Source organism: Globicephala melas, chromosome 12, assembly GCF_963455315.2.
Source record: "Globicephala melas chromosome 12, mGloMel1.2, whole genome shotgun sequence".
NCBI classification, from domain to species: Eukaryota; Metazoa; Chordata; class Mammalia; order Artiodactyla; family Delphinidae; genus Globicephala; species Globicephala melas.
In genome coordinates, this window is record NC_083325.1 from 27,140,277 (window position 1) to 27,428,634 (window position 288,358).

Here is a 288,358-nt window from a genome sequence, read left to right on the forward strand (position 1 = left end):
ACGCAATGTCAAGTCCATTTTAGAAACAAAAGAACATTTTTCTGCTTGCTAGAGTTTAGACATAAATCCTCAAACTGTATTATATCAAGATGCTTCTAGAATCATAGCGCTAAAGATCATCAAGGATTATTAAAGCAGTATAGTCACTCCCTCATTTTACAGGTGAGAAAACCAAGGTGGTAAATGACTGTGTGATGGGCTTAAAGTCCACATGATTCCCATCAGTGGCCAAAACAAGATTAGAATGCAGGTCTCCCATTTCCTCTTCACTTAATTAGTCATCATTCTTTAGTCATTTTGAGCACAACTAGTGCACTGCTGTTTGAAACCTGACCTTTCCAATGGCAGTCAAAATGCCATACTTTAATAGTGCTTCCATTGTCTTTGACCAGAATATTAAATAACTGGCAATCACGTTCTGAGCTTCTTTCCAGATGAATTATATGTTAAGCTCTATTTCAATACTGATTTGTAATATACTTTAAAGCATGTTGATCTTCCTCTGGTCTCTTCTTACAGTTCTGAGCTACATGAATGCTAGAGTTCCTAAAATTTGTGATTTTCTGAATGGCCATCTCTACTATGTCCACCAACCCAACAATAGTCACTGCTTGTTGCTAGACAGAAAAAAAAAAGTTAATAAATTTACAAGTGAAATCCTGTGTTCGTTTTTTTTTAAATGAAAAACAGAAACCTATTTGATTTAGAATCTAAACCCTAGAAGCATACACAGGGCTTAAAGAAATGTATGATTCTTCTATGGAATATTGGAGAATTCTTGTTTAATCAATGGAAGCACATCATTAGTTTACTCAGGTCCCTAAAAAGGTGGAGGACCTCACTTAAAAGAAACAAGTGACTATCTTAGTTAATGTAAATAGAAATGCATTTCCAGCTTATTTATGGTTGTTCATTTCTATACCATACAGTGGTCTGTTTCTCAGGACATCAGTATAAAAGGCAAATTGATAGGTGAGAAGGATAAGTCGTATAATAAAAAAGTTACAAGCATGGGCTACATGACATGGACAAGTTACTCAGCCTTTCTAATCTTCCATATGCACATCTATAAAACAGGGAATAAAACATATTACAAAGAGATATGCTTCTCCTCCCACCATGCTTCGGCCTTCACATGTTTGGGAGGCATAGGAGATCCAGTGCCTTTCCCCTCCATCCTATTCTTGGAAGAGGAATTGTTAATGTTATTGGTCAGTAACCAGAACATCTATGGAGCAATGGGTAGAATTATTACATTTGAAAGTGACAAACGTGTCACATGGCTCTGTCCCAGTAGCTCAGCCTATGATTCACAGAATAAGGCATGTTAGCTTAAGCTTGTCCCATGACCTAGTCATCTGTGATTTGGGGGCAAGAGAAAGAGAGAAGGAAAGCCTCAATTAGAATTCCAAAATGAAGTAACAGCGGCTAGCTCACTAGTAATAAATAATACTTTGGTCTTTTCTGATTATCGTTTCTTGTGTATGGATCCCTTGGCAGGAAACTTAACCACCCACTTCAGAGGTCTGTTATGAAGTCCGATATGGTATAAAAAGTGCACAGTGCAGTGCCTCATATACAATAAGCTGTCAAAGAATATTATCTAGATGACCTTGGATTTGCACTTAAATGTTTGTTATTAAGTCAGTTTGCATGGGACTAGTATCCACAGTCTCAGGATAAAGTAGATTCATGTGAGTTAATAAATGAAAAGCTCTCTGAAATTCTAGATGGCAGGTCATGCTAACTCAGGTAAGTGGAAGCTGGTGGCTGGGCGTTCCCTCAGGACACGTGTTTTGATGGAATGAGGACTCAGGGTGAAGAAACCAGCTTGGCAGTGGATGGTAAACCATTGCCCAGCACATGCTGCCTCCTGTTAAGCAGAAGGCTCTCATGCAAATTGCTTTCTGAATCATTAGCTGTCGGCAACCCTCATCTCTCCTCCTGCAGCTGTTCTTTCTGATTTTGCCTGCAAACTTTTCATATTGGGCAGGCTCCCAAGCCAAACAAGTTGCCCCTCTGCAGGCTTTGTTCCTGGGGGCGAGAAGTGAACCTCACAGATAAGTCAAAGTAAGGATGCACCATGGACTAATACACACTGAAGGAACAGATTCCTGCAAGCTAAGGTGATGAATGCCTTTGAAAGTAATTTTCATGCGGCTTCCTATGAGAATGTCAGCCAGGCTCCAGAAGTTACATGCTGCAATTTAAAAATTATCTGCCTCTGTAGACTTCTAAAGCTTCTATCAGCTAAGAAGTATCTTTTTTAAAAAAGAAAATATTTTTATACAATTTTAAAGACTACTTTCCATTTATTACAAAATATTGGCTATATTCCCCCTGTTGTACAATACATCCTGGAGCCTACTTTACACCAAATAGTTTGTACTTCCCACTTCCCAATTCCAACTCTTAAATTGCCTTTCCCCCCTCCCCCACTGGCAATTACTAGTTTGTTCTCTGTATCTGTGAGTCTGCTTCTTTTATGTTATATTCACTAGTTTGTTTTATTTCTTAGATTCCACATATAAGCGATATCATACAGTATTTATCTTTCTCTGTCTGACTTGTTTCTCTTAGAATAATGCCCTCCAAGTCCATCCATGTTGCTGCAAATGGCAAAATTAATTTCATTCTTTTTTATGGCTGAGTAGTATTTATATATATGTATGCAAATATATAAATTTAAATTATATATATATTTTATACATATATATATATATATATAATCTTCTTTATCCACTGATCTGTTGATGGACACTCAGGTTGTTTCCACGTCTTGGCAATCGTAAATAACGCCTCTATGATGCTGCGAACATTGGGGTGCATGTATCTTTTTGAATTATAGTTTTGTCTGGATATATGCCCAGGAGTGGGATTGCTGGATCATATGGTAATTCTATTTTTAGCTTTTGAGGGACCTCCGTACTGTTTTCCACAGTGGCTGTACCAATTTATTACATTCCCACCAGAGGAACATGTGGGAAATCTCTGTACCTTGTGCTCAATTTTACTGTGAACCTAAAACTTAACTAATTAATTCCCAGCAGCATTAGCAAATAAGACCATGCATTTTTTTAAAAATCTTTTTTGAAGGCGTAGTAAATATTTGCTGAATAAAATGAGAAACTCTATCTCGATTGGGTGGATTAAATCAGCAGAAACTAAGCTTCACCTGTGACTTTAGCAGCTGAACTGGTTGAGAAATTCAAAGCAGAACAGGCACAAGTCCTCTCTGAACAAGGTAAGGTACAAGAAAAGGAAGGATGGATGTTGTAGGCAAATCATAACACTCTACCATGGCTAAATATAATATCAGGAATTAAATAACTTGAAATCATATAAAAATTTCCTTTACTCGTATACCCCCTCCCACATAAAGTGGAAGGTGAGCACAAATGTAAATCAAGCAGGCAGAGAGGCTCCCACTATCTTACATATGAAATCAAAATTTTAAAGTGTTTTCTTCAGAATCCCTTTTGCCTGGGTGCAGAAGAAAAAGTAGCTGATCAGTGCACCCAAAGGTAAAATGAAAAATAGTAAAAGAAAGTTTTTCTACATTTTTGAATTTAAAATCTGAAATACATTTCTTTAACACTCTTCTTATTTATACCCATGTACCTTAAAAACCAAAATTAAAATTAAATTGTATTAGAGCAGAGGAGCAAAAATTTCCAGCCAATCCAAAGGTTAAGTGGTGCCTGATACATTGTTTGAATAAAGTTACGAATCCATATCCAGACTCAGCTAGAAAATTAAAGCGTGCTGTGATCACTCGGTACGAAGAGGGGTCATGGCAATTGATTTTATTTATACACTTTCATACATAATAATTTATCAAATTTGTCCTATGCCACTTTCCATGCTTATTTAATCCTCATTTAATCTCTACCAAATGAATACTGTGAAACATGTTTAATCATTATTCCCATTTCCAAGATGTGGAAACTGACGCAGGAAGTATGGTACATCAAAGTTCAGAAATTTTGTCACTCCAAATATCTCCAGGTCTAGCTCTTTAACCTGTATAATAGTCTTTTTCTCTTTTCCTTGCCGTGTGAACCTTTCATCTTCTCCCACTGTCAAATTCAAATGTTAACTCTAACCTCTCTTGACCTCCGCTATCTACTGGAGGATGCCTTCTGGCTTCCTAGAAAAGCTTCACCATTCTTAGCAGAGTACTTGAGATCTAGCAGGTGCTTTGTTAAGTGAATGAGTTAATAAACATATGAGAGAGCATTCAAATTGCCATTTAAGGGATGGAGAAACAGGCTCTGAAAGATTAAGTAACTTCCTTCATGGAAGGGGTCAAGCTGGAATTCAGATTCTGAAGCCCAAGTGATCATCCTCAGAATAATCTAAGTTATCTTCATTGGGATAGAATATGCTCAGTCTATATCCCTCACTAGACTCTAAGGAACAAGAAGGCAGTACTAGGTACCTAATGCACTTCATTTTGGGTAAATTTTTCATTTATGCAAAAATACTTGTGTAAAGATAGACTAAAGCCTTAAGCTTTCCCTGCTGGATTCCCTGCTCAACTGTGAGGACTCCTGTGATGAAAACTCGCCTAACGCACTGAATGACCTTGACCAAGCAGCTTTCCTTTACAGCCTCCATTTTCTTTTCTGTAAAATACTGTTGACAGGACATGTTCCACCTGCCTCATAGAAATGCGTTTATAAAGCACTTTGGAAAGCATGAAGCTTTCTTTTTTTTTTTTTTTCTCGGTACGTGGGCCTCTCACTGTTGTGGCCTCTCCTGTTGCGGAGCACAGGCTCTGGATGCGCAGGCTCAGCAGCCATGGCTCACGGGCCCAGCCGCTCCATGGCATGTGGGATCTTCCCGGACCGGGGCACGACCCTGTGTCCCCTGCATCGGCAGGCGGACTCTCAACCACTGCACCACCAGGGAAGCCCAAGCATGAAGCTTTCTTCAAAAGCAAGCAAGTATTTTAAATGTCATTGTCATAGGACTCCTTAAAAGGAGCCTTTTTATGGTGAAAAGAAACCTTAGCTTATCAATTGTGCAACTCAACCACAGAAAAGTTAAGGCAGAACATGCATGACACAATCATAATTCCAAATAAATCCTTCTAATAGTTAAGTAAAGAGAAGTCAAAATTCTTCTCTGGACTATTTTGATTTCATACAAAGGGCATCCCTTTAGAAGTTATGGAAGTTCAGATACAGAGACTCAAACTCTAGATTGCAATGCGACATTTGTTTCTGAACTTCTGCTGCCAGTCTTGCTAACAGTTCACTTGCAATGTAATATATTACTGCATTTCATTTCGAGGCAAGAATATTATTTACTCACAGGAGAAATACTTTCCTTGCTAACAGTTCACTTGCAATGTAATATATTACTGCATTTCATTTCGAGGCAAGAACATTATTTACTCACAGGAGAAATACTTTCCTGAGGAAAGACTGTCTTTGGAAACTTTCAAGGACATTTGAGAAATGCTTCAGCCCAAGCCACAAAATTATGAGCATGCTTTTGTGCCTCTCTGTTCCCAGGGCACCATTTTTAAAAATCTTTCATTTAAGTTTATTGCAAGCATCCATCTTCCCTTTCCAGAAAAAATAGCAATTAACACAACTTCATTGATTTCCAGTTTTCCTAGGTGTCATTTCATAATGCATATATTGTAAGCAGTTCACATCATCATTTTCATCGCTTTCAACATTTTCCATGTTGTCTCCCTACCTGAATTGTGACTTTTTGTATGGAAAGTTTTATTTATCACTTGCATCTTACTTTGAATAAGTCTGAAATCAACATTCCGTATTACTTAACTATTTTTATTTTCTTCAGTATGTTTCTAACTTAGCAAACTATGGGTAAAAATGCCATGTAACAACAATATGTAATATTTACATAGAGCCCATGTAGTGAACATAGTCCTAAACTCTTACCAAATCCTCACCAGACCCTATAAAGTAGGTACTATTAACCTTGTCATTTGATAGATGAGAAAACTGATGCATAAACTGGTTAAGTAACCTGTCTGAGGTCAGATAGCTAGTGATTACTTTCCCCATCACCGCCACTGTTTAGGTAATGCGTCCTTCCCATCTCAGTTCAAATGGCACTGACACAAAAAAGCCTTTCTTTGACCTCCTGAAAATACTGGGTCTCGTTGCTTTTACAGCATCATATGTTTATTATTCATTTCACATATTTGTGTGATTATCTAATTATATTTGAACGTATTTTTCCTAAGGGTAACTCTAGTCCAGCTGTGCTTTCCAAATTATGAAATCCGGGACTATGTGGGCTATGTCTGTTTTGCTTATTACTGTAGTTTCAGTATTTGGTGCATGGTAAGTATTCAGGAAATGTGCTGGATGGATGAATACAGGACTTTGTAAGAACAAATAAATAAATGACTGGATCAATAAATTTGGTTGATCATAACATAAACAACAGTGCCATGTTAAAATTTTTCTCTGGGTCTATACACAAACTCTTCTCAGACAGGGTTCCTGTTTGCTGTCTACACCATCACTTGGGAGAGAAAAAAGCCAATCAAGGTCTGACTGTCATTATGTGTACAGGCTGAAGCTGATGCATTAGGTTGAGAGACAGGGTGATTTAGGAATAATTTTACTTCTGGCTGAACTATATATAGAACCAAGTCTTACGTAATAAAAAAAAATCTACTTTTAATATGTTTGTGTGAAGAATGAAATAGGAGCACCAAGCTCATTAATTGTCATATTTAATTATATCGTCCCATTTCCACATTCATTTCCATGAATTTGGATGCCTTTAGGTCAAGCTAACCCAAGCATTTACACCACCATGATAAATAGTGAAATATCAATGGACACACAGAAAGAAAATTTCCCAAATTTAGCAGAGAACACATCAGCATGAATTTGTAAATTTAACATTCAAGTTCATTGGCGAGCAGAGAACCAAGTGACTTTTGTTAAAGTAGGAAACTTAATGACTATGTGAGGTGATGAACGTTGAGAAAGTGCTCCCTATTTTAAAACCAGGACATTAGAAATATTTTAATGAATTTATTTTTTGCATATCTGCCATCTAGGTGACAGTAAAACTCAATATTTATACATCAGATTTTTAAAACATTGTGCATATATACTGTATACTGCTACAGAATATAATTTGCCCCCAAATCTCCAAGATACAATATGGGATCAAACAAACAAACAGAATGACAAGAAAAACCAACTGTAATATTGACACCTCTTAATTATTAAATTATTATGTTTCGAGAAATACAAGTTTAAAAATTGTGCTCTGAAGAGTATTTAAAATATGAATGAACCTTCAAGATGGCAGAGGAGTAAGACGTGGAGATCACCTTCCTCTCCACAAATACATCAGAAATACATCTACATGTGGAACAACTACAGAACACCTACTGAACACTGGCAGAAGACCTCAGACTTCCCAAAAGGCAAGAAACTCCCCACGTACTTGGGTAGGGCAAAAGAAAAAAGAAAAAACAGAGACAAAAGAATAGGGATGGGACCTGCACCTTTGGGAGGGAGCTGTGAAGGAGGAAAAGTTTCCACACACTGTGAAGCCCCTTCACTGGTAGAGACAGGGAGCAGTGGGCGGGGGGAAGCTTTGGAGACACGGAGGAGAGCACAGCAACAGGGGTGTGAAAGGCAAAGCAGACAGCATCCCGCACAGATCGGTGCTGACCAGCACTCACCAGCCTCAGAGGCTTCTCTGCTCACCTGCCAGGGCATGTGGGGGCTGGAAGCTGAGGCTCGGGCTTCAGAGGTGAGATCCCAGGTAGAGGACTGGGGTTGGCTGCGTGAACACAGCCTGAAGGGGGCTAGTGTGCCACAGCTAGCTGGGAGGGAGTCCAGGAAAATGTCTGGATCTGCCTAAGAGGCAAGACACCACTGTTTCGGGGTGCACAAGGAGAGGGGATTAATAAAGCACTGCCGAAACGAGCTCCAGAGATGGGCGTGAGCCGCGGCTATCAGCGCGGACCCCAGAAACAGGCATAAGATGCTAAGGCTGCTGCTGCAGCCACCAAGAATCCTGTGTGAAAGCACAAGCCACTGTCCACACTTCCCCTCCCGGGAGCTTTTGCAGCCCGCCATTGCCAGGGTCCCGAATTCCAGGGACGACTTCCGCGGGAGAACGCACGGCGCGCCTCAGGCTGGTGCAACATCATGCTGGCCTCTGCTGCGGCAGGCTCGCCCTACACTCCGTATCCCACCCTCCCCCCGGCCTGAGTGAGCCAGAGCCCCCGAAGCAGCTGCTCCTTTAACCCTGTACTGTCTGGGTGAAGAAAAGACGCCCTCAGGTGACCTACACGCAGAGGCGGGGCCAAATCCAAAGCTGAGCCCCAGGAGCTGTGTGAACAAAGAAGAAAAAGGGAAATCTATCCCAGCAGTGGAATACCTGAATAGACAATGAATCATCCCAAAATTGAGGCGGTGGACTTTCTGTGATTTTTGTCTGTATAGCTTTGCTTATACCATTTGTCCTATGGTTCTGTCTGTACGTTTTTTGTTTTTTTGCTTTTTAGTATAGTTTATAGGGCTTGTTATCATTGGTGGATTTCTTTTTTGGTTTCGTTGCTCTCTTCTTTCCTTCTTTCTTTTTTTAAATTACTTTTTAATTCTTTTAAATTTTTTTTATTTTAATAATTTTATTTTATTTTTTACTTTCTTTCTTTCTTTTTTTCTCCCGTTTGTTCTGAGCCATGTGGCTGACAGGGTCTGGGTGCTCTGAAGGGTGTCAGGCCTGTGCCTCTGAGGCAGGAGAGCCAAGTTCAGGACATAGGTCCATGAGAGACCCCCCCCCCCGGCACCACGTAATATCAAAAGGCGAAAGGTCTCCCAGAGATCTCCATCTAAACGCTAACACCCAGCTCCACTCAACGACCAGCAAGCTACAGTGCTGGAAACCCTATGCCAAACAACTAGCAAGAGAGGAACATAACTCCACCCATTAGCACACAGGCTGCCTAAAATCATAATAAGGTCACAGACACCCCAAAACACACCACAGGATGTGGTTCTGCCCACCTGAAAGACAAGATGCAGCCTCATCCACCAGAACACAGGCACCACTCCCATCCACCAGGAAGCCTACACAACCCACTGAACCTACCTTAGCCATTGGGGGCAGACATCAAAAACAGCAGGAACTACGAACCTGCAGCCTGCAAAAAGGAGACCCCAAACACAGTAAGTTAAGCAAAATGAGAATACAGAGAAATACACAGCAGATGAAGGAACAAGGAAAAACCCACCAGACCAAACAAATGAGGAGGAAATAGGCAGTCCACCTGAAAAAGAACTCAGAGTAATCATAGTAAACATGAGCCAAAAGCTTGGAAATAGAATGGAGAAAATACAATAAACGTTTAACAAGGACCTAGAAGAACTAAGGAGCAAACAAATAATGATGAAGAACACAATAAATGAAATTAAAAATTCTCTGTAAGGAATCAATAGCAGAATAACTGAGGCAGAAGAACAGAAAAGTGACCTGGAAGATAAAATAGTAGAAATAACTACTGCAGAGCAGAATAAAGAAAAAACAATAAAAAGAATTGAGGACAGTCTCAGAGACCTCTGGGACAACACTAAACACATCAACATTTGAATTATAGGGGTCGCAGAAGAAGAAGAGAAAAAGAAAGGGACTGAGAAAATATTTGAGGAGAATACAGTTGGAAACTTCCCTTAAATGGGAAAGGAAATAGGCAATCAAGTCCAGGAAGCGCAGACAGTGCCTTACAGGAAATATCCAAGGAGAAACATGCCAAGACACATATTAATCAAACTATCAACAATTAAATACAAAGAAAAAATATTAAAAGCAGCAAGGGAAAACAACAAATAACATACAAGGGAACCCCCATAAGGTTAACAACTGACCTTTCAGCAGAAACTCTGCAAGCCAGAAGGGAGTGGCAAGACATATTCAAAGTGATGAAAGGGAAAAACCTACAACCAAGATAATTCTACCCAGCAAGGATCTCATTCAGATTTGACGGAGAAATTAAAACCTTTACAGACAAGCCAAGGCTAAGAGAATTCAGCACCACAAAACCAGCTTTACTACAAATGCTAAAGGAAATTCTCTAGATAGGAAACACAAGAGAAGGAAAAAACCTCCAATAACAAACCCAAAAGAATTAAGAAAATGAGAATAGGAACATACCTATCAATAACTACCTTAATGTAAATGAATTAAATGCTCCAACCAAAGGACATAGACTGGCTGAATGGACACAAAAACAAGACCCCTATATATGCTGTCTACAAAGGAACCACTTCAGACACATACGAGGGACACATACAGACTGAAAGTGAGGGGATGGAAAAAGATATTCCATGCAAATGGATATCAAAAGAAAGCTGGAATAGCAATTCTCATATCGGACAAAATAGACTTTAAAATAAAGACTATTACAAGAGACAAAGAAGGACACTACATAATGATCAAGGGATCGATCCAAGAAGAAGATATAACAATTGTAAATATTTACGCACCTAAAATAGGGGCACCTCAGTACATAAGGCAAATGCTAACAGCCATAGAAGGGGAAATCAACAGTAACACAATCATAGGAGGGGACTTTAACACCTCACTTTCACCAAAGGACAGATCATCCAAAATGAAAATAAATAAGGAAACACAAGCTTTAAATGACACATTAAACAAGATGGACTTAATTGATATTTATAGAACATTCCATCCATAAAGAACAGAATACACTTTCTTCTCAAGTGCTCATGGAACATTCTCCAGGATAGAGCATATATTGACTTGTCACAAGTCAAGCCCTGGTAAATGTAAGAATTAAAATCGTATCAAGTACCTATTCTGACCATAATGCTACAAGACTAGATATCAATTACAGGAAAAAAACTGTAAAAAATACAAAAACATGGAGGCTAAACAATATGTTACTAAATTACCAAGAGATCACAGAAGAAATCAAAAAATACCTAGAAACGAATGACAATGAAAACACGATGACGCAAAACCTACGGGATGCTGCAAAAGCAGTTGTAAGAGGGCAGTTTATAGCAATACAAGCCTACCTCAAGAAGGAAGAAACAACTCAAATAAACAATCTAACCTTACACTTAAAGCAAATAGGGAAAGAAGAACCAAAAAAACCCCCAAAGTTAGCAGAAGGAAAGAAATCATAAAAATCAGATCAGAAATAAATGAAAAACAAATGAAGGAAACGAGAGCAAAAATCAATAAAACTAAAAGCTGGTTCTTTGAGAAGATAAACAAAATTGATAAACCATTAGCCAGACTCATTAAGAAAAAAAGGAAGAAGACTCAAATCAATAGAATTAGAAATGAAAAAGGAGAAGTAACAACAGACACTGCAGAAATACAATGGATCATGAGAGATCACTACAAGCAACGCCATGCCAATAAAATGGACAACCTGGAAGAAACACACAAATTCTTAGAAATGCACAACCTTCTGAGACTGAACCAGGAAGAAATAGAAAATATAAAGACACCAATCAGAAGCACTGAAATAGAGACTGTGATTAAAAATCTTCCAACAAACAAAAGCCCAGGACCAGATGGTTTCACAGGCGAGTTCTAGCAAACATTTAGAGAAGAGCTAACACCTATCCTTCTCAAATTCTTCCAAAATATAGCAGAGGGAGAAACATTCCCAAACTCATTCTACGAGGCCACCATCACCCTGATACCAAAACCAGACAAAGATGTCACAAAGAAAGAAAACTACAGACCAATATCACTGATGAACGTAGATGCAAAAATCCTCAACAAAATACTAGCAAACAGAATCCGACAGCACATTAAAAGGATCATACACCATGATCAAGTGGGGTTTATCCCAGGAATGAAAGCATTCTTCAATGTATGCAAATCAATCAATGTGATAAACCATATTAACAAATAGAAGGAGAAAAACCATATGATCATCTCAATAGATGCAGGAAAAGCTTTCCACAAAATTCAACACCCATTTACGATAAAAACCCTCCAGAAAGTAGGCATAGAGGGAACTTGCCTCAACATAATAAAGGCCATATATGACAAACCCACAGCCAACACCGTTTTCAATGGTGAAAAACTGAAACCATTTCCTCTAAGATCAGGAACCAGACAAGGTTGTTCACTCTCACCACTATTATTCAACATAGTTTTGGAAGTTCTAGCCACAGAAATCAGAGAAGAAAAAGAAATAAAAGGAATCCGAATTGGAAAAGAAGAAGTAAAGCTGTCACTGTTTGCAGATGACATGATACTATACATAGAGAATCCTAAAGATGCTACCAGAACATTACTAGAGCTAATCAATGAATTTGGTTATATAGCAGGATACAAAATAAATGAACAGAAATCTCTTGCATTCCTATACACTAATAATGAAAAATCTGAAACACAAATTAAGGAAACACTCCCATTTACCACTGCGACAAAAAGAATAAAATACCTAGGAATAAACCTACCTAAGGAGACAAAAGACCTTTATGCAGAAAACGGTAAGACACTGAGGAAAGAAATTAAACATGATACAAACAGATGGAGAGATATACCATGTTCTTGGATTGGAAGAATCAACATTGTGAAAATGACAATACTACCCACAGCAATCTACAGATTCAATGCAATACCTATCCAACTACCAATGGCATTTTTCACAGAATTAGAACAAAAAAATTCACAATTTGTATGGAAACACAAAAGTCCCTGAATACCAAAAGCAATCTTGAGAAAGAAAAACAGAGCTAGAGGAATTACGCTCCCAGGCCTCAGACTATATTACAAAGGTACAGTAACCAAGACAGTATGGTACTGGCACAAAGACAGAAATATACATCAATGGAACAGGATAGAAAGCCCAGAGAGAAACCCACGCACATATGGTCACCTTATTTTTCATAAAGGAGGCAAGAATAGACAATGGAGAAAAGACAGCCTCTTCAATAATGGTGCTGGGAAAACTGGACAGCTACATGTAAAAGAATGAAATTAGAACACTCCCTAACACCATACACAAAAATAAACTCAAAATGGATTAAAGACCTAAATGTAAGACCAGACGCTATAAAACTCTTAGAGGAAAACATAGGCAGAATACTCTATGACATAAATCACAGCAAGATCCTTTTTGACCCACCTCCAAGAGAAATGGAAATAAAAACAAAAATAAACAAATGGGACCTAATGAAACTTAAAAGCTTTTGCACAGCAAAGCAAACCATAAACAAGATGAAAAGACAATCCTGAGAATGGGAGAAAATATTTGCAAATGAAGAAACTGACAAAGGATTAATCTCAAAATATACAAGCAGCTCATACAGCTCAACATCAAAAAAACAAACAAGCCAATCCCAAAATGGGCAGAAACCCTAAACAGACATTTCTCCAAAGAAAATATACAGATTGACAACAAACCCATGAAAGGATGTTCAACATCACTAATCATTAGAGAAATGCAAATCAAAAGTGCAATGAGGTATCACCTCACACCGCTCAGAATGGCCATCATCAAAAAAATCTACAAACAATAAATGCTGGAGAGGGTGTGGAGAAAAGGGAACACTCTTGTACTGTTGGTGGGAATGTAAATTGATACAGTCACTATGGAGAACCGTATGTCGGGTCCTTAAAAAACTAAACATAGAACTACCATACGACCCAGCAATCCCACTGCTGGGCATATACCCTGAGAAAATCATCATTCAAAAAGAGACATGTACCAGAATGTTCTTTGAAGCTCTATTTACAATAGCCAGGACATGGAAGCAGCCTAAGTGTCCAGCGACAGATGAATGGATAATGAAGATGTGGCACGTATATACAATGGAATATTACTCAGCTGTAAAGAGAAACGAAATTGAGTTATTCATAGTGAGGTGGATTGACCTAGAGTCTGTCATACAAAGTGAAGTAAGTCAGAAAGAGAAAAACAAATCCCATATGCTAACACATATATATGGAATCTAAAAAAAAAAGAAAGAAAGAAAGAAAAGATCGTTCTGAAGAACCTAGGGGCAGGACAGGAATAAATACGCAGACATAGAGAATGGACTTGAGGACATAGGAAGGGGGAAGGGTAAGCTGGGACAAAGAGAGAGTGGCATGGACATATATACACTACCAAATGTAAAATAGACAGCTAGTGGGAAGTAGCCACATAGCACAGGGAGATCAGCTCAGTGCTTTGTGACCACCTAGAGGGGTGGGATAGGGAGGGTGGGAGGGAGATGCAAAAGGGAGGAGATGTGGGGATATATGTATATGTAGAGCTGATTCACTTTGTTATAAAGCAGAAACTAACACACCATTGTAAAGCAATTATACTCCAATAAAGATATTTAAAAATAATAATAATAAATAAATAAAATGTGAATGACTGTTTTACATGTGATTCATCACAAAATCATAAAAGTGCAATTCTCCATTGTATATGTTTAAAAATATATTCATGATGCTGACTAAGGTCCTCATATGACTGTGGCTTTGGTCTTGAAACATGTAGAAATTTTTTCTTGAATTTCTATCAAACACAACTACCCAGCTGCCATTAACAAGTGATGTGCAAAGTCAGGGTCAACGCTTGTAGGATTTGGGAAAATTTTCTCCATTCTGTGAAGTGTCGAAGTCATTTATTGAACGCCCACTAAGTGTAAAACAGGGCAGGACACTAAAATACTGAAAAAATGGACAACATATACTTTAAGTCTTCAAAGAGGTGATACTGACATTAAAATATGTGAAAATAACCAACAAAATGAAGAGTGCTACACTATCATTTTAGATAACAAATATGTGAGTTAAAATACATTTCTATGTGATCAAATATAAGCTGTTATTATTAAGGATTGACAACTATATTTGTATTGAGGAGAACTGTATTGAAGCAGCCTATGAACTTATTAATGGTTTATTGACTGATTGACTTATAGATCTTGGAAAGCAAAAATTTTCTTAAGGTCAAGTTGTAAAGGTAGGAAAGTAAAGATCATGTAGGATTTAAGATTGTGAAGAAGTTGAAAGACTTCCTAGGCAGATGAAATAGGGATATATTGGAATATAAGGAAAAGAACCTGCACTCCAGATAATTGAATGCGGTTGGGTGAATGGATATTTGCTGTATGAAAGAAGTGGGGAGAACTACTGGAAGTGGATTTTGGTGGATTAGAGTATGAGTATCTTGAATGCCAAGCTAGGGGATTGAGAGTCCATCTGGCAGGCTGTTTTTGAAGGATGGCATGCCCAGGAAGCCAGGGCTGAGTAGTTCATTGCTAGTCATAGTCAGGGACTCAATCATTCAGCCTGGTTGTCTAATTTTTCTACTGCAGGAAATTCATATGAAGAAAGGTTGGGTGGAAGACTGTGACGGGCTGAAGACCACTTATCCTTACCCTTACTACTAAAATCACTAAAATGCTAAAACTTTAATGGAACAGCCTTCTGGCTTGACTAGGAACACTACTTCACAAATAAAGGATCATTCCTGTTTTCATATAACAGGGTTTCTTGTCATCCAACTATTCGTTATCTACATCCTAATTTTAAGGTGTCTATAGATTCCAGCCCTTCTAAGTCAGCAAACTGCTCATCCTGTTTCAGAAAATTACTCACTGATGGATTCATAACATAAACATAATACCGTATAATAGAAATAAAATTCAAATCAACTTTAAAGTGAAATTCTGAATTTTAAAGATATAATATCATGAAGCCATTGTAAATAATACCAGAGATCTGCTGGGTTAAACATACAAAGCCATTGATAAATGAGGATGTGTAGTTAACAATTTAAAAAAGAGATACAATAGAAGTAAAAGAAAAAACAATTGAGTATCAAATAATTAAGAGAAGGCCTTGGAAAACTGTTGAATTTTTACCAGAATTAGCCTGTTTGAGCTGCTAACATTGAACATGCAGTGAAGGACAGTTTACTGTCCCATAAACCAGTTTTGCTGAAATAATCACTCGAAACAGAATGTAATTCTTTTTTTTACTTGTAGCACTTGTGCTTAATTAAAATTTAACCTAAATTTTACTGGCTATAAGAGAAAATATACTGGATTCGTTTATATAATAACATATTTTGACATAAATTTCAAATGAAAATTATTTTCAAATGTATTTTCAATTACTCTTCAGTCACTATTTACAGATGATTTTAAGTATATGGATTTTTTTTTTCATGTACAAATCATCCTTGAAAAATAAGGATTCTTTTACTTGAGTAGGACTTATCTTAATCCAGATATCAGATCTAGGTCCAATAGACAAAATTTTAAAACTTAAAGTCTTCTAATAGTAAAAGGCACTTAAAAAGTTAAAACCTCCTAACAGACCAGCATGCCGACTATAGAATCAGCTGATTTATGGGTAGTGAGCATTTTGTTATCAAAATACTCATCCACAGCTGAGTGAGCCTATAGCATGGATACATGGTAGATTTCTGTACCAGAAATTGGATGAGCTTGTGTGTGGATCTCCTTCCAAATGCTAAGATTTCAAGGGCTTAACTGAGACCAGAACAGCATTTTCCAAAGTTGCTAGAAACAAAGAGTCCTTTAAAATGTTCCACTGACAAAGGGTTGTAGAGCCAAATAAAGTTTAAAAACACTTCAGACAAAACTCTACTTAACAGTGAAATTCACAGAGCACATTATAGCTCATTCCACATCTCAAAAGTCCTCCAGTCACGAAACATGTTTAAATTTACTGAACCCAGGATTTCTCGTTTATTTTACTACAAATTCCTTTTTCTTACTTTTCTTTTTTGTTGACTTCACATTCACTAATGTCCCATGGGAGCATAGGTGATAGTCAAAATATTTAACAAACTTCAAGTGAAGGCACTAAACAATCAGAAGGTTGTCTGACTAATTAGAATGACCGTAAAACTAGTGTTCTTTGGATCACTATTTAGAGGAAAAATCTGGTTTAAAACTGAGATCTTAATTGATAATCTAATGCCATCAATCTGCAAAGTTGCCTTCATTAGTAGGGTTTTTTCTTTCTTTTTTTTGGTTACAGTTGCTGGACTTAAAATGTAGCTGATATAATGTAAACCATTTCAAAAACTTCAAATGTATGATGTCACATGTTCTCTAGCATCAAATCCATTTCACTAAGTCTAAAATAATCTCTTTCAAGAGACGCAATATTTTTTTAACCCTGGAAGGTTCGGTTCTAACCTTAAAATAACTTAAAGACACTTTTCAAAACTAAACTAAAAATTGAAAAAATAAATAATAAGTAGAAAAAGGCAAGAGCTAAAGTAAGAGACATTTTCACTGGCCATTAAAAAAATTCTCTTCTTAAATCTGATTTTTAAAAATTAATAGAAAAGACTGGCAATTAACTTATTTTCCCTGGTGACTACTGCCTGTTTGGGGTGATACAAACATTTACCTAGATAACTGTGATTTGGGAGTAATAAGAATTATATTTTTGGTCTCTGTCCCAGTTTCTGCCACGGAGTTTCTAAAACCCTTGGGATTTCCTATGTGACGAGATGATAATGGTGTCTTTTGTTATGTTAACAAGGTGATCTTCCAGAAGCACCTAAGGATGGGAGCAGGCAGCCTGTGGAGCCAACCTTGTGATTAGAGGTTGGAACTTTCAGTCCCACCCCCTTGCCCTCAGGGCAGGGAAGAGCCACTCAAGATTGAGCTCAATCGCCCAGGGCCAATGAGTTATTCAGTCACACCTGTGTACTGAAGCCTCCATAAACCCCCAAGGACAGGGTTCAGGGAGCTTCCCAGTTGGTGAGCACATGGAGAGTTGGGGAGAGTGGGCTTCCATGCTTTCTCCCCATACCTCATCCTATACATGTTTTCTACCTGGCTGTCGCTGAGTTTTATCATTTTATAATACACCGGTTAATCTAGTTAATAGAATATTTCTGTGAGTTCTATGAGTCACTTGAGCAAATTAATTAAAGCTAAGAAGGGGGTCGTTGGAACCTCTGATCTGTGGCACAAGGGTCAGAAGCACAGGTGACAACATATACTTGGTGACTGGCACCTGAAGTGTGTGTGTGCATTCCTGCTGGACTGAGTGAGCCCTTAACATGTGAGATCTGATGCTATCTACAGGTAGATAGTGCCAGAATTGAGTTGAATTATAGGACACCCAGCCGTTTGAGCACTGCTACGCTCTCTCATTGGAAATGGGGTGCTCAGGACCACTTAATGCTTTCCAGGCTCTGGCTTCTGTGAATTCATGACAACAGTAACCTCTGAAACATACACATGTACCTTTGCCACAAAAAACTTCGGATAGACACGTAAGAAATTAATAAAAGTTCCTAAGAAAAGGGGTAAGGGACCTAACGTTGGTTGGATGAGGGGCAAAAATATTCCAGAAGGAATTACTACTACTATTTATCTTTTGATAGTATGTGATTTTTAAATATGTGATCTCATTAGATTTTCCAAATACAAATAAACAAGATAATTATCAATTTTTTAAAAAAAGGCTGAAGAAAATGTAGTTTTATATACTTCAGAAAAAAGAAAATTGAGGGAGGATTTGATTATAGCGTTCAATAGGCCAAGAAATGTGAATAAAGAAAGAATTACTATAAAGGGGCCAGAAAAATAATTTAGGAGACAAGACTCTAGGAGACACTTTCTGATAAGCAGAGCAGTAACTCTTGCCCATTTCCTTTGTTTTTGGCCACGAATGGTTAAAGGCTCCTGTGAGAGGGCTATAAGGGGACGAGTGTCCACATCAAGTGGATAGCTTAGATCCTGATACCAGCTACTGGAAATTATCCAGGGCCCAGGAAAGAAGTACTGGTAAGCTGCAGTTGCCAGCACGGTGCTTGGTAGATGTAAATATTTGTGGGTCTGCTAAATTAACGGTAAGACTATAATTCATAATATCTTGCACACAAACTAGATTGGTAAGTTTTCAGTGGATGACTTTATTACCATTCCGAACTCAGTTAGATGGAACAGTACTCCTCAATGATTGAGAAATCAATCTTCATGTATCACCATCTGCAAACATTGCTCTCTCTCACAGATTACCCGCCTTCAGCTATGGATGACACAGTGAGATGCATTTCATTCTCCTCTTCCTGGACACACAGAACAATGACCTTTTCTAACCTCCCTTGGAGCCAGGCAGAGGTCAAGTTTTTGCATTCTTGTTGAAAGGGTATGGGTCTACCACTTTCAGGCCCAGCCAGGAGATATTATGCATGATTGCCCATGTTCCCTTCTGCTGTCGTTTAGGTAGTCATGCACTTAAGACAACACCTCAAGGTGGAGGGGGCATGGGTTCCTGATTCACTACTTGAAAGCAATCTGCTAAGAACGAACCACCTAATTCACACTGGTCTCTGACAAGAGAAATAAACATTTATTAAGTTAAGACACTTGGCTTTCAGGAGTGTTTGTTAGACTACCTAGCATCAACTACCTTGAATAATTCATTGCTAAACTGGTACACTGGTAATAACCATGGACTAGTGATGAGTCTACTTAATTCCAATCCTCTCCATTTCTCATTGCTGATTTACTCTATACTCACCAGAAATTATTTTTCATAGGACTTCTTGATGACCATGTCAGTCTAGAATTATCCATAGTACCTCTATGTCTATCTCTTCCTCCAATTCAACTTCCCAGTAGGGGACCTGGCATTACCCCTCTGTGTAGATACAACCATGGAGGATCAGGTCCTAACGAGATCGTATCTAGAAGGGCCCTGTTCTGCAAGGTTTATGGTTTATTTTGCTATACCTTGGATTCATATGTTGGTTTAAAATAAAAAGTGACATGATTTTTGAAGGTTGAAGCTGAGTGGCTGAACCAAATTTCTATAATCAAGTTAACATATATTTTCCCCCTGAGTCTGTACTAGGTCATTTCTTAAAAATTATTTTTTCTATCCTATGAATCTATATGTTTACATAAGCATTAGCTATTATTCCCAACGTCTATGTTATGGACGGAAAATAGGATTCTTCTCGTGTCCCAACTCAAATCAAACAGTAAAGCATTGTTTACATTATACAAGGTTTACATTGCACAGGACTGTTTATATTCTACAAGCATCCTGAGGTCATGTCTAGACCCAATGGGAAAAAATGTCATAATAGATTAGTAAGGACTGTAATGAAGATGGAAGGGGAAAGTGGTGGCATATGTGCTAGGCATTTATTTCCCCAACTGAGGTCATTTCCTTGTCATGTACAGTAAAAAAATCACAATGTTACTGTAGTTGCTCATGTGCTGCAATCCACTGCCCACCCATCCACGCATCTAACATTTTTGAGGACTTAATCTGTGCCAAGGACTCTACTCTCTGCCTGAAAGGCAAGTGAAAAATACAACCCAGGTCTTTCCTGAAAGAGCACATAAAGGAAGACTGATCTCTGAATAATAGTAAGTGACACAAGATAATGGCTGAATGGGTGGTTTCTTTTATCGTGCACTTGCAGGATAGAAAGCAGAGAGAAAAATAGCTCCAAAGAGTTGGACAGTTATATTATCATTGATTTTCGAGTGACCACCAATTAAAGGGCATGCTTAGCAGCTAGAAATGAGGACCTCATTAGATGACTACAAGAGCCAGACACTTTCAAAACTTTCCCCTAAACTCTCAGTTCCATTTTCATTTCATGAAGAGACAGCTTGGGAAGTCGGAGGTCACGCTCTTGTATGTCCACAACAGGGATGATTTAAGGCACCGGTAAGCTCCTGCTGAGCTGCCACCTAAGGTCATACGACTGTGAATCATGGCGGCATATAATGACTTGGGCAACATTCTTTCCTGCAAATATGTACAAGATGGATGGTGAATAGTATTGAAGTATAATATATGGTGCCGATCATGAATTTAAATTCCCTCAGAAATGGAGGAGAAACAATTAGCAAAGGGCATTCTTGACTTCGCTGAGCAGCAATGCCTCTCTGACTCCCGAGACACTCATTTTCAGCAGTCAGGCCACAAGATGTGTCTTCAATTTCTGCCAAATCTAGTTCTAGCTAGATTTTGGGAACTAATGGGAACATGATCTTAATGGATGTCTCATGTTTCTCATGCAGTGTGGCTGTGGAAGTTTATGGGATGGAGTCAACAAAAAAGACAGGTCCTTTTTTACAGCATTCTTTATATCTGTTCAATCTTGTCACTACCATAGTGTCCTACTAAAAGGACGTTTCAGGGATTGTGTGAGGACTGGTACAGTGTGTTTTTATAGTGAGAGTGGGTCAGCGGATGGAGAATCACATGAGAGAAAACGAGAGGATGAGGTGCTATTCCTGGCTCCGGCTTCACCTCAGAGAATGACCTTGGCAGAAGCACTTAACCTCACTTTGAATCTTTGAACCTCAGTTTTCTCATCTGTGAAATGAGGAAAGAACATCTGCCCCTTTGCTCCCTCTCTCAGGATTGTTGGAGGATTAAACAGATCAGGGCTATAACCTGAACTACGGTGAACCCATGAGGAAAAAAATTAGACATCGCTTAACTATATAATATTCTTTTTAATCATTACTAATTTCCAAAGGTGAAGAAAACCTTGTTAAAAAAATATGTAAGCTGATTGTTTTTCTGGAAACAAAATAAAGGCTCAACTAGCAACCCTGCATTAAAAAAGAGAACCTGAAATTCACATTCCAAATCTACTTCGAGACAGAAAGACCCCCCAAATTCCTTCCAGTTTCCTAAGATTTTTCCACTATAATTTTTTTTCATTATTGTCTTCTTCATAAAACGTTAGTTATATTTTGGGGTTTTGCTATTGCATAGTTTAGCATATATAAGGAAATCGTCTTTCCAATTCACAAATAAAAAAGGGAGTACAGGAGAGAAGAAGGAAGAGAGGGAAGGAGGAAGGAATAAACAGAGAACAAACCCACGTGGCTAAAAGAAACTGACCTGAGAAGACAAAACAATTCATAATTTAAAATACTATATAATACAAATGAAGTTAAAGATGTGTTTGCCCAGAAGAGGACTGACTGGAAGTAAACTGATATGATTTTCTGGATAACACTCTGTATTTCCCTGCTTTAGTGAAACAGTCAGTCATAGAAGAGCTCTATCTACAGGGAAATTATGAAAGAAATAATCTTCATTTCTCCATGATTCTTTAAAACCAAACTGGACTTTATTCCTTCTTATTTCTCTCTCAAACTCCACTCCTCGACATAGAAAATAGCATTCTGGAATGACTTAGAATTAGAGATCAGTCAATATTTCATGATTTTAAGGTTCTTCATTAGGAACAATGTGAATTCGGGCCCAATAATCCTAATCCTAGCTTTTTCTTTAGTTCTATAGTTCTATTAGGCCATGTTGTTAGAGCACTGTTTACACTTATTGCCAATAGTCTCTGGATTGGAGGTCAAACTGTTACTTACCTTCTTCAGCATACCCTTCAACGATTAAATGCCCCCAAGGACTTTTAAGAATCATTTTCATCTTGTAAATATTTTTTAATTGACATCTTAACTTTATAGTTGCTTCCCCTGTGAGGGAAAGAGACTAGGGTGATGGAGGGGTTTTGCTTCTTACTTTGTATTTTTTCAAGGACTTATTACTTTTTAAATTAAAATCAAGGAACCAGCACAAGAATGCTAGTAAGGTATAAGTGAGATGTAATGCTTGGTGTGCATAAGGGTTCAATAGTCCACTGTGAGAGTGCAGCCTGTTGAACAACCTCAGTGATAAGTGGGAACCACTTGTCCAAGACTATTTTATTTAAGATGCAATACTCATTTCTATCCCCTTCAATACATTTTAAGTACCCCAAGCTAGAATAATGGGGCTAGAGGTGCAAGAAGAATATTATACCAAACAGGGGCAATATAAAAAAAACATTACAATCAAATTTTCCTTGTTAAAAATATAAGTCAAAAGCCTAAATACAATATTATTCCACAGAGTTTTAAGGTATATTAAAAACATTGTGATAGGATGTTTCAAAAATTATGGTACAATCCCCTTCTGACACCCTCATTCCTGAGTCACCACTTCAGCAGGACTGGGCTTTGGCATACTCAACCCACATGATGAGACAATAGCAAAAGAGCTTGATGGCTCAGTTGCCGAGGACGAGCCCACTAGGTTCTGAAGACAACTGGACCAGGTGCTCCCACTGTCCATGCCAACCACCAAACCTGTGAGTGAGGCTGTCTCAGACCAGCTCTCACTCAGCTGATCCATCAGTTGACTAAAACTTCATGAAGGAGCCCAGATAAAACCAAAAGTAAAACACTACCCAGATGAATCCAGTCCCAAATTGCCAGGTAATTGCTATTTTAAGCCACTAAGTTTTTTGTTGTTGTTGTTTTGTTTTTTATATCTTTATTGGAGTATAATTTCTTTACAATGGTGTGTTAGTTTCTGCTTTATAACAAAGTGAATCAGTTATACATATACATATGTTCCCATATCTCTTCCCTCTTGCGTCTCCCTCCCTCCCACCCGCCCTATCCCACCCCTCTAGGTGGTCACAAAGCACCAAGCTGATCTCCCTAAGCCACTAAGTTTTGAGGTGGTTTGTAATACAGCAGAAGCTAATCTATACTATAATACGATTTGGTCAAGTGGGTTTATCCTTGAGAATGCAAGGTTGGTTCAGTATCAGCCAGTCAAATCATGTGATTCACTGTATTAGTTAAATAAAAGGAGAAAATCATATCATCATTCTTTTTAGATAGAAGAGATAAAAAGCATCCCATGAGGTTCAAAATCTATTGGGTAGGGTAAATTTTATAAAACTAGATCCAAATAATAACTATCTTTCCTTGATAAAGGCTATATGCCAAAAATACATGGCACATGTATACACTAACACAAATTATTATACGACTAATTTTTTAAAAAAATTAGCATTTCCTTTAAGGAGAGAATTGAGATAAAGATTTCTAACATTACTGGTCTATTGGAACTGACCTTTTTGGAGCTGTGTATTGAGAGAAATAGAAAGAGAGAGAAGGTTTAGAAGAATATAGATAAAAATGTCATATTTATAGATTGTTTTGATTATGTATTTCATTGGAAACACAGGAAAATCAATAAGCTATTAAATCTAAGAAAAGAGCTCAACATAGGGGCTGGAAAAAAATTAATGCACCAAAATCAATAGTGTTCCTCCATACCATCAATATCTAGATACAATACAAGATGAATTTACCATAGTAACAAAACCTATAGAGAGTGTGGGGTTTCGCCTAATAAATTATGCAGAAAATCTTCATAATGAAAACTTTATTAGAGGACACATGAGTAAAAGAAATATATATCACAGGTATGGATGAGATGACTTACTATAATAATATAAATGTCCTTATATTAATCTATAAAATTAAATGCAACTGTAATAAAAGGCCAAGCTCTCTTTTTTTGAGGGAGAGCATAAAAAAGTGATTGTAAAATGTATCTGGGGGACTTCCCTGGTGGTGCAGTGGTTGAGAATCTGCCTGCCAAGGGAGGGAACATGGGTTCAATCCCTGGTCCAGGAAGATCCCACATGCCACGGAGCAACTAAGCTGGTGCAACACAACTGCTGAGCCTGCACTCTAGAGCCCACGAGCCACAACTACTGAAGCCCACGAGCCTGGAGCCTGTGCTCCGCAACAAGGGGAGCCACTGCAATGAGAAGCCTGTGCACCACAACAAAGAGTAGCCTCCTGCCCCACCCCTCGCTGCAACTAGAGAAAGCTCACACGCAGCAATGAAGACCCAACGCAGCCAAAAAAAAAAAAAAGAAAGAAAGAAAAAAAAAGAGCAGATTGCTCTATCTCCTAAAAAAACATTAAAATAAAATAAAATGTATCTGGAAGAATAAAGTTCTCCATACAGCTAAGGTAGTTTTGAAAAATAAGCTCAAAATGGAGAATGTGCCCTACACATTAAGATATATTGGGAAGTCATGATAGATAAGAACTGTGTGATGCCCTTGGAAGAAACAGCAAACAAGAAAACAAATCAAACAGGTGGCCTAGAAATAGAGCTATATACAGAGAGGAAGTCGGCACATGAAAGAGATGGAATCATAGTCCAATGGAGGAAGTTGAATTACAGCTTTTGGGGAAACAGTCTCATTTTCAAAAGAGATATGAGACTGGATCTTAACCTAGTGATATCACTTATGTTGTACCCAGTCCTATATAGCTCACCTAATCTTCACAAAAAAAATCCACAAGGCATAAACTATTATCCTCATTTTACAGGTGGAAAAACTGAGGTATGAGAGATAAAATGGCTAGCCTAAGAAGTACATGGTGGAGCTGGAACTTAAACCCCACAGAAATCATTCTATTAACCATTATGTTATATAATTCCACCTAATGTACAAAACTAAAATACAATAGTTTTAATATCTAAATGTGAAAAATAAAATCTAGAGAGAACAAAAGAAATTGCACGGGAATATATTTGTGATTTCAGGCTAAGAGATGAAATAGATCTTTGAAAAATAAAGAAACATACATTGTATGAGGCAAAAGTGATGAATTTAACTATATTAAAATTATAAATTTATTAATATAAAAAATCTGATTTTAAAAAAATGGGCAGAAGAGCTGAATAGACATTTTTCCAGAGAAAACATACAGATGGCCAACAGGCACATGAAAAGATGCTCAACATCACTAGCCATCAGGGAAATGCAAATCAAAACAACAATGAGAGATCACCTCACACATGTCAGAATGGCTATCATAAAAAAGAACAAAACGAACAAGCCTTGGCGAGGATGTGGAGAAAAGGGAACCCTGGTACACTGTTGGCGGGAATGTTAACTGATGTAGCCACTAGAGGGGTGGGATAGGGAGGGTGCGAGGGAGACACAAGAGGAAGAAGATATGGGGACATATGTATATGTATAGCTGACTCACTTTGTTATAAAGCTGAAACTAACACACCATTGTAAAGCAACTATACTCCAATAAAGATGTTAATAAAAACAAAAACAGAACAACCATATAATCCAGTAATTCCACTCCTGGGTATATATCTGAAGAAAACAGAAACACTGATTTGAAAAGATGCATGCACCCACATCCAGTGTTTATAACAGCATTGTTTACAATAGCCAAGATACGGAAGCAACCTAAGTGTCCATCAACAGATGAACGAACAAAGAATACGTGCCATATATACACAATGCAACACTGCTCAGCCATAAAAAATGATTAAATTGTGCCATTTGCAACAACATAGATGGACCTGGAGGGTATTATGCTTAGTGAAATAAGTCAGACGAAGACAAATACTGTAATGATATCACTTATAAGTAGAATCTAAAAAATAAGACAAATGAATGAATACAACAAAACAGAAACAGATTCACAGATATAGAAAACAATCCAGTGGTTACCAGTGGGGAGAGGGAAGCGAGAGGGACAAGATACAGACTGGGAATTAGGAAGTGCAGACAACTATGTATAAAATAAATGAGATACAAGGATATATTGTAGGGCATGGGGAATATAGCCAATATTTTATAATAACTTTCAATGGAGCCTAATCTATAAAAATATCGAATCACCATGTTGTACACCTGAAATTAACATAATACTGTAAATCAATTATACTTTAATAAAAAATTAGAATTTTATGTACAATAAAGGATACCAAAGTCAGACTGAAAAACAGTTGATGGGTAGAAGACATATACATTACCTAAAACCCAATAAAGGACTCAACATCTGAATACAAAAACTTCTACATCTCTAAAGACACAGAATACTCAATAGAAAAATGAGCGAAGGTCATGATAGGCAATTCACAGAATGGAAAACATGAATAGCAAGAAAGCATATGAAGACCTAACTTTTCTAGAATCAGAGCAATGCAGAATTAGAACACCTTACTTCATATGTATCCTCATATGCCAAATTTCCAGAAGTTAAAAGGCAAATTATGCCGTGGAGCAACTACGCTTGTGCATCACAACTACTGAGCCTGCGCTCTAGAGCCTGGGAGCCACAACTACTGAGCCCGCGCGCCTAGAGCCTGTGCTCCGCAACAAGAGAAGCCACTACAATGAGAAGCCTGCTCACCGCAACGAAGAGTAGACCCCGCTCGCTGCAACTAGAGAGAGGCTGAGTGTAGCAACGAAGACCCAATGCAGCCAAAAATAAATAAATAAATAAATTTTTTAAAATGCAGATTAACAGCATGTGGTGACAAAGGATATGGCAAGAGAGAAATTCCAAGTATTGCTGGTGAGGGGAAAATGGTACAGCTATTCTGGGGAGGAATCTGTGAAATAAGGCATATATATGACTTCTACCTCAGCCATTCCACGGCTGCACTGTTACTCTGCACTGTTACTCAAGGGGACATGTGGAAAGAGTGTATTAATGCTTTATGGTGGACATAAAGTGTTGAAAATAGCCTAAGTATGTATCACCAGGGTAATGGATAAGCAAAACATGGTATTAACATATGGTGGAATATTAGACAGTGGCCAGAAGCAATAATTTCTATGGAGCAACACAGACAAATTTTAAAACAATAATTTTGTGTAGAAAAAAATAAAAGAATAGGATGTGATTTTTAGTCAATACTACTTTTGCAAAAATTAGAAAATACAAAACAATTCGGTATTTCAAATATATACACATGTTTAAAATAACTATGAAAGGTGAGTTGGGAAATTACATATTAAATGGCTCAAATGGTGCTCTATAGGGGAAAATAAAGGAAATAAATCTGGCAGAGGAACGTCGGGGCCAAAACCAATCTTAAAAGTATTAGAAAATAGAGTGACCGTACACACTGATGGTAGAGTAACATGAACTGAGGCGTATGGTCCCTTTTGAGTAAATGCCTTAAATACAAACTAAAAATATAATGTCATAAGATTTACAAGCACTATAAAAATATTTAGCATTATTGCAGTAGATAGTAGAAATATATAACCTTTCAACTTAAATAAAAACAAGACTGATGAAATATCATCTTTGTTCCCATGTCGCCCATGCTAAGGAAGAAATAATAAATCAGCTTTTAAGATAGAATTTTTTACAATGAGAGATAAAAAACACACAAAAAGAAACCCTAACTGTTTATCCCATGAAGGGAGAAAAAAACAATTTGAAAAGTCAGAGTAGAACTCTCTGAGGACAATATTTAACATCAATTTTTGTAAAACAATTTTAAGAAGCTGGTTTTGAATTGTTTATAGAGTTTCTAATTAGCATGCTGAGGAAATACAGGGTCCATCTTAATCCAGAAGCAAATAAAAAGTTCTGACTCTTAAAATTCTAGGCTCTAGAGTAGGTGCGTGCGGGTGTGCTGGTGTGTATGTGTGTGCGTGTGCACATCTGCTGTGTGTTTTCAATAAACTCAAGAGGACATAAGCGTGTATGTTATTACCTTGTAACAATTCTTGAGCAAGTCTAACTGAAGGTCAGTAGCAAACAAGTAGATGCCGCTTGGGTGGCCCCCCAAACTCTCAGGTAATGCGCAGATCTGGCTTGGCAATCATGTTCTGCTTTTAGACATAATGCAGTTTTATGTTCTTGTTAGCACTGAAAGACTAACTTGAATATTCTGCAACTGATGAAATGGACAACAGAGCAGTAACCTAGAGTTTACAAGTATTTGGGGCAGTAAAACTTTAGTTCTAGATTTAACTTGGATTTTAGTCCTAATTTAACTTGGATTTTCTACAACGCATTTTTTTCCTATAAACTGGAGGTATATACCACCATAATCCTAAAAAACCTGTGACTTTGGGCTTCTGGGGTCTAAGCCTTCTAAGTGACTGAAAGGTACAACTGGATATTAGACCTGTCTAAAAATTGTCCTTTTCTGTCCTCACATACAAGGGTTCAGCTTGATTTTTGGATAGCTGTCATTAAAAAAAAAAAAAAAGTGCAAAGAGCTAATGCCTTTTGCTACAAGACAAAACAATTTCTCCTGGACATGCGGTAATAGGAGGCAATGCCATCTGTTGGAAGCATGCACATATTTTATGACAGATATTAATCTGGAGGTTAACAGCTAGATGCTCTGGTTGAAGTGGTTTATTTCAAACATACATATAATGTTAACCCACTTTGTAACAAAGTCTTCAACATTTCATATGCAAATTCGTTTTTCTTTCTAGTTTAAGCCCAAGGAAATCCCTATAAATCTTGTCTCCAAAGAGAAAATATAAAGAATTCATAAGATTAAAGAGTTCTTATCAATTGTATAAAAAACTAGAACTGTACTAACTAGACAAAAATGTAGACAAGAGAACGTCCAACAAATAGAAAAGTAGAGGACTGCACTGAGATTGCAATCCTGAGAAAAATACATTATTTCTAAATGAAAAAGTAAAAGGAGATAGTATAAATTAAAGCCAGAAGAAAAATTTTAAACCTACAAAACTACGAGTCAATACAAAGTTAAAAACCCATTAATTTTACTATATACCCAAAAGATTCACAAAAGATCTCATGAATATCACAAATTAAAATAAAACAAACAAAAGCCAGAAATATTGTTTTCCCCAAATTGTACTACTACCTGCTTATTGCTTCGGTGGTAAGAAGAAAAATTATCTTCAAATAGTTAAATTGTATACCTACTTATATTTTAACTCTTAGGGGGATCTTGTTATATAATATATAAGATCTTTAAAGAAAACTTGTTGATTGTTTATTTTGGCATCTCTTAGGAAATTCCTATTTAATTAGATAAATCTCCTTAGATAACTCTTAAATAAAAATAGATGCAAATATAGTATGTTTCATATCATTCATTTTAGACCTCTAAGAGTTGGAAAAGCTCAACCTGGAGAAGAAACTAGTTTTATTGAGGGAAAAAACTACTTTCCAGTTTAGAAGAGGAGGGATTATCCCATTTCTGTAGAGGAAGCAATCAGGAAGATACAAAAAGAATGATCCTCGCCTAGTGCTAAGGCCAGAACTACTGTGAATATTGTACCAGCTCTTGTAAAAACAGCCACTGTGCTGGCACTCACAGGCCTGGGTCATGGTGTGTTCAACGATAAAACTTTGTTCCAAAGGATGGAACTCCTTCGGGCCAAAAAGCTTTCACCTGCATTATTCCATTAACCTCACTGTTTTGTTATGGGAAGTGTGTTTATTTTTTGAAATGACATTGAAATATATCCTTAAAAGAACACTTTAGGTCTCAACAAGATCCTCTGCTCTTTCAGCCAACACATTACCTTTTAGAAATCAACAGTCTACTTCTTTCTTTAAATCGTCACATTTCAAAGCTGTAGCAGCTAATAAATGTTAATATAATTTTTCCAAAACTGCAATCTCCCTAAATTTCTATGCTGTCTTCTTTATCCTGTCTTTTCAAGGTAAAGGTATCTTTCCAGTTTTCTTAGCATTATCAGGATTATGGATTTTGTTCATTGTTAAAGTTCATTATTTATGGACATAAGTTAATGTAAATGCAAAAATATCTCGTATTATTCACAAGCTGGCTGACTTACATCACTCGCTCTGAAAGCAACTTCACTGCTCTCCAATCTGTTCAAATGCACGGAAATATAAATTCAGGGTGATGTGGCTTTTCTGCAATGCTTTCTTTTCAGGCTGCAGTCTACATGACAGCGTTATACCTTATCCTTGCTGCGGTTGTTGTTCAATCTATAAAATCTCTCTTGAAGACCCCCAAAACAGCTTGTAATTTAAACTTTTACTCTTGGTGACTCACTGTTTTCAAATTGCCATCTCTGACCATATCCCCCTTCCAGGGGAATTTATGCAGACTCTTAACCCATAATTGCTTTACTCTTTACCTCTATTTCTGGGTTCTTAAATTAACTGTTACATCAGTGTTCTTCATTACTCAAATTATTTTTCCTTAAGAACTTTTCCTGGAAGTAAGTTCATGCTATTTTTGACAAGCAAACATTTGACTTCTGAAGGAATTCTTATGGAAATGGGTTTATATCCCAAATGCACCACCAAAAATCTTTGTGACCTTGCATAAACGTCCCTTACCATTTCAGGTGCTATCTTGGCTTGACTCCAAAGTGAACTGATCAAAACTATGAGCACCTAGCTGTTATGCACTTTTGTCTCAGTTTGGTCAATGAAACTCTCAAAAATCCATCAGATTTTCATTATTTTTATCATTAGCCTGTTTGTGTAAAATAAGTTACCATTTACGGAGCCAGTGTTCTCCTTTATTCCAGCATCCAATCATTGTAAATATTTCTCATGGACACATTCTTAGAAGGCCTATGAATAATAACCTGGCCTCTTACTGATTCTCCCTTTTGGAGTCTTACTAGCCAGACTTCCCCAATAACTTTCAGAGAGAGTTTTCCCCCTTTCCGGGTCTTCTTTTTGACTTCTATATGCCATAGAACTTTCAAAAGTCATCACACCAATACTAATATTACCACATACCCTCCAAAAAGCTCCAAGCTGTTTATGCCTATTCATTAAGTTAATACTTTATCAAAACTTGTCCAATTGAGTAGTTTTAGCACAGATATTTTACACATTTTAGCACAGACATGCTCTGTTTAAGGCTGACAGATCCATTAGGAATTAACTTTCTGGTACATTTTCCCTCTGACATTTTCCTCACAACTGCGTTTCCTCATAAGTGAGCCATCAGTTATCGCTTGCCTATAGAAAGGCAGATAAGAGAAAAGAAAGCTAAGTGAGAAAAGATATGTAAATAGACTAGCACAATATTGGACACATAATAAGTATTCAATAAATGATAGCAAGTATTCTCACCCTTATCCTCACATTAGTTTATATGTGTTAAAAACAGATTACTGGACTCAACTCTTACTTCCATTTCTCATTAGATCCTCACAGAAACCTTGGAGGAAGCGAGGTTTTATCCCCATTTTACAGGTTGGGAGACTGCAGCCTAGAGGGCTTAAGTACCTTAACTGAAGTCATATAGTCAAGAAATAAGCCTATATTTGTCACAATCACTTGCCCATGCTTTGACGTGACACCACCACCCATCATTTACCCAGCTTTACCAAGGTACTACTAAATTTTTTACTCTTATTCTCCTCTCTTTGCTTCATACTGCCATTGCCACCAACCCAGTCAAATTCACTTTTAATTTTCCAATGTTAGTGAAGGGAGTAGAAGGTGGAAATTGAGGTTAAAGGAGGAAACTTTAATGTTATTCAAGGATGACTTCATCTTAACTTCCAGCCTTCGTCTACCCATTCTCTGCTCCAGTCACACGCAGAGTATTTGCTATCTCTTCCATAAGTCTTGACTTCTCTTGTCTTTATGCCACTTTTCTTTTCTCCATTTGCAATGAATCTCCCTTTCCTTTGGTACTTCACCATTTCTTACTCCATACTCTCCATTAAAATTCAAATCTACCTTTAAAGCCCAACTCATATACCAGTTCTGTCCTGCAGTCTCCTGGATCTGCCAAGTCAGAACTAACCACTTGCTCCTCCGTGCTCCTGCAATGGCAATGATGTTAGAAGGGCGAGTGATTTTACAGCTCGCTCACCACCTGCGGGAAATATGTCCTATTTGCCCTTCCACATCCTTTCTCCACCCAACTCTATGTGGATGGCTTGCATGGCCTATCTTAGTAAGTGTCCTTGCTCTGGCTTCTGTTTGGCTCACCAATGAAGAGAACCAATAGAAGATTGTAGGGAATGAAAGAGGGGAGTGAAGTTAGGGTATTAATTCTTGCCAAACTGCTGGGAGTTGGCTGCATCCCCCAACTAATGTATAGTGCTTCTCTGTGGGGCATCACAGCATCTTTGGGGAGGACTCTCTCTCCAGCAAGGCTTCCTTTCTCTTTCATCTCCTGTAAAGTAGCCACACTTTTACTGAACACAGGGCACTACACTATCTCTTGATTCTCTACATTGGGCTCAATTTATCCTTATTGATGCACCCCTGATTTCCTGCTGAGACCCTGTCTGATGAACTTCGTAATATGCTCTTCTAAGCTGTTAATTTTACAAACCACATTACTACACTTATTAGAAGAATGTCTTCAGGATGTGTCAGTAAGCTCTGACTGATGATAATGGTAAACAGCTAGAATTTATGGAACATAAAGCATGCTTTGGTTACTCTCTTGAGTACACCGTGTGCATTATTCTAATTAATTTAAATCACTATTAGCTAAGCAAGGCACACAGATGCTAAGAGGTTCCCAGAAGTAACTTGCTCATGGTCACTCCAGTGTCTCAGTAGTGTTTAGGACTCAGATCTGTCCAAAGCCTAAACCTTAAGTTCTAGGTCTAAGCAGTGGGTCTCAAACTTGAGTATGCATCAGCATCACCAAGAGAGCTTGCTGAAACAGATAGTGGGCCCCACCCCCAGAGTGTCCGAGTCTATAGGTCTGGAGTAGGGCCCAAGACTTTCACTTCTAAAAATTCCTACGTGCAGCTGATGTGCTGGTCTGGGTACCAGACTTTGAGAACCACTAGTCCAGGCATTTTAGGTCCAGAATTTCAGGTGTTAGAATAATTTTCTGGTGATAAATTGTCGAAAAAAAAAAAAAGCACTGCATTTTCCTGTTTGTAAGGAGGTAATACATTCAATCTTAAAGAGTCAATAATGGGGCTAAGTATTTAAGAAAGAAGAGTTATTCTCCAGGAAGATGGGAGGAGATGGACATTCTAAGGACAGGAATGCCCTTTCAGGAAACTTGCAAAGGGAACAGAAAAATAACATAGTAAGATTCTGCTATCCAGTGTTCACAGACCATGAGTAGGATACTCTTGACTGTAAAATGGGAAGCCAACTTTTGTCGACCATATACATACCTTATTCAGTACAAACGTTTATTAAGAATCTCCAAAAGCTAGACACTAGGCATCAGGGCTACACTGATAGAGCAGATAAAGTGCCTGGCCCCAGGGAGCTTGTGCTTCAGATGATGTCCATCAGCTAGATAGACTGAATGATGGATACTATATTGGGTTCACACTTCGTCTCAAGAAAAAAATATATCCATAGACGTGATCCAGGAGTCAAATGGCAAAAGACCTAGCCTCAAAGTGAGTGTTAATTTCATTAAATGGTAGGTAAAAATTATTTTATATGCCGAGATAGGCCCTGCTTAAAAGACACACTATTCCTCCAAACGTATTACACAAGCCAGCTTATGAACCTGTGACTTTTTCTAGGAGAAATGTCGCCTTCTTTCCCAAGAAGGGAGCGGTAGGGGTCGGGGTGGAAATAGTTTCATCATCAGAGGCACAGTCTCACTACTACTGCTCAGCTCCAATTCGCAACCTTCTGAATGGTTTCCAGACTAAGTCATTTAGCAAAGTGACGAAGAAAAAATGGCCCATTAATCTTATGATGCGTGTTATAACTTAACTCTGGGTTTAGCATAGGAAAAATATTATTTGCATTGATTAGAAATATGCTTTATGGTTGCATATATTATTCACTCTGAACATTCTAAAATTATTAGCTGGGTTGACATGATGAACTGCACAGGAGTACTTCTAGATGACATCTCAATGTCATCTGTTACTCACATCATATAGGTCTAGGAATCAATACGTATTTTACTCAATATGAGATCTTATTCCAAACACCAAAATATGCCTGTTTTTATTCGATGGTTATCATCATGAAACTACCAGCTAAACATCATTTAGAAAATTCAAAGCAAGTAAATTACTGTATTAACCGTCCAACTATGATTATGACTTTCCTCCACTTATAGCTGAACCTAATATAATGATCTGGTCAGTCTGACTAGGAGGATTTATTCATTAATTTACTCAAATATTCTGAGGTATATTTTGAAGGACTTAAATTATGGTCTGCTTTGTAGGATCCAACAGTAATGGTACAGGTTTATCTCCTACAAGCTCTGTGACCTTGCCCAAGTGACTTAGCATCTCTGAGCCTCACTTTCCTAATCTGTAAAATGGAAACAATAATAGAACCCAAGTTGTAAAGCTGAAGGAAAAAAAAGTAATATGGTAATGTATTTTGGCACCAAAGAGCAGTTACGCTGATGGTCATTATTTGTGAATACTGTTGCTAAGATTATTGAAAACCTGTTGTGTGTTAGGGTGCTGTTCAAGGACTAGAATTTTAAGACTGTTCTTCACCTTTATCCCAGTTTTACCTGCAAAGTTCTGCCATGCACTGGAAAAACACACTGGTATTTCTAGGGAAGGGGACCACTCAGGTGACATTTTTGTTTCACCAGGTATATAAAGTATACAAAGGTTATAGTGTATCTTTTAAGTCCTTTGGACGTCTAGTTACCTTTCACTAGAATGATTCTAGTAGATCCTGATAGATACCTGAGACAAGGTCAGGTCAGTGATGTTGGTACCTTTTCTGGCTTAAGAGCATAGGGCAGAAACACAGGAAGAGAGGTCTTCCTTTTCCACTCCTGGTACTAAGAACCCTCTCGAATAATGACAGTCTGAAACAGATCACTACATTGTTGCATGCTGTAGAATCAGAGTAGTGTACAAAGCAAAGAGCACTGGCCTCCATTATACTTGCATTTCACTCGAGATTCACTTTTCTAGACCGTGGAGAAAGCAGATGTTCCAACACTTTCCAGGTACTGGAATATTACAATCTGGCAATCTCCACCACTGCATGTTTGATCACACTATTCCCTGCAAATGGAATGCTGTTCCATCAAGGTCAGATTGACCAGTGCAGATACCTGATTTTATCGTACGGTCAGAACCAAATTAACTTACTGAAATTCTGCCCAGCTCAGGGTCTACCTTCTCTGTGAAACCTCCTGTGAGATCCCAAGTTACAAACAACTCTATCTTCTTCAGAAGACACTGTATACTATATAAATAGTAATTTACATATAAATATATGTATATGTGTGTGTATTTCTTTGTTACATTAAGTTACAGCTCCTGTGGTTTCTCTTCTTAACTAAACTGGACCCCCTTATCATCACAGTGGCCATGTACATCATGGTATCCTCCAAAAAAATCCAGATAATAATATCATGGATTCAGTATATAGTTGTTTAATAGAAAACAATTAACTAACCACTGCAGAATACTAGTGTCTCTCAAGGTGTGTTCAGTGGATCATAAATCCTATGAGACAGTCCATGAAGGAAAAGATTTCAAATAAATTTGGGATCTGTTGTCCACTGCATCTCCTTACCAGAGACTCATAATTCACAAGACTCGTAAAAAGCTCTGTAGCAAAGAAACTGTTGACTTAGTTTGACCCAGTATTTCTCTTACAAGGGTATCAGTTCTGGAAGTCAAGGACATTTTCCACCTCTAATACAACATCTCTACTGCCTAGTAGAGTGCCTGGCACTTAGTAGACACCTAATAAATATTTGAATAAGTTTCAACATACATTCCCCTTTTAAGCTATGGAAGAAAAACACAGTATATAGTAGATTTTGATTTACTTGGGGAGAATAATAATATGAATAGATAAATTTACACAAATCATTTTGAAGTATATATATTTGATAATACTATTTTCCACAAATCTACACAATTGCACATTTAGTGGTGATAGTACACGAACTACATTTGCTTCTGAAAACTTGCTAAGAAGGATGGCTACTAAAAACTACAACTTGAACCCAGAACAATTGATTTAGTTCATTGGTCCCCACTCCTTAGCAGTTTTAATATAGAAGAAAACAGACGCATATATTTCTTTTCTGCCATAATATGACATCATATAAGGAATGTGATTTTATTCGCTAGAAATAAGATTTGCTTTTGTTATTTTAGTACATTTGATCACATAAGAATAATTCTAGATTTTTTCCCCTCCTGTGACTCTCATAGCATCCCCATCTAAAATAGACTTTGGAGATTTAGATCAAATGTCATATCAATTGTCCTAGACTGCTTACTATGTGCTTTCACTATAGATTTTAATGTCAATAGAGAAAGGAGAAGGAAAAGTCAGAGGGAAATGAAACAGGTGTATGCAACACCCCTCTCTACTACCGACATTTCTCAGAATTCTGGGGGAAGTTGCATCAATAAGTGGAAAGTTTTTCACCATGGAACTCACGGTGGTTGAACTTCTCATGAAGAATTTTTGTTTCACTACTGAAGAAAAATATGTTTGATTTTACCATAACTGAAAAGTTCTCCTGTTTCTACTTCTGAGGTTTGCCCTCAAGACTACTGTTTACCTAATGGAAGGGACTCCTATGCATGGAGGAAAAAGTGCACCATTTGAAGGAAAAGCTAAAGGAGTGATATTCAGGTAACTCCTCATTCCACCAATGAAAACATACACATAGATTTTCCACTTTACACCTCATTTTCCACCTTATTTTCATGATTTTGAAATGAATATGTAGGGTCTGATGAGTTTGTCAATAGTCTATAATTATTAGTGTTATTAAAATAGAATACAAATGATAAGCCATATGTAAAAATGCTGTGTGAATAAACTGCTATACCCCAAATAATACAAATGAGTGAATGGCAGTAAATGCTAAGAGGGATTAACAACATAAAGGATATTAAAAAAATGATGACCGTATTTCATATTTATGTGTCTTTTTCTCTCTCACTTTTTTTTTTTTTTTTTTTTTGCGGTACGCGGGCCTCTCACTGTTGTGGCCTCTCCCGTTGCGGAGCACAGGCTCCGGACGCGCAAGCTCAGTGGCCATGGCTCACGGGCCCAGCCGCTCCGCGGCATGTGGGATCTTCCTGGACCGGGGCACGAACCCGCGTCCCCTGCATCGGCGGGCAGAACACTCAACCACTGCGCCACCAGGGAAGCCCTTCTCTCTCACTCTTACTCAACTGCTAAATAACTAAGAGAATATGCTCACAAATGGTAAGCATGTTTTGGATGTTCGATGTGTGTTTGTGGGAAAGAACAAAAAAAAATACTGCCTCAATTAGGTCAAATATCATACAAGAGATGAATGAGATTAGAGATGGGATTGGGATTTGTGTTAGTTACTCAATAGCTAACCAGTCACAGATATGACAGTGTAGTGCAATATGCAAATATACTTTTAAACAACTTCTCTTAAGTTATCTACTGTCTGTAAAGACAATCACACTCAACTGCTCTGCACTTAACCCCAGAGCTTCTGACTTAGAATCTCTTAGAAATAGGTACACGTTTCATTGCTTTGGCAACATTTACATGGCTCTGCATCAGGCAATACAACTGCTAAGATCACACTCTGGGAATTCAGGAAAGCCTAGTGTCCAGTTCTGGTCGTTCTACCACCCAACTGTGATCTAGGGTAAATTCCTGATGAAAAAAAAAAAGAAAAAGAAAAACCCTGAAGATGCTGAAACAGTATTTCCTACTTCACAGGGTCGTCATGGGGATAAAAGGTCATTAGGATAAAGTGCCTCTCAACCAGGAAACACTGATAAATGCTACTGATGCTACCATCATCATCATCATGACCGATCAAGAACATATTGCCACATGGAAATGCAACATTCCCTGGGCCATTCACAACTTTCCTTTAAAGGACTCATATTCTATGTGGGGTCTTAACACCTTCAAATAACAGAAAATACAAGTCTTTACGCCTTTTTTTCTGTAGCTAATTTTGGCATCTTTCACCTCTGTCCACTTAAGTGTTGGTTTAGCATATTCTTGTCACACAAAGAAGCTACTTCCCAAAGAGAGGAACAATGTGTCAAGTGACAAAGACATTGAATGAAGTCTTTCACATCCTAGATTGTCCACGGTACAGCTCAGCTGGTCTCTGGGTTGGAAGGCCTGGGTCTACTTTGCTCGTCTGTTACAGGCGAAGGGACATGGTCCTTAGCATGTGGTCTGTGAAACAGAGGCAGCTGAGGGTAGAATTGTAACACAAGCAGAACTGGCTTCAATTCTTCCTTCTTAGGTCTTTTTCTTCTTGTTCACCTGTTCAAGGAACTTGCCTGCCCTCTGTCCCTGCCAGGACGATGTTACATCTGCCTGGATAAGTAGGTCACCATTGTATATCAGGAAGGGTCTTATTTGTAATCATCAGGAACCAGATACGGCTAATTTGAACAGAAAAGGAAACGTTTGGAGGTTTATGGTTAGGTCTCAGTAACTAGAAGCAGACTAAACAACCGAAAGCCAAGGCTACGCTATTGCAATTATAGGATCAGGCCAAAGTGATGTTATAAGTCCTAGCTGGCCTTGCTACCAAGCAGGAACAGGAAACAGGAGGTTGACTCAGCACTGCTGGCCTTGCTTCTTTACATCATTTATTTGTAATTCAAAATCCAAGAGAGGGGTGCAGTTGGCCAACCTGAGGTCGCCCGACTGTTTTCCATCTGTAAGGGAGACAGAGCATGTGAGTAAACAGTGTATCTGACATGTTCAGCTTATATAACGAGAGGAAGGCTCTGTTTCTCACCAAGACCCACAAAGTGGAAAACTCCCCAAAGAGAAAGGAATTTCAGATCAGATGCTTGGAAAGTTAAAAACAACAACAACAAACAAATGCAGATGTGGAATTAAAGACATGGAGTCATTAAGAACCTATATGTGGAGTGATTCAGACTTGAGTTCACATCTGGAGCAAGCTACTCAATCTTGCTGAGCTTCAATTTTCTTTAAAGGAAACAACGTGGAAGATGATATCCACATGTAACTTGTGGTACACATGAAGGAGGGTAGTACAGTATATGATGCCTGGCACATCCTATGCATTTCCTAAAACTACTAGTAGTACTATTATTATTGTTACTTATTATACAATTTATTGTAGAAATTAACAGGGAGAGTATTAATAAATGTTAATACAGTGCTAAGTGTCACATTTATGATCTCAACTAATTATTTGTTGATTCAACAAACATTCCACATATCAGAAAATAACCTGTTAGTGTGTGTGTATATATATATATATATATATATTTTTTTTTTTTTTTTTACAGAAGAAAAGAAACCCTGAGGCTTAGAAAGTGTAAACAATGTACCAACAGTCACTCATTTAAGAGGTAATGGAATATTATTCAGCCTTAAAAAAATGAAGGAGATCCTTTCATTTGTGACAATATAGATGAAACAGGAGTACATTATGCTGATGAAATAAGCCAGACAGGATAAATACGAATGATATCATTTATATATGGAATCTAAAAAGAAAAAAAGCCACACTCATAGAAACAGAGTAGAAAACTGGTTGCCAGGGGCTGGGGTGTGGGTGGGGAAAAGAGGGGAAGACTGGTAAAAGGGTACAAACTTTCAGCTGCAGGATGAATAAGGTCTGAGGATCTACTGTATAACATAGTTACTACAGTCAATAATACTGTATTGTATAACTAACATTTTCTGAGAGAATAGAACTTAAGTGTTCTCACCAAAAAAAGAAAAAAAGGAAAAAGGTGTCATGAGCTGTTAGATGTATTAATTAACGTGATGGGAAGGATCCTTTTACAACAGATATGTATATCAAATCATCATGATATACTCTTTGACTATCTTACAATTTTGTCAATTATACCTCAATAAAACAGAAAAAAAAAAAAGAGGTAATAAAGATGAGACTCCAATCCAGGATTATCCAGCTCAAAAAACTACACTCTTAACCATTACAATATAGTATCCATCCATATGTTGTAACTGTAAAATGCTTAACACAAAGGAAACGTTAAATAAATGGTATTTATTCTAACTCTAATGCTTACTAGATATTAGTTATGTGGTATGCTTTGCTTCTAACTACAAGGGTATAAGGTGCAAATTCTTGCTACAGAACATAAAAGCCCCTGTGGTACCCTGTAGGATAAACACTGTACCTGTAAATCTCTCATCTCTCAACCCAGAGTCTCCTCAAGTTGGAGGTCTTTACCCCCTTTATAATGTGGGAATAATGCCTTTCCCACATTTGCACTGGGCATGAAAATCCATACTTCCAGGTGTATACTGAACCTCCACTTAGCTCCTCGTCACCTTGGAATCACCAGACCAAAGATCATTTATTCCATTAATATAAATGATGTAGGGACAGAAGTACAGAATATACAGAGAGTGTTGGAGGAATCCAAACAACAAGTCCTCCACTCTCAAAACAAATTTTAGAGTTCCAAAAGTAAAGAGCAATGTTTGGAAATGAAACTAAAAATGAAACTAACATCTACAATTAGCCAAGTATTTATTATGGGCCAGGCTACTTACTAGGCACTTGATAAACATTACAGCTCACCTTCCTGCAGTCCTTCAAAGCATATAATATTGTTTCTATTTCATAGAGAAGAAAATTGTATCTAAGCGGGTTAGTGATTAGCCCAAGACCACAGGGCTAGGCTGTAAGAAAAGAAGGCCAAGTTTCAGTGGTCAAAATGGTGATGGATGTTATAAACTAGAAGATCACGGCTAATCAAATAAAAATATTCAAAACGGTCCTAATGTATTATTAGGATTTCTTTAGAATAACTTGGGTGCCTTAGTGAATACAGTAGTGGTAGGCACTACAGTCTCTTTAATTTGCTAATCATACAAATCTACTTTAACATTCTTGGTGACGAGGAGCTAACTACTGATAAGACAGCTTCTTCAGTTTTGGGGCTACTCCAGGGTGAAATGCCGGAACGTCTTACTGCCTGCAATGTCACCTAGTTCTACCAGGGGGAATAAAGCAGAACAAGTAGCCACTGTTCTTGACAAATGGATACAGTTTCAGTTTTTCAAAATATGAGTGTCAGATTCATTCATTGTATCAGATAGATCTGTCAAATGGCTTTGCCCATTTACTAATGGATGGCACACTGCAGACACACGTTGGGTCAAAGGACTCAATGTCACCTCATTGATACTGTCATCAATATGATTTGTATTGGCATTTTGTCTCACCCTGACTTTAAGGACTATGTGAGGAGATCCAAGTCTCCAGACCATGGACTGACCACCTCTGCTTGACACAGTATTCTCTGCTCATTTCCAGAGGGGACCAAGGATGAGCTCTTGTACTTCTGAGTCTACTCACTCTACCTGGCAACACATACTAGCTGGGCTGATTGGATCAAGCAGGAGCCCCAGAGTTTAAATTTCCAGCTGCATTGGAGGAAACAGAGGCTATGCCCCAATCCCATAACCCCTCACTTCTTACTGCTAGCCTATCCTAGGCTGTTCTTGCTGATAGGAGTACTTCATGCTAAAAATTAATTTTGCTTACCTGATGGCAGTCACACAACCTCAAACGCCATTTTTATAAATAAGGCAACCACCAATGGAGTGTGATTTACACTCCATTTACAGATTTTTCTTCTGTAGACCCTGCCTACCCTATAAAATCTCCCATTACTGCATCATGGAGACTATAATCCCTTTCCGAGGGAATAGATTCTTTCCAACCATAAGATGAAATAAGAACTTACATTTCCGTACTGCCCAAAAGGAAATAAATTGATTACAAAATGCAGGAGAATGACTGATTTTCCACATTTGTTGTGTTCATTAAAGGGTTTTTGAATGGACTTGACAGTATGAAAGCAGTTCAACACACACAAAATAAAAATTAATAAATGAAGAGAAAAAAATTGCATTTACAACAAACAACAAAATAAACACATTGATATATAAAAGGTTGTTATACATCGATGAAAAATGGATGTCATAAAGTCACAAACTAAAAAGTATGAACAGCCAATAAAGATATGCAAATATGTTCAACCTTGCTATTATTAATCAAAGAAATACAAATAAAATAATTCAGGTGTCATATTTTACTGACTAGAATGACAAAGTTTTAAAAAACTTGATAATACTGGTATTGATATTGATAATACTGGTACTGATGAGTGTGTGTAAGAAACCACACTGGATGTTAAATTCTTGGTAGAAATAAAAAGCACGGTAACCTTTCTGGAAGACAATATGTCAGTATGTACCAGAACTGACAACCAGCCATTCAAGTTCTAGAAGTCCATTCTAAGGAAATAAACAAATGCTCAAAGACATATGAACAAGGATGCTTGTCTCATTGTTTTGCAAAGCAAAACAGGAATAATCTAAATGTTGAACAGTAGGGACTGGTTAAATAAATAATAGAATGCTGTTCAACCATGAAAAATGATGCTGCAGATTTTTATTAGGTGATGAGTAATCATACTTATATTACTAAATAAAAATGTTATAGAACTGTTTTGTAGTTTGATATAATAATTAAAGGTATTTTATACTTGCATTGTATTTATATGCACCCCGTCACAAAAAAGTTTCCAAAGTTACCCTCAAAAATGTTACAGAGATGATTTATCAGAAATGGGATTTTGAGTTATTTTTCCTTTTTTCTTTAAGTCCTTTCAATTTTGGAGTTTCTGCAATGAGCCTGTATTATTTTTACAATTAAAAATATTTAAATTTACAACAAAAGGATCTAAATTCCTCCAGTTTTCCATTTATTTTCCACCCTGGCTCAGGGCATTTGTGTAAAAAAAAAATCAGCTTATTTTCTCTTTTGTATCAATCTAAATTTACTTTTCATAAGTTAACTATTTTAGTCTGGCAAAAGTTTCACACAGGAAAATTGTTAAGGTCTGAGTATTCTATTACCTTTAAAAGCACTGGAAACTTTGAAATTCTTTCTTTCAGAATTTTCATATAATACTGAAAGGCGGGGGGGAGGTAGCAAAATGAAGGGAAATAGATAGTAGTAGTCAACTTCAATTAAGAAAAAGCAACAAGAGGCAGTTTGTACTCTTTTGATATGGCAGAAGCCCCCATGTGTCAACTCATGCTAAAAAATGTATATATACACACACATATATATGTTTGTGTGTATTATATGTATATGTGACACACACACATAATTACTCCACAGTCTTAGGCTAATCACTCATTGTGGCAGAAACAACGAGCTGTTGACTACACTTTAATTAGCTCCTCCAGCCTGTAGAGGCATCACTAGGACCAAGATAGGAGCAACATTCTCCATCTCCGCTCGCATCTGGGTATGGTTCTATCCCAAAGAATGTGACCAGAGGTGACCTGAAGAGTTTATGTCTGAAGGATAACGAGTTGATAATTGTAGCTCGCAGCTTCCTCTCTCCTTTCCTTTTTAGGACAAACGTAGAGCCACCTGATGAAGGTGGTGGGTCCCTGAATAACTGAGCAGAAAACTGACCCTCAGACCACCAAAGTCCATACTACGCTCCTGAGTGAGTGAGAAATGAACTGTCCGTGTGTTGCTCCACTGAGGTTTAAGGTTTATTATTTAGTGTTTAACTAACGCATTTTTTCTTTAAACCTCAATTGCCTTCTCTGTAAAATAAAGTCTTTGCAAAGGATCCACTGTAAGTTTTTTCCATTGCTTATGTTGTTATCTTAGTTTTTAATTCTCAGAAACATTGCGTGCATTTTACCTTTTAAGTTAGTAAGTCTACTTTTTTCCCCACAAAGACGGGTTCTTCAAGCTATGGAGAAGTCATAGCAGACTGTTGCTTCAGTTTAAGATACGCATTCACATATGAGATGAGAAGGGTGAGGACCCAGAGAAACGCCTTTGACAGAGGGGAGTGAGAGCATACTGAAGAATGTTTAGTAATAAAGAATTCAGATGGGAGAAACGGATGGGTTACATCGAACAGATTTGCTCAAAGGAATTCTGGAAAGGCAAATATGTGAAAATGTATAGCAAAGACATGAAATGCCTTTTGGTCCCTAAATGGATTTCATTTCAAAGACGTGCATATTGCAAATACATGTACCATAACACTTCTCTGTCCACTTCTAGAATTTTCTAAAGCCTGACAGAACGTCTGCAGAGAGAGGATGTCATTCCAAGATAATCGACTGCAAGTTACTAAATTAAGATAAAAATGTCCTTAACCTTGAACAGTTTTTAAAGAGATTTTAGAAGAAAGGAGCCCTCCAGGGGGTTGTATAACTATATAATTGTACCCTTTCTAAAAGGCTATTTACAGATACATAATGTTTCACCTCCATTCTTTAAAGTAAAATATAGAATTAAAAAAAATAGTTTGGGGATAATATTTGTTTGGGACAGCAGGCACTGCTAAGCAGTACCACTCTCTCCTTATTCCTTACTATCAGAGCCCTGGTTTAGGAGACCCCATTATCCTTAAGGCTAAGGTGGCCAGTTTAAAATCCGAGCTGATGAGATCTAAGTGCAAGTCTGTTGACCATCTGTGGTGAAATATTTGCTCTCTGAGTTAGACACTGCCTTTTTTTTCTTACTTCATTTCTTTTTTTTTTCCTTTTCTTTCTTCCTGCCCAAATTGTTGGAACACTATTGGAGATTCTGGGGTCACTTTGAAGCTATGTGGACATGCTAGAGATGTGGAAGCTGGAAGAGCGAAGCAACCCAGTCCCCTGGTGATGCCCTTCAGCAGCTGGACTAACGCTAGAGGGTCTATCTCCAAACTTTCTGCTACCCGTGCAAAGTAAGGTAAATCACTCATTCACTTTCTGTTACCTACTAACTGATCCAGAACTCTAACCTCAGGGTTCTAGAACCCTTCTCAGTATCCCATAGTCATACTCATGTTCCGGACTCCTGATCATCAGACTTGCTTATAGCAGATGCATGGGGAGGGCGGGCTCTTCTGGAAGCCCTCATACTTCCTCCCCTACCCCCACCACACACAAATAATGATCTTTATGTCCACTCATCCTTCTATCTACACTCAGAGGCCAGGGCCCCCAGGAAGGCTTCACTGACAACCCTTTACTCCTCTCTACATGCAGAAAGGGTAGAGGTGTGGGCTCTGGAATCAGACTTCCTAGACTTGAATTCTTAATCTGTTACTTAGCAGTTTAGGACGTGGGCAAAGTAGTTACCTTCTCTGGACACCCCTGTAAAAGAGGAACACTAAGTAGCACCTATGTACCTTACTGAAAGGATTAAATGAGCACATGCAGGTAAAGTTCTTATAATTTTTTCTTGGGTCAATCAATTCTAGCTGCTATTGTTACCTTTGACTAATTTAGGGCAGAGTCCCTTTGCCCTCCTTTGGTTCTCTGGGCCCGTCTCATTCACAACACACACAACCGCATACTGCAGAGTTTTGAAAGGTGGTTCTCAAAATGTGGTCCCTGGGCCAGCAATATCAGCCATACCTGGGAACTGGTTAGAACTCTGGCACTGGAGCCCAGCAATCTGTGTTTTAACAATATTCTCAGGCAAATCTGATGCACACTAAAGGTTGACGACAACTGAGAACATCTGTCTCAGACTCTCCTGGAGGCATTCACCAAAAAAGAGTTACAGGACCTTACACCTGACCAGCTGGAGAAGGGCTCTAGTAATTGCCCTGGTTATCATGCTTGTCATGATTTTTCATGTTTTATGTCTCAAAACATAAATGTTTGAGAATCACTGCCATTTTGAATGTGTGTTTCACTTGTCTGTTTTTCCAGTGGACTCTACTTCCTTGCAAGGAAGGTTTGTGAAGATTTGTTGCTGTTGTTTGCATTATTCGTTTTATTATGCTAATTCTAGAATCTCTGGTGCATAGTGCAATCTCAGGCAGGAAGTAGTGGCTCATTAAAACAGGTATCCCAAAAGTCTTAGTAGAACTTCAAGATTAATTCCTTCAGGAAGAGGTAAAATTGTCATTAGATGCAGATGATATGATATTATATATAGAAAACCCTAAAGACTCTACATGAAAACTACTACAACTGATAAACGAATTCAGCAAGGTAGCAGAATACAAGATTAACCTACAGAAATTGGTTGCATTTCTTTATACCAACAATGAAATATCGGAAAGGGAATGTAAAAAAAACAATGCCTTTTAAAATCACAACCCCAAAAATAAAATACTTAGGAATAAACCTCACCAAGAAGGCAAAAGACTTATACGCTGAGAACTGTAAGACATTAATAAAGGAAAGTGAAGATGATTCAAAGAAATGGAAAGACATCACATGTTCTTGGGTTGGAGGAATTAGTATTGTTAAAATGCTCATACTACCCAAAGCAATCTACAGATTTAATGCGATCCCTATCAAATCATCCATGACATTTTTCACGCAATTAGAACAAATAATCCTAAAATTCATACAGAACCATAAAAGACCCAGAATTGCCAAAGCAATCCTGAAGAAAAAGAACAACGTTGGAGGCATAGCCACCCCAGACTCAGACAGTACTCCAAAGTCACGGTAATCAAAACAGCATGGTATTGGCACAAAAACAGACATATGGATCAATGGAACAGAATACAGAGCCCAGGAATAAACGCACACACCTCAGTTAATCTTTGACAATTAATCTTTGACAAAGGAGGCAAGAATATATAATGGGAAAGAGACAGGCTCTTCCACAAGTGGTGTTGGTAAAGTTGGACAGCCTTATATAAACCAGTGAAGTTAGAACACATCCTTTCACCATACACGAAAATAAACTCAAAACGTCTTAAAGACTTAAACATAAGACATGACACCATAAAACTTCTAGAAGAGAACACAGGCAAAATATTCTCTGACATAAATCATACCAATGTTTTCTTAGGTCAGTCTCCCAAGACAATAGAAATAAAAATGAAAATAAACAAAGGGGACCGAATCAAACTTACGAGCTTTTGCACAGCAAAGGAAACCATAAACAAAATGAAAAGACAACCTACAGAATGGGAGAAAATATTTGCAAATGATGCGACCAGCAAGGGCTTAATTTCCAAAATATACAAACAGCTCATACAACTCGATGACAATAAAAGCAAACAACCCAATCAAAAAAAGAGGCAGAAGACTTAAAGAGACATTTCTCCAAAGAAGAAATACAGATGGCCAATAGGCACATGAAAAGATGCTCAACGCTGCCAATTACTAAAGAAATGCAAATCAAAACTACCATGAGGTACCACCTCACACCAGTCAGAATGGCCATCATTAAAAAGTCTACAAATAACATATGCTGGAGAGGGTGTGGAGAAAAGGGAACCCTCCTACAACACTGTTGGTGGGAATGTAAGTTGGTGCAGCCACTGTGGAAAACAGTGTGGAGGTTCCTCAGAAAACTAAAAATAGACCTACCATATGATCCAGCAATCCCACTCCTGGGCGTATATCCAGACCAAACTATAATTCAAAAACACACATTCACCCTGATCTTCACAGCAGCAATATGCACAATAGCCAAGACATGGAAACAACCTAAATGTCCATCAACAGATGAATGGATAAAGACGATGTGGTACATGTATACAATGAAATACTACTCAGCCATAAAAAAAGAATGAAATAGTGCCATTTGCAGCAGCAACATGGATGCAACTAGAGATTATCATACTAAGCAAAGTAAGTCAGAAAGAGAAAGACAAATACCATGATACCACTTATATGTGGAAGCTAAAATATGACACAAATGAACCTATCTATGAAACAGAAACAGAATCAGAGACATAGAGAATAGACTGGTGGCTGCCAAGGGGGAAGCAGGTGGGAGAGGGATGAACTGGGAGTTTGGGATTAGCAGATGCAAACTGGTATATATAGATTGGCTAAACAACAAGGTCCTACTATATAGCACAGGGAACTATATTCAATATCCTGTGATAAACCATAATGGAAAAGAATATGAAAAACAATGTATATACATATGTAGAACAGAGTCACTTTGCTGTACAGCAGTAATTAACACAACGCTGTAAACCAAGCATACTTCAATAAAAAATAAGTTAATTAAATTTTTAAGAAGATTAATTCCTTCAGAAGAACAAGTACTACACATTCACAAAAAAAGCACCCTTTGAAAGTTTAAATTTCTGAATTTCTTTGCCACTTCCTTAGTTTTGATCATCTGGGACAATATATTTTTAATATTGACTTTTAAAAAGAATTGTGTTTCAGTGTTTGCTATCCTTAGAGAGACAGAAACAGATAAATACAACTAAATACTTATTTTTCAAAAGTCTCAAAAGTATAAGGGAAATGAAAGTAATTATATCTTCAAATGATTTTGGGGTATGTTTCTAATTTCATACTTCTGATGCGATTAAGGATTAAAACTGTATTAAGACATTTGAGACATGCCGCATTGGTATTAAATGCATTTAATTTTGTGTAAAGTGGTAGAAATATTTTCTTCAGCAAACATACCTGTAGATATAAAATCACAACCATAAATCTACAAAAAAGCAAGCTACTGAATGAAATCTGATTGGTTATTTCCCTGCAGTATGGATCTGCTAATAATTTAATTTACTACTTGCTAACAGAAGCCAAAATTTAAATATACATATATATATGTGTGTGTGTGTATATATATCTCTTCAATTTTAAATCATTCATATATATGAACGAGTATACATACACATACATAACAACTGTTTATATATATAAACAATTTAAATTAAAGAAAGTACATCTGGTGGCCTATTTTTTCCCCCCGATTTCTAAAGAACACCATATTCTATTCTAGGCAGTGGAATGTCAATCCACCTTAAGGGTTGTTCAATGAGCATATCTGAGAAACCACTGGTTTAGCCAATGATGTACTTATTGAGGGAGGCCCTAGTGCCACTGTCAAGAGCTTATCCACAGGAGAGACAAGAAGGTACTTGTTTGGTTTGTGAAAAGGAGTAGTGAGGAACGGCAGGTAGCTGCAGGCTGATGACACGTGATGTCCATATATATGTAGAACCAACACACCCATAATTGCACCCATTTTCCATACCCAAATCCAAAGCCTTTATATCATTAATCCCAGGCAAAAATGGTAAGATTCATGTGTGTTACTATCTCACGGCTTCAAGATGCCTATAAACTCATATGAGTATGTCTTAGTTTTATCAGTGGAGGACAAACCAGGCTTCTATCACCAAGCTCCATTCCATAACAGGCAAACCAGTCCAAGACTTCTCTGAGCGCTGCAGGAGAGTCTATGGAAGGGGCGCTCACTCCACTGTGATGCCTAAAATTGCCTTTGCACAGAGCAAACGTTCAATACATGCTGAGTGAATGAATGAGTGAACTGGTGTCATAAAACAGGCTTATTTCAGGGAAATTCCATTCAACAGGCTGGCATTCCTTCCTACCCATCTTAACTGTTAAGCTTGCCATCAGACAAAAATTTAATTATAAAACGTTAGAGCTGAGGAAATTTTAGAAACTATCTACTCTCCCGAGGTATACAGCTTTAATTTAGTGGTAAAAATCACTAGGAGTGACTTAGGAGTCTATCGGACCTGAGTCCAAATTCCACATCTACCATATTTTCGTGAGCAAATAACTACTTCTGAGGCTCTGTTCCATGTATGCATTATGGGATATCATAATAATACATACGTTAATTGTATGACTATCAGGGGATGAAATGACACAATCCATTTGCCATGGTCGGCTAAGTAATTTGCACCAAGTAAGCACTCAAGACATTAGTCAATATTAATAGCGGAGAGATGAAAACAAAACTCTGGGACTGATGCCTACCCTAGTGGCCCCAGTGGTCATAATGACTTTCTTCCATTCAGCCTGCTCTCTTCTCACTACGACTAAGGAAGAGAAGATGAACAAATTAGGAATAACAATTTGAAAATGGTTTTATACTCCCTGAATGAATGGAATTATAATAAAATGATTCATGAGTTCTGCAGAAAAATGATGAGACTTTAGATCTTTATGTTAGTTCTCTACAAAACCAATTTATGGCCCTAAGATGTACCTTCCCACCCAGCCCCATCCTTACCAGGATCAAATATCATTGTAAATGGAAAAGTCAGCAACACATAATCAACAAGCTAAGTTACAAGCCGGTGAAGTCTCGGAGGTTTGATAGAGAAAATTCAGATTTATCGTTATATGTAAAAATAAGACGATATGAAGAACTCTATAATCTATAATCTCTACAACAGTGCTATAAAAAGTAAAGAGCTAGAAATCTATTTAGATGGTTTTCCTTATAAGAAAGCACTTTCTGTATAACTTTTAATGTACTATTGATGAGAACAATTCAACAAAATTCAAATAAATATCTGCAGATGTCCTACAAGAAGAAAAGAACGGAGTTAGATGTGACAGGGGATAACTGGACTTCAGGATGAGTAAGACCCTATACTTGACCTCAATAAATTAACATGAAATACAGTGGATGAGTCATGTACAGAATGTCAGAATTCTAAAAGGCCAAGCTAAGTACCAAAAGGAACATGTGCGGACTCTTAAGAAGGAAATAAAATATTGGTTAGTTGATTCCGAAAAGGCAGAAGGGAGTAGGTTCCCTTTGGCTGCTCTTTGAAGAGATCACTTCCTTTCCCCCCTAGTCCTGAGGCTAGGGTGGCATGGGCAATAGAGGAATGTGGGGACTGAGAATCATTTCTACTCTCACCAGAGTGGCTGGAAGCAGATTTTCTTACCAGGATGTAGTAGTATGCTAATATTTAAGGGTTCTTGAGGTCAGACAGAAGGGTTTGAATACTCCGGCTCCATCTCTTGCTGTGGGTCAAGTTTCTTACCTTTCCAGCACCTCGGCGACTTTATCTGAAAATTGGGGATGATGATAATGTCTCCCACCTGAGTGTGAGAACTATATGCTATAGTGCATACGCAGGGCTAAATTTGGTGCCTGGCAAACAGAAAGTGCTCAGTACGGCAGGCGAGTGTAGTGACAATAAAGGCAAAGATGACGGGGGTAGTGCCGGTGTTGCTTCTGCCCCCAGAACAGGCTCTGACTGGGAGAGAGTTAAAGCACCTTTGGGTTCATGGGGGTTTATATATAAGCAACGGTTGATCAGTGTGAGCTGGTTGTCCAAATGATTATGTGCAATCTAAGAAAAAAATGGGCCTCGGATCTGCTCAGCTACTTAATGATATTAGCAGCGGTAGTAGTCAAAGAAGCTAAATTTTATTAAGTGTTTATATGCCAAACAACGTGCTGAACGTTTTAAAAGGATTTACTCACTTATTACAACGAGGCTATACGCTAGGTCCTGATAATGTTATTCGTCTCTTTCAGATGTTGACTGAGCCTCAGACGGGTTACAAAAGCACCTAAGATCCCGTTGTCAGTACATGACGGAAATGAGTTCAAATCCAGCCTGTCTGCCTTGCTCTGAATCACTAAGGTATGAAATTAAGCATGTTGCCCTTTGCCTGATTCTCCTTCTGAGGCCTGAATATTTCACTTAGCTCTCTGAGTGCAGAAGAGAGAAAATTCTCTCTCCTTGACCCAACTTGGCATCAATATCCAACTCCCCTTCTCAAAATGGGTTGCTTCAACGAGCAGCAATGAATGCCGGGTCGTGGACCAGTCACCTTGATGACTAAGAGTCAGACACTAGGGAAAGAAAATGCTCTGTGACAAACCTACCCTTGTACAGAAACAAGACAGAAATGGGGGGACAGGGCAGAAGATAATGGAATAAGGCATAGGAAAAATAGCACCTGGCATCGTGATAGTAATAATAATAATAGTAGTAGTAGTAGTAATAGTGATAATAATAGACTTTACTATGCTCTAGGCATTGTATTAAGTGCTTGGTGTAAGTGACTTCATTTTAACATTGAAAACAAGTCTATGGGGATGAAATATTATTAACATCATTTTATAGGCAGGAGTACTGAGGTTCAGGTAATCAGGTAAATTGCCCAAGCTCATATGGTTAGCAAGTGGAAAGCAGAGATTTGAACCAGCACCTACACTCCTAACCATTATGCTATAACCATTATGCTGAAGACATAAGAATTCCAATGGTCTTTCCCCATAACCCACTCCTGCACTCCAGACTTAAATAGTCCAAGATCAAGAGAGAGCAAGCTTGGAGTTGCCACTCTTCAGTGAGTGTCAATCATTTCAAAACAGTGTATTTGCTAACAAGATGCAGTTCCTGTGATAATCTTCTCAACCGGGTATCAAGAAACAGGAAGCAAAGATTCAAGTAACAGTATGTTCCTACTTACGAGGAAGGTGGGACAGCATAGTTGACACTGGGCTTAACTGTTCTGGAAAACGTGGTCCCAGTAGGCATACACGCTGGTACATTTTCCCCACCTACCAAATACAAAAGGAGTATTTCATTTCCATGTTGCTCTTCAAAGTTCCACCTCATTCGTGCCTGTCATTCATCCTCTGGCCTCTTCCTGTCTCCATTTCTGTACAGAAAGGTGCTGAGTCTCTGCTCTCGGATACGAAAAGGGTGTGTTAGGAGAGGGAGCCATGGTACCTCAATGTCTTTTTTTTTTTTTCATCTTAATTCTATTATGTCAACTCCACTGAACTTAATTAGAGTGAATACAGAATTACACAATTACCCTCTGTTCTATTCTTCAGATGTTATATTTTGATAAAATTTACGACATGCTGCTCTCCCCTTGAACACCAGATGAACACTAGAAATGGATGTGTGTTGACATAAAATCTGTTATAATTACAATTAAAGTATAGCTTACATAATGATAGTGTTAACATAAAATTATAGATGTGTAGAGACAACGTGGTCATGCATTTTTTAGTATAAGTACATGCTTAGACCAATATCTGTTAGCGGAATGAAGATGGAAGAGAATTTTGGTTAAGCCACAAAGGCTGTTTAAGGACTTGCAGATAGCTAAGGGGAACTCAAAGACCAGTAAGATAATAATATTTCCCCTGCCATGTTTTCGATTGCAAAGTGAAGGGAAGATGTGAAAGTAAGTACCCCTATGGAAATTACAAGACAAGTACATTTTTTTCCTTGAATACCTGGGCAAATGCATAAATTCTAATGTATATCAGTGATGCAAATTTTCAACTGAGTTTGATAAATCATAAAATAATAATTATACATATATGTATATAAAACTGCATGGAACTAGACAGTTCAGAATTACTTCTAATTAAAGAGGTACCCTATGACAACTAACTTAAACCTTACAAAATATGGTTCCAAGTACCCTATCAGAGTGAAAAGTAGGAGACTGAAAGGTTTATTGTAAATGTTTGTAGTCATGGTGTCTTAACTAAAACTACTGTGTCACAAATACTATTAAAATAATTGTGACATTTTCTTCACTTTTACTGCAAACAACAAAACAAACTATAGGTATTTTTTCATTTCAGGTAATTATTTTAGCTAACAGTTATTAAATGTTTTGAGAAGACAGAGTGCTAATTGCATTACTTCATTTTATCTTTAAAATAGCGCTTCCATGTAATTATTCTTAGTATCTCCATTGTATTAAAGTGTATCTCTAGTTTAGACCTTTCTTCAGAACTGCAGACTTGTGTATCCAACTGTGTACTCAGCATCTCTACTTGGACGTCACGAAAACGTCTCAAATCTTATACCTCCAAAACTGGTCTTTAATCCCCCAAACATGCTCTACCCCAAACTTTTTCCATCTTAGGTGACAGTAACCACACCTTTCCAGTTCCCCAGGCCCTAAATCTCGAATTCACCCTTGACCCCCTCTTCCTTTCCATTCTTGCATTCAATCTACCACGAAATGCTGTCACAACCTTCCCAATGTGCCACTTCTGAGAATTACCAGCCGCTAGCAGCCTGGTGCAGGCCACCAACATAGACCTCGAGGATCCTGTAGTCGCCTCCCGAGATTCTCCCTGACTCCACTCTCTCCCCACATCCTCAAGGCCACAGATAGAGTTATGCTTTTCAAACAAGAGACAGTTCATGCCACACCTCGGCTAAAATCCCGCCCCTGGCTGCCTACATTTAGAGTAAAAGACACAATGCATGTGATGGCCTCCCAGGACTTACCCAATCCATCCCATCACATATCCGACCTCCAGCCGTCCTGCTGTCTCTTCCTCCCCACTGACTAAGTCAGCCAGGGTGGCCTCCTTGATATTCCTCCAAGCTGCCCGGCATATTTCTGCCTTAGAGTTTTGGGACTGGTTATTCTTGCTCCCAGGGAGTGGTCTCCCCATCATACATTCTGACAACTCCCTCACTTCAAGTCTTTGCTCAAATGTCAACTTACAAGATCCACCCTGACTACCCTATTTAAAATCAGAACCTACCTGTACACTCCTCCAGCACTCCCAACCCAAGCCTCTTCAGTGAGCTTCACATCCTTTTCCTTATCCCGTGGCGCCCATCAACTTGTGACAAAGCATAGAATTTATTTATAACATCCGTTTCCACACGAGAGTGTAAGGAGGGAGAAAGCATGCAAGAAGGAGCACGCAGGCAAAGGCTCTTGTCTAATTTATTCAGTGATACATCCAAGCATAGAGAACAGGAAGATCCTTGATAAATAGTCCTGAAAAAGATACAGATGAGGAAACTAGCAGTAAAGCTCAGAAAGTTTAAGTAACTTCCTCAAGGTTCTAGAGCTAGAAGAGGGTCACAGTAGAATTCACACTTGGGGATGTCTAACTTCAAATCTCTTAGCCTCTCTGCTATCTTTTTTTCTTCTTTGCGGTACGCGGGCCTCTCACTGTTGCAGCCTCTCCCGTTGCGGAGCACAGGCTCCGGACACGCAGGCTCAGCAGCCATGGCTCACAGGCCCAGCCGCTCCGCAGCATGTGGGATCTTCCCGGATCGGGTCACGAACTCTCAACAACTGCGCCACCAGGGAAGCCCCTCTCTTCTATCTTAAGTCCATGCAATTCAGGATTTGTTTTAATCAGTGCCATGGAAATTCTCACTCCACTGAACAGGATCACTAACGTGTTCTCTGTCTAGATTTATATATATTTTTTCCATTTAAACAAAGGAAACAGAAGAGGGGAATTCATCATGGGTTACTGCGGTAGTTTTACAGCAATTTTAGCAATAATGACATTTAAGTAATAGTGATATTTAATGATAGCATAATAATAATAAAATAATAGCTCTTAAATGTATCGAAGACGAATCGCATGCTAAACTCGGTGCTAAAATATTTCCATGTGTATTTTGTGCAAAATCCTTATGAATATTCTATCAGATGAGCTTTATGTGTAACTCCACCAGGCATACTTCTCTTATTCCGCTTTCAAAGATAAGGAAATTGATGAGAAGTGTGGTAACCGTTTGATCAAGATGAGACTGGTAATAAGTTGTGAGTATGAATTTAAATTCAGGTCTAACTCCAGAATTTGATTCTCAATCCATACATGAAAATTCTGATAATTCCTTTGATAAGGGTATGGTCTATGTTCTCTCCTGGAAAACATCCCCCATTATGTCTGCCTGTGCTCATACCTTCAGAACACAGTCAAGTTTGAAACATGATAAAAATGTTTAAATAGTGTGCTTTAATAAATGGAAATATCTTCATCTAAACAATAACACAAAAAGGCAGGCTGAGCCCTTTGAAGTGGCTTCGTTGCTATCTTCCATCCAGAACAAGAGAAGGAATCAACAGCTGCAGAGTAAAGAAAGCATGAAACCTAGAGATGGAGGATTCTGTAAATGACCAATTACAAGACTATTCAGCCACACTTTCATAGCAAGAGGCAAAATATTCCATTAAACTGAAAATTCTTCTACCCCTCACTCCAAGGCCCACACAAACATTAATGTTGCATTTATTAGGATGTACTTCCTGAGCTCTATCAACTTGACTTTCAGCAACTGTATTAATACAGTCCTTTCGCTTTGCACATGTATCTGAATGATGGATTCCATGACTGGAGTTTTGTAGAAAGAGTGGAGTGAATGAAGTAAAGTTTGGGACGAGCCATCATAATCCATAATGATGGGCACTGAATCAGGACAAGAAGAAACCTCTCTTCTCATTTATTTGAATGAAGATTCTACTATATGTTTATTGCCTCTGTACAGGGCCATCTGTTGAATAGTGGAAAACAAGCATCTTTCATTTGGAGGTAGGATTTGTGTGCTCAAGTTTCTATGGGCCTGCAGAATTAATCTTGTTTTAGAAATGAAATAAAATGTAATTTCTTACTGTAAGTAGATGTGGTTAAGCAACTGGCAACTTTGATGTCTTTAAATCACTGCAGTTTCAGGGTAGGCAAATCTATAATTATTTCAAGCACTTCTTTATTGGTGCAACAATTGAGCAGTGTACATAGTGGTCAACAACCTGGGCATTGTCAGACGACTCTAAGTTTGAATCTAGACTTTGCCACTCACCAGCTATGTGACTTTCAGCTATGAGAAGCACTTTCTTCAGCTTTACAGTGTGGATTATTACATGCCCTTTGCAGAACTACTGTAAGAACTAAATGTATATGGGCACAGTGGCTCACAGTAAGGGCTCAAATTAGTACTGTGGTCACTACTAGTAGTATTGAAAAGAAATTAGAACTTCTATTCTCATAAAGTGGGATATGTGTCCCTTTATCATTGTAATTTCATACCATTTTACTTTTGACCTTATAATTTAATAGCTTGATCCAAGAAACATTTAGCAGTAAATATAATTGAAAGAAGATTACCTGTCAAACATGCAATACTGTAGCATCAAGTGTGCTGGCACAATACTCTTCCCCGATAATTAACCTGTAAAAATATGTTATTGTCTTCTTTTTAATTAAGCACATTGAACATACATATTTACTGTGCCAATTGGCGAAAGGTCCATTAATTAATCAGTCTAACTATATGTTGCATAAACGTCTTCTAAACATAATCGTATATGTATTTTATTTGTTGGGAAAATGTGTTTGAGATTGTTCTTTTCTGCCTATTTAAAGTAAAAGAGGGTGAGAAGTAGAGTTAGGCTTAATGTACTTTGTACTCCATTATGCCATGAAAATGCTTCTGTGCCCTGGAGACAACAACAAAAGATTTGCTTTAATGACAAGAATCAAGTATGTTCTAAAGCTTCCAGGTAGGAGGCGTATAGGTTGCAGTTTATATCAGAAGTCTTTGCTCTCTCTCTCAACTGCGTCTAGATGGGAAAGATGTGGTCACAAATGCTTCAAGGTGATATAGTAAATGTTGGAAAAGAGGAGGGTAGGAGGCAGAGTTTTGAATATCTCAAACCTGAGCTAGAAGGATTTTATTTAAAGAAAATAGCGGATATTATTTTTCACTTAAGGAATGCCACTCAGCAAACCTGACATTAATGTAGGAAATTAGCTCTTTTAGCTATGATGCTTTCAAATGCACATGGCTGAAAACAAATTCAAAATAGTCAAAGGAAATTTAAAAACAAAAACCAAACAACAACAACCACCTCAACAAACAAGTACTAGAAATTCAGGGATGCAGCCATATTCAGATACAGTTGGATCTGGAAGTTCCAGAGTATCAGCAGGGTTCCAGCTCTCTCTCCATCGCTCAGCCCTGCTTACCTCTGCAAGACTTTATTTTACAGAAAGTCTCTTCTTGTGCTGGATGGTAACTGGGAGTCCCAGAGTCGTATCTCCCCAGCTTAGAAATTCCAGAGAGAAAAGACAATTCTTCCATTTTTCTCTGAGAGAAAAGTCCTGGGGAGGAGTCTGATAGACTTAGCCGAGGTCAGATGCCTACCCATGAGCCAATCACCTGCTTTACTGGAGTTCAGTCCCTGGAGACTCATCCCCGGGGGGGGGGGGGGGGGGGGCGTGAGGAGGCAGGATGGCATTATCTGGCAGTTCTCCAAGAAAAGCCTGCTGTTTTTGTTAAGATGAAAGGGGAGAGGACATGGATAATGAAACCTGTATCTGCTTCTGTAAAATCCACAGAATCTTACTCCCTGCCCTGTGTCGATGACCATGCAGTAAGCTGACCCAGGAGGTCATTTTTCCCACAACAGCCTTCATATATATGACTAAGGAACACACTGGTAAAAGAGTATGGGAGAAAGTCTGAGTATGTCAGCTAGACAGCAAGCAAGTCAGCTAGACAGATATTAACTAAAAAAGCTGTGTGAAAATATCCTTAAAAAGTTGCCCCCAACTCACTCAAAGTCCAAAGTTGGAGCTGGAAATACAATGTCACGGAGTTTGGATAAGAACAGGTTTTCTCCAAGCTGAACTATGACACAGAGATTAGAGACTTCTAGAAACTATACTTTTGCAAAGAAAAAACATCACATGAGAAAAATGAGGCCTAGAAAACTTACATGACTTAAGGTAACATAGCTAATTAATGGCAGGACTGAGACTAGAGTATACTTTGTGTAATTGGCTATGGTCTTTTTTGTTTGTTTTTGTTATCACTTCAAAACGAGACAAACTTAAAGAAAGGAAACACAACCAAGGCTCAGTGGTTGGAAAAGAGATGGATGTGAACGCCCACTTGTTTCTTACGTATAAAGTTACCCCTCGCAGCGTTGTGGAGGAGAAAACGCTGGCTCTTCCCAACGTTGGTTACATACACAAAGATTCCAAAGACAAGACAAGTGCTTTGCAAACAAAGTAACTAGAACCAGCTCAGGCTTCCCCGCGCCGGGTCCTACGTTCCACGGTCAGAACCACCAACTGTATCCCCCCAGGGAACAAAGTGATTCAGAAAAGCTAGCGTCTTCAGAGAAGGGAGAAAACTTAGCCGGGAAGACAGTCAGGAGGAAACTTGCTCAGCTTCTTGCTGGGGTCTGAAACGATCCCAACAGAGTCCTTAAACCCCTCAGGTTTCCCCAATCAAGCACCCTCGCCTCCAACCTGGGCCACCCCAGAGCTGACTATCAGAGGAAAGAAGTCTGCGGACGCACGGAGAGCTGACCACCCCACGAGAAGGACCTACGCGCGGCCGCGCCCACTCACCCGCCGCTCCCCGGGAGACTGGAGACCAGCCCGGGGTCCAAGTCCTGGGCGTGGCAGACTCGTCGCTCTCCGGGCCCAGCTCCAGCTCACCTCGGCGCGGCCCGCCTGGGCGCCGCCATCTTGACCAGAAAGGGGGCCTCGCGCCGGAGGCCCCTGAGCGGGCGCCCTGAGCGGAGCCGGAGCGCCGGGGAGCCCCAGGTCGGGGCCCTACGTCCCCCGCGCGCTCGCGCCCCGTCCACGAGCGACGAGAGTCCCGCACGCAGCGCCCTACCCAGGCTTCCGCGGAACCGACGCCCCGCGCAGCCCGCACCACGGCTCAGGCAGCGCCGAGGGCGGCCCGGGCGGAAGAGCGGGCGCGGGGCACGCGCTCGGTAACCTGGCAACGCGGAGCAACCCGGCGTCTCCGGCGAACCCCAGCCCTGCACCACGAGGAAGCACGGACCCCCGCACCCGCCGCCCAGCCCGCGCCGCCCCTCGGTCGTTCCGCCCGCCGCTGCCCGCTGGCTACGGTCTTTTCAATCCATGATACAACGTCTATATGTAACAAATCTGTTAAACCCTGAATGTTTATGATATTCAAGTAATCCATTATCTGAATTATTCTTGAAGATAAAACATCCAAAGACTTCTTAATTGTATGGGTATACATACATAAAATACACGTGGAGGTAACTTCAAATATAGTATGTGCCTGTCTCTAATTCCTTCCCTCTCCGCTCTTTTAAAAAATGCCCCTTTAAAAATTGCCCACTCACCATCTGTTAGGTAAATTTGCTGAAACACAGTAAATGAAATGTAAATGACAGAAAACGTAAATGTAAATGTAAAATGTAAAAGTAATTTACATTTTACATTTACATTTACATTACAAAATGTACATTACATTTACATTACAAAATGTAAATGTAATGTAATGTAAAAGTAAAATGAAAATGTAAATGTAAATGTAAACAGTAAATGACAGAAATTGTTATAGAGACTATTCCAAATGGCACCGACACCTGTATTTATGAAATTTTTAAAAGGGTAAGTTAGAGTTGATTTTTTTTTTTAAATCCCACTATAGTAACACCACATCATCCTAGGTGCCCAGTTCTATCCAATTACATAAGATGGAGAAAGAGAGAGAGAGAAACAGAGAGAGGAGAAAGAGAAAGAAGAAAGGAAGAAAACCAAGTACTTATGTATAAAGTGTTGCTCCCAAAGTTTGAGATTATACTCAAGCATCAATGAACAGAAGGAAAACACTTACAAATTTACAAATGTATTTCATTTATGGTATGAGGGACACAGGTTTAGATTTGCAACACGCTCCCACAAGGGTCAAATTGACCACTTTTTTCTATCTAGTTGCTCTTGAGAGAACAAAACAATTGAAACAGATGCCATTCGATTCCAAGTCTATAGCTTAGACCATGTCACTGCACATGAAATATTGTTCATTCAGAGTCAGCACATAGCAAGAGTAATTTATACTCTCAGAGTGTTTGCTCTCAAGCCAATAGCAGAGAAGCCTTGACTAAAAACGTTCCCATTAATTTCCATTGTAATATATCTTACTTATAGCCCATGAAACAGTGGTCAGGGGAGATTTATTCTTTGGACACCACGTTATATAATCTCTCCACTTTAAGCCATCCCCCACTCGGCGATTATTTTTTAAATATGTTACTCGTAGTCAACATTAATTTACATTTAATCTTTCTTAGCATTAGGAGAGTATTATTTTGTACAGGCTCAGAAACAAATCTCCCGAAATTCCTCCCTGATGCTCCCTTCAGGCTGAAAATGCATTGCAGGGTGGCTGCAGTGACTTAATTCTAGTTGGCAGAGCCCTGGCCACACACTAATTTCATTAGCCTCAAACTCCTGGATTTGAAAGATCCACTGAATATGATTCCTGTCCTCTGACATGTCACTTACTAACCAATTCAGTGTGCATACAGAGGAGAGAAAGGACTTGCTCAGCTCTGGCCCACCGGCAGGCAGATGAGAATTCCCAGTCAGAGACACTGTTTACATCTGAGTGGTCATTCTTGCCCGGGTCCTCATTTTCAGGAAGGAACTTCAATCCAGGCTTTGCTGGCAGCTGCAGCATTTGTTACATCCATTACTATCTCCTTGTTCCTTCTTGCCCCCCAGTGCTTAGCATCCCCCATTTCAGTCACTAAGTCTTCCTTCCCCCAGCCTAGAAGCTTACCTCACCATAAATTTTTATCTCAAATGATAGGTTTGGCACATTCCCCACAGCAACCCACAGGGACTGGGGAAAAGAAAACTCAGATCTCTGGAGAGCTAAGAATTCAACCATTTAGAGGAGTTTCTTTTATACAGGACAGTCTTCATTGAGCTGAACCCTGCAATCCCAGAGAAGATTCACCTACCCGTTCTTTTCTTCTTTCCCTAAAGTGACTGTGTCTTTGAACAATGGGTCTGTGTTCCACTATTCTCTCTATTCATTTTGCAGGTTTACAGAGGCTGGGAAACTGGGGACTGGACTTACATGCCAGGAGCTTCTAAGATCACACGCAAAAATAAGGCTACGGGAAGAGATTGTTGGAATCTATCTCTGTATATTTGAACGTGGGCAGTGGTTAACCAGGATGCTCACACCAAGCTTATATCCAGCTTGCAGCACAAGCTACAAGTTGGTGCATCCCTCCTACTACCAGCCTCTTCTCAATAAATGCAGGTGAAAACTGGGGGCTCTTTTCCCTCAGCTGTTCAATCCAACATGAATAGCTGCAATTTGCAAATTAGAGGAAAATGACAGTGTTTTCTCTGAATGGTTTTGGTCCCAACCCACACTGCTAATGTTGGCATTCAGTTCCTTTCCTTCCCAGCCCAGGGAACGGGGGAACTAAGCGTAAGGCAAGCGTTCTCTTTTCTTGCAAGTGCCTCAGATCCACACACCAGAGAAGGAATCTGCTCCCCCTGGAATCTTTTTCAGCAAACACAAGCCTTCAGCCTAGTCGGCAAGCTCTCTCTTGACTCTATAAGATTTCACTCTTTTTTCGACAGGCAGGTCCCTCTGCAGTACTGCCCAAGCTCCAAGCGAAGGCACCAAAATAATTTTTAAAATGTCAAAGAGCAAATGCGCCTTCAACCCCCAGAGCTCCAGTAAAAATACTGTGAGTTGCCCCTGTGGTTCTCAGGTGACCTCTGGCCTCATCCTCCCTGCAGCGCTGCCTCCTCAGGTTCTCTAGTTTAAGCTCAGAGGTAAAGGAAGTGCTTCTGGGTTTTGCTTACAACAACCCAGGCTCTTCCTGAAAGCATTACCTCAAAGTGAAGCCTGCCCAGAAGCACTTTTGGCCTTGCAAACATCTAGAGATCTCCATGATGGCATACTCAAGAGGTGCTAGAGATGCTCAGAGGCTCAGAGGGGCCATACCAGGCTGCAGCTTTAGACAGGCACCCCTCCTTCTGGCACAAACACAAACTTCATACTCCTGGGTGCTGATGTAGTGACAGCTTGAATCACAAGGAGTCCCCTCCAGAAACCCAACATGCTTCAGGAAAGGCACTTGAGAGGGAGCCAACTTTTTAGCTACGGGGAGCATAAGGGTCAGCCAGAACATCTGGAGAAGGGACTAACTGAGCTTGGGTCCTACCAGGCAGGGAGAGAGCTGTGCATTAGGAAAGGATCACTTCAAGACAGAGATGAACAAAAAACTTGGATACAGGGGTAGAGAAGGAAAAGAGAGGCAGAAATTGAAAGGGAGAACATAAAAACAGAGAGACAAAAAAAAAAAAAAAAAAACAGCAGGGAGAGAGAGACACACACAGGAAGAAAGACAGAGAAACAAGAGAACCCATAGTCACGCAGACCCTGAAACTTAATTTCTTCATCCAGAAGCCATCCATCTATACCCAGGGCGGCACAGGAGCTGTGGGGCCGAGGCTGCGGGAGCAGGCGGTGAGAGAGCACTGCAGCACCGCCCACGGCTCAGCTGGCCCGATCCGCCGTCCTTGCATCTTCCGCCGTTGCCCGCCTGCACCCGGAGCTAGAGGACCGCCCGGCCTTGCTCAGCGCACCCTACTGCCTCCCTCCAGGCGCCTTCTTGTCTGGCTCTGAGAATCGTCCTCAAAACCCAGCACTGGGGTTGGGGGCTGCGTTAGGGAGGTCGTGGGAAAGGATGGGCACAGGGTGGGTGCAGAGAAAGCGATTGTGTTTCGCAGTTAGCATGAGCTCACCTCCGGGCTCTGAGCTGGCAGGAGTAGAAAGCTGATCGCCCGGCTCCTGCCAGTGGCCGGATCGCAAAGGCAGTTTAGACGGTGCAAACAACTGCCCAGAGCAAATCACCTGGGGGCACGTCTGCCGGTGGCTTCTCCCCGCTTGAGGACAGTCCCCACGCCTTCCGCCCCATGCCCTCGCAGAGACAGGTTACAGGTCGGGAAATCCAACCCGAGCGAAATGGGCAATTCACGTCCAAATGTAGGTGAAGACCTAGCCTTCGGTTTAAGAACTGCCTCCCTAAGCGCTTCTCGAAATTTTCCAAGGCAGCTGCAGCTTGTCGGGCGGCTTGGGGCAGGGAAGCTGGGGAGTTGAGAAATGCCTAGTTTCTACGCGTCTTCTCATCTTTCATATTCCTTGCGCCTAGGTGGCTCTCACAGGAGCCCGGCACTTTTACAAGCCTGTTTTGGAACCGTATTTCACTCGAATGCAAACCCATTTAAATCATCGCCTTGTTTTTCGGAGACTGTTTCTTGTCAATGGGGCCATAAATCCAGAATGTCAAGCCGGATGGAGTGGAGCGCGGACAGGGGAGAGATGGAAGGGAAATGAATCAAGCAGGGAAAGTACCTCCTCGGGTGAGGTGGGAGGGATTCGGCAGGATCTCCAGGGTGGAAATGAGCGAAGAAGGCTGACCAGACCCCGCACCCCTGGAGTCCAAGCCAGCCTTCAGGATAAAGAGCGCGGGGAGCTACGGCGCGCTCTGCCCCGGAGGGAGCGCCCCCTACCTGGAAAAGCCTCAGGATGTTGGCTACCATGATGGAGACCGAACTCCCCGAAGCCCCAATCACTCCAACTACTTTCTCGGGCTTGACGAAAACCGGAGGCTCGCCGTTGGTGCAGCGCACTTCGGAGGTGTCCTTCTGGATGAGCGCCTGGACGAAAGTGAGCGACTGTTCGAGCGCATAAGTGTCCCTGGAACAAGTGTCCAGGATCCGCGCTCCCAGCGTCACGTTGGGCAGCAGGTTGGGATCGCTGTTGATCTGGTCCAGGGCGTAGAGCATCGCTTCCAGCCTGTGGATCCCGTTCTCCCTCTTGATGTCGCCGCAGGGCACTCCGCTGGGACCCTTCGCGTGCACCGGGAACAGCCCCCCGAGGGTGACGTCCCCCTCGATCCGAACGGAGTGCGGGGCGTACATCTCCTGGCCGCGCGCCGCCGCCGCCAGCGCGCACAGAAGCACCTCCAGCACGCAGCAGGGAAACTTCATCAAAGTCAGGGCGCGGAGCAGCTTCCCCAGCTGGACCATGCTGCTCCCGCGGCTGCGGCGGTGGCGGCGGCACTGGAGGGGACGGTGGCGGGCCCGCCGGAGTCCTGGCCCCTTGGGGTGAGCTCCTCCGGCGAAGCCCAGGGTCTCCTGCGGGCGAGGAGGGTAGGGGCGCCCGGGGAAGGGCAGCCGGCGAGGGTGGGAGGTCCCGCGGCGCCTGCCAGCTTGGGGCGCCGTGCGCTCTCGGGTTCCCCGGCCAGCGCGCCGCGCTCGAGCTCGCGCTCGGTGGCTTGCAGCTCGAGCTCTCCAACAGCCCAGCACTGGGGAGAGAGCGAGGATGGCTATCGCTTTAAATGCGCGTTCGGCTCCCTCTCCTCCTCCGCCCACTCCCTCCCACCCTCGCTCGCTCTCAGGCTCTCCCCACCCTTCCCAGCGCCCACCCTCCCCACGGTTTTGCAACATCACGCAGGGAGGGGCTGCGTGCTGAGGTAAGGGCGGAGGGAATGGGTGGGCGGCTGTGGGGCGGGGGGAGTACCTCCGATTGGGAGTTTCGAGGTCCCCAGGGAATCTGGGGATCGCAGGTCGCAGGCGAAGGCTGAGCTCCTGCTTCGGTCTCACTGTAGAAGCCGCTCGCTCGCCCGCCTGCACCCACACGCACATTCTAGGCACAGGGTGGCATCAGCCCCGGACAGGGCGGTTCTAGCTGCGGCTGACTTCTTCCAACCCTGAGGTCCGGAGCCGGGGCTGTCAGCGCCGGGAGAATGCGAGGTAGTCGAAGGTGATGCCGCCAAGCATGAAGGGTAGTAGGGAGAGCCCAGTCTCTACTGCTAACTCGTCTGTGCCAGTTTTTCCTAAGAAAAACACACATACACACAGGAGCCTGATTTATGACCTAAAGAACCTTTACGGAGAGACTTCTCCGGGGCCAGGCACTGGGCTAGCCTGTAGGGAAAGACGCCAACAAGAACTGCTGGGAATGGAAATGCATCTTTGGTCTTCAGGGGTTACTGTGGCCGGAGCCGAATGAAGTAACCCTGGTCTCCAGTAAATCTGTGGCGGATTCGCTCCTTTTCTTCCTTTCATCGCAAGAGATGGAACAACTGAGAACTCTGCAGAGCGCACTCTCTTCTCTGGCGCTGACAGGTGTAAGGCTCCCTCCTACCCATTTCCAGAGGTGCTTTTGGGCTGATGTCAGGTTTCCTCGGGCAGGAAATAGCAAGAAAGAGGTGACAGTAGGAGGAGCAGACAGAAATCTCCCCATCGATCCAGTGATCCAGTGATCCATTCTTTTTTTTTTTTTTTTTTCCTGGCTGAAGATTTGGGGGGTTTGGGGAGTGGAATCAGGATGCCAGAGCAGGTTGTAGTGCAGTTAGGAAGCTGTTTTTCAAAGGTGTCCCCTCCTGCAGGTCCAGCCCAAACTTGGCCCAGTAAAGCAGCAAGTGGCCCTAGTTCCTACACAAGGAAGGGCAATGTATCTGCCCTTGGTGCCCACGTGTACTGCTTATGGTGGTCTCTACTCTTGCTGAGCCTTTCTGTTGGAGTGCAGCGAAACTGTCTTATACAGAATTGAGGGCGCAGAGAAAACCAAAACAAGACTATACTTCCTGTTGTAATGTTAGTGTACTAAAGAAAAATGTCCTTGCACATAAACAAAACAACACACACACACACACACCACTAAAAAGTCAGAAGTTGGGAAGTTGGTTGTCTCTTCCACCAACCACCTGTATGACCTTGGCACTTCTGTTCCTGTGCCTGAGTTTTACTTTGCCCATCTGTAAAATGATGAAATTGAATTGAATGTTTTACAGGTTAACTTTTAACTTTCAAATCCTCTGTTGAAATAGGCCATGCACCTTTGGCCATGGTGTTCTTTTTAGACCAATATCCTTTGTTGCTTTATGTGTAGGGCACCCGTTTTTTGATACCCAAACAACACTTCAAACATTTCCTGGTACAGAGGATATTTTTTTTCTTGTTGACCACCCATTTATCGTCCTTCTAGGGAGAGTCCAGTCCATCATTTTCTTTTCAGACATGCCCCTCCTCCAGGTTTCAATACTTAAGGTTTGAGGAGGAAAAAATCCTTCTGGCTACAGTGTTCAAGGAAGGGAATAGAGGCTAACAAGAGTTATGCAGGGCTAATCCCTGGACTTCTGCTGGAGTAACGAGGGTGATGACATAGGGTTACCACTGTCCAATAGACAATCCGTGCCGGAGTTAAAAGAAAAAGGAGCCTCCTTCCTCTAAATGCTTTATGTATATCTTTTGGACAATGTTACACTATTTGATTTTGTAAAAACATACCATTTTACTGCCATCTTCAAGAAAAGTGACGTAAAAACTATGCAAAGGGCTTCCCTGGTGGCGCAGTGGTTGGGAGTCCGCCTGCCGATGCAGGGGACGCGGGTTCGTGCCCTGGTCCGGGAGGATCCCATGTGCTGCGGAGCGGCTGGGCCCGTGGGCCATGGCCGCTGGGCCTGCGCGTCCGGAGCCTGTGCTCCGCAGCGGGGGAGGCCGCAGCGGTGAGAGGCCCGCGTACCGCAAAAAAAAAAAACCACTATGCGAAGCTACCCCTGTATACAATGTGATCATCCATCACTCATAGATGTGATGCCCTGCTATATAAGTGCACACCTTGTGCAACCTTATGCTGTGATGCGCCCGCCCCTTCCAGGCAGCCCTGGAGCTGCGAGGGTATAAGCCTGCAGCTGTGCCAGAAGCTCCCACATAAACAGGGAAATATTTGAATCCCATAATGAGAGATACCAGAGAGGAGAAAAGGCAGAGAGAAGAAGGGGTGGGGAAGAGAGAAAGGGACCTGGTTAAAACATGTGAACTCCTGGATCCACATGTGCCTGAAAGATTGCCTCTGTTTTTTTTTTTTTCAATTATATAGTATTTTATTTCTGTTGTTTGAAGTCAAAATATCCTCTTGTAACTCACCTATTCTGCTATTCAATACATTGGATCAAAAAGGCTGGAACAAGTGAAATAGATATCCTGTTAAGACAGCATTAGCTAATTTGGAAAGGGGGAAAGAAGCAAAGCAATAGAAAGGCATCCTTGGGGACACAAATACTGTGATCCTAGTATTTAGGCATCAGTACCTCAGGCTATATTTGATAGAGACTGTATCCTTATTTAGTTTTTAATTTAAGGCTATTTAGTAGGCACTTGGTGCCAAAAAATGTATTTGAAGAGCTGTGTTACAAGTAATAACACTTGAATTTTCACCTGCCCATGTGAAGATTTATGCTCTCCTCTTCCATTTCCAGGTCACAGCTTGCAACTGCTCAACAAATGGTTCTTGGCTGACTGTTGAATGTTGCCTTATTCTGTGTTCTCTCTTTGCTCTACTCATTCTCCCCAAACATGTGGCAGCAATCATTATCTTCTTTTTGTTGCAGTCATCTGTGTGCATGTTTTATTTCCCTTGCTAAGCTGGAAGATCCTTGAGGGTAAGGGGCTAGGTATTATAAGGGGCTAGGTATTATTTATCTTTTTACCTCGGACAATGTTCAGAATGGTGTTTTGTACCTAAGAAGCACTCATGTGTTGAATGAATCAGAATTGGTTTGCCATTCCCCACTGCCTTTATCTCACAATACCAGAAACATAAAGTGGGCAGAGCAGAAACGACGGCAAATAAGTTGTCCTCTTAGTCACAGAATGCAGTTTCTAGAACTTAAAGAATACTTAGTAGATTTTGAAATAATGTTGTTTTACAAAAATTTCATAAGATTGAAATACTCTAACCTTACAGCTCTCGATCAACTCTAAAGGAGGGCTTTAATTGGCTCTTCCTGAGTCAAGTGTTTATTCCTGGGCCGATAACTGGGGCCATTGTCATAATAGAAAGTGTGATTTGTTACCAGAGAAGGAGGAAAGTGACGCTGGGCTTGCAAGATATTTATATCTTCAGCCAGAGTGCATAGGATCTGGAACTTAATTGGTGACGCAGTATTTGTTTGAGATTATATGAATGAAAAATCTTTGTGTAAGAGTGATTAATCTAAAACTTGGCCAGTCATTGTCCTAGTGTCATATTAAATTCCAGGAGAATCTAGTTTTAGGCACAAAGATCATAAATATAAAATGTGTTCCCAGGCTTGGTTCTGTGTAGTCAGTAATCTATACTCACCCAGTCATTAATAAAAATGAAAGTTAAGGACTCAGTCCTAACTTATATGCTTAGCATTGCATTTTGTTAACAATCTCAGTTTTATTTTCTTTGCTCTCCCCTGTCCATCATCTTCTGCAGAAAATAATGTCTCCACTTTCAATTCCCTGTCTATTTAAATCCAATTTGTAATTTACAAAGTTGTCCTCCTTAAGGGCTGCTGCTTCTGCCACAGTAATGTACTCTGGCCATTATTATACTCTTCCATCTTTCATGTAGGTCTCCATCCATAGGTTTTGTTTTCATAGCTTTTTTTTTTTTTTTGGCGGTACGTGGGCCTCTCACTGTTGTAGCCTCTCCCGACGCGGAGCACAGGCTCCGGATGCGCAGGCTCAGCGGCCATGGCTCACGGGCCCAGCCGCTCCGCAGCATGTGGCATCTTCCCGGACCGGGGCACGAACCCGTATCCCCTGCATCGGCAGGGGGACTTTCAACCACTGCGCCACCAGGGAAGCACTATACTTATGTTTTCATATTTGCTTATTTACTTTTGTCTCCCACCTCAGCTCAAGAGAGACTATATTCATCTGTGTTAATCACTGCTGTGTTTCCTGAACATGCCTATAAATCATACTGAAGAAGGGTGCCTGAAATTTGGTAAGGGATCAATCAATTTTCTTGGCTGGATGAAGAAATGTGTTCATAAATTAATGAACAGATCTTCGGGGCTTCTGACTTGAGGACTAATGGGAAGAGGATGGCAAATGGTTGGGACAGGGTACTGCAAGAAGTAGTATCCTAACAGATAAGATTGTGTTCATTTAAGTAGTTTTAATGAGAGAGCTGGGAACTAGGGACACACAGCATTAAGGTTTTTATAATGCATTCTGTAGAGTTCTTTTTAAGTCTGTACAAATATCATTGAAAATATATGCATACATATACACCTGTGTTACTTTACTTAGTGCTTTACAAGAGCCCCTCAAGGAAGGGGTAGTAGCAACTCTCAGTATCCTTCCTTTATGATGAGCTTAATTTATTCAAAGTTACATCATAATTTATTTGTAACTGTGGAACTAGACTTAGTTATTGAATAGACCCTCCCTAGAAACGTATGACATTAATAAAACCAACAAAACTTTGTTCAATTTCCAATGATAGACACACTACAGACTCAATTATGGGCCATCCAGTTTAATGAAGGGAAGAAGTGATTTAACAAATATAGAGCAAACAGAATATGAAGTTTTATCCTCCATTAATATTAGTAACGGATAGTGTGGGCTCCAGTGCCTTCAAGGTAGCTTGAGACCATCATCTCTGTGTCATGGGCAGGGGGATGTTCAGCCAGGATGTCTTTCACTGTCACTGAGAAAAATTTCCATAATATATAAGGATACCTACTGAAACTGATATGGGGCATTCGGGTAATAAGGAATCCATTAGCATATTTTTCCGGAAGCCTTGACTACAAAATGAAGACAGTAGATTTGGACACTTTCAGCCATGAAGAAGTTGTTTGGCTATTCATCTTTATGCCGAATGAAGTAAGCTTATTTCATCTCTGCAGCTTCCCATATACCATTTTCCCACCTCTGTTTTATGTTTGGAAAGACTTTTAGAAATTGAAAGTCAAGTTAAAAAGTGAGTGACAGCTTAAATGATATATGGAATATTTTTCTGACTTACAAGAGCATGCAGAATTAAATATGACCCAGTTCAAATGTTTATTTTAACGTGTATGTTGAGGTGGAGTTTTCAAGGGGCCAGAAAATGAGAATTCACCTTCCAGTGTGTGTTACCAGTTCTGTTCATTGCACAGAATCATCTTCATAAAACATACTGTGTTCTATGTACCTGGTATATATCTCAATTAGTTTGAAGAATTTCTCAGATACCTCTTAATATGTAGTGCTCCAATTCCAATCTTGCCATGTCCTGTACCAGTGACACAGCACACAGGAGTTTTATTTCTCTTTATTTCTCTGGGTTGTTCAGAACCCAATGAAAGAACAATGGAATGGGATCAAAGAGATCAGGGTTCTTGTCCCAGATTTACCATAAAATAATTGTGTGCTCTTGGGAAAATTATAGTCATTCTAGGTCCCTTTTCTTTACTTTGACAGAGCTGCACTAGATGACCCCAAGTAATATAGCACTCTTTCAGTAGTAGCTTAGATGTTATTGGTATTCTGAAACAAATGAAGACAATGACACATGGAGCTGTGCAACATCTCTGTAACTCTGTTGTCTTAGAGTTGCCTCCATTTTACAGATGATAAGATGACTGTGCATAGAAGTAGATGTTTGGAACCAGCGGTTCCAAAGTAAGTGGAGGTAAACCACAAATTTCCTTCCTTCCTGAAGCTCACTTAGCCAAAACATAGGCTTCTGAATATTAAGCTGTAAAGCATATTATCAGTACATTTTAAAAGAAGCTATTCTTCTAGGATTTCCAATTAATAGCAGGAGGTTTTGAAATTCTTAAAAGATCATCTAATTTTGTGAGATTTACAGCTCTATTTTCCTGTCAAGCAAGTTGTATTAGTGCCAGACAGTCATCTGAGCTTCTGGATGCTTCTCTGAACCTCTTGAAGTTTTCTTCTTGCTATCTGAAATGCATGCCAGATAAGCCTTTTTCTAGAGCGTATGTACAGACTTGTGTATTTTTATATAGGAAAGCGATGCAGTGAGTCAAGTCGGGGGTTAAGCCCTCATTCTCAGAGTGGTATTGAGCTCCTGGTGAAATATAATCATCACTTCCTCAGAATCAAAAAGCAGTTATCTCAGGTGTATAATCCCATTAACTATTTATACATTTACGTATGATACATGTATTTATTGTACCTACGAGGCGTGTTCTCTTTGGGAAGTACAAAGCTCTTAGAGACATAGGTTGTTCATTTTTTTGTTTTCCCACAAATACTGTGACCCTTTGAGCAGGAAGGTCTATATTTTACTAACATCTAGAACCAGCAGTTAACACGGTGTCTAAGATGTAGTCAATAATCATGAAATAGATAAACGAACACATTTTTATGTAAGGGCCAGGACATGGACAAATAGAAATTTTTCATTTTCAGTCACAAAGCAACAACAGACATAAAAATGATACAGACAACAAGTGCTACGGTCATTCAAAGAAGGCATAGAATAGATAGAAGGATCTCCTCTATGGCACAGGGAACTATACTCAATATTTTGTAATAACATCTGTATGGGGCATCTGCTCTACACCAGGCCCTATGACAGGTGCTTACATACTTTCCCTCTCCCCCATCCTATGGGGAAAGTACCTCTGCTATAGATTTAACATTTGCCTCCCCCAAAATTCATATGTTGAAATCCTAACCCCCAAAGTGATGGTATCAGGAGGTGTGGCATTTGGGAGGTGATAAGGTCATGAGGGTAGAGCCCTCATGAACAAAATTAGTGCCCTCATAAAAGAGACCCCGCAGAGGTCCCTCGACCTTCTGCCATGGGAGGTTACAGAGAAAACATGCCAACTCTGACCCAGGAAGAGGATACTCACCGGACTGTGAATGTGCTCGCACCCTGATCTTAGACTTCCAACCTCCAGAACTATGAAAAATAAATTTGTGTTGTTCATAAGCTACCCAGGCTCTGGTATTTTGTTATAGCAGCCCAAATGGATTACGATCACCTCTGTCCTTAGGTTTCAGACCCAGAAACTCAACTTTGTAGAGGTTACGAGGACCCTAAAGCCACTCAACCAGGCAGAGGCAGATTTGAAATTTAAATCTCCAATTCCACATGTAAGTCTATCAGACCCTGTCTCCAGACATGATGTCATGAACAAGAGCTAATGCAACAAAGAGTTTACATGCAGCAAAACAATTAGCAAACAAAGTAAGAATATAGTAGACCGACTGTTTTTGTCACCCAATAGCCATTCACCACTCTTCCAGTTGAACAGAAGCCATGCCCCGTGGGCACATTCAACCCTGCTGTTTTCACTTCCCAGATTTGAGGGGTAGGAAATTATTATCCCTCCTGGCCATCAGCACCCTGACCTCTACCACCCACCGGAACAGCTGGATCCACCTGTTCAAATGAAACAGGTCTGCTCTCTGTGGTGTTGGCTTCTAGTTCAAGTAGCTCTCCCCACATGATAGCAAAGCTGGCTCCCAGCAGTTGCAAGCATGAATCCTACCAGCCTAGCAGTCCCAACAGATACATTTTAAGTATTTTTTCCCCAAAGCTCCAGTTAAAAGTCCTAGGCTGATTCCAATTTGACCTGCTCTGGACAAACATTTTCTTTAGAACCAAGAAGGCTGCCAGACAAAATACAGGATGCCCGCCTCGTTAAAGCTGAACTTTAGATAAACAGTAATTTTTTTAGTAGAAGTATGTTGCATGCAATGTTGAAGACACCCTAAAAAGTCGTGGTTTTCATCTGCGGTTCAGCTTTAACTGGGCGCCCCGTGTGGGCTTTGCCGGCTGTGGTGGGCGCCGAGCGGGGTCGGCGGGGACGGTGGGGGACTGTGGCCCGAGACGGGTTGCACACCCAGCCCACAGCGTGCAGGGAGAGAGGGGCAGCCTCGTCTCCGCTGCAGGAGCTGAGACGGGGAGAAGAGGAGCGCCCCAAAAGGAAACAAGCTGCCCCTCCCAGGAGAGAGGAGATGGCTGTTCAGCAGCCAGAAACAGCACAGGAGCCCGAGCACAGAAGCGGCGGCCTCTGAGGACGCGGCGCACATATTTCCGGTGGGCGAGGGGCACGCGGGCCGGTCCGTGGGAAAGAGGGGAGCCCGCAGGGGCCCCTCCGCCTCCCGAGCCTGTGCGTTTCCCTAAAAGAGCAGCAGCTGTGCAAACCGAGGGTTCACAGTTGTGATAAATCGCCTTAGGAAAGCACTTCGATTAAAGTCACATCTAACTAGAACGCAAGAAGTCACCCCTGAACAAATCAATTGCGAGAGGGGCAGCTCTGGGCGCGCACCCACCCCGCTGCTGTTTTGCTTTCCCCGCAGGACGAGGGCCGCTCACCGGGTCGCGGGGACAGCGCGCTGTCTCAGCTCGGGAAGAGGCGCTTCCTCAGGACACATGCAAAACCCAAAGTGTGAAAGGAGGCCTTTATTCCATTCCTTTGGGGGATTTCTTAATGACGTAAAGCCCAACTTGGTTTCAGATCTGCCTGTCGTTTCCGTGACAGAGCCTTCCTGGGGGGGTCCACCAGCAGCGGGGTGGCCAGGCGCCACAGGGCTGTGCTCTCTTTCCCAAGCCAGTTCATCTCCATCTGTAGCATTTTCAGAGAAACTCTCGGATAGGTTTTCTCCAACAGGTTCTTTTTCCTTCAGTTTATAAAGTCATTCTCCTGCACAAAATAAACGGCCTGAAGACATGACTGAGCCTCTTTTTCTCCCAGGGTCAGGGCCAGCACGGCCCCCAGACCACAGGGGCGCAGGGCCTCACAATGGGCTTCAGGCCTTCCCCTCCCCTTCCGCCCCTCCCACCCCACCCTACCCCTCCCCTCCTCCCCTGCAGAAATCACATCCCTTTCTCCAGACTCCCCACTTCAGCTTGACTTCCAGCAGATCTTTACCCTGCCAGTTAGTAATTCAGGACTAATTAGGTGATTGCTTTCATTTACGGTAGCACTTGGGGGGGGGGGGGAATGAAATGGCTTTGCCCCTATTCTTGTTGGAAAAATAAATTACACCCACTGTCACTTGAGATCTTATTTTCCCCCCAATCAAGCAAATTAGCAGCGTGGTTCATTTTCCCAGCATTCACTCCTGAACAGACGGCAGTGCCCTGGAACGTGGCTTAGAGCTGTGTGGTCAGTGCAATTGTTTGGGGCTGTTTGTGCCGACAATGACAGGAGACGCCTGTCTCCCGAAAGAAGAGTGGCCCTTGTCTTGCTTAGGCCAACGAGCTGCCCAGAGCGCTGCCCGCCTGGCTTCTGAGGAAGATGTACACTGCCATCTAGTGGAGATGGGGGCTCACTGCAGTGTGCTCGTTCTCCCGCCTTTCCTTCTGGCCGGTAAGAACAAGCAATAATGCTTCTTGTAAGTTCCTAAAAATAGGGGAGGTCTTATATCACCAGGAGTGAAATGTTTGCCTCAATGACTGTAATGAAAGTGCAACCCCGTGCTTGCACAACGTCTATCTTGTCAGTAGCTCTCTTTCATCCCGATGTTTAGGTCCAAGCCAGGATCGTCATTGTCTGAGCAATGGGTATCTCTACGAAGCTGGGTAGTTCTCCCCTGTCCCAAGTAGTGTTGGAGGAGACAGTCAGCACCTTCACAGACGCCTTCATCTCTGCAGCCTCGCCATCACTCCTCATCTCGCCCACAGCAAGCCCGATTCCAAAGTGCACAGGGTAGAGGCGTTCAAAAGTTGGCTTGTTCAACCAGGGGCATTGCCACTTCCCAGAGGGAGCCAGAAACACACCCACATCCTAAGACTCTTTTCAGTCTTGGCGTTGAGGGGGTTCCCACTCTGTCCCGACTACACACAAGTCAGTGTCTTTTTCCTTTCCGCTCATTCTACCTACATGAAGAGCATGTTGATCTCCCCAGTTTTAACACAGGAACCATGATTTTCTTGGGTTTTGTGTATGGGGGGGGGGGAGAGAATGGGAGAGAGAGCAAGTCCATCCCAATATGGAAGGGCTTGGGGCCGTGGTTCTCAACCAGGGGCAATTTTGCACCCAGGAGACATTTGAAAGTGTCTTGGGACACTTTGGATGGTCACAGCTTAGGGGAGGCTAAAAGTCCTTCCATCACAGGACAGGCCCACAGCAAAGAAGCATCCAACCCCACCCAGCAGTCGTGCTGAGGCTGAGAAAGCCTGGTTTAGGCTCGCAGATATCGCCCTCCAGCAAGCCGGTTAGAACACTGATTGTTCTCAAATGGCCCACACTGCAGAGGCTGTGGATAGATAATGCATCCTCTCCCAAGTCAGTACTGACTGCCGTTTTTCTTCTTTGAGACTCTTCCATTTTAAACATAATTTAGCTGTCTCTTTTTTTTCCCTCTGCTCTGCTGAGAAGAGAAAGGATTGGAAAGGGGGAGGGGAAGGTGACAGAAAAGGAGGATTAGAGGCCTGACCTATTTCTCCTGGAGAAGCTGGGCACATTCCTCTCTCACACGTGCTTTGTGACTGAGCAGGGTACAATTAAAAGCACAATAATTTGCTTGTTATTCAAGTCAGGCATTAGTCCGGGTAATGGCGTGCTTGGTGTAGAGATGGATTTCCTTGTTCGGAGCTAAGCACAGGACTAGCTGAATTCTCCATGGAGAAATCTTGATTTGTTCAGGTCTTTCATGTTTTCTACAGAGAAGGGATTATGTCTTCCTAAAGAGGGGAATTGCTTAAAAAGCTACAAAGTATAAGAAAAGGATTTAGGGCAGAGGGGCCTGTGGTTACGTAGCTGAGGGGTACAGGGAATTTCAGAGCCAAGGATTATTTAAAGCCATAAAGTTAAAAAAAAATTGCTTTAGGGACTTCCCTGGTGGTGCAGTGGTTAAGAATCCTCCTGCCAGTGCAGGGAACACGGGTTCGAGCCCTGGTCCGGGAAGATCCCACATGCCGTGGAGCAACTAAGCCCGTGTGCCACAACTACGGAGCCTGCGTGCCACAACTACTGAAGCCCACGCGCCTAAAGCCCGTGCTCTGCAACAAGAGAAGTCACCCAGTGAGAAGCCCGTGAACCGCAACGAAGAGTAGCCCCTGCTCACCACAACTAGAGAAAACCCACGCGCAGCAACAAAGACCTAATGTAGCCAAAAATAAAAATAAATTTAAAAACATTTATTAAAAAACATTGCTTTAGCACTACTGCATCAGTGCTGGCGAGTACACTGTAAAGGCAATTAAGCATGAGCTAATATTCATTTTACTTTGGCTAATTACTGCATGGATCCAGGAGAGGGAGGGGAAAGAAAACATGCCCCTTCCCTGGCAATCAGGGAGGACGTTGGTTTTGGTTTCTTTGCCTTATAGGCACGCTTATTAGTTGGGGTGCCCAGAATCCAGCCATCACAAGGGCCTTATTAGTTAAAACACAGGAAAGTTGTTCTCTCAAGGCAGAACAGTGAATGCTCTGCTGTCCCAGTGACCAAGCAGAAGCCACTATTAGTTTTAACTCCATCGATTATTGTTATCCAGAGAGGACATGACATACACAGTCCTGACTTCACCTATGTGCCTGCTGAACCTGGGTCAGGGGCTCTCAACCCAGAGCAACTCTGCCCCCCTCACCCAGCTCCCTGCCCCCCGGACAACTGACAAGTTCAGGAGCCATTTCTGCTGTCACAGCTGGGGAAGGACTGCTGGCGTCCGCTGGGCAGAGGCCAGGGATACTGTAGGAGTATCCCACAATGCCCAGGACAGCCCACAGCAAAGAATTATTGGACACAAAATGTCACCAGTGGCAAAAGTAAGAGGTCCTGGTGTAGACAGAGGCAATTTCCTCTCCTTGAGTAGGTGAAGGTCTTCAGAATCTTCGCTTCCTCAAATACATAATGGACAAGTCATCAGATGACCATATTTCATGCTAACTAACACGCTTTTCTTCCCCCTTTTCTACACTGGGTATTCATTCTCCCACTTCAGGAAATCGAGTGACGCTAAGAAAAACTTGCCCTGGAAGAATGGTCCGCGGGGGCGAACCGAGACCCAAGTCGGTGCCCGCCCTCTCCTTCCCCGATTCACACACACGCACCCAAGAGAGAAGACAGCGAGCTTCTCTGCAATCCCCTGCTTCGGAGTTTTGAGAAGTTTTATTCCCTTCTCTGAGATTACCCGTTCTTCCCTGCATGAAGCATGTTCAGCGAAGTCATTTGTCCTGCAGCTTTACAGGAGTTAAGAGCCCGCAGCAGTGAGATATCCATTCCCTCCCTGGAGAATGAGGACTCCCCCTGAGGGAGGTTAATGCTCAGGACAGGAGCATCCCTGGAGCTGGTGACAGCCAAGGGGCTGTGACTCAGGACTGTCCCAGGCAGGCCATCAACTCTCTGGGAGAGCCTCAAGGATGCACTTAGCCTCCGTTTACAGGAGGTGAGGAGGGCAGAGTGCTGCAGAGGGGGAGCGGGGCGGCCACTCCCAGACTAAACCCTAGCCGGCACCCTGCAAGAGACAGAAAACCTCTCCCCTCAGGTCCCACCAGCCCTGCTCTCCCCTTCTGTGCACCCCTTTCAAATGCGTTTTTCTGCTTTGCCCCCTCCCATTCAATCCGTTCTAGGTACAGTGGTCACGGTGATCCTGGTAAGTTCCAAGTCAGATCGTGTTGCTCGGAGCTCAAAACCCTTCAGAGGCTCCCATCTGGATTCGAATAAAAGCAGTCTTCTCCCTCTCTCCCCCTCCCCATCCCCACCCCCGTCTCTCTCTCTCTCTCTCTCTGTCTCTCTCTCTCTCTCACACACACACACACACACGCGCACACACACACACACACACACACCCCATCCCTCCCCTTCCCTCAAGCCCTTCCAGACGCACTGGCACGCTGTCCCTGGCTGTTCCTAGCAGCTCCCTCCCCGTAGCCTCCTGCACTTACTATTCTCTCTGCCTAGAATGTTCTTTCTCTCCGTATCTACAGTGGCTGCTCTCTCTGGTCCGTCCACATGTCCCCTTCTAATTAGGGTAGGCCTCTTTCCCTTTGATGCTTTATTGTTCCCGTAACCTGCATCATCTGGTAACATGCTAAAAACTTCCATGCTTTCATTTGCGGGTCCTTCCCTACCCCACCTCTCACTCCCAGATTGCAAGGCTCTCTATACATGTTTTCACAGCTGTCTGTCTCGAGGACCAAGTACAGTGACTGGCTCCAGCAAGCACTCAGATATTCGTTGAAGAAATTAGGAAATGGACCAGGCTACTTAGCTTCAGAAGCTCTTTCATGGAAGTTCCCATCCCCTCCGTACCAGTTCTCAGCTAGTTGACTGACGACTAGCACCCTGACAATGAGGCAGCTCTAAACTGTGAATGACAAAAATATTTACTGTGTCTCCGAGGGCCACTTGTGTTTGGTGTTTTATTTTTTTAATAGTTTTTTAAATTAATTTTTAAATTAATTAATTAATTTATTTTTGGCTGCGTTGGGTCTTCGTTGCTGTGCGCGGGCTTTCTCTAGTTGCGGCGAGCGGGGGCTACTCCTCGTTGCGGTGTGTGGGCTTCTCACTGTGGTGGCTTCTCTTGTTGCGGAGCACGGGCTCTAGGTGCATGCACTTCAGTAGTTGTGGCACACGGGCTTCAGTAGCTGTGGCTCGCAGGCTGTAGAGTGCAGGTTCAGTAGTTGTGGCGCACGCCCTTAGTTGTTCCGCGGCATGTGGGATCTTCCCGGACCAGGGCTCGAACCCGTGTCTCCTGCATTGGCAGGCGGATTCTTAACCACTGCGCCACCAGGGAAGTCCATGTTTGGTTTTTAATTGTAGTGAAATGCACATAAAATTGTATCATCTTATCACTTATGAGTGTAGAGTTTAGAAACGTTCAGGAGATTCCCGTTGTGCGGCAGCCAATCTCCAGAACTCTTTTCTTCTGGAAAAACTGGAACTCTCTGCCCTCCAGCAACCGCTACCCCCAGCCCCTGGCACCCACCATTCGACTTTCTGTCTGTATGAACTTGACCACTCTAGGTGCCTCATACAAGTGGAATCGAGAGCATTTGTCTTTCTGTGACTGGTAGGTTAGCATCATGTCCTCAAGATTCATCCATGTTGTAGCCTGTGTCAGAACTTCCTCTTTAAGGCTGAATAATATTCTGTTGTGTATACACCCCGTTTTGCTTATCTATTCATCTGTCAGTGGGCAGTTGGGTTGCTTCCACAGTTTAGTTATTGTGAACAATGCTGCTATGAACATAGGTATACAAAGTATCTTGGAAAACCTGCTTTCAGTTATGTTGGGTATATACCCAGAAGTGGAACTGGACCATATGGTAATCCTACTTTTAATTTTGAGGAACCACCATGATATTTTGCACAATGGCTGTACCATTTTACATCCTCACCAGTAGTGCACAGGGTTCCAATTTCCTACATCCTCATCAACCCTTGTTATTTTTTGTTTTCATAGTAGCCACCCTAATGTGTGTAAGGTGGTGTCTCACTATAGTCTTGACTTGCATTTTCCTAATGATCAGTGATGCTGAGCATCTTTTGATGTGTTTATGGGCCATTTATGCATCTTCTTAGCAGAAATGTCTAATCAAGTCCTTTGCCCATTCTTTAGCCAGGTTGTTTGCTTTGTGGTTGAGTTTTAGGAGTTCTCTGTACACTCTAGATATTAATCCCTTATCAGATATATGATTTCCAAACATCTCCTCTCATTCTGTGATTGCTCTTTTCCTCTGTTGATCGGGTCTTGATGCACAGAGTTTTAAAAATTTTCATGAAGTCCAATTTCTCTATTTTCCTTTTGTTGCCTGTGCCTTCGGTGTCATATTCAAGAAATCATTTCCAAAATCTAATGCCATTAAACTTTGGGGCACTTGTGATTTTTAAAAGGACCTTTTAATGACAAGTTCCCCAGTTTGGGGAGTTCAGAGCCCTGAAACCTAACTATAAGTGTTCCCAATGCAGAAAGTACATAAGAACCAGAGTGCTTAATCAACATTTCTGTTGGCAAGCGAGGTCCCAAGGAGCGTGTGGAAGCACAGCAGAAGTAACATGGAGGATTTTTAGGAATGTTCTCTGCCACCTTAGTTTCCTCCCTCTTTCTCCATATATCCCTCCCATTTTTCCTTCCTTCCTTTCAGATAACATGTCTGGGGCAGGATATGGTGAAGAAAATGCTTTTACCTCACTCCCCTATAACAACACTGACCACCCCATGAGGCTTGGAGAAGCAATTTGCCTAATTTGGAGAGAAAAACTCCATTCAAGCCCTGCTGGGATGCAAGTGCAAATCTGCGTGACCACAAACCCCACGTTCATGGACCCACTTGCCTCTATCGCTTTTTTAAGCTATAGGAATGCTGGATGAGGAATGTTGTCTGTTATTAACTAGAAAAACATGATCCCCCTTTGAGTCTTCATGTCATTACCTATAAGATGAAAATGGACAAGCACAGCACATTTCCAGTGTTACTTTTGCAGTTTTCAGTGCTATCTTACATGAAAATAACATGAAGAAACAGAAGCAAACCTGCCTGATTCCCCCTTATGCCTTGACTACTTGGCCTGCAGAGAGGCCTCCAAGACCCTCCTTGGACGATCCAAGGTTCAGCCCAGCACTGAGCTAGACGACAACGGGCTCCCCTTCCAGCCCAGTGAGTCTTTGCATGACTGTTTTGGGTTTTTTTTTCTAGACTCCCATTTCTTAAAACTTTGAGAGCCAGCCACAGATCTCCATTTCACCCAAGGGCTGGCATGTCACGAGGTCACCAATATTTGTTTTATGTACTGCTAAGAGATTAAGGGGCAGTATAATTTCAGGGAAAAGTTAGGTTCCCTGGAAGTCAGGAACCCCAGCATCCTGCCCTTAAACACTCGAATGACCTTGAGCAATGAAAGGTCTCCAGACCTTCATTTCTCATCTTCAAATGAGAAGACAAATTGGACAACATCACTGTTTCCTAAAGGGTGGTGTGTACACCGCTGTGGAAAGTAAGCAATAGGTAGAAAAAAGTCAGGTGCTTTTATCTTATGTATATATCTATAAATACTTAAATAGCCTCTCAGCTCTACAGTATCGTAGCTATTATTGCTACAGCAAGGCTGAAGTCGGTGACAAACACACAAGCAAGACCCAATGCTAGTACATGCGGTGAAGGTATCGCACCTTCAGGAATTGTCCTTTCCACCCAAACTGTCCAGAAAGATTGACACCGATGAAATGGATCGCTATTGTGGATCCTCATATACCAAATTCCCATGAGCTTTGCTGAGAAGACCTCAGCAGTGCATCAAAGCATCCCTTTGATGCAATGTGAAAAGGTTTAAAAAAGGTATTAATGGGGGAGACAAATGTTAAATCTATAGCAGAGGTACTTTCCCCATAGGATAGGGGAGAGGGAAAGTATGTAAGCACCTGTCATAGGGCCTGATGTGGAGCAGATGCCCCATACAGACGTTATTACAAAATATTGAGTATAGTTCCCTGTGCCATAGAGGAGATCCTTCTATCTATTCTATGCCTTCTTTGAATGACCGTAGCACTTGTTGTCTGTATCATTTTTATGTCTGTTGTTGCTTTGTGACTGAAAATGAAAAATTTCTATTTGTCCATGTCCTGGCCCTTACATAAAAATGTGTTCGTTTATCTATTTCATGATTATTGACTACATCTTAGACACCGTGTTAACTGCTGGTTCTAGATGTTAGTAAAATATAGACCTTCCTGCTCAAAGGGTCACAGTATTTGTGGGAAAACAAAAAAATGAACAACCTATGTCTCTAAGAGCTTTGTACTTCCCAAAGAGAACACGCCTCGTAGGTACAATAAATACATGTATCATACGTAAATGTATAAATAGTTAATGGGATTATACACCTGAGATAACTGCTTTTTGATTCTGAGGAAGTGATGATTATATTTCACCAGGAGCTCAATACCACTCTGAGAATGAGGGCTTAACCCCCGACTTGACTCACTGCATCGCTTTCCTATATAAAAATACACAAGTCTGTACATACGCTCTAGAAAAAGGCTTATCGGGCATGCATTTCAGATAGCAAGAAGAAAACTTCAAGAGGTTCAGAGAAGCATCCAGAAGCTCAGATGACTGTCTGGCACTAATACAACTTGCTTGACAGGAAAATAGAGCTGTAAATCTCACAAAATTAGATGATCTTTTAAGAATTTCAAAACCTCCTGCTATTAATTGGAAATCCTAGAAGAATAGCTTCTTTTAAAATGTACTGATAATATGCTTTACAGCTTAATATTCAGAAGCCTATGTTTTGGCTAAGTGAGCTTCAGGAAGGAAGGAAATTTGTGGTTTACCTCCACTTACTTTGGAACCGCTGGTTCCAAACATCTACTTCTATGCACAGTCATCTTATCATCTGTAAAATGGAGACAACTCTAAGACACCAGAGTTACAGAGATGTTGCACAGCTCCATGTGTCATTGTCTTCATTTGTTTCAGAATACCAATAACATCTAAGCTACTACTGAAAGAGTGCTATATTACTTGGGGTCATCTAGTGCAGCTCTGTCAAAGTAAAGAAAAGGGATCTAGAATGACTATAATTTTCCCAAGAGCACACAATTATTTTATGGTAAATCTGGGACAAGAACCCTGATCTCTTTGATCCCATTCCATTGTTCTTTCATTGGGTTCTGAACAACCCAGAGAAATAAAGAGAAATAAAACTCCTGTGTGCTGTGTCACTGGTACAGGACATGGCAAGATTGGAATTGGAGCACTACATATTAAGAGGTATCTGAGAAATTCTTCAAACTAATTGAGATATATACCAGGTACATAGAACACAGTATGTTTTATGAAGATGATTCTGTGCAATGAACAGAACTGGTAACACACACTGGAAGGTGAATTCTCATTTTCTGGCCCCTTGAAAACTCCACCTCAACATACACGTTAAAATAAACATTTGAACTGGGTCATATTTAATTCTGCATGCTCTTGTAAGTCAGAAAAATATTCCATATATCATTTAAGCTGTCACTCACTTTTTAACTTGACTTTCAATTTCTAAAAGTCTTTCCAAACATAAAACAGAGGTGGGAAAATGGTATATGGGAAGCTGCAGAGATGAAATAAGCTTACTTCATTCGGCATAAAGATGAATAGCCAAACAACTTCTTCATGGCTGAAAGTGTCCAAATCTACTGCCTTCATTTTGTAGTCAAGGCTTCCGGAAAAATATGCTAATGGATTCCTTATTACCCGAATGCCCCATATCAGTTTCAGTAGGTATCCTTATATATTATGGAAATTTTTCTCAGTGACAGTGAAAGACATCCTGGCTGAACATCCCCCTGCCCATGACACAGAGATGATGGTCTCAAGCTACCTTGAAGGCACTGGAGCCCACACTATCCGTTACTAATATTAATGGAGGATAAAACTTCATATTCTGTTTGCTCTATATTTGTTAAATCACTTCTTCCCTTCATTAAACTGGATGGCCCATAATTGAGTCTGTAGTGTGTCTATCATTGGAAACTGAACAAAGTTTTGTTGGTTTTATTAATGTCATACGTTTCTAGGGAGGGTCTATTCAATAACTAAGTCTAGTTTCACAGTTACAAATAAATTATGATGTAACTTTGAATAAATTAAGCTCATCATAAAGGAAGGATACTGAGAGTTGCTACTACCCCTTCCTTGAGGGGCTCTTGTAAAGCACTAAGTAAAGTAACACAGGTGTATATGTATGCATATATTTTCAATGATATTTGTACAGACTTAAAAAGAACTCTACAGAATGCATTATAAAAACCTTAATGCTGTGTGTCCCTAGTTCCCAGCTCTCTCATTAAAACTACTTAAATGAACACAATCTTATCTGTTAGGATACTACTTCTTGCAGTACCCTGTCCCAACCATTTGCCATCCTCTTCCCATTAGTCCTCAAGTCAGAAGCCCCGAAGATCTGTTCATTAATTTATGAACACATTTCTTCATCCAGCCAAGAAAATTGATTGATCCCTTACCAAATTTCAGGCACCCTTCTTCAGTATGATTTATAGGCATGTTCAGGAAACACAGCAGTGATTAACACAGATGAATATAGTCTCTCTTGAGCTGAGGGGGGAGACAAAAGTAAATAAGCAAATATAAAATCATAAGTATAGTGCTTCCCTGGTGGCGCAGTGGTTGAAAGTCCCCCTGCCGATGCAGGGGATACGGGTTCGTGCCCCAGTCCGGGAAGATGCCACATGCCGCGGAGCGGCTGGGCCCGTGAGCCATGGCCGCTGAGCCTGCGCATCCGGAGCCTGTGCTCCGCGTCGGGAGAGGCTACAACAGTGAGAGGCCCACGTACCGCCAAAAAAAAAAAAAAGGCTATGAAAACAAAACCTATGGATGGAGACCTACATGAAAGATGGAAGAGTATAATAATGGCCAGAGTACATTACTGTGGCAGAAGCAGCAGCCCTTAAGGAGGACAACTTTGTAAATTACAAATTGGATTTAAATAGACAGGGAATTGAAAGTGGAGACATTATTTTCTGCAGAAGATGATGGACAGGGGAGAGCAAAGAAAATAAAACTGAGATTGTTAACAAAATGCAATGCTAAGCATATAAGTTAGGACTGAGTCCTTAACTTTCATTTTTATTAATGACTGGGTGAGTATAGATTACTGACTACACAGAACCAAGCCTGGGAACACATTTTATATTTATGATCTTTGTGCCTAAAACTAGATTCTCCTGGAATTTAATATGACACTAGGACAATGACTGGCCAAGTTTTAGATTAATCACTCTTACACAAAGATTTTTCATTCATATAATCTCAAACAAATACTGCGTCACCAATTAAGTTCCAGATCCTATGCACTCTGGCTGAAGATATAAATATCTTGCAAGCCCAGCGTCACTTTCCTCCTTCTCTGGTAACAAATCACACTTTCTATTATGACAATGGCCCCAGTTATCGGCCCAGGAATAAACACTTGACTCAGGAAGAGCCAATTAAAGCCCTCCTTTAGAGTTGATCGAGAGCTGTAAGGTTAGAGTATTTCAATCTTATGAAATTTTTGTAAAACAACATTATTTCAAAATCTACTAAGTATTCTTTAAGTTCTAGAAACTGCATTCTGTGACTAAGAGGACAACTTATTTGCCGTCGTTTCTGCTCTGCCCACTTTATGTTTCTGGTATTGTGAGATAAAGGCAGTGGGGAATGGCAAACCAATTCTGATTCATTCAACACATGAGTGCTTCTTAGGTACAAAACACCATTCTGAACATTGTCCGAGGTAAAAAGATAAATAATACCTAGCCCCTTATAATACCTAGCCCCTTACCCTCAAGGATCTTCCAGCTTAGCAAGGGAAATAAAACATGCACACAGATGACTGCAACAAAAAGAAGATAATGATTGCTGCCACATGTTTGGGGAGAATGAGTAGAGCAAAGAGAGAACACAGAATAAGGCAACATTCAACAGTCAGCCAAGAACCATTTGTTGAGCAGTTGCAAGCTGTGACCTGGAAATGGAAGAGGAGAGCATAAATCTTCACATGGGCAGGTGAAAATTCAAGTGTTATTACTTGTAACACAGCTCTTCAAATACATTTTTTGGCACCAAGTGCCTACTAAATAGCCTTAAATTAAAAACTAAATAAGGATACAGTCTCTATCAAATATAGCCTGAGGTACTGATGCCTAAATACTAGGATCACAGTATTTGTGTCCCCAAGGATGCCTTTCTATTGCTTTGCTTCTTTCCCCCTTTCCAAATTAGCTAATGCTGTCTTAACAGGATATCTATTTCACTTGTTCCAGCCTTTTTGATCCAATGTATTGAATAGCAGAATAGGTGAGTTACAAGAGGATATTTTGACTTCAAACAACAGAAATAAAATACTATATAATTGAAAAAAAAAAAAACAGAGGCAATCTTTCAGGCACATGTGGATCCAGGAGTTCACATGTTTTAACCAGGTCCCTTTCTCTCTTCCCCACCCCTTCTTCTCTCTGCCTTTTCTCCTCTCTGGTATCTCTCATTATGGGATTCAAATATTTCCCTGTTTATGTGGGAGCTTCTGGCACAGCTGCAGGCTTATACCCTCGCAGCTCCAGGGCTGCCTGGAAGGGGCGGGCGCATCACAGCATAAGGTTGCACAAGGTGTGCACTTATATAGCAGGGCATCACATCTATGAGTGATGGATGATCACATTGTATACAGGGGTAGCTTCGCATAGTGGTTTTTTTTTTTTTTGCGGTACGCGGGCCTCTCACCGCTGCGGCCTCCCCCGCTGCGGAGCACAGGCTCCGGACGCGCAGGCCCAGCGGCCATGGCCCACGGGCCCAGCCGCTCCGCAGCACATGGGATCCTCCCGGACCAGGGCACGAACCCGCGTCCCCTGCATCGGCAGGCGGACTCCCAACCACTGCGCCACCAGGGAAGCCCTTTGCATAGTTTTTACGTCACTTTTCTTGAAGATGGCAGTAAAATGGTATGTTTTTACAAAATCAAATAGTGTAACATTGTCCAAAAGATATACATAAAGCATTTAGAGGAAGGAGGCTCCTTTTTCTTTTAACTCCGGCACGGATTGTCTATTGGACAGTGGTAACCCTATGTCATCACCCTCGTTACTCCAGCAGAAGTCCAGGGATTAGCCCTGCATAACTCTTGTTAGCCTCTATTCCCTTCCTTGAACACTGTAGCCAGAAGGATTTTTTCCTCCTCAAACCTTAAGTATTGAAACCTGGAGGAGGGGCATGTCTGAAAAGAAAATGATGGACTGGACTCTCCCTAGAAGGACGATAAATGGGTGGTCAACAAGAAAAAAAATATCCTCTGTACCAGGAAATGTTTGAAGTGTTGTTTGGGTATCAAAAAACGGGTGCCCTACACATAAAGCAACAAAGGATATTGGTCTAAAAAGAACACCATGGCCAAAGGTGCATGGCCTATTTCAACAGAGGATTTGAAAGTTAAAAGTTAACCTGTAAAACATTCAATTCAATTTCATCATTTTACAGATGGGCAAAGTAAAACTCAGGCACAGGAACAGAAGTGCCAAGGTCATACAGGTGGTTGGTGGAAGAGACAACCAACTTCCCAACTTCTGACTTTTTAGTGGTGTGTGTGTGTGTGTGTTGTTTTGTTTATGTGCAAGGACATTTTTCTTTAGTACACTAACATTACAACAGGAAGTATAGTCTTGTTTTGGTTTTCTCTGCGCCCTCAATTCTGTATAAGACAGTTTCGCTGCACTCCAACAGAAAGGCTCAGCAAGAGTAGAGACCACCATAAGCAGTACACGTGGGCACCAAGGGCAGATACATTGCCCTTCCTTGTGTAGGAACTAGGGCCACTTGCTGCTTTACTGGGCCAAGTTTGGGCTGGACCTGCAGGAGGGGACACCTTTGAAAAACAGCTTCCTAACTGCACTACAACCTGCTCTGGCATCCTGATTCCACTCCCCAAACCCCCCAAATCTTCAGCCAGAAAAAAAAAAAAAAAAAAAAAGAATGGATCACTGGATCACTGGATCGATGGGGAGATTTCTGTCTGCTCCTCCTACTGTCACCTCTTTCTTGCTATTTCCTGCCCGAGGAAACCTGACATCAGCCCAAAAGCACCTCTGGAAATGGGTAGGAGGGAGCCTTACACCTGTCAGCGCCAGAGAAGAAAGTGCGCTCTGCAGAGTTCTCAGTTGTTCCATCTCTTGCGATGAAAGGAAGAAAAGGAGCGAATCCGCCACAGATTTACTGGAGACCAGGGTTACTTCATTCGGCTCCGGCCACAGTAACCCCTGAAGACCAAAGATGCATTTCCATTCCCAGCAGTTCTTGTTGGCGTCTTTCCCTACAGGCTAGCCCAGTGCCTGGCCCCGGAGAAGTCTCTCCGTAAAGGTTCTTTAGGTCATAAATCAGGCTCCTGTGTGTATGTGTGTTTTTCTTAGGAAAAACTGGCACAGACGAGTTAGCAGTAGAGACTGGGCTCTCCCTACTACCCTTCATGCTTGGCGGCATCACCTTCGACTACCTCGCATTCTCCCGGCGCTGACAGCCCCGGCTCCGGACCTCAGGGTTGGAAGAAGTCAGCCGCAGCTAGAACCGCCCTGTCCGGGGCTGATGCCACCCTGTGCCTAGAATGTGCGTGTGGGTGCAGGCGGGCGAGCGAGCGGCTTCTACAGTGAGACCGAAGCAGGAGCTCAGCCTTCGCCTGCGACCTGCGATCCCCAGATTCCCTGGGGACCTCGAAACTCCCAATCGGAGGTACTCCCCCCGCCCCATAGCCGCCCACCCATTCCCTCCGCCCTTACCTCAGCACGCAGCCCCTCCCTGCGTGATGTTGCAAAACCGTGGGGAGGGTGGGCGCTGGGAAGGGTGGGGAGAGCCTGAGAGCGAGCGAGGGTGGGAGGGAGTGGGCGGAGGAGGAGAGGGAGCCGAACGCGCATTTAAAGCGATAGCCATCCTCGCTCTCTCCCCAGTGCTGGGCTGTTGGAGAGCTCGAGCTGCAAGCCACCGAGCGCGAGCTCGAGCGCGGCGCGCTGGCCGGGGAACCCGAGAGCGCACGGCGCCCCAAGCTGGTAGGCGCCGCGGGACCTCCCACCCTCGCCGGCTGCCCTTCCCCGGGCGCCCCTACCCTCCTCGCCCGCAGGAGACCCTGGGCTTCGCCGGAGGAGCTCACCCCAAGGGGCCAGGACTCCGGCGGGCCCGCCACCGTCCCCTCCAGTGCCGCCGCCACCGCCGCAGCCGCGGGAGCAGCATGGTCCAGCTGGGGAAGCTGCTCCGCGCCCTGACTTTGATGAAGTTTCCCTGCTGCGTGCTGGAGGTGCTTCTGTGCGCGCTGGCGGCGGCGGCGCGCGGCCAGGAGATGTACGCCCCGCACTCCGTTCGGATCGAGGGGGACGTCACCCTCGGGGGGCTGTTCCCGGTGCACGCGAAGGGTCCCAGCGGAGTGCCCTGCGGCGACATCAAGAGGGAGAACGGGATCCACAGGCTGGAAGCGATGCTCTACGCCCTGGACCAGATCAACAGCGATCCCAACCTGCTGCCCAACGTGACGCTGGGAGCGCGGATCCTGGACACTTGTTCCAGGGACACTTATGCGCTCGAACAGTCGCTCACTTTCGTCCAGGCGCTCATCCAGAAGGACACCTCCGAAGTGCGCTGCACCAACGGCGAGCCTCCGGTTTTCGTCAAGCCCGAGAAAGTAGTTGGAGTGATTGGGGCTTCGGGGAGTTCGGTCTCCATCATGGTAGCCAACATCCTGAGGCTTTTCCAGGTAGGGGGGCGCTCCCTCCGGGGCAGAGCGCGCCGTAGCTCCCCGCGCTCTTTATCCTGAAGGCTGGCTTGGACTCCAGGTGTGCGGGGTCTGGTCAGCCTTCTTCGCTCATTTCCACCCTGGAGATCCTGCCGAATCCCTCCCACCTCACCCGAGGAGGTACTTTCCCTGCTTGATTCATTTCCCTTCCATCTCTCCCCTGTCCGCGCTCCACTCCATCCGGCTTGACATTCTGGATTTATGGCCCCATTGACAAGAAACAGTCTCCGAAAAACAAGGCGATGATTTAAATGGGTTTGCATTCGAGTGAAATACGGTTCCAAAACAGGCTTGTAAAAGTGCCGGGCTCCTGTGAGAGCCACCTAGGCGCAAGGAATATGAAAGATGAGAAGACGCGTAGAAACTAGGCATTTCTCAACTCCCCAGCTTCCCTGCCCCAAGCCGCCCGACAAGCTGCAGCTGCCTTGGAAAATTTCGAGAAGCGCTTAGGGAGGCAGTTCTTAAACCGAAGGCTAGGTCTTCACCTACATTTGGACGTGAATTGCCCATTTCGCTCGGGTTGGATTTCCCGACCTGTAACCTGTCTCTGCGAGGGCATGGGGTGGAAGGCGTGGGGACTGTCCTCAAGCGGGGAGAAGCCACCGGCAGACGTGCCCCCAGGTGATTTGCTCTGGGCAGTTGTTTGCACCGTCTAAACTGCCTTTGCGATCCGGCCACTGGCAGGAGCCGGGCGATCAGCTTTCTACTCCTGCCAGCTCAGAGCCCGGAGGTGAGCTCATGCTAACTGCGAAACACAATCGCTTTCTCTGCACCCACCCTGTGCCCATCCTTTCCCACGACCTCCCTAACGCAGCCCCCAACCCCAGTGCTGGGTTTTGAGGACGATTCTCAGAGCCAGACAAGAAGGCGCCTGGAGGGAGGCAGTAGGGTGCGCTGAGCAAGGCCGGGCGGTCCTCTAGCTCCGGGTGCAGGCGGGCAACGGCGGAAGATGCAAGGACGGCGGATCGGGCCAGCTGAGCCGTGGGCGGTGCTGCAGTGCTCTCTCACCGCCTGCTCCCGCAGCCTCGGCCCCACAGCTCCTGTGCCGCCCTGGGTATAGATGGATGGCTTCTGGATGAAGAAATTGAGTTTCAGGGTCTGCGTGACTATGGGTTCTCTTGTTTCTCTGTCTTTCTTCCTGTGTGTCTCTCTCCTTGTGTCTCTCTCTCCCTGCTGTTTTTTTTTTTTTTTTTTTGTCTCTCTGTTTTTATGTTCTCCTTTTCAATTTCTGCCTCTCTTTTCCTTCTCTACCCCTGTATCCAAGTTTTTTGTTCATCTCTGTCTTGAAGTGATCCTTTCCTAATGCACAGCTCTCTCCCTGCCTGGTAGGACCCAAGCTCAGTTAGTCCCTTCTCCAGATGTTCTGGCTGACCCTTATGCTCCCCGTAGCTAAAAAGTTGGCTCCCTCTCAAGTGCCTTTCCTGAAGCATGTTGGGTTTCTGGAGGGGACTCCTTGTGATTCAAGCTGTCACTACATCAGCACCCAGGAGTATGAAGTTTGTGTTTGTGCCAGAAGGAGGGGTGCCTGTCTAAAGCTGCAGCCTGGTATGGCCCCTCTGAGCCTCCGAGCATCTCTAGCACCTCTTGAGTATGCCACCATGGAGATCTCTAGATGTTTGCAAGGCCAAAAGTGCTTCTGGGCAGGCTTCACTTTGAGGTAATGCTTTCAGGAAGAGCCTGGGTTGTTGTAAGCAAAACCCAGAAGCACTTCCTTTACCTCTGAGCTTAAACTAGAGAACCTGAGGAGGCAGCGCTGCAGGGAGGATGAGGCCAGAGGTCGCCTGAGAACCACAGGGGCAACTCACAGTATTTTTACTGGAGCTCTGGGGGTTGAAGGCGCATTTGCTCTTTGACATTTTAAAAATTATTTTGGTGCCTTCGCTTGGAGCTTGGGCAGTACTGCAGAGGGACCTGCCTGTCGAAAAAAGAGTGAAATCTTATAGAGTCAAGAGAGAGCTTGCCGACTAGGCTGAAGGCTTGTGTTTGCTGAAAAAGATTCCAGGGGGAGCAGATTCCTTCTCTGGTGTGTGGATCTGAGGCACTTGCAAGAAAAGAGAACGCTTGCCTTACGCTTAGTTCCCCCGTTCCCTGGGCTGGGAAGGAAAGGAACTGAATGCCAACATTAGCAGTGTGGGTTGGGACCAAAACCATTCAGAGAAAACACTGTCATTTTCCTCTAATTTGCAAATTGCAGCTATTCATGTTGGATTGAACAGCTGAGGGAAAAGAGCCCCCAGTTTTCACCTGCATTTATTGAGAAGAGGCTGGTAGTAGGAGGGATGCACCAACTTGTAGCTTGTGCTGCAAGCTGGATATAAGCTTGGTGTGAGCATCCTGGTTAACCACTGCCCACGTTCAAATATACAGAGATAGATTCCAACAATCTCTTCCCGTAGCCTTATTTTTGCGTGTGATCTTAGAAGCTCCTGGCATGTAAGTCCAGTCCCCAGTTTCCCAGCCTCTGTAAACCTGCAAAATGAATAGAGAGAATAGGGGAACACAGACCCATTGTTCAAAGACACAGTCACTTTAGGGAAAGAAGAAAAGAACGGGTAGGTGAATCTTCTCTGGGATTGCAGGGTTCAGCTCAATGAAGACTGTCCTGTATAAAAGAAACTCCTCTAAATGGTTGAATTCTTAGCTCTCCAGAGATCTGAGTTTTCTTTTCCCCAGTCCCTGTGGGTTGCTGTGGGGAATGTGCCAAACCTATCATTTGAGATAAAAATTTATGGTGAGGTAAGCTTCTAGGCTGGGGGAAGGAAGACTTAGTGACTGAAATGGGGGATGCTAAGCACTGGGGGGCAAGAAGGAACAAGGAGATAGTAATGGATGTAACAAATGCTGCAGCTGCCAGCAAAGCCTGGATTGAAGTTCCTTCCTGAAAATGAGGACCCGGGCAAGAATGACCACTCAGATGTAAACAGTGTCTCTGACTGGGAATTCTCATCTGCCTGCCGGTGGGCCAGAGCTGAGCAAGTCCTTTCTCTCCTCTGTATGCACACTGAATTGGTTAGTAAGTGACATGTCAGAGGACAGGAATCATATTCAGTGGATCTTTCAAATCCAGGAGTTTGAGGCTAATGAAATTAGTGTGTGGCCAGGGCTCTGCCAACTAGAATTAAGTCACTGCAGCCACCCTGCAATGCATTTTCAGCCTGAAGGGAGCATCAGGGAGGAATTTCGGGAGATTTGTTTCTGAGCCTGTACAAAATAATACTCTCCTAATGCTAAGAAAGATTAAATGTAAATTAATGTTGACTACGAGTAACATATTTAAAAAATAATCGCCGAGTGGGGGATGGCTTAAAGTGGAGAGATTATATAACGTGGTGTCCAAAGAATAAATCTCCCCTGACCACTGTTTCATGGGCTATAAGTAAGATATATTACAATGGAAATTAATGGGAACGTTTTTAGTCAAGGCTTCTCTGCTATTGGCTTGAGAGCAAACACTCTGAGAGTATAAATTACTCTTGCTATGTGCTGACTCTGAATGAACAATATTTCATGTGCAGCGACATGGTCTAAGCTATAGACTTGGAATCGAATGGCATCTGTTTCAATTGTTTTGTTCTCTCAAGAGCAACTAGATAGAAAAAAGTGGTCAATTTGACCCTTGTGGGAGCGTGTTGCAAATCTAAACCTGTGTCCCTCATACCATAAATGAAATACATTTGTAAATTTGTAAGTGTTTTCCTTCTGTTCATTGATGCTTGAGTATAATCTCAAACTTTGGGAGCAACACTTTATACATAAGTACTTGGTTTTCTTCCTTTCTTCTTTCTCTTTCTCCTCTCTCTGTTTCTCTCTCTCTCTTTCTCCATCTTATGTAATTGGATAGAACTGGGCACCTAGGATGATGTGGTGTTACTATAGTGGGATTTAAAAAAAACAATCAACTCTAACTTACCCTTTTAAAAATTTCATAAATACAGGTGTCGGTGCCATTTGGAATAGTCTCTATAACAATTTCTGTCATTTACTGTTTACATTTACATTTACATTTTCATTTTACTTTTACATTACATTACATTTACATTTTGTAATGTAAATGTAATGTACATTTTGTAATGTAAATGTAAATGTAAAATGTAAATTACTTTTACATTTACATTTACGTTTTCTGTCATTTACATTTCATTTACTGTGTTTCAGCAAATTTACCTAACAGATGGTGAGTGGGCAATTTTTAAAGGGGCATTTTTTAAAAGAGCGGAGAGGGAAGGAATTAGAGACCGGCACATACTATATTTGAAGTTACCTCCACGTGTATTTTATGTATGTATACCCATACAATTAAGAAGTCTTTGGATGTTTTATCTTCAAGAATAATTCAGATAATGGATTACTTGAATATCATAAACATTCAGGGTTTAACAGATTTGTTACATATAGACGTTGTATCATGGATTGAAAAGACCGTAGCCAGCGGGCAGCGGCGGGCGGAACGACCGAGGGGCGGCGCGGGCTGGGCGGCGGGTGCGGGGGTCCGTGCTTCCTCGTGGTGCAGGGCTGGGGTTCGCCGGAGACGCCGGGTTGCTCCGCGTTGCCAGGTTACCGAGCGCGTGCCCCGCGCCCGCTCTTCCGCCCGGGCCGCCCTCGGCGCTGCCTGAGCCGTGGTGCGGGCTGCGCGGGGCGTCGGTTCCGCGGAAGCCAGGGTAGGGCGCTGCGTGCGGGACTCTCGTCGCTCGTGGACGGGGCGCGAGCGCGCGGGGGACGTAGGGCCCCGACCTGGGGCTCCCCGGCGCTCCGGCTCCGCTCAGGGCGCCCGCTCAGGGGCCTCCGGCGCGAGGCCCCCTTTCTGGTCAAGATGGCGGCGCCCAGGCGGGCCGCGCCGAGGTGAGCTGGAGCTGGGCCCGGAGAGCGACGAGTCTGCCACGCCCAGGACTTGGACCCCGGGCTGGTCTCCAGTCTCCCGGGGAGCGGCGGGTGAGTGGGCGCGGCCGCGCGTAGGTCCTTCTCGTGGGGTGGTCAGCTCTCCGTGCGTCCGCAGACTTCTTTCCTCTGATAGTCAGCTCTGGGGTGGCCCAGGTTGGAGGCGAGGGTGCTTGATTGGGGAAACCTGAGGGGTTTAAGGACTCTGTTGGGATCGTTTCAGACCCCAGCAAGAAGCTGAGCAAGTTTCCTCCTGACTCTCTTCCCGGCTAAGTTTTCTCCCTTCTCTGAAGACGCTAGCTTTTCTGAATCACTTTGTTCCCTGGGGGGATACAGTTGGTGGTTCTGACCGTGGAACGTAGGACCCGGCGCGGGGAAGCCTGAGCTGGTTCTAGTTACTTTGTTTGCAAAGCACTTGTCTTGTCTTTGGAATCTTTGTGTATGTAACCAACGTTGGGAAGAGCCAGCGTTTTCTCCTCCACAACGCTGCGAGGGGTAACTTTATACGTAAGAAACAAGTGGGCGTTCACATCCATCTCTTTTCCAACCACTGAGCCTTGGTTGTGTTTCCTTTCTTTAAGTTTGTCTCGTTTTGAAGTGATAACAAAAACAAACAAAAAAGACCATAGCCAATTACACAAAGTATACTCTAGTCTCAGTCCTGCCATTAATTAGCTATGTTACCTTAAGTCATGTAAGTTTTCTAGGCCTCATTTTTCTCATGTGATGTTTTTTCTTTGCAAAAGTATAGTTTCTAGAAGTCTCTAATCTCTGTGTCATAGTTCAGCTTGGAGAAAACCTGTTCTTATCCAAACTCCGTGACATTGTATTTCCAGCTCCAACTTTGGACTTTGAGTGAGTTGGGGGCAACTTTTTAAGGATATTTTCACACAGCTTTTTTAGTTAATATCTGTCTAGCTGACTTGTCATACTCAGACTTTCTCCCATACTCTTTTACCAGTGTGTTCCTTAGTCATATATATGAAGGCTGTTGTGGGAAAAATGACCTCCTGGGTCAGCTTACTGCATGGTCATCGACACAGGGCAGGGAGTAAGATTCTGTGGATTTTACAGAAGCAGATACAGGTTTCATTATCCATGTCCTCTCCCCTTTCATCTTAACAAAAACAGCAGGCTTTTCTTGGAGAACTGCCAGATAATGCCATCCTGCCTCCTCACGCCCCCCCCCCCCCCCCCCCCCCCGGGGATGAGTCTCCAGGGACTGAACTCCAGTAAAGCAGGTGATTGGCTCATGGGTAGGCATCTGACCTCGGCTAAGTCTATCAGACTCCTCCCCAGGACTTTTCTCTCAGAGAAAAATGGAAGAATTGTCTTTTCTCTCTGGAATTTCTAAGCTGGGGAGATACGACTCTGGGACTCCCAGTTACCATCCAGCGCAAGAAGAGACTTTCTGTAAAATAAAGTCTTGCAGAGGTAAGCAGGGCTGAGCGATGGAGAGAGAGCTGGAACCCTGCTGATACTCTGGAACTTCCAGATCCAACTGTATCTGAATATGGCTGCATCCCTGAATTTCTAGTACTTGTTTGTTGAGGTGGTTGTTGTTGTTTGGTTTTTGTTTTTAAATTTCCTTTGACTATTTTGAATTTGTTTTCAGCCATGTGCATTTGAAAGCATCATAGCTAAAAGAGCTAATTTCCTACATTAATGTCAGGTTTGCTGAGTGGCATTCCTTAAGTGAAAAATAATATCCGCTATTTTCTTTAAATAAAATCCTTCTAGCTCAGGTTTGAGATATTCAAAACTCTGCCTCCTACCCTCCTCTTTTCCAACATTTACTATATCACCTTGAAGCATTTGTGACCACATCTTTCCCATCTAGACGCAGTTGAGAGAGAGAGCAAAGACTTCTGATATAAACTGCAACCTATACGCCTCCTACCTGGAAGCTTTAGAACATACTTGATTCTTGTCATTAAAGCAAATCTTTTGTTGTTGTCTCCAGGGCACAGAAGCATTTTCATGGCATAATGGAGTACAAAGTACATTAAGCCTAACTCTACTTCTCACCCTCTTTTACTTTAAATAGGCAGAAAAGAACAATCTCAAACACATTTTCCCAACAAATAAAATACATATACGATTATGTTTAGAAGACGTTTATGCAACATATAGTTAGACTGATTAATTAATGGACCTTTCGCCAATTGGCACAGTAAATATGTATGTTCAATGTGCTTAATTAAAAAGAAGACAATAACATATTTTTACAGGTTAATTATCGGGGAAGAGTATTGTGCCAGCACACTTGATGCTACAGTATTGCATGTTTGACAGGTAATCTTCTTTCAATTATATTTACTGCTAAATGTTTCTTGGATCAAGCTATTAAATTATAAGGTCAAAAGTAAAATGGTATGAAATTACAATGATAAAGGGACACATATCCCACTTTATGAGAATAGAAGTTCTAATTTCTTTTCAATACTACTAGTAGTGACCACAGTACTAATTTGAGCCCTTACTGTGAGCCACTGTGCCCATATACATTTAGTTCTTACAGTAGTTCTGCAAAGGGCATGTAATAATCCACACTGTAAAGCTGAAGAAAGTGCTTCTCATAGCTGAAAGTCACATAGCTGGTGAGTGGCAAAGTCTAGATTCAAACTTAGAGTCGTCTGACAATGCCCAGGTTGTTGACCACTATGTACACTGCTCAATTGTTGCACCAATAAAGAAGTGCTTGAAATAATTATAGATTTGCCTACCCTGAAACTGCAGTGATTTAAAGACATCAAAGTTGCCAGTTGCTTAACCACATCTACTTACAGTAAGAAATTACATTTTATTTCATTTCTAAAACAAGATTAATTCTGCAGGCCCATAGAAACTTGAGCACACAAATCCTACCTCCAAATGAAAGATGCTTGTTTTCCACTATTCAACAGATGGCCCTGTACAGAGGCAATAAACATATAGTAGAATCTTCATTCAAATAAATGAGAAGAGAGGTTTCTTCTTGTCCTGATTCAGTGCCCATCATTATGGATTATGGTGGCTCGTCCCAAACTTTACTTCATTCACTCCACTCTTTCTACAAAACTCCAGTCATGGAATCCATCATTCAGATACATGTGCAAAGCGAAAGGACTGTATTAATACAGTTGCTGAAAGTCAAGTTGATAGAGCTCAGGAAGTACATCCTAATAAATGCAACATTAATGTTTGTGTGGGCCTTGGAGTGAGGGGTAGAAGAATTTTCAGTTTAATGGAATATTTTGCCTCTTGCTATGAAAGTGTGGCTGAATAGTCTTGTAATTGGTCATTTACAGAATCCTCCATCTCTAGGTTTCATGCTTTCTTTACTCTGCAGCTGTTGATTCCTTCTCTTGTTCTGGATGGAAGATAGCAACGAAGCCACTTCAAAGGGCTCAGCCTGCCTTTTTGTGTTATTGTTTAGATGAAGATATTTCCATTTATTAAAGCACACTATTTAAACATTTTTATCATGTTTCAAACTTGACTGTGTTCTGAAGGTATGAGCACAGGCAGACATAATGGGGGATGTTTTCCAGGAGAGAACATAGACCATACCCTTATCAAAGGAATTATCAGAATTTTCATGTATGGATTGAGAATCAAATTCTGGAGTTAGACCTGAATTTAAATTCATACTCACAACTTATTACCAGTCTCATCTTGATCAAACGGTTACCACACTTCTCATCAATTTCCTTATCTTTGAAAGCGGAATAAGAGAAGTATGCCTGGTGGAGTTACACATAAAGCTCATCTGATAGAATATTCATAAGGATTTTGCACAAAATACACATGGAAATATTTTAGCACCGAGTTTAGCATGCGATTCGTCTTCGATACATTTAAGAGCTATTATTTTATTATTATTATGCTATCATTAAATATCACTATTACTTAAATGTCATTATTGCTAAAATTGCTGTAAAACTACCGCAGTAACCCATGATGAATTCCCCTCTTCTGTTTCCTTTGTTTAAATGGAAAAAATATATATAAATCTAGACAGAGAACACGTTAGTGATCCTGTTCAGTGGAGTGAGAATTTCCATGGCACTGATTAAAACAAATCCTGAATTGCATGGACTTAAGATAGCAGAGAGGGGCTTCCCTGGTGGCGCAGTTGTTGAGAGTTCGTGACCCGATCCGGGAAGATCCCACATGCTGCGGAGCGGCTGGGCCTGTGAGCCATGGCTGCTGAGCCTGCGCGTCCGGAGCCTGTGCTCCGCAACGGGAGAGGCTGCAACAGTGAGAGGCCCGCGTACCGCAAAGAAGAAAAAAAGATAGCAGAGAGGCTAAGAGATTTGAAGTTAGACATCCCCAAGTGTGAATTCTACTGTGACCCTCTTCTAGCTCTAGAACCTTGAGGAAGTTACTTAAACTTTCTGAGCTTTACTACTAGTTTCCTCATCTGTATCTTTTTCAGGACTATTTATCAAGGATCTTCCTGTTCTCTATGCTTGGACGTATCACTGAATAAATTAGACAAGAGCCTTTGCCTGCGTGCTCCTTCTTGCATGCTTTCTCCCTCCTTACACTCTCGTGTGGAAACGGATGTTATAAATAAATTCTATGCTTTGTCACAAGTTGATGGGCGCCACGGGATAAGGAAAAGGATGTGAAGCTCACTGAAGAGGCTTGGGTTGGGAGTGCTGGAGGAGTGTACAGGTAGGTTCTGATTTTAAATAGGGTAGTCAGGGTGGATCTTGTAAGTTGACATTTGAGCAAAGACTTGAAGTGAGGGAGTTGTCAGAATGTATGATGGGGAGACCACTCCCTGGGAGCAAGAATAACCAGTCCCAAAACTCTAAGGCAGAAATATGCCGGGCAGCTTGGAGGAATATCAAGGAGGCCACCCTGGCTGACTTAGTCAGTGGGGAGGAAGAGACAGCAGGACGGCTGGAGGTCGGATATGTGATGGGATGGATTGGGTAAGTCCTGGGAGGCCATCACATGCATTGTGTCTTTTACTCTAAATGTAGGCAGCCAGGGGCGGGATTTTAGCCGAGGTGTGGCATGAACTGTCTCTTGTTTGAAAAGCATAACTCTATCTGTGGCCTTGAGGATGTGGGGAGAGAGTGGAGTCAGGGAGAATCTCGGGAGGCGACTACAGGATCCTCGAGGTCTATGTTGGTGGCCTGCACCAGGCTGCTAGCGGCTGGTAATTCTCAGAAGTGGCACATTGGGAAGGTTGTGACAGCATTTCGTGGTAGATTGAATGCAAGAATGGAAAGGAAGAGGGGGTCAAGGGTGAATTCGAGATTTAGGGCCTGGGGAACTGGAAAGGTGTGGTTACTGTCACCTAAGATGGAAAAAGTTTGGGGTAGAGCATGTTTGGGGGATTAAAGACCAGTTTTGGAGGTATAAGATTTGAGACGTTTTCGTGACGTCCAAGTAGAGATGCTGAGTACACAGTTGGATACACAAGTCTGCAGTTCTGAAGAAAGGTCTAAACTAGAGATACACTTTAATACAATGGAGATACTAAGAATAATTACATGGAAGCGCTATTTTAAAGATAAAATGAAGTAATGCAATTAGCACTCTGTCTTCTCAAAACATTTAATAACTGTTAGCTAAAATAATTACCTGAAATGAAAAAATACCTATAGTTTGTTTTGTTGTTTGCAGTAAAAGTGAAGAAAATGTCACAATTATTTTAATAGTATTTGTGACACAGTAGTTTTAGTTAAGACACCATGACTACAAACATTTACAATAAACCTTTCAGTCTCCTACTTTTCACTCTGATAGGGTACTTGGAACCATATTTTGTAAGGTTTAAGTTAGTTGTCATAGGGTACCTCTTTAATTAGAAGTAATTCTGAACTGTCTAGTTCCATGCAGCTTTATATACATATATGTATAATTATTATTTTATGATTTATCAAACTCAGTTGAAAATTTGCATCACTGATATACATTAGAATTTATGCATTTGCCCAGGTATTCAAGGAAAAAAATGTACTTGTCTTGTAATTTCCATAGGGGTACTTACTTTCACATCTTCCCTTCACTTTGCAATCGAAAACATGGCAGGGGAAATATTATTATCTTACTGGTCTTTGAGTTCCCCTTAGCTATCTGCAAGTCCTTAAACAGCCTTTGTGGCTTAACCAAAATTCTCTTCCATCTTCATTCCGCTAACAGATATTGGTCTAAGCATGTACTTATACTAAAAAATGCATGACCACGTTGTCTCTACACATCTATAATTTTATGTTAACACTATCATTATGTAAGCTATACTTTAATTGTAATTATAACAGATTTTATGTCAACACACATCCATTTCTAGTGTTCATCTGGTGTTCAAGGGGAGAGCAGCATGTCGTAAATTTTATCAAAATATAACATCTGAAGAATAGAACAGAGGGTAATTGTGTAATTCTGTATTCACTCTAATTAAGTTCAGTGGAGTTGACATAATAGAATTAAGATGAAAAAAAAAAAAAGACATTGAGGTACCATGGCTCCCTCTCCTAACACACCCTTTTCGTATCCGAGAGCAGAGACTCAGCACCTTTCTGTACAGAAATGGAGACAGGAAGAGGCCAGAGGATGAATGACAGGCACGAATGAGGTGGAACTTTGAAGAGCAACATGGAAATGAAATACTCCTTTTGTATTTGGTAGGTGGGGAAAATGTACCAGCGTGTATGCCTACTGGGACCACGTTTTCCAGAACAGTTAAGCCCAGTGTCAACTATGCTGTCCCACCTTCCTCGTAAGTAGGAACATACTGTTACTTGAATCTTTGCTTCCTGTTTCTTGATACCTGGTTGAGAAGATTATCACAGGAACTGCATCTTGTTAGCAAATACACTGTTTTGAAATGATTGACACTCACTGAAGAGTGGCAACTCCAAGCTTGCTCTCTCTTGATCTTGGACTATTTAAGTCTGGAGTGCAGGAGTGGGTTATGGGGAAAGACCATTGGAATTCTTATGTCTTCAGCATAATGGTTATAGCATAATGGTTAGGAGTGTAGGTGCTGGTTCAAATCTCTGCTTTCCACTTGCTAACCATATGAGCTTGGGCAATTTACCTGATTACCTGAACCTCAATACTCCTGCCTATAAAATGATGTTAATAATATTTCATCCCCATAGACTTGTTTTCAATGTTAAAATGAAGTCACTTACACCAAGCACTTAATACAATGCCTAGAGCATAGTAAAGTCTATTATTATCACTATTACTACTACTACTACTATTATTATTATTACTATCACGATGCCAGGTGCTATTTTTCCTATGCCTTATTCCATTATCTTCTGCCCTGTCCCCCCATTTCTGTCTTGTTTCTGTACAAGGGTAGGTTTGTCACAGAGCATTTTCTTTCCCTAGTGTCTGACTCTTAGTCATCAAGGTGACTGGTCCACGACCCGGCATTCATTGCTGCTCGTTGAAGCAACCCATTTTGAGAAGGGGAGTTGGATATTGATGCCAGGTTGGGTCAAGGAGAGAGAATTTTCTCTCTTCTGCACTCAGAGAGCTAAGTGAAATATTCAGGCCTCAGAAGGAGAATCAGGCAAAGGGCAACATGCTTAATTTCATACCTTAGTGATTCAGAGCAAGTCAGACAGGCTGGATTTGAACTCATTTCCGTCATGTACTGACAACGGGATCTTAGGTGCTTTTGTAACCCGTCTGAGGCTCAGTCAACATCTGAAAGAGACGAATAACATTATCAGGACCTAGCGTATAGCCTCGTTGTAATAAGTGAGTAAATCCTTTTAAAACGTTCAGCACGTTGTTTGGCATATAAACACTTAATAAAATTTAGCTTCTTTGACTACTACCGCTGCTAATATTATTAAGTAGCTGAGCAGATCCGAGGCCCATTTTTTTCTTAGATTGCACATAATCATTTGGACAACCAGCTCACACTGATCAACCGTTGCTTATATATAAACCCCCATGAACCCAAAGGTGCTTTAACTCTCTCCCAGTCAGAGCCTGTTCTGGGGGCAGAAGCAACACCGGCACTACCCCTGTCATCTTTGCCTTTATTGTCACTACACTCGCCTGCCGTACTGAGCACTTTCTGTTTGCCAGGCACCAAATTTAGCCCTGCGTATGCACTATAGCATATAGTTCTCACACTCAGGTGGGAGACATTATCATCATCCCCAATTTTCAGATAAAGTCGCCGAGGTGCTGGAAAGGTAAGAAACTTGACCCACAGCAAGAGATGGAGCCGGAGTATTCAAACCCTTCTGTCTGACCTCAAGAACCCTTAAATATTAGCATACTACTACATCCTGGTAAGAAAATCTGCTTCCAGCCACTCTGGTGAGAGTAGAAGTGATTCTCAGTCCCCACATTCCTCTATTGCCCATGCCACCCTAGCCTCAGGACTAGGGGGAAAAGGAAGTGATCTCTTCAAAGAGCAGCCAAAGGGAACCTACTCCCTTCTGCCTTTTCGTAATCAACTAACCAATATTTTATTTCCTTCTTAAGAGTCCGCACATGTTCCTTTTGGTACTTAGCTTGGCCTTTTAGGATTCTGACATTCTGTACGTGACTCATCCACTGTATTTCATGTTAATTTATTGAGGTCAAGTATAGGGTCTTACTCATCCTGAAGTCCAGTTATCCCCTGTCACATCTAACTCCGTTCTTTTCTTCTTGTAGGACATCTGCAGATATTTATTTGAATTTTGTTGAATTGTTCTCATCAATAGTACATTAAAAGTTATACAGAAAGTGCTTTCTTATAAGGAAAACCATCTAAATAGATTTCTAGCTCTTTACTTTTTATAGCACTGTTGTAGAGATTATAGATTATAGAGTTCTTCATATCGTCTTATTTTTACATATAACGATAAATCTGAATTTTCTCTATCAAACCTCCGAGACTTCACCGGCTTGTAACTTAGCTTGTTGATTATGTGTTGCTGACTTTTCCATTTACAATGATATTTGATCCTGGTAAGGATGGGGCTGGGTGGGAAGGTACATCTTAGGGCCATAAATTGGTTTTGTAGAGAACTAACATAAAGATCTAAAGTCTCATCATTTTTCTGCAGAACTCATGAATCATTTTATTATAATTCCATTCATTCAGGGAGTATAAAACCATTTTCAAATTGTTATTCCTAATTTGTTCATCTTCTCTTCCTTAGTCGTAGTGAGAAGAGAGCAGGCTGAATGGAAGAAAGTCATTATGACCACTGGGGCCACTAGGGTAGGCATCAGTCCCAGAGTTTTGTTTTCATCTCTCCGCTATTAATATTGACTAATGTCTTGAGTGCTTACTTGGTGCAAATTACTTAGCCGACCATGGCAAATGGATTGTGTCATTTCATCCCCTGATAGTCATACAATTAACGTATGTATTATTATGATATCCCATAATGCATACATGGAACAGAGCCTCAGAAGTAGTTATTTGCTCACGAAAATATGGTAGATGTGGAATTTGGACTCAGGTCCGATAGACTCCTAAGTCACTCCTAGTGATTTTTACCACTAAATTAAAGCTGTATACCTCGGGAGAGTAGATAGTTTCTAAAATTTCCTCAGCTCTAACGTTTTATAATTAAATTTTTGTCTGATGGCAAGCTTAACAGTTAAGATGGGTAGGAAGGAATGCCAGCCTGTTGAATGGAATTTCCCTGAAATAAGCCTGTTTTATGACACCAGTTCACTCATTCATTCACTCAGCATGTATTGAACGTTTGCTCTGTGCAAAGGCAATTTTAGGCATCACAGTGGAGTGAGCGCCCCTTCCATAGACTCTCCTGCAGCGCTCAGAGAAGTCTTGGACTGGTTTGCCTGTTATGGAATGGAGCTTGGTGATAGAAGCCTGGTTTGTCCTCCACTGATAAAACTAAGACATACTCATATGAGTTTATAGGCATCTTGAAGCCGTGAGATAGTAACACACATGAATCTTACCATTTTTGCCTGGGATTAATGATATAAAGGCTTTGGATTTGGGTATGGAAAATGGGTGCAATTATGGGTGTGTTGGTTCTACATATATATGGACATCACGTGTCATCAGCCTGCAGCTACCTGCCGTTCCTCACTACTCCTTTTCACAAACCAAACAAGTACCTTCTTGTCTCTCCTGTGGATAAGCTCTTGACAGTGGCACTAGGGCCTCCCTCAATAAGTACATCATTGGCTAAACCAGTGGTTTCTCAGATATGCTCATTGAACAACCCTTAAGGTGGATTGACATTCCACTGCCTAGAATAGAATATGGTGTTCTTTAGAAATCGGGGGGAAAAAATAGGCCACCAGATGTACTTTCTTTAATTTAAATTGTTTATATATATAAACAGTTGTTATGTATGTGTATGTATACTCGTTCATATATATGAATGATTTAAAATTGAAGAGATATATATACACACACACACATATATATATGTATATTTAAATTTTGGCTTCTGTTAGCAAGTAGTAAATTAAATTATTAGCAGATCCATACTGCAGGGAAATAACCAATCAGATTTCATTCAGTAGCTTGCTTTTTTGTAGATTTATGGTTGTGATTTTATATCTACAGGTATGTTTGCTGAAGAAAATATTTCTACCACTTTACACAAAATTAAATGCATTTAATACCAATGCGGCATGTCTCAAATGTCTTAATACAGTTTTAATCCTTAATCGCATCAGAAGTATGAAATTAGAAACATACCCCAAAATCATTTGAAGATATAATTACTTTCATTTCCCTTATACTTTTGAGACTTTTGAAAAATAAGTATTTAGTTGTATTTATCTGTTTCTGTCTCTCTAAGGATAGCAAACACTGAAACACAATTCTTTTTAAAAGTCAATATTAAAAATATATTGTCCCAGATGATCAAAACTAAGGAAGTGGCAAAGAAATTCAGAAATTTAAACTTTCAAAGGGTGCTTTTTTTGTGAATGTGTAGTACTTGTTCTTCTGAAGGAATTAATCTTCTTAAAAATTTAATTAACTTATTTTTTATTGAAGTATGCTTGGTTTACAGCGTTGTGTTAATTACTGCTGTACAGCAAAGTGACTCTGTTCTACATATGTATATACATTGTTTTTCATATTCTTTTCCATTATGGTTTATCACAGGATATTGAATATAGTTCCCTGTGCTATATAGTAGGACCTTGTTGTTTAGCCAATCTATATATACCAGTTTGCATCTGCTAATCCCAAACTCCCAGTTCATCCCTCTCCCACCTGCTTCCCCCTTGGCAGCCACCAGTCTATTCTCTATGTCTCTGATTCTGTTTCTGTTTCATAGATAGGTTCATTTGTGTCATATTTTAGCTTCCACATATAAGTGGTATCATGGTATTTGTCTTTCTCTTTCTGACTTACTTTGCTTAGTATGATAATCTCTAGTTGCATCCATGTTGCTGCTGCAAATGGCATTATTTCATTCTTTTTTTTATGGCTGAGTAGTATTTCATTGTATACGTGTACCACATCGTCTTTATCCATTCATCTGTTGATGGACATTTAGGTTGTTTCCATGTCTTGGCTATTGTGCATATTGCTGCTGTGAAGATCAGGGTGAATGTGTGTTTTTGAATTATAGTTTGGTCTGGATATACGCCCAGGAGTGGGATTGCTGGATCATATGGTAGGTCTATTTTTAGTTTTCTGAGGAACCTCCACACTGTTTTCCACAGTGGCTGCACCAACTTACATTCCCACCAACAGTGTTGTAGGAGGGTTCCCTTTTCTCCACACCCTCTCCAGCATATGTTATTTGTAGACTTTTTAATGATGGCCATTCTGACTGGTGTGAGGTGGTACCTCATGGTAGTTTTGATTTGCATTTCTTTAGTAATTGGCAGCGTTGAGCATCTTTTCATGTGCCTATTGGCCATCTGTATTTCTTCTTTGGAGAAATGTCTCTAAGTCTTCTGCCTCTTTTTTTGATTGGGTTGTTTGCTTTTATTGTCATCGAGTTGTATGAGCTGTTTGTATATTTTGGAAATTAAGCCCTTGCTGGTCGCATCATTTGCAAATATTTTCTCCCATTCTGTAGGTTGTCTTTTCATTTTGTTTATGGTTTCCTTTGCTGTGCAAAAGCTCGTAAGTTTGATTCGGTCCCCTTTGTTTATTTTCATTTTTATTTCTATTGTCTTGGGAGACTGACCTAAGAAAACATTGGTATGATTTATGTCAGAGAATATTTTGCCTGTGTTCTCTTCTAGAAGTTTTATGGTGTCATGTCTTATGTTTAAGTCTTTAAGACGTTTTGAGTTTATTTTCATGTATGGTGAAAGGATGTGTTCTAACTTCACTGGTTTATATAAGGCTGTCCAACTTTACCAACACCACTTGTGGAAGAGCCTGTCTCTTTCCCATTATATATTCTTGCCTCCTTTGTCAAAGATTAATTGTCAAAGATTAACTGAGGTGTGTGCGTTTATTCCTGGGCTCTGTATTCTGTTCCATTGATCCATATGTCTGTTTTTGTGCCAATACCATGCTGTTTTGATTACCGTGACTTTGGAGTACTGTCTGAGTCTGGGGTGGCTATGCCTCCAACGTTGTTCTTTTTCTTCAGGATTGCTTTGGCAATTCTGGGTCTTTTATGGTTCTGTATGAATTTTAGGATTATTTGTTCTAATTGCGTGAAAAATGTCATGGATGATTTGATAGGGATCGCATTAAATCTGTAGATTGCTTTGGGTAGTATGAGCATTTTAACAATACTAATTCCTCCAACCCAAGAACATGTGATGTCTTTCCATTTCTTTGAATCATCTTCACTTTCCTTTATTAATGTCTTACAGTTCTCAGCGTATAAGTCTTTTGCCTTCTTGGTGAGGTTTATTCCTAAGTATTTTATTTTTGGGGTTGTGATTTTAAAAGGCATTGTTTTTTTTACATTCCCTTTCCGATATTTCATTGTTGGTATAAAGAAATGCAACCAATTTCTGTAGGTTAATCTTGTATTCTGCTACCTTGCTGAATTCGTTTATCAGTTGTAGTAGTTTTCATGTAGAGTCTTTAGGGTTTTCTATATATAATATCATATCATCTGCATCTAATGACAATTTTACCTCTTCCTGAAGGAATTAATCTTGAAGTTCTACTAAGACTTTTGGGATACCTGTTTTAATGAGCCACTACTTCCTGCCTGAGATTGCACTATGCACCAGAGATTCTAGAATTAGCATAATAAAACGAATAATGCAAACAACAGCAACAAATCTTCACAAACCTTCCTTGCAAGGAAGTAGAGTCCACTGGAAAAACAGACAAGTGAAACACACATTCAAAATGGCAGTGATTCTCAAACGTTTATGTTTTGAGACATAAAACATGAAAAATCATGACAAGCATGATAACCAGGGCAATTACTAGAGCCCTTCTCCAGCTGGTCAGGTGTAAGGTCCTGTAACTCTTTTTTGGTGAATGCCTCCAGGAGAGTCTGAGACAGATGTTCTCAGTTGTCGTCAACCTTTAGTGTGCATCAGATTTGCCTGAGAATATTGTTAAAACACAGATTGCTGGGCTCCAGTGCCAGAGTTCTAACCAGTTCCCAGGTATGGCTGATATTGCTGGCCCAGGGACCACATTTTGAGAACCACCTTTCAAAACTCTGCAGTATGCGGTTGTGTGTGTTGTGAATGAGACGGGCCCAGAGAACCAAAGGAGGGCAAAGGGACCCTGCCCTAAATTAGTCAAAGGTAACAATAGCAGCTAGAATTGATTGACCCAAGAAAAAATTATAAGAACTTTACCTGCATGTGCTCATTTAATCCTTTCAGTAAGGTACATAGGTGCTACTTAGTGTTCCTCTTTTACAGGGGTGTCCAGAGAAGGTAACTACTTTGCCCACGTCCTAAACTGCTAAGTAACAGATTAAGAATTCAAGTCTAGGAAGTCTGATTCCAGAGCCCACACCTCTACCCTTTCTGCATGTAGAGAGGAGTAAAGGGTTGTCAGTGAAGCCTTCCTGGGGGCCCTGGCCTCTGAGTGTAGATAGAAGGATGAGTGGACATAAAGATCATTATTTGTGTGTGGTGGGGGTAGGGGAGGAAGTATGAGGGCTTCCAGAAGAGCCCGCCCTCCCCATGCATCTGCTATAAGCAAGTCTGATGATCAGGAGTCCGGAACATGAGTATGACTATGGGATACTGAGAAGGGTTCTAGAACCCTGAGGTTAGAGTTCTGGATCAGTTAGTAGGTAACAGAAAGTGAATGAGTGATTTACCTTACTTTGCACGGGTAGCAGGAAGTTTGGAGATAGACCCTCTAGCGTTAGTCCAGCTGCTGAAGGGCATCACCAGGGGACTGGGTTGCTTCGCTCTTCCAGCTTCCACATCTCTAGCATGTCCACATAGCTTCAAAGTGACCCCAGAATCTCCAATAGTGTTCCAACAATTTGGGCAGGAAGAAAGAAAAGGAAAAAAAAAAGAAATGAAGTAAGAAAAAAAAGGCAGTGTCTAACTCAGAGAGCAAATATTTCACCACAGATGGTCAACAGACTTGCACTTAGATCTCATCAGCTCGGATTTTAAACTGGCCACCTTAGCCTTAAGGATAATGGGGTCTCCTAAACCAGGGCTCTGATAGTAAGGAATAAGGAGAGAGTGGTACTGCTTAGCAGTGCCTGCTGTCCCAAACAAATATTATCCCCAAACTATTTTTTTTAATTCTATATTTTACTTTAAAGAATGGAGGTGAAACATTATGTATCTGTAAATAGCCTTTTAGAAAGGGTACAATTATATAGTTATACAACCCCCTGGAGGGCTCCTTTCTTCTAAAATCTCTTTAAAAACTGTTCAAGGTTAAGGACGTTTTTATCTTAATTTAGTAACTTGCAGTCGATTATCTTGGAATGACATCCTCTCTCTGCAGACGTTCTGTCAGGCTTTAGAAAATTCTAGAAGTGGACAGAGAAGTGTTATGGTACATGTATTTGCAATATGCACGTCTTTGAAATGAAATCCATTTAGGGACCAAAAGGCATTTCATGTCTTTGCTATACATTTTCACATATTTGCCTTTCCAGAATTCCTTTGAGCAAATCTGTTCGATGTAACCCATCCGTTTCTCCCATCTGAATTCTTTATTACTAAACATTCTTCAGTATGCTCTCACTCCCCTCTGTCAAAGGCGTTTCTCTGGGTCCTCACCCTTCTCATCTCATATGTGAATGCGTATCTTAAACTGAAGCAACAGTCTGCTATGACTTCTCCATAGCTTGAAGAACCCGTCTTTGTGGGGAAAAAAGTAGACTTACTAACTTAAAAGGTAAAATGCACGCAATGTTTCTGAGAATTAAAAACTAAGATAACAACATAAGCAATGGAAAAAACTTACAGTGGATCCTTTGCAAAGACTTTATTTTACAGAGAAGGCAACTGAGGTTTAAAGAAAAAATGCGTTAGTTAAACACTAAATAATAAACCTTAAACCTCAGTGGAGCAACACACGGACAGTTCATTTCTCACTCACTCAGGAGCGTAGTATGGACTTTGGTGGTCTGAGGGTCAGTTTTCTGCTCAGTTATTCAGGGACCCACCACCTTCATCAGGTGGCTCTACGTTTGTCCTAAAAAGGAAAGGAGAGAGGAAGCTGCGAGCTACAATTATCAACTCGTTATCCTTCAGACATAAACTCTTCAGGTCACCTCTGGTCACATTCTTTGGGATAGAACCATACCCAGATGCGAGCGGAGATGGAGAATGTTGCTCCTATCTTGGTCCTAGTGATGCCTCTACAGGCTGGAGGAGCTAATTAAAGTGTAGTCAACAGCTCGTTGTTTCTGCCACAATGAGTGATTAGCCTAAGACTGTGGATTAATTATGTGTGTGTGTCACATATACATATAATACACACAAACATATATATGTGTGTGTATATATACATTTTTTAGCATGAGTTGACACATGGGGGCTTCTGCCGTATCAAAAGAGTACAAACTGCCTCTTGTTGCTTTTTCTTAATTGAAGTTGACTACTACTATCTATTTCCCTTCATTTTGCTACCTCCCCCCCGCCTTTCAGTATTATATGAAAATTCTGAAAGAAAGAATTTCAAAGTTTCCAGTGCTTTTAAAGGTAATAGAATACTCAGACCTTAACAATTTTCCTGTGTGAAACTTTTGCCAGACTAAAATAGTTAACTTATGAAAAGTAAATTTAGATTGATACAAAAGAGAAAATAAGCTGATTTTTTTTTTACACAAATGCCCTGAGCCAGGGTGGAAAATAAATGGAAAACTGGAGGAATTTAGATCCTTTTGTTGTAAATTTAAATATTTTTAATTGTAAAAATAATACAGGCTCATTGCAGAAACTCCAAAATTGAAAGGACTTAAAGAAAAAAGGAAAAATAACTCAAAATCCCATTTCTGATAAATCATCTCTGTAACATTTTTGAGGGTAACTTTGGAAACTTTTTTGTGACGGGGTGCATATAAATACAATGCAAGTATAAAATACCTTTAATTATTATATCAAACTACAAAACAGTTCTATAACATTTTTATTTAGTAATATAAGTATGATTACTCATCACCTAATAAAAATCTGCAGCATCATTTTTCATGGTTGAACAGCATTCTATTATTTATTTAACCAGTCCCTACTGTTCAACATTTAGATTATTCCTGTTTTGCTTTGCAAAACAATGAGACAAGCATCCTTGTTCATATGTCTTTGAGCATTTGTTTATTTCCTTAGAATGGACTTCTAGAACTTGAATGGCTGGTTGTCAGTTCTGGTACATACTGACATATTGTCTTCCAGAAAGGTTACCGTGCTTTTTATTTCTACCAAGAATTTAACATCCAGTGTGGTTTCTTACACACACTCATCAGTACCAGTATTATCAATATCAATACCAGTATTATCAAGTTTTTTAAAACTTTGTCATTCTAGTCAGTAAAATATGACACCTGAATTATTTTATTTGTATTTCTTTGATTAATAATAGCAAGGTTGAACATATTTGCATATCTTTATTGGCTGTTCATACTTTTTAGTTTGTGACTTTATGACATCCATTTTTCATCGATGTATAACAACCTTTTATATATCAATGTGTTTATTTTGTTGTTTGTTGTAAATGCAATTTTTTTCTCTTCATTTATTAATTTTTATTTTGTGTGTGTTGAACTGCTTTCATACTGTCAAGTCCATTCAAAAACCCTTTAATGAACACAACAAATGTGGAAAATCAGTCATTCTCCTGCATTTTGTAATCAATTTATTTCCTTTTGGGCAGTACGGAAATGTAAGTTCTTATTTCATCTTATGGTTGGAAAGAATCTATTCCCTCGGAAAGGGATTATAGTCTCCATGATGCAGTAATGGGAGATTTTATAGGGTAGGCAGGGTCTACAGAAGAAAAATCTGTAAATGGAGTGTAAATCACACTCCATTGGTGGTTGCCTTATTTATAAAAATGGCGTTTGAGGTTGTGTGACTGCCATCAGGTAAGCAAAATTAATTTTTAGCATGAAGTACTCCTATCAGCAAGAACAGCCTAGGATAGGCTAGCAGTAAGAAGTGAGGGGTTATGGGATTGGGGCATAGCCTCTGTTTCCTCCAATGCAGCTGGAAATTTAAACTCTGGGGCTCCTGCTTGATCCAATCAGCCCAGCTAGTATGTGTTGCCAGGTAGAGTGAGTAGACTCAGAAGTACAAGAGCTCATCCTTGGTCCCCTCTGGAAATGAGCAGAGAATACTGTGTCAAGCAGAGGTGGTCAGTCCATGGTCTGGAGACTTGGATCTCCTCACATAGTCCTTAAAGTCAGGGTGAGACAAAATGCCAATACAAATCATATTGATGACAGTATCAATGAGGTGACATTGAGTCCTTTGACCCAACGTGTGTCTGCAGTGTGCCATCCATTAGTAAATGGGCAAAGCCATTTGACAGATCTATCTGATACAATGAATGAATCTGACACTCATATTTTGAAAAACTGAAACTGTATCCATTTGTCAAGAACAGTGGCTACTTGTTCTGCTTTATTCCCCCTGGTAGAACTAGGTGACATTGCAGGCAGTAAGACGTTCCGGCATTTCACCCTGGAGTAGCCCCAAAACTGAAGAAGCTGTCTTATCAGTAGTTAGCTCCTCGTCACCAAGAATGTTAAAGTAGATTTGTATGATTAGCAAATTAAAGAGACTGTAGTGCCTACCACTACTGTATTCACTAAGGCACCCAAGTTATTCTAAAGAAATCCTAATAATACATTAGGACCGTTTTGAATATTTTTATTTGATTAGCCGTGATCTTCTAGTTTATAACATCCATCACCATTTTGACCACTGAAACTTGGCCTTCTTTTCTTACAGCCTAGCCCTGTGGTCTTGGGCTAATCACTAACCCGCTTAGGTACAATTTTCTTCTCTATGAAATAGAAACAATATTATATGCTTTGAAGGACTGCAGGAAGGTGAGCTGTAATGTTTATCAAGTGCCTAGTAAGTAGCCTGGCCCATAATAAATACTTGGCTAATTGTAGATGTTAGTTTCATTTTTAGTTTCATTTCCAAACATTGCTCTTTACTTTTGGAACTCTAAAATTTGTTTTGAGAGTGGAGGACTTGTTGTTTGGATTCCTCCAACACTCTCTGTATATTCTGTACTTCTGTCCCTACATCATTTATATTAATGGAATAAATGATCTTTGGTCTGGTGATTCCAAGGTGACGAGGAGCTAAGTGGAGGTTCAGTATACACCTGGAAGTATGGATTTTCATGCCCAGTGCAAATGTGGGAAAGGCATTATTCCCACATTATAAAGGGGGTAAAGACCTCCAACTTGAGGAGACTCTGGGTTGAGAGATGAGAGATTTACAGGTACTGTGTTTATCCTACAGGGTACCACAGGGGCTTTTATGTTCTGTAGCAAGAATTTGCACCTTATACCCTTGTAGTTAGAAGCAAAGCATACCACATAACTAATATCTAGTAAGCATTAGAGTTAGAATAAATACCATTTATTTAACGTTTCCTTTGTGTTAAGCATTTTACAGTTACAACATATGGATGGATACTATATTGTAATGGTTAAGAGTGTAGTTTTTTGAGCTGGATAATCCTGGATTGGAGTCTCATCTTTATTACCTCTTTTTCTTTTTTTCTGTTTTATTGAGGTATAATTGACAAAATTGTAAGATAGTCAAAGAGTATATCATGATGATTTGATATACGTATCTGTTGTAAAAGGATCCTTCCCATCACGTTAATTAATACATCTAACAGCTCATGACACCTTTTTCCTTTTTTTCTTTTTTTGGTGAGAACACTTAAGTTCTATTCTCTCAGAAAATGTTAGTTATACAATACAGTATTATTGACTGTAGTAACTATGTTATACAGTAGATCCTCAGACCTTATTCATCCTGCAGCTGAAAGTTTGTACCCTTTTACCAGTCTTCCCCTCTTTTCCCCACCCACACCCCAGCCCCTGGCAACCAGTTTTCTACTCTGTTTCTATGAGTGTGGCTTTTTTTCTTTTTAGATTCCATATATAAATGATATCATTCGTATTTATCCTGTCTGGCTTATTTCATCAGCATAATGTACTCCTGTTTCATCTATATTGTCACAAATGAAAGGATCTCCTTCATTTTTTTAAGGCTGAATAATATTCCATTACCTCTTAAATGAGTGACTGTTGGTACATTGTTTACACTTTCTAAGCCTCAGGGTTTCTTTTCTTCTGTAAAAAAAAAAAAAAAATATATATATATATATATATATATATATACACACTAACAGGTTATTTTCTGATATGTGGAATGTTTGTTGAATCAACAAATAATTAGTTGAGATCATAAATGTGACACTTAGCACTGTATTAACATTTATTAATACTCTCCCTGTTAATTTCTACAATAAATTGTATAATAAGTAACAATAATAATAGTACTACTAGTAGTTTTAGGAAATGCATAGGATGTGCCAGGCATCATATACTGTACTACCCTCCTTCATGTGTACCACAAGTTACATGTGGATATCATCTTCCACGTTGTTTCCTTTAAAGAAAATTGAAGCTCAGCAAGATTGAGTAGCTTGCTCCAGATGTGAACTCAAGTCTGAATCACTCCACATATAGGTTCTTAATGACTCCATGTCTTTAATTCCACATCTGCATTTGTTTGTTGTTGTTGTTTTTAACTTTCCAAGCATCTGATCTGAAATTCCTTTCTCTTTGGGGAGTTTTCCACTTTGTGGGTCTTGGTGAGAAACAGAGCCTTCCTCTCGTTATATAAGCTGAACATGTCAGATACACTGTTTACTCACATGCTCTGTCTCCCTTACAGATGGAAAACAGTCGGGCGACCTCAGGTTGGCCAACTGCACCCCTCTCTTGGATTTTGAATTACAAATAAATGATGTAAAGAAGCAAGGCCAGCAGTGCTGAGTCAACCTCCTGTTTCCTGTTCCTGCTTGGTAGCAAGGCCAGCTAGGACTTATAACATCACTTTGGCCTGATCCTATAATTGCAATAGCGTAGCCTTGGCTTTCGGTTGTTTAGTCTGCTTCTAGTTACTGAGACCTAACCATAAACCTCCAAACGTTTCCTTTTCTGCTCAAATTAGCCGTATCTGGTTCCTGATGATTACAAATAAGACCCTTCCTGATATACAATTGTGACCTACTTATCCAGGCAGATGTAACATCGTCCTGGCAGGGACAGAGGGCAGGCAAGTTCCTTGAACAGGTGAACAAGAAGAAAAAGACCTAAGAAGGAAGAATTGAAGCCAGTTCTGCTTGTGTTATAATTCTACCCTCAGCTGCCTCTGTTTCACAGACCACATGCTAAGGACCATGTCCCTTCGCCTGTAACAGACGAGCAAAGTAGACCCAGGCCTTCCAACCCAGAGACCAGCTGAGCTGTACCATGGACAATCTAGGATGTGAAAGACTTCATTCAATGTCTTTGTCACTTGACACATTGTTCCTCTCTTTGGGAAGTAGCTTCTTTGTGTGACAAGAATATGCTAAACCAACACTTAAGTGGACAGAGGTGAAAGATGCCAAAATTAGCTACAGAAAAAAAGGCGTAAAGACTTGTATTTTCTGTTATTTGAAGGTGTTAAGACCCCACATAGAATATGAGTCCTTTAAAGGAAAGTTGTGAATGGCCCAGGGAATGTTGCATTTCCATGTGGCAATATGTTCTTGATCGGTCGTGATGATGATGATGGTAGCATCAGTAGCATTTATCAGTGTTTCCTGGGTGAGAGGCACTTTATCCTAATGACCTTTTATCCCCATGACGACCCTGTGAAGTAGGAAATACTGTTTCAGCATCTTCAGGGTTTTTCTTTTTCTTTTTTTTTTCATCAGGAATTTACCCTAGATCACAGTTGGGTGGTAGAACGACCAGAACTGGACACTAGGCTTTCCTGAATTCCCAGAGTGTGATCTTAGCAGTTGTATTGCCTGATGCAGAGCCATGTAAATGTTGCCAAAGCAATGAAACGTGTACCTATTTCTAAGACATTCTAAGTCAGAAGCTCTGGGGTTAAGTGCAGAGCAGTTGAGTGTGATTGTCTTTACAGACAGTAGATAACTTAAGAGAAGTTGTTTAAAAGTATATTTGCATATTGCACTACACTGTCATATCTGTGACTGGTTAGCTATTGAGTAACTAACACAAATCCCAATCCCATCTCTAATCTCATTCATCTCTTGTATGATATTTGACCTAATTGAGGCAGTATTTTTTTTTGTTCTTTCCCACAAACACACATCGAACATCCAAAACATGCTTACCATTTGTGAGCATATTCTCTTAGTTATTTAGCAGTTGAGTAAGAGTGAGAGAGAAGGGCTTCCCTGGTGGCGCAGTGGTTGAGTGTTCTGCCTGCCGATGCAGGGGACGCGGGTTCGTGCCCCGTTCCGGGAAGATCCCACATGCCGCGGAGCGGCTGGGCCCGTGAGCCATGGCCACTGAGCTTGCGCGTCCGGAGCCTGTGCTCCGCAACGGGAGAGGCCACAACAGTGAGAGGCCCGCGTACCGCAAAAAAAAAAAAAAAAAAAGTGAGAGAGAAAAAGACACATAAATATGAAATACGGTCATCATTTTTTTAATATCCTTTATGTTGTTAATCCCTCTTAGCATTTACTGCCATTCACTCATTTGTATTATTTGGGGTATAGCAGTTTATTCACACAGCATTTTTACATATGGCTTATCATTTGTATTCTATTTTAATAACACTAATAATTATAGACTATTGACAAACTCATCAGACCCTACATATTCATTTCAAAATCATGAAAATAAGGTGGAAAATGAGGTGTAAAGTGGAAAATCTATGTGTATGTTTTCATTGGTGGAATGAGGAGTTACCTGAATATCACTCCTTTAGCTTTTCCTTCAAATGGTGCACTTTTTCCTCCATGCATAGGAGTCCCTTCCATTAGGTAAACAGTAGTCTTGAGGGCAAACCTCAGAAGTAGAAACAGGAGAACTTTTCAGTTATGGTAAAATCAAACATATTTTTCTTCAGTAGTGAAACAAAAATTCTTCATGAGAAGTTCAACCACCGTGAGTTCCATGGTGAAAAACTTTCCACTTATTGATGCAACTTCCCCCAGAATTCTGAGAAATGTCGGTAGTAGAGAGGGGTGTTGCATACACCTGTTTCATTTCCCTCTGACTTTTCCTTCTCCTTTCTCTATTGACATTAAAATCTATAGTGAAAGCACATAGTAAGCAGTCTAGGACAATTGATATGACATTTGATCTAAATCTCCAAAGTCTATTTTAGATGGGGATGCTATGAGAGTCACAGGAGGGGAAAAAATCTAGAATTATTCTTATGTGATCAAATGTACTAAAATAACAAAAGCAAATCTTATTTCTAGCGAATAAAATCACATTCCTTATATGATGTCATATTATGGCAGAAAAGAAATATATGCGTCTGTTTTCTTCTATATTAAAACTGCTAAGGAGTGGGGACCAATGAACTAAATCAATTGTTCTGGGTTCAAGTTGTAGTTTTTAGTAGCCATCCTTCTTAGCAAGTTTTCAGAAGCAAATGTAGTTCGTGTACTATCACCACTAAATGTGCAATTGTGTAGATTTGTGGAAAATAGTATTATCAAATATATATACTTCAAAATGATTTGTGTAAATTTATCTATTCATATTATTATTCTCCCCAAGTAAATCAAAATCTACTATATACTGTGTTTTTCTTCCATAGCTTAAAAGGGGAATGTATGTTGAAACTTATTCAAATATTTATTAGGTGTCTACTAAGTGCCAGGCACTCTACTAGGCAGTAGAGATGTTGTATTAGAGGTGGAAAATGTCCTTGACTTCCAGAACTGATACCCTTGTAAGAGAAATACTGGGTCAAACTAAGTCAACAGTTTCTTTGCTACAGAGCTTTTTACGAGTCTTGTGAATTATGAGTCTCTGGTAAGGAGATGCAGTGGACAACAGATCCCAAATTTATTTGAAATCTTTTCCTTCATGGACTGTCTCATAGGATTTATGATCCACTGAACACACCTTGAGAGACACTAGTATTCTGCAGTGGTTAGTTAATTGTTTTCTATTAAACAACTATATACTGAATCCATGATATTATTATCTGGATTTTTTTGGAGGATACCATGATGTACATGGCCACTGTGATGATAAGGGGGTCCAGTTTAGTTAAGAAGAGAAACCACAGGAGCTGTAACTTAATGTAACAAAGAAATACACACACATATACATATATTTATATGTAAATTACTATTTATATAGTATACAGTGTCTTCTGAAGAAGATAGAGTTGTTTGTAACTTGGGATCTCACAGGAGGTTTCACAGAGAAGGTAGACCCTGAGCTGGGCAGAATTTCAGTAAGTTAATTTGGTTCTGACCGTACGATAAAATCAGGTATCTGCACTGGTCAATCTGACCTTGATGGAACAGCATTCCATTTGCAGGGAATAGTGTGATCAAACATGCAGTGGTGGAGATTGCCAGATTGTAATATTCCAGTACCTGGAAAGTGTTGGAACATCTGCTTTCTCCACGGTCTAGAAAAGTGAATCTCGAGTGAAATGCAAGTATAATGGAGGCCAGTGCTCTTTGCTTTGTACACTGCTCTGATTCTACAGCATGCAACAATGTAGTGATCTGTTTCAGATTGTCATTATTCGAGAGGGTTCTTAGTACCAGGAGTGGAAAAGGAAGACCTCTCTTCCTGTGTTTCTGCCCTATGCTCTTAAGCCAGAAAAGGTACCAACATCACTGACCTGACCTTGTCTCAGGTATCTATCAGGATCTACTAGAATCATTCTAGTGAAAGGTAACTAGACGTCCAAAGGACTTAAAAGATACACTATAACCTTTGTATACTTTATATACCTGGTGAAACAAAAATGTCACCTGAGTGGTCCCCTTCCCTAGAAATACCAGTGTGTTTTTCCAGTGCATGGCAGAACTTTGCAGGTAAAACTGGGATAAAGGTGAAGAACAGTCTTAAAATTCTAGTCCTTGAACAGCACCCTAACACACAACAGGTTTTCAATAATCTTAGCAACAGTATTCACAAATAATGACCATCAGCGTAACTGCTCTTTGGTGCCAAAATACATTACCATATTACTTTTTTTTCCTTCAGCTTTACAACTTGGGTTCTATTATTGTTTCCATTTTACAGATTAGGAAAGTGAGGCTCAGAGATGCTAAGTCACTTGGGCAAGGTCACAGAGCTTGTAGGAGATAAACCTGTACCATTACTGTTGGATCCTACAAAGCAGACCATAATTTAAGTCCTTCAAAATATACCTCAGAACATTTGAGTAAATTAATGAATAAATCCTCCTAGTCAGACTGACCAGATCATTATATTAAGTTCAGCTATAAGTGGAGGAAAGTCATAATCATAGTTGGACGGTTAATACAGTAATTTACTTGCTTTGAATTTTCTAAATGATGTTTAGCTGGTAGTTTCATGATGATAACCATCGAATAAAAACAGGCATATTTTGGTGTTTGGAATAAGATCTCATATTGAGTAAAATACGTATTGATTCCTAGACCTATATGATGTGAGTAACAGATGACATTGAGATGTCATCTAGAAGTACTCCTGTGCAGTTCATCATGTCAACCCAGCTAATAATTTTAGAATGTTCAGAGTGAATAATATATGCAACCATAAAGCATATTTCTAATCAATGCAAATAATATTTTTCCTATGCTAAACCCAGAGTTAAGTTATAACACGCATCATAAGATTAATGGGCCATTTTTTCTTCGTCACTTTGCTAAATGACTTAGTCTGGAAACCATTCAGAAGGTTGCGAATTGGAGCTGAGCAGTAGTAGTGAGACTGTGCCTCTGATGATGAAACTATTTCCACCCCGACCCCTACCTCTCCCTTCTTGGGAAAGAAGGCGACATTTCTCCTAGAAAAAGTCACAGGTTCATAAGCTGGCTTGTGTAATACGTTTGGAGGAATAGTGTGTCTTTTAAGCAGGGCCTATCTCGGCATATAAAATAATTTTTACCTACCATTTAATGAAATTAACACTCACTTTGAGGCTAGGTCTTTTGCCATTTGACTCCTGGATCACGTCTATGGATATATTTTTTTCTTGAGACGAAGTGTGAACCCAATATAGTATCCATCATTCAGTCTATCTAGCTGATGGACATCATCTGAAGCACAAGCTCCCTGGGGCCAGGCACTTTATCTGCTCTATCAGTGTAGCCCTGATGCCTAGTGTCTAGCTTTTGGAGATTCTTAATAAACGTTTGTACTGAATAAGGTATGTATATGGTCGACAAAAGTTGGCTTCCCATTTTACAGTCAAGAGTATCCTACTCATGGTCTGTGAACACTGGATAGCAGAATCTTACTATGTTATTTTTCTGTTCCCTTTGCAAGTTTCCTGAAAGGGCATTCCTGTCCTTAGAATGTCCATCTCCTCCCATCTTCCTGGAGAATAACTCTTCTTTCTTAAATACTTAGCCCCATTATTGACTCTTTAAGATTGAATGTATTACCTCCTTACAAACAGGAAAATGCAGTGCTTTTTTTTTTTTTCGACAATTTATCACCAGAAAATTATTCTAACACCTGAAATTCTGGACCTAAAATGCCTGGACTAGTGGTTCTCAAAGTCTGGTACCCAGACCAGCACATCAGCTGCACGTAGGAATTTTTAGAAGTGAAAGTCTTGGGCCCTACTCCAGACCTACAGACTCGGACACTCTGGGGGTGGGGCCCACTATCTGTTTCAGCAAGCTCTCTTGGTGATGCTGATGCATACTCAAGTTTGAGACCCACTGCTTAGACCTAGAACTTAAGGTTTAGGCTTTGGACAGATCTGAGTCCTAAACACTACTGAGACACTGGAGTGACCATGAGCAAGTTACTTCTGGGAACCTCTTAGCATCTGTGTGCCTTGCTTAGCTAATAGTGATTTAAATTAATTAGAATAATGCACACGGTGTACTCAAGAGAGTAACCAAAGCATGCTTTATGTTCCATAAATTCTAGCTGTTTACCATTATCATCAGTCAGAGCTTACTGACACATCCTGAAGACATTCTTCTAATAAGTGTAGTAATGTGGTTTGTAAAATTAACAGCTTAGAAGAGCATATTACGAAGTTCATCAGACAGGGTCTCAGCAGGAAATCAGGGGTGCATCAATAAGGATAAATTGAGCCCAATGTAGAGAATCAAGAGATAGTGTAGTGCCCTGTGTTCAGTAAAAGTGTGGCTACTTTACAGGAGATGAAAGAGAAAGGAAGCCTTGCTGGAGAGAGAGTCCTCCCCAAAGATGCTGTGATGCCCCACAGAGAAGCACTATACATTAGTTGGGGGATGCAGCCAACTCCCAGCAATTTGGCAAGAATTAATACCCTAACTTCACTCCCCTCCTTCATTCCCTACAATCTTCTATTGGTTCTCTTCATTGGTGAGCCAAACAGAAGCCAGAGCAAGGACACTTACTAAGATAGGCCATGCAAGCCATCCACATAGAGTTGGGTGGAGAAAGGATGTGGAAGGGCAAATAGGACATATTTCCCGCAGGTGGTGAGCGAGCTGTAAAATCACTCGCCCTTCTAACATCATTGCCATTGCAGGAGCACGGAGGAGCAAGTGGTTAGTTCTGACTTGGCAGATCCAGGAGACTGCAGGACAGAACTGGTATATGAGTTGGGCTTTAAAGGTAGATTTGAATTTTAATGGAGAGTATGGAGTAAGAAATGGTGAAGAACCAAAGGAAAGGGAGATTCATTGCAAATGGAGAAAAGAAAAGTGGCATAAAGACAAGAGAAGTCAAGACTTATGGAAGAGATAGCAAATACTCTGCGTGTGACTGGAGCAGAGAATGGGTAGACGAAGGCTGGAAGTTAAGATGAAGTCATCCTTGAATAACATTAAAGTTTCCTCCTTTAACCTCAATTTCCACCTTCTACTCCCTTCACTAACATTGGAAAATTAAAAGTGAATTTGACTGGGTTGGTGGCAATGGCAGTATGAAGCAAAGAGAGGAGAATAAGAGTAAAAAATTTAGTAGTACCTTGGTAAAGCTGGGTAAATGATGGGTGGTGGTGTCACGTCAAAGCATGGGCAAGTGATTGTGACAAATATAGGCTTATTTCTTGACTATATGACTTCAGTTAAGGTACTTAAGCCCTCTAGGCTGCAGTCTCCCAACCTGTAAAATGGGGATAAAACCTCGCTTCCTCCAAGGTTTCTGTGAGGATCTAATGAGAAATGGAAGTAAGAGTTGAGTCCAGTAATCTGTTTTTAACACATATAAACTAATGTGAGGATAAGGGTGAGAATACTTGCTATCATTTATTGAATACTTATTATGTGTCCAATATTGTGCTAGTCTATTTACATATCTTTTCTCACTTAGCTTTCTTTTCTCTTATCTGCCTTTCTATAGGCAAGCGATAACTGATGGCTCACTTATGAGGAAACGCAGTTGTGAGGAAAATGTCAGAGGGAAAATTTACCAGAAAGTTAATTCCTAATGGATCTGTCAGCCTTAAACAGAGCATGTCTGTGCTAAAATGTGTAAAATATCTGTGCTAAAACTACTCAATTGGACAAGTTTTGATAAAGTATTAACTTAATGAATAGGCATAAACAACTTGGAGCTTTTTGGAGGGTATGTGGTAATATTAGTATTGGTGTGATGACTTTTGAAAGTTCTATGGCATATAGAAGTCAAAAAGAAGACCCGGAAAGGGGGAAAACTCTCTCTGAAAGTTATTGGGGAAGTCTGGCTAGTAAGACTCCAAAAGGGAGAATCAGTAAGAGGCCAGGTTATTATTCATAGGCCTTCTAAGAATGTGTCCATGAGAAATATTTACAATGATTGGATGCTGGAATAAAGGAGAACACTGGCTCCGTAAATGGTAACTTATTTTACACAAACAGGCTAATGATAAAAATAATGAAAATCTGATGGATTTTTGAGAGTTTCATTGACCAAACTGAGACAAAAGTGCATAACAGCTAGGTGCTCATAGTTTTGATCAGTTCACTTTGGAGTCAAGCCAAGATAGCACCTGAAATGGTAAGGGACGTTTATGCAAGGTCACAAAGATTTTTGGTGGTGCATTTGGGATATAAACCCATTTCCATAAGAATTCCTTCAGAAGTCAAATGTTTGCTTGTCAAAAATAGCATGAACTTACTTCCAGGAAAAGTTCTTAAGGAAAAATAATTTGAGTAATGAAGAACACTGATGTAACAGTTAATTTAAGAACCCAGAAATAGAGGTAAAGAGTAAAGCAATTATGGGTTAAGAGTCTGCATAAATTCCCCTGGAAGGGGGATATGGTCAGAGATGGCAATTTGAAAACAGTGAGTCACCAAAAGTAAAAGTTTAAATTACAAGCTGTTTTGGGGGTCTTCAAGAGAGATTTTATAGATTGAACAACAACCGCAGCAAGGATAAGGTATAACGCTGTCATGTAGACTGCAGCCTGAAAAGAAAGCATTGCAGAAAAGCCACATCACCCTGAATTTATATTTCCGTGCATTTGAACAGATTGGAGAGCAGTGAAGTTGCTTTCAGAGCGAGTGATGTAAGTCAGCCAGCTTGTGAATAATACGAGATATTTTTGCATTTACATTAACTTATGTCCATAAATAATGAACTTTAACAATGAACAAAATCCATAATCCTGATAATGCTAAGAAAACTGGAAAGATACCTTTACCTTGAAAAGACAGGATAAAGAAGACAGCATAGAAATTTAGGGAGATTGCAGTTTTGGAAAAATTATATTAACATTTATTAGCTGCTACAGCTTTGAAATGTGACGATTTAAAGAAAGAAGTAGACTGTTGATTTCTAAAAGGTAATGTGTTGGCTGAAAGAGCAGAGGATCTTGTTGAGACCTAAAGTGTTCTTTTAAGGATATATTTCAATGTCATTTCAAAAAATAAACACACTTCCCATAACAAAACAGTGAGGTTAATGGAATATTGCAGGTGAAAGCTTTTTGGCCCGAAGGAGTTCCATCCTTTGGAACAAAGTTTTATCGTTGAACACACCATGACCCAGGCCTGTGAGTGCCAGCACAGTGGCTGTTTTTACAAGAGCTGGTACAATATTCACAGTAGTTCTGGCCTTAGCACTAGGCGAGGATCATTCTTTTTGTATCTTCCTGATTGTTTCCTCTACAGAAATGGGATAATCCCTCCTCTTCTAAACTGGAAAGTAGTTTTTTCCCTCAATAAAACTAGTTTCTTCTCCAGGTTGAGCTTTTCCAACTCTTAGAGGTCTAAAATGAATGATATGAAACATACTATATTTGCATCTATTTTTATTTAAGAGTTATCTAAGGAGATTTATCTAATTAAATAGGAATTTCCTAAGAGATGCCAAAATAAACAATCAACAAGTTTTCTTTAAAGATCTTATATATTATATAACAAGATCCCCCTAAGAGTTAAAATATAAGTAGGTATACAATTTAACTATTTGAAGATAATTTTTCTTCTTACCACCGAAGCAATAAGCAGGTAGTAGTACAATTTGGGGAAAACAATATTTCTGGCTTTTGTTTGTTTTATTTTAATTTGTGATATTCATGAGATCTTTTGTGAATCTTTTGGGTATATAGTAAAATTAATGGGTTTTTAACTTTGTATTGACTCGTAGTTTTGTAGGTTTAAAATTTTTCTTCTGGCTTTAATTTATACTATCTCCTTTTACTTTTTCATTTAGAAATAATGTATTTTTCTCAGGATTGCAATCTCAGTGCAGTCCTCTACTTTTCTATTTGTTGGACGTTCTCTTGTCTACATTTTTGTCTAGTTAGTACAGTTCTAGTTTTTTATACAATTGATAAGAACTCTTTAATCTTATGAATTCTTTATATTTTCTCTTTGGAGACAAGATTTATAGGGATTTCCTTGGGCTTAAACTAGAAAGAAAAACGAATTTGCATATGAAATGTTGAAGACTTTGTTACAAAGTGGGTTAACATTATATGTATGTTTGAAATAAACCACTTCAACCAGAGCATCTAGCTGTTAACCTCCAGATTAATATCTGTCATAAAATATGTGCATGCTTCCAACAGATGGCATTGCCTCCTATTACTGCATGTCCAGGAGAAATTGTTTTGTCTTGTAGCAAAAGGCATTAGCTCTTTGCACTTTTTTTTTTTTTTAATGACAGCTATCCAAAAATCAAGCTGAACCCTTGTATGTGAGGACAGAAAAGGACAATTTTTAGACAGGTCTAATATCCAGTTGTACCTTTCAGTCACTTAGAAGGCTTAGACCCCAGAAGCCCAAAGTCACAGGTTTTTTAGGATTATGGTGGTATATACCTCCAGTTTATAGGAAAAAAATGCGTTGTAGAAAATCCAAGTTAAATTAGGACTAAAATCCAAGTTAAATCTAGAACTAAAGTTTTACTGCCCCAAATACTTGTAAACTCTAGGTTACTGCTCTGTTGTCCATTTCATCAGTTGCAGAATATTCAAGTTAGTCTTTCAGTGCTAACAAGAACATAAAACTGCATTATGTCTAAAAGCAGAACATGATTGCCAAGCCAGATCTGCGCATTACCTGAGAGTTTGGGGGGCCACCCAAGCGGCATCTACTTGTTTGCTACTGACCTTCAGTTAGACTTGCTCAAGAATTGTTACAATGTAATAACATACACGCTTATGTCCTCTTGAGTTTATTGAAAACACACAGCAGATGTGCACACGCACACACATACACACCAGCACACCCGCACGCACCTACTCTAGAGCCTAGAATTTTAAGAGTCAGAACTTTTTATTTGCTTCTGGATTAAGATGGACCCTGTATTTCCTCAGCATGCTAATTAGAAACTCTATAAACAATTCAAAACCAGCTTCTTAAAATTGTTTTACAAAAATTGATGTTAAATATTGTCCTCAGAGAGTTCTACTCTGACTTTTCAAATTGTTTTTTTCTCCCTTCATGGGATAAACAGTTAGGGTTTCTTTTTGTGTGTTTTTTATCTCTCATTGTAAAAAATTCTATCTTAAAAGCTGATTTATTATTTCTTCCTTAGCATGGGCGACATGGGAACAAAGATGATATTTCATCAGTCTTGTTTTTATTTAAGTTGAAAGGTTATATATTTCTACTATCTACTGCAATAATGCTAAATATTTTTATAGTGCTTGTAAATCTTATGACATTATATTTTTAGTTTGTATTTAAGGCATTTACTCAAAAGGGACCATACGCCTCAGTTCATGTTACTCTACCATCAGTGTGTACGGTCACTCTATTTTCTAATACTTTTAAGATTGGTTTTGGCCCCGACGTTCCTCTGCCAGATTTATTTCCTTTATTTTCCCCTATAGAGCACCATTTGAGCCATTTAATATGTAATTTCCCAACTCACCTTTCATAGTTATTTTAAACATGTGTATATATTTGAAATACCGAATTGTTTTGTATTTTCTAATTTTTGCAAAAGTAGTATTGACTAAAAATCACATCCTATTCTTTTATTTTTTTCTACACAAAATTATTGTTTTAAAATTTGTCTGTGTTGCTCCATAGAAATTATTGCTTCTGGCCACTGTCTAATATTCCACCATATGTTAATACCATGTTTTGCTTATCCATTACCCTGGTGATACATACTTAGGCTATTTTCAACACTTTATGTCCACCATAAAGCATTAATACACTCTTTCCACATGTCCCCTTGAGTAACAGTGCAGAGTAACAGTGCAGCCGTGGAATGGCTGAGGTAGAAGTCATATATATGCCTTATTTCACAGATTCCTCCCCAGAATAGCTGTACCATTTTCCCCTCACCAGCAATACTTGGAATTTCTCTCTTGCCATATCCTTTGTCACCACATGCTGTTAATCTGCATTTTAAAAAATTTATTTATTTATTTATTTTTGGCTGCATTGGGTCTTCGTTGCTACACTCAGCCTCTCTCTAGTTGCAGCGAGCGGGGTCTACTCTTCGTTGCGGTGAGCAGGCTTCTCATTGTAGTGGCTTCTCTTGTTGCGGAGCACAGGCTCTAGGCGCGCGGGCTCAGTAGTTGTGGCTCCCAGGCTCTAGAGCGCAGGCTCAGTAGTTGTGATGCACAAGCGTAGTTGCTCCAAGGCATAATTTGCCTTTTAACTTCTGGAAATTTGGCATGTGTGGATTCATATGAAGTAAGGTGTTTTAATTCTGCATTGCTCTGATTCTAGAAAAGTTAGGTCTTCATATGCTTTCTTGCTATTCATGTTTTCCATTCTGTGAATTGCCTATCATGACCTTCGCTCATTTTTCTATTGAGTATTCTGTGTCTTTAGAGATGTAGAAGTTTTTGTATTCAGATGTTGAGTCCTTTATTGGGTTTTAGATAATGTATATGTCTTCTACCCATCAACTGTTTTTCAGTCTGACTTTGGTATCCTTTATTGTACATAAAATTCTAATTTTTTATTAAAGTATAATTGATTTACAGTATTATGTTAATTTCAGGTGTACAACATGGTGATTCGATATTTTTATAGATTAGGCTCCATTGAAAGTTATTATAAAATATTGGCTATATTCCCCATGCCCTACAATATATCCTTGTATCTCATTTATTTTATACATAGTTGTCTGCACTTCCTAATTCCCAGTCTGTATCTTGTCCCTCTCGCTTCCCTCTCCCCACTGGTAACCACTGGATTGTTTTCTATATCTGTGAATCTGTTTCTGTTTTGTTGTATTCATTCATTTGTCTTATTTTTTAGATTCTACTTATAAGTGATATCATTACAGTATTTGTCTTCGTCTGACTTATTTCACTAAGCATAATACCCTCCAGGTCCATCTATGTTGTTGCAAATGGCACAATTTAATCATTTTTTATGGCTGAGCAGTGTTGCATTGTGTATATATGGCACGTATTCTTTGTTCGTTCATCTGTTGATGGACACTTAGGTTGCTTCCGTATCTTGGCTATTGTAAACAATGCTGTTATAAACACTGGATGTGGGTGCATGCATCTTTTCAAATCAGTGTTTCTGTTTTCTTCAGATATATACCCAGGAGTGGAATTACTGGATTATATGGTTGTTCTGTTTTTGTTTTTATTAACATCTTTATTGGAGTATAGTTGCTTTACAATGGTGTGTTAGTTTCAGCTTTATAACAAAGTGAGTCAGCTATACATATACATATGTCCCCATATCTTCTTCCTCTTGTGTCTCCCTCGCACCCTCCCTATCCCACCCCTCTAGTGGCTACATCAGTTAACATTCCCGCCAACAGTGTACCAGGGTTCCCTTTTCTCCACATCCTCGCCAAGGCTTGTTCGTTTTGTTCTTTTTTATGATAGCCATTCTGACATGTGTGAGGTGATCTCTCATTGTTGTTTTGATTTGCATTTCCCTGATGGCTAGTGATGTTGAGCATCTTTTCATGTGCCTGTTGGCCATCTGTATGTTTTCTCTGGAAAAATGTCTATTCAGCTCTTCTGCCCATTTTTTTAAAATCAGATTTTTTATATTAATAAATTTATAATTTTAATATAGTTAAATTCATCACTTTTGCCTCATACAATGTATGTTTCTTTATTTTTCAAAGATCTATTTCATCTCTTAGCCTGAAATCACAAATATATTCCCGTGCAATTTCTTTTGTTCTCTCTAGATTTTATTTTTCACATTTAGATATTAAAACTATTGTATTTTAGTTTTGTACATTAGGTGGAATTATATAACATAATGGTTAATAGAATGATTTCTGTGGGATTTAAGTTCCAGCTCCACCATGTACTTCTTAGGCTAGCCATTTTATCTCTCATACCTCAGTTTTTCCACCTGTAAAATGAGGATAATAGTTTATGCCTTGTGGATTTTTTTGTGAAGATTAGGTGAGCTATATAGGACTGGGTACAACATAAGTGATATCACTAGGTTAAGATCCAGTCTCATATCTCTTTTGAAAATGAGACTGTTTCCCCAAAAGCTGTAATTCAACTTCCTCCATTGGACTATGATTCCATCTCTTTCATGTGCCGACTTCCTCTCTGTATATAGCTCTATTTCTAGGCCACCTGTTTGATTTGTTTTCTTGTTTGCTGTTTCTTCCAAGGGCATCACACAGTTCTTATCTATCATGACTTCCCAATATATCTTAATGTGTAGGGCACATTCTCCATTTTGAGCTTATTTTTCAAAACTACCTTAGCTGTATGGAGAACTTTATTCTTCCAGATACATTTTATTTTATTTTAATGTTTTTTTAGGAGATAGAGCAATCTGCTCTTTTTCTTTCTTTCTTTCTTTTTTTTTTTTTTGGCTGCGTTGGGTCTTCATTGCTGCGTGTGAGCTTTGTCTAGTTGCAGCGAGGGGTGGGGCAGGAGGCTACTCTTTGTTGTGGTGCACAGGCTTCTCATTGCAGTGGCTCCCCTTGTTGCGGAGCACAGGCTCCAGGCTCGTGGGCTTCAGTAGTTGTGGCTCGTGGGCTCTAGAGTGCAGGCTCAGCAGTTGTGTTGCACCAGCTTAGTTGCTCCGTGGCATGTGGGATCTTCCTGGACCAGGGATTGAACCCATGTTCCCTCCCTTGGCAGGCAGATTCTCAACCACTGCACCACCAGGGAAGTCCCCCAGATACATTTTACAATCACTTTTTTTATGCTCTCCCTCAAAAAAAGAGAGCTTGGCCTTTTATTACAGTTGCATTTAATTTTATAGATTAATATAAGGACATTTATATTATTATAGTAAGTCATCTCATCCATACCTGTGATATATATTTCTTTTACTCATGTGTCCTCTAATAAAGTTTTCATTATGAAGATTTTCTGCATAATTTATTAGGCGAAACCCCACACTCTCTATAGGTTTTGTTACTATGGTAAATTCATCTTGTATTGTATCTAGATATTGATGGTATGGAGGAACACTATTGATTTTGGTGCATTAATTTTTTTCCAGCCCCTATGTTGAGCTCTTTTCTTAGATTTAATAGCTTATTGATTTTCCTGTGTTTCCAATGAAATACATAATCAAAACAATCTATAAATATGACATTTTTATCTATATTCTTCTAAACCTTCTCTCTCTTTCTATTTCTCTCAATACACAGCTCCAAAAAGGTCAGTTCCAATAGACCAGTAATGTTAGAAATCTTTATCTCAATTCTCTCCTTAAAGGAAATGCTAATTTTTTTAAAAAATTAGTCGTATAATAATTTGTGTTAGTGTATACATGTGCCATGTATTTTTGGCATATAGCCTTTATCAAGGAAAGATAGTTATTATTTGGATCTAGTTTTATAAAATTTACCCTACCCAATAGATTTTGAACCTCATGGGATGCTTTTTATCTCTTCTATCTGAAAAGAATGATGATATGATTTTCTCCTTTTATTTAACTAATACAGTGAATCACATGATTTGACTGGCTGATACTGAACCAACCTTGCATTCTCAAGGATAAACCCACTTGACCAAATCGTATTATAGTATAGATTAGCTTCTGCTGTATTACAAACCACCTCAAAACTTAGTGGCTTAGGGAGATCAGCTTGGTGCTTTGTGACCACCTAGAGGGGTGGGATAGGGCGGGTGGGAGGGAGGGAGACACAAGAGGGAAGAGATATGGGAACATATGTATATGTATAACTGATTCACTTTGTTATAAAGCAGAAACTAACACACCATTGTAAAGAAATTATACTCCAATAAAGATATAAAAAACAAAACAACAACAACAAAAAACTTAGTGGCTTAAAATAGCAATTACCTGGTAATTTGGGACTGGATTCATCTGGGTAGTGTTTTACTTTTGGTTTTATCTGGGCTCCTTCATGAAGTTTTAGTCAACTGATGGATCAGCTGAGTGAGAGCTGGTCTGAGACAGCCTCACTCACAGGTTTGGTGGTTGGCATGGACAGTGGGAGCACCTGGTCCAGTTGTCTTCAGAACCTAGTGGGCTCGTCCTCGGCAACTGAGCCATCAAGCTCTTTTGCTATTGTCTCATCATGTGGGTTGAGTATGCCAAAGCCCAGTCCTGCTGAAGTGGTGACTCAGGAATGAGGGTGTCAGAAGGGGATTGTACCATAATTTTTGAAACATCCTATCACAATGTTTTTAATATACCTTAAAACTCTGTGGAATAATATTGTATTTAGGCTTTTGACTTATATTTTTAACAAGGAAAATTTGATTGTAATGTTTTTTTTATATTGCCCCTGTTTGGTATAATATTCTTCTTGCACCTCTAGCCCCATTATTCTAGCTTGGGGTACTTAAAATGTATTGAAGGGGATAGAAATGAGTATTGCATCTTAAATAAAATAGTCTTGGACAAGTGGTTCCCACTTATCACTGAGGTTGTTCAACAGGCTGCACTCTCACAGTGGACTATTGAACCCTTATGCACACCAAGCATTACATCTCACTTATACCTTACTAGCATTCTTGTGCTGGTTCCTTGATTTTAATTTAAAAAGTAATAAGTCCTTGAAAAAATACAAAGTAAGAAGCAAAACCCCTCCATCACCCTAGTCTCTTTCCCTCACAGGGGAAGCAACTATAAAGTTAAGATGTCAATTAAAAAATATTTACAAGATGAAAATGATTCTTAAAAGTCCTTGGGGGCATTTAATCGTTGAAGGGTATGCTGAAGAAGGTAAGTAACAGTTTGACCTCCAATCCAGAGACTATTGGCAATAAGTGTAAACAGTGCTCTAACAACATGGCCTAATAGAACTATAGAACTAAAGAAAAAGCTAGGATTAGGATTATTGGGCCCGAATTCACATTGTTCCTAATGAAGAACCTTAAAATCATGAAATATTGACTGATCTCTAATTCTAAGTCATTCCAGAATGCTATTTTCTATGTCGAGGAGTGGAGTTTGAGAGAGAAATAAGAAGGAATAAAGTCCAGTTTGGTTTTAAAGAATCATGGAGAAATGAAGATTATTTCTTTCATAATTTCCCTGTAGATAGAGCTCTTCTATGACTGACTGTTTCACTAAAGCAGGGAAATACAGAGTGTTATCCAGAAAATCATATCAGTTTACTTCCAGTCAGTCCTCTTCTGGGCAAACACATCTTTAACTTCATTTGTATTATATAGTATTTTAAATTATGAATTGTTTTGTCTTCTCAGGTCAGTTTCTTTTAGCCACGTGGGTTTGTTCTCTGTTTATTCCTTCCTCCTTCCCTCTCTTCCTTCTTCTCTCCTGTACTCCCTTTTTTATTTGTGAATTGGAAAGACGATTTCCTTATATATGCTAAACTATGCAATAGCAAAACCCCAAAATATAACTAACGTTTTATGAAGAAGACAATAATGAAAAAAAATTATAGTGGAAAAATCTTAGGAAACTGGAAGGAATTTGGGGGGTCTTTCTGTCTCGAAGTAGATTTGGAATGTGAATTTCAGGTTCTCTTTTTTAATGCAGGGTTGCTAGTTGAGCCTTTATTTTGTTTCCAGAAAAACAATCAGCTTACATATTTTTTTAACAAGGTTTTCTTCACCTTTGGAAATTAGTAATGATTAAAAAGAATATTATATAGTTAAGCGATGTCTAATTTTTTTCCTCATGGGTTCACCGTAGTTCAGGTTATAGCCCTGATCTGTTTAATCCTCCAACAATCCTGAGAGAGGGAGCAAAGGGGCAGATGTTCTTTCCTCATTTCACAGATGAGAAAACTGAGGTTCAAAGATTCAAAGTGAGGTTAAGTGCTTCTGCCAAGGTCATTCTCTGAGGTGAAGCCGGAGCCAGGAATAGCACCTCATCCTCTCGTTTTCTCTCATGTGATTCTCCATTCGCTGACCCACTCTCACTATAAAAACACACTGTACCAGTCCTCACACAATCCCTGAAACGTCCTTTTAGTAGGACACTATGGTAGTGACAAGATTGAACAGATATAAAGAATGCTGTAAAAAAGGACCTGTCTTTTTTGTTGACTCCATCCCATAAACTTCCACAGCCACACTGCATGAGAAACATGAGACATCCATTAAGATCATGTTCCCATTAGTTCCCAAAATCTAGCTAGAACTAGATTTGGCAGAAATTGAAGACACATCTTGTGGCCTGACTGCTGAAAATGAGTGTCTCGGGAGTCAGAGAGGCATTGCTGCTCAGCGAAGTCAAGAATGCCCTTTGCTAATTGTTTCTCCTCCATTTCTGAGGGAATTTAAATTCATGATCGGCACCATATATTATACTTCAGTACTATTCACCATCCATCTTGTGCATATTTGCAGGAAAGAATGTTGCCCAAGTCATTATATGCCGCCATGATTCACAGTCGTATGACCTTAGGTGGCAGCTCAGCAGGAGCTTACCGGTGCCTTAAATCATCCCTGTTGTGGACATACAAGAGCGTGACCTCCGACTTCCCAAGCTGTCTCTTCATGAAATGAAAATGGAACTGAGAGTTTAGGGGAAAGTTTTGAAAGTGTCTGGCTCTTGTAGTCATCTAATGAGGTCCTCATTTCTAGCTGCTAAGCATGCCCTTTAATTGGTGGTCACTCGAAAATCAATGATAATATAACTGTCCAACTCTTTGGAGCTATTTTTCTCTCTGCTTTCTATCCTGCAAGTGCACGATAAAAGAAACCACCCATTCAGCCATTATCTTGTGTCACTTACTATTATTCAGAGATCAGTCTTCCTTTATGTGCTCTTTCAGGAAAGACCTGGGTTGTATTTTTCACTTGCCTTTCAGGCAGAGAGTAGAGTCCTTGGCACAGATTAAGTCCTCAAAAATGTTAGATGCGTGGATGGGTGGGCAGTGGATTGCAGCACATGAGCAACTACAGTAACATTGTGATTTTTTACTGTACATGACAAGGAAATGACCTCAGTTGGGGAAATAAATGCCTAGCACATATGCCACCACTTTCCCCTTCCATCTTCATTACAGTCCTTACTAATCTATTATGACATTTTTTCCCATTGGGTCTAGACATGACCTCAGGATGCTTGTAGAATATAAACAGTCCTGTGCAATGTAAACCTTGTATAATGTAAACAATGCTTTACTGTTTGATTTGAGTTGGGACACGAGAAGAATCCTATTTTCCGTCCATAACATAGACGTTGGGAATAATAGCTAATGCTTATGTAAACATATAGATTCATAGGATAGAAAAAATAATTTTTAAGAAATGACCTAGTACAGACTCAGGGGGAAAATATATGTTAACTTGATTATAGAAATTTGGTTCAGCCACTCAGCTTCAACCTTCAAAAATCATGTCACTTTTTATTTTAAACCAACATATGAATCCAAGGTATAGCAAAATAAACCATAAACCTTGCAGAACAGGGCCCTTCTAGATACGATCTCGTTAGGACCTGATCCTCCATGGTTGTATCTACACAGAGGGGTAATGCCAGGTCCCCTACTGGGAAGTTGAATTGGAGGAAGAGATAGACATAGAGGTACTATGGATAATTCTAGACTGACATGGTCATCAAGAAGTCCTATGAAAAATAATTTCTGGTGAGTATAGAGTAAATCAGCAATGAGAAATGGAGAGGATTGGAATTAAGTAGACTCATCACTAGTCCATGGTTATTACCAGTGTACCAGTTTAGCAATGAATTATTCAAGGTAGTTGATGCTAGGTAGTCTAACAAACACTCCTGAAAGCCAAGTGTCTTAACTTAATAAATGTTTATTTCTCTTGTCAGAGACCAGTGTGAATTAGGTGGTTCGTTCTTAGCAGATTGCTTTCAAGTAGTGAATCAGGAACCCATGCCCCCTCCACCTTGAGGTGTTGTCTTAAGTGCATGACTACCTAAACGACAGCAGAAGGGAACATGGGCAATCATGCATAATATCTCCTGGCTGGGCCTGAAAGTGGTAGACCCATACCCTTTCAACAAGAATGCAAAAACTTGACCTCTGCCTGGCTCCAAGGGAGGTTAGAAAAGGTCATTGTTCTGTGTGTCCAGGAAGAGGAGAATGAAATGCATCTCACTGTGTCATCCATAGCTGAAGGCGGGTAATCTGTGAGAGAGAGCAATGTTTGCAGATGGTGATACATGAAGATTGATTTCTCAATCATTGAGGAGTACTGTTCCATCTAACTGAGTTCGGAATGGTAATAAAGTCATCCACTGAAAACTTACCAATCTAGTTTGTGTGCAAGATATTATGAATTATAGTCTTACCGTTAATTTAGCAGACCCACAAATATTTACATCTACCAAGCACCGTGCTGGCAACTGCAGCTTACCAGTACTTCTTTCCTGGGCCCTGGATAATTTCCAGTAGCTGGTATCAGGATCTAAGCTATCCACTTGATGTGGACACTCGTCCCCTTATAGCCCTCTCACAGGAGCCTTTAACCATTCGTGGCCAAAAACAAAGGAAATGGGCAAGAGTTACTGCTCTGCTTATCAGAAAGTGTCTCCTAGAGTCTTGTCTCCTAAATTATTTTTCTGGCCCCTTTATAGTAATTCTTTCTTTATTCACATTTCTTGGCCTATTGAACGCTATAATCAAATCCTCCCTCAATTTTCTTTTTTCTGAAGTATATAAAACTACATTTTCTTCAGCCTTTTTTTAAAAAATTGATAATTATCTTGTTTATTTGTATTTGGAAAATCTAATGAGATCACATATTTAAAAATCACATACTATCAAAAGATAAATAGTAGTAGTAATTCCTTCTGGAATATTTTTGCCCCTCATCCAACCAACGTTAGGTCCCTTACCCCTTTTCTTAGGAACTTTTATTAATTTCTTACGTGTCTATCCGAAGTTTTTTGTGGCAAAGGTACATGTGTATGTTTCAGAGGTTACTGTTGTCATGAATTCACAGAAGCCAGAGCCTGGAAAGCATTAAGTGGTCCTGAGCACCCCATTTCCAATGAGAGAGCGTAGCAGTGCTCAAACGGCTGGGTGTCCTATAATTCAACTCAATTCTGGCACTATCTACCTGTAGATAGCATCAGATCTCACATGTTAAGGGCTCACTCAGTCCAGCAGGAATGCACACACACACTTCAGGTGCCAGTCACCAAGTATATGTTGTCACCTGTGCTTCTGACCCTTGTGCCACAGATCAGAGGTTCCAACGACCCCCTTCTTAGCTTTAATTAATTTGCTCAAGTGACTCATAGAACTCACAGAAATATTCTATTAACTAGATTAACCGGTGTATTATAAAATGATAAAACTCAGCGACAGCCAGGTAGAAAACATGTATAGGATGAGGTATGGGGAGAAAGCATGGAAGCCCACTCTCCCCAACTCTCCATGTGCTCACCAACTGGGAAGCTCCCTGAACCCTGTCCTTGGGGGTTTATGGAGGCTTCAGTACACAGGTGTGACTGAATAACTCATTGGCCCTGGGCGATTGAGCTCAATCTTGAGTGGCTCTTCCCTGCCCTGAGGGCAAGGGGGTGGGACTGAAAGTTCCAACCTCTAATCACAAGGTTGGCTCCACAGGCTGCCTGCTCCCATCCTTAGGTGCTTCTGGAAGATCACCTTGTTAACATAACAAAAGACACCATTATCATCTCGTCACATAGGAAATCCCAAGGGTTTTAGAAACTCCGTGGCAGAAACTGGGACAGAGACCAAAAATATAATTCTTATTACTCCCAAATCACAGTTATCTAGGTAAATGTTTGTATCACCCCAAACAGGCAGTAGTCACCAGGGAAAATAAGTTAATTGCCAGTCTTTTCTATTAATTTTTAAAAATCAGATTTAAGAAGAGAATTTTTTTAATGGCCAGTGAAAATGTCTCTTACTTTAGCTCTTGCCTTTTTCTACTTATTATTTATTTTTTCAATTTTTAGTTTAGTTTTGAAAAGTGTCTTTAAGTTATTTTAAGGTTAGAACCGAACCTTCCAGGGTTAAAAAAATATTGCGTCTCTTGAAAGAGATTATTTTAGACTTAGTGAAATGGATTTGATGCTAGAGAACATGTGACATCATACATTTGAAGTTTTTGAAATGGTTTACATTATATCAGCTACATTTTAAGTCCAGCAACTGTAACCAAAAAAAAGAAAGAAAAAACCCTACTAATGAAGGCAACTTTGCAGATTGATGGCATTAGATTATCAATTAAGATCTCAGTTTTAAACCAGATTTTTCCTCTAAATAGTGATCCAAAGAACACTAGTTTTACGGTCATTCTAATTAGTCAGACAACCTTCTGATTGTTTAGTGCCTTCACTTGAAGTTTGTTAAATATTTTGACTATCACCTATGCTCCCATGGGACATTAGTGAATGTGAAGTCAACAAAAAAGAAAAGTAAGAAAAAGGAATTTGTAGTAAAATAAACGAGAAATCCTGGGTTCAGTAAATTTAAACATGTTTCGTGACTGGAGGACTTTTGAGATGTGGAATGAGCTATAATGTGCTCTGTGAATTTCACTGTTAAGTAGAGTTTTGTCTGAAGTGTTTTTAAACTTTATTTGGCTCTACAACCCTTTGTCAGTGGAACATTTTAAAGGACTCTTTGTTTCTAGCAACTTTGGAAAATGCTGTTCTGGTCTCAGTTAAGCCCTTGAAATCTTAGCATTTGGAAGGAGATCCACACACAAGCTCATCCAATTTCTGGTACAGAAATCTACCATGTATCCATGCTATAGGCTCACTCAGCTGTGGATGAGTATTTTGATAACAAAATGCTCACTACCCATAAATCAGCTGATTCTATAGTCGGCATGCTGGTCTGTTAGGAGGTTTTAACTTTTTAAGTGCCTTTTACTATTAGAAGATTTTAAGTTTTAAAATTTTGTCTATTGGACCTAGATCTGATATCTGGATTAAGATAAGTCCTACTCAAGTAAAAGAATCCTTATTTTTCAAGGATGATTTGTACATGAAAAAAAAAATCCATATACTTAAAATCATCTGTAAATAGTGACTGAAGAGTAATTGAAAATACATTTGAAAATAATTTTCATTTGAAATTTATGTCAAAATATGTTATTATATAAACGAATCCAGTATATTTTCTCTTATAGCCAGTAAAATTTAGGTTAAATTTTAATTAAGCACAAGTGCTACAAGTAAAAAAAAGAATTACATTCTGTTTCGAGTGATTATTTCAGCAAAACTGGTTTATGGGACAGTAAACTGTCCTTCACTGCATGTTCAATGTTAGCAGCTCAAACAGGCTAATTCTGGTAAAAATTCAACAGTTTTCCAAGGCCTTCTCTTAATTATTTGATACTCAATTGTTTTTTCTTTTACTTCTATTGTATCTCTTTTTTAAATTGTTAACTACACATCCTCATTTATCAATGGCTTTGTATGTTTAACCCAGCAGATCTCTGGTATTATTTACAATGGCTTCATGATACTATATCTTTAAAATTCAGAATTTCACTTTAAAGTTGATTTGAATTTTATTTCTATTATACGGTATTATGTTTATGTTATGAATCCATCAGTGAGTAATTTTCTGAAACAGGATGAGCAGTTTGCTGACTTAGAAGGGCTGGAATCTATAGACACCTTAAAATTAGGATGTAGATAACGAATAGTTGGATGACAAGAAACCCTGTTATATGAAAACAGGAATGATCCTTTATTTGTGAAGTAGTGTTCCTAGTCAAGCCAGAAGGCTGTTCCATTAAAGTTTTAGCATTTTAGTGATTTTAGTAGTAAGGGTAAGGATAAGTGGTCTTCAGCCCGTCACAGTCTTCCACCCAACCTTTCTTCATATGAATTTCCTGCAGTAGAAAAATTAGACAACCAGGCTGAATGATTGAGTCCCTGACTATGACTAGCAATGAACTACTCAGCCCTGGCTTCCTGGGCATGCCATCCTTCAAAAACAGCCTGCCAGATGGACTCTCAATCCCCTAGCTTGGCATTCAAGATACTCATACTCTAATCCACCAAAATCCACTTCCAGTAGTTCTCCCCACTTCTTTCATACAGCAAATATCCATTCACCCAACCGCATTCAATTATCTGGAGTGCAGGTTCTTTTCCTTATATTCCAATATATCCCTATTTCATCTGCCTAGGAAGTGTTTCAACTTCTTCACAATCTTAAATCCTACATGGTCTTTACTTTCCTACCTTTACAACTTGACCTTAAGAAAATTTTTGCTTTCCAAGATCTATAAGTCAATCAATCAATAAACCATTAATAAGTTCATAGGCTGCTTCAATACAGTTCTCCTCAATACAAATATAGTTGTCAATCCTTAATAATAACAGCTTATATTTGATCACATAGAAATGTATTTTAACTCACATTTATTATCTAAAATGATAGTATAGCACTCTTCATTTTGTTGGTTATTTTCACATATTTTAATGTCAGTATCACCTCTTTGAAGACTTAAAGTATATGTTGTCCATTTTTTCAGTATTTTAGTGTCCTGCCCTGTTTTACACTTAGTGGGCGTTCAATAAATGACTTCGACACTTCACAGAATGGAGAAAATTTTCCCAAATCCTACAAGCGTTGACCCTCTCTGACTTTGCACATCACTTGTTAATGGCAGCTGGGTAGTTGTGTTTGATAGAAATTCAAGAAAAAATTTCTACATGTTTCAAGACCAAAGCCACAGTCATATGAGAACCTTAGTCAGCATCATGAATATATTTTTAAACATATACAATGGAGAATTGCACTTTTATGATTTTGTGATGAATCACATGTAAAACAGTCATTCACATTTTATTTATTTATTATTTTTAAATATCGTTATTGGAGTATAATTGTTTTACAATGGTGTGTTAGTTTCTGCTTTATAACAAAGTGAATCAGCTCTACATATACATATATCCCCACATCTCCTCCCTCTTGCATCTCCCTCCCACCCTCCCTATCCCACCCCTCTAGGTGGTCACAAAGCACTGAGCTGATCTCCCTGTGCTATGTGGCTACTTCCCACTAGCTGTCTATTTTACATTTGGTAGTGTATATATGTCCATCCGTGCCACTCTCTCTTTGTCCCAGCTTACCCTTCCCCCTTCCTATGTCCTCAAGTCCATTCTCTATGTCTGTGTATTTATTCCTGTCCTGCCCCTAGGTTCTTCAGAACGATCTTTTCTTTCTTTCTTTCTTTCTTTTTTAGATTCCATATTATATGTGTTAGCATATGGGATTTGTTTTTCTCTTTCTGACTTACTTCACTTTGTATGACAGACTCTAGGTCAATCCACCTCACTATGAATAACTCAATTTCGTTTCTCTTTACAGCTGAGTAATATCCCATTGTATGTATGTGCCACATCTTCATTATCCATTCATCTGTCGCTGGACACTTAGGATGCTTCCATGTCCTGGCTATTGTAAACACAGCTTCAAAGAACATTCTGGTACATGTCTCTTTTTGAATGATGATTTTCTCAGGGTATATGCCCAGCAGTGGGATTGCTGGGTCGTATGGTAGTTCTATGTTTAGTTTTTTAAGGACCCGACATACGGTTCTCCATAGTGATTGTATCAATTTACATTCCCACCAACAGTACAAGAGTGTTCCCTTTTCTCCACACCCTCTCCAGCATTTATTGTTTGTAGATTTTTTTGATGATGGCCGTTCTGAGCGGTGTGAGGTGATACCTCATTGCACTTTTGATTTGCATTTCTCTAATGATTAGTGATGTTGAACATCCTTTCATGGGTTTGTTGTCAGTCTGTATATTTTCTTTGGAGAAATGTCTGTTTAGGGTTTCTGCCCATTTTGGGATTGGCTTGTTTGTTTTTTTGATGTTGAGCTGTATGAGCTGCTTGTATATTTTGAGATTAATCCTTTGTCAGTTTCTTCATTTGCAAATATTTTCTCCCATTCTCAGGATTGTCTTTTCATCTTGTTTATGGTTTGCTTTGCTGTGCAAAAGCTTTTAAGTTTCATTAGGTCCCATTTGTTTATTTTTGTTTTTATTTCCATTTCTCTTGGAGGTGGGTCAAAAAGGATCTTGCTGTGATTTATGTCATAGAGTATTCTGCCTATGTTTTCCTCTAAGAGTTTTATAGCGTCTGGTCTTACATTTAGGTCTTTAATCCATTTTGAGTTTATTTTTGTGTATGGTGTTAGGGAGTGTTCTAATTTCATTCTTTTACATGTAGCTGTCCAGTTTTCCCAGCACCATTATTGAAGAGGCTGTCTTTTCTCCATTGTCTATTCTTGCCTCCTTTATGAAAAATAAGGTGACCATATGTGCGTGGGTTTCTCTCTGGGCTTTCTATCCTGTTCCATTGATGTATATTTCTGTCTTTGTGCCAGTACCATACTGTCTTGGTTACTGTACCTTTGTAATATAGTCTGAGGCCTGGGAGAGTAATTCCTCTAGCTCTGTTTTTCTTTCTCAAGATTGCTTTTGGTATTCAGGGTCTTTTTTGTTTCCATACAAATTGTGAATTTTTTTGTTCTAATTCTGTGAAAAATGCCATTGGTAGTTGGATAGGTATTGCATTGAATCTGTAGATTGCTGTGGGTAGTATTGTCATTTTCACAATGTTGATTCTTCCAATCCAAGAACATGGTATATCTCTCCATCTGTTTGTATCATGTTTAATTTCTTTCCTCAGTGTCTTACCGTTTTCTGCATAAAGGTCTTTTGTCTCCTTAGGTAGGTTTATTCCTAGGTATTTTATTCTTTTTGTCGCAGTGGTAAATGGGAGTGTTTCCTTAATTTGTGTTTCAGATTTTTCATTATTAGTGTATAGGAATGCAAGAGATTTCTGTTCATTTATTTTGTATCCTGCTATATAACCAAATTCATTGATTAGCTCTAGTAATGTTCTGGTAGCATCTTTAGGATTCTCTATGTATAGTATCATGTCATCTGCAAACAGTGACAGCTTTACTTCTTCTTTTCCAATTCGGATTCCTTTTATTTCTTTTTCTTCTCTGATTTCTGTGGCTAGAACTTCCAAAACTATGTTGAATAATAGTGGTGAGAGTGAACAACCTTGTCTGGTTCCTGATCTTAGAGGAAATGGTTTCAGTTTTTCACCATTGAAAACGGTGTTGGCTGTGGGTTTGTCATATATGGCCTTTATTATGTTGAGGCAAGTTCCCTCTATGCCTACTTTCTGGAGGGTTTTTATCGTAAATGGGTGTTGAATTTTGTGGAAAGCTTTTCCTGCATCTATTGAGATGATCATATGGTTTTTCTCCTTCTATTTGTTAATATGGTGTATCACGTTGATTGATTTGCATACATTGAAGAATGCTTTCATTCCTGGGATAAACTCCACTTGATCATGGTGTAGGATCCTTTTAATGTGATGTTGGATTCTGTTTGCTAGTATTTTGTTGAGGATTTTTGCATCTATGTTCATCAGTGATATTGGTCTGTAGTTTTCTTTCTTTGTGACATCTTTGTCTGGTTTTGGTATCAGGGTGATGGTGGCCTCATAGAATGAGTTTGGGAATGTTTCTCCCTCTGCTATATTTTGGAAGAGTTTGAGAAGGATAGGTGTTAGCTCTTCTCTAAATGTTTGCTAGAACTCGCCTGTGAAACCATCTGGTCCTGGGCTTTTGTTTGTTGGAAGATTTTTAATCACAGTCTCTATTTCAGTGCTTCTGATTGGTGTCTTTATATTTTCTATTTCTTCCTGGTTCAGTCTCAGAAGGTTGTGCATTTCTAAGAATTTGTGTGTTTCTTCCAGGTTGTCCATTTTATTGGCATAGCGCTGCTTGTAGTGATCTCTCATGATCCATTGTATTTCTGCAGTGTCTGTTGTTACTTCTCCTTTTTCATTTCTAATTCTATTGATTTGAGTCTTCTTCCTTTTTTTCTTAATGAGTCTGGCTAATGGTTTATCAATTTTATTTATCTTCTCAAAGAACCAGCTTTTAGTTTTATTGATTTTTGCTCTCGTTTCCTTCATTTGTTTTTCATTTATTTCTGATCTGATTTTTATGATTTCTTTCCTTCTGCTAACTTTGGGTTTTTTTCTTGTTCTTCTTTCCCTATTTGCTTTAAGTGTAAGGTTAGATTGTTTATTTGAGTTGTTTCTTCCTTCTTGAGGTAGGCTTGTATTGCTATAAACTGCCCTCTTACAACTGCTTTTGCAGCATCCCGTAGGTTTTGCGTCATCATGTTTTCATTGTCATTCGTTTCTAGGTATTTTTTTATTTCTTCTGTGATCTCTTGGTAATTTAGTAACATATTGTTTAGCCTCCATGTTTTTGTATTTTTTACAGTTTTTTTCCTGTAATTGATATCTAGTCTTGTAGCATTATGGTCAGAATAGGTACTTGATACAATTTTAATTTTCTTACATTTACCAGGGCTTGACTTGTGGCAAGTCTCAATATATGCTCTATCCTGGAGAATGTTCCATGAGCACTTGAGAAGAAAGTGTATTCTGTTCTTTATGGATGGAATGTTCTATAAATATCAATTAAGTCCATCTTGTTTAATGTGTCATTTAAAGCTTGTGTTTCCTTATTTATTTTCATTTTGGATGATCTGTCCTTTGGTGAAAGTGAGGTGTTAAAGTCCCCTCCTATGATTGTGTTACTGTTGATTTCCCCTTCTATGGCTGTTAGCATTTGCCTTATGTATTGAGGTGCTCCTATTTTAGGTACGTAAATATTTACAATTGTTATATCTTCTTCTTGGATCGATCCCTTGATCATTATGTAGTGTCCTTCTTTGTCTCTTGTAATAGTCTTTATTTTAAAGTCTATTTTGTCTGATATGAGAATTGCTATTCCAGCTTTCTTTTGATATCCATTTGCATGGAATATCTTTCCATCCCCTCACTTTCAGTCTGTATGTGTCCCTCGTATGTGTCTGAAGTGGTTCCTTTGTAGACAGCATATATAGGGGTCTTGTTTTTGTGTCCATTCAGCCAGTCTATGTCCTTTGGTTGGAGCATTTAATTCATTTACATTAAGGTAGTTATTGATAGGTATGTTCCTATTCTCATTTTCTTAATTCTTTTGGGTTTGTTATTGGAGGTTTTTTCCTTCTCTTGTGTTTCCTATCTAGAGAATTTCCTTTAGCATTTGTAGTAAAGCTGGTTTTGTGGTGCTGAATTCTCTTAGCCTTGGCTTGTCTGTAAAGGTTTTAATTTCTCCGTCAAATCTGAATGAGATCCTTGCTGGGTAGAATTATCTTGGTTGTAGGTTTTTCCCTTTCATCACTTTGAATATGTCTTGCCACTCCCTTCTGGCTTGCAGAGTTTCTGCTGAAAGGTCAGTTGTTAACCTTATGGGGATTCCCTTGTATGTTATTTGTTGTTTTCCCTTGCTGCTTTTAATATTTTTTCTTTGTATTTAATTGTTGATAGTTTGATTAATATGTGTCTTGGCATGTTTCTCCTTGGATATTTCCTGTATGGCACTGTCTGCGCTTCCTGGACTTGATTGCCTATTTCCTTTCCCATATAAGGGAAGTTTCCAACTGTATTCTCCTCAAATATTTTCTCAGTCCCTTTCTTTTTCTCTTCTTCTTCTGCGACCCCTATAATTCGAATGTTGGTGTGTTTAGTGTTGTCCCAGAGGTCTCTGAGACTGTCCTCAATTCTTTTTATTGTTTTTTCTTTATTATGCTCTGCAGTAGTTATTTCTACTATTTTATCTTCCAGGTCACTTTTCTGTTCTTCTGCCTCAGTTATTCTGCTATTGATTCCTTACAGAGAATTTTTAATTTCATTTATTGTGTTCTTCATCATTATTTGTTTGCTCCTTAGTTCTTCTAGGTCCTTGTTAAACGTTTATTGTATTTTCTCCATTCTATTTCCAAGCTTTTGGCTCATGTTTACTATGATTACTCTGAGTTCTTTTTCAGGTGGACTGCCTATTTCCTCCTCATTTGTTTGGTCTGGTGGGTTTTTTCCTTGTTCCTTCATCTGCTGTGTACTTCTCTGTATTCTCATTTTGCTTAACTTACTGTGTTTGGGGTATCCTTTTTGCAGGCTGCAGGTTCGTAGTTCCTGCTGTTTTTGGTGTCTGCCCCCAATGGCTAAGGTAGGTTGAGTGGGTTGTGTAGGCTTCCTGGTGGAGGGGCCTAGTGCCTGTGTTCTGGTGGATGAGGCTGCATCTTGTCTTTCAGGTGGGCAGGACCACATCCTGTGGTGTGTTTTGGGGTGTCTGTGACCTTATTATGATTTTAGGCAGCCTGTGTGCTAATGGGTGGAGTTATGTTCCTCTCTTGCTAGTTGTTTGGCATAGGGTTTCCAGCACTGTAGCTTGCTGGTCGTTGAGTGGAGCTGGGTGTTAGCGTTTAGATGGAGATCTCTGGGAGACCTTTCGCCTTTTGATATTACGTGGTGCCGGGGGGGGGGGGTCTCTCGTGGACCTATGTCCTGAACTTGGCTCTCCTGCCTCAGAGGCACAGGGCTGACACCATTCAGAGCACCCAGACCCTGTCAGCCACACGGCTCAGAACAAACGGGGGAAAAAAAGAAAGAAAGAAAGTAAATAATAAATAAAATAAAGTTATTAAAATAAAAAATATTAAAAATTTAAAAAAATTAAAAAGTAATTTAAAAAAAGAAAGAAGGAAAGAAGAGAGCAACCAAACCAAAAAAGAAATCCACCAATGATAACAAGCCCTATAAACTATACTAAAAAGCAAAAAAACAAAAGACGTACAGACAGAACCATAGGACAAATGGTATAAGCAAAGCTATACAGACAAAATCACAGAAAGTCCACCGCCTCAATTTTGGGATGATTCATTGTCTATTCAGGTATTCCACTGCTGGGATAGATTTCCCTTTTTCTTCTTTGTTCGCACAGCTCCTGGGGCTCAGCTTTGGATTTGGCCCCGCCTCTGCGTGTAGGTCACCTGAGGGCGTCTTTTCTTCACCCAGACAGTACAGGGTTAAAGGAGCAGCTGCTTCGGGGGCTCTGGCTCACTCAGGCCGGGGGGAGGGTGGGATACGGAGTGTAGGGCGAGCCTGCCGCAGCAGAGGCCAGCGTGATGTTGCACCAGCCTGAGGCGCGCCGTGCGTTCTCCCGCGGAAGTCGTCCCTGGAATTCGGGACCCTGGCAATGGCGGGCTGCAAAAGCTCCCGGGAGGGGAAGTGTGGACAGTGGCTTGTGCTTTCACACAGGATTCTTGGTGGCTGCAGCAGCAGCCTTAGCATCTTATGCCTGTTTCTGGGGTCCGCGCTGATAGCCGCGGCTCACGCCCATCTCTGGAGCTCGTTTCGGCAGTGCTTTATTAATCCCCTCTCCTTGTGCACCCCGAAACAGTGGTGTCTTGCCTCTTAGGCAGATCCAGACATTTTCCTGGACTCCCTCCCAGCTAGCTGTGGCACACTAGCCCCCTTCAGGCTGTGTTCACGCAGCCAACCCCAGTCCTCTACCTGGGATCTCACCTCTGAAGCCCGAGCCTCAGCTTCCAGCCCCCACATGCCCTGGCAGGTGAGCAGAGAAGCCTCTGAGGCTGGTGAGTGCTGGTCAGCACCGATCTGTGCGGGATGCTGTCTGCTTTGCCTTTCACACCCCTGTTGCTGTGCTCTCCTCCGTGTCTCCAAAGCTTCCCCCCGCCCACTGCTCCCTGTCTCTACCAGTGAAGGGGCTTCACAGTGTGTGGAAACTTTTCCTCCTTCACAGCTCCCTCCCAAAGGTGCAGGTCCCATCCCTATTCTTTTGTCTCTGTTTTTTCTTTTTTCTTTTGCCCTACCCAAGTACGTGGGGAGTTTCTTGCCTTTTGGGAAGTCTGAGGTCTTCTGCCAGTGTTCAGTAGGTGTTCTGTAGTTGTTCCACATGTAGATGTATTTCTGATGTATTTGTGGAGAGGAAGGTGATCTCCACGTCTTACTCCTCTGCCATCTTGAAGGTTCATTCATATTTTAAATACTCTTCAGAGCACAATTTTTAAACTTGTATTTCTCGAAACATAATTATTTAATAATTAAGAGGTGTCAAAATATTACAGTTGGTTTTTCTTGTCATTCTGTTTGTTTGTTTGATCCCATATTGTATCTTGGAGATTTGGGGGCAACTTATATTCTGTAGCAGTATACAGTATATATGCACAATGTTTTAAAAATCTGATGTATAAATATTGAGTTTTACTGTCACCTAGATGGCAGATATGCAAAAAATAAATTCATTAAAATAATTCTAATGTCCTGGTTTTAAGATAGGGAGCACTTTCTCAATGTTCATCTCCTCACATAGTCATAAAGTTTCCTACTTTAACAAAAGTCACTTGGTTCTCTGCACGCCAATGAACTTGAATGTTAAATTTACAAGTTCATGCTAATGTGTTCTCTGCTAAATTTGGGAAATTTTCTTTCTGTGTATCCATTGATATTTCACTATTTATCATGGTGGTGTAAATGCTTGGGTTAGCTTGACCTAAAGGCATCCAAATTCATGGAAATGAATGTGTAAATGGGACGATATAATTAAATATCACAGTTAATGGGCTTGATGCTCCTATTTCATTCTTCACACAAACATATTAAAAGTAGATTTTTTTTTATTACGTAAGACTTGGTTCTATATATAGTTCAGCCAGAAGTAAAATTATTCCTAAATCACCCTGTCTCTCAACCTAATGCATCAGCTTCAGCCTGTGCACATAATGACAGTCAGACCTTGATTGGCTTTTTTGTCTCCCAACTGGTGATGTAGACAGCAAACAGGAACCCTGTCTGAGAAGAGTTTGTGTATAGACCCAGAGAAAAATTTTAACATGGCACTGTTGTTTATGTTATGATCAACCAAATTTATTGATCCAGTCATTTATTTATTTGTTCTTACAAAGTCCTGTATTCATCCATCCAGCACATTTCCTGAACACTTAGCATGCACCAAATACTGAAACTACAGTAGTAAGCAAAACAGACATAGCCCACGTAGTCCCGGATTTCATAATTTGGAAAGCACAGCTGGACTAGAGTTACCCTTAGGAAAAATACGTTCAAATATAATTAGATAATCACACAAATATGTGAAATGAATAATAAACATATGATGCTGTAAAAGCAACGAGACCCAGTATTTTCAGGAGGTCAAAGAAAGGCTTTTTTGTGTCAGTGCCATTTGAACTGAGATGGGAAGGACGCATTACCTAAACAGTGGCGGTGATGGGGAAAGTAATCACTAGCTATCTGACCTCAGACAGGTTACTTAACCAGTTTATGCATCAGTTTTCTCATCTATCAAATGACAAGGTTAATAGTACCTACTTTATAGGGTCTGGTGAGGATTTGGTAAGAGTTTAGGACTATGTTCACTACATGGGCTCTATGTAAATATTACATATTGTTGTTACATGGCATTTTTACCCATAGTTTGCTAAGTTAGAAACATACTGAAGAAAATAAAAATAGTTAAGTAATACGGAATGTTGATTTCAGACTTATTCAAAGTAAGATGCAAGTGATAAATAAAACTTTCCATACAAAAAGTCACAATTCAGGTAGGGAGACAACATGGAAAATGTTGAAAGCGATGAAAATGATGATGTGAACTGCTTACAATATATGCATTATGAAATGACACCTAGGAAAACTGGAAATCAATGAAGTTGTGTTAATTGCTATTTTTTCTGGAAAGGGAAGATGGATGCTTGCAATAAACTTAAATGAAAGATTTTTAAAAATGGTGCCCTGGGAACAGAGAGGCACAAAAGCATGCTCATAATTTTGTGGCTTGGGCTGAAGCATTTCTCAAATGTCCTTGAAAGTTTCCAAAGACAGTCTTTCCTCAGGAAAGTATTTCTCCTGTGAGTAAATAATGTTCTTGCCTCGAAATGAAATGCAGTAATATATTACATTGCAAGTGAACTGTTAGCAAGGAAAGTATTTCTCCTGTTAGTAAATAATGTTCTTGCCTCGAAATGAAATGCAGTAATATATTACATTGCAAGTGAACTGTTAGCAAGACTGGCAGCAGAAGTTCAGAAACAAATGTCGCATTGCAATCTAGAGTTTGAGTCTCTGTATCTGAACTTCCATAACTTCTAAAGGGATGCCCTTTGTATGAAATCAAAATAGTCCAGAGAAGAATTTTGACTTCTCTTTACTTAACTATTAGAAGGATTTATTTGGAATTATGATTGTGTCATGCATGTTCTGCCTTAACTTTTCTGTGGTTGAGTTGCACAATTGATAAGCTAAGGTTTCTTTTCACCATAAAAAGGCTCCTTTTAAGGAGTCCTATGATAATGACATTTAAAATACTTGCTTGCTTTTGAAGAAAGCTTCATGCTTGGGCTTCCCTGGTGGTGCAGTGGTTGAGAGTCCGCCTGCCGATGCAGGGGACACAGGGTCGTGCCCCGGTCCGGGAAGATCCCACATGCCATGGAGCGGCTGGGCCCGTGAGCCATGGCTGCTGAGCCTGCACATCCAGAGCCTGTGCTCCGCAACAGGAGAGGCCACAACAGTGAGAGGCCCACGTACCGAGAAAAAAAAAAAAAGAAAGCTTCATGCTTTCCAAAGTGCTTTATAAACGCATTTCTATGAGGCAGGTGGAACATGTCCTGTCAACAGTATTTTACAGAAAAGAAAATGGAGGCTGTAAAGGAAAGCTGCTTGGTCAAGGTCATTCAGTGCGTTAGGCGAGTTTTCATCACAGGAGTCCTCACAGTTGAGCAGGGAATCCAGCAGGGAAAGCTTAAGGCTTTAGTCTATCTTTACACAAGTATTTTTGCATAAATGAAAAATTTACCCAAAATGAAGTGCATTAGGTACCTAGTACTGCCTTCTTGTTCCTTAGAGTCTAGTGAGGGATATAGACTGAGCATATTCTATCCCAATGAAGATAACTTAGATTATTCTGAGGATGATCACTTGGGCTTCAGAATCTGAATTCCAGCTTGACCCCTTCCATGAAGGAAGTTACTTAATCTTTCAGAGCCTGTTTCTCCATCCCTTAAATGGCAATTTGAATGCTCTCTCATATGTTTATTAACTCATTCACTTAACAAAGCACCTGCTAGATCTCAAGTACTCTGCTAAGAATGGTGAAGCTTTTCTAGGAAGCCAGAAGGCATCCTCCAGTAGATAGCGGAGGTCAAGAGAGGTTAGAGTTAACATTTGAATTTGACAGTGGGAGAAGATGAAAGGTTCACACGGCAAGGAAAAGAGAAAAAGACTATTATACAGGTTAAAGAGCTAGACCTGGAGATATTTGGAGTGACAAAATTTCTGAACTTTGATGTACCATACTTCCTGCGTCAGTTTCCACATCTTGGAAATGGGAATAATGATTAAACATGTTTCACAGTATTCATTTGGTAGAGATTAAATGAGGATTAAATAAGCATGGAAAGTGGCATAGGACAAATTTGATAAATTATTATGTATGAAAGTATGTATAAATAAAATCAATTGCCATGACCCCTCTTCGTACCGAGTGATCACAGCACGCTTTAATTTTCTAGCTGAGTCTGGATATGGATTCGTAACTTTATTCAAACAATGTGTCAGGCACCACTTAACCTTTGGATTGGCTGGAAATTTTTGCTCCTCTGCTCTAATACAATTTAATTTTAATTTTGGTTTTTAAGGTACATGGGTATAAATAAGAAGAGTGTTAAAGAAATGTATTTCAGATTTTAAATTCAAAAATGTAGAAAAACTTTCTTTTACTATTTTTCATTTTACCTTTAGGTGCACTGATCAGCTACTTTTTCTTCTGCACCCAGGCAAAAGGGATTCTGAAGAAAACACTTTAAAATTTTGATTTCATATGTAAGATAGTGGGAGCCTCTCTGCCTGCTTGATTTACATTTGTGCTCACCTTCCACTTTATGTGGGAGGGGGTATACGAGTAAAGGAAATTTTTATATGATTTCAAGTTATTTAATTCCTGATATTATATTTAGCCATGGTAGAGTGTTATGATTTGCCTACAACATCCATCCTTCCTTTTCTTGTACCTTACCTTGTTCAGAGAGGACTTGTGCCTGTTCTGCTTTGAATTTCTCAACCAGTTCAGCTGCTAAAATCACAGGTGAAGCTTAGTTTCTGCTGATTTAATCCACCCAATCGAGATAGAGTTTCTCATTTTATTCAGCAAATATTTACTACGCCTTCAAAAAAGATTTTTAAAAAAATGCATGGTCTTATTTGCTAATGCTGCTGGGAATTAATTAGTTAAGTTTTAGGTTCACAGTAAAATTGAGCACAAGGTACAGAGATTTCCCACATGTTCCTCTGGTGGGAATGTAATAAATTGGTACAGCCACTGTGGAAAACAGTACGGAGGTCCCTCAAAAGCTAAAAATAGAATTACCATATGATCCAGCAATCCCACTCCTGGGCATATATCCAGACAAAACTATAATTCAAAAAGATACATGCACCCCAATGTTCGCAGCATCATAGAGGCGTTATTTACGATTGCCAAGACGTGGAAACAACCTGAGTGTCCATCAACAGATCAGTGGATAAAGAAGATTATATATATATATATTTATATATATATATATGTATAAAATATATATATAATTTAAATTTATATATTTGCATACATATATATAAATACTACTCAGCCATAAAAAAGAATGAAATTAATTTTGCCATTTGCAGCAACATGGATGGACTTGGAGGGCATTATTCTAAGAGAAACAAGTCAGACAGAGAAAGATAAATACTGTATGATATCGCTTATATGTGGAATCTAAGAAATAAAACAAACTAGTGAATATAACATAAAAGAAGCAGACTCACAGATACAGAGAACAAACTAGTAATTGCCAGTGGGGGAGGGGGGAAAGGCAATTTAAGAGTTGGAATTGGGAAGTGGGAAGTACAAACTATTTGGTGTAAAGTAGGCTCCAGGATGTATTGTACAACAGGGGGAATATAGCCAATATTTTGTAATAAATGGAAAGTAGTCTTTAAAATTGTATAAAAATATTTTCTGTTTTAAAAAAGATACTTCTTAGCTGATAGAAGCTTTAGAAGTCTACAGAGGCAGATAATTTTTAAATTGCAGCATGTAACTTCTGGAGCCTGGCTGACATTCTCATAGGAAGCCGCATGAAAATTACTTTCAAAGGCATTCATCACCTTAGCTTGCAGGAATCTGTTCCTTCAGTGTGTATTAGTCCATGGTGCATCCTTACTTTGACTTATCTGTGAGGTTCACTTCTCGCCCCCAGGAACAAAGCCTGCAGAGGGGCAACTTGTTTGGCTTGGGAGCCTGCCCAATATGAAAAGTTTGCAGGCAAAATCAGAAAGAACAGCTGCAGGAGGAGAGATGAGGGTTGCCGACAGCTAATGATTCAGAAAGCAATTTGCATGAGAGCCTTCTGCTTAACAGGAGGCAGCATGTGCTGGGCAATGGTTTACCATCCACTGCCAAGCTGGTTTCTTCACCCTGAGTCCTCATTCCATCAAAACACGTGTCCTGAGGGAACGCCCAGCCACCAGCTTCCACTTACCTGAGTTAGCATGACCTGCCATCTAGAATTTCAGAGAGCTTTTCATTTATTAACTCACATGAATCTACTTTATCCTGAGACTGTGGATACTAGTCCCATGCAAACTGACTTAATAACAAACATTTAAGTGCAAATCCAAGGTCATCTAGATAATATTCTTTGACAGCTTATTGTATATGAGGCACTGCACTGTGCACTTTTTATACCATATCGGACTTCATAACAGACCTCTGAAGTGGGTGGTTAAGTTTCCTGCCAAGGGATCCATACACAAGAAACGATAATCAGAAAAGACCAAAGTATTATTTATTACTAGTGAGCTAGCCGCTGTTACTTCATTTTGGAATTCTAATTGAGGCTTTCCTTCTCTCTTTCTCTTGCCCCCAAATCACAGATGACTAGGTCATGGGACAAGCTTAAGCTAACATGCCTTATTCTGTGAATCATACTGAGCTACTGGGACAGAGCCATGTGACACGTTTGTCACTTTCAAATGTAATAATTCTACCCATTGCTCCATAGATGTTCTGGTTACTGACCAATAACATTAACAATTCCTCTTCCAAGAATAGGATGGAGGGGAAAGGCACTGGATCTCCTATGCCTCCCAAACATGTGAAGGCCGAAGCATGGTGGGAGGAGAAGCATATCTCTTTGTAATATGTTTTATTCCCTGTTTTATAGATGTGCATATGGAATATTAGAAAGGCTGAGTAACTTGTCCATGTCATGTAGCCCATGCTTGTAACTTTTTTATTATAGGACTTATCCTTCTCACCTATCAATTTGCCTTTTATACTGATGTCCTGAGAAACAGACCACTGTATGGTATAGAAATGAACAACCATAAATAAGCTGGAAATGCATTTCTATTTACATTAACTAAGATAGTCACTTGTTTCTTTTAAGTGAGGTCCTCCACCTTTTTAGGGACCTGAGTAAACTAATGATGTGCTTCCATTGATTAAACAAGAATTCTCCAATATTCCATAGAAGAATCATACATTTCTTTAAGCCCTGTGTATGCTTCTAGGGTTTAGATTCTAAATCAAATAGGTTTCTGTTTTTCATTTAAAAAAAAACGAACACAGGATTTCACTTGTAAATTTATTAACTTTTTTTTTTCTGTCTAGCAACAAGCAGTGACTATTGTTGGGTTGGTGGACATAGTAGAGATGGCCATTCAGAAAATCACAAATTTTAGGAACTCTAGCATTCATGTAGCTCAGAACTGTAAGAAGAGACCAGAGGAAGATCAACATGCTTTAAAGTATATTACAAATCAGTATTGAAATAGAGCTTAACATATAATTCATCTGGAAAGAAGCTCAGAACGTGATTGCCAGTTATTTAATATTCTGGTCAAAGACAATGGAAGCACTATTAAAGTATGGCATTTTGACTGCCATTGGAAAGGTCAGGTTTCAAACAGCAGTGCACTAGTTGTGCTCAAAATGACTAAAGAATGATGACTAATTAAGTGAAGAGGAAATGGGAGACCTGCATTCTAATCTTGTTTTGGCCACTGATGGGAATCATGTGGACTTTAAGCCCATCACACAGTCATTTACCACCTTGGTTTTCTCACCTGTAAAATGAGGGAGTGACTATAGTGCTTTAATAATCCTTGATGATCTTTAGCGCTATGATTCTAGAAGCATCTTGATATAATACAGTTTGAGGATTTATGTCTAAACTCTAGCAAGCAGAAAAATGTTCTTTTGTTTCTAAAATGGACTTGACATTGCGTTAACAGAGCAAATGAAATCTTTTGAAGATTGTTCAAAGAATCACCAACTTAAAATTCATCTCCATTGTTGGTTTTTATTGTCTGTTTAACTCTTACTAGATCTATAATAGTTTTATTTGTTTTCCTTTGCACCTGGACTGGCAGCCTGTGTGGTTGGAGAAACACATCACCATTTATTTTAGATACTTTGTTATCAGAGCCAACTCTGTAATCTTTGCTCTGCCCGTGAATTATTTATTTAATTTGATGTTTTTTTTCCTGGATTCATAGTACATGTGTAAATGTACATAGTACATTTCCTTTTGTCATGATGCTTCTTTCCATTCATGGGACTGTAAATACAGCTGACTAAACCTCCCTAGTGGCCGAATACATATCAGGTCTTTTGTGTGAAGGATGCTAGCTAATCTTCCCGTTCATAGGCTGACTACATTTTTATTCATTTGCTTTTTTTCTACTCACCCCTGACAGTAGTATCTGTGGAATAAATAAAATAATGATACCTACTACTTATTTAACTCGGATCAGAAAACTTGACCTTTTCCTAATTTTTTACATTTGCTAGCTTTGTGGCAATATGCACCCCTATTTTTCTCTGAATCTCAGTTCACCCTCTACATGGGAATAATTATGCCTACCATACAACGTGGTGATCATAAAAGAAATTCTACCCATCTACTACCATATTGGGGACAAATATTTGGATTGACTTTGACCAGACTTGGAGGCACATGTTTGCAGTGGCCTGTTTGAAAATACTGACTACATGGGGTACAGTGGGATACTCTGAAGGAACCTTACACAGGTAGATAATATCTCTCCCAGGGCATGAACGCTAAAAGTGAGAAGCATTTTGATTTCTCATCAAGAAAGAAATGTTCTATGATGTTAATGGTTCTTAACTTTTGGTGATTCATTGAAATCTCCTGGGGAGCTTTTGATAATCTTAAAGCCCAGCCTGTAATTTATACCAATTAAATGAATTTCTGGGGGTTGGACTGAGGCATTGGTATATTTTAAGGTTTGCAGAATGTAATGGTTAACTTTAAGTGTCAACTCTCAACTATATCCTGAGATACACAGATATTTTGCTAAACATTATTTCTGGGTGGGTCTGTGAGGGTGTTCCCAGATGAGATTAGCATTTGAATTGGTAGATGGAGTAAAGCAGATTTCCCTCTCCAGTGTAGGTGGGCCTCATCCAATCTCTTGAGGGCCCTAAAAGAATAAAAAGTCAGAGGAAAGGAGAATTTGCTCTCTCTGCCTGAGTGTTTGATCTGATCCCCTGCCCTCTGACTGGCTTACGTCAGTTCTGAAAACTACACCCCTGGATTTCCTAGTTTCCAGCTTCTATTTAATATACTATATATTTAATATGTTTAATATCAATTACATATGTTAAAGCAATTACATAGATTATATTATGTTTATTATATATCTCCTATTGGTTCTGTTTCTCTGGAGTACCCTGACTAATATGGTGCTTCCAATACACTGTAAATATTGAGAACTACTATATATGTTAAAATACTATGGCTAAGGTATTGCAAAAGTGGATGCCCTGACAGTGCAGTTCTGCTTCTTAAATGGGCAACTCAATGAGGATAAGTAGCAATGTAAATTATTTTTTTCATTTTAAATGGTGGCCAGTCATATATATATAAACACTTTGGGAGGCTATAAAGACACTAATTAAAAGAACTTACAGGATATAAGCACTAAAACCACATCGACTCGCCACTCAGTAGAAGGAATTCTAGGCCCAAGATATAGAAACCTCCATACCTGAATCATTGGAAAAGATGTAGAAAAGACTCTAGAACGATTGAAATTTTCAGAGATCTCTTGTGACCCTTTTGGAGGTCATATCAGGACTCACTGTCCCCTGAGTCTTGTTTTGTAATACAGAGAGGGACCCACAGTTACATAGTAAATTGACACCTGAGACTTGTTTTTTTTTCAGCTAGAAGTGGAAAGGAGAAATATCTTTCACTGAAGCAGAGAGTAGAGGTATAAGTGGGGAAGACAAGGTAAAGAAAGAGAAAAGAAAAGAATCCATTTAGAGAAGACTTGCTCTTGGGGCAAGCCCTGGACATATAGTCATTTATATATCCTATTTCAGGATACATTGCATGCTTTACTGTAAGTAAGCATTTAATGATTTGTCTTCCACATACTTTGCTTCATTAAAGAGATTCACTTCTGCTGGCATTTTGTTTCATGGGATCCCAGGCCCTTAGCGTAGTCCCTTAGTAAAGTATCTGTGGAATGAATCAGTCAATATGTCCTCAAACTCAGTACCCTTCTCAAATCAGTTACCTGCTTTATACCATAACTGAGATTATATTATCATAGTGTTAGGACTCAAAGGGAAATATCTCGATTTTAGAAGTTGACGTCATCTGTTTTATCACCTCATCCAGTGTAAGAATTCATGCTATAAAAGTACTGGTAATCTGGCCTCTGTTTGAGCTCTCCTCGTATCTTGAATGCTCTACCTGGTGAGTTAAGTCATCCAGCATACGAACAGCTATAATTTCTACAAAGTACTTCCTTATAGTTGCCTTCCTGAAGCATGTCACCCATTGGTCTTAGCTTGACCTGATGGAACTACAGAGAAAAATATTTGAGTTTCAAATACCCATGTTTGCACTTCACATCTTTGTAGTCCATTATCACACAACTGAAGTCTACTTTTCTTCAGGAAAACATCTAATGTTTTTTCCTAAAAATCCTGTGAAAGTATGTCTAGGCCCTTCCCCATCTTGTTTATTGATGTTTGTACTTGCTTTTGTTTTCTAAAATACTCCCAAAAAGGCAATGCTCAGAACTGGATCTAGTGCTTCTGACATGGTCCTTTTGAGACAGAATGAGACAACATATGCCAAAAAGGAAATCTATATTTCTATTAAGTATAATTGTCTAATTCTTATATCATAAAATCTGCATGTGTTTGTTTCAAAAATAAAAATACAGAATAGTATAAATATACAATATTTTATATAATAGAATATAGATATAGAGTAGTATGGAAAAAAAACCCTGAAGTCATTCAAAATAACCCATTACCCAAAGAAAAGTACTTTCAGATCCATTCATCTCTGCTTTTTATCTCCCTATATTGTGTGTATGTTCATTTGTGTGAACATCACACAAACATACTAATATATACACATAGTTTAACCTAAATAAAAACAATGTTTTAAACCCATTTTAAAATTTAATGTAAGCATTGGCCATTATTACATAGTTATAAATTTAATTCTGCATCAAAGTTTGCAAACTCTTGGCTGACTGGTTAAATTCAGCCCGTAGACATTTTATTTCCCACCCCTCAGTCCCACCCCCGGGCCTGCACAACATCTGAAAAGCCTAGGCATGTTGCAGCTTCTCCTGAAAAGTGGACAGTCTGGTGATACTTGGTGTGCAGCCTTACCTGGATGTGGGGGAAGTTGAAGTGCAGGTACATCTGATGCCCTGGGAGGTGTTCTCCAACGAGAGCTTCATCGTCAGCGTTTCCTGTTTGATGCAAACAGCCTGCAAGAACAGCCCCTCCTGGGTGAATTTGTGTTCCCGGAACATGATCATTTTAATAGCTGTAGCTCTAGGCAGTGGTTGTACCACCATTCATTTCATAAATCCCCTTTCGGTAGACCTTAATGTTGGTTCCTTGTTTCTCCTATTATAAATAGTGTTGCAGCATATATCTTTTTCACCCAGTTGCTTGATAGTCTTATGATGAGCTCCCAGACTAGATGTGGAATTGTGTGGCCAAAGTAGACTTCGAGGTCTCAGAACTTGTTTTAGTCTTTTAGACATCATGAGAACCACAAAAACAGCCTTTATTTTTCACTTGCACTCTGTTAAGCAAACACGTGACCACTCTATATGTAAAAACAATTTTAAAAAATAGAGTTGTTCAAAAATAAGTAGTAATTAAATTAATATTTTATGGTAGAAAAATTATAAAATACAGAAAAATGTAAAGGAAAAATATAAATACACTTGCAGAACTCTGAGATAAATATTATCTTTTCCATTTTTGCATTTTCCCACTTATATATGCATATATATTTATATAAACATATATATTTACATATATTTTATACATACATTATTTAATAAGGATAAGATATACTGTTTATATAATTTTTATTTCTAGTACCTTTTCACCTAATGTTATCATGACAATTTCCCACATGATCTAATATTCCTCATTTAGAAAAGTTAAAAATTATTTAATATTTCAACATATGATATCACTTATTTAAACAATGCCCTATTGTTGGAAACAAATTATTTCCAAGTTTTTCTTTTTTACAAATAGTATTCCAGTTAATGCCATGGTACCTAGATTTCTGTGAAATCCTTAGAATAAATTTCTACACATGTACTCACTAGGTCAAATATCCAACTCGTGCAGACAATTTTTAAAAAATCTATATTCAGACCTTTACATTCACAACTATATTAAGTATATTGATTTCATTTGTTTTGCTCTTTTGTTTTCACCCTGTTGATAGATAGGTAGGCAGATAGAGAGAGAGGCATTTCTTTTAATTTAATACGTCTCTCATTGGTCTTGTTGCCTCATGTCTCTGCCTCTTCTAAATATTTTTGCACAGTTTTGGCGTTAACTGGGTGTTTTGCCAAAAAGTCAGTTCAGTGTTCCTCAGATAGTTGTTCAATACTGCCCGCCTCTTCAGGTGCTGAAAAAGGAAATTCTAATGATTTGTTAACACTTGTTAATATAGATAAGATTAAGGCCCCAATTTTCTCATGAAAGCTTACTACTTGGGGCTGGTTTCACAGAAATATCATAACATTATATGCAGTCAAGTTGCACTGATATTCCATATGAGGAAACAAAATCTGTGAAAGGATTTAAATATGAAAATAATTATGTAAATGATAAGTATTATTTATTATTAAGTATAATTAGTAGTTGTCAAGCAGATCCTTTTCTCCCAAAGAGCCACAAATCTTTCAAAATGAATGCTTGCAATTAATAATATTTAGATAGGGGAAAAATGAGTTTTTCTCAGCTTTTCCATCATAGCCTAGCTACTGCCAGGCAAACAACTTGATAGAATCAGTGGAAGCTTAAACAGGTGATAATCTCCTATTGCTCTCCAATTTATCACTAAATGGCTTTTCTGTGGATTGCAATCATTGAAAGGTTGTAATTGTAGCCTTCTGCTATATTTACCATTAGAAAATTTCTTTTTACATGGAGCGTGCTGTTCTAATAAGCAGTGGGTTTTTCACAAACTGGTTTATCATTCACAATGATTAGGTTCCCCGTTATTTGAACTGGTGCATAAAATGCCACTGATGTTTTTTTTTAATTTAATTTAATTTATTATTTTATACAGCAGGTTCTCATTAGTTATCCATTTTATACAAATTACTGTATATATGTCAATCCCAATCTCCCAATTCATCCCACCACCACCCTCCCCTCGCCACTTTCCCCCCTTGGTGTCCATACATTTGTTCTCTACATCTGTGTTCTCTACATCATGTTTTTAAATGATTTTTTCTCTTTGCCTTTCCTGTTAGTGTAACCGGAGGTGGGGTCTAGCTGCTCGCCGCTCAAAAGCAAGTAAAGAGGCAAGGTTGGTGGAAAGGAAAGTTTACTTTGTTTTGGGTGCCGGCGACCAGGGGGTGTGGGAGGGAGGACGCCTGTCCGAAGGCCAACTCCCCGCACCCACCCAATGAGGGGGCAAGAGCTTTTATAGATGGAGGGAGGGGGGCTACACGCAGAAACAGCACAGTCAGCTCTGACCGTCATCTTGAAATTGGTCATCGGTGGTCTGACCAGTGTCATCTTGATTGTTTTAAGTACAGTTAGTCTTCAGTTCCAGGGTCGGTTCGTTCTCATTTCTTTGAGGCCAGTTCTCAGAATTGTGAATTGTGGCAGCTTATGTCATGCCTACAGTCTGGTCATCATGTACTTAACTTCTTCACCTAGTGGGGTTTCACACAGCTCACAGGATATGGCTCAGAATATTATCTATAGCCATTGAGGAGGAACTAAAGGTCCTTAACTTTGCTTACTGATGAATTATTATTATTTTTTGCTTCTGCATTTTCTCACTTCTCTGATTGAACTTAATTTTGGGCTAAAGTTTTTCCACAGACAAAAAGCAGGCAGAGGACATGGTTAGGGGAAAGGATCATAGGGTCCTGCTCTGTCTCATTAGGAGGCTCATTTAGGTGCATAGTTAATGTCTGCATCGCTTGGCCTCTGCTAGAAGAGGAGTGAGGTGCACGGGACGCCCACGGCCTGCTCAGAAAGCCTACAAACATTGGAAAGGGATGGCGGTATCTGCCACACTGTCAACCTGTTCTACTCGGTGTGCTACTGCTATTATAGCACATGCTGAGCTGTCAATAAAAATCAGTCAAAGCATTCTGTGTAGCGTAGGGAGGTGTGGGAAAAGGGGTCATTCCAGTTGCATAAAGATGATGCATCTGGTTGGCAAGAGGGCCCATATTCATGTTTAATCATGTATGGAGCCTCTGTCCTCCTTCCTGGTCCCCGTTACTCATCTGTTCAGGTCTCCCTGCCTCCCTGACCGCCTCCCCCATCTTCCCAGCTGCTCATCCCTGTACTTGATTCAGAGTATCTATGAGAGTCGGCCCTGAGCTGCAGGGCCTGATCTCTGCAGAAATGGATTGGTCTGTCATGAGCCGCACAAAACAAAACGAAAATCAGGAAACGAGTGAAAGCATCTGTGAGCTAAAGTGGAATAATTATACCTCGGTACCCTGTTTATAAAGATATATAGCAGACTTCCTGCCATATTATCACCCAGTAAGTGTACTTTTTTTTTTTCCTTTTAGTGAAGAGTGAATGCTTTTATGTCAATCTATTCATGCTGAAGACTCACAGTGCCTATTGTCTATAACTGTGAGATACAACTCGGGAAGGATATAGATGGAGTATTTGGCTTCAATAAAGTGGGTGGAGCAGGAAATGGGCCCTACACCTGGCCTTGTTTACAACGAGTGACTTGTTAAAATGAGCATCTATACCAGGAAAAATTAATCAGCATTTGTAACCATAAGGAAGGTGGAAAGTGCTGATCACATACATTGCTCAGGTGCTGTCAGAGAGATTCCGGGGCTGATGGAGGCTATACAAGCCCTAGCGTCAGATGGGAACAACTCTCTCCCCCACAAGCTAGCCCGCTTTCCCCCTTCCTAAAGGCAGGCCCTTACAAATGTGGTGTCTGGGGTGGTCCTCTAATTTTCCCTAATCTGTGTGTGGCTGTGGAATGAGATAGAGCTAACGTGCAAACAAAGGGTAGTGAAAATGACATGAGCTCTGGAGTGAGACAGAACTGCATCCAAATCCCATCCCTATCATTGATTTAGTTACATAAATTGAACAAGTTCCTTAAATTCTCTGAACTGCAGTTGCCTTGTCTGTGAGGTAGAAATCAGGTCAGTCTTTACTGGGTTATTGTATGCATTATAAATAATATATATAAAAGGCCTAGCACGGCACTGACATAAAACAGACACTCAAAGTGGTAACTATTACTATAACTCAGGAAAACTACTCTGCCCAACATAGGCAGTTCTAAAGTGAAACAATATATAATAAAATCTTATTCAGAAGAACTTATAAGTAGGCAGTGGATTGGGTAGCTATATCCTATGGCTAGGTCTCAGTGCATCAATTCATATCCAAGGAGATTCTCAACATGTAGTAGATGCAACGTATTTCCAATTAATATCATCATAAGAACTAAACCTCTGTATTTCTTTGGTTTCTAAGAAATTTTCAACCTTAATAATATGTTAGAGTACTTCTGGGTTTAGCTCTTACTGAATTATAAATGCTATCATTTTATACCTAAGATGCATGGTTCACTCAGTGCAGGTGGGGGAAAACTGAATGTTTTAGACTGGCTAACTCTGGCTTGCTGAAGTTCTGGTACACGGACTAAGTGGTGAAGTCAGTAAAGCTGATGAGGTTTCATTTCTAAATGTACTAGGACTAGGTCAAGATGCTAGTTTCCAACTGCATATATCCTTTCTGATGATGATCTTTTTTTTTTTTTTTTACTTGAGTGTAAAGATATTCTTTTCTCTGTACTTTTGAGAAAATATTAGCTTGGCTGTCCCAAGCTAACATATGACGTTATGTTAGCTAAAAACTATGGCGTTATGAAAGAGTGACTTCAGTGACTCAGTGCTTCCCACTTGGTAATTTCTCTCACCCTCAGGAGTAGCCTCAAATGCTAACTCCCATCAATTACTGGATGCCCCATATTTTCCCAGCATCATTATAATCACTCCTATCAGTTCAGCACCTGTAATGAGCCAGGCTGCTTATCCATTTACAACCTTCACTGCTTTATATATATTAGCTCAGTTTGCTACCTCTTGTCCCCCTCAAGCCAATATCAAATGTTTATTAATTAGGTAAAACTGGTATTAACCACTTACATCAGGAAGGGCAAAAGGGTATCATCTTGAGTGCCCATTTTGAATGAGTGGTAATTGTTGGCAGAAGCACTGAATTAAGAAAAAAATTTAAGCTCTGTCCAGCCTTAGGGGGGAAGAATGCCGTGATTGATTAGCAATGTCTGCCTTGGTTAAAAGAAAAAAGAATAGAAATAGGTTGAGTGACTTGCAGGACGGAAAGGATGGGGATTCTCGGGCTCAATTTCCTTGCTGTTTATAAGCTTCTTAGAGACACAGGTAATGTTTCAACTTTCCATCATGTTGCCACAGTGTTCATTTCCAAATCATTTATCTCTTCACTCCTCCATTTATTCCTGCTGAGTTCTCCTGGACTCAGAAACTTCACACACTCTATTCCCTTATGTTGAGCCTCACATACTTCCAAGTGGCTTCCAAGTGGCCTCCAAGGGTGGCCTTGTCCTGTTTATCCCGAGAAATTCCCCCAGGTTAATATGTGTCGCAACGTCTTTCTATTTTATACTATAGAACTTGTATGAATTTGTAATTATCTGTTAGAATGTTTTCTTGTTAATTTACTGTTTCCCTCACTGAACTCTAAATTCCATGAGCCCAAGAACCGCATCTCTCTTTTTGACAAGCCACCTTATTTACACCCGGCACACACATCTGGGAAAGAGTAGACATTTAATAAATATTTGTTGAAACAGCAAATCCACTAAACTTTGGAGATTCAAACTTAATAACACATGGATCCTGGCTTCACAGAACTCATATTGCAGTGAAGCAGAAAGTTGATTAAGTAAATGATTATGATGCAATGTGATAAAAGAAACATAGACGTAAGGAAATATCACTGCTGCCTGGATCAGGGGGCAGGTGTTGGGGACGCATTCTAAAAGTGATGTCAAGATTGAAGAGTAAGGAGTAAAAATGGACCTTCTAAGAAAAATCAAGCGCTGCAACTTGTGCGATTTGAATTTGATATGTTCCACCATTAAAGTTTTTTTTTAAATCAAGCAGGGTATATTAACATGCATCTGTAGTATTGCCCTAAAAGCATTTTAAAAGAAATATGGATGTCTTACCTACAGAGGCACACAATTAGGCTTTTCCCTCAAGGTATTCTTAGTGTTAACCCTTTATATTGCTTTTTACTTGATGTACCCACTAATTGTTCTGATCCAGTGGCCTTGATGAAATTTTTGGTCATTTGCAAAAGTGTCAGTGGGGATTATGTGAGCACGAGTCTTTCAGAATTTTAAGTAGAAAATGGCTCAAGCATCTCCTACAGTTAGGGTACATGTGGTTACAGTAGAATAATTTAGAGAAGTGAAATTGGGTTTGTCCTTTAGGTTTAAATATATGACTTGGGGATAATAAAGGAAAATCATTACTAGCACAACAAGGGATATTTAAAATAAAAGATGGTTTTAGGTACACCACTAACTTTATTACAGCGTCAGTGATAAATTGTTAGGTATTATATTGATGGTAGCAGGCGGTAACATGTCCCTTTGTAGTTGAAGCTTTTTTTAAAGATTATTTTTTTTTAACATCTTTATTGGAGTATAATTGTTTTACAATGGTGTGTTAGTTTCTGCTTTATAACAAAGTGAATCAGCTATACACATACATATATCCCCATATCTCCTCCCTCTGCGTCTTCCTCCCTCCCACCCTCCCTATCCCACCCCTCTAAGTGGTCACAAAGCACCGAGCTGATCTCCCTGTGCTATGCAGCTGCTTCCCACTAGCTATCTATTTTACATTTGGTAGTGTATATATGTCCATGCCACTCTCTCACTACATCCCAGCTTACCCTTCCCCCTCCCCGTGTCCTCAAGTCCATTCTCTACATCTGCGTCTTTATTCCTGTCCTGCCCCTAGGTTCTTCAGAGCCTTTTTTTGTTTGTTTTTAGATTCCATATATATGTGTTAGCATACAGTATTTGTTTTTCTCTTTCTGACTTACTTCACGCTGTATGACAGACTCTAGGTCCATCCACCTCACTACAAATAACGCAATTTCATTTCTTTTTATGGCTGAGTAATACTCCATTGCATATATGTGCCACATCTTTATCCATTCATCCGTCGATGGACACTTAGGTTGCTAGTTGAAGCTTTTTTGTACAAATAAGCTGGAGGGTTTTGTTTTTGGCTCGATTATATATTTATTCTTTTATAAGGCAGAGAGGAAGAAAGGGAGGGATAGACTAAGAAAGTATGGAGCAAAACATTTCCTTAAATCACATTTAAAATAAGGTAGAGTGTAGTAAAATACAGGAAGGTAGACTGAAAGGCAACAGTTTATAATTATATTACATCACTTGACAGAGCTGTAGTGCTTTGTGTAAGCCTTTAAAACTTCCCCCAAACATGTTCATTCACCTTGATTCAGTCATGTGCAGAGAAGTTCCTTGTTGGGTTGGTAAAGCAGAATCATATCCAGGCTCTAGCTAGAGACAAACACTATTGCAGTTCTGTACAAACCTGTGTGGTATGTACAGATAGAAACAATAATATGTAAACCTGTTCCCCTTTGGTACATTGATCATTTCCTAAACTTATTTCACCTGTACCCACCACCCCTCCCCCCCCCCCCACACAAAGCACTAATACCCCTGTAAGATATATTAAATGTGTTGATTTGGATAACTAGAAGTTGATGGACAGAATTCCTCCAGCAAGAGGGAGTTTTAGGTGGAATGGAAGAGAAACTCATCGAAACGCTTGAATGGTCCTTTCCTTGATTCCACAAAATGAGTAAGACTGATCGAGTTCCTTTAATATGCAGCATCCATATTGCATTTGTTCTTACATTTTATGCTGTAATTAAATACAGAGTAAAAGTTATTGAGTCAATATTAAGTTTATTGGGTAGCTGAGTTGATAATTGTATTTTATTTTTGTGCATTGGAAATCTATGTACATTTATATTGTAGGAATATGGCAATGCTCCAAGAAAAATGAGAAATTCACTGGTAATTTCCCACCCAAAGAGAGCCATTGTTAACGTTTTAATATTATATACTCTTTGTGTCAGTTTGTTTTTTAGTCAAAAATGGCATCTTATTGCTTGAATTTGCATTTCACTGATTATGTGATAAAAACTCCTTTTTAGGGCTTCCCTGGTGGCGCAGTGGTTGAGAGTCTGCCTGCCGATGCAGGGGACGCGGATTCGTGCCCCGATCCGGGAAGATCCCACATGCCGCGGAGCGGCTGGGCCCGTGAGCCATGGCCGCTGAGCCTGCGCGTCCGGAGCCTGTGCTCCGCAACGGGAGAGGCCACGACAGTGAGAGGCCCGTGTACCGTAAAAAAAAAAAAAAAAAAAAAAACTCCGTTTTAATTTAATTTTTCTTGAGGTAACATTGGTTACCGCCTCTCACCTCGAAATTCACCTTTTGTTACTTGCTCTGTGAAAAGTGCTATGGGTCCTTTAAATAGTTTTTCCTTGGCCAGCTCGTGTGATGTTAGGCTTTCCTAATTGATGGCACCTGAGGAAGGTGTTGCTTCGTGATGCCCCGGTGCTTGCTGGGAAGGCTCTTGGTGGCGTCTTCAGCACCCACTCACTCCTGCAGCTCCGAGGGCGTCCTCAGCCCTGCTCCCGGGGCTCACAACTTCTCCGGTAGTCGGCTTCAGCAGTGCGCACAGAGACGGAAGCTGTCATCTTCCGTCAGCATCTTCTATCAAGCAGTTTTGGAGTAGCGCCTCAGGTGAGAAATCTCCCCGTGCATAGTTTTACTGGAACCCTAGAATGTGGATTTCCAGCAACTTACAGAGGGCATATTTCCAGAAAGTTCCACCATGAGACACCACAGCAGCTTCTTTACCATCCAGTGAGCCACAGTCAATGCTCTTTTCAACCGGGTCTGGACCTCAGTCCTGTGGGCAGGGAGGAGGAGGTCTTCTTTTCAACTGGAGGGTTAGAGGCTCTCCTTATTTCTGCTAACTGTGTGTTTTGGCGTTCTCTTTACTTGTCGCTGGCCATTCCTTCCTTACTCTAATCGTCTTTCATAATTAATAGTTTTTTCATTACACTTTCCATGCTCAAATTACTGTTTGTTTTTCTTCTGGTTGGACCCAGAATAATAACTAAATAATCTAATATTAGTGTGTTATTGTTTAATTTTAAAACCCATTCTTCACATGTTTTTGTTTCTACATCATTATTTTAATGGTTTCATAGTAGTCCATGTAGTAGTAAATACTTCATGCCTATTGTTATACAGTTTATAATATATGTTTTCATTTTCACAATTGTAGACAGTGCTTTAGTGAACATCTTGGTACACATCCTTTGCTCCTATCCATAATGATTTTCATTAATTCTCAGTCATTTGGACATTTTAGTCAGAGGCAAGTGATGAACACACCACGTCAAGTGCTTTATATATTTCCAGGGGAATACTGAACATATTATTTAGCGCCATAGCAAAACATCAGAAAAAAGTGAGGAAATCATGATTTTTATTGTCTTCTGCCAAACTCTCATAGCAAGAATCTGAAAAATCTCTGGTGAAACACAACTGAAACTAGATTTGAGATTGAGCCATTAAATCCCAGTTATCACCAATCACTTCTGGCTGCTTCTGATTAAACACTTTCTTTGTGTTTACGATTGGGGAATCCACCTCATGAAAAGAATGGCAAATGGGAAAGAAGTAAATGATTCGGAATATCTTGGTCGTTCCTGGGAGAGCGCTCTGACAAAGCAAGCGGTTTACCTGAATGTCTTAAGCAAACTGAGCTTGGCTGATTTCCTGTGCTTACAGAAAAGAACCGCTGTAGCTTCAGCTGGAAACCCTAAGCCAGTGGCTCAGTGGTTGTTTTCTTTTGACGTGCCTGCATCACAGGTATAAACAATCTGCGATGTTGAGCTAAACATACCTGAACTGCTGAGGCTCTTTCAGGTTAATTTAAACCAACAGGGAATGATCCTGACTGGCAACAATAGAAGATTCTCTCCCAGCAGGAAGTGCATGGGGGCATCCCTTCTAGATCAGACATGCTTCAGAGACTGCTTCTGGAAGCGGTCGTCTTAATTGAATGTTTGTGTGAATGTTTGTTGCTCACAGATGTTTCTCACCAATACTGTTGAGCCTTTTGGTGGTTTCTAAAAGAGGCTATGTTAATCTCAGAACAAGGAGATACAACATATATGACGTGTAATCACACTATAATGATAAAAATAGACACATGCCATCATTGTTGTCATGGGCAGTATCAACAACACAACACAATCACTGTAACTTATTGGGCACCTGTTATGTAGACAACATGTCTCTTGTCCATGGATTAGTGTAGTTAATCCTCACAAAGCTCTTAAGAAGTAAGTACCAATAATATCCCCATTTTACAGATGAAGACACTGAGGAAGAGAAAAGTTAAGAATTTGCCTATGATCAGTTATCCATCTGTTCAGCCAGTGCACAAATTACACTGCCCAACTCCAAGATCAGGTGAGTACAGTGGCCTGAGCACCATGCTTTACTGCTTCCCACATATTTAGGAGCTAAAAGAAATCAAGTAGTGGACCTTAAAGAAAATCTTCCTCTACCTTCGTTCAACTCTTTTCGCTTTCATTGTGGTGGAGTCTGTGAGAGACTTAATGTATCATGTAGAATTATCAAGTTAAATGACTGCATTTTTCCCCTTAATTGACCATTTTGAATTGAATTGCTTGGATTTATCAGATTTTTTTATAATGCAGTGTGGTCTACAATAGCTATTACCAGCCTCTTTCCCACCATCACTACACCTGAAAAATAAAATTCACACATACGACATTCTATCATGTGCTTATCCAGAATTAATGCACTAAGCTGCATAAGTAAAAATCTGTGGTTTATGCACAGTTTCTTCCAGGCCAGCTGCTGTGTCTCCCAGTCACCCTAGGGTCCACAGTTAAGGACCTGCAAGTCTAGAGAAACTGAGAGAGACGTGTTGGCTTGGCCAATAGGTCTTGAGCACCTGTAAAGTGCAAGGAGCTGGATCACTGTGGTGGACTTGTCGGGGATTTAAAAATAATAAGACAGCCTAGGAGACAGGCTTTGACACCACTGACAAAAATACACTTCAATTACCAGGCAGTGAGAAAAGGAGGGACGTGGGTAGAGGAACATGTCAGCAGGGTGTGCTGCGTGTGGCCCATCTTCAAGTCTCAGTTGAATTCTACTGTTCAAATGTGGGCCATTTGTGGGAAATTCTGTACCATGAGGGTTTTGCTTAATGTTTAAAAAGTCTTACAAAAAGATGAATAGGAGACATAGCAGGTGGCAAATCAGAAAGTTGTGTCTTGTAAACGGGAAGGTCAATCCAACCTCCAAATCCCAAAATATAGCAATATCCCATAATAGAGAATCACTATCAGGGAACTTGCTGTTTGTTTATTAGTGGCAGCATGGCATAAAATCAGGATAATTCAGCGTTTAAAATCCCTACTTTGTTTGAATTTATAACTAGTATAAATACTTCTAAGATTATATACATTTAAATTTTTTCTGCAACAAGTTAGACAGGATCACAAATTCACATGATACTCAAAAGAACACTCAGAAATATTTAATGAAAACCTTCATTCTAGTGATGAGGAAACTCTAGCTCAAATAAGAAGCAAAAAACCATACTCAAGCAAACAAATCTGTAAAAGAGCTGTAATCAGAAATATCCAGTTGTCCTACCTCCTAATTTTGTGATCCATCTGCTTCACCATCAGTCAAAAAATCTGATTCTTCGAAGAAAGAACTTTGGCTTGGCTTTATAGAGTAAGATTAAAAAAAAAAGAAAAAACCAAACACTTAGGCAAAGGAACAACAGCCAAAATTAAGTAAATCTGGGATTTTTTTTAAACCAGCGTTGTCTGCATTGTTATTTTGGGCTCAGAGCGATGGCTTGATGCCAAATTTAAATGGAAAGCATTATCTACTCCATATTTATAAATCTTTAGATTCTGCATGTGTCATGAAAAATGTAAGTAAATTTTATAATAGTAAGGTGTGTGGGATTAATTTGTATTCTATGTTGAAAAGCTCCACGGTAGGCAATTAATTCATGAAACACTAGCGATTGCTGCCTTAAGGGCTATATTGCTAGATAAAATTACAGACCTCAAATCTTATGATTACACTGGTATCTATTTTTTGTGTGGTCTAGGGAATATATCATCTTAAATTGAATATTTACCTAATCAGTAGGCTAAGGGTATGTTCTGGGTTCTGCCCCCTTCGACTCTAGAACACACTGTCTAGTTGTGAATATTAATATGCTACTTATATAGTTAGGTACTACTGCTTACTGTTTTCACTTCATGGCACACTTATTAAATGATACTTGTATGCTATACTAGAATAAACTAGAGGGGATCTAAATGGAGCTTGGTAAAAATTGTATAGCCTTTATATTAAACAATGATAAAGTAAAACAACTAATATAAATAAAAATTTAAAATAACAAGCCATAATAAAGTATAAAGTATTGGGAAAGATATCAAATACTTAATTTACATAATTTTCAAGTAATGCTTTTCAGGATTTTTACTGAGAAACTTGTAGTTGCTTCCACAAACATAAGTGGTTTTTGGTTTTTTGTTTTGTTTTGTTTACCAGGTCTTATTCTTGAAGTTGTGACTGTAATTCTAATCAATGTTTTAATAACATCTCTCTATTTTTGATCGTCACATTAGACAAAATTTTAATCATTTTTACGATCACAAATTTTAAGCCAGTGTCTTTCAAAGAATCTAGTTTCTTCTTTCTTTGGCACACAAAAACTCATTACAGTATCATCTGATGATGTGTATGAGACTGATTTCGTTCCAAGTTGGTGGTTGCTTTTGTAAGGTATGTCCCAATAATGATGGTAGAAGGCACAGACTGTGGTAGAGCCTTCACATCCACTAAGTGGTCATATCATCTTTACATGAAGACAGAGATGGGCAGGTAACCACCTAAACCCACGCTGACAAGGTCTCTTGGGACTCCCGCCCCTGACCTGCTGTATCTTTGCTCTGGATCATTAGTTCTTGTAGCAGTCCTAGCAATCTCTTGTTCACCATGAGCATTGGCATACTCGCCGCTGGCTGTTGCACAAGTTGATGCCCGCTGGTTGAATGGCGAGAGAACTTTGATGGACCCATGGGTGTGGCGTTTCTCACTGTGTCTGCCATCCGAGACCACTTTTGACCTTTTGTCTGACTCTCTCTCTCTCTCGGGTAACCTTCCTGGGAGACCCTACAGAGGCTATTTGTGGCTGAATGTGAATAGTTGCAGGGTTCTGGGTAACCCAGGCTGTACCAGGCAGCCCCAAGGGTTGAGGGGATCATTATCTCATGTCCCACTTACAAACATTAGATTCAGAACTGTATACCTAAGCAGACTGCTTGGTACCCTCTGATTCAGGTATGTGACTTAAAACAGCCTTGAAGAACTTTGAAAGTAATATAAAAAATGGCAAACTTCTCTATTTTACCCTTTCTTTACCTAGACTAAACCTGCAGCCTCACAGGAGCTGAGAACATATTTATTCTTTATCTTTTACTTCAGACGCTCAGCAGGAAGGTAACACACTTTGAATGAAAAAGGACAATTCAAGTTAGGTTGGTGCTTTGCCTAAGCCAGAAAGGTTTAGGGAGAGAAATTGAGGATGAAGAACACAAGAGACAAGATTTTTCCTTTTCTTTTTTTTAACCTCTCATGGTTTGACTTAATTCTATTATTTGAATGATTTTGAATTGATTTGGACACACCCACATTTAAATATAAGTTCAAAAATGCATTCTAAAGTCAAATGGAAAGTAATTTGTGTGGTCTTGTTATGAAAATAATTGTTTTATTCTCTGTACACTCCAGTCTCTCCACTCATTTATTCATACTTGTATTCATCTATTTACACATCATTCATATATTCACAAAATATTTGTTACTGTGGATACTATACCTGGTATTGATCTAGGTGCTGAGCTGGAAAGGTGAAAAAGTCATTATCATTACCTTGGAGGGTCTCCCAGTCTTGAGGGGAGTCATAGAGGTTAACACATAATTATTGTACAGTTGGACAAGTATCATTATAGTCTTAGGAACAGAATATCAGGAGAAAAATATTTTATTTAGTCTTATTATGTATTTGAGTATTCACCTGCCCAAGATGGAAATCTATCTAATAGAGTTTGTGCTTTTAAGGACATAATCCAACATGATATTTTTTATTTGCTGAGATCTTTTCTCCATGAAGTGAATTAGGAGCCCAGGCTTCTTCTATGTCCTGACTCTATTTCCTAGGGCCTCAAAGCCTTTGGAATGTAGTTGGAAGACAGAGGAGAAAAGGGTGTAGAGGCTCTGCTCTTAATCACTCCATCCCAGAAGTGACATTCATTACCTTTGCTCACATTCCATTGACAGGGTATACATGCAGGAGGTGCTGGGTCCTGCAGCCCTGGCAAGTTAACATCTAGCAATAGTTTTACACAGACGAAGGCTAGGAGCTCTTTGCTGAATTGCTCACATTCTCTGGACAAAAGTAAGGAAGTCTGTGGCTGTTTATCCCCTTCTCAAATATATGCTTCATTTTTTTCCATTCTTCTAACTCTAATCATGGGCAGCAATATTTCTTCAATATTTTATCCACTCACACTGTCCAGGGAGGTTTCTTTGGCACAACAAGCAAGGCACACTGGGTTTATTTTTATAGCACATTTCCCACAGTCGTATCAGATAAAATGCATTACATCTCACCGGGTGACTGCTGAATAATCTCACAACTGTGGCTTCCATGTGAAAGGCAGAGGTGATTAGCTTCCAAGGTGTTTGTGGGCCAGAATTGCTCTGCTTCTCTTAACTAGGTAGGTTAGTAGCTGTTCGAGTTCTTTGAGCTTTGTATACTGTTCCCTTGATTCACAGGAAGAAATCATAGACTTAATAGTCTGGTTGTGAGGATTAAATGAGATATTTTATATAAATTGCTAAGCATGGCTTTAGGCACATATAGAAAGCAATCCATAATTGAGGCTCTTGTCATTGCTAATTAAGGATAGGATATTAAGCGAAAGTGGAAGTGTCCTTTTTGTGGAGGAGGATGATATACTGAAACATTTAAACGTATTATTTGCTGTAACTAGTTTCTAATGAGATTTCAATGTGTGCTTGCTGTCTGATTCCCCAAGAGAATGGATTTTCTCCCTCACTTTATCACATACATATTGCCTGAATAAGGTCCTAATACCTGTAACTGAATTCACTTTTAGGATTGCACTATCCTTTAAGAGGCAGCAAAATATATTAATAAAGAGTGTTAGTTCTAAACTCAGATTTCAAGTTGTAACTGGGTTACTTATCAGCTGTGTGACCTTGATCAACCTGTTTCTGAATCTGTGAAACCAAAATTATCTGAGAAAACCAACCTGTTTCTAAATCTGTGAAACCAAAATTATCTGAGCAAACCAAAATTCAAAAAGATTCATGTACCAAAATGTTCAGTGCAGCTCTATTTACAATAGCCTGGAGATGGAAACAACCTAAGTGCCCATCGTCGGATGAGTGGATAAAGAAGATGTGGCACATATATACAATGGAATATTACTCAGCCATAAAAAGAAACGAAATTGAACTATTTGTAATGAGGTGGATAGACCTAGAGTCTGTCATACAGAGTGAAGTAAGTCAGAAAGAGAAAGACAAATACCGTATGCTAACACATATATATGGAATTTAAGAAAAAAAAATGTCTTGAAGAACCTAGGGGTAAGACAGGAATAAAGACACAGACGTACTGGAGAACGGACTTGAGAATATGGGGAGGGGGAAGGGTGAGCTGTGACAGGGCGAGAGAGAGGCATGGACATATATACACTAACAAACGTAAGGTAGATAACTAGTGGGAAGCAGCCGTATGGCACAGGGATAGCGGCTCGGTGCTTTGTGACCGCCTGGAGGGGTGGTATAGGGAGGGTGGGAGGGAGGGAGATGCAAGAGGGAAGAGATATGGGAACATATGTATATGTATAACTGATTCACTTTGTTATAAAGCAGAAACTAACACACCATTGTAAAGCAATTATACCCCAATAAAGGTGTTAAAAAAAAAAAACACACACAATTTAAGTTCTGAAATATGCATATACCCATGGACCTGCCAACACAATGAAAAGAAAGAACATATCCATCACTTGCAAGTGTTTTTATGCCTCATTCATAAAGCCCCTTTTTTCCCCCTCACATTCCACCCCTCCACATCCCCAAGTGACCACTGATATGCTTTCTATCGTTAGACATGTGTTTGCATTTTTCTAGAAATTTACATAAATGGATTCACACAGTGAGGACTCTTTTATCTGGCTTCTTTCACACAATGTAATTATTTTGAGAGTAATTCATATTTTTGTGGGTAGCAATAGTTAATCACTTTGCTTTGCGGAGTAGTGTTTCACTGTATGAGTATACCACAGTATGTTTATTCATTTGCCTATTGATGGGTGCTCGAGGTTTGTTACAATTCTGTCTATTAAAAATAAAGATGCTGTGATGATCCATGTACAAGTCTTTGTATGAACATACGCTTTCATTTTTCTTGCATAAATATCTAGGTGCAGAAAGGCTGGATCATACGGTAGGTGTATGTTCAACTTATAAGGAAACAGCCAAACTGTTGACTGAAGTGACTGTACCATTTTCCTTCCCACTAGCAGTGTAAAAGACTTGCAGTTCCTACACTGCCTCACCAATACTTGGTGTGGTTGGACTTTTCTAATTTTAGCCATTCAATACGTGTGTAGTGGTATCTCCTGGGGCTTTCATTTTCATTTAGCTAATAATTGATTACATTGAGCAACTTCATGTGCTTATTTGCATCTGTACACCTCCTTGGCAGGATCTCTTTTTAAATATTTTTACCCATATTGTTAATTAAAAATTTTTTTTCTAATTACTGAGTTTTGAGAGTTCTATACGTGTTGGAGACACAAGTCTTTTCAGGTATATAATTTTTTTAAAAATATTTTCTTCCAACCTGTGGCTTTTCTTTTATTAATAATGGCTTCCAAAGATGAAACCCAATTTATCACTTTTTTTCTTTTATGGATCTTGTTTTTGGTGTCATCTCTAGGAAATCTTTGCTTAACCCAAGGTCAAAAAGATTTTGTCCACGTTTTAGAGATTTATGTTTTGATCTACATTTAGTTAATTCTTTATATGGTGTGAAGTAGGGATCAAAGGTCTTACTTTTGCATATGGCTATCTATGCACAGTATCCGTGTGCTATATGCTTCTGGCACCATTGGTCAAGAAGACTATCCTTTCTCCTCGAAATTCGCTTTGCAGCTCTGTTGAATAATCAATTGTTCTTATATGTGTGGATACGTTTCTGGGATCTACATTCTATTAGATTGACGTATTATATGTGACTCTTGGTTATAATATATTCTTTCACGGATGTCTTTCCACTTGCTCATGTAAATAGTCTCCCAGTAATATAGCCTTACCATTTTACTGGACATACCTATGTATACCAGAGATGCATTTGATAAATCGATGGAACTTGCACTCAAACTAGGGTTACTTTCCAAAAACACTTAAAATGTTCAGGTGTAAAAACTATGTACTCTACAGCCTTCCTGCCTCAACCAAGAGTATGTTAATGCATCCCCACAAGCTATTTTGCACGTGTATGGGGCTGTAGAGTCTGGGGAGTATGAGAGTGGTGTGTGCTGTCTATCCCAAAAGATCATCATAGGACACAAAGGAAACATTAAGGAAATAGACAGGAATAGTCAAATGCCAAACGTTAAAATATTTCTCATGCGTTTTTAATATTTACATTGAGATAAGCAAATTATAAAATAAAATACAAAAATTTATAGAATATTTCAAAATGCTCTTTTTTGCCAGATGCAACCAGATACTAGGAATAAATAGAGGAATTTTCTGGAACCAGCTTGTCTTTCCTTTTTTTATCACCATTGAGTGATGGGGTTGTATTTTATTCAGTCTAGTACATGTGGGTGTGAATAAGATGGAACTTCTCTCAAAAAGAGATATGAGCAAAGAATATATGTTGTCAAATTGTCTAAAACATTTTTTCATGTTCTGACTAATTTTCCTTTGTATTGGCATTTCAAGGGATTTTGTTTTTTAATTTGACTTTTAAGAAACCTTGATAACTTCAGTGATATCCCATGAAGATAATATAAACAACTGTAATGGAAAATGAAAAGATGATAATAGCAACCAACACTGATATTTCTTGTCATAGTTCTTTTCTATTTAGGATAGTAACAAACCCCATATTAATTTGACTTTTTGAACTTTGGCCTTTACTTTGGTGGAAGAAGTTCCTTTCACTTTGCTTATTATCTGTTTGCAATTAAAAACAATGAATGGGGGCTTCCCTCGTGGTGCAGTGGTTGAGAGTCCACCTGCCGATGCAGGGACGCGGGTTCGTGCCCCAGTCCGGGAAGATCCCACATGCCGCGGAGCGGCTGGGCCCGCGAGCCATGGCCGCTGAGCCTGAGCGTCCGGAGCCTGTGCTCCACAACGGGAGAAGCCACAACAGTGAGAGGCCCGCGTACTGAAAAAAAAAAAAAAAAACAATTAATGACCATACTTTGATATGATCATCTTAGAGTTGTATAGAGGGAGGATAGTTATGCAACTATTTATATATCTGTGGGTTCAAGAAAGTTTAAAGGCTTGATATTTGAATCCTGTGGAATGTAGCCTCCTTTTCCAGAGGGAAATGAACATATACATGTACTAACTGTAGTTTAAAATAAAGCAACACCTGTTCGTAGAGGCACCTTCTATTCCAGGCATGTTTAGGTATAGGGAAGGGGAACAAGAGCTATAAAACATAATTCTTGTCTATAAGGAGTTTACAGTTTAGGGGAGTTGAGGACACTCAATGACTCAACGAGGATGAGCCTGATGCCGGTGGCTACAAGGTCACCCTTGGATAAAGTCTGCTTTAGGAAAGACCAGCTTACTCTTATTCTGTTAAACTCTTCAATGCGGTGTCCAATAAACCTGAATATCAAGCTCAAAAGCCACTTTAGAAATGTTTCCGGGGGGTAACAGCCAAGAAGTTAATATGATTCCTACACACTTAACACAACTCACCAGAGGTCTTGAATTCGGTGAGCATATTGACCTCCTTTAAGAAAGATCACCATTTAAATTTCGAATGCTAAGTTCTAAGAGAATGAAGTAAGTAATAAGTGATATCAGGTTCAGAGGTGGAAGAGAAAAGAGGTCTCCCCTTGAGTAGAACATTTTGTTGGATTCTCCAAAGTGGCAAACAATAAGGAGAACACTAACCAGCTAAGACTCTGAAGAAGTTGAGAATTAAGATGAAAGCCTAAGATGGAGGTCAAAATGTCCCCTAGATTTAAGGATACACTTAGGCTGAAAGGGAAACTATTGAAAAAGATGTAGAAAATGCTAAGTATTTCACAAAAAATTTATTAGAACTAATAAAACTTAGCAAAATTGGTTTGCAGAATATGAAATCAACATATACGCATCACTTGCATTTCTGCACATTAACAATGAACAATCCGAAAAAGAAATTAGGAGAACAATTCCATTTACAATAGCATCAAAAAGAATAAAATACTTAGGAATAAGCTTAACCAAAGACATGAAAGACTTGTACACTGAAAACTACAGCATTATTGAAAGAAACTAAGGAAAACATAAATAAATGGGAAGACATCTCACGCTCATGAACTATTGTTAAAATGTCCATATTACACAAAGCTACCTACAGATTTAATGCAATGTCTATCAAAATACCCTATTTTTGCAGAAATAGAAGAAACGACTCCAAAATTGATATGTAACCACAAAGGACCCTCAACAACCTAAGCAAACATGAAGACCTGACACTCTCTTTTGAAATGAAGTTTTCTTGTTATTGTGGGTTATAAATCTTAAGTCCTAAAAGTCCATAAATTATCCTCCTAAATTTACATTTTGGTTCATTTTCAGTGACAGGCCTTTCTGTGCCTGAGTGGCAGTGAGGGCTGCTTCAATATCTGTAGCTTGGACTTCTGTCACTGACATGGTGTGGGTAATCTCAGAGCCTTGGCTCTTTTACCAGTCGATCAAGTCCCGCATGAACCATGCTCAGAAGGGCCCCACGCTTGCTTGGTTTCATGCTGTGCTATTGCTGTCTTGAAATTCTTAATGATTTTATCTTTGAACTTACGTTCTGTAAGTAAAATTTATAGGACAATAAAATAAACACATGAGCAGAGGAGACGTGCAATATGTGTGTCTCCACCATTCCTGCTGCCCCATTCACATCTAGTTTTCACCCTGCTTATGTGTGCTTTCCATGACATGCTTATTTGGTACCCATTTGGAGTCTTACTGAGTTCCACCAGAATTCTGTGCTACTGCTCATATCCAAGACTAAGTGAAGGTGTTAACAGCTCCGGGAGGCCATGCTTTCCATTTGAATCTGAACTTACTTCTAACACAGAAAGAAAGCAGTTGTTTTTTAAAAAACAAGACTATCCAAGGAATCTTATCATATCCTTTCTTACTCGTGTTACTTCCCAATATTAGCCAAACACTTCTGCTGAAAAAGATGACATATATGAAAAACAGAAGAGAGAATAACCCATAGAACCCATTTAAGGCTCACCCTAATCTAGTATGATGTCATCTTATCTCGATTCTATCTGAAAAAAGAATTTACTTGGCCACATTCACAGGTTCCAGGTGAACATGAATTTGGGGAGGACACTATGCACCCCAGTGCAAATACTTTCAACAACACTATTTCTTTGCAGTTTGAACAAGAGGCACTATATTTTCATTTTGCACTGGAGCCCACACATTATGTCACTTTTTACTTTTAGAGCCCATGTTGGAAAATGGGGTTTCATGAGACAGCCAAGTGAGTCTGTCAAGTGAATTCTAGAATTATCCAGACTTACCAACACTTTGTTGCAGCAAGTTGGTTCCAGGCAAACCCATGTGAAAGGGGCATGTCCACAATGGAGCAGAGAACTTTTGTCTCTCTATCACCAGACTCACTCCCAAAATGAAGGAAAGAAGAGCTTAGCAAAGCATGGCCAGTTATTCTTCCCAACTTTGCCAGTCAAGTAGGTCACCTCACCTAGCCAGTGTCAGTGAGTATAAGAGCAGGGAGGTTAAAAGTTATACTACTCAAATTCCCTTCACATGCTGGTACCATTAGGAACGAGAAGGGAAATTGTCACTAATGCTTCCCTGTTTCACTAATGTTTCCCTGTTTTTTTCAATCTCAACCCACTCAACTATGCCTTTAAGCCTGTAATTAACAGAATATGGCTCTCCCTTCAGGACAAAGAAAAGACCTTTATTGGGACAGTCCTGCTCGCACTTTTATGGGGCTACTCGTTTGAGTGGCTTCTGGGAACTGCTGGTGGATGACTTAGAGTTTCATCCCAGAAGTCTCTGATATGGGTGAGAAATTGCTTTAATTTAAATTAACTCCATGGCTACTCATATCCAATGATCAGAAACAACTTTTTGTTCTACCAGCCATCCACAGCACAGCTAACCATAGAAAGTTGATGAGGTTAAGTGACAAACTAAGATTAAATACATAAAAGCATCCAGTAATACAATTCAGAAATCATAGAAATGTTGCAAATTTGAAAGTACACCTCTGCCAGTATCAAATTCTTCACAGAGAAATTAAAAGGGCACACATTAAACGCTCTTATGAGTTAAGGTCCCAAAGTATTAAAGCCCAATTTTGAAATCAAGTTTCCTTGTTACTGTAGGTTAAAAATCCAAAGTCCTAAATGTCCATAAACCATCCTCCCAGATGTACATTTGGTTCATTCTCAGTGACAGGGCTTTCATTGCCTGAATAGGACTGAGGGCTCCTTCAGTATCTGTAGCTTGGACTTCTGTCACTGACACGGGTGTGGGTCTCTCAGGGCCTTGGCTGTTTTATCAGTTTATCAAGTTTCTCATGAACCATGCTTTTAAAGAGTCTAAGGAGTTACTAAGATACAATTTGATTTTACAGCACTATCCCCAAAATTTAAAAACAATCTCAAAAGCAAGCCAATGCCCCACTCCAAGAAGACAGAAACTAGGCACGTGTTTGTTCCCAGAATCCAGTACAGAATTTGACCAAAGAACAAAGCAGAAACTCAATGGCATTTGAGAGAAAGATAAAGTCTCTTTCATTTTAACGTCACTAGGATGTCCATTAGTCTATGCCATTTAACTGAAATTTCTGACTCGCGAACTTCGAACCAGGAGGAATCTTTGAAGCCTGACGTTGAGTTGTCACTATGAATTTGCCACGTGCAGTGCACAGCCCTGAGCATCTGTCACACATGGACTCTTGAGTTATCCTTCCTCTTTGATGACCTTGTGGTTCACACTGCAGTACTGAACTGATTACGGGATCTGTCAAGTGACATTACACCTCCAGTTCTGATGCGTAGATTTGACAGTCCTATGCTGCCATGGCCATTTTCACTGCCTCCTGCTATGGAACTGCATAGACCAAAGGCGGCTGCCTTTAAGAGAACATTTCTTTCTCCAGCATAATTGACAAATCCAGTGTCAGCTTGGGTCCACATGTAAAGGGAGTCACTTCAGCCTACGGTAGACCATATGTGTCAATGCTGACAAGTTCTACAAGACATGTTTTCCTTACAACTGAGTCTCTGTCTCAGTCAAGCCTGCTTGGGAAAAACTGTACCTGAAGAGTAAGGCAAGGTGGACAGCTGCCTGAGACTTTCCTGCCCTGTAAACTCCTGCACACTCTCAAGTCAAGTGCCAGGTAAAGATCTCTGTATACTAAAGACCCTCCAGGTGCCTTATTCATTCCGCTCCAGGTATTGCTCAGTCACCTGCAACTCCCTAACGCCCCTTTTCTTTATGTCAGACCTTTACTTAAGTGACTCGAAAGAAACAGCCACTCTCCCACACCATAAGCTGCAGCCATCAGCCAAAATCAAAGTATCTTATGGCTGGTTGGATGGGTGGCCCCCAAAAGGATATATCCATGTCCTAATCCTTGACTGTTACCTCATTTGAAAAAAAACAGTTTTGCAAATGTCGTTAAGGATCTTGAGATGGGATTTCCATCCTATATTATCTGGATGGGTCTAAATAGAATGACAGTTGTCCTTATTATACAAGAAGGGCAGAGGGACATTTGAGACAGACAGAAGAGAAGATACAGACACAGAAAGGGGGTGATGTGAAGACAGAGACAAAAACTGAGTGATGTGGCTTCAAGCCAAGGAAGATGGCAACCACCAGAACCTGAAAGAGGCAAGGGATAGAATCTCCCCTAGAGCATCTGTAGGGAGAGCTGCCTTGCTGACACCTTGATATCGCACTTCTGGCCTCTACAACTGTGAGATAGTAAATTTCTCTTGTGTTAAGCCTCCAAGTTTATTAGTCTCCTAGCAAGCACGGGACACTTATACAGCATGCATTAAACCTTTTCTAGGCTTCAGCAGTTTACTGCACAAACCTAAATATTTTCAAACAGTCAAAGGTCTCAAAATCCCACCATACATTAAAATCCAAGGCACTAGGCTACCTTCCTTGGCAGTAACAAAATATCTTCCACAAGGACAGTTTGCTCTCTAAAATGTCTGCTCCTTTCTTTTTATTTCTCAGTGTTCCCAGGTAATGCACCAAGTGTTAGGGTTTTTTAATTACCTTCCAGCTAGTACAATGCCTTAATTCCATTTGGTTTGGAATAAATTAGGAAACAAGATAAAAGCGAAAAGATGGAGGGCCGAATATTCCTGTTACTGTTGATAGCCCTGGCTTGAGAATCCAGTTTCAATGAAATGATCATATAACAGAACTCCGGAATTGGGCAGATTTACTAACTAGTAATACACAGAATGAGAGAAACGGAAGACACTCACTCACACTCTCAAGGGAGAGAACAGAATTAGTCAAGGCAAGCATGCTCACTTAATTCTTTTCAAGATTTCTATATAAGTCACTTGATCACCCTGGGGCAGAGTCAGTAAAGAAGCAGGGCTGAAATGACCCTAAGAGCTCTCTTGACAGGACAGAAACAGCAGCAGCAGGAAAGGAACATTCCCTCACTCCTCACCACCACCACACCCAGGAGTAAAAAATGATCATCCACATTGACAATGTAAATCAGAAACTATGCTAACTCTGATTCACTCTTAGTATACCAACAGCTAATCAGGAGCCTTCTGCAAAAACATCTTGATTAGTTGCTAATACAAACTCTTTAGAAGCAGACCCCTCCACATGCCTCAAAGGGAACATGCAGACGTGTATGCTTCAGGATTTTCTCACGAAAACCCCACACAGCCTTGTGCTCCAGGGGTGTGAGAAAATGGTAATGTTGCAGAAGGAAAAACTTGCACTTTGCGTGGAAGCCTGACAGGGGAGTTTTTTCCAGGGCAGCTTTCAGGGCGAACGTTGACCGTTTACTGGAAGCGTTCAGAAGGCGGAGTCTTTAGTGTTACCTGCTTAGACGGGTTCCTCTTCCACGAGGAGTAGCGCTTGCTTCCTGGGTAGTGCAGGCAGAGTCTAGTGGCAGAGCCCTTTCCTTAGGTGGAGGGTCAAATGGAAGTCAAGTGCGAGGTGAGCCCTGTTAAAGGGACAGCCGTGCGAATTAAGAAGAGGCATGCCCTCGAAACATGCCCTCGTGCCAGCGTACACGGTGGATTCATCTAGAGTGAAGGCTGTGTGAAATGTGTGTCGTCCTAGCTTCTCTCTGTAGACCATGGGTGAGTCTCCTGAGTGCCAGACCTCAGAAATGTCACCCATTGTATCGATTCGGCCTTTGAAACTCCTTGGTCTCTTTGGAATAAGGCTACAGTCCCTCTGGAAGGCCTATGCCGCAACGGTTTCCGCACGTTAGTTTACAGCTGCCTTCAGGTAAGGGAGCCAACGGTGAGTTGCCTAGAAATCGTTGCCACTGCCTGAAACGATCCGTATTCCGACCAGAAATACTTTCGTCTTGTCAAATTGAGGCAAAAGGAATTCCGCCTATGTTGTACTCTCTGCCCAAGAGTGCACACCAGAGAGCGCAGTGTGTTAGAACGGTTGCAGAGCTCTGCCTTAATCCTCTTCCTCTTCAGCCCAATGATGAGAAGCGCTCAGCTTAGTATCCTAGTGTGACTAGAGTCGACCGCCTTTAAGTTTGTTTGAGAGGCTGGTGTCCTACTGCTAAAACATACGTGCGTTTTCCCAGGCACAAGGAGGGAACCCCTATCTTAAAAGACATAGGGGTCAGAAACTTAGGAATCACCATCATTGACAGCTATTTCTCCCTCACCCTCATCCTCAACCCACCACCAGTGCTAACAGTGATACTGCCTACATACCTCTAGAATCTGTCCACATCTTTCCACCAAAATGACCACCATAGCCTGGTCCAAGCCACCATTATGCCCAGTTTCTACAAAAGTCTCCTATCTTGTTTCCTCGCTTCCACTCTTTCTCCCTGCAGTGTATTCTCCACTCGGTAGCAAAATGATAGGTTGAAAATGCAATTGGGTATGTTCCACACACTCACCTCAAAAAAAAAGTTCAATGGTTTTCTATTACTCTTAAATTCTGAAACCTTAAACATAAGCCTGCAAGATCGAGCTGCTGCCCACACCTGTAGCTCCGTTATAATCACATGCTCCCCCAACAGCCCCACCTTCCTGGCCAGTTCCTCCAGCACAGCATATGCTTTCCTCTTATAGGGTCTTCTGCTATTCCTTATGCTCAGAAATCTCTCTACAGTGTCCCTATCTGGTTAATACCTACTCAACCTTCAGATATCAGCTGAAACATCCCTAAATAAACCTTCTCTAATCTCCATGATGAGATCAAATCCTCCCTAAAATATGTTCTCATGGTACCGTGTTCCTCTCCTTGGCACTTGTCAGAGATGTAATCCTACATGCAGTGTATGATTCTTGAATATCTATTCCTTCTCTGGACAGTTAGAATTCACAAAGGGGAGGTCAAGTCTCTTCACTCACGAAATTTCACAAGTCTTTTTGCTAGCCCCCAGCACAGTGCTTAAACATAACACATGCTCAGTAAGTATTTCCTGCATGAACAACCATAAATTGGTACAGAGTAGCAACATCCACAAAAAGCAAAAGGACATAAACTCTTTGATGCAGAAGTCCCATTCTGAGTGAAGTTAACTGAGACAAAGCATATATATTCAAAGGTGTTCACACAGCAATGTTCATTACTTTGACGTTTTATAATATCATAAACTTCAGACTTTTATGTGTTCATCAGTGAGCAAAGGAACAATGCAGCCTTAAAAAAAATAAGCAAATGGGACCTAATGAAACTTAAAAGCTTTTGCATAGCAAAGGAAAGTATAAACAAGACGAAAAGACAACCCTCAGAATGGGAGAAAATATTTGCAAACGAATCGACAAAGGATTAATCTCCAAAATATATAAATAGGTCATGCAGCTCATTATTAAAAAAACAAACAACCCTATCAAAAAATGGGCAGAAGACCTAAATAGACATTTCTCCAAAGAAGACATACAGATGGCCAAGAGGCACATGAAAAGCTGCTCAACATCACTAATCATCTCTCAACATCCTGCTGCACTTGATTCTTTTATCATAATTAACCCACTTAGAGTCACTACACTGTGTGTTTTTTTATTTGTTGGTTCTTGATGAATACTCTGTCATATTAAGCCTCCTGTTTTTAGCGTGCAGAGAATGTTCACCGAAACTGACTGCTGCATGTTGTCAGATAACCTTTTAACATCTGCCAGTTTGGTCCTGTATTTTATTCTCTTTCATTTATTAATTAAGTTGTTGTATCAATGTAAATAATTATATTAATAGATTTTCTAAAGTCGCGTTATCCTTGCATCCTTGGAATAACGCCTTTTTGTAGTCCTGGTGTATATCATTCTTTAATAATTATTGATTAGATGTGCTGATATTTTCTTAGGATTTTTATATCTATATTTGTAAAGCGAAATTGGACCTTTTCTGCAAAACCTTGATTTTCTTTTCTTTTTATTTACAAATGACTCGAATTTTGTTGTTTTTTAGATATTTGATTGATGTAGAAGGCATGTGGTCAGATGATGCAATTGGATGTAAGTATAAGGGTTGTCACTACTTTTCCCTTTTTATAAAATTTGAAGGTAGAAGTGTAGGGGAATTTCTCAAATTTTGGAAAAAGAGAAAAGTTTGTAATTCATTTGTTCTGACATAAGATAACCTTTAACCAAAAGTTTTGAAAGGGATGTATCTGGAAATAGCGAGATATAACAGCCTAAATAATTAGTCAGTGGATTTCAGCATTTTTTTCTTTTTAAAATTTATTTAATTAATTACTTTATTTTTGATATTATATCCACTGCACCACCAAGGAAGTCCCTTTTTCTTCCTTCCTTCCTTCCTTCCTTCCTTCCTTCCTTCCTTCCTTCCTTCCTTCCTTCCTTCCTTCCTTCCTTTAAAGCTCCAAGTCATTTAAAATATATGACTTCTTACTAAAAATCTCCAGTTCATATAACCAATGGGTTTATAACTTCTCCTCTAAAAGTTATATTTCTGGGACTTCCCTGGTGGTCCAGCAGTTAAGACTCTGTGCTTCCAATGCAGCAGGCGTGGGTTCAATCCCTAGTTGGAGAGCTAAGATCCCACATGCTGCGCACCCAAAGAAATTTTTTTAACAAGTTATATTCCTGTATTATTGAATTTAGTGGTTTAGATTTTCTTTTAATGTTTAGAAGATTTCAATTTATTTACCAGGAACAAACAAAACAAAATGTAAAAATCGTTTTCCTGGAAACTATTTCCATCATTCTCTTCTTCCCTTTCTCCTGCAGACTGGTGTTTTATCCTTACAAGTTCTCTGTCATTCCATAAGAGAGCTGCTCTTCTTCTGGTTTCATAAGAGATGGTGAACAGTGGTAAAACATCCAGTTTACCTAAATTTCTAGAGTACACTTCAGGGAGCGAATGATGGGGTGGGATGTTGGGGCAGAGTGAGAGATACAGATTCCGGCGAGACTGAGAGTCATTCACAAAAATTACTGGGCTGTGGTGAGGGGAGAACAAAAATAAATCAGGTTCCTGCTGGTGGACAGGAAGGCAAAATGAAGAAGAATGTTGCGTAGCTGGGCAGTGTAATTAGGCCCATAAGTGCTGTGTCTTCTGATACTAATTATGAACAGAAATCAACTAATAATTACTCATAACATGTAGGTGAACAATCCTTGAGAGCTGAGGCAGAGAGAAGGAAATATGGCATTATACCTTGTCTCTGGTTCATTGAGTTTCCCAGGCTGGATTGTGACCAATCTTGGGTGAAACCATAACTAAATCATTTTTGCTAAGGAGATCAGCCTTTGTGGGGTCCTTTCTCTGCACTCTGTCCAATGATAAAGCCCACTGGTTTATGTCTCCTGGAAAAGAGTTATTTCAAAACAGTGTGTGAAGCACTGATGAAACAGCCATGAGGAACACGTTTCCACATGGCCTCGCACCTCCTTTTCAAAGTGCTTTAAAACTTTTTTCAACCAAAAATCATTAAAAGAAAAGGATTGGGATCAAATCCCGCACAGAGGTAGTGTAAGAAAAAAGAGAATAAGGAGCAGAATAGGATCTCTTCAGACAATAAAATCAAGTTGGAAAAGACAGATCCACAAAACAGATCAAAACTGTAATCTATTATTTCAAAGTGGGCTAAAAGATGTTAGGAAAAACAATGGAAAAGATGAAACAACATGAATCGAGGAGGGAATGGGAAGTTATTGTTTAATGGCTCTAGAGTCTCTGTTTAGGATGGTGAAAAAGTTCTGGCAATGGTAAATGCTGATAAATGCCACCTATGGGTGTTTGGTTTTAGTTGATCTTCTTCCATGAAACGGTTTGGAGAGATACAGAAACTATGCTGCTGCCTCCATCTTTCTGAGGTCCTGCTCAATCTTTAGACATAATTATTTTGAATTTGGATAGTGGTGATGGTCGCACAGCATTGTGAATGTATTTAATGTCACTGAATTGTATACTTGAATATGGTAGAAATACTAAATTTTGTTTTATGTATATTTTACCATAATAAAAAAAAGATGAACAAACAGCGTAAACCAGAATTAGTTAAGATGATAGAACTCAGGACGGAATTCAAAATAAAAGAAAAAACATTCAGAAATGAGGACTAAATTTAAAATAATACAAGAGTGGGGACTTCCCTGGTTGTCCAGTGGTTAAGAATATGCCTTCCAATGCAGGCGATGCAGGTTCGATTTCCAAATCGGAAAAGAAGTAAAGCTGTCACTGTTTGCAGATGACATGATACTATACATAGAGAATCCTAAAGATGCTACCAGAAAACTACTAGAACCAATCAATGAATTTGGTAAGGTAGCAGGTTACAAAATTAATGCACAGAAATTTCTGGCATTCTTATACACTAGTGATGAAAAATCTGAAAGTGAAATTAAGAAAACACTCCCATTTACAACTGCAACTAAAAGAATAAAATATCTAGGAATAAACCTACCTAAGGAGACAAAAAACCTGTATGCGGAAAATTATAAGACACTGATGAAAAAGTTAAAGATGATACAAATAGATGGAGAGATATACCATGCTCTTGGATTGGAAGAATCAACATGGTGAAAATGACTCTACTACCCACAGCAATCTACAGATTCAATGCAACCCCTATCAAACTACCCCTGGCATTTTTCACAGAACTAGAACAAAAAGTTTCACAATTTGTGTGGAAACACAAAAGACCCCGAATAGCCAAAGCAATCTTGAGAACGAAAAATGAGGCCTTAGGAATCAGGCTTCCTGACTTCAGACCACACTACAAAGCTACAGTAATCAAGACAGTATGGTACTAGCACAAAAACAGAAATATAGATCAATGGAACAGGATAGAAAGCCCAGAGATAAACCCACGCACATATATTCACCTTACCTTTGATAAAGGAGGCAAGAATATACAGTGGAGAAAATACAGCCTCTTCAATAATTGGTGCTGGGAAAACTGGAGAAGTACATGTAAAAGTATGAAATTAGAACACTCCCTAACACCATACACAAAAATAAACTCAAAATGGATTAAAGACCTAAATGTAAGGCCAGACACTATCAAACTCATAGAGGAAAACATAGGAAGAACACTCTATGACATAGATCACAGCAAGATCCTTTTTGACCCACCTCCTAGAGAAATGGAAATAAAAACAAAAATAAACAAATGGGACCTAATGAAACTTCAAAGCTTTTGCACAGAAAAGGAAACCATAAAGAAGACCAAAAGACAACCCTCAGAATGGGAGAAAATATTTGCAAATGAATCAACTGACAAAGGATTAATCTCCAAAATTTACAAGCAGCTCATGCAGCTCAATAACAAAAAACAAACAACCCAATCCAAAAATGGGCAGAAGACCTATATAGACATTTCTCCCTAGAAGCTATACAGATTGCCAACAAACACATGCAACATGGCTCAATATCATTAATCATTAGAGAAATACAAATCAAAACTACAATGAGATATCATCTCACACTGGTCAGATGTGACATCATCAAAAAATCTAGAAACAATAAATGCTGGAGAGGGTGGAGAAAAGGGAACACTCTTGCACTGTTGGTGGGAATGTAAATTGCTACAGCCACTATGGAGAACAGTATGGAGGTTCCTTAAAAAACTACAAATAGAACACCCATATGACCCAGCAATCCCACTGCTGGGCATATACCCTGAGAAAACCAAAATCCAAAAGAGTCATGTACCAAAATATTCATTGCAGCTCTATTTACAATAGCCTGGAGATGGAAACAACCTAAGTGCCCATCATTGGATGAATGGATAAAGAAGATGTGGCACATATATACAATGGAATATTACTCAGCCATAAAAAGAAACGAAATTGAGCTATTTGTAATGAGGTGGATAGACCTAGAGTCTGTCATACAGAGTGAAGTAAGTCAGAAAGAAAAAGACAAATACCGTATGCTAACACATATATATGGAATTTAAGAAGAAAAAAAAATGTCATGAAGAACCCAGGGGTAAATCAGGAATAAAGACACAGACCTACTGGAGAACAGACTTGAGAATATGGGGAGGGGGAAGGGTGAGCTGTGACAGGGCGAGAGAGAGTCATAGACATATACGTACTAACAAACGTAAGGTAGATAGCTAGTGGGAAGTAGCTGCATGGCACAGGGGTATCGGCTCAGTGCTCTGTGACCGCCTGGAGGGGTGGGATAAGGAGGGTGGGAGGGAGGGAGACGCAAGAGGGAAGAGATATGGGAACATATGTGTATGTATAACTGATTCACTTTGTTATAAAGCAGAAACTAACACACCATTGTAAAGCAATTATACCCCAATAAAGATGTTAAAAAAAAAACAACTACAAATAGAACGACCATACGACCCAGCAATCCCACTACTGGGCATATACCCTGATAAACCAATCATTCAAAAAGACTCATGTACCAAAATGTTCAATGCAGTTTTATTTACAATAGCCAGGACATGGAAGGAACCTAAGTGTCCATAAACAGGTGAATGGATAAAGAAGATGTGGCACAGGTATACAATGGAATATTCCTCAGCCATAAAAAGAAACGAAACTGAGTTATTTGTAGTGAGGTGGATGGACCAAGAGTCTGTCATACAGAGTGAAGTAAGTCAGAAACAGAAAAACAAATACTGTATGCTAACACATATATATAGAATCTAAAAAAAAAAAAAAAAGATCATGAAGAACCTAGGGGTAAGACGGGAATAAAGACACAGACGTACTGGACCATAGACTTGAGGATATGGGGAGGGGGAAGTATAAGCTGTGACAAAGTGAGAGAGTGGCATGGACATATATACACCACCAAACGTAAAATAGATAGCTAGTGGAAAGTAGCCGCATCGCACAGAGAGATCAGCTAAGTGGTTTGTGGCCACCTAGAGGGGTGGGATATGGAGGGTGGGAGGGATGGAGACGCAAGAGGGAAGAGATATGGGAACATATATATAAGTATAACTGATTCCTTTGTTATAAAGCAGAAACTAACACACCATTGTAAAGCAATTATACTCTAATAAAGATGTAAAAAAAAAAAACCAAATAAACAAACCAATCCATAAATGGGCAGAAGACCTAAATAGTCATTTCTCCAAAGAAGATACACAGATTGCCAACAAACACATGAAAGAATGCTCAACATCATTAATCATTAGAGAAAGGCAAATCAAAACTACAATGAGAAATCAACTCACACCGGTCAGAATGGCCATCATCAAAAAATCTAGAAACAATAAATGCTGTAGAGGGTGTGGAGAAAAGGGAACACTCTTGCACTTTTGGTGGGAATGTAAATTGCTACAGCCACTATGGAGAACAGTATGGAGGTTCCTTAAAAAACTACAAATAGAACACCCATACGATCCAGCAATCCCACTACTGGGCGTATACCCTTAGAAACCCAATAATTCAAAACGGGTCATGTACCAAAATGTTCATTGCAGCTCTATTTACAATAGCCAGGACATGGAAGCAACCTAAGTGTCCATTAACAGATGAATGGATAAAGAAGATGTGGCACATATATAAAATGGAATATTCCTCGGCCATAAAAAGAAACGAAACTGAGTTATTTGTAGTCAGGTGGATGGACCAAGAATCTGTCATACAGAGTGAAGTAAGTCAGAAAGAGAAAAACAAACACCATTTGCTAACACAAATCTAAGGAAAAAAAATATACATGGAATCTAAGGGGGAAAAAAAAGGTCATGAAGAACCTAGGGGTAAGACGGGAATAAAGACACAGACGTACTAGAGCATAGACTTGAGGATATGGGGAGGGGGAAGGGTAAACTGTGACAAAGTGAGAGAGTGGCATGGACATATATACACTACCAAACGTAAAATAGCTAGTGGGAAGTAGCCACATAGCACAGGGAGACCAGCTCAGTGCTTTGTGACCACCTAGAGGGGTGGGATAGGGAGGGTGGGAGGTAGGGAGACGCAAGAGGGAAGAGATATGGGAACATATGTGTATGATTCACTTTGTTACAAAGCAGAAACCAACATACCATTGTAAAGCAATTATACTTCAATACAGATGTTAATAAAAATGAAATTAGAAACTAAAAAGTAAAACTGACAAAAACATTTGTTATTATAAATAACAATGGAAATTAGTATGCTATTATACCCTTAGAACTACTGTAGAACATGCTGTTCTTTGCTGTTCCACTTGTGGCATGATTCATAGTTTTTCTAACAGGTACAGATCCATATGCTTGATACTGTGCGGAAATGTTATACTTGAGCTCCACTTTTACCTCTCTCAGGCATTTTTTGGAATTGTCTAAAATGTAAATCCATACTGTCAACCTCCAGCATGATACCAGGCACATAATAGAAACCCAATAAATGTTTCACTGTGAGTGGAGTATAAGTTGATAGAATAATTTTGAAGGTTGATTAGGCAGATTAGATTGATCGAAAATCTTTCAATATTTTAAGTTTGCATCTCTTTCATTCCAGAATTTGTATGTCTAGAAATTTATATATAGTTATATACATGTGTAAAGAGGTTCACATTGCAGCCTATCTGAAACAGAGGACAAAACCAGAAAACAAACAAAAAACCGCAAACTGAAAACAACTAAAAGTCCATCAATATTGGGCTGGTCATGTAAATTATGTAATGTTACGCAGCTATTGAAGAGAATAGAATGGATGTACGCAAAAATTGACTGGGAAAATCACTATCCAAGACAGATTGTAGACTATGTACAGTATGTTGCTCTTCTATAAAATACAGGATATCCCTTACGCACAAATACTTACATACAAGATACAGGTGTGTATGTAAGCACTTGGGAAATATGTGAAAGAACCACACAAGAAAGTGGGAGAGTGGGACAACTTTCCATGTCCCGTATGATTGGAATTCTGAAGGGTACACACACGAACTAATGGACCTCTGCTACCAGCCTCCTGCTAAGGAGGGAAATTGCAGGCATCAGAATCCTCTTTACTAATGAAGAATCTCAGTAGGCCGACGTGATGACATCATCTCGACGGGCGATGGTGATTGCGCAGTAGAAGGAGGTCTGCGAGCTGCGTGGGCTTGTGCCTAGGCGCCTATGTTTCGTGGCCTTGTGCTGGCACCGGGGGCGCCGGGTTGGCGACTTTGGCACTCTTGACGTTGGGTGGACGATATCTTGGGGGTCACATGAGCCAGTGGCATCATGCCCGCGGGCGCTGGGGCCAGCGTCGCGGCTTTTCCGGACGTTCGTCGGCCAAGAGGAAGGGCGGAAAGCACATCCCGGAAAGGTAATACGCCTTGGCCCCTGGGCGTTGCCGGTGGAGCTCAGAGCCCTGGGCCTTGGCTTCGTCTCTTGTGCTGTCGCCTGTCACAGTTGCTCCCGCGAGCTGGCCCATCCGTGCTGTGCTAGGGGGTATTGGTCGTCTCGCAGCTCAGTTCACAGTAGCTGAAAGGGACAGTGTGTGATGTTCTGATTTCTCCCCACCGTTTTAAAAGGGAGGCTCTGGCCATTGCTCCTCGGGTAAAATGCAGAGTGACTGCTTTTTAAGATGGGACTGTCAGTGTTGGGGACCCTCCTTAATTACCAGGATGGAATCCCCTTCAGTTCCTCAAGCTGTGTTGATTTGGCACAGAAAATGTAAGAGGAACTGGAACTAAGTTTGAGTGAAAAAACACACGGGTACCTCCGAATTTTCCATCGAAACAATTGATTTGTGTTGTCTCTTGGAATGATAAAGGGCATACTGTTGCTTCCTAACTGATGTCATTTGAGAGATCTACCTCTGTACGATGAAATGATTAATTTTGAGACTTTGCTCATATGTGCAGTAAACGCTTTAGTTCCCTAAGACCTTCCTTTCCTCCATCTCATACCCCATTAAGCCCGCTTCAGTTTATCTCCTGAATTTCTTCTGAATCTGTCAGCTCTTCCTCAACATCCTAATACTGAACTTTCCTGTCTGTTGCAATTAGGTCCTAACTAGTGTCCATATATCTTGTTTCCTTCCAATCCATTCTTCACACAAGAAACCTTAAAAGCAAGTTGGAACATTGCCCATAAACATAGCTCAAAACCATTGTTTTGAGAATAGAAAACAAACCGTTGGCCTTTAAGACTTTGCGTGGTCTAGAATCCTCTCTTCTGCTCTGGCCCAATCTTGCGCCACTTTTGCCCTCACTTTCTATGCTTCAGCTACACTGAATTAACCTTAGTTCTAACTCATCTTACAGAAGTCAGTTCAGATATTATTTTTCACTGTGATTCCTAGCATTAAGGAATTTTATCATCAGGTTTTGTATGAGGACTGAAAATAAACTGTGAAGTGGAAGAATTGAGTTTGAGCTATTTCAGTCAGCACGCATGTATTAATGATACCTTAGTAGTCAACAGCAGGCTAGGTTTTATCAGGGATACAGAAGTTCTGGCCATCTCTGGTTTTAGATATCCCTTATTTGTTGAGACCTTTGCATTGTTTCGTTGCCTTTTATCTGTTTTCAAGATGGGAAAACAGGAACAAGGGAAGTATAGGTTATTATTAGGTGGGGTTGAATAAGTGGAGCAGCAAAATGCAAAGCAGAAAGAACAGGGACCTACCCTAGAGGGATATGATTTCCATTTTCAAGGCGCATCCATCCTATGCAGGGAGACAGCCTAACATAAAATTTTCCTAACAAAAAATATATTAACAGGTGGAAGGACTATCTCCCAGTTGAACAGCGGATGCCTGGGACTCGTTTCATTGCTTTCAAAGTTCCTTTCAGAAAGGTAAGCAAAAGTTAATACCGTATTCTTCCAGAAATCTGAATTCACCATATAGAGCCCTGGCTCTCAACCCTGTCGTACTCCATTTTCCCTTTTTATAGCAAATACTTTTTAATACCTCCTTTACTCTCCAGAAATGGAATTCATAGATAAATACAACCTAATTCTGTACTTAATTGAAAAAAACAACAACAATATAATGCCTTAACTATAAATAAAGAATAAAGTAATTTATAAGAAAGTAATATGTATCTCAGTATGTAAATGTTTAGAGATGACCATACTAGAAATATAGAATAGTCAGTTACTTGTACCATGAATGCAATAAACTATGGACTTTGATTGATAATGATGTTTCAGTGTTGGTTCATGAATTCTAACAATTGAAGCACACTGATATGGAATGTTGATCATGGGGAAGGCTGTGAGGGATGTAGGAGAGCGGGTGTAAGTGGGAACTGTGTACTTTTTGCTCACTTTTGCTGTGAATCTCAAGCTGCTCTAAAACTAGTCTACTAATTTAAAAAACAGTGTGTGTTGCTGACACTTGAATAACCAAACAGATCAATGGAACAGGGTACATGTATAAGCCAAATACATGAAAGAATATTTAGCAGTGAAAGCCATCCTTCCTATATGTAGATATTCAAGAAGTATTTATTTTTGTGTCTATTTTCAGGCACTCTGATTGGAGCCAGCAATACAGTGGTAGGCACAATTGATGTGGTCCCTGCCTTCTGGGAGTTTACAGTCTGGTTAGGAGACCAAAATGAAACAAAGAAATATAGAAATAAATATAGAGAAGTGAACTTATTTTCTTCCATCTAATCTCTCTGGAAGAAAGGATTGTAATATCGCTTGTAAATTCCAGAGGAGGAAACTTTACTTTGAATCTCATATGTTAGCATCACAGGGTTTGAATAAATGGATAATACAGTAAAGGATTTTAAACACATGTGCTTTCTTATTTTATTCTTTCTGATTCTTTTCTGAGTTTTGAAAAGAATCTTGCTCCAGAAGAATAATTTTCCCCCTTCGATCTTTTTTAACAACTGCAAGAGCAGAATGAAGAACTTGGGCTGATTATTGACTTAACATATACTCGCCGCTATTATAAGCCAGAGGTAAATGGAACCCATAATTGAAAATGACCTTCTTTCTGATACTGTAATAATTGAGAGTAATTCAGTAGTTATCATCTTATGCTAAGGTGAATCCTGGCCTTCTTTCATGCGTTCAAAAAGGGAAGCTAGTGGTTTCCATAAATACACATTTGTAATTGCTGTTTCAAAATGAGATTAAAGATATGAATTGAACTATATATTTGGCAGTAGGCTCTAGATATGCTTAAGAAATTCTATAAGCTTCCATGTTCTATATTTTGAAAATGAAGTAAACTTTTACTAAGAATAGTAGTAGCCTAAAAGGAAAGAAAGGTATGTCCATTATGTCTTTAGCCCTTATTTTAAGCAGTTGCCTGAGCATGTTTAAGCATCACAGTAAAAGACAATTGTTCTCTAAGTTTTATGCTTTCTTTCCCTAATATCTTCTGATATAATACAAAAACCCATGTATCCTCTTGGCCCATGTAGGACATACCAGTGCAAAAGAATTATCCTTCTTCTGACCTGTTCCATGGCCTTGGGAGACAGTAACACCTCATGTTCGTTAAGATTTGTATAGCAGTTTGCCATTTAGAAAGTTCTTTCATATGCATTGACTTAGTTAATCTTCACAGCAATCCTTTGCTGTTGAAGTGGAAGTAGTACTGATATCTCCTACTGAGTGCTTACCCTGCACTAAGCTCAGAGGATAGACAACTACAATTACTAATTTTACAGGCGATGAAACTGACTCTCGGAAAAGGAAGAATTGAAATTTCAGCTCAGTTATTTCTCTTTTTTTTATTGTGGTAAAATATAGATAAATTATATTTATTTCAACCATTTATAAATATGCAGTTCAATGGCATTAAATACAGTCACAGTGTTGTGTAACCATCACCACTGTCTATAACCAAAACTTTTTCATCATGCTCAACAAAAACTCTGTAACCATCAAACAGTAACAACCCCATTTTCCCTCCCACCAGCCCTTAGAAACCTCTATTCTATTTTCTGTCTCTATGAATTTGCCTATTCTAGGTACCTCGTGTAAGTGGAATCTACAACATTTTTCTTTCTATGTCTGGCTTATTTCACAAAACATCATGTTTTCAAGGTTCATCCATGTTATAGCATGTAACAAAAGGCCATTCCTTTTTTGGCTTGATAAATCCCATTGTGTGTATATACCATGGTTTGTTATTCAACGGTTGATTGACACTTGGGTTTTTTCCACCTTGTAGGTATTGTGAATCATGCTGCTATGATCATTCGTGTACAAATATGTGTTCAAATCCCTGCTTTCAGTTCTGTTAGATGTGCAGCGTAGGTAGTAGCAGAGTTGTTGGATCATATGGTAGCTCTACGCTTAACCTTTGAGAAACTGCCAAACTGTTTCCTACAGTGTCGTCTTGTTTTTAAACAATTATCACAAATTTTAAGCATATACAAAAGTATTAAAATACTGTAAGTGTTCCTTGTATACCCATGAAATCATCCAGCTTTATTATTTCCCAACTGATGGCTGTCATGTTTTATCTATACCCCCACCTGTTTCACCCCATTCCATATTATCTTGAAGCAGCTTGGAAATAATATATATTTTCATGGTTTTGCCTTGTAGGACTTACAAGAAATTATCCCTTATTTAAAAATTTGTACAATTGGGCATCTGGTGCCAGATGATCACACCATTTTTAAATTCCAATGTGCTGTTAAAGGGTTTCTGAAAGAAAATAAAGATAATGGTGAGTTGTTTTTGTTTTTTTTTCCTTTACCTGAACTTTGGTATGCATTTTGAGTGGGATTGGGGATTTTTAACATTTTTAATAGTTCTGATATTAGGCCTGTTGTGTTTGGTAACATTAAGGTGGAAATGTCAGATGGTGCTAATAGAGTACGGTGTTTTTCCTGTTTATGGTCACAACAATTTAGTTTAGTTTGGAAAGTGATTTTTGTGAGAAATCTCAACTGAACTAGCTTACTTACCTCTTTTTTAAAAATTTGAATGGAAAATACATAAAAACATAAAAATGTTCTTCTGTCCTATTTATTGGTTGAGAGGTGGAAGAAAAGGTTAAGACTCTCAGGGTCTTAGCGTATATAAAAGAGAAAACAAAAAGCAAAGGTTCGGAGTGAGACAGATCCGTAGAAGCAAAACAAAACAGAGTGGACAAGAAGAGCGGCTTCCTCATCGTATATGTGTTTAAGATATTTTTGCCGCTTTTACACTTCGGGTGCAAGTGAGGAAGAACACTCCCACCTCTTATTCTTATCTTCAGACAGGAAGAACTTAAAAGGCTGATGTTTTCTTGTTTCCACTTTAAGATCTACTCTGTTAATAGTAGGTCTTAATAGCGTGTGAATTTAAGGTTCCACTTGCCTATTTCTAGCATCTAGCTATCAGAAAGAACATCGTATTTGTCATGTTTTAAGACTGAGGAATCTTTTGTCTTTGGAACACCACTGACGCCCATGAGAAAGTGTTCATTTTGTCCTCTTTCTAAATTTAGCCTGAGGAGTGTGCACTTTATTAAATAAATCTAACAGACAGTAAATATTCCGTGTATATATAAAAGGATGCACATATATACATAAAACAGGGAGTAGGGGAGAAGGAATAGAGATGGAGGTGGGAAGATAGGGGATAGGAGGTGAGAGAGAGAGGGAGAGACTGGAATTTCAAGATAACTTTTCATTCTATAACCTGGTTGCTTAATGCAGGTACTAGCTCTTAAATATCTTCAGCCCTATTCACAGATCTTCCCTGTACTTTAGCTTTAAAATTTGAGAGACTTGACCTTGCGTGTGATAACCAGGGTGTCTAGAAGGGAGGCAAATTATCTGATTCGTGTAAACTGTAGTCACAGAAATATTACCTCTTAAGATGTTAGGGTGCAGCTGCCGGCCTACTCACTTCCTCCAGGCTCCTTTGTGTGTGTTCTGTCTGTTCCGCGTGGGCTAGTAGATCCTTACAAGTGCATGAGAACACGTTTGTAAACCTTGATTGTTCACATGTTATACCAAGTGTAGTCCATTGCATATGCTGACTCCTCTGTGGGTCTTCTGCATGCAGTGGGCTAACTTCACCATGCTCTCTGCCATTGCAGTCTCACAACCTTAGTTATGATCCATGGGTGACTTCCTGTGGTATAAGCCCCTCCCACAGGTGCCAGGCTCACTGATAATGAGGAGACTATACTATCCACTCCCTAGAATTGGTAGAGACTCAGAAAATAAATTGTTTCAGTAAACACTGAGAGCCTTATAGGTTTGTTGTTAGGGCACGGGGATACAGAAGTGAGTAGAAGTCTTTGTTCAGTAGCAACTTACAGTTATCTAGGAAGAGAAACATGTAGTGACTATAAGTGGGTTAATTATAATAGAAGAATCAAATGCAGCAGGAATATAGAGGAGAAATTGAGGAAGGCCTGACTGAGGAGACAGCATTTGAGCTGGGCTTTGGGGAAGAGGATTTTTCCGGAATGAGGAAAGGACAGCCCAGGTATTGGGGACAGGTACAGAAGGCACAGGGCTTGAACTTGTGCTCTGGAGGGGCAGCCTCTGGTGTGACTAGAGGGTAGTGTGAAAGGGCAGAGAATTCATACATTCATTTTCAGCAAATATTTGTATAATACCTTCTACATTGAAGGCACTCTTCTAGGAAGTAGGAACAGAACAAAGTTCTTGCCCTTACGTAATTTACATTCTAGTGGGAGAGAGAGATGAATAAATAAGTAAATATATGGAGTGTCAATTGGTGGTAAATGCTTTGGAGAATAACAAAAGAAGATGAAGAGGTGAGGGAATGTGGTAGGTGATCAGGGAAGTCCCCTCTATTAAGATGTCGATTGAGCAGAGCCTTGGAGTGAGAAACAAGCCATTGGATATCTGGGAGAGAGGAGATGGTGTGGGATTGTGTGTTCTAGGAGAGTGCAGATGAGGTGGGAGGGTGTGTTCTGAAGCAGAAGGAATAGTAGGTGCAAAGTCCCTGAGGCATGACTGTGCTTGGCATGTTTGAGGAATAGTAAGGAGGCCAGTGTGGCTGGACAGGGGTAAGTGAGTGAGGGCAGAGCAGTAGAGAATAAGATCAGGGAGGGTGGCAGGGGAAAGGAGGGAGGTGGATGATGTAGGTCCTTGTAAGTCATAGTTTGAACTTATAATTCAGTTGGAGAGACAGAGTGATATTTGTTTATATAGAGTGCTCAATGCTATGCTAAAAACTTGGGCTTTGTTCTGTTCTAAGTGAAGATGTTTAAGCAACAGAGCAATCCAGCCAAGTTTATATTTTAGAAAGATAACATCTTCCATGTGGAGGAGCAGTTGAAATAGACTTTTTTTTTTTTTTTTTTTTTGTGGCACACAGGCCTCTCATTGCCATGTTCTCTCCTGGATGCACAGGCTCAGCGGCCATGGCTCATGGCCCCAGCCGCTCGGTGGCATGTGGGATCCTCCTGGACCGGGGCATGAACCCGTGTCACCTGCATCGACAGGGAGACTCTCAACCACTGCGCCACCAGGGAAGCCTGGATCAGTTGAAATAGAAGAGATCGTTAGAATTGTAGGGCGGCAGTAATCCAGGCAGGAGATGACGAATGCCAGACACCACCTAGTCACAGACATACCTTTTGCAGAGATCAGCTACATGTTGTTGTTTTTTATTTACTTTCTCATATAATTTTTCCAGTGCTGGACCACGAAATACTGTGGCATACTTGGAAAAATCTGAGACTCGATTCTAGTCTTTTTTCTGTTTGCGTGCTGTGCAGCTTGGGCTTACGTCTCAAGCCTTACTTTTTCATTGTGAAATAAGCACGGTGTTACTTACCCAAGAACTGCACAGGCACATAGACCCATGACGTGTGAGCAGCAGTGAATGAGAGAAGGAATGGAAGTGCTTTGGGACCCCAAGAGCCCTTCAGAAACTGTTTGTTCTTTTTAATATGGAGCATTAAAAGTGAAGGCATTCCATTTGTTTCACTCAAAATCAAATTGTATTCTTCTGATAGCCTGGTTTTTTTCCACTCCCTTTTTCTATAGTCAAATCAGTTCCTTTGGGGCATTCTCCAGTCCACACTATTGCATCTGATTGGAGGCTATGCAAAATTTCCCAGAGACAATGAATTTTGACTTTATAGTACGTTCCTGCAAAAACACTCTTTTCTTCAGAGTTTTTCCTTTTCAGGATAGTGGTAGTGTTGTGGTAACTAATAAAGGCTACTCTTCAGAAAATTGTATAACTTGTTTTTAGTGTATCTACTTTGCTTACTTAATTCCATATTCACTGTTTTATAGACAGGCTTATTGGTGTCCACTGTACCCATGGTTTAAACAGGACTGGCTACCACATCTGCAGGTGAGTTGTCAACCCCAGGAGGCAGACCTTGTTTAAATTGTACTGTATACAGTAGTAACGTAAGCTAATGTAAGCTGAATGCAAAACATGCAGTCAGAGAAATGTATGAAGTGGAAGGCAATTTTGCCCCCTACTCAGAGGTTAAGACCAGTAATTATTTAGCACATACTTTTTCAGACGTTAAAAATGCAGATATAAGCATATACAATTGTCCCTTGGTATCTGCAGGGGATTGGTTTTAGGACTCCCCATGGATACCAAAATCCTCGGATGCTCAAGTCCTGTATGTAAAATGGTGTAGTATAGTCGCCCTTCCATATATGCAGGATATGGAACCGTTGGATATACAGAACTGACTGTACATGTGATTTAATGGTATAGTATTTAGACATTCTGGTTTATAATTTACTATATGGTACACATCTTCCTATGAAAATATTTGGAGACCTCAGTCTTATTTATTTATTATTATTTTTTCCTCCAAATTTGCTTTATGTAGTTGGATATAAATTAATGAACAAAAACTTAAGCAAGATACATGTAAGAGTTTAATAGAACCTGATATTCTAATTCTTTCAGTTTTTTTCAAACTCATCATGGGGCTTATAAGAAAATTAACCAACATGGATACTACTACAGTTGAATGTCAAATTCTTAAGTGCTTATGACATACTAAATTCTTCCCTAATGCACTTATGAAGAACCCTTCAAGAGACTTGTATGTTGTATGTAGAAAAGTGTTGATTTATTTGAGGAGTGAAGCATTCAGCTTTGGTGGATATATCCTTGTTAGGCTGAGGCAATCATTATCATATCCCTCTTTGCCATGAATTGTCTTATGAATGGTCATATCAGTCTGTTTTGGCAAATAAGTAAACAGGGGAAGGCTGTTATTGTGCTTATGAGAATGATATTTTTCTCTGAAAAAAGATAAATATGCATTAGGAAAATGACCATTTGGACTCTTTTTCTGCTTCCTCCTTGTTTTGTGAGAATATGATACTTGGTTTTACAGCAGCCATTTTGTGACCATGAGATGATTATATGCCAATAACGACAAATGGTAGATTAGAAAGAACCAGCAAAGACAAAACAGCAACATCAATAGTAACAACAATCACAGCAAAAGAACAATGGGACCTTAACTTGTGGAGTTCCTATAAAGTAAAAAATAAATGCTCTATGTTTATTCTAAAAAAAAAAATAACTATGCAAACAAGCTTAAAACTACTTTTTTTTGTGCCAGTGTTATAAAATGTAGCTTTAAATAAAACCTTGACCCAAATGCCAGCAACTTCAGAAAAGAATTTGGGTAGGGGGAAGAAGAAAGTTATCTCACTTAGGAAAAACAACCACTATCTTTATCCTAATCTTCGACACACAATTGAAACATATATAGCTGCTGTAACACTTTACACAAATCCTATGTACTGGAGCAATAACAAGATCTAAATACAATTATATTTTTAAACACTGGGTGAAGGCTTTACATAAAAATAGCATCTTACTTTTCCCCCTAAATTTCTAAAATATCACGTACTTTTCCCCAACATCTGCAGCCGTTCAGGAATTATTAGGAAACTTTCATGCATTATCTTAATTCCTAATCCCCGGCTCTTTGGGCTCAACGACAAAAGATCAAAACCACCAAAAATAATGGTTCTCTTGAAGTCAGGTGAGAGACACTGGCTCAGTTAGTCTCGTAGGACAAAAGCAGTGCTGCATCAACTGTCTCCTTGCAGGAGGGGCACGTGAAGGATCTCATCAGCCAGTCATCTGTACAGCCCAGGTGACCTGCATACACAGCAGAAATCAAATTGGGTTGTCATAAACAAAGTCCATCACACAGATCACACACTCCTGGATCTTTTTTTTTAATATTTGTTTTATTTTATTTATTGATTTTTTTTTTTTTTTGGTTGCGCCGGGTCTTAGTTGCAGCCAGTGGGCTCCTTAGTTGTGGCATGCAAACTCTTAGTTGCAGCATGCGTGTGGGATCTAGTTCCATGACCAGGGAACGAACCCGGGCCCCCTGCATTGGGAGTGCGGGGTCTTTAGCCAGTGCACCACCAGGGAAGTCCCCCGGATCCTTTTTTCTGATCCATTTCTTCCAGGATCATAAACTCCTTTAGGCTGATGCTGTATGAGGCCTATTCTTTTGAGCTATCCTATTCTGTTCTTCTCAGCTGAGTTGCTAGGCGAGTCTGGCTAGGTGTTGTATGATAGACCAAAACTGGAACTTGATCCAGATATGGCAGCAGTGGCTCCTGATCCAGCTCCGTCCCCTTGCCGAAGCTAGCCCAGTCGGACTGAGACTTGTGAGGCAGGGAGATGTCATCCGAAGTGGGGTACTTAAGGCACTTCCCCATCTTCTGGGGCTTGAGTGTGTGATCTGTGTGCTGTTTTGACAGTCTTCCAACCTCATTCTTTTTTTTAAATGATTATTAATTAATTAATTTTAAAAATTTATTTATTTTTGAATTTAAAAAATTTATTTTTATACAGCAGGTTATTAGTTATCTATTTTATACATATTAGTGTATATATGTCAATCCCAATCTTCCAATTGATCTCACCACTACCGACCCCCCACCCTGCCCCACTCTCCCCTCTTGGTGTCCATATGTTTGTTCTCTACATCTGTGTCTCTATTTCTGCCTTGCAAACCAGTTCATCTGTACCATTTTTCTAGATTCCATATATATACATTAATATACAATATTTGTTTTTCTCTTTCTGACTTACTTCACTCTGTATGACAGTCTCTAGGTCTATCCACGTCTCTACAAATGACCCAATTTTGTTCTTTTTTATCTCTGAGTAATATTCCATTGTATATACTTACCACATCTTCTTTGTCCATTCATCTGTCAATGGGCATTTGGGTTGCTTCCATGATCCAGCTATTGTGAATACTGCTGCAGTGAACATTGGGGTGCATATGTCTTTTTGAATTATGCTTTTCTCTGGGTATATGCCCAGTAGTGGGATTGCTGGGTCATATGGTAATTCTATTTTTATTTTTTAAGGAACCTCCATACTGTTCTCCATAGTGGCTGTATCAGTTGACATTCCCACCAGCAGTGCAAGAGGGTTCCCTTTCCTCACACCCTATCCAGCATTTGTTGTTTGTAGATTTTCTGATGATGCCTACTCTAACCTGTCTGAGGTGATGCCTCATTGTAGTTTTGATTTGCATTTCTTTAATAATTAGTGATGTTGAGCAGCTTTTCATGTGCCTCTTGGCCATCTGTATGTCCTTTTGGAGAAATGTCTATTTAGGTCTTCTGCCCATTTTTTGATTGGGTTGTTTGTTTTTTTAATAGTGAGCTGCATGACCTATTTATATATTTTGGAGATTAATCCTTTGTTGATTCGTTTGCAAACATTTTCTCCCATTCTGAGGGTTGTGTTTTCATCTTGTTTATAGTTTCCTTTGCTGTGCAAAAGCTTTTAAGTTTCATTAGGTCCCATTTGTTTATTTTTTTTAAGGCTGCCTTGTACCTTTGCTCACTGATGAACACATAAAAGTCAGAAGTTTTTGATATTATAAAACATCAAAGTAATGGACATTCCTGTGTGAACATCTTTGAATATATATGCTTTGTCTCAGTTAACTTCACTCAGAATGGGACTTCTGCATCAAAGAGTTGGTGCCCTTATGCTTTTTGTGGTTGTTGCTACACTGTACCAATTTATGGTTGTTCATGCAGGAAATACTTACTGAGCATGTGTTATATTTAAGCACTGTGCTGGGTGCTAGTAAAAAGACTTGTGAAATTTCGTGAGTGAAGAGACTTGACCTCCCCTTTGTGAATTCTAACAGTCCAGAGAGGGAATAGATATTCAAGAATTATACACTGCATGTAGAATTACATCTCTGACAAGTGCCAAGGAGAGGAACATGGTACCATGAGAGCATATTTTAGGGAGGATTTGATCTCATCATGGAGATTAGAGAAGGTTTATTTAGGGATGTTTCAGCTGATATCTGAAGGTTGAGTAGGTATTAAGCAGATACGGACATTGGGGACAGATTTCTGAGCATAAGGAATAGCAGAAGACCCTATAAGAGGAAAGCATATGGTGTGTTGGAGGAACTGGCCAGGAAGGTGGGGCTGTTGGGGGAGCATGTGATTATAACGGAGCTACAAGTGTGGGCAGGAGCTCGATCGTGCAGGCTTATGTTTAAGGTTTCAGAATTTAAGAGTAATAGAAAACCATTGAACTTTTTTTTTTGAGGTGAGTGTGTGGAACATACCCAATTGCATTTTCAACCTATCATTTTGCTACCGAGTGGAGAATACACTGCAGGGAGAAAGAGTGGAAGCGAGGAAACAAGATAGGAGACTTTTGTAGAAATTGGGCATAATGGTGGCTTGGACCAGGCTATGGTGTGCATTTTGGTGGAAAGATGTAGGCAGTATCATTGTTAGCACTGGTGGTGGGCTGAGGATGAGGGTGAGGGAGAAATAGCTGTCAGTGATGGTGATTCCTAAGTTTCTGGCTCCTATGGTTGGTTAGATAGGGTTTTTAGATATGATGTTAATATTTATCCTAATTTGTCTTTTGTTATTTGTTGGTTCTTGATGAATACTGTGTCATATTAAGTCTCCTGTTTTGAGTGTACAAAGCATTTTGACCAAAACTGACTGTTGTATGTTATCAGATAACTTTTTTTTTTTTTTTTTGGTACGCGGGCCTCTCACTGTTGTGGCCTCTCCCGTTGCGGAGCACAGGCTCCGGACGCGCAGGCCTAGCGGCCATGGCTCACGGGCCCAGCCGCTCCGTGGCATGTGGGATCTTCCCGGACCGGGGCACGAACCCGCGTTCCCTGCATTGGCAGGCAGACTCTCAACCACTGTGCCACCAGGGAAGCCCTCAGGTAACTTTTTAACATCTGCCAGTTTGGTCCTGTATTTTATTCTCTTTCATTTATTAATTAAATTGTTGTATTAGTGTAATATTAATACAACTATATTAATATTAATAGAAAATATTAATAGATTTTCTAAAGTTGCGTTACCCTTGCATCCTTGGAATAAAGCCTTTTTGTATTCATGGTATATATCATTCTTTAATAATTATTGATTAGATGTGCTGATATTTTCTTAGGATTTTTATATCTATATTTGTAAAGCAAAATTGGACCTTTTCTGCAAAACCTTGATTTTCTTTTCTTTTTATTTACAAATGACTCGAATTTTGTTGTTTTTTAGATATTTGGTTGATGTAGAAGGCATGTGGCCAGATGATGCAATTGGATGTAAGTATAAGGGTTGTCACTACTTTTCCCTTTTTATAAAATCTGAAGGTAGAAGTGTAGGGGAATTTCTCAAATTTTGGAAAAAGAGAAAAGTTTGTAATTCATTTGTTCTGACATAAGATAACCTTTTACCAAAAGTTTATAAAGGGATGTATCTGGAAATAGTGAGATATAACAGCCTAAATAATTAGTCAGTGGATTTCAGCATTTTCTTTTCTTATTAAAATTTATTTTATTTATTTATTTATTTTTGGCTGCGTTGGGTCTTCGTTGCTGTGCGGGCTTTCTCTAGTTGCCACGAGCAGGGGCTACTCTTTGTGTATTGGTGGTGTTTGTGAACTGGTGTTTTCTTGCTGATCAGTGTCAACCAGGGGGTATTGTTTGTTCCATATTTTGCATTTAGGGGTGGAGAGTCAAGTATAGGAGGGGGAATAGGTGAGTTTTTAGAGGCAGTTGGGAAGAGGACTTAGAAATTTTCATTGATTCTTAAACTTAGTTTAAGCCAATAATTTGATGTGAGTGTCAGAAAGGATCTTACATTCTTAGGCTGCATTAATAGTGGTATAGTTTTCAGAATAAGGAAGTTTGCTTTATTTAAAGAGTAAATACAAATTATAGGGAAAATGGTAAAATTCCTGTAGAGAAACTTGCAAAGGGGTTGAACACATAAATCACAAACATACTTTTACTTGGGAAACAGGAAAAACCTCAGTACAATTAAAACAACAACAGTTTTTGCCATTTTGCTATTAATTTAGCAAGTTTTTGACAAGGTAGTCCAGTGTATTGATTGTAAGGCTGGACCTGGGTTTGCATCCTGGCTCTGCTGTTCACCCTGTATGTGATCTTGAGTAAGATCTCTAAATTCCTATTTTCTTATCAATTAGATGGAAATTTTACTAATATTATAAATAAATTTTTAATAACATATACCTTGGGATTGTTGTTGATTATTACATGAGTTAATAAAGTACTTTAGCACATTGTAAACTTTCAGTTTTCAAAAAGATGTTTTGACATTTTTAGCAGATGTAAACATTTCAAAAAGGTGTTGCTTGTGTTGCCAGGGGCACTGAAAAATGGTATAGCCCTTTCGAAACATAACTGTAATAGCCATAAAAATGTTCATACCTGGTAATTCCACCATGAGGTTACAGAAATACTTTAAAATATGGAAAAATCTACATGCATTTAATCACTCAGCACATTCCTCAAACTCCCTACTATGTATCAGACTCTGGACTAGGTACTTAGGATACAGTTGTATATGTTCTGGGATGTTAATCCCAGCATTATTTACAGTAGTGGAAAAATTGGTAGCAGCTTGCATTTCTAACGATGAAGAATAGCTAAGTAAATTATTATATCCATACTATGATATTTTATAAAACCATTGAAAGTGATAGCTTACTTACGATAAGTGAAAATAATAGGTTATGATTCAGCAGTCAAAAAAAGATGCTAGGGGGAAAAAGACCAAAAGTAATATTAACCAGTTTACTTAGATTAAGTGGGATTGAGGGGTTTTGGGAGGTGTTTACTTTTCTCAGATCTCCAAATTTTCTTTTGTATGATTATATTAGATTTACTGATGTTACCTTTGAAACAATTAAATTCTAATTTTCCAAATTTGCTGCATGTGCCATGGTTAGAATTTCTACATTTTATAATTAATTTATATATGTGTTTACTTATAAAGTGAAAATAGGTTCCTGGTTTCAAAAATAAATAGCTTATTCTGTTTCATGTCAACACTGCCACACTTAGAGAGAATGTATCTGATTAGAATAGTATGGGCATTTATCTCTATAGGGAAAGGTGGAAAGGCTTCTGGGAACCTACAGTGTGCCAAGGCATTGTGGTGGGTAATTGAAGTATATCATCTTAATTTACCTTCAAAACAATCCATGAAGATGGAAGGTATTATTAGCTCTATTTTATAAAGAACTACGAAATCCAAAGATTAAGCAATTTTTTTTTTTTTTTTGCGGTACGCGGGCCTCTCACTGTCGTGGCCTCTCCCGTTGCGGAGCACAGGCTCTGGACGCGCAGGCTCAGCGGCCCTCACGGGCCCAGCTGCTCCGCGGCATGTGGGATCTTCCCGGACCGGGGCATGAACACGTGTCCCCTGCATCGGCAGGCAGACTCTCAACCACTGTGCCACCAGGGAAGCCCAGATTAAGCAATTTTATCTGCTAAAATCACACAGGTAGAAAACAGTAGAACCAGAGTATCTATGTATAATTTTATAAAGCTTATTATATATATTTATTAAAACTAATAATGGTGTATTACTTTTGTTTTGTTTAAGAAAATTTTCACAGAATCAAAACATTTACCAGAGAGGCCATATTCCTACTCCTGGTCCCCACGGAGAGGACTGTTTACAAAGGAGGTACTCTTGGAATGTAGAGCCAAACGCCAGTCAAGCAGCGCAGAACAGAAGGTGGTATCCTGGCAATTACTACAGACTACCCTATCCGACCTATTATAGATGAACCAAGTGACACAAGCCTACCCTGGAAATCTACCTGGAGACAGAACAGGACTGAAGACAGCCAGAGTGAGGTTTTATAAAATCAGGTCAAATGAGGTTTATAATCTATTTTAGTGCTCCCTTATGTGTTTGAGCTTAAGGAAAAATTATATTGATACTTAGCTCCGCTGATAAATTTGCAGTATTTACAACAGTGAAGGAAATAGTCTGTCATTCTAATCTTAAATTTTTTTAAAGGAGGATGATATTTTAGAACTGATAAAAAGTAATAAAGAACATCGCTTGTAAATTATTTTTAAAAATTCTATCTTCCTTTTCTGGTGTATTTCCTTCTGACTAGACTTGTAATGTTAGAGTATGTGTGTGTGTGTGTGTGTGTGTGTGTGTGTGTGTGTGCAGAAAATTTTTAGTGTTTCTGTCATGTTCTGTTATTACCCAATCATCAGGATATCTCCCCCCCACCAAACTGTTCAAGATTTCTATCAAAATCTACCTAGGAGATAATCTCTTTAGAACCTAATCACTATTTGTAATTAGTTGTAGTATTTTTGTGATTAGACATTTCTTTCTTTCTTTTGGCAGTCTACTGTTGGATTTGACCAATTTCCTTTCACTGAATTGTCAGATACACCATCTAACACTGGATAAACTTTTAGGGATTTATTGTCAGTTGAGCAGGAGAGACCAATTGGTAAATGTAAATGCTAAATGCTGGGTAATTTACCTGACGAGGTAATTGTTATCAACTGTGTGGAGCTACTTAGAAAACTTGAAAACTTTTATAGACTATAAAGGTTGCTTGATGAACAGAATAGGGTGTGACATTTAAAGCCTGGAATATCTGGGGAGACTTGCATGGCTCCTTGTGTTGTTGCTTCTTTGTTGACCATAACCTGCTGCAGTCTTTCTCCACTTGCCTCTCACAGTGGAATGGTGCCTTGACCTTGACTTTTTCTAAGTTGCCCCTTCTGCTAGTTTACCTCTGGAACACACAGCTGGATCATGTGGGAGGTGTTAATTATTTTTAGTTGCAGAGGAAGCCAGAAACCTTTGTTTGCTCAAGAAAGGGTCTAACTGCCATGACATCATAAGCCTTGGTAAATATTTTATGAATACTTGGGCAAATTGGCTGCATTGTTTAAGTCTCTGATTTTGAAGTGTTGTATCATGGGAAGTCTGATATTGCATATGATAGTTGTTTTCTCTGTTCTGTGTTATAAATGAACATCATGTGGAACCTGACCCTAATGAAGTTCTCTAACTCAGCTACTCCCTGGTCTGTGTCTGATGAGCTCAGTCAGGTTACTACCTTTCATCTAGGTGGTGGCTCAGAAAGTTTTTTTCTGCCAGCCACATTTAACAGAGATACAAGAGTTCTTCTTGCCAGAAGGCTGCTCTGTGGAATTGTTCCTTCGCATACATCGTGAACTCTCCCTTGGAAAGATACTGGCGCAGCAAGACAACTGGTGAGGCAAAAAAAGAACCACCAGGGACAGGCATGTGAGTCCAGCTAATCTAATAGTTTTAAGGAGTTCCTGGGCAAGCAGTTTCTGAGGAGGACATTGCCAGCAGAAGTGTCATCTTAAGCACTGCCACCTTTGAAAACCTTCTTTGATCGTGTTGTCCTCTCTGTCCCCATCCCATTTCATTTATCAACACAGCTTATTGAAAACCAGTCTCCTTTTGCTATCTCGTGTCTCATTTATTCTTCAACACACTGTTTTCCCGGCTTCTGCTCACATCACACCACTGAAAGTCCTCTGGCTAAAGGGACAAGCAAATTTTTTTAAAGGTCTTTAGTGGTCTGTTTAAGCTTTTAATTTTTTTATTTTTATTAAAAAAACACAGGTAAGTATTGGGTTGGCCAAAAAGTTCATTTGGGTTTTTCTGCAGGATGTTACGGAAAACCCAAACGAACTTTTTGGCCAACCCAATAGTTTAAAATTCAAATAGTTCTACTGAGATGTCTATGAAAGAGAGTAGTCTTCCCATCAGCACCCCTGCCCTATCCCCTGATTGTCACTCCCCAAGGGCAATCACTTTAAGTATTTTTGCATTATTTTCTACCCAAAGGCAACCACTTTAAGTATTTTAGCATTATTTTCTAATATTTGCCTCCATATTTAAATACTAGGCTTATATTACCACGTCTTGATTTTTCAGTTTCTGATACTGTCTATTGACTTCCTACTGTGGAAAATGAGAATTTAGCTCTTTCACATCATCTGTCCACATACACACTTCTGTTCCCCTCATCTTTTCAGGATAGTTATTTCCCAACTTTTGGTTAATCAATATTCTAAGTTTATGTTATTTGCTAGGTAAGTATCATTCACCTCTGAACCATCGTGCACGGGTATGTTTCCATTCTTACACCATTTTGTCCCCTTCATTTTTGTTTGTGTCTTTTCCTATGAACCTATCACTAATTCATCCTCCAAATCTCTAACACCACTGTAACATTTCTCAGTGTGGATAGGGTAAACACATCAGATTCTTTTTTGTTTGAAATCTTTCCTGGATTGATTGGACTTGTTCTTGACCTGTTCTAGGTTGGGCACTGCTTTTAGTTTGCCAGAGCTGCCATAAAAATGTACCACAGACTGGGTGGCTTAAACAACAGATGTTTTACTTTCTTACAGTACAGGAGGCCAGAAGTCCAAGATCAAGGTGTTGGCAGGGCTGGTTTCTTCTGAGGCCTCTCTCCTTGACTTGTAAACGGCCATCCTCTCCCTTGGTCTTCACATGGTCTTCCCTCTGTGTCTACGTCCAGATTTCCTTTTCTTATAAGGATACCCAGTCATATTGGATTAGTGCCCACCCTAATGACCTCATTTAAACTTACCTCTTTAAAGATGTCGTCTCCAAGTACAGTCATATTCTGAAGTCCAGGTGGTTAGGACAATTTCAACATATGACTTTTGCGGGAGCACAGCTCAACACATGACAGGCACGTTGGTTGTTCTCTACACCTGGGGCATAGCTCTTGCCCTGAGATTTCTCTTTGCCTTCACCCTGGTCCTTTCTTATATCCCTCTTCTGTTTCCTGGATCCACAGCTGCTGCGTTCATGGTTTACTTCCCTGTTTGGTGGAGCATATCCTTCCATGGTTTCCCAAGGATTAATGGGATGTAAATTTTTTGAGGCTTTTGCATGTCTGAAATGGGTTTATTTTATTCTTGCACTGCACTGATAGTTTGATAGAATGTACAATTGTAGGTAAGCACTTTAAAATGCATTTATTCATTGTTTTCCATAGTTCATTGTTGCTCTTTGAAGCCTTGTGCTATTCTGATTCCAGAACTTTTATTTGTGACCTGTAATTTTTCTTTCTGCAAGCTTTAGGATCTTTGTTTCAGGTGTCCTGAAAGTTCATGATATGACTTAGTGTGGGTATTTTTTAAATTCGTAATGCTAGATACTAAGTGAGGTCTTCCAGTCTGGCAGGCTATGTGCATCAGTTCTGGGAAATTTTCTTTTCACTTTATCTTCTCTATTTTCTTTTTGGGGAACTTCTATTAGTTGACTATTGGATTTTCTGAAATGTACCTCTAAGTTAATTAAATTTTTTCTTTTATTTTCCATTTTTAACCTTTCCTTTCTTCTTTTTTTTAAATCACAAGAATTTTCTCAGCTTTATTTCCACCCTTCTGTTGATTGTTTAGGTTTTCTTCTACATATTATATACATATTTTTCTGCTATATGTGTTTTTCTTAATAAATTTATTTATTTATTTATTTTTGGCTGCCTTGGGTCTTTGTTGCTGCACGCGGGCTTTCTCTAGTTGCGGGGAGCGGGGGCTCTTCTTCGTTGTGGTGCGCGGGCTTCTCATTATGGTGGCCTCTCTTGTTGCTGAGCATGGGCTTTAGGGCACGTGGGCTTCAGTAGTTGCGGCGTGTGGGCTCAGTAGTTGTGGTGCACGGGCTTAGTTGCTCCTCAGCATGTGGGATCTTCCCGGACCACAGCTCGAACCCATGTCTCCTGAATTGGCAGGTGGATTCTTAACCACTGCGCCACCAGGGAAGTCCCCTGCTATATGTTTTTAATCTCCAAGAGCTAGCTCTTCTTTTCTGAATAGTTTTTCTCCCCAGGCACTTCATTCTTTTATTTTTTTAAATGAATGCATTATCTTTTCTCTCTCTAAAGTTATCAGTTTTTAAGTTTCTTCTGTTCCCTGTGTCAGCTGTTTTTGTTTTCTCCTGTTTGTTGATGCCTTTCTCTCCTGTTAGATGTGATCTTGAAATATCTGGTGATCTTTGCCTGTCATTTAGTACATAAGATTGAGGCACTCAGAGCTGATGGAAGTGTATGGTAGACTTGAAATAAGGTGGTCAGGCACCTTGACTTTTTTGTTTAGTTTCCCCTTGCTGCACACAATTAGGTTTTATTTTTCTCCATTCTAAGAGTTAATATCTATGAAATTTTTATTGTTCTCTCTCTCTCTCTCTGTCTACCATTCATCATCCCTCCCATTCTCTTGTGAGTTCTTAATCTTTAGGAGTCTTATCTTCTTGGTAGGGTTTGAGTAAAGAGTAGAGATACAGGCATGAGTTCAATCTAGCCAGTGTAATGAGACTTTGCCATTAAATTGGTTTTGGGTTTAACCTCAGTCTGGTAAGCTTGATTTTTATGCCTCGTATCTCAGGACTGTAGGCCATTCAGGGCCCTAAGTCATGATTTGGACCCACAAAATCAACTACAAACACTCCTGCTATGGAGGTAGGCCCTATCTAGATCCTGTCTGAACCACATTTCTAATGTAATTCTAACAACTGCCCCAGAATTATGTCCTAAAACAAGCTCATTAATGTTATTCCCCTCTTGGAAACCTTTGATGGCTTACGGCCTTCAGAATCCATTTCCAACTCCTTGTCAGGGCCCTGTGTGATCTGCCTCCCAGCTGACTTTTCAAAGCTTCTGCTGTGTTCCACTCCATTCTTCAGTGTGCCAGCCGTTTCTTGACCACAACATTGTACATGTTTATGCCACGGTATCTTTGTCTTTCAGGTTGTTCCCTTGGCTATAATGGCTCTCCTACAGCCTCTGTGAACAAATCATTCTTGAAGCCCCCTCTCCTCAGTAAAGTCTTCTCTCCCAGCCCTACCCCCCTACTGAATTATGCTCTTTTTCTACAAGGTACCTTGTATCACTATTTAGCATTTATTTCATTTATATCTCCTGTTATGTGAAACACAGGTTCTAAGAATGGTCTCAGATTCCCTCAACCTCCTCCTCCTCCCTGAAGGTGCCATCTGCCACCTGGACCACACTCCCTGGTCTTGCCTTTGCCAGCAAACCTAATTAGCACTCTCTAAGCTCACTAGAGCCCAAGTTAAACTCTGGGCCTCCATACCAAGCCCTCTCCATTCTCAGCCATCCCTCCATGTTAGAGTTGGAGGAAATGCTACATATCAGGCCACAACTCTGGCTTTCTGAGCTGCCAGAGAAGGGTGAGATGATGAACAGAAGTGTAGAGGAGTTGGCTCCCATGGAAGGAGCCTTGATTAATGAGACGTGTAAGACAGGAGGAAGCCTGGCAGGCAAATTCCCGCTTCTCTCTCCCTTCTGTGGATTACTCTCAGGCATGGTTTTTCCTTTCAAGCCTCCCAAAGAAAGTCCAGCCTGCTGAGTGAACACATATACCAAACAACTGTGTGGCTTTTTGTCTCATTGTGAAGCCTGTTCCTCACCCTCACAACTCTGTTCTTACATACCCCAAATAAAATACCAGCATTTTAATCCTTGCCTCAGGCTCTGCTTTCTAGAGGACATCAGCAAGACAAATGTAACACATTTAAAATTCATAAATGTAGGGACTTCCCTGGTGGCACAGTGGTTAAGAATCCACCTGCCAATGCAGGGGACACGGGTTCTTCCTGGTTCAGGAAGATCCCACGTGCCATGGACAACTAACCCCATGCGCCACAACTACTGAGCCTGCACTCTAGAGCCTGCGAGCCACAACTACTGAAGCCCATGCACCGAAAGCCCTTGCTCCACAACAAGAGAAGCCACTGCAATGAGAAGCATGCACACTGCAACAAAAAGTAGCACCTGCTCGCCACAACTAGAGAAAGCCTGTGCGCAGCAATGAAGACCCAATGCAGCCAAAAATAAATAACTAAAATTTAAAAATAATAAAATTCATATATTTATTATTTGTTAATAAATCTGGCAGTCATAGCTGTTAATTTTTCAACCACGCATATGAGACCAAGAAGTACCAGAGCTCTTCCACTGACTTGACATTGAGATCCTACAAATATTTATACCTTTTAGGAATACAGAGACGTCAAGTAACAGTTTATCAAGAAGTACAGATTTCATTTGGGGGGTTATTTTCACATGACACAGGAATGGTTCCAGTTGCTCACATGGTTCCAGTTGCTCACCAGCACTTATATTGTCAGTTTTTTCATTTCTTTGAGCTGTTCTAATACAGATGTAGTGTTGTCTCATGATTTTTAAAACAGCTTTAGAGATATAATTGACATCTGTTACACTGTACAACTGTTAAAGTGAACAGGTTGATAAATTTGACATGTATACATCCATGAGATCATTACCACAATTAAGATAGAATACATCTATTGATATTACCCCAAAGTTTCCTAGTGCCCCTTTGTAATTCTCCTTTTCCACCCTAGGCCCCCTACCCAAGCCACCGGTGATTTGCTTTGTCACTATAAATTAGTTTTATATAAATGGAGTCATACAGTGTACACTATTTTTAGGTCTGGCTTTTTTCAGCATGACTATTTTGAGATTTATCCATGTTATTTTATGTAGCAATAGTTGATTTCCTTTTTACTGCCAACTTGTATTCCACTGTATGGATATATAGTTTGTCAATTCACTTGATGAACATTTGGGTTGTTTCCAGCTTTTGGTGGTCACAGACAAGCCACTGAACTGGGACAACTTTTTTTTCTACGTCTATTTTTTTTTTTGCGGTACGTGGGCCTCTCACTGTTGTGGCCTCTCCCGTTGCGGAGCACAGGCTCCGGACGCGCAGGCTCAGCGGCCATGGCTCACGGGCCCAGCCGCTCCGCGGCATGTGGGATCTTCCCGGACCGGGGCACGAACCCGCATCCCCTGCATCGGCAGGCGGACTCTCAACCACTGCGCCACCAGGGAAGCCCTCTACGTCTATTTTTTAATTGACTTTACTGAGGCATAATTTTATAAAATGTACTCTTTAAAAGTACATAATTTGATGAATTTTGACAAATTCATACTCCCTTTTAACTAACACCACATCAAGATATAGAACATTGGCTTCACTGCAAAGGTTCCCTTGGGTGTTCTTTTCAGTCACTGTCTCCCACTTGCCCATTCCTAGCAACCACTAATTTGCGTTCAGTCACTCTAGAATAAATTTGCAATTCCTATAGTTTTATAGAAATGGAATCATACAGTAACATAATTTTAGTTTCTTGCTTTTTTGCTGAGCATGTTTTTAGATACATCCATGTTGCAAGTATTGTTGCAAGTATATTCATTCCTTTTATTACTGAATAGTATTTCATGACATGAATTTACCACAATTTGTTTATCCATTGATGTGTTGTTGGGCATTGGGTTGTTTCCAGTTTGGGACTATTATGAGTCAAGTTGCTATGAACATTCACGTTCAAGCCTTTGTGTGGACACGTTTTCACTTCTGGGTAAATACCAAGGAGTGAAACTGCTGCGTATGGTAAGAATACATTTAATTTCTTAAGAAACTGCCAAACTCTTCTCCAAAGTGGTTATACTATTTTATACTCAGACTAGCAACATGTGAGTGTTCCAGTCCTGCATGTCTGACAACACTTGGTATTTAAAATTTTTAAGGTATTTTAAATTTTAGTCATCTTACGGATATGTAGTAGTATCTCATTATGTTTTTAATTTGTATTTCCCTGATGACTAATGATGTTGAGCATGTTTTCAAGTTTCTATTGGCTTTTCATATATCTTTTGTGAAGTGTGTTCAAAAATATCTCCTTTTCTTAATTAGGTTGTCTCATAATTTTTGAGTTGGAGTTCTTTCCATAATCTGGACACCAGTCTTCTGTCAGAACAATTTTTTTTTCTTATATATTCCCACTGTGCTCAAGACACAAGGTTCTTTGCTCTTTCTTAAATAGGCTAAGGCCATATCTGTCTCAGCCTTTGAACACTCTTTGTTGCCTGGAATGCTGCTCTTCAAATACACACAGAACTTGCTTCCAGATCTCCTCCAGTCACTGTTCAAATGGCCCTATTTGGTGAGATCTTTCTTAACCATCCTATTTAAAATAGTAATACCCACGGCCTGACATTACCCCATTTCCTCTGGTTTTGTCTTCATAGCATATAACCACCCTATTTGTAATTTACTTTTTTTAAAAAACATCTTTATTGGAGTATAATTGCTTTACAATGGTGTGTTAGTTTCTGCTTTATAACAAAGTGAATCAGATATACATATACATATGTTCCCATATCTCTTCCCTCTTGCATCTCCCTCCCTCCCACCCTCCCGATCCCACCCTTCTAGGTGGTCACAAACCACCAAGCTGATCTCCCTGTGCTATGCGGCTACTTCCCACTAGCTATGTATTTTACGTCTGGTAGTGTATATATGTCCATGCCACTCTCTCACTTTGTCACAGCTTACCCTTCCCCCTCCCCATATCCTCAAGTCCATTCTCTAGTAGGTCTGTGTCTTTATTCCTGTCTTACCCCTAGGTTCTTCATGACTTTTTTTTCCTTAGATTCCATACATATGTGTCAGCATATGTTATTTGTTTTTCTCTTTCTGACTTCACTCTGTATGACAGACTCTAGGTCCATCCACCTCACTACAAATAACTCAATTTCATTTCTTTTTATGGCTGAGTAATATTCCATTGTATATATGTGCGACATCTTCTTTATGCATTCATGTGTCGATAGACACTTAGGTTGCTTCCATGTCCTGGCTATTGTAAATAGAGCTGGAATGAACATATTGGTACATAACTCTTTTTGAATTATGGTTTTCTCAGGGTATATGCCCAGTAGTGGGATTGCTGGGTCGTATGGTCGTTCTATTTGTAGTTTTTTAAGGAACCTCCATATGTTCTCCATAGTGGCTTGTGTCAATTTACATTCCCACCAGTAGTGCAAGAATGTTCCCTTTTCTCCACACCCTCTCCAGCATTTATTGTTTCTAGATTTTTTGATGATGGCCGGTGTGAGATGATATCTCATTGTAGTTTTGCTTTGCATTTCTCTAATGATTATGATGTTGAGCATTCTTTCATGTGTGTGTTGGCAATCTGTATATCTTCTTTGGAAAAGTGTCTATTTAGGTCTTCTGCCCATTTTTGGATTGGGTTGTTTCTTTTTTTGTTATTGAGCTGCATGAGCTGCTTGAAAATTTTGGAGATTAATCCTTTGTCAGTTGCTTCATTTGCAAATATTTTCTGCCATTCTGAGGTTTGTCTTTTGGTCTTGTTTATGGTTCCTTTGCTGTGCAAAAGCTTTGAAGTTTCATTAGGTCCCATTTGTTTATTTTTATTTCCATTTCTCTAGGAGATGGGTGATAAAGGATCTTTCTGTGATTTATGTCATAGAGTGTTCTGCCTATGTTTTCCTCTAAGACTTTGATAGCTTCTGGCCTAACATTTAGGTCTTTAATCCATTTTGAGCTTATTTTTTTGTATGGTGTTAGGGAGTGTTCTAATATCATACTTTTACATGTAGCTGTCCAGTTTTCCCAGCACCACTTATTGAAGAGGCTGTCTCCTCTCCACTGCATATTCTGTTTTTTTGTTTTTTTTTTTGGTACGAGGGCCTCTCACTGTTGTGGCCTCTCGTGTTGTGGAGCACAGGCTCCAGATGCACAGGATCAGCAGCCAGGACTCATGGGCCTAGCTGCTCCATGGCATGTGGGATCTTACTGGACCGGGGCACGAACCCGTGTCGCCTGCATTGGCAGGCGGACTTTCAACCACTGTGCCACCAGGGAAGCCCTCCACTGTATATTCTTGCCTCCTTTATCAAAGATAAGGTGACCATATGTGCGTGGGTTTATCTCTGGGCTTTCTATCCTGTTCCATTGATCTATATTTCTGTTTTTGTGCCAGTACCATACTGTCTTAATAACTGTAGCTATGTAGTATAGTCTGAAATCAGGGAGCCTGATTCCTCCAGCTCCATTTTTCGTTCTCAAGATTGCTTTGGCTATTCGGGGTCTTTTGTGTTTCCATACAAATTGTGAAACTTTTTGTTCTAGTTCTGTGAAAAATGCCAGTGGTAGTTTAATAGGGATTGCATTGAATCTGTAGATTGCTTTGGGTAGTAGAGTCATTTTCACAATGTTGATTCTTCCAATCCAAGAACATGGTATATCTCTCCATCTATTTGTATCATCTTTAATTTCTTTCATCAGTATCATAATTTTCTGCATACAGGTCTTTTGGCTCCTTATGTAGGTTTATTCCTAGATATTTTATTCTTTTTGTTGCAGTGGTAAATGGGAGTGTTTTCTTAATTTCACTTTCAGATTTTTCATCATTAGTGTATAACAATGCCAGAGATTTCTGTGCATTAATTTTGTATCCTGCTACTTCACCAAATTCATAGATTAGCTCTAGTAGTTTTCTGGTAGCATCTTTAGGATTCTCTATGGATAGTATCATGTCATCTGCAAAGAGTGACAGCTTTACTTCTTCTTTTCTGATTTGGATTCCATTTATTTATTTTTCGTCTCTGATTGCTGTGGCTAAAACTTCCAAAGCTATGTTGAATAACAATGGTGAGAGTGGGCAACCTTGTCTTGTTCCTGATCTTAGTGGGAATGGTTTCAGTTTTTCACCATTGTGGATGATGTTGGCTGTGGGTTTGTCATATATGGCCTTTGTTATGTTGAGGCAAGTTCCCTCTATGCCTACTTTCTGCAGGGTTTTTATCATAAGTGTGTGTTGAACTTAGTCAAAAGCTTTCTCTGCATCTATTGAGATGATCATATGGTTTTTCTCCTTCAATTTGTTAATATGGTGTATCACGTTGATTGATTTGTGTATATTGAAGAATCCTTGCATTCCTGGCATCAACCCCACCTGATCATGGTGTATGATCCTTTTAATGTGCTGTTGGATTGTCTTTGCTAGTATCTTGTTGAGGATTTTTGCATCTTTGTTCATCAGTGATATTGGCCTGTAGTTTTCTTTCTTTGTGACATCTTTGTCTGGTTTTGGTATCAGGGTGATGGTGGCCTCGTAGAATGAGTTTGGGAGTGTTCCTCCCTCTGCTATATTTTGGAAGAGTTTGAGAAGGATAGGTGTTAACTCTTCTCTAAGTGTTTGATAGAATTCGCCTGTGAAGACATCTGGTCCTGAGCTTTTGTTTGTTGGAAGAATTTTAATCACAGTTTCAGTTTCAGTGTTTGTGATTGGTCTGTTCATAGTTTTTATTTCTTCCTGGTTCAGTCTCGGCAGGGTGTGCATTTCTAAGAATTTGTCCATTTCTTCCAGGTTGTTCATTTTATTGGCATACAGTTGCTTGTAGTAATCACTCATGATCCTTTGTATTTCTGCAGTGTCAGTTGTTACTTCTCCTTTTTCATTTCTAATTCTATTGATTTGAGTCTTCTCCCTTTTTTTCTTGAAGAGTCTTCCTAATGCTTTATCAATTTTGTTTATCTTCTCAAAGAACCAGCCATTAGTTTTATTGATCTTTGCTATTGTTTCCTTCATTTCTTTTTCATTCATTTCTGATCTGATCTTTATGATTTCTTTCCTTCTGCTAACTTTGGGGTTTTTTTGTTCTTCTTTCTCTAATTAATTTCGGTGCAAGGTTAGGTTGTTTATTTGAGATGTTTCCTGTTTCTTAAGGTAGGATTGTATTGCGATAAACTTCCCTCTTAGAACTGCTTTTGCTGCATCCCATAGGTTTTGGTCGTCGTGTCTCCCTTGTCATTTGTTTCTAGGTATTTTTTGATTTCCTCTTTGATTTCTTCAGTGATCACTTCGTTATTAAGTAGTGTATTGTTTAGCCTCCATGTGTTTGTTTTTTTTACACATCTTTTCCTGTAATTGATATCTAGTCTCATAGCCTTGTGGTCAGAAAAGAAACTTGATATGATTGCAAGTTTCTTAAATTTACCAAGGCTTGATTTGTGACCCAAGATATGATCTCTCCTGGAGAATGTTCCATGAGCAATTGAGAAAAATGTGTATTCTGTTGATTTTGGATGGAGTGTCCTATAAATATCAATTAAGTCCATCTTGTTTAATGTATCATTTAAAGCTTGTGTTTCCTTATTTATTTTCATTTTGGATGATCTGTCCTTTGGTGAAAGTGGGGTGTTAAAGTCCCCTAGTACGAATGTGTTACCGTCGATTTCCCCTTTTATGGCTGTTAGTATTTGCCTTATGTATTGAGGTGCTCCTATGTTGGGTGCATAAATATTTACAATTGTTATATCTTCTTCTTGGATTGATCCCTTGATCATTATGTAGTGTTCTTCTTTGTCTCTTGTAATAGTCTTTATTTTAAAGTGTATTTTGTCTGATATGAGAATTGCTACTCCAGCTTTCTTTTGGTTTCCATTTGCATGGAATATCTTTTTCCATCCCCTTATTTAAGTCTGTATGTGGCTCTAGGTTTGAAGTGGGTCTCTTGTAGACAGCATATATATGGGTCTTGTTTTTGTATCCATTCAGCCAATCTGTGTCTTTTGGTGGGAGCATTTAGTCCATTTACATTTAAGGTAATTATCGATATATATGTTCCTATTCCCATTTTCTTAATTGTTTTGGGTTTGTTATTGGAGGTCTTTTCCTTCTCTTGTGTTTCTTGCCTAGAGTAGTTCCTTTAGCATTTGTTGTAAAGCTGGTTTGGTGGTGCTGAACTCTCTCAGCTTTTGCTTGTCTGTAAAGGTTTTAATTTCTCCATCAAATCTGAATGAGATCCTTGCTGGGTAGAGTAATCTTGGTTGCAGGTTTCTCTCCTTCATCACTTTAAATATGTCCTGCCAGTCCCTTTGGCTTGCAGAGTTTCTGCTGAAAGATCAGCTGTTAACTTTATGGGGATTCCCTTGTGTGTTATTTGTTGTATTTCCCTTGCTGCTTTTAATATGCTTTGTTTGTATTTAATTTTTGACAGTTTGATTAATATGTGTCTTGGCGTATTTCTCCTTGGATTTATCCTGTATGAGACTCTCTGTGCTTCCTGGACTTGATTAACTATTTCCTTTCCCATAGTAGGGAAGTTTTCAACTATAATCTCTTCAAATATTTTCTCAGTCCCTTTCTTTTTCTCTTCTTCTTCTGGAACCCCTATAATTCGAATGTTGGTGTGTTTAATGTTGTCCCAGAGGTCTCTGAGACTGTCCTCAGTTCTTTTCATTCTTTTTTCTTTATTCTGCTCTGCATTAGTTATTTCCCCTATTTTATCTTCCAGGTCACTTATCCATTCTTCTGTCTCAGTTATTCTGCTATTGATCCCATCTAGAGTATTTTTCATTTCATTTATTGTGTTGTTCATCGTTGTTTGTTTCATCTTTAGTTCTTCTAGGTCCTTGTTAAATGTTTCTTTCATTTTGTCTATTCTATTTCCAAGCTTTTGGATCATCTTTATTATCATTATTCTGAATTCTTTTTCAGGTAGACTGCCTATTTCCTCTTCATTTGTTAGGTCTGGTGGGTTTTTATCTTGCTCCTTCATCTGCTGTGTGTTTTTCTGTCTTCTCATTTTGCTTATCTTACTGTGTTTGGGGTCTCCTTTTTAAAGGCTGCAGGTTCGTAGTTCCCGTTGTTTTTGGTATCTGTCCCCAGTGGCTAAGGTTGGTTCAGGTTGTGTAGGCTTCCTGGTGGAGGGGACTAGTGCCTGTGTTCTGGTGGATGAGGCTGGATCTTGTCTCTCTGGTGGGCAGGTCCACGTCTGGTGGTGTGTTTTGGGGTGTCTGTGGACTTATTATGGTTTTAGACAGCCTCTCTGCTAATGGGTGGGGTTGTGTTCCTGTTTTGCTAGTTGTTTGGCATAGGGTGTCCAGCCCTGTAGCTTGCTGGTCGTTGAGTGAAGTTGGGTGCTGGTGTTGAGATGGAGATCTCTGGGATATTTTAACCATTTGATATGTGGAGCTGGGAGGTCTCTTGTTGACTAGTGTCCTGAAGTTGGCTCTCCCACCTTAGAGGCACAGCACTGACTCCTGGCTGCAGCAACAAGAGCCTTTCCTCCACACGGCTCAGAATAAAAGGGAGTAAAAGTAGAGAGAAAGAATTAGTATAAGTAGGAAGAAAGAAAGAGAGAAAGAAAGGAAGGAAGGAAGGAAGGAAGAAAGAAGAAAAGAAGGAAAGAAAGAAAGGAAGGAGGGAGGGAGAGACAGTGGGAGGAAGGAAGGAAGGAAGAAAGGAGGGAAGGAAGGAAAAAAGAAAGAAGGAAGATAAAATAAAATAGAGTAAAATATAATAAAGTTATTAAATTAAAAAATAATTATTAAGAAAAAAATTAAAAAAACAAAATGGACGGATAGAACCTTAGGACAAATGGTGGAAGCAAAGCTATACAGACAATATTTCATACAGAAGCATACACATACACACTCACAAAAAGAGGAGAAGGGGAAAAAATCATAAATCTTGCTCTCAAAGTCCACCTCCTCAATTTGGGATGATTCGTTTTCTAAAGGAGGGAAGGAAGGAAAGAAAGAAAAAGAAAGAAAGAAGATAAAGTAAAATAAAATAGAGTTATTAAAATTAAAATTTTTAAGAAAGAAAAAAAATTTTTTAAAAACGGACGGATAGAACCCTAGGACAAATGGTGGAAGCAAAGCTATACAGGCAAAATCTCACACAGAAGCATACACATACACACTCACAAAAAGAAGAAAAGGGGAAAAAATGGGCTCGCGCCCATCTCTGGAGCTCCTTTAAGCAGCGCTCTTAATCCTCTCTCCTCACGCACCAGGAAACAAAGAGGGAAGAAAAAGTCTCTTGCCTCTTCGGCAGCTCCAGCCCTTTTCCCGGACTCCCTCCCGGCTAGCCGTGGTGCACTAACCCCTTAAGGTTGTGTTCACGCCGCCAACCCCAGTCCTCTCCCTGCGTTCCGACCAAAGCCCGAGCCTCAGCTCGCAGCCCCGCCCACCCCGGCGGGTGAGCAGACAAGCCTCTCGGGCTGGTTGAGTGCCGGTCGGCACCGATCCTCTGTGCGGGAATCCCCCCCTTTGCCCTCCGCACCGCTGTTGCTGCGCTCTCCTCCACGGCGTCGAAGCTCCCCCTCCGCCACCCGCAGTCTCCGCCCGCGAAGGGGCTTCCTAGTGTGTGGAAACCTTTCCGCCTTCACAGCTCCCTCCCACTGGTGCAGGGCCCGTCCCTATCCTTTTCTCTCTGTTTTTTCTTTATTTTCTTTTGCCCTACCCAGGTACATGGTGAGTTTCTTGCCTTGTGGGAGGTCTGAGGTCTTCTGCCAGCGTTCAGTAGGTGTTCTATAGGAGTTATTCCACATGTAGATGTATTTCTGGTGTATCTGTGGGGAGGAAGGTGATCTCCGCGTCTTACTCTTCCACCATCTTCCCCTCTTCCCCTCGTCCTTGGCAGGCGGACTCTTAACTACTGCGCCACCAGGGAAGCCCAAAGGAAGGTTTTTTTTTTTTTTTTGCGGTACGCTGGCCTCTCACTGTTGTGGCCTCTCTCGTTGCGGAGCACAGGCTCCGGATGCACAGGCTCAGCGGCCATGGCTCACAGGCCCAGCCGCTCCGCGGCATGTGGGATCTTCCCGGACCGGGGCACGAACCCGTGTCCCCTGCATCGGCAGGCAGACTCTCAACCGCTATACCACCAGGGAAGCCCCATGTCTCTTTCTTTAGGATAGCTTCCCTGAAGTGGAGTTATTAGGGAAGAGGATATGAATTTTTTAATACCAGAAAGGTGCCATTTTGCACTGGTAATTGGCACAAGTGTGCCAGTCTCAGCAGACTCGCCAACAATGCCTTTTAACTTTTCAACATTTTCACCATTTTGAGTTGTCAGACTACTGGTGAAGTTGAACTGTTTATTAGTTTGCTATGAAGAGTGTTTTGAAAGGGTTTATTTCTGTAACTATTTATAATGTTTTCAACTCTTTGGGAGCCTTTGGGTGAAGAAGAAAAAGTAATGCCATTTCCTGGGAAAGAAGTTAACGTAAGCTCCACAAGCTTTTTCTCAAAAAAAAATTGATCCAATTTAGGAACAATGTTCTTTGTTCCTAAATTAACCAGGTTGCTTCAGAGCCTAAAGGCTCCCCAGCAAAAGCAAGCTGTAATTATAGGGACTTTGGTGCTGGCAGAGAAGGGATGCAGTTTGGTAGGACACCCTTATCTAGCTCCCTAGTCAAGGGTTACATATTAAAGTAAAAAGCCAGCTGTCTCTGGGATAAGGTGAGGGAAGGGGGCTCTGTTACCCAGGCAATCATTGTTGCCATCTCCCCAGTCTTGGGAACAACTAAGGCTGTAACTACAGTGAAATGGTCTTTAATCCCCTATTCCCCTCCCCACCACACACTCAGAAGAACTACGAGAACTGCTCCCAAGCCCTGCACCTTCTTTTTAGAAGGAGCCTCATGGCTCACAGGATATTTCAGGCCTCCTGCTGCCATTCTCATTCTGCTTTTCCCTTGATGACCTTTCCACTTGTCTGCAAACTGCAGTAGTCAATTCCTCTGCTCTGGAACCTGTGCTGGGGTTGCAGCTGCTTCTCTGCTCCTGGCTTTGTTTTGCAGACTGACGTGCCATCTGTACTCCATGTTACAATATTGAGTAAAGCACAGCTCTCTAGGTTGATTGGGTGCAATGAGCAAAGTTTGTATTCATCAAATTTGCCTGTTCTTGTTTTCATATCCTCTGTGCCAGTAGTCTCCCATCGTTCCCTCCAGGTCACCCTTCATCTTTCTCCACTCTTCTCTCTGCCCTGGAGGCTGACTTACCATGTACCCAGCAAGAGGTCCTCCCTTCCCCTTGGCTTCTACTTGGGTTTGGCCAGTGTGTGTGAAGGGGGGAGGCTAGCAGGAGAACGAGGCGAGGGTATTTATTCTTCTGGCCCTTCCCTGCAGGACCCCTAGGCTGGCTTTGGCCCTGAACCTCTCAGGGCGGTCTGCGCTACTCAACTCCTGGGTCAGGCTCTTGTCACCTCTCCCTCCACCTCGCTTCAGGCCTCTGAGCAATAACACACCTCGTTTCCCCTCTACCCATCCACACCTTCATAATTAGGCCCTCTGGTGATCTATATCTGTAAAATCAGCTCGAGTTATCCTAATTTGAGTGCTGATACCATCTCCCTTTTGCTAAATTTCTTAAAAGGTTAAGTTAGGTTAGATTAGAAACATTTCTATAGAGCTGAATCATTGTTCTAGGATTTCTGAACATCCTGCCAAGGACCTATTAGTCCACTTTCTTTCCCCTTGAAATAATTTGCTGTTATTTCCTCTCATTCGTCTAAGTTATGAGTTCTCAGTGGGAGACCAGGGCACTGACCTGAGGCTAGGTTATTGGGAGCCCCGATGAGAGATCAGGGGAGATGATGTTCTTTCCAGGACATTTTCCTTCTCTTTCGGAGGCTTCTAAAACACTATGAGTCTTGATTGTCTACCTTCCATTTCTTTATTTTTTTAAACATCTTTATTGGAGTATAATTGCTTTACAATGGTGTGTTAGCTTCTGCTTTATAACAAAGTGAATCAGTTATACATATACATATGTTCCCGTATCTCTTCCCTCTTGCATCTCCCTCCCTCCCACCCTCCCTACCCCACCCCTCTAGGTGGTCACAAAGCACAGAGCTGATCTCCCTGTGCTATGCGGCTGCTTCCCACTAGCTATCTATTTTACGTTTGGTAGTGTATATATGTCCGTGCCACTCTCTCACTTTGTCACAGCTTACCCTTCCCCCTCCCCATACCCTCAAGTGCATTCTCTAGTAGGTCTGTGTCTTTATTCCCATCTTACCCCTAGGTTCTTCATGACCTTTTTTCCCCCCCTTAGATTCCATATATATGTGTTAGCATACGGTATTTGTTTTTCTCTTTCTGACTTACTTCACTCTGTATGACGGACTCTAGGTCCATCCACCTCACTACAAATAACTCAATTTCGTTTCTTTGTATGGCTGAGTAATATTCCATTGTATATATGTGCCACATCTTCTTTATCCATTCATCCGATGATGGACACTTAGGTTGCTTCCATCTCTTGGCTATTGTAGATAGAGCTGCAATGAACATTTTGGTACATGACTCTTGAAGAACACTTGCCTAATAGACCAGCTCAGTCCAGAAATGGGCCAATGAAATGGAAGGTAGAGTCATGTACCTTCCATTTCATTGGCCCATTTCTGGACTGAGCTGGTCTATTAGGCAAGTGTTCTTCATAAATGCAAGCATGGGATTTCACTGACATGCTGCTCTCAAGTCCCACAACTCTGGGAATAACAGTGATTCCAAAAATATAATTATCTATTATAATATATAATATATATAACAATATATTATATTATATATATAAATATTATATATATTAATAATAATATATTATATTATAATCAGGCTCCTATAGGCAATAGAAAAATAAAATAATTTATCCAGTTACTTGTAACTGTTTAATTAACTGTAATAAGTTAACAGTTACTTGTTAAGTAGGTAACAAATTAACAGTGATATAAGTGCTTAATGAGAAGTGCAAAGGCTTCAAAGAGGGAGCAGATACAAGATCCATCTGGTTGGGAGGGGTCAGAAGTCTTGATGGAGAAGGTAGCACTAAACTGGATCTTGACGAAAGAACAGAGCCTTAGTCACGTATTGGAATTTGGTCAAGTATGGTCTGACCGCTGGTGATAGGGGCGTAATGAGGCTTGTAGGTGACTCTTGCATCCCGGCAGACAGAGCTGGTTCTCCTGGAATACAGTGCTTTACACTACTTAATAATTCACTTGTCAGACAGCTGCCTGTTGGGGTCAGCACGTGGTACTGAAAAAGCAAAATGTTCAGGCCTTCAAGTCAGAGCTGCCAAGGCTTGGGTCCCACCCTGCCATGTTCTATGGGGTTGTGGGAAGGATATTGCAGACTTGTGGGCTTCGGTTTCCCATTTGTAAAATGGAAACAATATCAACCTTAGCTCTTAGGTTGCTGCCAATATCAAATAGTACAGCATAGGAAAAGTGCTTTCTCACAGTACCAGGCATCTAACATCTCAGTGAATAACGGCTGTCTCTCCTTCCTTGTATGTACCTGCATAGTGCCGAGGTAGATAGTAAAACCAAATAAGACTCACTGCTGGTGGCAAAGTAAAACTCTGGACAACAGTTTGGCAGCTCCTCAAAATGTTAAAATAGAGTTACCATATGACCCAGCAATTCCACTCCTAGGTATATACCAAAGGAATTGAAAACAGGTGTTGAAACAACCACTTGTACAGAATGTTCATAGCAGCACTATTCACAATAGCCAAAAGGTGGAAACAATTTGGTCGTCCATCAATGGATGACTGGATGAACAAATGTGGTCTATCCATACCATGCAACATTATTCAGCCATGAAAAGCAATGAAGAACTGATACTAGGACATGGGTCAACTTTGAGAACAAAAGTGAAAGAGGCTGAACGTAAAAGTTCACATATTACGTGTTTCCATTTAAATGAAACATCAAGAATAGGTAAATCCATAGAGACAGAAAGCAGGTTAGTGGTTGCCAGGGGCTCGGGAGCGGTGGAAATAGGGAGTGACTACCTACTGACTAACAGTTCTCCTTTTGGGGTAAAGAAAATGCTTTGGAACTAGATAGAGGTGGTAGTTACACAACATTGTGAATGTACTAAATGCCACTGAATTATACACATTTAAATGGTTAATTAAAAATAAAATAATAGAATAAAATAACACACCTGCCTTACCTTTAGGAGTTCACAATCTTAGCTGGGTCTCTTTAGACTCTTAAGAGTTGGCTGAGGGAACTTCCCTGGTGGTCCAGTGGTTAAGAATCCACCTTCCAATGCAGGGGACAAGGGTTCGATCCCTGGTCAGGGAACTAAGATCCCACATGCCGTGGGGCAACTAAGTCTGCGCCACAACTACTGAGCCTGTGCACCACAGCTGGAGAGAAGCCAGTGCGCTGCAACAAAAGATTCCACGTGCTGCAACTAAGACCCGATGCAGCCAAAAATAAATAAATATTAAAAAAAAAAAAAGAGTTGGCTGAGGCACATTTGCATCAACATGGATGGACCTAGAGATTATCATGCTAAGTGAAGTCAGAAAGAGAATGACAAACACCATATGATATCACTTATATGTGGAATCTAAAATATGACACAAATGAACTCATCTACAAAACAGAAACAGACTCACAGACGTAGAGAACAGACTTGTGGTTGCTAAGGGGGAGGGGGAGTGGGGGAGGGATGGATTGGGAGTTTGGGATGGTCAGATGCAAACTATTATATATAGGATGGATAAACAACAAGGTCCTAATGTATAGTACAGGGAACTATATACAATATTGTGATAAACCATAATGGAAAAAAATCTGGAAAAGAATGTACATATATGTATAACTGAATCACTTTGCTGCACAGCAGAACTTAACACATTGTAAATCAAGTATAGTTCAATAAAATAAATTAAAAGAAGAAGTTGGCTGAGGCAGAGACAGGTAGATTCCCAAGCCTCAGTTTCATCATCTGCATGCAGGGCCAAGAGTCTGGAATGTGCTGAGACTTCCAGACTTCATTTCTTACACAGAGAATTACCCATAATTCCTCTATCCAGAGACAAATGCTGCCAATGTTTGGTGTAACTGTTCAGACTTTTCTCTCTGCATGCTTGTGTGTATAAATTATTTTTGTTATATTTTTCCAAAAACGAATGAAAACATACTGTTTTATAACCTTTATAGCTTGGTGCTATATTTTGACAATTATTTTTCAGGTCAATAAATCCTCCTCATTATTCATGGCTATGAGGAAGGTTGAAAAGCCTGAATGTAAACCAAGGACATTGGGTGTTGAGGAAGCCACAGAAGCTGGTGAGAATACAGGAAAGAGAGGGCAGGGACAGATCAAGGACCTCTGGCCTCTCAGCTTGACTGTTAGGTTTCTGACTAGTTATTATTAGATAGACTCATTAGGGATACTCAGCTGTACTTTGGAGCCTTCTATTCTCTTTTGAGTCTTACTTCAAGTTTTGCTTAACATTTAAAAAAATATTAAAATGTACTGAAAACAATGTAACACACCCATGGCTCACCACCCTGCCTTCACATTAGTTAAATCCTTGTGGCCTTTTTGCGTGCTGAAGATCTGGAGCCTCTGCAGTCTCCGTCACCAGCCCTGGATTCCAGCTGCCAGGATGGCACCTTTGGGGTGGTCATGATCTGTCTCTCCAAGTCTGGTCTCTCTCCAATGTCTTCCTAGATGCTCTTGCCAGAAATCTGGCTGTCATCTCTGACCACTTCTTCATCCTCAGATCATCAACTCCTGCCATTTCTACCCCCAAAATGCACCTCCAAGTGGGCCAGGTCACACCCATGGCCCAACTCTGGTCCAAGTCACTGCTTTCTAGCAGGACCAACTGAGCAGCGACACCTTTGAGCAAATAAGAAAAAGGTGCCTTTTCCTTTGGTCAGACTCAGCTCTGTGCCAGGGCTCATGGATTTTAGTTCCCACTAGCCTTCTTGGGCGAGGTGCTCTTTTACAATGAGCAGCCTGCATATCTGTATCTGGAGGCCCTTCTTTTGCCTGGACTGCTGTGCTAGCCTCTGGGGGCAGGGGGATATATGCTTCCATTCCTGGCTCTTCCAATCTATTTTCCACATGTAGCCAGAGTAATAGACACACACCACACACCCCACCCCTACCTCTGGTTATGTTACTCCCCAGCTAAAAGCATAGCAATGGCCTCCTGGTATTCTTGGAATAGAGTCCAAACTTCCTAACCTGGATGATAGGCCCTGCATGGCCAGGTCCCTGCTGCCCTCATCCAGCTGTGAAGCACCTTGTGTGCTGAGCCAGGGGACTTGGACTCTGGTCTGTGATGACAGAGCACAGGGTGAGGGGCAAATTCGCCAGGGTCATAGCAGCTGTGTGGAGGGGCTGAGGGTGGACATCAGAGAGCACCAAGGTGCTGGGTGAACTGCCATGGTGTGGGGTATAGGCCATCCACAAAGGCAAGGACTCCTGAGCTGTTCCAGACCCTGCGTACCCCTCCAGGTTAATTCCCCAGTGATCAGAGAGTGCAGAATGGACTCCCTGCTCCATCATAGCCCAGCTACTTGAGCCTGGGATTTATGATGAACAAATATCCAGGAGCTGGCCAATGAGGTGCCATCCAGGACCTGGTCCCTGGAAGTGGAGCGTGCCCTTGCAGTCTCTCCTGGATGCCAGCTGGAGGCTGGGGGCAGTGGCTGCCCTGGACACTCAAGGCTCTTGTGGTAGCAGGTGAGAGGCCATGGGTGGAAGGACAGTGTTCTTAGGTGTGGCCTGGAGCTCTGGACCCTCCTCTGGCTCTCAAGGCTGGTCTATTTTTGGTGTTTGGCTCTTCTGCCACCTCAACAGCCTGAAAATTTGCAAACAAGTGGGAAGAAGCCTTTGTTGAAACTTGTACTTGGAAACACAGGACTACTGCAGTGTACGGTCCCTGGGAGAGGGACACATGCTTGGCTGCTGCATGGTGCCACCCCAATGTATGGAGAAGCTGAGAGCCAGGGAAAGGGGAACGAGGGAGAGGGGAGGGTACTTCATAACCAGAGATTTGTATATGTTATTAAGTCCTCTAAACAACTTCAGAAGGCAGGTTCTTGGAGAAGATTATGTAACATGCCCAAGGTCATGCATGGAGACAGGACCAAATGCAGACCTTTCTGCTGACTCTACACCTTCTCCCAGTGATTGTGGCCTATTTCCTCTTGGGTAGAAGCAGGACACATCCTTGAGCAGGGTCATCCCCGGTTCTGGGGGGTGGGAGGATAAGCCACTCACATGGCTTCTTCTCTCTCTCCCAGGGCTGCCAGGAAGTCATACAGGGACTCCTACCTCTCTCTTGAACTTTGAGATCCAGACACAGAAGTCTTCCATGGCTCATCAAATCCACAAATACCAGGAAAATTATCGCAAATGGGTCGTGGGCTTGTTCTCCAAGGTGATGACCGAGCACCTTCCCACAACCTTCCACCACATCCTAAAGCTGCCCCGAACCCTTGTGCTCTTGCTTGCAGGGGCCCCTTGCCCTATTCCTGGTCTCTGGCTCCTGGGTCCTGACCTTCGTGGCCAGCCTTGCCCTCCTTGCTGCCCTGAGGTTTCCTGCCAAATACCACTGGATCCAGTTTGAGGTCATGTCTTTGCACAGACATGTCTGACATCACCAAATCCTACTTCAGTGAGAGTGGCTCCTGCTTCTGGGTGGTTGAGTCTGAGGGGCAGGTCGTGGGCATGGTGGGAGCACCACCTGTTAAGAAGGCCACCCTGTGGAATGAGCAGTTGCAGCTGCTTCACCTACGTGTGGCCCTGGAGCACCGTGGTCAGGGGATAAGTAAAAGCCCTGGTCAGGACTGTCCGAGTCTGCGTGGCACCAGGGTTACAGCAAAGTGGTCCTCAGCACCAGCACACTGCAGTACTCTGCCCTGGCCCTTTACCAGCGCCTCGGCTTCTGGAAGATGGGCTAGTTTTTCTTCTCCACAAGCTATAGGCTAGTTGCTGTCTCTGCAATTCAATTTATCTACCGTCTCCCCTCTGCTCAGGTCTCTCAGGCACTGGAGCAAGGAGGGGGCCCTATGATCTGTGTCATTGTGGATTAGTTAGGAGGGATCGGCTCTGCTGCAGTAATAAGCAAATCCTGAAGTCTCACTGCGACGACACAGTAAAAGCTTACTGCTTGTTCACATTGGAACCCGATGGCCTTGGTGGTGGGGTGGCTCTGCTCCATTCAGTTTTTGGGGTTGCTACTGTTTCATTTATCTAGTGCCACAAGAATGTTGCATAAAAAACCACCACAAAATAATGATAAACATTTTTTTAGCTCATGAGTCTGTGGGTCAGCAGCTTAGGCTGAGCTCAGCTGGGCCGCCCCTTAGATCTCCAGGTGTCATGCCCTGCCTCTTCAGTGAGAGGAAATGCGAAGTCATGTGGAAAGGGCGTGGAGAAGGAGTGTGAGAAGAATCCACGTGAGAAGGATCAGGGCCAATGATGCCATCAGTCTGCTATGGCCCCAAGGTCGCTGCTGAAGGGCAAGAAGGCAGCCAGGGACAGAGTGTGGGATTTGACATGGACTAGGCCTAGAAGTGGCACAACCCCACATCCCACTGGCCAGGGCCAGGTCATGATTTAAATCAAGCTTCTGTTGCCTCTTGAGTTGTGTCTACTAAAGGCTAATGGCCCCGAAGGAAACTGGAATGAGGCTAGGAGGTAGCTCTGGACCCAAGGCACCTGTGTCTGCTGAGAGTCTCTGGGCCCACCTGATGGCTACCCTAACCAGACACTGCCTGACACCAAGTCAACAAAGGGCTCTCACCATGTTATGCTGCATTTCTTTTCCTTGACTGGTACTTTTAGATTGAAGTTCCCCACACACCTCAGGGAGACACTGCATAGCTCCCTGCACCTCTACAGATGGGAAATAACCCTCTGCTGCTTGCTTTACTATGAGTCAATCAGAAGTTATTTTCTATAAAAACACATACAAAAAGGGACTTACTCTTGCCTAGAATTAAGATAATACCATTGTAACAAACGTCCCTGTGGGCAAGGCCACTGTGGAGAAAGTATTGCTCCTGAACCATTAATAATCTTAGTCATCATTCTACCCAAGACTCTTCAGAAGGTTACTACTTCTAAATTACACATGGACAACAAGATAAGTTTTATTAAACCAGACTCATAAAAGTAAGAATTGTGCTCCTCCAGGCTGATAAAATATAATTCCAAGGCTCTGAGGAAAATATTCTTATGTCAGTTCCAAGGAACTTTTCTCCCCAAGAGTTGATTGGTCAATTTCTGTGGAAGAAAAGAAAGGCAGGAAAGAAGTTAGATACTCTTGCCACTAGAGGCAGACAGCCACTCTTCACCCCAGACATGTTGCTGAAGAGACCAGTGTTGTTCTCCCCAAATCTTATCTTCCCCAGCTACAGAAACGATGGTAATTATACAAAAAATACTTCCTGAAGTGTTTAGGGAAGATGATCTGTAGTCTATTATAGTCTATACAGAAATATAATATTAATATAATCCTAATAGACTAATCCACCTATCAGTTCACAAACACACAAGCACAATAAGAGGCCTGGCCTTGTGATGCTGACACACCAGACAGGTCATGTAGTGCCTGGGGCGTCCCCACTTGAGGGAGCCCAGCCTGAGCCACGGTATGCGCTCCAGAAGCAGCTCTCCAATCCCACATCGGTCTGGTATGAACTCGTCTCTTGGTTTCTGACTTTCAGAGTCCTCTGGGGGTGAAGTGAGGGGGCTGGGAAAGAAATGAGAACACTGAAGGATCTGGACCTTCAGGCATAGTAGCCCATCTGCTTTCTCAAGGAATTAATTGGTAGCAAGTCCCCTGGACTGTAAGGTTCTAAAACTTGCAGTACCCCTGATTCTACTGGGGCTGTGGGCAGGAAATGGTAGTGGCTTCAAGGCTCTGAGTACCCAAACTGCCAACTTGTATGCTACACTTGGACATTTTCCAATTTATTTAAAAAGTTCTAGTGGTGTATGATTCACCCATAAGGGGCATAAAACTATCATTTGGGACTCTGGATGAAAACTCATCAGTTCTGAAAGATGTGGGCATTTCCAGCATGGCGTCTAAACTGACAACCAAGTATGAAATTTGGTTTCATTCCAAATGTATGCCTGGAAGGTGCCTTATTTATTTATTTATTAAACAATTTTAAAACATTAAAACAATTTTTTTTTGGCCGTGCCGTGAGGCATGTGGGATCTTAGTTCTCTGGCCAGGGATCAAACCTGTGCCCCCTGCAGTGGAAGCACTGAGTCTTAACCACTGGACCATCACGAAAGTCCCTGGAAGATGCCTTTTTTAGATTTGCCTTTCTAGATTTTCAGATTTGAAGTCTAGTTACAGGTGCTTTTATCTTCTAAATTTTAGTAGTGGTATAATGCGTTATGAGCTTAAGTTCACTCTCCAAATGTGGTTAATTCAAACAGGTCAGATGTGTTTTTCTCAATTTCTCTTTCCCCTGATAAACCTCATCAATCCTGCTCTAGGACTGACTGACCTTTTTATATAGCTGGGCTCGCAGCCGGTACGACTTATATTCCAATCTCCTCTTCTCCTCTTCTCTCTTTTTCTGTACTTCTGGAAGCTGTTCATAAATCCTTAGAAATGGCACCGATGGAAAGACAGAAAGCAGTGAGGCCACCTGACCACAGAGGCACACGATCACTCCTCCCCACATCTCCCTAAGCTCTACTGCTCTCCAGGCACTCAGTCCCTCAGACAGGCTGTGGGCCTGTTGTGTGTCCAGCTTCCTGTTAGACACTTGGACACAAAGAACCCTGGCCTGGAGTGCTCATGATCTGAAAAGGGATACAGATAAAAATATAATAAAATCCTGCTAATAGTGGTTACTTATGGGAAAGAAGTGGAATAAGGGGTGGAGATGAACTTCTTTTCACTCTATATGGAAAAATGTATGGTTTCAATATAAGATAATGATTTTGTATTACTACCATATTTTTAAGCATGAAAAATAATGCAAAAGAAAATACAATAATCGTCATATCTACAAAATGCTACATAGGAAAAGAAACAAAACTTATTCTGATTGAAGGAGGTCAAGGAAGACCAGAGAGGAGACTAAGCTTGAGGTAGGTCTTGAAGAATAGTTAGGAGCAGAAAGGGGAGGTGGGGAGAAGGGAGTGTTGGTAAGAATGGAGTCAAGGCTTCACGGAGAGAGTGTAGGGGAACAGGAGGGAAGCAGATGGGGTGAAGGTCTCATAGCCGTGTGAAAACCTTGGGCTCTGTCCTATCAGGGACTGGATGCCACTGATTTTAAGTAGGGAGGAACATGATCAAACATTCACTTGATAAATACACTCTAACTGGAAATAATGTAAATCTCCAACAAAAGAACAGTTAAACAAATTATGGGCTATAATAAAATTATTACAAAGCATAAAATGTTTCAAATAGTTTTTATGCTATGGGAAAACGTTCACAATACAATGTTAAGCAAAATAAAGCAGGCTACAAACCTGTATATATAGTATGATAAACAATCTGGGGAGAAAGAAGTGTGTTAACACAGGTCTCTGCAAAATCCCCATAGAAACAGGACTAGTGTTAGTTATGTTTAGATGGAAGAATTATGAGTGACATTTATTTTCTTCTTTCTAATTTTTTCTATATTTTCCAAAGTTTTCTATAATCTGAAAAGAAAATCATTGATAATGATGCAGCGGCTCTGTGGAAAAGAGATTAGAGAAGATAAAGAGCAGTAGGGGGAGAAGAGCAGTCCTCCAAGAGAGGAGGCTAAGCCCGCATCAAGGCAGTGAGGAGAATGGGTTCCAGGGCAATCATGAAGGCGAGTCTCCAGGACGCACTAGCCGGCTGCACGAACAGTGCGGGGTCACGGAGCTGGAGGCAATAGCTCCCCAGCTTTTCTAGTGGGTGAGTGGGTGGCCCAAGTAAGTGTGGGAGAGGAAAATGGGCAGTTCCACTTTGGACACAGTGAGGATAATCACTAAATGAAAACACAAAAGTGGAGGTCAGGAGAGAGACCAAAGAAGAACAAACATATTTTTAAAAGTCACTGCTGATGAAAACCACAATGAGATAGTACATCACATCTGTTAGAATGGCTATTATCAAAAAAATAAGAGATAACAAATGCTGGTGACGAGGTGAGAATGTGCTCCGTTGGTGGGAATGTAAACTGGTGCAGCCACTATGGAAAACAGTGTGGAGGTTCCTCAAAACATTAAAAATAGAACTGCCGTATGATCCAGCAATCCCACTTGTGGGTACATATCTGAAGGAGATGAAATCATGATCTCAAAAAGATATCTGCACCCCCATGTTCATTGCAGCACTATTTACAATAGTGAAGACGTGGAAACAACGTACGTGTCCATCGACGGATGAATGGATAAAGAAAATGTGATATATATATCTACGTATAATGGAACATACATATAATGGAATACATATAATGGAAAATGTGATATATATATACATATAATGGAATAGCCATAAAAAAGGAAAAAAATCCTGCCATTTGCAACAACATGTATGGACCGTGAAGGCAATGTGATAAATGAAATAAGTCAGACAGAGAAAGACAAAACTGTATGATCTCACTAATATGTGGAATCTAAAAACATCAAACTCATAGAAACAGAGAACAGAATGGTGGTTACCAGGAGCTGAGGGATGGGGGAATGGAGAGATGCTGGTCAAAGAGTATAAACTTTCAGTTTTATGATGAATAAGTTCTGGGGAGCAAATATGCAGCACAGTGACTGCAGTTAACAACACTGCATTGTATACTTGAAAGTTGCTATGACAGTAGAACTTTAATGTTCTCACTAAAACAACAACAAGAAAAATAAAATGGTAATTATGTGAGGTGAAGGATGTGTTAACTAACTTTATTGTGGTAAACATTTTGCAATACAAATGTATGTCAAATCATCACATTACATAGCTTAAACTTAAACAATGTTAAATGTCAATTATATCACAGTAAAGCTGGAAAAAAAGTCACGGTTACAGAAGGGAAAAAGACGAGTTATCCCAAGGAGAACATGTGATGTGAAGAGAAAATCTGCTTGGGCCAGTAAAGGTTGTATTCTAGGGCTGGAAAGCTGGGAGTCGGGCTAATCAGAGTAGCCAGAAATTGCATTTTGTGAATGAATCCTTGAAAGCAATTACTACATACTATTGGAACTGTCTGTCTGCTCATGGTCTGGAGTCAACTATCTTTCATTTGTAGTACCTAGTCCAGTGCCTGGAGCATACCCAAATATATGCATTAATAAGTTAGTGAAAACACTTCTCTTAAAGGACACATTGGAAGAAATGCTTCAAGTTAAGAGAGTCAGGTTCTCTCTTCTCCAAATCTTTTCTTATCAGAAACGTTTAAACATCTTTGGTAGAGGTAGGTGATGGGAAAAGATGATGAGTAACACAGAGCTCCAGAGCTCCAAGTCCGCCACATGATACACCTGAAGGAGTGCTAGGTGGGGAGCCTGCTGCCGGACTCTAACCCCAGCTCTGGCCCTGACTTGCTGGCAACCTCTCTCTGGGTTACAGTTTCCTAAAAGTTAAAGGTAGACTAGATGACCTTTAAGATCCCATTCAACTCTATGATTCTCACATGGAAGTAGATGGCTTCTTTGAAAGGGGGCCATATCAGAAATAAAATGGAACAGAAGTACTCTAATGAAAATGTGTCAATTTAAAACCTGTCTCTTCCTAGAAGATGGGTACTTAATCCACCCCTACAACTATACTTATATTTTAAAGCACAGATACCTTTCAGAAGATGCCCTACCTTCTTGCAGGTAAGCTTCATAGTCCCATATAGCAAGGACTCCTCTTGCTGAGGTGAGAGTGTTATTAGCTGCCACACAACGAACACTATGTAATTTCCATTAATTAAATTTTGTGACATTCAGAATGAAGCAATAATTCTCAAAGTTTTTGGACTTTCGACACCTTTATACTCCTAAAAATTGAGGGCAATTTTGGTGAAAGTGGATTTTATCTATTGATACTTACTGTATTAGAAATTAAAACATTTAAAAAGAATTTAAAAAATACTTATTTCACAACCTAAGTGTCCATCAACAGATGAATGGATAAAGAAGGTGTGGTATGTATATACAGTGGAATACTACTCAGCCATAAAAAGAATGAAATTCTGCCATTTGCAACAACATGGATGGACCTAGAAGGTATTATGCTTAGTGAAACAAGTCAGACAGAGAAAGACAAATACTGTATTACATCACTGACGTGTGAAGTCCAGAAAATAAAACAAATGAATGTATATAACAAAACAGAAACAGACTCACAGATACAGAGAACAAACCCCTGGTTTCTAGTGAGGAGAAGGAAGGAGGGAGGGGCAAAATAGGGGGATAGGAGTAGGAGATACAAACTATGGATAAAATAAACAAGCAACAAGGATATATTGTATAGCACGGGGCAACATAGCCATTATCTTGTAATAATTTTTTTTTTTTTTTTATGGAACGCTTCACGAATTTGCGTGTCATCCTTGCGCAGGGGCCATGCTAATCTTCTCTGTATCGTTCCAACTTTAGTATGTGTGCTGCCGAAGCGAGCACCATTTTGTAATAATTTTAAATGGAGTATAACCTATAAAAATATTGAATCACTATGTTTTATGCCTGAAACTAATATAATATTGTAAGTCAAATATACTTCAATAAAAAACTTGTTTCTTAATTTATTAAAAAAAATAAGCCTGTTACATGTTAACATATAAAATAAATATACTTTACAAAACAAAAATAAGAAGAGTGGCATGTTATACATATTTTGCAAATCTCTTTAATGTCTGGTTTAATAGAAGATGGCTGAATTCTTATATTTGCTTCTGTATTAAGTTTGCTGTTATATGTTGTTCTGGTTAAAGTGTACATTTAAAAAAATCCAGTTTACACACATATGTAGTTGGAAAAGAAAAGAGTATTTTAATATTCTTTTCAGATAATTGCCGATTTTCTTTTTTTTTTGGCTGCTTAGCTTTCGGGATGTAGGATCTTAGTTTCCCGACCAGGGACTGAAACTGTGCCCTCAGCAGTGAAAGGGCCAAGTCTTAACCACTGGACCACCAGGGAATTCCCTGATTTTCTTGATACTATACCAAATCTTGACAAGTGGTAGTTTAAATGTTGACATATTTACTTATATAATATGAAAAATATCACAATTATTTACGTCACTGCTGATATCATCAGAAAAGTCTAAGTACTGGGAGATAGTCAATCTCATAGTGGTAGACATAAGTTTTCTAGAATTCTATTCTTTACTTGAAAGTTCAGATTTTCTCTTTGGCAATAAATACTGTCAGCTGTTTTCCCAGAGAAGTGACAGATTCACTTCCTCATTTTCAAGAAAATATCTGTCATATACCCAATTTGGAATAATTAGTTTATCAGTCATTCTTTCAAGTAAAAGCTATGTTCCATGAAAAAGGCAGCTAGTTCAGCTCACTACACAAACCAAGGCTTTTCCTTGAACCAATCGTCGTATCTTGGTATGCAGCAGAAGTGCTTTATGTGTACTTCCATTACACTGCTGCCATGTGGCTGTGAAGAATAAAATGCCAACTAGACTAGCACAGTTTGGTCCACTGTCTCAAATAGTGCTAAGGCATCAGCAGTTTTAGTCCTCCCTTCATTACTTTTGCATCATCTGTATAAATGTCAATAGTTAAAAAGACACATAATATCCTAGTATTATTTTGAAATTTGTTTTGACCTGACAAATCCCCTGAAAGGGTCTCAGCAACTTCCAGAGGCCCATGGACCACACTTTGAGAACCACTTGATTAAAGCATCCCTTTGAAATACCTATAAGGAAATGGTTTACTAAATGGAGAGTAAAAAGATTTCAAGAGCAGAGCAATGTTTTAATTTACCTAAGATAAATTGTTTTCAAGCACTATGCCAACTATAAAACTGTTCTTATTAAAGGAAGTCTCCAATGACCTCCTAAGAGGTAACCAACCATTAACTTAGTTATATGGCAGTCTCATGAGCAATATATGCATATCTCTAATTAATTAATTGCTAAGGAATGCAAAGGCACAAAATTTCAAAAGGTAAAAAATTAGTCTTTCTCCAACCTCTGTACCCCAGTCACTCAGTTCCTTGTCCCAAACGCAACAACTATTACAAATTTTTTGGGTATCCTTCCAGAGATAGTCTATGCATATACAAGTATATGCATCTATGTAAGCACAAATACTTTTTTATTAAAGACTACAAATGGTGGCAGTGTACACATGCTTCTGAAACTTGATTTTCTTTTAAGCCTAATTTACTGTGTTTTGGAGACTATTCCCCTATCTCCCATTGTACTGGATACAATTCCTAGTAAAAGGATTGTCTAGATGTAAGGCCCCAGATATTTACTTTTATTTAAAAATATTTTTTATTTATATTTGTTTCTAACAAACACAGCCTGATTAAGGCAAGCAAATTAGTGGCGATTCTTTGTCTTTTTTATATATGAGGCATCCATACCATGATCTGCTATTTTTCATTTCTTTTTTAGTGCCATAAGTGAGAAACTATTTTTATAACTAATTTTCTCATAATGTATTGTTTTTTTCTTTTTTAGCTCTCAAAATGTTTTAACTAGAGCATATGCCTTTATTCTGGGGCCAAGCTATAGCTCCTGACCATTTGGTGGCCTAATTTGTACTTTTATAGTTACTTATCCTTTTGGCCTTACCATTTAGACCGCTGAATCATTTCCTTCTTTCCAACAGGCCTTTTCTTTTGGGCAGCCAGGAAGCCTAAGCAAAAGAAGAAGAGGTTTTTTTAATGGATTGTATCTTTTTTTTTTTTTAATTAAGGTATAGTCGATTTACAATATTACATAAGTTTCAGGTGTACAACATAGTGATTCACAATTTTAAAGGTTATACTCCATTTATAGTTATTATAAAATATTAGCTATACTCCCTATGCTGTACAATATGTCCTTGTAGCTTATTTATTTTATCTCTGAATCCCCTACCCCTATCTTGGCCCTCCCCGCTTCCCTCTTCCCACTGGTAACCACTACTTTGTTCTCAATATCTGTGGGTCTATATCTTTTTGTTATATTTACTGGTTTGTTGTATTTTTTAGATTCCACATATAAGTGATGTAATACAGTATTTGTCTTTCTCTGTCTGATTTATTTCACTAAGCATAATACCCTCCAGATTAATCCATGCTGCTGCAAGTGGCAAAATTTCATTCTTTTTTATGGCTGAGTAGCAGTGGTGGTGTCACCCATACCAGCCCCTAAAAACTGAAGGACCTGTGACTTGATTTATCTCTCTGTTTCCATACCAGCCCCTGAGAGCTGAAGGACACTTGCCCTGATTTATCTTTGTGTTCGTTTCAAAAGTACCTGGCATTTGGCAGAGATGTTTTGCAGCTGTACTTTGAGAGATACATGCTTTGAGAGATATATAGTGGTGAACTCCCCCAAACCGGTTCTGACTGGACCGTAAGAACAAGCGTGCGCGGATGAAACCTGGAAGTGTCCAAAAGTTACCTTTGCTTCGTTACCATGCTATGATCTCTGCTCAAAGGGGACATTTGTACTCTGCTAGGCACAATCTGTGGCATGTGCAAAGGACCATGGAAGACTGTGCATGTCCTGGCTGCCCCCGGCTGCCCCTGAAAATCTCCACCCCTTTCCTCAAGCCCTAATGACCTATCTGCCTCCTAACCCTTAAAATCCTTTACTCTGCTCCCTTCAGGGAGAAAGTATCTTTAGAATATGAGTTCTCCTTTCTCCATTCCTTGATCAATGAATAAAGTCTATGCTCTGCTATGTCGAACCTGGTCTCATTCAATTGACATCTGTGACTCTAGGCAGAGGACCCATTGAGGGGTCCCCGACACTTAGGGGATCAGTAACAGGGTATTGTGCCTTAATAAGGAAGGGTGTGTTGCTCAAGAACTGTGAGAGGGAGCTGCTGGGACTTTGCACCCCTACCCTGAGCTGGCAGTGCTGGGTGGTGAGTAATGGCCAAGGCCAAGGCCAGGGTTAGACTATGATGACTATGATAGCAGCCTGAGGCTTCTGAAGACACAACACTGTGGCACAGACTAGACAGTGTGCATTGAAACACTGACAGTTTACAGGTAAGGCTGTGATGAAATCATTAGGTAGTACTTTATAGTTTTCACAGATTTCACATATTATTTTATTGAGATCTTACATCTAGCATAATTGTTAAGAGAACAGACTCTAGCGCCAGCTCACCAGCGTTCAAATCCCAGTTTAACAGGTGTGTAAATCTTGGGCAAGGTACTTAATCTCTCTTTGGCCCAGTTTTCTCATCTGTGAAACAGGGATATTCATAGTATCACCTCAGAGAGGCTCTGTAAGCATTAAACAAGAACAATGTCTGGGCAAAACATAAGGGCTATATAAGTATTTATTATTATTATTATTGCTACCCTATGAGGAAGGCAAGACTGGAATCAGCCCCAAGCCCCTCAAAACATTATACTTTTGGAACTAACTTGCTCATGGTGACAGAACTGGTTTTTAAAAACACCATTCTTGGGAATTCCCTGGCGGTATAGTGGTTAGGACGCTGTGCTTTCACTGCTGAGGGCCCAGGTTCAATCCCTGGTCAGGGGACTAAGATTCCACAAGCCATGTGGCGCCCCCAAAACAACAACAAACCCAAACACCATTCTCACTGCACACTCTCACTTTTAAAGTGTAGTGACAGGGCAAGAGTAACTGGGCTTATCTGGATTGTGAAAGTGCTGAGAGCTAAATTGGGCAGGTTCTGCTACCTAAGGAGATTTGAGTCTCAACAAGCAAAAGGTCACTTTTTGATCTGTAACTAGCCTGGCACTGAGCAGTGCTGCCTTGCATGAAGCAGACCTTGCCCTCTCTACCAAGTCATAGGAAAGTGAACAGGAAGAGTATACCTCTCTTAGGGAGCAGGTGCATGGCGTCCCGGTGGCCCTGCCATTCTCGCACAGTGTTGAACAGTGCCTCCCGTTCACTCTGTAACATGTTCTGCAGCTTCCTCTCCTGGACTACTAACTTCAGGCGCTTTATCCGTTCCCCAGAGCGGGAGATGAAGTCAGGTCTGTGAAGTTGCAGTGATTCCTGAGGAGGAGAAAAAGCCCCCAACCTCACATTAATGATGTAGGCTTTTCTCCAAGGGCCTAGAAAAAATAGTACCTGCCTAACAGGTTTGGAAAGCCTGTTTGTAACTTATAGAAAATATCTAGAGTTGAAGAATTATATAACAACTCCCTGTGCGGGAAAGCTCCAGTAGGAAAATCAGAGGGATCAGAGAAATGCCTTTGGAATAAGCCAAGAACTAAGACTGTGGCAATTACAACTCTCCCCAGTGTTGATGGGATAAAGCTTGGCCCATTGTGCTATTGTTAATTTCCCTTCAAAGAAATACATCATTTAAAAAAAACATTTTCTGGACTTCCTTGGTGGTGCAATGGTTAAGAATCCGCCTGCCAATGCAGGGGACACAGGTTCGATCCCTGGTCCGGGAAGATCCTACAGACCGCGGAGCAACTAAGCCCTTGTGCCACAACTACTGAAGCCCGCGTGCCTAGAGCCTGTGCTCCGCAACAAGAGAAGCCACCGTAATGAGAAGCCTGTGTACAGCAAGAAGAGTAGCCCCCACTCGCCATAACTAGAGGAAGCCTGCGCGCAGCAGTGAAGAACCAATGAGGCCAAAAATAAAATAAATAAATAAATAAAATTTAAAAACAAAACAAAAACATTTTCTTTAGCTCCCCAGGTACTTATAAAGAAGAAAGCCAGTGCCTTTAAAACCCTGTGTTAAGCAGAAACAGGAGTTATGTAAATGCAGGAACAAATATAAGGCTGACGCAAACATCAGGCCTCTACTGCACTCCACGTGCTGGTATGTATCTACAAACCCAATGAGCAGCTACACAACATCCTCCCTTCTAGTGCCTTGCCCCAGATACTGAGGGTGATGCACGATTTATAACAGCTAACAGTAAGGCAGCCTTTGATTAATGAGTGTGAGAACAGATGAACTGTGGAGGTGCTAGAAACGAGGATCAGTTGACTATACTTCAGAAAGCCAAGTCACAGGTTTAACTCTTTTGTATCTTGCTCCTTCTTCCTCCTTAAACATATGGCTAAAATTAACTCAATGTCATTGTACCTGTAGGGTTGCTCTCACAAATGGCTTCAGTGGATCTCTGCCTGGGCCTGCTAGTGAACTGTGGCTGTCCACGTGCTGTCCTTGCCAGTTCTGTTCCTGTAGTGGCTCCCTCCAAGGTGTGGTGTTGGTTACTGGTGCAAACCAGGAGACACCAGGGCCATGAAACTTGGGCAGGTTTTCCTTCTTAGGACCAGACTTCACATTTTCCACAGGAACAAACCATGAAACTCCTATAGGAATTATTTTTAAGAAAAAAAGAAGATTTTTCACTTTTTTCATCAGAGACGTGCATAATATAGGCTCTCAGGGACTCAGCTGTCAGCGGCCACCAGGAGGCCCTGGAGTCTGCTTAACTGCAGGTGTGACTCAGGAATTGTAGTGTTGGATGCAGTCAGCCCTCTGTATCCATGTACACGGGATCCTTGGATTCAGGTGGCAGTACTATGCCATCTTATATAAAGGACTTGAGCATCCATGGATTCTGGTATCCATGAACCAATTGGTTCTGTATCTAGAACCAATCCCCTGCAGATACGGAGGGATGACTGTACTTTGAAAATTTGCCAAGGTGGTGCTGGGGAAAAGATAGGGTCAACATTAAATCATTTAGAAACAAAGAATCTTAGCTTTGCAAAAGACTTGAAATTCACTAGTTTTTCTACTAAGAAAGCAGAATTAGAAACTGACCTTCCCAGCAGCTCTGCTTATTCTTCCTTAACTTTCTGTCCCCAGGATAACTGGTAAGGAGCCTTTTCTCTTCTATCTTTTCTTCTGACCAAGAAGTCACATCACTGTCCTCTTCTACTCTAGCCTCGCTAGAACTTGGAGTTGGGAAAGTCATTCCAACATCTCGAGTGTGTTTTCTGACACCATTCACAATCTCCAACGTACCTAAGGGGAAAGATCACAGCTATCTCTGGGAAGAGCCTTGGGACTTGGTTGGCAGGTATATTCAAGTCAGTAAATGAAAACTTAAAAAAACAACTAATCATTTATTTTCTATTCTGCAAAGAAAAGGAATTGAGAAGATCTATAATTTTCATATCTAAATCTGGTAAAATAGGGAATTCCTGGCGGTCCTGTGGTCAGGACTCCACACTTCCACTTCAGGGGGCACAGGTTCAATCCCTGGTTGGGGAACTAAGATCTCACGTGCCGCACAGTGTGGCAAAATAAATAAATAAATAAAATAAATAAATAAATCTGGTAAAATATTCAAAACAATCATTGAGACATATTTTTAACAAGTATCGTTATGTAAAAATATTTGTTGAAGATAGTGCTCTGAATGAATGCAAAAGACAATGCAAGCAGAGTTGAAAGGCGATATAAACTGTTTTGGAATCATATTATTGTACTTACTACATCAAGCCTCTTCAAAGTTTTACTGTAATTTCGGTATGTGAGATTTTATATTTCCTTATTTTTTAGAACAAGTTAGAGTTGTATTTTCTCTTATTGTCATCAGAAAGTATCCTAACTATGATAAGTAATATACATGTTTTTCTTATTATGATACCTGAATAAGGAAGGGTAGTTTCACTATTACCATTAGAGTTGGATTTTTTTATTCCACTTCAGTAAATGAAAAAAATTTAAGCCTTCAAAATCGCAGGCTACTGCTTCCTCTTGGGTGGGGTGAAGGCGTATGAGGGAAAGAGAAGAGAGGGAAGACGAGGGTAGAGATAGAGAGATGGAGGGGGTGTGTGTCTGTGACAGAGAGAGAGAGGGAGAGAGGGTTTTCATTTGTCACTTTAGATATTAGAGGGAAAGAACTACTAATATGGATTCAATGGGAAAAGGATTTCAGTTCTGGTCCCAAGTGAGAGGGACAGTAAGTGCTTATAGTCCTACTGGCAGTTACCCAGGTAAGGAAGAGGTTAACAGATGTAAAGACATGACTCGAAGGGAAAAATAATCAAGGGGCAAGTTTATTTCTGTGTTATAAAGTCAAAAGATATAGGAAGTCATAAAGTGAAAAGCCTCCTTCCCACTCTTCTTCTCCATTCATTAAGTTTTTAACCCTGTGATTCCAGAGAATTTTTTGCACACATTCAAGCAATTCTCTTCCTTCCTTTATTTTTTGAATACATGTAGTAGCATGCTATACACTATTTTGTACCTTGCTTTTTCTTTTTAACTATATATCTTGGAGATCTTGACGTATTAGTAGCAAGAGCTTCCTCATCCCATGTAGGACTTCATTATATGGATATACAATAATTTATTTAACAATTTGGCTACTGGTGGACATCTAAGTTGATTTTACTTTTTTGCTTATAATAAACAATACTCCAGTGGTTAATTCTGTACACTTGCCATTTTACACATATGCACTGTATATTTATAGGCTAAACTTCTAAAGTAAAAGTGCTGGGTCAAAGTAATTTTGATAGAAACTGCCAAATAGGGGTTGTACTCCCAACTTATATTCCTACTAGAATGTACCTATTTCCTTGCAGGCTTGCCCACAAACTTACTATCAAACTTAGATTTTTGTCAATCTGATAGGTGACAAATGGCATTTGAGTACAGTTTTAATCTTCATTTCTTTTTTGTGAGTGAGGTTGAGTATCTTACCATAGTTTTAAGTGCTACCTGTATTTCAATGGAAATGTTTAAATTAATTTACCTGCTTGTATGCCCTTATTTAACATATGTACATTTTGCTTGTTGCAAAGGGTAGAGCTCGAGCTCCAGAAACTGCTGGTAGAAGACGAAACAGAGTCAGAAGAAATATGGTCTGTCACCTGGAAAAACAAGAGATCCTGTCATCATTACCTGTAGTCAATGGCACAGTTACCCAAGGGATAAGAAAATACTATCACCAAGACCCCTTTCTAATTCAGTTCAAACTGTTGAGATGAGGTTGCCAGGAAGCTTGTGACGATGTGAACATGCTACTACACACTTCTGGATGGGGAGGGGGATGCTGCTGCAGTTGGATACAGGCCTGAGCTGTTTTAAGAAGGCAGGAGAGACTGGCTATGCTCCCAGGACTTGAAAAAACTCTGAAGAGGATGCAAGAGAAAGATTAGCCTGGTGTGCCTTCAGAGTGAAATTCTGAGTTGACACCAGCATAAAATTTTGATGAGAGATAAAGAAGGCAGGGGATAACTAAAGAGAGTGAGTGATGAACTGCAGAGAGTGCTTTCCAGTAAGATCTGACTTAGAAACTTAAAGGGTAAATGCCAAAGACCTGAGAGGCGCCATGAGAAGTCCTGAGTGAGTGGAATATTGTAAAAAGCACTTAAAGATTTGAGCCCAAAAGGTTGTTTTTAGCAAGTAGAGCAATAAAGGGAGTTGATGGTGAAGTGTTAGTGGATGACAAAAAGATTACCAAAATATAGTCGAACAAATATGATATAAAATAGTATTTCTTAAACTTGTTCATCAGAACAATCTCCTGAGGGAGGGTCCTAACCCAGAACAATGAATTGGAGTTTCTAGGTGAGGGCTCTGGGCATCTATATTTTGAATAAATGTCAGATGCTTGTCTACTTAAACACATTTGGTAGAGTAAATTGAAGCCCAAGTCAGGAAAGGAAACAGAATATCTGCTTCCCTGAACTAGATAAACTATATTTCAGGGTGTTCAGGGAATTTGCAACAGATCCTGGAGGAGACGGGGCTGGCTATGTTAGATGTCTGGGGACAGGAAATACTTTAATTTTCAAAAAGATAAGCATTGCAAACTGCGGGGTTTAATAATGATGACCTGTAAAATTCTAGCATGGATCACAAATCTGATAATTTGCAAGCATTTAGAGGTTAAAGAAAAGATGAGAAAATTTTAGCCAAGGTTCATTAAGGCTGGCAGAATAAGCCCTGCCAGGTTAGCCTTGTTTTTCCTAGTTGACATGGTCACAACTAGATTTGAATAAAACAACAAAATTTCTCATTATGTACTTGAGGGCAAGATGGAGTTATAGGGGTTGAAGGATAAGTTGGTGGAACCAGCTTTCCCATATAATACACATCTGGGAGGGCCGAAAGTGCTGTCAGGATCCCAAATAATAACAGGCATGATAGGCCAAATCAAACAAGGGATAATTGTCAGGCCCTACACATCAGGCAGAAGGAATAGCAGCAACTCTGAGGCAGTAGAAAAAGCTCTGAGTCGGGTGTCCAAAGACCTAAACCAGTCTCAGATCTTCCCTTTACTAGCTGTCTCTACTTGAGCAAGCCATAATCTCTGTGCCAGTTTCCCCATCTAGAAAAGGGAACACCTAAATTTCTGAAATTATAGAAGTGTTACAAAGAACAAATGATTTAGATTAAAAAATGTAAAAAGCTACTAATATAAAACTATGAGACTATGATGATGTTAAATCAATATGTATGAAAGGGTGGTGAGGAAGATCTGACTGGCAATCCACTATAATTTTTCTGCAGTTGTTTTTTTTAAAAAAAGAGAGAGAACACTTTATGCACTAAAATGGACTTTCAATATAGACTGTCAAGTACAAAAAACAAAGTTTGCTGCCATTTTTGTGAAAAGGGAAGAAAACATATGCAGTTACTTGCTTTTTATGTATAAAATATCTGTGAAAGAACAGAACCCAGATTGGAAAGGAAGAAGTAAAACTTTTTATTTGCAGATGACATGATGCTATCAGTAGAAAATACTAAGAAATCCCCAAAGTATTAGAACTAATAATAAGTTTAGCCAGATTGCAGAATACAAGATCAACAAGATAAAAAAATCAGTTGTATTTCTATATTCTAGCAACGTGCAATCTGAAAATAAAATTAAGCAAAGAAAATTAGGGAATAAATTTATCAACGTAAGTGCAAGGCTTGCACACCAAAAACTATATAACATTGGTGGGAGAAATTAAAGGTTTAAATAAATTGTGAGACATTACACATATGTAATTTAAAAATGGACAACAGATTTGAATAGACATTTCACCAAAGAAGATATAACAGTGGCCAATAAACATATGAAAAGATGTTCAACATTATCAGTCATTAGGGAAATACAAATTAAAATCACAATGAGATACTACTTCACACCCACTAGGATGGCTATAATAAGAAAGATGGGCAGTACTAAGTGTTGACAAGGAAGTGGAGAACCTGGAAACTTCACAAACTGCTGCTGAGAATGTAAAATGGTACAGATACTTTGGAAAACACTTTGGCATTTTCTTAAAAGCTAAACATAAACTTACCATATGACCCAGCAATTCCAGTCCTACGTATATACGCAAAAGAAATGAAAACATATGTCCACACAAAAACTTTTACAAAAATGTTCATAGCAGCATGATTCACATTATCCAGAAAAAAAAAATCAAACAATCCAAATGTCCAACAACTGGCAACTGGATAAACAAAATGTGGTAGAGCCATACAATGGAATACTAACCAGTCATAAAAAGGGGTACTGATACATACTATATAACAAGGATGAATCTTGAAAACATCATGCTAAGAAGCTAGATGCAGAAGACTAGATATTATATAATTCTTTTTACATGAAACGTGCAGAAAAGGAAAAAGGCAGATTGGAGGTTGTCTGGGGCTGGGAATGTGGATTGATTGCAAACAGGTATAAGGGACTTTACTGGGTGACAGAAGTGTTCTAAAACTGGATTGTGGTGATGATTGCACAGCTCTGTAAATTTACTAAAAAGAATTGAATTGTATACTTAAAATGGATGTACTTTATGGTATGTAAATTATACTTCGATAAAGTTTTAAAAATCTCTGTAAAGATTTGCAAGAAAAAAAAAAAAGATTTGCAAGAACAAGTAACACTGAGTAGCTCTGGAAAGGAAAGATGGGTGCCTGGGAACGGGAGAGGGAAGACACTTTATCAAACACTCTTTTATATATTTTTAATTTTGTACCATGTATTATCAGTTTAAGAAATGAGAACAAACAAAACAAAAACTTATAAGGAAGAGTGTGGCAATAAAGGTTTAATGGCTTTGGTGAGTTCAGTAGGGGTAAAACATATGTTAGGCCATAGAAATATTCTAGCTTACAGAAAGGAAGATGATAAATCCTCTGTCACCACCTGAAGCACAACATGCTTAGTTCAAAGGGACATGCTTAAAAACAGGATGTCAACAAATAGACCCAGAAGCTGTCAACTTAGGAAAGGGGAGTAGAAAGGATGACCTGTGAGAAATGGTTCAAAGAGTGAAGACCTGAGGGAAAATACTTCAGGGAAGGAAGTGGGGACCTGAGAGGTAGAAGATTAGATCTCTTTTCTGTGCCTTCAGAGAGCAGAACTGGAAGCAGAGCCAGGAAATCTAGTACAGGCAGATTTTAGATCTTCTGAAGTTTTAAAACCTTTGCCAACTGGAGCCTTAGACAAATGAAACAAGTTGCCAATGAGCGGTAAGTGAGTGGTGGAGCTGTTGAAGCAGAGGCTGGAGCACCCTGGGGAGCAGAGGCAGCAGAAGTGTTGATGGTCCCTTCCAAGAACGAGTCTGAGAACCTCTGGCACTTCCAAAGTACATGGTATGCACCACTGGGTGTAAAGCACACACGTTTACATCGGATTAAATGAGGAGCCTTGGTGTGTGTGTTTCTGCTTCTAGTTTCAATCTTTTTGATTAAGTTCATTCCTGCCTATAAAACGGTAAACATTTAAAAATAGAAAATAGTCTAAAAATAAATTCTTTCTCAACGAAGTGTATCTACTTAGCCCTCTAGGATGGTGAAAATCAAAAGGACAGACAAAAACAAGTGTTTTCAAGGATGTGGAGAAATGGGAACCTTCATACATTGCTGCTAGGAATGCAAAATGGTAACAATACTTTTCATAAGTCTGGTAGTTCCTCAAATGGTTAAATATAGAGTTACCATATTATCCAGAGTATATCCATTCATGGCCATATGCCCAAAAGAAATGTAAAATACGTCCACACAAAAACTTGTACATGGATGTTCACAGCAGCTTTGTTAATAGTAGCCCAAAACTGGAAGAAATCCAAATATACATTAACTGATGAACAGATAAGTAAAATATGTATATTCATACAATGGAATATTTGGCTATAAAAAGGAATGAATACATGCTACAATGTAGATGAACTCTGAAAATATTAAGTGAAAGAAGCCAGTCACAAAAGATCCATTTACATGAAATGTCCAGAATAAAGAAATCTATAGAGACAGAAAGCAGATTAGTAACCACAGCCGGAGCAGGGGCTGGGGCAGGGGTGGGAGATTGGGAGAAATGAATGCCTGCTAATGTATATAGGGTGCTTATGGTAGGTGTTGAAAATGTGTTAAAATTAAATTGGGGTGATGGTTGCACAACTCTCTGAATATACTAAAACACACTTAACTGTACACTTTAAATAGGTGACTTTTATGGTATGTTAAAGATCTCAAGAAAGCTGTAACAATGTGTTTATTCATGTACGCAAACTGAAATACATGTAGATTATGAAGCCTTATTTGGAGAAAAAAGGTTCTCGTGCTCTCTGTTCTTATATCTTCTGTTACTGAATCAGGGGTACAAGAACAATGGAAGGTGACCAACAGCGTCATTTCCATTTAACAGTGGACAGTCCTAACAAAAATGTGGGCGCTGGGTATGGTACGTATGGTTCAGCGCTACACACACTACAGCTAGCGCTAAGTGCAAACCGTCAGAACCGTGCCGTCACGCTCTTTTGACTTCCACAGATTCAATCAATAACCACAATTCACAGGCCTGCACCGTGCCTGACAATTTGTGCTGAGGACCCACCATAGGATAGAACATAATTGCTACTGAATTCATTTACAGATGCTGTCGTTAAACCACAACAATCCACTTTCCTTAGTCCGTGGGAGAGTCTCAGGCATTTCCTCTAATGATCTCATCGTCCCTTAGTGCCTGGATGTGAATCAACCCACCCAGTTCTCTGCAACTGGGCTTACACATAAAGACTTGTGACTACAAATCAACTCACATTATCAGCTACCATGGTTTAAGCTTTCTGTTGCAGAGAGTCTTAAAAGGAGATACACACTGGCTGGCTTCTTCTGTTTTAATTTCTATTATTGTGAGAGTAAACTCACCTGTTACTGCCTTACTACAACTGGGGAAAAAGTAACTGCCGCCATCTCAGAGATGTTTCAGGCTTTACGTAGTACTTTTTAGTTTAATTAAAATCTACGTGAAATTCATTCCCATATTCATTGATCAGACAAACCATCATAGAGACCCAGAAAAAAAAAAGATTTTCAATTAAATAATGACTTTTTAGGTGGAAACTGAGCTTAGGAAAACATATCAAATATAGGAAAAAGGCTATATTTTCTTACATCACCTTATACAGCTATTCTTCATGTATGAAGATTGTTATTGCTGACCTTCTGCCGGCAAGGTGCCTGCTGAAAGATGCTTTTCTTTCAGAAAAATGGGTTTATGCTAATTTATAACCACTAAAGTTTAGGACCAGAGATACACATTGATAAGACAGTCAAAATTAGAAATACAGTCGATGGCACCAAAAGACAGTCTTTTCTTGTGAAAAGTTTTTAGATATGCACGGATCAAACTGGCAACTGGAGTTTCAATACTAAAACTTACTAGCCAGTCTGCCCCCAAAATAACATTTTGATGTAGATTTAACTCTGAGAGGCAAGATTAGAACTTATAAAAGCAGGAACTAAGGTGATAACTATTATTCACCATCAGAAAATCAGAACTGGTCAATTATTTCTGCAAGTATGGTAGATGATAACTCTAATATATCCTCCCCCTCAAATCAAAAGTGCATTGTGCCTGCAGAATGGTCCTCAGAAAATTTCTTTTCATACATGAATGAGTAAAGATTGCAGAGACATAACGAATCTGAGTAATGCCAAAATTCAAAGTATGGCCATGAGACTGTATAGTTAAAATGTAATGGAAGTACTTGTCATTAGAACCAAGGTCAAGAAACTAACAGGATGGTAAGGTTTCCCAGATAATGGCTGGGTTTGGGGTAGAAAAGAAAGAAAATCAAGAGCTAAAGTCCTCAATTAATATACAGGAAAAACTGGAAGGTTAGCAAATGATCATTAAAATCTTGTAGAGGGTGGTAGAGCTAGATGACATAAGTCCCAAAGGATTTTCTATCAGGTTTGAAAAATTATGGTCTGGAAGTGACCCTCTCACTCTCTTTTCTTCTCTGCATTCTCTGAAATCTTTCCTCTTAGCTTTAGTATTTATGAGGATTATGATCACCTTTTTTACATGGATGGCTCTAAAATCTTTATTCCAATCATGACATACTCATGAGATCATATGTATCTATGTTTTTAGATATTTTCACTTGGATGTTTTGATCTAACTTCAAGTTTAATAAATAAAACTCGTTCATATTTCAGTCAGAATTAGTTTCCTCTTCCAATCTCTCCATTTTGATAAGGTGTTTGCATAGTATTTTAGTTGCTTTGGGTAGAAATTTCAAAAGAACCACGGCTATTAATTACCAAGTCCAAGTGATTAGAGTCCAGTTTAGTTTCTTCTCATAAATTAATTTATGAATATGACTTTATTTAAAAATCTCTACTGACAACTAGATAAACATTTGGCAATAAAATTATATCTAGACGCACAAAATAAATTCCATGTGGATTAAGTGTTTAAATGCATTGCCCCCCACCTTAAATAAGTATTAAAAAAATAGGGGAGAATACTTTTTTATAATCTTGTGGTTGGGGACATCTTTCTTAGCATGGAAAAAAGAAATAAAGAAGTTGAGTACACAGCAATGCTATTACACTATTAATACAATATAAATAATGCTCAAGAATTAATAAGAAAAATTCTTCAGAGAAAAATGGGCAAAGGATATAAGCAGCTAATTCTCAAAACAAGAAATGGGCAAGGCAATATGGGCAAGGATGTGCACTGCTAGTGTTTTGCATTGTTGGGAATTGACAGCGACCTCGGTGTCCATTACAGGGAAAGCGCACAGGTAAATTGGTAGATGCACTCAATGGAGTACTATGCAATGATCAGAAACCTGAATTATATGTATGTGTAGCAATGTGATGAATGTTAAAAATACAATGCTTAGCGAAAATAACAAAAATAATGATATACCTTTTATATAAACTGAAAATACATGACAAACACAGAATACATATTTTGTAAGAACTCTTGTAAGCCAAAAGATACTTACATAACAAGGCCAGTTCCGATGGGAGGGCAGGAATGAGGATTGGCTATGGGAATGAAATTTTAAAAAGAGAAGCCATGGATGCCTTAGGGACCAGGAGAAGATGGCCAAAGAGTAAGACGCGGAGATCACCTTCCTCCCCACAGATACATCAGAAATACATCGACACGTGGAACTGCTCCTATCCTATAGAACACCCACTGAATGCTGGCATAAGACCTCAGACCTCCCAAAAGGCAAGAAACTCCCTACGTACCTGGGTAGGGCAAAAGAAAAAACAGAGACAAAATAATAGGGACGGGACCTGCACCAGTGGGAGGGAGCTGTGAAGGAGGAAAGGTTTCCACACACTAGGAAGCCCCTTTGCGGGCGGAGACTGCGGGTGGCGGAGGGGGGAAGCTTCAGAGCCACGGAGGAGAGCGCAGCAACAGCGGTGTGGAGGGCAAAGCGGGGAGATTCCCGCACAGAGGATCGGTGCCGACCATCACTCACCAGCCCGAGAGGCTTGTCTGCTCACCCGCCGGGGCGGGTGGGGGCTGGGAGCTGAGGCTTGGGCTTCGGAGCTTAGATTAGATCGCAGGGAGAGGACTGGGGTTGGCAGAGTGAACACAGCCTGAAGGGGTTAGTGCGCCACGGCTAGCCGGGAGGGAGTCCAGGAAAAGTCTGCAGCTGACGAAGAGACAAGAGACTTTTTCTTGCCTCTTTGTTTCCAGTGCGCGACGAGAGGGGATTAAGCGCACCGCTTAAAGGAGCTCCAGAGACAGGCGCGAGCCACGGCTATCAGCGTGGGCCCCAGAGACGGGCATGAGATGCTAAGGCTGCTGCTGCAGCCACCAAAAAGCCTGTGTGCGAGCACAGGTCACTATCCCCACCTCCCCTCCCGGGAGCTTCTGCAGCCCGCCACTGCCAGGGTCCCGTGATCCAGGGACAACTTCCCCGGGAGAACACATGGCACGCCTCAGGCTGGTGCAACGTCATACCGGCCTCTGCAGCTGCAGGCTCTCCCCGCGCTCCGTACCCCTCCCCCAGCCCCAGACTGAGTGAGCCAGAGCCCCCGAATCAGGTGCTCCTTTAACCCCATCCTGTCTGAGCGAAGAACAGATGCCCTCAGGCGACCTACACGCAGAGGCGGGGCCAAATCCAAAGCTGAACCCCGGGAGCTGTGCGAACAAAGAAGAGAAAGGGAAATCTCTCCCAGCAGCCTCAGAAGCAACGGATTAAACCTCCACAATCAACTTGATGTACCCTGCATCTGTGGAATACCTGAATAGACAATGAATCATCCCAAATTGAGGAGGTGGACTTTGGGAGCAAGATAGATTATTTTTCCCCCTTTTCCTCTTATTGTGAGTGTGTATGTGTATGCTTCTGTGTGAGATTTTGTCTGTATAGCTTTGTTTTCACCATTTGTCCTTGGATTCTGTCCATCCGTTATTTTTCTTAATTTTTTTGTTTTACTTTTTAAACTTTTGCAATTATTTTTTACTTCTTATTTTAATAACTTTATTTTATTTTATCCTACTTTATTAGATTCTATTTGATTTTGTCCCCTTTCTATCTATTTTTTCTCCCTTTTATTCTGAGCTGGGTGGATGAAAGGCTCTTGGTGCTCAAGTCGGAGTCAGTGCTGTGCCTCTGAGGTGGGAGAGCCAACTTCAGGACACTGGTCCACAAGACACCTCCCAGCTCCATGTAAAATCAAACCACGAAAATCTCCCAGAGATCTCCATCTCAACACCAAGACCCAGCTTCACTCAATGACCAGCAAGCTACAGTGCTGGACACCCTATGCCAAACAACTAACAAGACAGGAACACAGCCCCATCCATTAGCAGAGAGGCTGCCTCTAATCATAATAAGGCTACAGACACCCCAAAACACACCACCAGACGTGGACCTGCCCACCGGAAAACAAGATCCAGCCTCATCCACCAGAACACAGGCACTAGGCCCCTCCACCAGGAAACCTACACAACGCACTGAACCAACCTTAGCCACTGGGGACAGACACCAAAATCAACGGGAACTACGAACCTGCAGCCTGCGAAAAGGAGACCCCAAACACAGTAAGATAAGCAAAACGAGAAGACAGAAAAAAAAAAGCAGATGAAGGAGCAAGGTAAAAACCCACCACACCTAACAAATGAAGAGGAAATAGGCAGGCTACCTGAAAAAGAATTCAGACTAATGATAGTAAAGATGATCCAAAGTCTTGGAAATGGAATAGAGAAAAGGCAAGAAACATTTACCAAGGACCTAGAAGAACTAAAGAGGAAACAAGCAATGATGAACAACACAATAAATGAAATTAAAAATACTCTAGAAGGGATCAATAGCAGAATACCTGAGGCAGAAGAATGGATAAGTGACCTGGAAGACAAAATAGTGGAAATAACCACTGCAGAGCAAAAGAAAAAAGGATGAAAAGAACTGAGGACAGTCTCAGAGACCTCTGGGACCACATTAAACGCACCAACATTAGAATTATACGGGTCCCAGAAGAAGAAGAGAAAAACAAAGGGACTGAGAAAATATTTGAAGAGATTATAGTTGAAAACTTCCCTACTATGGGAACGGATATAGTTAATCAAGTTCAGGAAGCACAAAGGGTCCCATACACGATAAACCCAAGGAGAAACACGCCAAGACACATATAAATCAAACTATCAAAATTTAAATACAAAGAAAATATATTAAAAGCAGCAAGGGAAAAACAACAAATAATACTTAAGGGAATCCCCATAAGGTTAACAGCTGATCTTTCAGCAGAAACTCTGCAAGCCACAAAAAAGTGGCAGGACATATTTAAAGTGAGGAAGGGGCTTCCCTGGTGGCGCAGTGGTTGAGAGTCCGCCTGCCGATGCAGGGGGCATGGGTTCGTGCCCCGATCCAGGAAGATCCCACATGCCGTGGAGCGGCTGGGCCTGTGAGCCATGGCCGCTGAGCCTGCGCATCTGGAGCCTGTGCTCCGCAACGGGAGAGGCCACAGCAGTGAGAGACCCGCGTACCACAAAAAATAAAATAAAATAAAAAAATAAAGTGACGGAGAAAAACCTACAACAAAGATTACTCTACCCAGCAAGGATCTCATTTAGATTTGATGGAGAAATTAAAACCTTTACAGACAAGCAAAGCTGAGAGAGTTCAGCACCACCAAACCAGCTTTACAACAAATGCTAAAGGAACTTCGCTAGGCAAGAAACACAAGAGAAGGAAAAGATCTACAATAACAAACCCAAAACAATTAAGAAAATGGGAAGAGGAACATATATATCGATAATTACCTTAAATGTAAATAGATTAAATGCTCCCACCAAAAGTCACAGACTGCCTGAATGGATACAAAAACAAGACCTGTATATATGCTGTCTACAAAAGACCCATTTCAGACCTAGCGACATATACAGACTGAAAGTGAGGGGATGGAAAAAGATATTCCATGCAAATTGAAATCAGAAGAAAGCTGGAGTAGCAATTCTCATATCAGACAAAATAGACTTTAAAATAAAGACTATTACAAGAGACAAAGGAGGACACTACATAATGATCAAGGGATCAATCCAAGAAAAAGATATAACAATTGTAAATATTTATGCACCCAACATAGGAGCACCTCAATACATAAGGCAAATACTAACAGCCATAAAAGGGGAAATCGACGGTAACACATTCATAGTAGGGGACTTTAACACCTCACTTTCACCAATGGACAGATCATCCAAAATGAAAATAAATAAGGAAACACAAGCCTTAAATGATACATTAAACAAGATGGACTTAATTGATATTTATAGAACATTCCATCCAAAAACAACAGAATACACATTTTTCTGAGGCGCTCATGGAACATTCTCCAGGATAGATCATATCTTGGGTCACAAAATCTACCCTTGGTAAATTTAAGAAAATTGAAATTGTATCAAGTATCTTTTCCGACCACAATGCTATGAGACTAGATATCAATTACAGGAAAAGATCTGTAAAAAATACAAACACATGGGGGATAAACAATACACTACTTAATAACCAAGTGATCACTGAAGATATCAAAGAGGAAATTAAAAAATACCTAGAAACAAATGACAATGGAGACATGAGGACCTAAAACCGACAGGATGCAGCAAAAGCAGTTCTAAGAGGAAAGTTTATAGCAATACAATCCTACCTTAAGAAACAGGAAACATCTCGAATAAACAACCTAATCTTGCACCTAAAGCAATTAGAGAAAGAACAAAAAACCCTCCCAAAGTTAGCAGAAGGAAAGAAATCATAAAGATCAGATCAGAAATAAATGAAAAAGAAATGAATGAAACGATAGCAAAGATCAATAAAACTAAAAGCTGGTTCTTTGAGAAGATAAACAAAATTGATAAACCATTAGCCAGACTCATCAAGAAAAAAAGGGAGAAGACTCAAATCAATAGAATTAGAAACGAAAAAGAGGAAGTAACAACTGACACTGCAGAAATACAAAGGATCATGAGAGATTACTACAAGCAACTCTATGCCAATAAAATGGACAACCTGGAAGAAATGGACAAATTCTTAGAAATGCACAACCTGCCAAGACTGAATCAGGCAGAAATAGAAAATATGAACAGACCAATCACAAGCACTGAAACTGAAACTGTGATTAAAAATCTTCCAACAAACAAAAGCCCAGGACCAGAGGGCTTCACAGGTGAATTCTATCAAACATTTAGAGAAGCGCTAACACCTATCCTTCTCAAACTCTTCCAAAATATAGCAGAGGGAGGAACACTCGCTAACTCATTCTACGAGGCCGCCATCACCCTGATACGAAAACCAGACAAGGATGTCACAAAGAAGGAAAACTACAGGCCAATATCACTGATGAACATAGATGCAAAAATCCTCAACAAAATACTAGCAAACAGAATCCAACAGCACATTAAAAGGATCATACACAATGATCAAGCAGGGTTTATTCCAGGAATGCAAGGATTTTTCAATATACGCAAATCAATCAACGTGCAACACCATACTAACAAATTGAAGGAGAAAAACCATATGATCATCTCAATAGATGCAGAGAAAGTTTTTGACAAAATTCAACACGCATTTATGATAAAAACCCTGCAGAAAGTAGGCATAGAGGGAACTTTCCTCAACATAATAAAGGCCATATATGACAAACCCACAGCCAACATCATCCTCAATGGTGAGAAACTGAAACCATTTCCACTAAGATCAGGAACAAGATAAGGTTGCCAACTCTTACCACTCTTATTAAACATAGTTTTGGAAGTTTTAGCCACAGCAATCAGAGAAGAAAAGGAAATAAAAGGAATCCAAATCGGAAAAGAAGTAAAGCTGTCACTGTTTGCAGATGACATGATAGTATACATAGAGAATCCTAAAGATGCTACCAGAAAACTACTAGAGCTAATCAATGAATTTGGTAGAGTAGCAGGATACAAAATTAATGCACAGAAATCTCTGGCATTCCTATACACTAATGATGAAAAATCTGAAAGTGAAATTAAAAAAACACTCCCATTTACCACTGCAACAAAACGATTAAAATATCTAGGAATAAACCTACCTTAGGAGACAAAAAACCTGTATGCGGAAAATTATAAGACACTGATGAAAGAAATTAAAGATGATACAAATAGATGGAGAGATATACCATGTTCTTGGATTGGAAGAATCAACATTGTGAAAATGACTCTACTACCCAAAGCAATCTACAGATTCAATGCAATCTCTATCAAACTACCACTGGCATTTTTCACAGAAGTAGAATAAAAAAATTTCACAATTTGTATGGAAACACAAAAGACCCCGAATAGCCAAAGCAATCTTGAGAATGAAAAATGGAGCTGGAGGAATCAGGCTCCCTGACTTCAGACTATACTAGAAAGCTACAATAATCAAGACAGTATGGTACTGGCACAAAAACAGAAATATAGATCAATGGAACAGGATAGAAAGCCCAGAGATAAACCCACGCACACATGGACACCTTATCTTTGATAAAGAAGGCAAGAATATACAGTGGAGAAAAGACAGCCTCTTCAATAAGTGGTGCTGGGAAAACTGGACAGGTACATGTAAAAGTATGAAATTTGAACACTCTCTAACACCATACACAAAAATAAACTCAAAATGGGTTAAAGACCTAAATGTAAGGACAGACACTATCAAACTCTTAGAGGAAAACATAGGCAGAACACTCTATGACATAAATCACAGCAAGATCCTTTTTGACCCACCTCCTAGAGAAATGGAAATAAAAACAAAAATAAACAAATGGGACCTAATGAAACTTAAAAGCTTTTGCAAAGCAAAGGAAACCATAAGACAAAAGACAGCCCTCAGCATGGGAGAAAATATTTGCAAATGAAGCAACTGACAAAGGATTAATCTCCAAAATTTACAAGAAGCTCATGCAGCTCAATAACAAAAAAAGAAACACCCAAACCAAAAATGGGCAGAAGACCTAAATAGACATTTCTCCCAGAAGATATACAGATTGCCAACACACACGAAAGAATATTCAACATCATTTATCATTAGAGAAATGCAAATCAAAACTACAATGAGATATCATCTCACACCAGTCAGAATGGCCATCAGCAAAAAATCTACAAATAATAAATGATGGAGAGGGTGTGGAGAAAAGGGAACACTCTTGCACTGCTGGTGGGAATGCAAATTGATACAGCCACTATGGAGAACAGTATGGAGGTTCCTTAAAAAACTACAAATAGAACACCCATACGACCCAACAATCCCACTACTGGGCATATACCCTGAGAAAACCATAATTCAAAAAGAGTCATGTACCAAAATGTTCATTGCAGCTCTATTTACAATAGCCAGGACATGGAAGCGACCTAAGTGTCCATCGACAGATGAATGGATAAAGAAGATGTGGCACATATATACAATGGAATATTACTCAGCCATAAAAAGAAATGAAATTGAGTTATTTGTAGTGAGGTGGATAGACCTAGAGTCTGTCATACAGAGTGAATTAAGTCAGAAAGAGAAAAACAAATACCGTATGCTAACACATATATATGGAACTTAAGGAAAAAATAAAAAGGTCATGAAGAACCTAGGGGTAGAACGGGAATAAAGACAAAGACACATGCCTACTAGAGAATGGACTTGAGGATACGGGGAGGGGGAAGGGTAAGCTGTGACAAAGTGAGAGAGTGGCATGGACATATATACACTACCAAACGTAAAACAGATAGCTAGTGGGAAGCAGCCGCATAGCACAGGGAGATCAGCTCGGTGGTTTGTGACCACCTAGAGGGGTGGGATAGGGAGGGTGGGAGGGAGGGAGACGCAAGAGGGAAGAAATATGGGAACATATGTATAACTGAGTTACTTTGTTATAAAGCAGAAACTAACACACCATTGTAAAGCAATTATAGTCCAATGAAAATATTAAAAAAAATTAACTTTATCTTAACATAGAAACTGTGTATTAATTCTATCACTCTGCTTCTAGAAGGATTTGTTATGACTAGATTGGAGTTTCAAACAGGTACTTTAGGCAGAAACTAGAACACAATGAAAAGCTTGAGAATTCTCTCTTCCAGCTCATAACTAATATTTTATGTTTGATCAGTCTGGCTGAGGTCACTTTTTAATTAATGTCACAAAGAAATTTTTCTGATTTCATATTAGAAAAGACGTGCTTCTTGTTTAAAACAAACATGAAAAATTAAAAAGAAAAAATGTATAATCCCATAATCTTAAAGTAATCTGCTAATATTTAATTTTGTTCCAGTCATATAAATACATGTAAATATCATATCTTGCTTTTTACCTCTTAGCATATAATGAAATTTATCCTTGGGTTCCAAGATACTGCTTTTGGCTGTTGTTTCCCTCCATATATGTGTGATTGTGAAGAGTAATATAAAATTAGACTGCTTTATAAAAATGTAAGAAACACTGGTAAACATTTAATTAAATATTACTAAAGCTCTCATTTTATTCTCTCATGGAGGTCTCTTTGTTTGGTAGTTAGCTTGTGTTGTTCATTTGCCCCACTGCTGAAAATGTGGGCAACTGGAAATAATGAGAGGTCAAAAATACAGAGAAATCATTCATCTTCAGCTTTTTCTCCATAAACAAAAACTGAATAAATATGACCTCTTTTGTACTGACAGCAGTAAACTATCCCTTTTCTTTGATCTGAATATACATCCAGACATTGAGAGAAAAAGATGGGAAAGGGAGGGGGAACGAGAGAAAAAACAGGGAGAGAGAGAAAGAGCACAGACACAAACACAGCAAGAACATGAGAGAAAGAGAGGAGAAAAGGAGTAACCAGAAAAACAAGAGAGATACACAGCAGAGACAGTGAGACAAGAGACAGCATGGGGTGGGGTGGAGGAGAGCACAAGTGCACAGAATGCGGGTGCACAGAGGTAGAGAGAAAGAACACAGAAGCAGACAGGGTGCAAAGATACTGTAATAAGACAAAAGCATGAACTATAGAGCCTGGGAACAGCCTGCACAGACACAGCAGAGAGAGGCACAGAAAGAATGAGTCAAAGAAAGAGTAGGTGTAATCAAAGGAAGAAGGGAAGAACAAGCAGGCAGTTGCACTTATTCCCTTATATTGACTCTTAACCCCTCAAATGTACATGTCCTAGGTACACATGTTCAGGAAAAAAAAGCATTAGCATATCTAAGGAAACCTGGGTTAAAGATAAGATAGGCAGTTCAAAAAAGAAGAAATACGGTCGATAAACACACAAAAGAAACTAAAAACTCCGTATGATTAAAGAAATGTGGATCAGGATAGATACCATATTTCTGCCCTATGTGGCAAATATTAACAAGAATGCTATTGGCAGGTACTGACCAAAATATTATTACACATTACTGGTGAACAAATAATTGAATCAACATTTCAGAAGGACAATTTAGTAGTGTGGATTAAACATTTTTAATGTGCACAATTGGTAACCCAGAAATTCCATGTTTAGAAATGTTTCTCAAGGAAATTGAAAAATTCAGAAAGATGTAACAAGACTACCCATCGAAGTGCAGATTATGATAAAGAGAAATTCAAAAACAAACTTAAATATCTGTCATTAGGAACTAACTATTATATTTATACAATGGAACCCATAAAGCTATTAACAATGACTACATAAATCTTTATTTACTGCATAGAAAAATGTCTATGATATACTAAGTGCAGAGCTTCAAAACAATATACATAGTATGATTTCATTTTTTTGGACTGTTGTTTCTCTCCATATACGAACATGATTGTGAAGACTGATATGAGATCAGCCTGTTTTATAAAAGTGTAAGAAACACTGGTAAACATTTAATTAAACATTAATAAAGCTCTCATTTTATGCTCTCATGGAGTTCTTCATTTGATATTTAGCTTCATTAGATTGCAGACCTAATAAAATAGATCCAAGATAGGCAGTAGGTATGTGAATCAGAAAATATAAACCTCGAAGCTTATCTATAATGTTAATCATGACTATTTCAGGATGGTGAGAATTATGGGTGGTTTCCAAGGTCTTTATATTTTATATATTATCTAAACTCTTTATATTTAGTTATCTTTTTGCTTTTATACTCAAAAGTAATAAAATATCTTTTTTGACAAAAGTATTTAGTAATAAAGAGACGAGAGAGATGTAAAGTGTAGAAGCATCAACCACAGGCCAAGTCCCTCACTCCACAGGCTATGATAAGGAAAGACATAAGCATCGTTCTAGCTGAGAGGAATGAGCCTACAGAAAAGGAAGAAATCGAATATAAAAGAGAGAGAGGAAACAAAACTGAGAAAACAGATAATGGATTTTAGAAAACATGACAGCACAGAGACCTTAATGAACCTTTTCTTTCATAACTGAAAGACACAAACAAAAAGTATCAAAAAGTTTTAAAAAATAGGGCATCCCTGGTGGCACAGTGGTTAAGAATCTGCCTGCCAAGGCAGGGGACATGGGTTCGAGCCCTGGTCAGGGAAGATCCCACATGCCGTGGAGCAACTAAGACTGTGTGCCACAGCTACTGAGCCTGCGCTCTAGAGCCCACGAGCCATAACTACTGAGCCCACGTGCCACAACTACTGAAGCCCACATGCCTAGAGCCCGTGTTCCACAACAAGAGAAGGCACCGCAATGAGAAGCCTGTGTACCACAAGAGTAGCCCCCACTCGCCACAACCAGAGAAAGCCCGTACACAAAGACCCAACGCAGCCAAAATAACTAACTAAATAAATCAACAAATTTATTAAAAAAGTAAAAAAAAAATTCAGAGTCTAGGGAACAGACTCAACTCACGCCACAAAATTCCAGAAATAATATCTGAAGAAACAACTGGGAATAAATATAAGGAGCCACCACAAAGCTCTTCCTACACAAAGGACCATACAAAAGGGTAAAAGGTGAGTCAACAATTCAAACTACCCCACTGTTATCTCAGAAAAGGGACTGAGGTAATAAGTGGCCCAGGAGAAAGGTAAATGTCCCAATTGGAGACATGTTCCCTGTCAAAATAGCTCCTTATGCCCTTGCCAGAATGGTTTACTGTAGGCCAGCTTTGGCCAGGAAGAAGTCAGAAAAAGGGATGGGAAATAACTTTTTAAGTCTAAATATCTTAGTTTTATTACTAAGATTTGCTAGAAAAAAATAAGGCCTCAGTCATATCACTGCCTACACAACAATGCTATGAAAGCAGCTACCAGGTGACTTTACAGTAGTGTAATAGCAAAACCCCAAGAGCATGCCCTATAGAACAAGATACTTTCCTCACCTCCACACTTGATAAGGTGGCCATCAATTTATGAGTTTGAAAACAATGGCAGAGAAAAATGTCACCTACTGTAGCTGTCCAGAGTTCTAGAATCAATTACTATCTTTCTGCCTTTCCCAAACTCTGAGGGGCAAAAGAAATACAAGCCATACACAATCAGCCTTCAAGTTCATGTCCTAGGAAGGGGACTCAAGCAGTATCTTGTAAATAGGTAATAAGGTCATCAAATGTGATCAAATAAATGGTTGTGATCAAATAAATGGTTTCCACAGAACCGTTTTGAGACAAAGGTAATCTGAAAACAAAAGAAAAGGATTTATGAAAATATTCTATAGCATTAAAGTGGAAGAAAGGGGGCTTCCCTGGTGGCACAGTGTTTAAGAATCTGCCTGCCAATGCAGGGGACATGGGTTCAAGCCCTGGTCCAGGAAGATCCCATATGCCACGGAGCAACAAAGCCAGGGTGCCACAATTACTGAGCCTGTGCTCTAGAGCCTGCGAGCCACAACTACTGAGCTCACACTCCACAACTACTGAAGCCTGCGTGCCTAGAGCCTGTGCTCCACAACAAGAGGAGCCACGGCGAGGGCTTCCCTGGTGGCGCAGTGGTTGAGAGTCCCCCTGCCGCTGCAGGGGACATGGGTTCGTGCCCCGGTCCGGGAAGATCCCACATGCCGCGGAGTGTCTGGGCCTGTGAGCCATGGCCGTGGAGCCTGCGCGTCCAGAGCCTGTTGCTCCGCAACGGGAGAGGCCACAACAGTGAGAGGCCCGCGTACCGGAAATAAAAAAAAAAAGAAAAAGAAGAAAAAAAAGAAAAAAGAGGAGCCACGGCAATGAGAAGCTCGTGCACCACAATGAAGAGTAGCCCCCGCTCACCACAACTAGAGAAAGTCTGGGCGCAGCAATGAAGACCCAATGCAGCCAAAGATAAATAAATAAAATAAATAAATTTATAAACAAAAAAGTGGAAGAAAGGAAGGAAAAAAAGAAGGGAAAGAGAAAGAATTTATTTTGCCAGAAGGTTTACCCATTTTAGTCAATAAAGAATTTGTACTCTCACTCTAGAGAAAATTTAAAAAGAACATGGACTTAATAAAATGGATCCAAGATAAGCTCAGACAATAGAGGGAGACTAAAAGGTAGTTGACAAATTAACATACTTCATCAAAAAATTAACGAATGTCTGCCATGTGTTGGGAAACCAAGGACAGGTACCAAAGGAAAAAAACTGACAGAAATGAACGGAGACATAGACAATTCAATAGTAATAGCTGGAGACTGCAATATTACACTTTCAAAATGGACAGAAAAACTCGACAGACCAATAAGGAAATAGAAGGCTTGAACAACACTATAATCCAACTAGACCTAAAGACATATACATAATACTCCAACCAACAGAAGCAGAATACACATTCTTCTGGGGGCACATATAATGTTCTCCAGGAGAGACCATATGCTAGGCCATAAAACAAGTCACAGTACATTTACAAATTATACAAAGTATGTTTTCTGACCACAATGGAATGAAACTAGAAATCAATAAGGAAATTTGGGAAATTCAAAAATATAGAGAAATAAATGACACACTCTTAACTACCAATGTTCAAAGAAGAAATCACAAGGGCAATTAGAAAATGAGATGAATGAAAATGAAAGCAAAGCATACCCAAACTTATGGGATGCAGTGAAGGCAGAGCTTACAGAAATTTGTATCTGTAAATGTCCATATTAAAAGAAGAAAGATTTTGAAACTATAACCTCACCTTCAACCTTAAGAAACCAGAAAAAGAAGACCAAATAAAAGCTAAAGCAGGCAAAATGAAGGAAATTATATAGATTAGAATGAAAATAAATGAATCAGAGAATCAAAAAAAGAGAAAAATCAAAGAAATCAAAAGTTGGTTCTTTGAAAAGGTCAACAAAAATGGACAAATTTTTAGCTAGAACTTACCAAAGGGAAAAAGGGGAAAACTCAAATCATTTAAATTAAGAATGAACCAGGGGATGTTACTACCAATCACACAGAAATTAAAAAGGATCATAAGGGAATATTATGAACAATTACATGTCAACAAATTAGGTCACCTAGATGAAATAGACAAATTCCTAGAAAAACGACCTACCCAAACTGACTCAAGCAAAAATAGAAAATCTGAACAGACCTATAATAAGGACAGAGGCTGAGTCAGTAATCAGAAAACACCCCCCAAAGAAAAGCCCAGGCCCAAACTGGTGAATTCTAAAAAACATTTAAAGTAGAATTAACAACAACCATTCATAAACTCAAAAAACAACATCATCAAAACAGAATGAGAAGAAGGATTACTTCCCAATTCATTCTATAAGGAGAGTATTACCCTGATAAAAAAGGCAAAGATACAGTAAAACTACAGACCAATACTCCTTATGAATATAGAAGGAAAATCCACAACAAAATACTAGCAAACTGAATCCAGCAACACAGAAGAGGGATTATACATCAAAACCAAGAGGAATTTATCCCAGGAAGGCAAAGTTGGTTCAATATATGATTATCAATCAACGTAACACACCATATTCATAAAGAAAACATAGGATCATTTCATTATACATAGAAAAAGCACATGGCAAAACCCAAACCCTTCCAAAATAAAAAAACTCAACAAAACAGGAATAGAAGAGAACTTCCTCAACCTGATAAAGGGCATTTATAAAAAAAACTCACAGCTAACATCATGCTTAATGACGAGAAAGATTTCTCCTTAAAATCAGGAACAAGACAAGGATACTCATTCTTAACACTTCTATTCAACACAGTACTGGAGGTTCTAGCAAGGGCAACTAGGCAAGAAAAAGAGATAAATGACATGATATCAGAAAGAAGAAGGAAAACGATCTCTATTTGCAAATGACACAATATTTTATACAGAAAACACTAAGGAACACATGAACACACAAACAAACACATATTACTCAAACCTATAAGCAAGTTCAGCAAAGTTGCAGGAACCAAAATAAATACAAAAATCAGTAATATTCCTGTACAACAAGGAAAATTCCCAAAATGAACTTAAGAAAACAATACTAGTTACATTGGTATCAAAAAGAATAAAATACTCAGGGATACTTTTAACAACAGAAGTGCCAAACTACAAAGAAGTGGAACCCACAAACATCACTGAAGAAACTAAAGATGACCTAAATAAATGGAAAACACCCTAGTTCATGGATTAGAAGATTTAATATCGTTATGACAGCAGTACTCCCTAAATTTGTCTACAGTTTCAATGCAATCCCTACCCACGATTCAAGTTGTCTTTTTTTTTTCTTTTTGGTATAAACTGACAAGCTGATCTGAATATTCCTATGACCTAAGAATAGATAAAACAATCTTGAAAAAGAAAAAACAAAGTTAGAGGACTCACACTAATTAGACAGTGTGGTAGTGGCATAAAGAGTGACATATAGATCAATAAAATAGGGTTTATAGTCTAGAATAAACCCTTACATTTATAATCAATCACTTTTTTTTCCATTCTTTTATTTTTATTTTTCTGATTTTTTTTTTCTTCTGATCAATTGATTTTTGCCAAGGGTGCCCAAACAATTCAATGGAAGAAAGAACAGTCTTTGTAACAAATGGTACTAAGACACTGGATATCCACAGGCAAAAGAATAAAACTGTACTACCTCAACGCCACACACAAAAGTTAACTAAAAAATGATCATAGAACTAAAAGTAAGAACTAAAATTATAAAACTTTTAGAAGAAAAAAAGTAAATATTTTGTAACCTTGGGTTAGACAATAGTGTTAGATATGACATGAAAAGCACAAGTGACAAAAGAAGAAACAGACAAATTGTACTTTGTCAAAATTAAAACTTTTGTACCACAAATAAAATCATCAAGAAAGTGAAAAGGACGGCACAGAATGTAAGAGCATGTTTGCAAAACATATCCTAATAAGGGACTTGTATTCAGAATAGACAAAGAAACATAATTCAGTAATAAAATGACAAATAAGCCAATTTTAAAATGGGCAAAGGATCGGGATAGACATTTCTCTAAAGGTAAACAAATGGCCAATAAGCATATGAAAAGATGCTCAACATCTTAGTCATTAGTGAAATGCAAATTAAAATCATTAAAAAGTGAGATACCTCTTCACACCCATTAAGACAGCTATTATCAAAAGACAGACAACAAGTGTTGATGAGGATGTAGACAAATTGAAATATGATCCAGATGGGAATATAAAATGGTGCAGCCACTTTGGAAAGCACTTTGGCAGTTACTCAGAAGCTTAAACAGAGTTACCATATGATCCAGCAATTCTACTCCTAGGTATATATGTAAGAAAATTGAAGAAATTTGTGCATACAAAAACCTGTACATTAATGTTTACAGCAGCATTTTTCATTATGGCCAAAACAGCAGACACAATCCACATGTCCAACAACTCATGAATAAACATGTTGTATATGTATTTGAAATACTGCTTGTTACTGTTCATAACAAACAACAAGTACTGATTCCTGCTACAAAATGGATGAACCTTGAAAATATTAAGTAAAAGAAGCCAGACACAAAAGGCCACATATTGCATGATTTGCTCATAAAAAATGTCCCCAATAGGCAAATTCATAGAAACAGAAAGTAGATTAATGGTTGAAGGCTAGGAAATGACTGTTAAGGGGCACAGGGTTTCTTTTTGGTATGACAAAAAGTTCTGGAATTAGTGGTGACGGCTGTATAACCTCCTCTGAATATACTAAAAACCACTGAATTGTATACTTTACAAGAATGAATTGTAAGGTATGTAAATTTTATTTTTAAAAAATCAATAGAGATTGACCAACACGGAGACATACCCTGGGAAAGTAAGAAAACTTAGATTTTAAAAACCCAACAACAATCCAGGATCCAATAGGGAAAAAATATTAGGGTTGCCTCTGGCACAGAAATATTAATGTATATGCCCAGAAAGGGGGAGCAAATCTGACTGAGTTTTGAATTAAAGGTTATTATTCAAAAGTTTTATACCCAAACAAGTTGTTATTCCTATACAAAGGTTACAGAATGATAATCTCAAATTTATAAGAACTGAAGAGATGCTCACTCCTGAACAACTGTTGAAAAATCTATTTTTATTTAGATTATTTAAATTAATAAACTCACAATTACACTGAAAAGACTCACGATACTGACCCTCTTTAAAAAACACATAAAAGGGCTTCCCTGGTGGCGCAGTGGTTGAGAGTCCGCCTGCCGATGCAGGGGACACGGGTTCGTGCCCTGGTCCGGGAAGATCCCACATGCCACGAAACGGCTGGGCCCGTGAGCCATGGCCGCTGAGCCTGCGCGTCTGGAGCCTGTGCTCCGCAACGGGAGAGGCCACAACAGTGAGAGGCCTGTGTACCGCAAAAAAAAAAAAAAAAAACCAACAAAAAAAAAGACATAAAATGGTGATTTTGCTTACAACATGGAAGAAAAATGTTATACTTCTTAAAAACAAAGCTAATCAATACAGTAGTAATAGTACCATAATGAACTGAGACAACATTCACAAAATATAACAAATATTGTTATGTTGGGGGAAGTGTGTGTAGGTGGGGAGTGAGGAGAAGTAGGGCAAGTGCAACCAGTTTCTTGATTTTTCATATAATGGAGTCAATAGATACTATTTCATATCTGGGTGATATTTTGAGACAGTGGCTTAAGCATATTGGTTAATTACATGGCTGCTAAGTTAGCAAAAAAACAACTCGAAGGAGATCATATAGCAATAAAAAAAATTGAAAACAGTAAATCATTAAAAATGATAAGAAACCCTGAAGAACCAAAACAATTTTGAAAAAGAACAACAAAGTTGGAGGATTCACACTTCCTGATTTCAAAACAGTAATATAATAACAGTGTGGTACTGGCATAAAGATAAATAGATCAATGGACTAGAATAGAGAGCCCAGAAATAAACCTTTGTGCCACATGGTCAAATGACCTCTGACCCTTGACAAGGGACCAAGACCATTCAACAGGAAAAGAGCAGTCCCCTTAACAAATGGTGCTGGGAAAACTGGATATCCACATGCTCTTCAAAAGAATGAAACTGGAAAAGAAAAAGAATGAAGTTGGAGCCTTATCTTACATCATATACAAAAATTACCTCAAAATGGATTAAAGACCTAAAACCATAACATTCTTGGAAGAACACACAGGGGAAAAGCTTCATGGCATTGGACTTGGTAATGACTCCTTAGATATGAAACCAAAAGCACAGGCAGCAAAAGTAAAACTCGACAACTGGGACTACATCAATATTAAAAATTTCTGGGCATCAAAGGACACAATCAACAAAGGTGAGAAGGCAACCCACTGATTGGGAGAAAAAATTATAAATCATATATTTGATAAGAGGTTAATATTCAGAATATGTAAAGAACTTCTACAACTCAATGACCAAAAAATAACACGATTCAAGAAGGAGCAAAGTACTTGAATAGACATTTCTCCAAAGATGATATACAAATGGCCAAGAAGTATATAAAAAGATGCTCCATATAATCATGAAAGAAATGCAAATCAAAAACTTATCACTTCATATGCATTAGGATGCCACTATAAAAAAACCCAGAAAATAACAAGTGTTGACAAAGATGTGGAAAAAGTGGAACCATTGTGTGCTGTTGGTGGGACTGTAAAATGGGCAGCTGCTGTTGAAAACAGTATGGTGGTTCCTCAAATAGTTAAAAATAGAATTACCATATAATCCAGCCACTCCACTTCTGGATACGTACCCCCCAAAATTGAAAGCAGGATCTTGAATGGACATTTGTACACTCTAGCATCATTATTCACAATGGTCTAAAGATGGAAGCAACACAAGTATCTATTAATGGATGCATGAATGAATGAACAAACAAAATGTGGTATATATATACAATGCAGTATCATTCAGTCTTAAAGAAAGGACAATCCTGCCAGATGGTACAACACTGATGATACTTGAGGACGACATTATGCTAAGTGAAATAAACGTATTACTTAAAGACAAACACTGTATTCCACTTACATGAGGTACCTAAAGTAGTCAAATTCTTAGAATGGTGGTTGCTAGGGGCTTGAGCATAAGGTGGAATGGGGAGTTGCTATTTGAGTCAGTGTAGAAATTCAGTTTTGCAAGATGAAAAGAGTCCTAGAGATGGGTGACGGTGATGTCTGCACAACAATATGAATGTATTTAATACCATTAAACTACACCATGCACAAAAACAAATTCAAAATGGATTAAAGACTTAAATGTAAGAACTGAAACCACAACCAAAAAAAAAGACAAAACTTCTTGAAGAAAACATAGGCAGTAAGCTCTTTGACACTGATCTTAGTAATTTGTTTTTGCATATGTCTCCTCAGGCAAGGGAAACAAAACCAAAAATAAACAAATGGAACTACATCAAACTAAAGAGCTTTTCCACAGTGAAGGGAACTATCATCTACTGAATGGGAAAAGATATCTGCAAGCAATCTATCTAATAAGGGGTTAATACCCAGAATATACAAAGAACTCATACAACTCAACATCAAAAACCCAAACAACCGAATTTTAAAAAATGGGCAAAGGATCTGAATAGACACTTTTGCAAAGAAGACATACAGATGGCCAAGAGGCACATGAAAAGATGCTCAACATCACGAATCATCAGGGAAATGAAAATCAAAACCACAATGAGATATCTATCACCTCACACCTGTCAGAATGGCTATTAGCAAAATACAACAAGTACTGGCAAGGATGAAGAGAAAAGGGAACACTCATGCACTGTTGGTGGAAACGTAAATTGGTGCAGCCACTATGAAAAACAGTTTGGAGGCTCCTCACAAAATTAAAAACAGAACCATCACATGATCCAACAATTAACATATGGGTATTTTTCTGAAGAAAACAAAAACACTAATTCAAAAAGATATATACACCCCTATGTTCACTGCAGCATTATTTACAATAGCCAAGATATGCAAGCAACCTAAATGCCCATGGATAAAGAAAATGTGGTGTATATATTTATGAAACGGAATATTGTTCAGCCATAAAAAGAATGAAATCTTGCCATTTGCAACAACATGGATGGACCTAGAGGTTATTATGCTAAGTGAAATCTAAAAAACAAAACAAGCACAACAAAACAGAAACAGAGTTACAGATAGAAAACAAACAGGTGGTTGTCAGAGGGGAGGTGGTGAAGGGAGGAAAGAAATAGGTGAGGGAGATTAAGAAGTACAAACTTCCAGTTGTAAAGTAAATGAGCCACGGGTATTAAGTGTACAGTGTGGAGAATACAGTCAATAACTATGTAACATCTTTGCATAGTGACATATCGTAACTAGACTTACCATGGTGTTTGAAATGTATAGAAATATCAAATCACTATTTTGTGCACAGGAACTAACATAATGTTGTAGATTAATTATATACTTCAGGAAAAAAAACTCATATAAAAAGATCAGATTTGTGGTTAACAGAGGCAATGGGTGGGGGGAGGGAGTGGGAATTGGTTGAGGGCAGTCAAACTTCCAGTTATAAGGTAAACAACTGTTAGGGATGTAATGTACAACATGATAAATAAAACTAACACTGCTGTATATTATATATGAAAGTAATTAAGAGAGTAAATCCTAAGAGTTCTCATCACAAGGAAAATACTTTTTTCTATTTCTTAAATTTTGAATCTGTATGAGATGATACATATACACTAAACTTACTGTGATAATCATTTCATGATGTATGTAAGTAAAATCATTATGCTGTACTCAAACAAACAGTGCTGTATGTCAATTAAATCAATAGAACTGGAAGAAAAATAAAATAGAATTACAAAGAAAAAATGGTTAAGATGATAAATTTTGTTATGCATATATTATCACAATTAAAATAATAAAGAAAAAGAAAGAAAACACGAGAATCAAATACTTAGGAATAAATTTAGACAAGAAGGTATAACACTTGTACATTGGCAACTACAAGACCTTACTGGAAGAAATTAAAGACCTAAATAAATTGAAAAACATCCTGTGTTCATCAACTGGAAGACAATGTTGTTAAGATGGCAATAAACTCCAAAGCAAGCTAAATATTAAATGCAATTAATATAAAATTCCCAACAACCTTTTCAGCAGAAATTTTAAAAAGCTGATCCTAAAATTCATATGGAGACACAAGGGCCCTGATTAGCCAAAACAGTCTTTAAAAAGAACAAACTTGGAAGACTCATACTTCTCAATTTTAAAACTTACTACAAAGCTACAGTAACTAAATCAGTGCAGTAATGGCATATAGATCGGCATATAGATCAATGGAACAGAACTGAAAGCCTAGAAATAAGCCCTCACATCTATGGTCAACTGATTTTTGACAAGGGTGCCAAGACCATTCAATGGAGAAAGAACAGTCTCAACAGCTGATTTTGGGACAATTCCACGTGGAAAGAATGTTTGACCCCTACCTCATACCATATAAATAAATTAACTCAATATACATCCAAGATGCAAATGAAAGAACTAAAAGTATAAAATTCTTGAAAGAAAATATATGGACAAATCTTCATGACTTTGGTTAAGAATCCACCTGACAATGCAGGGTTCAAGCCCTGGTCCAGGAAGATCCCCCATGCCAAGGAGCAACTAAGCCCGGGCCCCACACTACTGAGCCTGCACTCTAGAGCCCACGAGCCACAACTACTGAGCCAGCAAGCCACAACTACTGAAGCCCGTGCACCTAGGGCCCGTGCTCTGCAACGAGAGAAGCCACCACAATGAGAAGCCCACACGCCACAACGAAGAGTAGCCCCCGCTTGCCGCAACTCAAGAAAGCCTATGCACAGCAACGAAGACCAAAGGCAGCCAAAAATTAATTTTAAAAAATGGCCAACAAGCACATAAAAAGATACTTAACATCATTAGTCATTATGCAAAGGGAAAGGCAAAACAAACCACAATCAAAATGACAATGAGTATGAGATACCACTTTGTACCTACTGGGATGGCAAAAAAAAAAAAGTAAATAAAGAGTGTTGGTGAATATGGAGAAATTGGAACCCTTAGAAATTGCTGCTGGGAATGTAAAATGGTGTGGCCACTGTGAAAAACAGTTTGACGGTTCCTAAATAAGCTTAAAATAAAATTACCAAATGATCCAGCATTTTCAACTCTTATGTGTATACCCAAAAGAACTGTATGTAGGTGTTCAAATAAAAACTTGTACACAAATGTTCATATCAGTTCTATTCACAATAGCCAAAAGGTAGAAAAACCTAAATGTCCACGAATGGATGAACAGATAAATAAAATGTGTCTAAACATATAATGAAATATTATTCAGCCATAAAAAGCAATGAAGTATTGACAGGTGCTAGGACATGGATAAATCTCAGAAAGATTATTCTAGAGTCAAAGAAGCTTGACACAAAGGCCACATATGATATGATTCTAATTAAATGAAATAACCAGAATAGGCAAGTTCACAGAGACAAAAAGTAGATTAGTGATTGATAGGGGCTGGTAGGAAGGGGGAATAGAGAGTAACTGCTTAGTGGGTATGAGGTTTCCACTAGGGTGATGAAAAAGCTCTGAAACTAGATAGTGGTGATAGTTGTAAAACACTGTGAATATACTCAGTGCCACTGAACTGCATACTTTAAAATGATAAAACTGTAAACTTTGTTATGTGTATGTATTTTAGTACACACACCAAAAAACCCTCTACCTGCATCCTTTCCCCCTACCTCCTCTATGGAACAAAAGGCCTCAATCTGTGTCTTTCCCAATTTTTGGCTTACTTTAAAAAAGAGTCTTATTGTACTATTTATATGTGTAATTACTATCATTTAATACCTACCAAAAACTCAATTGAGAAATAATATTTATGGGTAAATGTCTGAATGTTTTGTGCCTTCTTTCGGCTAAACCAGTGGTCTCCAAATTGTTTTGATCATGGGGTCCCACTGATAAAACATTTTTAAGTACAAATTACTAAAGTAGATATTTATTTATAAATTATATATTATTGCTCTACTCATACACTGTAAAACATATACAAAAATATAAACTTTAAAAGGTTCATACTCCAATGAACCATTTTGCAAGTATCCCTATTTGGAGAGCACCTGTCCAAATCAATTTTATCTTGGGTTAAAGTAATGGTCTGCAATTTACTGACCCCTTGAAATCTGCCTTTATGGAATTCCCTAAACAAAGGCCATATTAGCCTTATATGATTGTTGTTACTGAGAATGTACTGTAAGGATGCCGATGAAGATTTTGTTACACCACAATGCCTTCTTTATGAGGACAGATGAGAGAAATTTAAGAAGCCTTAGTATCAGAAATATCTGTAATGCTTTTGAAAATTTAGTTTGCTTTTATATTAGAGTTATGTAATTGATCACAAAATTCTAGCAACACTAATTTCTAGAAAACATAAAGCAAAATTTGTGGCTCATCTTTAGCAACCATATCCACAAGGTATCAACTTGCCTTCCCATCACTCTTAATTCTTCATGTATTTATTTTTTAAATCATGTTGTACCTCACCCCTCCCTGGCTTCAGTCTAATTTTCCATCATTCCAATTCTTCATTTACTTAAAAAACAATCATATCATATTACTTATATATGTGTGTGTGTGTGTATGCTTAAAAGCACCTCAAAATTTCTTAAAAGACAGGGAGGAATGAATAAACAAAAACCAACAGGCAATATTGTTCAGAATGGAGGTCATTCTAAACTTGAAGATCCCCTGTACCAAAGGTATAGACTTTGGAGATTTTGCAGCATTTAGCAGCAAAACCTTTCATCCAAAGGGTAATTCGTAAATGAGTGTTGATGAAAAGAATGACAACTCAAACAGCACTGTACTACACTTTCTCACTCTTTTCCAGCTGGTAAGAAATGTTACAGTGAGGAAAGGGCAATTGGCTTTTTTTCACCTGTGTGCAAAGCTTAACTAAAAAGTCCATGAAAAATGCAGTCATATTGCCAGATGGAATTTGCAGCCATGTACCTGGACGTGTTTCCTTCTGGTGTGTTCTGAAGTAATTTGGGGATAACCTGTATTCAATGGTTTCTTGTTTTTCTTGCTCCGCTTCTCAAGGTATCTCCTCTGATGGTCGGTGATGCTGCTGTATAATTTAATTCGCCTGGGTGACAAACAAACTCTTTCATGACCAAAAGCATGGATCAGTCGGGCAGTATCAATGGTGGAAATAGAGCTGCTCCTCTCATGCAGAGTCACTTCCTTATCTGTTTGGGTCAATATATCTGATTCCACAGAAGTGGTGGTGGAAAGGATGTTGGTGGCAGTATCTGTGAGCAGCTCACTCTCCTCTGAGTGTCTAGAATCTGAAGAAGTGTTATTTATATAATGAAAACCTGGCAGTTTTCTCAAAATATATTTATCAAATTTAATCTGTTCAATTTTAATCTGATTGGACCTCCCAGCTTGATGAGTAGAAAGAATCTTGTTTTTTTTAAGATCTCCTGTGTTTCTATGGCATTTCTCCAGGCTTTTATACTGTTTCTTTTTCTGAAGCTTGTTTTTCTGCTGTTGCTGTCTACCACTCCATTCCTTAACATCTTGTTTCCCTTTGCTATCATCCTGTGTACTTTCTGAGGGCTGGAGAAAATGTGTGATGGGATGCTGAAGAAGTTTAGCCAAATGATCAAGTCGCTCCACCAAGGAAAGTTCCTTCTTGGCACTGAACTCAGGAGGTTTCTGTTGCCTCTGTCGCTCCTGATACCTGTTCCAGAGTTCATTTAAACTCACAGTGTGCTGAGCTGTTAACTCTGGGGTGGCCTTATGATCCCTTTTTAGGTCATTAACTTGTTTGTCATATTTTAGAAAATCTCTAGCCTGACTTTTAGTAGTATGCTTTACTTCTTTGTTTTCCAAGTTTACATTGATACTGAGGCTCTCTATTGTGGTATAATCTGACTTTGTCTTTGCCACATTTTGATAAGAGGAAGGAAGACAAGTGTGTTCTCTTTGTTTGTCTGGATGATGCTGAAAGGAATCTTTCCAAGAATGACTCATGAAAACTCTTCTTCCTAAGGATTCATGGCAAAAATCTTGATCACTTGGTAGGTGCACTGGATGATGAAAGTAAAACTTAGCTGACCTGAAGACAGAATGGGTGGTATTTTCAAATTCTGAATGACATCTGGACTCTGAAAAGGCAAAAAAAAAAAAAAAAAAAAAAGATTTTGAAGGACTTTCAAAATATTTGCATTCCATTTAAAAATAGTATTCACATTTAATTCTTTAGATACAAAACAAAGACTGAAGGAAAGAATGGTCTATATAAAGATTAAGAAAATTCACTGCCTGGACAAAGGATTCATGCCTTGTGCCTAGTGGCCAGATTGGCATGGTAATAGTTTAAGAGACTCAGGATCAAAAGACCCAGATTCTGGGCTGGATTCTGCCACAGACTGGCTGTATGACCTTGAGGAGGGCATTTTGGTCCCTGGGATGTAACAGCAGCTGCTATGTATTACTGCTTGCTATGTGTGGGGTATTATGAATATGCTCTATATCTGTTTTTTTCCCCTCTTATAAAACTGAGAGAGAGGTATTATTAATTTCATTTTCAGCTAAGAAACCTGAGACTTTATTTTTATCATCAGTAATTAAATGGATGGAATTTTAAAAACTCCAACCCTTTACATGTTTTAGAGCCTTGAAAAACTCTTTTTTGTGAAACATCTTCACACCCCCTCAATTTTTTTTATTGTGGTAAAATACACCTAATATAAATTACCATCTTCCATCTTCACATTTTGACAGTCATTCTATATCAAAACAGGCATTTTAAGATGTAGAACATCTTAACAACTATAAACCGTAATTGTAAACATTAATTCAGTTTCCATACACATTTTTAGAGTTCTAAGTCTAAAGAAACAGACATACACATGAAACAAAGTATCACTTGTAACTATGGGATCCATTCTTCCTTCTCTATAGATTATTGGTAATCAGAATTTTCACTAAATACTCTGGGAATCCCTAAGACAATTTCCCCAATATATAGTGGGATACATGGAATCTGCTTTTATATCTAAAGTATAGAAAGACTCTCAAACCTCCCAATGAACAAAAGTCCAGGACCAGGTGGCTTCACTGTTGAATTCTACCAAACATTTAAGGAAGAATTAATATGAAAGATTCTCAAACTCTTCCAATAAACAGAACAGAACACTTCCAAACTTATTTTGTAAGGCCCACATTACCCTGTTACCCAGACGTTACCTAGATACCCAGTGTAGATACACTACAAGAAAATTACAAGCCAATATCCCTGATGAACACACATGCAAAAAAAACCCAAACAAAACATTAGCACACCAAATTCAATAATATATTAAAAGGATTATACACTATGATCAAGTGGGATTTATTCCAGGGATGCAAGGACGGTTCAACATCTACAAATCAATCAATGTGGTACATGACACTAACCAAATAAAGGATAAAAATCATATAATCAATAGATGTAGAAAAAGCATTTGAGAGAACTCAAAATCTATTCATGATAAAAACTCTCAACAAAGTAGGTCTAGAGGAAACATAGCTCAACGACCATTTCTGACAAGACCATAGCTAACATACTCAATGGTGAAAAATGGAAAGCATTTCCTCTAAGATCAGGTACAAGACAAGGATATCCACTGGCATCACGTTTATTGAACACAGTATTGGAAGTCCTAGCCAGAGCAATTAGGCAAGAAAAAGAAACAAAAGGCACCAAATCAGAAGAGAAGCAAAATTGTCACTATGTGAAAATGGCATGATTTTATATATAGAAAACCCTAAAGACTCTTCAAAAAAAAACTGTTATAACTAATACATTCAGTAAAGTTGCAGTATACAAAATTATTTAACAGACAAAAATCTGTTGCATTTCTATATATTAATAATAAACTACCAGAAAAAGAAATTAAAACAATCCTATTCATAATTGCATCAAAAGAATAAAATACCTAGGAATAAGTTTAACCAAGGAGGTAAAAGACCTGTATACTGAAAACATTGATGAAAAAAGCTGAAAAAGACATGAAAAAATGGGAAAATATTCTGTGCTCACAGATTTGAAGAATTAATATTGTTAAAATGTCCACACTACTCAAAACAATCTACAGATTCAACGCAATCCCTATCAAAATTCCAATGGCATTTTCCACAAAAATAGAACAATCCTAAAATTTGTATGTAACCACAAAAGACTCCAAATAGCCAAAGCAATCTTAAAAAAGTAGAAGAAAACTGTAGGCATCACACTCCCTGATTTCAAACTATGTTACAAAGCTACAGTAATCAAAATGGTATAGTACTGGCATAAAAACAGACATGTAGATCAATGGAACAGAATAGAGAGACCAGAAATAAACTCTCACATATAAGGCCGATTACCTTATGACAAAGGAGCCAAGAATATACAATGGGGAAAGGATAGTCTCTTCAATAAATGGTACTGGAAAAACTGGATAGCCACATGCAAAAGAATGAAACTGAACCATTATCTTACACCATACACAAATATCAATTCTAAATGGATTGAAGATTTAAATGTAAGATCTGAAACCATAAAATTCCTAGAAGAAAACATAGGCAGTTAAGAGCTTTGACAGTGGTGTTAGCAATAATTTTTTGAATTTGACACCAAAAGCAAAGACAACAAAAGCAAAAGTAAATAGTAGGAGTACATCCAACTGAAAGGCTTCTGCACAGCAAAAGAAGCCATCAGACTACTGAATGGAAGAAGATATTTGCAAATGATATATCTGACAAGGGGTTAACAGCCAAAATACACAAAGACTTCAACTCAAATAAAACAAACAAACAACCCAATTAAAAAATGGGCACAGGATCTTAATAGACATTTTTGTAAAGAAGACATACGAATGGCTAACAAATACAGGAAAAGATACTCAGCATCAATAATCAGAGAAATGCAAACCAAAACCACAATAAGATATCATGTCACACCTGTCAGAATGGCTATCATCAAAAAGACAAGAAATAACAAGCATTAGTGAGGATATGGAGCTAAAGGTTCCTTTTTCTGTGCACTGTTAGTGAGAATGTAATTGGTGTTGCTGCTATGGAAATCAGTATGGAGGTTACCCAAAGAGTTAAAAATGGAACTACCATATGATCCAGCAATTCTGCTTCTGGGTCTATACACAAAACAATTGAAAGCTTGGTCTTGGAAAGATATTCGTATATGTGTGTTCACTGCAGCACTATTTAAAATAGCCAAGACATGGAAACAACCTAAGTGTCCACTGATGGATGAACAGATAAAGAAAATGTGGTATGGGGGGTGGGAGGAATTGGGAGATTGGGACTGACATATATACACTATTGATACTATGTATAAAATAGATAACTAATGAGAACCTACTGTATATAGCACAGGGAATTCTACTCAATGCACTGTGGTGACCTAAATGGGATGGAAATACATAAAAGAGGGGATATATGTATATGTATAGCTGATTCACTTTGCTGTACAGTAGAAACTAACACAACACTGTAAAGCAACTATACTCCAATAAAAATTAAAACAAAACAAACAAAAAGAAAATGTGGTATAGAGGAAAGTGGGCAAGATGGCAGAGTAAAAAGACCTTGAGCTCACCTCTTCTCACAAGCACACCAAAATCACAACTATCTGCAGAACAACCATTAAAAAAAAACATACACACACAAAAAACTGGAACCCACCAGAAAAAATCTCCTACACCAAAAGACATAAAGAAGGAACCACAACAAAACTGGTAGTAGGGACAGACTCACGATATAATCAAATCCCATAACCCCTATGTAGGTAACCTGAAAACTGGAGAGTAAATATATTACAGAGGTTCTCCCAGGCTGGGGGTCTGGCACTGTTGAGATGAGCCCACAGAGCATTTGGCTTTGAAGGCCAGAAGGCTTAATTGCAGGAGTCCCACAGGACTGGGGTAAATAGAGATATCGCTCTTAAAGGGTGCACATGAAATCTCATATACCCTGGGACACAGGGCCAAAGAAGTAATTTGATAGGAGCCTGGGCCAGACCTACCTGCTGGTCTTGGAGAGTCTCTTGGAGCGTCAGGGGTTGGGGGAGGGTGGCTGAGGCTCACCCTGGGGACATAGACACTGGTGGCAGACATATTGGGGAACACTGTTGTTGGTGGATGACATATTAGCTCATTAGTTCCAAAACCTGGCCCCACCCAACAGCCTGCAGGCAACAGTGCTGGGACGCCTCAGGCCAAGGAACTAACTGGGTCAGGACACAGCTCCACCCATTAGCAGACAGGCTGCCTAAAGACTAAAAAGCTCACAGCTGCCTTTGGACTCGCCCCTAGACATGGCCCAGCCCACCAGAGGGCCAAGACCCAGCACCACCCACCAGTAGAAAGGCACAGGACTCTCCCACCAGGAAGCCAGGCCAAGCCTCTAGACCAGTCTCATTCACCAGGATACAGGCACCAAAAGCAAGAAAACTATGATTCTGCAGTGCAGGCCAGAGCCTACCCTAGGACCAGCTGGGCCCTGGACTGGCCCACTAGCAGGCCAAAGAAACCTTCAGGACACTCCAGACCCTGTACCCAACTGTGTCAGGAACCGACACCACCCCCACAACAACCTGAAATGAGCTCTGGGATCCCAGGGCCCTGCAGCTGGACTCCAGGAGCCAGCTCTGCCTGCCAGTAGACCAGCACTAACCCCAGGATCTGGCTTCAACTACCAGTGGGTAGGCAACAACCCTAGGGTCTTCAGGACCCTGACTCCATCCACCAGTGAGCCAGCATTAGCCCCGGGGCCCCTAGGATTCTGCAACCAGCCACACTGTGACCAGGCCCTGCTAAACAGCAGCCAGCAGCATCCACACAAGGCAGGACCTAGCAACCAACCAGACTAGGGGCCTACCAGACTGCCCACATAGTTAGCCCACCACAACAGAAGGCCCAAGTAGCCCTCTTAGGGTGAACCCCTGGAGTACACAGCTTGGGTAACAAGAGGGGAGTGCATTGCTGGAGTGCACAGGATGCCTCCTACAGAGGGCCACTCCTCCAAGGTTGAGAGATGTAACTTACCTACTGCATATATAAAAATACAAATAGCAACTTATTGACAAAATGAGATGGCAGAGGAATATGTTTCAGATGAAGGAACAAGATAAAATCCCAGAAGAAGAACTAAGTGAAGTGGAAACAGGCAATCTACCCAAGAAATAGTTCAGAGTAATGAGCATACAGATGATCAAAGAACTCAGGAGGAGAATGGATGCACAGAACGAGAAGTTATAAGTTTTAAGAAAAGAGTTAGAAAATATAAAGAACAACCAGACATGAAGAATACAATAACTGAAATGAAAAATACAGTGGAAGGAATCAAAGTAGACTAAAGGATTCAGAAGAATGGATCAGTGAGCTGGAAGACAGAGTAGTGGAAATCACTGCCACTGAACAGAAAAAAGATAAAAAAAAAAAAAGAAGAAATGAGGACAGTTTAAAAGATCTCTGAGACAACACCAAGAGCACTAATATCTGCATTACAGGGGTCCCAGAAGAAAAGAGAAAGAGCCCGGGAAAATATTTGAAAGAAAGAGCTCAGGAAAATATTTGAAGAGATAATAGCTGAAAACCGCCCTAACCTGGGAAAGGAAATAGTCATCCAAGTCCAAGAAGTGCAGAAAATCCCATACAGGATAACCCAAAGAGGAACACACCAAGACACGCTGTAATCAAAATGTCAAAAATTAAAGATACAGAGAATACTAAAAGCAGCAAGGGGAAAGCAACAAATAACATACAAAGGAACTCCCATAAGACTATCAGCTGACTTTTCAGCAGGCACTCTGCAGGTTGGAAGGGACTGGCATGATATATTTAAAGTGATGAAAGGGAAAAACCTACATCCAAGAATACTCTACTCAGAAAGGCTCTTGTTCAGATTTGACAGAGAAATCAAAAGCTGTATAGACAAGCAAAGGCTAAAAGAATTCAGCACCACTAAACCAGCTTTATAACAAATATTAAAGGAACTCCTCTAGGTGCAAAAGATATGAGAAAATTATGGAACAAAAAAGCTCACCAGTAAACATACAGTAAAGGTAGGAAATCATTCACAAACAAAGCTAGCAGGAAGATTAAAAGACAAAAGTAGTAAAATCATCTGTATCCACGATAAGCAGTTAAGGGATACAAAAAACAATTTGACGTAAAACATGACATAAAAAACAGTAATCATGAGGCAAGGAGAGTACACATGTAGGGTATTTAAGATGCATTTGAAATTAAGACATCAGCAACTCAGAAGAATCACATATATAGAGAGAGAGACTGCTATACAATAACCTCAAGGTAACCACAAGCCAAAAATCTATAACAGATACACACATACACAAAAAAGGAATCTAAACATAACACTGAAGATAGTCATCAAATCACAAGAGAAGAGAACAAAAGAAAGAAAAAGACGACCTACAGAAACAAATACAAAACAATTAACAAAATGACAGTATACATATTGATAATTACCTTAAACGCAAACAGACTGAATGCTCCAACCAAAAGACACAAACTGGATGAATGGATACAAAAACAAGACCCGTTTATTTGCTGCCTACAAGAGACTCACTACAGATCTAGAGACACATACAAACTAAAAGAGAGGGGATGGAAAAGGTAGTCCACACAAATGAAAATCAAAAGAAAGCCAGAGTAGTAATAGTTATATTAGATGAAATCAACTTTAAAATAAAAACTGTCACAGGAGACAAAGAAGGACACTACAGAATGATCAAGGGATCAATCCAAGAAGAAGATATAACAACTGTAAATATATATGCACCCAACATAGGAGCACCTTAATACATAAGGCAAAATATTAACAGACATAAAAGGAGAAATCAACAGTAGCACAATAATAGTAAGGGACTTTAACACCCAACTTACATCAATGGACAGATCATCCAGACAGCAAATCAATAAGGAAACATAGGCCTTAAATAACACATTAGACCAAAGGGACTTAACTGATATTTATAGAGCATTCCACCCAAAAGCAGCAGAATACACATTCTTTTCAAGTGCACATGGAACATTCTCCAGGATAGATCACATGTCAGGCCACAAAACAAGCCTTCGTAAATTTAAGAAAACTGAAATCATATCAAGCTTCTTTTCCAACCACAACTCTATGGAACTAGAAATCAACTACAAGAAAAAAAAAAACTGCAAAACCCACAAACACGTGGAGGCTAAACAATATGCTACTAAACAACCAAAGGATCACTGAAGAAATCAAAGAGGAAATCAAAAACTACCTAGAGACAAATGAAAACGAAAACACGACGATCTAAGACCTATGGGATGCAGAAAAAGCAGTTCTAAGAGGGAAGTTTATGGTGATACAGGCTTACCTCAGGAAACAAGAAAAATCTCAAATTAACAACCTAAACTTACATCTAAAGCAAGTAGAGAAAGAAGAATAAAAACCAAAGTTAGTAGAAGGAAAGAAATAAATATCAGAGCAGAAATAGATGAAATAGAGACTAAAAAAACAATAGGAAAGATCAATGAAACTAAAAGCTGGCTCTTTGAAAATATAAACAAAATTGATAAACCTTTAGGAAGACTCATCAAGAAGAAAAGGGAGAGGGCCCCAATCAATAAAATCAGAAATGAAAAAGGAGAAGTTACAACCGACACGACAGAAATACAAAGGATCATAAGAGACTACTATGAGCAACTACACGCCAATAAAATGGACAACCTAGAAGGAATTGATGAATTCTTAGAAAGGTACAATCTTCCAAGACTGAATGAGGAAGACACAGAAAATATGAACAGACCAATTACCAGAACTGAAACTGAATCAGCAATTTAAAAATTCCCAACAAAGAAAAGTCCAGGACCTAATGGCTTCACAGGTGAATTCTACCGAACATTGAGAAGAGTTAACACCCATCCTTCTGAAACCATTCCAAAAATTTGCAGAGGAAGGAACACTTCTGAACTCATTCTAGGAGGCCACCATCACCCTGATACCAAAACCAGACAAAGATATTACAAAAAAGAAAACTACAGACCAATACCACTGATGAACATAGATGCAAAAATCCTCAACAAAATACTAGCAAACCGAATCCACTAATAAATTAAAAGGATCATACACCATAATCACGTGGGATTCATCCCAGGGATGCAAGGATTTTTCAATATCTGCAAATCCATCAGTGTGATACACCACATTAACAAACTGAAGAATAAAAACCATATGACCGGGCTTCCCTGGTGGCACAGTGGTTAAGAATCCACCTGCCATTGCAGGGGACACGGATTCGAGCCCTGGTCCAGGAAGATCCCACATGCCGCGAAGCAACTAAGCCCATGTGCCACAACTACTGAACCTGTGCTCTAGAGCCTGTGAGCCACAACTACTGAGCCCGCGTGCTACAACTATTGAAGCCTGTGCATCTAGAGCCCGTGCTCTGCAACAAAAGAGAAGCCACCGCAACGAGAAGCCCGCACACCGCAACAAAGAGTAGCCCCCGCTTGTTGCAACTAGAGAAAGCCCGCACTTTCAACACAGCCAAAAATAAATAAATAAAATAAATTTATTAAAAGAAAAACATATGATCATCTCGATAGATGCAGAAAAAGCTTTTGACAAATTTCAACACACATTTATGATAAAAACTCTCTAGAACGTGGGCACAGAGAGAACATACCTCAACACAATAAAGGCCATATATGACAAACCCACAGCTAACATTATACTCAATGGTGAAAAGCTGAAAGCATTTCCCCTAAGATCAGGAACAAGACAAGGATGTCCACTCTCGCACTTTTATTCAGCATAGTTTTGGAAGTCCTAGTCACGGCAAGCAGAGAAGAAAAAGAAATAAAACGAATCCAAATTGGAAAAGAAGAAGTAAGCTGTCTGCTTTTACAGATGACATGATACTATAAAATCCTAAAGCTGCTACCAGAAAACTACTAGAGCTCATCAATGAATTCGCTAAAGTTTCAGGATATGAAATTAATACACAGAAATCTGCTGCATTTCTACATACTAACAATGAAACATAAGAAAGACACATTAAGCAAACAATCCCATTCACCATTTAGAACTAATAAACGAGTTCAGCATGGTTGCAGGATAAAAGTTAAATATTAAAAAAACCAATTGTATTATTATATACCTGCAATTAACAAACTGAAAATGAAATTAAGAAAACCATTCTGGGGGAATTCTCTGGTGGTCCAGTGGTTAGGACTCTGCAAATCCACTGCAAGGGGGCATAAGTTAGATCCCTGGTTGGGGAACTAAGATCCCTCAAGTCAAGCAGCACAGCCAAAAACAAAATCAAAAACTAAAACAAAAGCAAAAGAAAACCATTCTGTTCACAACAGTCTCAAAAAAATTAAAATATTAATGTAAATTTAACATAAGAAGAGAAAAACTTCTACTCTGAAAGCTACAAAAAATTACTGCAAGAAATTAAAGTATATCTAAATAAATGGAAAACATCCCAAGTCCATGGACTTAACTGTTAAGAAAGCAATTCTCACCAAACTGATCACAGATTCAACACAATACCTATCAGAATCCTAGCTTATTTCTTAGTAGAAATTTTGCAAGCATATGGAATTGTAAAGGACCCAGAATAGCCAAGACAATCATGAAAAATAAGATAATGTTGGAGGACTCATACTTCCCAATTTTAACTCACAGAATGGGAGAATATATCAAAATCAAAATTTAGATAAGAATGTGTATCTAGAATACATAGAACTCTTAAAATTCAATAAAAAAGAGAAATAATCTAAATGAAAACCAGGCCAGGATCTGAATACACATTTCTCCAAGGATAATGCACAACTGGCCAATAAGCACACAGAAAGATGTTCAACATCATAATCATGAGGCAAATGCAAATCAAAATCAAAATGAGATACAAATTCACATCCACTAGAATAGATCCAATGAAAAAGTCAGATAATAAGTGTTGGTGAGTTTGTAGAGAAATTGAAATGCTCATACATTGCTACTGGGAATGTAAAATGGTGCAGCCACTTTGGAAAACAGTCTGACAACTCCTCAAATGATGAAATATAAAGTTATCACATGATCTAGGAATTCCATTCCTGGGTACATACCCAAGACAAATGAAAACATACTGTTCATATAAAAACCTGTACATGAACATAAAAGCATTTATATTTTATAAATATAAAATCATTATTTTATAAAAGCATCACTCATAGTAGCCAAAAGGTGGAAACAACCAAATGTCCATCAACAAACAGATAAACAAAATGTGATACATACATACGATGAAATATTATTGAGCCATTAGAAGGAATAAAATAATGATACAAGCCCGTAACTTGGATGAACCTGAAAACATCATGCTGAGTTAAAAGAAGCCAGTCACAAAAGTCCACACATTAAATGATTCCATTTGTATTAAGGTCTAGAATAGGAAAATTTATAATAGAGACAAAGTAGATCAGTGGTTGACTTAGGGCTTGGGGGGAGGTGCGTGATGAGGAAACAGAGGGGTGATAGCGAAGGGGTATAGGGTTTCTTTCTGAGGTGATAAAAATGTTCTAAAATCAACTGTGTTGATGGTTGCACATATCTGTGAATAGGGTAAAAATCATTAAATGGTACACTTTAAGTGGGAGAATTATATATGTGCATTACATATCAAAAAAGCTGTTGAAAAAATGTTCTATGATCATTTGAAAGGTTTTTTTAAAAAAGCATACAAACATTTATACACATCAACCTCATTATTTCCAGATGTTTCTCTAACGCTTTTTTTTTTTTTTTTAAATTTCATTTCCATGGTCTGTTATGGGCTAAGTATGTGTGTTCAAGCTCCCT

General features: G+C 39.7%; 4 protein-coding genes, 1 non-coding gene and 1 pseudogene across 6 annotated transcripts in view; 3 read left to right on the forward strand and 3 right to left on the reverse strand.

Annotated features, from left to right (window-relative positions):
* Positions 1-88,680: 88,680 nt before the first annotated feature.
* LOC115850333 (uncharacterized) lies at positions 88,681-207,939 on the forward strand. Its single transcript, XM_070046905.1, has 7 exons — positions 88,681-89,817; positions 193,358-193,433; positions 196,158-196,281; positions 199,829-199,889; positions 202,919-204,774; positions 205,109-205,155; positions 207,467-207,939. Exons 1-2 carry the CDS (start codon positions 88,681-88,683, stop codon positions 193,379-193,381), a joined length of 1,161 nt encoding a protein of 386 aa, XP_069903006.1. The 3' UTR covers positions 193,382-193,433; positions 196,158-196,281; positions 199,829-199,889; positions 202,919-204,774; positions 205,109-205,155; positions 207,467-207,939.
* LOC132598208 (uncharacterized) lies at positions 90,414-109,032 on the forward strand. The gene is made up of 6 exons (XM_070046899.1): positions 90,414-90,477; positions 91,246-91,401; positions 94,471-94,785; positions 101,362-101,452; positions 103,366-103,414; positions 108,502-109,032. The coding sequence occupies exons 1-6, from the start codon at positions 90,414-90,416 to the stop codon at positions 108,538-108,540; spliced, it is 714 nt and encodes a 237-aa protein (XP_069903000.1). The 3' UTR covers positions 108,541-109,032.
* On the reverse strand, positions 201,580-202,297 carry LOC115850334 (RING finger protein 11-like; annotated as a pseudogene).
* A 22,648-nt stretch (positions 207,940-230,587) lies between the features above and the next one.
* On the forward strand, positions 230,588-231,540 carry NAT8 (N-acetyltransferase 8 (putative)). Its single transcript, XM_060309647.1, is given in 5 exon segments — positions 230,588-230,841; positions 230,843-230,961; positions 230,963-231,158; positions 231,160-231,179; positions 231,181-231,540. Coding segments are annotated over 5 exon segments (717 nt in total). The 5' UTR covers positions 230,588-230,700; the 3' UTR covers positions 231,422-231,540.
* Positions 231,541-232,458: 918 nt separating this feature from the next.
* Positions 232,459-288,358, reverse strand: part of ALMS1 (ALMS1 centrosome and basal body associated protein) — a 228,570-nt gene continuing 172,670 nt past the window's right edge. For both annotated transcript variants that reach the window (XM_060309646.1, XM_030877577.2), the window contains 8 exons: positions 276,467-277,629; positions 246,159-246,276; positions 244,214-244,417; positions 243,527-243,756; positions 242,289-242,472; positions 240,073-240,136; positions 233,858-233,957; positions 232,459-232,616 (listed from right to left, as the gene is read on the reverse strand). In XM_060309646.1, the coding sequence (XP_060165629.1) occupies positions 232,572-232,616; positions 233,858-233,957; positions 240,073-240,136; positions 242,289-242,472; positions 243,527-243,756; positions 244,214-244,417; positions 246,159-246,276; positions 276,467-277,629 (2,108 nt within the window). In that variant the 3' untranslated portion in view covers positions 232,459-232,571. The remainder of the gene's footprint in view (positions 232,617-233,857; positions 233,958-240,072; positions 240,137-242,288; positions 242,473-243,526; positions 243,757-244,213; positions 244,418-246,158; positions 246,277-276,466; positions 277,630-288,358) is intronic.
* On the reverse strand, positions 237,829-237,935 carry LOC115864221 (U6 spliceosomal RNA). The gene has a single exon (XR_004043856.1). It is a non-coding gene; the product is annotated as a U6 spliceosomal RNA (small nuclear RNA).

What these genes read in the sequence shown, in the direction of transcription:
- LOC115850333 (XM_070046905.1), top strand. Translation starts at nt 88,681, where the DNA reads ATGTGCGTGTGGGTGCAGGCGGGCGAGCGAGCGGCTTCTACAGTGAGA. An exon ending in ACATCCTGAGGCTTTTCCAG is followed by an intron (nt 89,818 to 193,357) that starts GTAGGGGGGCGC and finishes ATATATTAACAG; the next exon opens with GTGGAAGGACTATCTCCCAG.
- LOC132598208 (XM_070046899.1), top strand. Translation starts at nt 90,414, where the DNA reads ATGGGGTGGAAGGCGTGGGGACTGTCCTCAAGCGGGGAGAAGCCACCG. An exon ending in AGTCTCCCGGGGAGCGGCGG is followed by an intron (nt 94,786 to 101,361) that starts GTGAGTGGGCGC and finishes TGTATTTGGTAG; the next exon opens with GTGGGGAAAATGTACCAGCG. An exon ending in TATGCTGTCCCACCTTCCTC is followed by an intron (nt 101,453 to 103,365) that starts GTAAGTAGGAAC and finishes TTCTTCTTGTAG; the next exon opens with GACATCTGCAGATATTTATT.